Source organism: Chiloscyllium plagiosum, unplaced genomic scaffold, assembly GCF_037043375.1.
Source record: "Chiloscyllium plagiosum isolate Xiang-an unplaced genomic scaffold, Cpla_swu_hap1 HiC_scaffold_2, whole genome shotgun sequence".
Lineage (NCBI taxonomy): Eukaryota > Metazoa > Chordata > Chondrichthyes > Orectolobiformes > Hemiscylliidae > Chiloscyllium > Chiloscyllium plagiosum.
The window spans coordinates 116672627-116916419 of NW_028270140.1; the positions used below are offsets into that span (position 1 = coordinate 116672627).

The 243793-nt window shown below is 43.7% G+C and overlaps 1 protein-coding gene across 1 annotated transcript; it reads left to right on the top strand.

Moving 5' to 3' along the window:
- Window positions 1–104993: 104993 nt before the first annotated feature.
- Window positions 104994–239644, top strand: map1b (microtubule-associated protein 1B). Its single transcript, XM_087999989.1, has 7 exons — window positions 104994–105184; window positions 113253–113354; window positions 205467–205549; window positions 213117–213257; window positions 214046–219989; window positions 231032–231270; window positions 233340–239644. The coding sequence occupies exons 1-7, from the start codon at window positions 105013–105015 to the stop codon at window positions 233493–233495; spliced, it is 6837 nt and encodes a 2278-aa protein (XP_087856115.1). The 5' UTR covers window positions 104994–105012; the 3' UTR covers window positions 233496–239644.
- Window positions 239645–243793: the final 4149 nt, after the last annotated feature.

The following is a 243793-nucleotide window of genomic DNA, read 5'->3' on the forward strand; positions in this document are numbered from 1 at the left end:
GGTCAAACAACTTAGTTTTAACCAAAACAGAACTTATTTACAAGATTACTGAATGAAACACAAACAACAGAAAACAGAATACCGAATAACTTAACGTCCCCAAAAACCCAAGAGATCATCCCAACTTAATGATGCTGTTCCAAATACTTGCAACAATCCCCATAAACACCTCTTGGCACAAAAGGTAAAATCAGACACAAGTTCTTTCATGATAGAAGTCAGAGGCAGAGAGTACCAGCTTGGACCTGCTTCTGTGGGTCCAGCAGCCTTTCTTCACACTGCTGCTAAAAAAACCCACCCAGAGAAAACCGGAGCTGAGAGAACTGGCCACTTCCTTTTCATTCGAACATAGAATATAGACAGGAATATCACAGAACAGGCCCTTTGGCCCACGATGTTGTGCCAAGAATTAATCCTAATGTAAAATATAATAATTAACCTACATACCCCTCAACTCACTGCTGTCCATGTGCATGTCCAGCAGTCGCTTAAATGTCCTCAATGACTCTGCTTCCACCACCACAGCTGGCCATGCATTCCATGCATTCACAACTCTGTGTAAAGAACCTACCTCTGACGTCTCCTTTATACCTTCCTTCTAATATCTTCAAACTATGACTTCTCGTACCAGTCAATCCTGCTCTGGGGAAAAGTCTCTGGCTATTGACTCTATCTATTCCTCACATTATTTTGTACACTTCGATCAGGTCTCCTCTCTTCCTCCTTCTCTCCAGAGAGAAAAGTCCAAGATTATTCAACCTTTCTTCATAAGGCAAGCCCTCCAGTCCAGGCAGCATCCTGGTAAACCTTCTTTGCACCCTCTCCAAAGTGTCTGTATCTTTCCGACAGTAGGGTGACAAGAACTGTACACAATATTCCAAGTGTGGCCTCACCAGGGACTTGTAGAGCTGCAGCAAAACCTTGCAGTTCTTAAACTCGATACCCCTGTTAATGAAAGCCAAAACACCATATGCTTTCTGAACAACCCTATCCACTTGGTTGGCAACTTTGAGGGATCTATGTACTTGCACACCCAGATCCCTCTGTTCCTCCACACTGCCAAGAGTCCGGTCTTTAATCCTATATTCAGAAATGAGTTCCACCTCCCAAAATGCATCATTTTGCATTTATCCGGGTTGAACTCCATCTGCATTTCTCAGCCCAGCTCTGCATCCTGTCGATGTCGCGCTGCAGCCTGCAGTAGCCCTCTATACTATCAATGACAGCTCCAACCTTTGTATCATCTGCAAATTTACTAACCCACCCCTCAACCTCCTCATCCAAGTAATTTAAAAAAAAGTACAAGGAGCACAGGCCCAAGAACAGAGCCCTGCAGGACCCCACTCACTGACCTCCAGGTAGAATACTTTTCATCTACAACCACTCTCTGCCTTCTGTCAGCCAGCCAATTCTGAATCCAGATAGCCAAATCTCCCTGTATCCCATACTTCCTGACTTTATGAATGAGCCTACCATGGGTAACCCTATCAAATGCCTTGCTGAAGTCCATATACACATCTACTGCTTGACTGTCTTCGACCTGTCTTGACACCTCCTCAAAGAACTCAATAAGATTTGTGAGGCATGACCTGCCCCTCACAAAGCCATGCTGACTGCCTTTAGTCACATTATGCTTTGCCAAATAGTCATAAATCCTATCCCTCAGAAATCTTTCCAAAACTTTGCTGACCACAGACATAAGACTGACTGCTCTGTAATTGCCAGGGATTTCCCTATTACCCTTCTTGAAAAGAGGAACAACATTTGCTTCCTTCCAATCCTCCAGTACAACTCCTGTGGAGAGTGAGGAGGCAAATATCCACGCCAGCGGCTTAGCAACCTCCTTTCTCGCTTCCCGGAGCAGCCTAGGATAAATCTGGTCTAGCCCTGGGGACTTATCAATATTAACATTTTCCAAAGTTTCTAGCACATCAATCCTGATGTGGTCAAGACTGTATTCCCAATTCCTCTAAGTTTTCAAGTGCAAGTGTTTGCTTTAAACATGAAAGTCTTCTGCCTGAGGCAGTATTTGTTAGCTATAAACAAATTAGCCCTAAAACCCTTGAAACCCAGACTTTTCAGAATCTGTGACATTTACAACCTCTCTAAGAAAAAAGCTAAGGACAGCAAAACCTTGTTAAAGGAGTAGCTTCATTACACCTCCCCCTTAAGAAAAAATGAACCATCAATACCCAAAGATGGTTTTATTTTAAAATCCCTTAAACCTAAATTGTTAGTACTGTAAGACACACATATACATTAAACTGACCATAAATGTGCAAACATGCACAACTATATTCCGTTTTAGTCTGTTGTATTCCTGCCAGCGAACTCCTCCGTTTGTCATTCGAGTTATGACACTGTTTTGGCAATCATGTTTTCTTGTCCTGCCACATGGACAATTTTCAAATTGAATGGCTGTAACAAAAAGCTCCATCTAAACAGTCTGGCGTTTTTGTCCTTAAATCTTTTCACAAACTTCAATGGGTTCTGATCAGTGTATATGATTGTCTCAGATACGTTACTGGTAACATAAACACTGACATGTAATGCCAACACTAAGACCAAAGTCTCCTTATCAACCACTGATTATTTCTACCGATGAACATCTGACTTCCTGGAGAGATACCCAATAGGTCTTTCTATCTTTGTGTCATCTTCCTGCAAGAGCACTTCATCAACATCCACATCACTTGCATCAATAGCCACCTTGAATGGCTTTGTACAATGAGGCGTAGCTAATACTAGGGTAGTGGCTTACACAGCGTTCAGGCTGTCAAATGTCTTCTGACAGTCCACTGTCCACTGAAACTTCTTGCCTTCCTTTAGGAATTCAGTGAGTGGAGCAGCCACACAGCGAAAATTTGGTACAAAGTTTTGATAAAATCCACTCAATCCCAGGAACCATAATACTGCTCTTTTTGTCAATGGTACGGAAAACTCCCCAATTACTTTTGTTTTTGCATTCACATGGGCCATTTGTCCATGTCCAAGGTGATTGGCCGTTGGCAATTTCACTTTTAGCCAGGTTTATCACCAAGCCTGCCTTACAAAGTCGATCAAACACGTCTGATAAATTTTGTAAACGTTTCTTTCATGTGTGACTAAAAATCACCAGGTCATTAATATGTGCAACACAATTGGGGAATCTGGCAATGACCTTATTGGTTAGTCTCCGAAATGTGGCTGGCACATTTTTCAAATGGCATGACTTTAAACTGATGCAGTCAATTTGGCATTACAAAAGTCGAAATTGTCTTTGCTCTTTCTACAAAGATAGCAGCCAGCATCTTCTGAGCAAGTCTAATTTAGAAATATAAGTTGCTTGTTCCACCTTCTCAACACAGTCTTCTAAACATGGAATTGGATATGCATCAGTCTTTGTAACTGCCTTGACTTTGTGATAGTACACACATAACTGTTGAGTACCATCTGCTTTTGGCATCATGACTGTGGGTGAGCTCCACTCACTGTAACTCACTTTGATTATGTTGTCTTGAAGCATGCCTTCAAACTCCTCTGATCCTGTGCCAACTTTAGAAGGTTATGCTTATAACGATGTTGCTTAATTGGAACAGCATCTCCGATATCTACATTATGCATAATTAGGTTAGTACTTCCCAGCATATCTCCCCATGTGATATTAATAACTCTTTCGGGTCATTTCGGTCTTCCTCTGAAAGGTAACTCAATAATTTATTCCAATTTTTGACAACTTCCTCATTGTTCAATTTAATTTGAGGAAGGTCCAATTCAGAATCCTCTAACCTTTGTTCTTCACTCTGTGTTGTAATCAATAACACAGTCTCTTGTGACTTTCCTTCCCTGTCAAAATACCTTTTGAGCATATTCACATGACATACTCTGTGAGATTTCTTTCTGTCTGGAGTCTCTATCAAGTTGTTCACCTCACTCAATTTCCTTTTGACTTGATAAGGTCCACTAAACTTTACTTTTAAGGGTTCACCTATCATTGGAAGTAACACTAATACCTTCCTCCTGATAGCAAAATTATGAATTTTTGATTTCTTGTCTGTTTCCTGTTTCACTGTATGCTGTGATACTTTTAAATGCTGTCTAGCTTACTTCCCAGCTCTATTTAATTGTTCCCTAAAACTTGACACACAGTCCAAATCTGTGGCCTCTGAATTCTGACTTATCAATTTCTCCTTAATCAATTTTAATGGTCCTCTCACTTCATGTCCAAAAAATAATTCAAATGGACTGAATTTAATCGATTCATTTGGTGAATCTCTGATCGTAGAAAGCACAAACGTAATTTCCTTGTCCCAATCATCTGGGATAATCCTGACTATAAGCCCTCAACATGGTCTTTAATGTCTGAAGCCACCTTTCTAATGCTCCCTGCGACTCTGGATGACATGCAGTAGAGTTGAACTGTTTTATTCATGAGCTGTCCATAACTTCCTTGAATAATTTTGATGTGAAGTTTAACCCTTGATCTGATTGTATCTCTGTCGGTAATCTATATCTAGTGAAAAGTTTGAGTAACTCCTCTATAATTCTTTTAGCCATGATATTGTGTAGTGGAACTGCCTCTGGAAATCTGTCGAAACATCCATTATCGTTAACAAATACTGACTCCCACTTTTTATTTGAGGTAGGGGATCTACATAATCAATTAAGACTTTTGTAAAGGCTCCTCAAATGCTGGAATAGGTATTAAAGTTACAGGTTTTATTAATGCCTGTGGTTTTCCAATTACCTGACATGTATGACACGTCTGGCAAAATCCTTGTTCAGTCCAAGCCAGTAAAAATGTTTTTGTGTATTTTAGCCTGTGTTTTCCTCACTCCTAAATGACCCCCAAGTGGTAGCTCATGCACCACTTGCAACACCTCCATTCTATAACCCACTGACAATACGATTTGATGAACTTCTGCCCATTTCTCATCTGCTTAAATATGTGATGTTCTCCATTTTCTCATTAAGACATCATTTTTATGATAATAACATTCAGGAACACATTTGGATTTGTTTTCCATGTATGCCTTTTGATACAGTTGTTTTAAATTTTCATCTTTCTGCTGTAACTCAGTTAATTTATCTGAGATAAAGATGTCTATATTGTCATTTATCAGCTTCTGGTGCCAACCATCTAATCAAACAGGGTCTCTGCTAATTCCACTTCAACTTTCATACCTGCACTCTTTGATCTCTCCTGTTTCAGCTGGTGACTTTGTGACCTCATTAACACACAGTCAGGAAAAATCCCAGGATATATGTCCTGCAATAGTTCCGTTGCCTGGGTTTCTGCTGCCTTTTCAACCCCAGAAGGTAGCACTCCTGCCAGTGAACCAGCTATATCATTAGCAAGGACAAAGTGTATTGCTAGAGCTGAGAGTTTGTCCTGTACTCCTGCCATGACTTCTCCATTCTTCAATGGACACTCTAACCTGACTTTACATAATTGAGCACTTCTTCTCTCACCATGAATTCCCATTACTAGTACCTTTTCTGGCAATAGTCCTTCAGAAATACATTTCTCCTCATCTTTCAGGATCACAGATTGAGAGGATCCCGTGTCTCTTAATATTGTAACCTCTTTATCTGCTGTTCCTGACCTATGTGAATAAACTTTATCTTTGCAAGTATCTGGTTTAAGATCTGGTTCTTCCTCCTTAACCAACCTCTGACCAGCTTGTACATTCTGGTGCAGCTTTCTAGCCTCCACTAGTTACCACATCAACAAAATTCACTGGCTCATCCTGTTTTCCTACATCTGGCTTCCCAGTGCTTCTCCTAACCCACCAACACTGTGATTTCACGTGGCCTACTTTATTGCAGTGAAAATGCCAGAGCCTTTTAACTTCTCTGTCCATTTCAAAGGTTTTCTTTTTACCCTGTGGTAAGTTATCTTTATGATCTTCAGCGAGATCTATCTTTCCCTTTCCATGTGAGGATTTCGCTTTTCTCCAATTTCTATCCCTCGCGGATTGGAATTGATTCTGGAAGCTAAACTTTGCTTTATGGACCAACTCATAATCATTAGACATTTCAGCTGCTAATCTGGCTGTTTTAACTCTCTGTTCTTCCGCATAAGATCCCATTACTTCAGAAAGTAAATTTTTGAACTCCTGTCGAAGTGCCAATTTCTGAAATTTAAACTCTCTTTTTCTCTCTCTTCCACGAAAGCAATTTGTTCTTTTTCTCTTTCCTCTTCTTTTAATCATAATTCTTCGTCTTTTGCCTCTAACTCAAGCTGCTACATTTTCAATAGAATTTTAGCCATCCCTAAAGATTCTATTGTCGTTTCTAGCCAATTTAAATGCTGAGCTACTGCTGTAATTATCTCTACTTTCCTGACGGAAGGAGGCAGCTCCAACCCCAGCTTGTCTGTTAATTCCTGCAGCTTGGCCTTGAAGGTCACCTCTTCCACTCCCAGAAAACTCTTGGTGACTGTAAAAGCCATTGATATCCCAAGCACTATTTAAACCAACAAAACTCAACACCCAGAACAAAAGACACTAACATCTACAACTTGCTGCCTTCGAGTGCCACAACTTTAATCCCAATTTGGAACTACAGAACAAATCCCACAAGGAGCCTCCAGTCTCTTACGGATCAGGCCAGACCCCCTCAAAACATTTCAAGAAGGTAGCCCAGACCCTAACTTTGCTAGTTGTTTTAAGCAGGTGTACGGTGGATATTCCAGCAGAGAATCAGCTGGTTAAACCAGTTAGTTTTAAACAAAACAGAATTTATTTACAAGAATACTAGATTAGATTACCTGCAGTGTGGAAACAGGCCCTTTAGCCCAACAAGTCAACACCAACCTTCCGAAGAGCAACCCACCCAGGCCCATTCCCCTATATTCACCCTTAGGCTAAGACACCTAACACTACAGGCAATTTAGCATGACCAATTCACCTAACCTGCACAACTTTGGACTGTGGGAGGAAACCAATGCAAACATGGGGAGAATATGGAAACTTCACACAGACAGTTGCCCAAGTTGGGAATGGAACCCGTGTCCCAACCACTGAGCCACCATGCCGCCCTCCATTACAGAATGAAACACAAACAACAGAAAACAGAATAATGGATAGCTTAACACCTCCGAAAATCCAAGAGATCATCCCAACTTAATGATGCTGTTGCAAATACTTGCAACAATCCCCACAAACACCCCTTGGCACAAAAGATAAAATCAAACGCAAGTTCTTTCAGGATAGAAGTCAGAGAGAGAGAGAGTACCAGCTTGGACCTGCTTCTGTGGGTCCAGCAGCCTTTCTTCACACTGCTGCTAAAAAAACCCACCCAGAGAAAACCGGAGCTGAGAGAACTGGCCACTCCCTTTTCATTATGCAAGTGTTTTTTTTAAAACACGAAAGCTTTCTGCCTGAGGCAGTATCTGTTAGCTATAAACAAATTAGCCCTAAAACCCTTCAACCCCAGACTTTTCGGAGTCTGTGTCATTTACGACTTTTTTAAAACAAAAGCCAAGGACAGCATAACCTTGTTAAAGGAGCAGCTTCATCACAACATATGCCATAGAAGGGAAAGCAATGTGGGTTCCAGGAACCCCAAGTGACTTACTTGAGTTGACAAGACCGAGTTACACCGGTTGGAAGATAATGTGGGAGTGATCAAAGCTGCCCTGGCTCTCATCTCTGTACCGGTGTTTAGGTCTTTTCCTGGGTTGGCGAATTATTATAGAATGTTCATACATAACCTGGCCTACATACTAGCAACTTTGCATAAACTCCTACAAAAGATTCAGCCTTTGAAATGGTTGCATAGCCAAGCCATAGTGTTCAGGGAAGTGAAGAAACAACTATCATCCTGTAAGGCTTTGGCACATTATGATCCTGAGTGAGATTTGGTATTAGGAGAAAGTGAGGACTGCAGATGCTGGAGATCAGAACTTAAAAATGTGTTGCTGGAAAAGCGCAGCAGGTCAGGCAGCATCAAAGGAGCAAGAGAATCGATGTTTCGGGCATAAGCCCTTCTTCAGGAATGAGGAGGGTGTGCCAAGCCTGCTTGGCACACCCTCCTCATTCCTGAAGAAGGGCTTATGCCCGAAATGTCGATTCTCCTGCTCCTTTGATGCTGCCTGACCTGCTGCGCATTTCCAGCAACACATTTTTAAGCTGAGATCTGGAATTGACACACAAATTGGGGGCTGCGCGTTGTGAGGGTGAGAGGTTGGAGTGGGGTAGACAGGTTGAGGCGGTTAATGTCTCAGCGGCAGTTGGAAATGAAGAGGTCAAGGGCAGGTAATAGGCCAGCGCGGGGTGTCCAGGTGGATGCAGTGTGTTGGAGGTAGGCGAAGGAGTCCTCGGAAGGTGGGCGGAGGTCCTGATTGTGAAAGTAAGCACGGAGGCGGCGGCGGCGACGGAAGAAGTGTTCGCCGTCAAGGCGTGTATGAAATTCATTGATGCGTGGACGGAGGGGGATGAAGGTGAGTCCTTTGCTGAGGATTGATCGTTCATCCTCAGTGAGGGGGAGGTCTGGAGGGATGGTGAAAACTCGGCAGGGCTGGAATCTGGTGTGGTTGTGGCGCTGGGAGTGGTGGCAGAGCCAGGAACTGGAGTGGGTGTGATGGTGGGGGGAATGGGGTTGGAGTCATGAGCAGGGGTGGTGTTCCCCTCAGGGTTCTGGGGGCCAGGAATGGTGACAGTGGGATATGTGGGGGGGGGGGGCGTGTCAACAGAATGCAGGTGAATGGCGTTAGTGGGGGCAGAAGTGGTGGCAGAAGTCACTGAGCGTGTGACATCAGCGATGATGTGAGGGGCGGAAGTGATGTCACATGTGATGTATGAGGAATTGTGAGGGGCGGAAGTGGTTGTGCGAGTGGCCATGATGGAGGCGGAAGTGACATCAATCAACATGGGGGTGGCCGCTGCACCAGCCGCATGGCTAATGGCGTCCGAGCAGTTCCAGAGTCCGGGGGAATCTTCTGGAATGTTTGAGGAGCGCTGGTTATGGAGGTGGGTAGATAAAAGTTTGTTGTACTTACAGTTTTTGATGTTTGAGATGGAGTTGAAATACTGTTTGTTGAGAGTATGAATTCTCCTGAGGATGTAGTACAGAGTGGGTCCTTTGCAATTCTGAGAGTGTGTGGCCCTCAGCTGAGGCCAGGCTGACTGGAGAGGTGTTAGGTGCTGGCACATTGCTGCAAGTGTGGAGCGGAGGATCTTGAAGGAGAACTGTTGCTGGTGTTTTTGAATCTGTAGTCTGTACTGTTTGTCCTGTTCGGGTCCAAACTCTGCTGGTTTAAAGGTGGTCCGCAGTCCGTGTGAGATTAGTTGGTTATGGAGGCAGGCACTGAGGAAGCAAATGTGGCTGTGGGAGCGAGTTTGTTTCAGGACATGGTTGAAGAGCTTCAGGGCAGAGAAAATGACCTGGGAGTTGCCGTGGGAGAGGGACTCCCTCAGATTCTTGTAGAGAGAGGAGGAAAACTTCTTCAAGGCAGGCATCCTTGCAAGAGGATTCGCAGTAGGGTTAAAATCAACAAGGTAAAAACAATGACTGCAGATGCTGGAAACCAGATTCTGGATTAGTGGTGCTGGAAGAGCACAGCAGTTCAGCTCCTTGGATGCTGCCTGAACTGCTGTGCTCTTCCAGCACCACTAATCCAGAATCTGGTTTCCAGCATCTGCAGTCATTGTTTTTACCTTTAAATCAGGGATTCTACCCATCCCTTAATCTGATTGAACAGGAAGATTCCTGTTGACCAATGATTGGCCTGTTCACATGCCTGCGTGTGGGGTTTTAAAAGCCTGTTTGCATGAACTTTAGGTCATTTCTTTGATTTTGGTTGGACTGGCATTCAACTCAGCTAAACCATTGGGGGAAGGGAACATTACAAAGCTGGAATTTAAATCCTTTTTGTCAGACTGGCCAGTCAGTTACAGCAATGTTGTTCTTGGATTTTTGCTTCTTTCAGATGTAACGGTCGCAATTGCAAAGCTGGGGCATCCAGCATTGTGTCCCATCAAGAGAATTTTAAAAACTCTTACACTAGGGAGACAAAATGCATACTGAGCATTTGCGAGGCAGAACACCTCCACTCTATTTGTAACCATGACCCTGAGCTTCCAATCGCCTGCCACTTCAACACCACCCTGTTCCCATGCCAACATTTGTATCTCAGGTCTGCTGCAGTGCTCCAGCAAAGCTCAATGCAAGTTGGAGGCATAGCACCTCATTTTCTGCCCAGTTAACTTCAATGAGTCCTGAGGGCTACAAGCTAACAATTGCAGGCTGTGAATGCTTGCCTCTACACCCCCAGATCCTGTTCTGTATGGGTTGCTCCTGACACATGCAATTATTCATAATTCCCATAAGCATCTATTCAGCATTTATTACTCTCCGGGCTTACTATCAGTAATCCCTTTGTCTGCTTCCCTTTTCTGTCTCTCGGCACCATCGCCATCTACTTGACTCACTTCCACCCCTGCATTGTCATTAGTATAAATACCACCATTTCCCAACTGCTTTCAGTTTTGAAAAAGGGTTACTGAACTCTGACCATTAACTTTGTGTTTCTCTCTCGTGCTAATAGACCTGCAGAATTTCTCCAGTTTTTGATTAATAGTTCAAGCCCCAGTCGCACATTCCCAAAAGCAGGCTGTTTGGTTCATTCGGATTCATGGAGAATCAGAGTATTTTGACTTTATGGGTTAAATGTGAAATCCTGACAATCTATGCTGACCAGATATCCCAACCCAATCTAGTCCCACCTGCCAGAACCAGCCCATATTCCTCCAAACCCTTCCTCTTCATGTAACAATCCAAATGCCTTTTAAATGTTGCAATTGTACCAGCCTCCACCACTTCTGGCAGCTCATTCCATACACATACCAGCCTCTGCATGCCCTTTTGGGAAGGAAACTGTCATCCCTACCTGGTCTAGCTCTGGACTTTCAGCACTGGTTGAATAATTCCACAGATGCCAGTATCCTGTCATCAAGTCCCGCTTTAGTTACACAGTCCTTGACATTGGTCTGGTTTCCGCAAAGCCAGGCGCCAAACCCTACCATTCAACCAGTTTACAAGGAGTGGAGGACAAACTCCAAAGCCCAGTTTCAAGCATGACAAGACAGCAGCAATGACATTTGTACATGAAAAGATAATCCAATTACATAAAAACCATGCAGACAATACAGACCCAGCAAGCCCCCTTCCCTCCCACCTTCCGGCCACTAAGGCAGCCCGCCCCTACGTACCTTCTGGCTCTTGGTCCACCCCATGACCTTTCCAGTTCTCTGTCCGCCCTGACATCTTTCAACCACCTCTAGGATAGCCCGCTCCAGTACCCACCCAGGGTGACAGCGCTGAGGACAGCTACCCACCTTCCGGCTCTTGGTCGGCCCTACATACCATTGGGCTCTCACCCACCCTGATGCGCCATCTGGCCCATGGACTACCCTGACACCTTCCAGCCACCTCTAGGACAGCCCATCCCCTTCCCCAGGGACGACAGCATGCAGGGCAGCCCACAGGCCTTCTATATCTTAGCCTACCCCTATGCACCTTCTGGTGCTCAGCTGCTCTGCCACACCTTCCGACAACTTCTAGGACAGCCTGTCCTGATTACCTCTTCGCGGGACGACAATGCTCAGAACGGCCTACCCACCTTCTGGCTCCCGGGGCGACTGGCATCAGGGTGGCCTACCCACCCTCAGGCTTTCAGGACAGCCTACCAACTTTCAGGTTCAGAGGATGGCCTACACAACCTCTGGCTCTTGGGGTGTCAGCTTTCAGGACCCATGAGCCTCCCAGCTCACAGTAAGGCCTGCCAGACCCAGGGACACAAGACAGTGCAGGTGATAAGCCCAACAAGAAACATGATAGAATTAATTGCGAGCAAACAGTCCTTTCTGGTACACACAGAGTCCAAATACAGAGACTTCAAAAACAGAGTCCATCCTCAGGAACAGAGTCCACTCCAGTTTACGATGTGCATTGTCAGAAGTGGAGTCCACTCCAAACTGCAGAGTCTGTTGCTAAAAACAGGGTCCACAACTGTGGTGAAACAGTTAAAAATTATGTCCCAATCCATGTGTGAATCTAACCGGAATGGAGGTGTTGCTTAGTCCCGTGTGAATCTTATTACACACCTCCCCGTGTGAATCTTCTTATCTGTATGTAACCAGAATGGAATGTGTTTTTTTAGCCTTGCTCTGCTGTTCACATGAATGTTTATATCTGGAAAAGAGTATATCAGCTGGAAAAGTCTCCAGTTCGGTGAGTCTGCTCCGGGGTTACGTTTAACCGCCGAGCGTGGGTTGTTGGCAACCGCTCTACGAGAACTGACGGCTCCCAGTTCCGGTAACATGTAGAGTGAGTATAAGCCAGACCCGTTGTATGAGACCTGGTTGTGGCGACGCTGCGGGGAATAAAATGCCCATATTCTAGCAGACTCGCCTCTTGGTCGTTTGTTCTGTGTCAGACTACTCTCCTACGAACCTGACCTTGAGAATTTTTTAAAACAACAACCAAGGGCAAAGTCCACTCCCAAAGGCAGCAAAAGCACACCCTGCAGCACACAGGTGTTCAATCTCCATGGAGCCCTGACACATCCTTGGAGAGGAGAAAGTGAGGACTGCAGATGCTGGAGATCAGAGCTGAAAATGTGTTGCTGGAAAAGCACAGCAGGTCAGGCAGCATCCAAGGAACAGGAGAATCGACGTTTCGGGCATAAGCCCTTCTTCAGGAATGAGGAAAGTGTCCCCAGCAGGCTAAGATAAAAGGTAGGGAGGAGGGACTTGGGGGAGGGGCGTTGGAATTGCAATAGGTGGAGGGAGGTTACGGTGAAGGTGATAGGCCGGAGAGGTCAGGAAGAAGATTGCAGGTTAGGAAGGCGGTGCTGAGTTCGAGGGATTTGACTGAGACAAGGTGGGGGGGGAGGGGAAATGAGGAAACTGGAGAAATCGGAGTTTATCCCTTGTGGTTAGAGGGTTCCCAGCCAGAAGATGAGGCGCTCTTCCTCAAACCATCGTGTTGCCATGGTCTGGCGATGGAGGAGTCCAAGGACATGTAAGTCCTTGGTGGAGTGGGAGGGGGAGTTAAAGTGTTGGGCTACGGGGTGGTTGGTCCGGGTGTCCCAGAGGGGCTCTCTGAAACGTTCCGCAAGTAGGCAGCCACATCGGGTGCAGCGGATGCAATAGATGATGTGTGTGGAGATGAAGGTGAATTTGTGGCAGATATGAAAGTGTCCCTTGGGGCCTTGGAGGGAAGTAAGGGGGGAGGTGTGGGCGCAAGTTTTGCATTTCTTGAAAAGCAGAAACTAACAGTAACATACTGACTGGTGCAGCCAGCATAGAGTCAGTCCCCTAAATTGAGAAGACCTCTGAATCTCCTGTTTATTTTTTTATTTTATTAAACAATTACAAAAGAGTTTACAGAAAAATAGTTAACATTTACAGCTGTATACAAACAGTAATTTTACAAGGGAGAGGAGCAGCAAAGCTAGGCCCCAAACCCTACCATTCAACCAGTTTACAGGGAAATGAGGACAAACCCCAAATCCCAGTTTCAAATATGAAAAGATATCAGCAATGACATTTGTACATAAGACAATCCTGTTACATAGGAAAATGCAGACAATACAGACCCAGCAAGACCCTGTCCCTCCCACCTTCCGGCCACTCTAAGGCAGCCTGCCCCTAAGCTCCTTCTGGCTCTTGGTCTGCCCCTTCCAGTTCAGTCCGCCTGACACCTTTTGACCACCTCTAGGACAGTCCACCCCAGTACCCACCCGGGGGGACAGTGGTCTGCCCCTACGTACCATTGGGCTCTCACCCACCCCGATGCGCCATCTGGCCAGTGGGCTATCCTGACATACCTTCCAGCCACCTCTAGGACTGCCCGACCCTTCCCCAGGGACAACAGCATGCAGGGTAGCCCACAAGCCTTCCAGATCTCAGCCTGCCCCTATGTGCCTTCCGGCTCTCGGCTGCTCTAACACACCTCCCGACCATCTCTAGGACAGCCCGTCCTGATCACTCCTTTCCGGGATGACAACACTCAGAACGGCCTACCCACCATCTGGCTCTTGAGGCGACTGGCATCAGGGTGGCCTACCCAACCTCAGGCTTTTGGGACAGCCTACCAACCTTCAGGTTCACAGGATGGTCTACCCACCCTCCGGCCCTTGGGGTGACAGCTTTCAGGACGACCCATGAGCCTCTCAGCTCACAGTAAGGCCTGCCAGACCCAGGGACACAAGACAGTGCAGGTAATAGACCCAACAAACACCACAATACAATTAGTTACCAAAAAACAGAGTCCTTTCTGGTATACAGTCCAAATAGAGTCTTCAAAATATAGAATCCATTTCCAGGAATGGAGTCCACTCCAGTTTGAGGTGCATTGTTCAAAATGGAGATTACTCCTGAAGGCAGCAAATGCACAGCACACTGGTGTTCAGTCTCCATGGAGTCCTGGTCCAGCCTTGGAAAATTAGGCCCACTCACAGGAACATAGTACAGGTGCAGTTAACTCACAGGGGTTTGATCCACTCCTGAAGCCAAAGTCTTCACCCAAACTCCAGGATACAGCAAATGTTCACCTCCCAGCACACACACAGGTGTTCAACCTTCAGAGGCCCAGTCCCAGGGCTAGGCCTCCCCACAGGAACAGCTCCTCTGGTAAAAACGTATGTCTTTCACAAAGGCTCAGTCCAAACACCAAAATTAGTGAAGACATACAAAAAAAAGGAAACTAGAGTCTAAAGGCTAAGCCCTACCACAAAAATTACATTTTTCTCTTTTTTCACTTTTTGAGAAAAGGACAGAGTAATACAGGCTGTAACCAGCCAGTGAAACAACAATCCCCTAATGAGAACTGAGTTACACCTGAAACACATTATGTGCATCAGGAGTTTAACAATCAGTCCTCACTGAAAAGGAATACCAGTTAACAAACTGGCTAAATAATTCAGCCAGTTCAGGAATCAGGTTTCCCCCTCCAAAAAAAAGGGAAGCAGAAACTAACAGTAACATACTGACAAACACCAGCCAGCACAGAGTCAGTCCCCTAAATTGAGAAGACCTCTGAATCTCCTGTTTATTTTTTTATTTTATTAAAAAATTTACAAAAAAAAAAAATTAACATTTACAGCTGTTTACAACAGCAATTTTACAAGGGAGAGGAGCAGCAAAGCTAGGCCTCAAACCCTACCGTTCAACCAGTTTACATGGAATTGAGGACAAACCACAAATCCCAGTTTCAAATATAAAAAAAAGACAGCAACAGTGACCTTTATATGTAAGACAATCCAGTTACATAAAAAAAGTGCAGACAATATAGACCCAGCAAGCCCCCATCCCTCCCACCTTCCAGCCACTCTAAGGCAGCCTGCTCCTATGCGCCTTCCGGCTCTCAATCCACCCCATGGCCCTTCCAATTCTCAGTCCGCCCTGACACACCTTTCGACCACTTCTAGGACAGCCTGCCCCGGTACCCGCCCGGGGTGACAGCGGTCAGGACGTCCTACCCACCTTCCGGCTTCACTAACCACCCTCAGCACCTTTTGACCACCTCTGGGGCAGTCCACCCTGGTACCTGCCCAGGGTGACAGCACGGAGGACGGCTACCCGCCTTCTGGCTCCTGGTCTGCCCCTACATACCATTGTGCTCTCACCCACCCCGATGTGCCTCCAGCCAGTGGGCTATCCTGGCACACCTTCCAGCCACCTCTGGGACAGCCCATCCCCTTCCATGGGACGACAGCATGCAGGGTAGCCCACAAGCCTTCTGGATCTCAGCCCGCCCCATGCGCCATCTGACGCTCGGCTGCTCTGACACCTTTTGACCACCTCTAGGACAGCCCATCTCAATTACCCCTTCTTGGGACAACAGCACTCAGAATGGCCTACCCACCATCTGGCTCTCAGGGCAACTGGCATCAGGATAGCCTAACCACCCTCAGGCTTTCAGGACAGTCTACCAACCTTCATGTTCACAGGATGGTTTACCCCCCCCCTCCGGCTCTTGGGGTGACAGCTTTCAGGACGACCCATGAGCCTCCCAGCTCATGGTAAGGCCTGCCAGAACCAGGGATACTAGACAGTGCAGGTGATAGACCCAGGAAACACCACAATGCAGTTAATTACCAAAAAAAAAAGAGTCCTTTCTGGTACACAGTCCAATTCTATGCATTCTTGGTAATATAGAATCCATTTCCAGGAAGAGTCCACTCCAGTATGCAATGTGCATTGTCAGAAATAGAGTCCGCTCCAAACTGCAGAGTCCGTTCATAACCAAGGGCAGAGTCCACTCCTGAAGGCAGCAAATGCACAGGCAGTCTCCAAGGAGTCCTGGCCCAGTCTTGGAAAACCAGGCCCACTCACAGGAACGTAGTACAGGTGCAGTTAACTCACAGGGTTTGGTCCACTCCTGAAGGAAAGGTCTTCACCCAAACTCCAGGATACAGCAAATGCTCACTTCCCAGCACACACAGGTGTTCAATCTTCAGAGGCCCAGTCCCAGGTATAGGCCTCCCCACAGGAACAGCGCCTCTGGTAAAACGTACATCTTCCACAAGAGCTCAGTCCAAACACCAATAAAAAGTGAAGACACATACAAAAAAAAGGAAACTAGAGTCCAAGTGGCTAAGCCTTATCACAAAATTAACATTATCGTTTTCTCTAAAAAGAGTAACACACAGGCTGTAACCAGCCAGTGAAACAACAATCCCCTAATGAGAACTGAGCTACACCTGACACACATTATGTGCATCAGGAGTTTAACAATCATTCCTCACTAAAAAAGAATACCAGTTAACAAACTGGCTAAATAATTCAGCCAGTTCAGGAATCAGGTTTCCCTCACCCCAAAAAAAGAGAAGCAAAAACTCACTATAATACCAGCCATCACAGTATCAGTCCCCTAAATTGAGAAGGCCTCTGAATCTCCTGTTTATTTATTTATTTATTTTTATATTAACCCCCACACTACCACCTAAGTGCGGTAGTGCTTATTTTTTTCCCCAGCACCCATGGTGTGTGTGTGCAGGTGTGAGACACAGTGAAAGACACAAAGTGCACAAATCTTTATTCAAATTCCACCACCAGGAAGATAGGAAAACACCCGGGTGGCCAGTGACAAACACTGCCCTTCACATCAAATGGTATAGCACTTTATTTTTTTTTCCACCAGGAAAACACTCCTGTTTTTTTTTCAAATTCCACCACCAGGAAGATAGGAAAACACCCGAGTGGCCAGTGAAATCTCCTGTTTATTTTTTTTTGTTTTGTTTTTTTTTCTTTGGCAAACACCCGGGTGGCCAGTGACAAACACTGCCCTTCACATCAAAGGGCAGTGCTGTGTGATCAAAACAGTGAAGGGGAACCCCTGTTTATTTTTTTTTAGGGAGAATCTCCTGTTTATTTGACACTCCTGTTTCTCTGTTTTTTCTTCTTTTTTTTTCTCTTTTTTTTCTCTTTTTTTTCTTATTAACCCCCACACTACCACCTAAGTGCGGTAGTGCTTATTTTTTCCTCAGCACCCATGGTGTGTGTGTATAGGTGTGAGACAGTGTGAAAGACACAAAGTGTACCAATCTTTATTCAAATTCCACCACCAGAAATCTCCTGTTTATATCTGTCAGCCAGAGCTCCCTAATTGCACCAGATTAACAGCCCAAACTCACATTTTGGTTGACCTCGTTACAATCACTACAGTAGTTAACTCTTAACTCTCCTCTGGGCAATTAGGGATGGTCAATAAATGCTGGCCTGGCCAGTGATGCCCTTGTTCTGTGAATGAATTTTTAAAAACATTCTGTCCAAATAATCATCCTATATCCTTTTGACTAAATCATGTTGCGTGCAGATAAGATTCATCATTCAGTATAGCAGTGTGTGATAATCATGAAACCATTGATTATAATTATCCTGCATCCTGTCTGTAGAGACCCCTGATGTGATAAAAGCTACAATAGCAAAGCACAGGCTACCAAGGTGTCCCATCTGGGATTGTGATGTGGAGTCAGAGAGTACTGATAATGGCCTCAGCAAAGGCATGCAGGTGAAGAATATATTGGAAATCGCCAGAGTAGGTGCTCAAGGGACTTGTTTGGTTTTGGAAGGCATTACAAATTGAAGGTATAGCGTTGCAAAGTCTGTGCAAATGACACATGGTGCGTGGAACTATACAGCTCACCATGGTGCCAAAAATGTGACATTGATTTTTCTCTTTGTTGATAGAAGGACAAACGGAGCCACACAGAGAGCAATCGGAAGAAATAGTTGCAGAGTTTGATGGAAGGTTAAATGTTAAGGATGTCCAGCTGTGCTCCAGGCACTGGGCTATAGAAAAGGCTCACCCAGATTGAGGAAGTCCTCATGTAGAAGGTGAGGGGTCTGAAACGTGAATTGAAGGAAGCCACAAACATAATCTGTCACCTTCAGGACAGAATGGACCAGCTGCAGGTTTTCAATTTCCAGAAACACTAAGAGTTGCTATGATTTCTTGTTTCAGATCAGAGTGCAGCACCACAGAAAGAACTGAGTGAAGGATTTTATTTGTTGGTGCCTATTACCACTTGCCCTCCATGACTATGCATCCATCAGACAAACACTGCCCAGGTCAGTGCAGGTGACTGAGGAGTCTGCATTTCCGTTGATTGGCACAGACAGAGAATCCAGTGCCCAAGACTCATTTACTCATTAATTAACTAAACTCATTACTCTCATTAGACCCATTAATTATTCTTAATCACATTGCACCAAATAGCAACTCTAGTGTTACATAGATCTATTCACCTACGCGGTGTCGACCAACACCCTGGAGTTGTTCAGGGAGAGGTGGGCGCCGCAGGGAGTGGAGTGCATCATTTCTCCCTCCAATTCTATTTTGATTTAGTCCCTACCCTCCCTTTCACTGTTTTGATCACACAGCACTGTCCCTTGCTGTGAAGGGCAGTGTTTGTCACTGGCCAACCGGGTGTTTTCCTATCTTCCTGGTAAATAGATCTATTCACCTGCATGCCTTCAGCATCTTTATGTATCCTAATATCTCTGCTGTTAGTGTTGTGACTTTGTTGTTTTTGTAGCCAGTAATTTCTGTTTTTCAGCGGCAGCAGCAACTTGAAGGGCGGAAGCTTGCACCAGACATCTGCCAGGAGCTGTCAGTCACTAATTAGAGCTTTTAAATTTGAAGTCAGAGAGCAGAGGTTTCTGGGAAAGGAGGGACTTCTTATTTTTATTTCCGTCCTGCTATGTAAGTCAATGTCTTCTCAACCCGTGACCTTACCTTTGTAGGGCCTCCCACCCAACCACCTCCTCTAACCTTAAAGACCAGGGACATATCAGCTAAGCATCTCTTTCTTACTTTGTGACGAGGGGACTAGCAGGGATGGCAGTGCAGGGAGAGCAATGTTCCTCCTGCATGATGTTTGAGGTCAGGGACGCCATTAGTGTCCCATCCAAGTTCATCTGCAGGAAGTGCACCCAACTCTCGCTCCTCCAAGACCGTGTTAGGGAACTGGAGCGGGAGCTGGATGAACTTCGGATCATTCAGGAGGCAGAGGCTGTGATAGATAGGAGTTACGGGGAAGTAGATTAGATTAGATTACTTACAGTGTGGAAACAGGCCCTTCGGCCCGACAAGTCCACACCGACCTGCCGAAGCGCAACCCATCCATTTCCCTACATTTACCCCTTTACCTAACACTACGGGCAATTTAGCATGGCCAATTCACCTGACTTGCACATCTTTGGACTGTGGGAGGAAACCGGAGCACCCGGAGGAAACCCATGCAGGCACTGGGAGAATGTGCAAACTCCACACAGTCAGTCGCCTGAGTCGGGAATTGAACCCAGGTCTCTGGCGCTGTGAGGCAGCAGTGCTAACCACTGTGCCACCATGCCGCCCACAAAGTAGTGGACATTCCCCCGAAAACCATGTATACCATTTTGGATACTGTTGAGGGGGACGACTTACCAGGGGTATGCAGTGGGGCCCAGGGCTCTGCCGCAGAGCCTGTCCCTGTTGCACAGCAGGGAAGGAGGGAAAGGAGGAGAGTGTTAGTCATTGCGGACTCATTAGTTAGAGGCTCAGATAGAAGGTTTGTTGGGAACGAATGAGAATCGCAGTTGGTGTGTTGCCTCCCAAGTGCCAGGGTCAGTGATCTCTCGGATCGTATCTTTGGGGTCCTGATGGGAGTAGGTGACCAGCCTCAAGTCGTGGTCCATGTAGGTACCAACGACATAGGTAGAAAGAGGGATAGCGATGTAAGGCAGGATTTCAGGGAGCTAGGGTGGAAGCTGAGAGTGAGAACAAACAGAGTTGTTATCTCTGGATTGTTACCCGTGCCACGTGATCGCGAGGCAAGGAATAGGGAGAGATATCAGATAAACACGTGGCTGCAAGGATGGTGCAGGAGGAAGGGTTTCAGGTTTTTGGATAATTGGAGCTCATTCTGGGGAAGGTGGGACTTGTACAAACAGGACGGTCTTCACTTGAACCAGAGGGGTACTAATATCCTGGGTGGGAAATTTGCTGGTGTTATTCGGGTGGGTTTAAACTGGGGGATGGGAATCGGAGGTGTAGTTTCAGTGCACAGGAGGTTGAGAGTAGGAAGGACAGGGACAGGATTTCAGGGTCACAGAAATGTTCTGGCAGACAGCAAAGTGGTTTGAAGTATGTCTACTTCAATGCCAGAAGTATCCAAAATAAGGTAGGTGAGCTTGCAGTATGGATAGGTACCTGGGACTTCGATGTTGTGGCCATTTCGGAGACATGGATAGAGCAGGGTGAGGAATGGATGTTGCAGGTTCCAGGGTTTAGATATTTCATTAAGAACAGGCATGGCAGTAAAAGAGGGGGAGCTCTGGCCTTGTTAGTCAAAGATAGTGTAACGGTGGCTGAGAGAACTTTTGATGAGGAGTCGTCTACTGAGGTAGTGTGGGCTGAGGTTAGAAACAGGAGAGGAGAGATCACACTTCTTGGAGTTTTTTATAGACCTCCGCAGAGTTCCAGGGAGGTGGAAGAGAGGATTAACAAAACCATTCTGGGTAGGAGTGAAAGGAACAGGGTGGTCATTATGGGGGACTTTAACTTCCCCAATGTTGATTGGAAATTTTATAGCTCTAGTACGTCGGATGGATCAGTTTTTGTCCAATGTGTACAGGAGGGTATCCTGACACAGTATGTCAAAGGGCCGACAAGAGGGGAGGCCACACTGGATCTGGTGCTTGGTAATGAACCAGGACGGGTGTTTGATTTAGTTGTAGTGAGCACTTTGGAGAGAGTGACCATAATTCAGTTACGTTTAATATAACGTTGGAAAGGGATAGGTACAAGCCACAGGTCAAGAGTTATCGATGGGGCAAGGGCAATTATAATGCAATTAGGCAAGAATTAGGATGCATAGAATGGGGTAGCAAAATGCAGGGGATACAAACAATGGAAATGTGGAGCTGGTTTAAGGAACAGATGTTGCGTGTCCTTGATAGGTATGTCCCTGTCAGGCAGGGAGGAAGTGATAAGGTAAGGGAACCGTGGTTTACTACAGAAATTGCATTTCTTGTTAAGAAGAAGAAGGAGGCTTATGTGTTGATGAGGCAAGATGGTTCAGATGAGGTGATGGAGAGTTACAGATCAGCTAGGAAGGATTTAAAGAGAGAGTTAAGAAGAGCAAAGAGAGGACATGAGCAGTCTTTAGGGGAACCCTAAAGCTTTCTATAGGTATGTGAGCAATAAAAGGATGATTAGGGTAGGAATAGGGCCAGAAAAGATAGAAGTGGGAAGTTGAGTGTGGACCCTGTAGAGATCGGAGAGGTGCTAAATGGACATTTCTCATTGGTGTTCACTCAGGAAAAGGAGAATATTGTAGAGCAGAAGAATGAGATACGAGATATTAGACTAGAAAGGATCGATGTTAGTTACAAAGAGGTGTTATCAATTCTAGAAGGAGTGAAAGTAGACAAGTCCCCTGGGCCGGATGGGATTTATCCGAGGATTCTCTGGGAAGCTAGGGAGGAGATAGCAGTGCCTTTGGCTTTGATATTTGAGTTGTCATTGTCTACAGGTTTAGTACCTGAGGACTGGAGGATTGCAAATGTTCAAGAAGGTCAGCAAAGATTACCCAGGTAATTATAGACCAGTGAGCCTTACCTCTGTTGTAGGAAAGGTTTTGGAAAGGATTATGAGAGATAAGATCTATAATCGTCTAGCAAGCAACAATTTGATTTCAGATAGTCAACATGGTTTCGTTAAAGGCAGGTCGTGTCTCACAAACTTTATTGAGTTTTTTGAGAATGAGATGAGGGTAGGGCAGTTGACGTGGTATACTTGGACTTCAGTAAGGCCTTTGATAAGGTTCCACATGGTAGACTGATGGAGAAAATGCAGAGGCATGGAATTGAGGGTGATTTAGCAGTATGGATTAGAGACTGGCTTTCTGAAAGAAGACAGCGAGTGGTAGTTGATGGAAAATATTCAGTCTGGAGTCCAGTTATGAGTGGTGTGCCACAAGGATCTGTTTTGGGACCACTGCTGTTTTGTTATCTTTATAAATGACTCAGATGCAGGCATAAATGGATGGATTAGTAAATTTGCAGACGACACTAATGTCGGTGGAGTAGTGGACAGTTTGGAAGAATGTTACAGGTTGCAGGGGGACTTGGATAAACTGCAGAATTGGGCTGAGAGGTGGCAAATGGAGTTCAATGCAGCTAAATGTGAGGTGATGCACTTTGAAAAAAATAACAGGAAGGCAGAATACTGGGTCAATGGAAAGATTCTTGGTAGTGTGAATGTGCAGAGGGATCTTGGAGTCCATGTGCATAGATCCCTGAAAGTTGCCACCCAGTGGATAGTGCTGTTAAGAAGGCATACGGTGTGTTAGGTTTCATTGGTAGAGGGATTGAGTTCCGGAGCCGAAATATCATGTTGCAACTATACAAAACGCTGGTGCGGCCACACTTGGCATATTGTGTACAGTTCTGGTCGCCCATTACAGAAAGGATGTGGAAGCACTGGAAAAGGTGCAGAGGAGATTTACCAGGATGTTGCCTGGTCTGGAGGGAAGGTCTTATGAGGAAAGGCTGAGAGACTTGGGCCTGTTCTCACTGGAAAGAAGAAGGCTAAGGGGGGATTTGATAGAGACATACAAGATGATCAGAGGATTAGATAGGGTAGATAGTGAAAGAATTTTTCCTAGGATGATAGCATCAGCTTGTACAAGAGGGCATAACTACAAATTGAGGGGTGATAGATTTAAGACAGATGTCAGAGGCAAGTTCTTTACGCAGAGAGTGGTAAGGGTGTGGAATGCCCTACCTACTAATGTAGTCAACTCAGCCACATTAGGGAGATTTAAACAATCCATAGGTAAGCACATGGATGATGATAGGATAGTGTAGGGGGACGAGCTGAGTGTTCACAGGTCGGCGCAACATCGAGGGCCAAAGGGCCTGTTCTGCGCAGTATTGTTCTATGTTCTATGATCGCTCCCTCTTTCTCACTGTCTGCAGCTTGCTTTATCTGCCAGCTATGCTGCAAGGCGAAGACTGATGAAGGAGTCTGCAAGGAGCAAGCCCAGCTCTGCATTTATCCTGTTAAAGAGAATGGATTTGACAGATTCCATAAAGGCAACTGAGCAAGTCATGTTTAATAGGTGGTGGTTGGGGGGTAGCAGGGGGTAATTCCTTTTCAGTTAATTATCATTTTTATATTTGTTGTCCAGTTTCATTTACATTCTTAATAAAATATTTTTCAAATTCTTAGACGAGCGTTGTAATCAATGTCGCCATATGCAACCTCATTGAGCCACACAAATACCACCCTCCCAGATTTTTATAATTATGTTCTTTGTTACAACCCTGAAAAACATAGTGAATCCATCGGGGAGAAAATTAGCTACTATTGATTATTTTGGGTATATATCAGTCTGCAAATACCTACATATTATTATCAACTGTAAACTCCCTGACATGGGGAAGCATAGCAGCAATTGTGTGACTTGTGGTATCTACTTTCCATTGTTACTGGCAATGAATGTAAATATTTCCTCAACAGACCTCATGTCATCCTTCCATTACACATGTTTGTATTTCACACATAAGATATTAATGATCTAATATCAATATGATATAAACCAATGAACAATTAACTTTTAAACTTATGACAGCGTGCTTTAGCTCACGCCAAAATGTAATTGGTTTCTCAAATAAACAGCTATGCTCTGTCAGCTATTCCAGCGATTACAAATGTTTCCTTGTAAAGGGGAAATGTGAGAAGGTTTTGACTTCTACTCTCAATGCAAGGTAATCTGCTTCCTTTCTAAGTGTTCAGTGATCTTGCCAATCAGTTAAAACACAACTGTCCCACTAGCAATAAATATGTTAATCTGGAATGTTAAAAATGTGGTGGACTGAAGGACAATAGTCCACATGTATGCGTCCTTTGTTTTAAATTGCTCATTTTTGGAAGTTCAAAACAGACATTTCAGATTGTGACAGGAAGAAACATGAGCAATGGTGTTGATGCTCTTCAGTTTTCTGGAGTAGTCTAAAACAAAGAACTGAATACCCAGGGAATATCAAACCTGACTGGAATTGTCATTGGCTAGAAAGCTATCTTTTGAACAAATAGAGAGTTAACCATCACAGTTACCCAAGTACCTTGGCTTTAGGTTTGCTAACTGACGTGTCAGCACACATTCTCCAGATTGGTTGCTCTCAGTAGCCAAGGTCAGTTTGCGAGTCAGCTGTTGCCGTGTTGGTCTTTGGCTGCACTCCTGCTGTTACACCATCAAATTTATAAAGAGAAAAACACAAGGCTGACAAGAGGAAATCATTTTGAAGCAGTCCCTGTGTGGTTGATGTACAAGATTAATTGTATCCTTACTTTCAGGAATCGACAGCAAAGCTGTTATTATTCACCTATTAAATCTCAACTTTTTCAACTACAAAAAAGATGTCTGCAACTCATGCCCTTCACATTAGAAGAGCTTATCCTTGTTTTGACAATCTCATTTACTCTTGCTACCACAGTATTTTCCTTTCTGTGATTACAAAACTTTAAAGATCCGGTCTTCAAATTATTGAAACGATTTCCTGTCTGTTGAATACATTGAACAAGAATTAAATTGCATGTTAAACTACATGAAGCCAGAGTGGAAAACTCTGCAATGATGAGAGCACATTTGAGATTTTGATAAAACAAGTGATATAATTGCAGAGATTGAGAACAAAGAGAATGTTATCTTCTACACTGCTGCTCTTAGACTTGCAGGCTATGTGCCTGGGGGTGTGGATTTTATTAACAGTCCTATTATGTTTCCTTGAACATCAAATCACGATTTTTCTGTGGAAATTATGATGACAGTTACTGAAGCAGAAGTAATTCTGGAGACATGATGCTCATTACAATGCTTTCCATTCTCTAAATGAGTGTTAATTAAAAAAGCATCAGTATAAATCTTGTAGTTGTATTTATAATTAATAGTTATACAGAGCTGGTCCATTAACATATCCCAATCATTGCTAAACGGTGTATATGTGCAATGCACGATGAAATGAATTTGTAGCCCAGAGTGTGTCCGTTTGAGCCATTCAGGGCCAAGACATAAAGTCCTGAATTTGATCCAATTGGATCCATGGTTAAGCTTTGAAACAACCGCACAAAGCAAATGGAATCTTACCCTGTAAATGTACAATGCTATTTTTTTCTGTCTGGCCCTTGTAGCAAGTACAGCAGCTGACAGCTGTGTCTGAAGCCACTACACTGTGTTTTAAAAGAATAATATTGTTTGTACTCCTCTGATCTAGTTGAAGGAGGGTCAAATCTCTGGCAGTTTGCTAGAATCTTTATCGCATTGTGGTCTTTCAACGGAACGCAGTTATGACGCCTGCGGGCTGAGGGAGAGATAATTTATTTGAGCTTTTTAATGAGAGAGGGGTGAGGCTAGTCTCTGCCAGGCCTCGCAGTTTGTGTGTTCACACCTGACCAATCCTGAAGTCGCCAGTCCATGGTGACACCAGTTGCCTCAAGGAAAGAGGAATCAGAAGCTTGGGTTCAGCTCTCGCCCTCATTCTCTGCCTTTGTTTCTATTGGTCCTCTGCAGCAGAGTTTCTGTGTCTTGTGGTTTGTTAGATGTGGCTCAACCACATGGCATAATTAGTGGCAAGCTCCACCCACACAATTATGTCAATTTGTCTCCTTTTTAATGTGGCTTTACGTGCCCTTAAAACATTGTCTCTGTTTGAGATTGGATGCCAAGCTTTAGTTTTGAAGAGAGAATCTGCACTGGGAGGCAGGTGAATGCAGTATCTGGACCAGCCACACTAATTTCATACAATCGTGGTCATGCTGGTGGAACTGACTTTGAATAGAATTCTGGGCTTGTTTACCAGTCTTCCCACTTAACTTTGAGTGGAAGCAACAAGTGAAACTCATGATTTGGAGGTGCCGTTGTTGGACTGGGGTGTACAAAGTTAAAAATCACGCAACACCAGGTTGTAGTCCAACAAGTTTAATTGGAAGCATGAGCTTTCGGATTACTGCTCCTTCATCAGGTGGTTGTTATAAGAGCAGTAGAAATTTTTTTAAACTAAGTAAATAAAACAGACACAGGGCCAGGCAATGTGTTGTACCTTCATGAGGTTGGAGCCGTGGACCTTATTGTGGGTCACAGTGACCACATCTGCTGCAAGTGTTGGTTGCTTGAGGAAATCTGACCAGGGAAAGTCTTTGCACTGTATGCCTGTACTACAGCACATGTGATAATAAAAGGATATTCTATATTTTTTAGATTAGATTAGATTAGATTACTTAGAGTGTGGAAACAGGCCCTTCGGCCCAACAAGTCCACACCGACCCGCCGAAGCGTAACCCACCCATACCCCTACATTTACCCCTTTACCTAACACTACGGGCAATTTAGCATGGCCAATTCACCTGACTTGCACATCTTTGGACTGTGGGAGGAAACTGGAGCCCCCGGAGGAAACCCACGCAGACACGGGGAGAACGTGCAAACTCCACACAGTCAGTCGCCTGAGTCGGGAATTGAACCCGGGTCTCTGGCGCTGCGAGGCAGCAGTGCTAACCACTTATTTTATAAGCAGGAGCCTGAGCTTCGAATACTGCAATACTGTACGGGGTAGACTTACCTGGACTCTGTTCTGGGAGACAGTTAACTACCGTAAATTCAGTCAATGGTCAGGGAGAGGAGGTTGGGGTTGTGAACGAGGCAGCTAGAAGTTTTCCGAGGCAGCGTGGCTGCAGAGTTGGTCAGCCTGTGAAGCCTGCAGCGGGACTCTAGCTTTCATGTGGTGTGGACTGGTGTAGCCCAGTGTGGGACTGTAATAGTAGAGAAGAAAAAGTTGGACTCTCTTTAATTTAACTTTCTTTGTTTTTGATTGTACTTTAAGTTAATGAGAATGGTGCCAATGCATGATGACAGTACACAGTTTTCACAGTATTTTATACAGAATTCGTGTGACAATAAATCAATTCAATAGTGCTGAAGGAGCCTTAGCTTTTGAGCTTGTTTAACAGGTTTGAGATTCTAGCTCCATGTGTGGATGGAGAGCAGGGGCTGTAGGGAGGATGAGCAAATTGACCGTAGCACCATGGTACAGGGAGCCGTTCAAGAGGGAGGAAATAAGAGAAATTTAGTTGTAATCAAGGATAGCATAGTCATAGAGTTATAGAGTCATAGAGTTATAGAGACATACAACACGGAAACAGATCCTGTGGTCCAACCCATCCATGCCGACCAGATATCCTAACCTAATCTAGTCCCATTTGCCAGCACTTGGCTCATATCCCTCTGACTCCTTCCTATTCATCTACCCATCCAGATGCCTTTTAAAGGCTGCAATTGTACCAGCCTCTACCACTTCCTCTGGCAGCTCATTCCATACACGCATCATCCGCTGCGTGAAAAACTTACTCCTTAAGTCCATTTTATATCTTTCCCCTCTCACCCTAAACATATGCCCTCTAGTTCTGGATTCCCCCAGCCGAGAGAAAAGACTTTGTCTATTTATCCTATCCATGCCCCTCATGATTTTATAAACCTCTATAAGGTCGTCCCTCAGTCTCTGATACTTCAAGGAAAACAACCCCAGCCTTTTCAGCCTCTCTCTATAGTCAGGGGAATAGACACTGTTCTCTGTGCCCAGGATGGAGAATCCCAAAGGCTATGTTGCTTGTCTGGTGCCTGTGTTTCAGAATATCACACCTGGGCTGCAGAAGAACTTGGAGTGGGAGGGGAAAGATCCAGTTGTCGTGATCACGTAGATACCAACAAAACAGATAGAAAAACAAAAGAGATGAAGTTGAGGGAATATGAGCAACTTGGCGCTAAATTAAAAAGCAGAACCAGAAAGGTAATCACCTCCAGATTATTATCTAAGACACGAGTTAATTGGCATAGAGTCAATAAGATTAATGAGGTAAACACATGGCTCAAAGCTTGATTTGGGAAAAATGGGTTTGAATTCATGGGTCATTGGCACCAATACCTGGGAGGGAGGAAAGTGTTCTGATAGGACAGGCTGTACCTAAATCATGGCTGGGACCAGAGTTCTGGTGAATAGCATAACTAGGGCTGTGGATAGAGATTTAAATTAATTATGGGAATGGTTGGGGGGGGGGGGGGGGGGGGTTATTTGCATGGAAAATTGTAAGATTTTAGATAAAAGAGAAGGTAGAATTGCAGGGTAGTGATTTCAGAAAATAAAAGGAACAGAATGTGTAAATGTCATATTGTATCAAGGAACCATAAAAGCATAGTGAAATTCGATAATAGAATGAACTTGAAGGCTTTGTATCTTAATACGTGAAACATTCAGAATAAGATGGACGGACAAACTGTGCAAACTGAGGCAAGCGAGTATAATCTTATAGCCATTATGGAAAAATAGTTATGATGAAATGAAAACTAGGAACAAAATGTTTAAGGATATTTGACCTTTCAGAGACACAAGAAGGATGGAACAGATGGTGGGATAGCACTGTTAAAAAGAAATGAAATGAGGAGAGATAATCTAAGCTTGAGTGGTGTAGCATCTATATGGCAGAGGGAAAAAACAATAAGTGAAAGAAGACATTGGTAGGAGTAGTGTACAGAACCTCAAACTGTAGCCACTCTGTGAGAAAGGCTATAAATCGACAAATAATAGGAACATGTTAAAGAGTAGAGTAATAATTATGGATGACTTTAATCTTCATGTTGATTTGGTTAATCAAATTGGAAAGGTAGCTATGACAATGAATTCATAGAATGCATTAGGAATAGTTTACGAGAGCAACATGCCATGGAACTAATCAGGAAGCAGGCTCCCTTGGATCTGGTCATTTGTAATGAGCATAAATTTCTCCTTTCCAAAATGAACAACTTTGTACTTTCCCACATTACACTCTATTTACCAACTTTATGCCCATCAACGTGGCCAATCAACATCTCTCTATGAACTGTTTGTATCCATCTCACAACTTGCTTTTCTATCTATTTTAGTGACATCTGCAAATTTGGCTACAGTACATTTACTCCCTTCCTCCAAGTCATTAATATATATTGTAAACAGTTGCAGTCCCAGTACTGATCCCTGAGGAACGGGTCTAATGTGGGAAAATACAAAGTTGTTCATTTGAAAGGGACAACAAAAGAATACAATATTAAGTAAATGGAGAGAAACTGCAGAAAGCTACAACATCAAAGGACTTGTTGGTACTTGCACTTGAGACACAGGTACAGCAGGTAATCCGGAAGGCTAATGGGATGTTCGGCCTTACTTTAAGGGAGTTGGAGAATAAGAAAAGGTAAGTCTTACTGAAACTGCACAAGATACTGTAAGATCACATCTGGAGTACTGTGAGTAGTTTTTGTCCCCTTATTTAAGGAAAGATATCATCTCATTGGAGGATGTTCAGAGAAGGATCACTTGATGATTCCTGGAATGGAGGGATTGTCTTTGAGTAAAGACTAAACAGATTGGAACTATACTCACTGGAGTTTAGAAGAATGTGAGGTGATCTCATAGGATTATTAAGGGGCTTGCTGGGGTAAATGCTGAGAGGATGTTCCCCCCCCCTCCCTCAAACCCCTTGGGAGAGTCTAGGACCAGAGGGTATAGTCTCAGAATAAAAGGGCATCCATTTAAGACTAATACGAGGAGGAATTTCATCTCAGAAGGTTGTGAGTCTTTGGAACCCTTTGTCACAGAGAGCTATGGAGGTGGAGTCTTTGCGTATATTTAAGGCTGAAATACATAGAATCTTGTTCAGTAGGGAATAGAGGGTAATGAGGAAAAGGCAGTAAAGTGAACGTGAGGAATGTCAGATCAGCCATGGTCCTACTAAATGGTGGAGAAGGCTTGAGGGGCCGAATGGTATACGCCTGTCCTTTTTCTTATGGTCGGAGAGCTGCTACTTGGTAATGTCACAGTGGTTGAATTTACATTATTAAGCAAATATCGTGGTGTTCTCTGATGTACTACTCATGTAGCAGGCTTGACATGCCTCCTGTTGGAAGCAGTTCCTCCAAGAAAGGAACAACAGATTAGCCAATACAATTTGATGAGTCCCTAGTTCTAGGTCTCTCCTTTAAACCTCTCCTTGTCACTTACTGTTAGGATGCTTAAGATGCTAACCAGATTGACTTGCCTTTTCATTCTCCATCTTTAGCCTTCACTCAGCATCTGTCCTGCATCTCACTGGGATGAATAACTTAATAAAGCTGATTTTGACTTGGAGAACTAGTACCAAAATATGCAGTATTTGATTAGCTGGCCATTATATATCCGTTTTATTTCTCTTGATGTCAGTGGCACATAGTCAAACTGTGTGGAAATAGTGGACTCAAGCCTTTAGTTCCTTCCACAAAAAATGTCAGCATGTAAAACTCAAATTTGTACCAATCATAAAATTAGGTAGTATATCAAATAAAATATTTGAAGCAGCAGGGCTTTTATTACTTGAATATATAAGTGGATAATTTTTCAGGTAGGCAAACTGTAACTAGTGAGATGCAGTGACCGGTTCTGAGACTTTATATATTTACAATCTATAATAATGACTTGAATGAAGGAATCACGTGTATTGTATCCAGTTTTGCTGATGATACAAAGATACGTGGGAGAGCAAGTTGTGAGGAGCACAGAAAGAGTCCACAGAGGAATATAGTTTATTTATAGATTCAAAATCCATTAGTGCGGCTCAGTACAAGTTCCATTAGAAAGAAAAAGGTAAGTTCTGTTGAAACCATTCATCTTTAAAATATTTGTTTTTGTTGAATGTGCTCCAATTATTCAACATAATATTTGGTTCTTTAAACAATATGTTCTAAATGCCAAAATACAGAAAGCAAGAGGAAGAGATGAAGCAGGAGTAAGTGATTTGGAGACCTGCAGAAACAGGAATGCAAAGGACTAACGAAAGGATCATTCTTGTCCTTTGACCCCTCTGTTACTGGGCCACAGCCTGTGGATTATTGTTGTTGTGGTTTAGCTGTGGGACGGGCCTGATGCAGTTGGCAGTTGGGACTTTCTAGATTAGGGGTTAAGTGAATGTGCAAAAATTTGGCAAATGGAGTTTGATTTGGGAAAATATAAATTTATCAACTTTGCTTGAGAGAACAGAACATCAAAGTATCATTTAAATTGAGTGTGAATACAGAATGCTGTGGTACAGAGGCAATTGGATGTTCTTGTACATGAAACACAAGCAGTTTGCATGCAGATAAAAGCAGTTTTTAGAAAGGGAGATGTAGAGATGTAAGGGTTCTGACAAATAACTCTGAAGTTTGTACCATAAGTAGTTAGGGTGATAAAGAAGGCATTTTGCACACTTGCCTTCATTGTTCATATCTTTGAGTATAGACGTTGGGATGTTATGTTGAGGTTGGACAGGGTATTGATGAGGCCTCTTCAAGAATACTGTGTGCAGTTCTGGTCTCCCAGTCATAGGACGGATATTATTGAGCTGGAGACGATTCAAAAGAGATTTACCAGGATATTGCTAAAATTGGAGGGTTTGAGTTATAAGGATAGGCTGGGCATGTTTTTCACTGGAACATAGGAGGTTGAGAGGTGACCTTACAGAGGTTTATAAAACAATGAGAGGCATAGATAAGGTGAATGGCAGGTGACTTTTTCCCTAGGGTGGGGGATTTCAAGACAAAGAAGTATATTTTTATGGTGAGTAGAGACAGGCAATTTTTTAAAAAAAGGCAATTTTTTTGCATAGAGAATGGTTCATGTATGGAATGAAATGGTAGATGCGGATACAGTTACAATATTTAAAGACATTTAGATAAGTGCATGAATAAGAAACGTTTGGAGAGAAATGGGCCAAGTGCAGGCAAATGAGACTAGTTTAGTTGGGATTATGGTCGGCATGGACTGGTTGGTCGGAAGGGTCTGTTTCCGTGCTGTATGATGATTCTATGACTCTCTGAAGTAGTATGTTGTCCTTTATTATAAGCAGGTTGGCAATCCTGTAACTGTACAGGGAGATAGTGAGAACTGGAGGACTGCTTACAGTCTTGATCTTTTTATTTAATCTTTTTATCTTTTGCATTGGAGACAATTCAGAGAAGCTTCCATGGATTGATTCCTGGGATTTAAGTGTTCTCCTATGGGGAAAGGTTGAGCAGGTTAGGCACAGACTCTGGAATTTAGAAGAATGTTATATGTAAGATTCTGAGTCAGTTTAGAATGTGTTGCTGGAAAAGCGCAGCAGGTCAGGCAGCATCCAAGGAACAGGAGAATCGACGTTTCGGGCATAAGCCCTTTTCCAGCAACACATTTTCAGCTCTGATCTCCAGCATCTGCAGCCCTCACCTTCTCCTCTGAGTCAGTTTAACAGTGTAGTTCGCATGGCATCTGGTCACACATGGTCAAGGCAACATCTTATTGACTATTACAAGCTGTCTTATTTCACCTGATGACACAGTGCTCCTCCATGTTGAGCACCACTGGAAGAAACATGAGGGTGACAAGACAACAGAGTGTAATCTGTTTGGGAGAATCTTAATGTTTATCACTAATATTGGCACCACTATTGATCAAGCTGTCCAGTCCTACAGGTCATATTTGCTGGCGAGAGAACCAACAAGGAAAAGCCAGTTAAACTGGTCCACACCCTAACCTCCCTGTTATAGAACTATAGTGAAAGCAAAAACCTGTGACATTGGACATCTAAAGTATTAACAGAAAAGACTGGGAAATACTTAGCAGCTTAGACATCATCTGTGAAGAGAGAGAAAGAGTTAACTTTTCAGGTCTGTGACCTTCCCTCAGTTTCTCTTTCTACACAGACATTCCCTAATATTCTCAAGGTTTTTTTTGGTATTATTCTGTTTTAGTTTCTTGAATTAAAGGGCACCCTTTCACAATCAGGCACCACCCACTTTATTCTCTCGGAGCATCATGAAACCTCGGCATTTTGAATCAGGAGAACTACAGAGGCTGAGCTGTTGAAATGTGTTTGTTGTTCAATTGAGGCCAAGATCTCAGCAGCTGGGATCTTACTGAATAACTGAGCTTGCTCATGAGACCTTATGACTTGCTCCTCCTTCCATTTCTCAAGTTTCTTATGTTCCGGTATGTTAGTGGTAAAGATTTATATCTGCTATTTTATGTTATTGTCTAAAGAGCATGAGGATGAGATTTAAATGTACAGTATGGAGTACCCGCACAGTATATTTGTGAAGTTAATCCTAACTGTATGGGTATGAGTTTAAGATTTACACGATTACTGGATAGATTAGCTACCACTCAAGTTCTATACCTCTTGAGCCAATAAAAGTTCTCTTTTGTTATTTTTCAAATTATCATATCTATATTTTTTCTGAAAAATTTATACAGAATATTGATATTATATATTTTTAATAATCACTTCACTGTAGATGGAAAGACTCATTGGCTCGAATGTGATAATTTTACAGATAAATTGCAGCAACAGTACGAAATATATTATCTTGCAAGTAATAATTACTTGATTAACAAGGATTTAAGTATTTTTAGCTATTTATCCTCTATATATTGTTCTGTTAAATATTTCCTTGAAAGTATTTTCATTTCTCATTTATACAAAACCAACTTTTCAGAAAAGACTTCCCATTATGGATAGAGACAACTGTTGAGTATCTTATCCAAATTTTTTGAGAGTGGGTCCAGACAGTGAATGATAATTGTTGCAATTCTACCCTAATCTGGCGTCACACTCAGTTCTAACAACAGTTGCTAGGGCAGCACTGAGCCTAGCTGCTCACTATTTTCTTCAGTTCCCTGAGATGCTCCTGGCCAGTGTCCTCTGTGTTCCTTGCAAAGTCAGTTTACATTAAAAAAAACACCCATCGATGAGGTACAAGATGTTGGTTGAGGCATATTGTTGGTCAGTGCACCCTGGAAATCTCTAGCTCTTATGTATGAAGTGTTTAATGCAGTGTAGTCAATATGAATTTTGGAAATTGTTATTTTTCTTTACAAACTCATTTATTATACATGGTGAACTCCCACTTGTCCATTGTGGTTCCAAGAATTGATGGAAGAAAGCACTGTTCCTGTGCTTATTAAAACCATTAAAATATTTTTTGTAGGAGTTACTCCTTGTGTGTTTAATATTATTTGCCTCCCTGGTCCATTTATTTTTCCTTCTCTTCATCTAAAGGTGCTCATTTTTCATTCATAGAATTATAACACAATAGAACATAGACTCCCTACAGTGTGAAAGAAGCCCATTCAGCCCATCGATTCCACACTAACCCTCCAAAGAGCATTCCACCCAGACCCACCCCTTACCCCATCCCTGTAACCCTGTATTTCCCATGGCCAACCCACCTAGCCTGTATATCCTCATTACTATGGGCTGTTTAGGAGAAATTGAGGTCTGCAAACGCTGGTGATCAGAGTCAAGAATGTGGTGCTGGAAAAGGACAGCAGGTAAGGCAGCATTTGAGGAGCTGGAAAATCAATGTTTTAGGCATAAGCCATTCATCAGGAATGAGAAGGTTTCATTCCTGATTCCTGACTTCTCATTCCTGGTGAAGGACTTATGCCCGAAACGTCGATTCTCCTGCTCCTTGGATGCTGCCTGACTAGCTGTGCTTTTCCAGCACCCACTCTTGACTCTGATCTTCAGCAACTGTAGTCCTCACTTTCTGTTGTGCTTTTCCAGCACCACACACTTGACTATGGGCAATTTAGCATGGCTAAACCACCTTATCTGCACATCTTTGGACAGTGGGTGGAAACTTGAGCACCCAGTGGATACCCACGCAGACACGGGGAGAATGTGCAAACTCCACACAGACAGTCACCCGAGGCTGGAATCGAACCTTGCTCCTTGGTGCAGTGAGGTAGCCATGCTAACCATGACGATGTGGGCAGTGCTAATATTTATCACCCATTCCTAATTGTCCTTAAGATGTTTGCGGTGCACTGTCTGCTCGAATAAAAGTTATGAGCTTGTTAAACCATGTCAAAGAACAGTTAATGTCAACCGCACTGCTGTGGACCTTGGGTCAGAGACAGGCCAGACAAGGTAATGACAGCAAACTTCCTTCCCTCAAGGGCATTAGTGAACCAATATCTCTTTACTACTATCCAACAGCTTCATAGATCCAATTACTGATACCTGCTTTTAATTCCAAACATAATCAATTGAATTTGAATTCGCTGGCTGCCATGGCAGGGTTTGAATTCACATTTCCAGATCATTAGTGCTGGATTACACGGCTAACAAGATAACCACTATGCTTCCAATATCTTCAAGCCTTCTATGCTCTGGTTTCATAGGCAGCAGATGCTTTCTGTTATATTGATCACAATCCTGCTGGGCGTACATGTTTGTGGATGTCAGGTGGGGCCAAAATTGTGTGATGCCCCATGTAGCACAATAGTCTGCTTTCTCCTTGCCAATATTTATGATCAAATTTCACACTTGACTGATCATATATTTGACAGGGACTTGAGAGAACATTGTGACAATAGGACTGATACCCTCAGGAGGAAGAGGAGGAAATTGGCAAGAAAAATAAATTGGAAAATTGTTGTAAATTAATATCAATTTGAATCAATTAGATTTTTATATTGATGTCTTAGAGTTTCCTATTTCATCATCTAACTCTAATAACCACACTTCAATTTTTTTTCAGTTGATAAATGCAAGTATAAAACTCTTAAGCTAATATATTTTAGACAATTTTGTTGCAGGATTTGACACTTAACAATCCTTCACATAACAATTCCAGTGAAATTCAAATGTGACTAAATGGTATATGAAAGAAATTACAAGTGTTCTCTTTTATGAGGTAATGACATTTTCCATTTAAATGCCAGTTATGGAGGACATAAGCATACCATAATTTTAGATCAGACGCCATAATGTTAATCAGTTATCAGAGCCTGATAGTCATTTACCATGTGCAGATTTTCAGATGTGTATACACAAGCTTGGAATTTAAGTCTGGAATATAGCAAATTGTAGTTATAATTTTTATTTATTTCCTTGTTATTTACTGCCACTGTTCTGATTTATAACATATACTATAAAAATGCTAGCAGTTGGCAAGCATATACTTTCCAAAAACCATACTACACATTGTCTCAGTTTCCCACAGACTTCAATGTCAACAGTAATACTGAGGAAGAAATTTATAAGAATATATTGAAATTTTAACATTGCTAATTCCAATGCCTCACTGAAAAAATAGTCTTCTGGTCACTGTGTAATGCTTGTTATAAGACACCCTGGTGGCCCTATGTTACATGTTGCATACATCTGCCCTTTTTAAAATTATATCTTATCCTCTCATGTCAATTTCTCACTTGTTTTTAAATATTGTCAAGTTGTATCCTAGCCTTTTCCTTCCATATTTTCATCACCCTTCCCTTGCTGAGCAGCTACATCTTCAACCTATATCTCCTCCTCCAAACTGCTGCTCCAACCACAATTCCCTCTTTCCAGTTATCCATTGTATTAATTGCCCCCTCTTCCCCATTCGCTGCTTACTCTGTAGATTTTCACAGCATCGAGTCCAGTGAGCCCGACCTCAGGTTGAGATATTCACTTCATAGCAGCGAGTTGCCATTTAATAGTGATTCACATTTGTTAGGTTCCCATTGATGGCCCACCTCACCTCATTAATCTTCTGCATCTGATCTTACCAAGCACACCCAACAAACCCGCCATCATGGAACCCAGGATGGGAACCTCCTGGATCCAGCATGCCACTTTCTCCAAATCAGCTCGATGTTGCCCACGGCCAAAGTGCAGTCTGGGACACAATTCATAAGCCCCAGCGAATGTTCCTTTTCTCCAAAGACATTGGCATCTGACATTCAGCCAACCCTCACCACAATCCTGGCACCTCTTCAATGCACTGGCAGTATGCCATGGAAGCAAGACTTGTATCGCAGGGCACACCAGCAAACAGCAGCACCCAGCTACTTTGCATGCAGTTATCACACAAAGGCAGGCACCTCACCCCAAGCTTGGAGCAGGCTGCCTAGCAGTGCTCTCTTAGACCTCAGATATATCAGCATTCCAGCAGTATGCATGCCTTGCCTTTCCTTCCTATGTCTTAGAATGGCAATTGGTGTAGTCACACAGCAAGACAACTGGCCGTGCTGGTCTGCAGTCCTCAGACAAGAGTGCACACATATGTTGTGCAGTGGTGTGCCATCTCAGTGTCATATCTGGATCATATGGCAGATGTGACTGTGTCTGCAGCAGGCAATTGATTATGTCTCAAAATTCTTGGGGAGTACTCCCCAGTGAAGTTAAAAATAAAACAGGAAAGATGGCCTGACCATGGCTAATAAGAGAAACTTGGAATAATATTAGATCCAAACATTGGTATTTCACAATATGCATATTAGTGATTTAGATGAGGGAGCTCCAAGTAATAACAACAATTTGCAGACAACACAAAGCTGGCAGGGTTTGTGAGCTGTGAGAAGGATGCAGAGATGTTTCAATATGATTTGAACAAGTTGAGTAAGTGGGCAAATGCATGGCAGTTGATGGATAATGTGGATAAATGTGAGGTTATCTACTTTGGTAGCAAAAACATAAAAGCAGATTATTAACTGAATGGCAACAGATTGAGAAAGGGGAAAATACAATGCAATGGGTGTTAGAAGTAAGCATTCATGTCCAGCAGATGGTGAAGAAGGAAAATCATGTTGGTCTTCATAGTGAGGGATTCAAGTAGAGGAGCAAGGATGCTTTGCTGTAATTGCACTGGGTCTTGGTGAGACCAAGCCTGGTTAACTTTGGGCATTTTTTGTCTCATCTGAGGAAGGATGTTGTGGCTATGAAGGGCGTGCAACAAAGATTTACCAGACTGATCCCTGGGATGGCAAGACTGACATATGAAGAGAAACTGGATTGGTTAGGACTATAGGTAAATGAGGAGTGAGTTGATTGAAGTTTATATGATCCTGAATAATCTTGACAAGGTAGACTTAGAAAATATGCATGCCATCGTGGGCACCTCCAGACCTATGACTCACTGTTTAAAACGAGCAGGAACCAGTTTAGGTCAGAGATAAGGATACATTATTGCTCTGTCAGAAGGTTGTGGGACTTCAGAATATTCTAACCTGGAGGCTGTAGGATTGAGGTCATTGAATATATTACTGATGGAAGGGTTAGATTCCTGTTAGGAATCCTGTGACTCACTTTCCTCACACTGCTCCGGGACTCACTCCCCTTACATGGTTCCGGGACTCACTCCCCTCGCACTGCTCCGGGACTCACTCCCCTCGCACTGCTCCGGGACACACTGCCCTCACACTGCTCCGGGACTCACTGCCCTCACACTGCTCCGGGAATCACTGCCCTCACACTGCTCCGGGAATCACTGCCCTCACACTGCTCCGGGAATCACTGCCCTCACACTGCTCCGGGACACACTGCCCTCACACTGCTCTGGGATTCACTGCCCTCACACTGCTCCTGGACTCGTTGCCCTCACACTGCTCTGGGATTCACTGCCCTCACACTGCTCCTGGACTGGTTGCCCTCACACTGCTCCGGGACTCACTCCCCTCACACTGCTCCGGGACTCACTGCCAGTCACACTGCTCCGGGACACACTGCCCTCACACTGCTCTGGGATTCACTCCCCTCACACTGCTCCAGGACTCACTCTCCTCACACTGCTCCGGGACTCATTGCCCTCACACTGCTCCGGGACTCACTCCCATCGCACTGCTCTGGGACACACTGCCCTCACACTGCTCCGGGACTTACTCCCCTCACACTGCTCCGGGACTCGTTGCCCTCACACTGCTCCAAGACTCACTCCCCTCACACTGCTCCGGGACACACTGCCCTCACACTGCTCCGGGACTTACTCCCCTCACACTGCTCCGGGACACACTGCCCTCACACTGCTCCGGGACTCACTCCACTCACACTGCTCCGGGACACACTGCCCTCACACTGCTCCGGGACTCACTCCCCTCACACTGCTCCGGGACACACTGCCCTCACACTGCTCCGGGACTCACTCCACTCACACTGCTCCGGGACACACTGCCCTCACACTGCTCCGGGACTCACTCCACTCACACTGCTCCGGGACACACTGCCCTCACACTGCTCCGGGACTCACTCACTCCCCTCACATTGCTCCGGGACTCACTCCCCTCACACTGCTCCGGGACACACTGCCCTCACACTGCTCCGGGACACACTGCCCTCACACTGTTCCGGGAGTCACTCCCCTCACACTGCTCCGGGACTCACTCACTCCCCTCACATTGCTCCGGGACTCACTCCCCTCACACTGCTCCGGGACTCACTCCACTCACACTGCTCCGGGACTCACTCCCCTCACTTTGCTCCGGGACTCACTGCCCTAACACTGCTCCGGGACTCACTGCCCTCACACTGCTCTGGGACTCACACCCCTCACACTGATCCGGGACTCACTGCCCTCACACTGCTCCGGGACTCACACCCCTCACACTGTTCTGGGACACACTGCTCTGGGATTCACTGCCCTCACACTGCTCCTGGACTCGTTGCCGTCACACTGCTCCGGGACTCACTGCCAGTCACACTGCTCCAGGACTCACTATCCTCACCCTGCTCCGGGACACACATCCCCTCACACTGCTCCGGGACTCACTCCCTTCACACTGCTCCGGGACACACATCCCCTCACACTGCTCCGGGACTCACTCCCTTCACCCTGCTCCGGGGCTCACAGCCCTCACACTGCTCCGGGACACACTGCCCTCACACTGTTCCGGGACACACTGCCCTCACACTGCTCCCGTAATCACTCCCCTCACACTGCTCCGGGACTCACTCCCCTCACACTGTCCCTGGACTCATTGCCCTAACACTGCTCTGAGACACACTCCCTTCACACTGCTCCGGGACTCACACCCCTCACAATGCTCCGGGACTCATTCCCCTCACACTGCTCTGGGTCTCACTGCCCACACAATGCTCCGGGACTCATTCCCCTCACACTGCTCTGGGTCTCACTGCCCACACACTGCTCTGGGACTCACTCCCCTCACATTGCTCCGGGACTCACTACCCTCACAGTGTGAGGGGAGTGTGTCCCGGAGCAATGTGAGGGTAGTGAGTCCAGGAGCAGTGTGAGGGGAGTGAGTCTTGGAGCAGTGTGAGGGCAGTGAGTCCCGGAGCAGAGTGTGGGGAGTGCGACCCAGAGCAGTGTGAGGGGAATGAGTCCGGGAGCAGTGAGAGGGGAGTGTGTCCCGGAGCAATGTGAGGGTAGTGAGTCCCGGAGCAGTGTGACAGGAGTGAGTCCCGGAGCAGTGTGAGGGCAGTGAGTCCCGGAGCAGTGTGAGGGGAGTGAGTCCCAGAGCAGTGTGAGGGCAGTGAGTCCCGGAGCAGTGTGAGGGGAGTGAGGCCCGGAGCAGTGTGTGGGGAGTGAGTCCCAGAACAGTGTGAGGGGAGTGTGTCCAGGAGCAGTGTGAGGGTAGTGAGTCCCGGAGCAGTGTGACAGGAGTGAGGCCCGGAGCAGTGTGAGGGGAGTGAGTCCCGGAGCAGTGTGACAGGAGTGAGGCCCGGAGCAGTGTGACAGGAGTGAGGCCCAGAGCAGTGCGAGGGGAGTGAGTCTCAGAGCAGTGTGAGGGGAGTGAGTCTCAGAGCAGTGTGAGGGGAGTGAGTCTCAGAGCAGTGTGAGGGAAGTGATTCCCGGAGCAATGTGAGGGCAGTGAGTCCCGGAGCAGTGTGAGAGGAGTATGTCCCAGAGCAGTGTGATGGGAGTGAGTCCCGGAGTAGTGTGAGGGCAGTGAGTCCCAGAGCAGTGTGAGGGGAGTGAGTCCCAGAGCAGTGTGAGCGGAGTGAGTCCCAGAGCAGTGTGAGGGGAGTGAGTCCCGGAGCAGTGTGAGGAGATTGAATCCCGGAGCAGTGTGAGGAGAGTGAGTCCCGGAGCAGTGTGAGGAGAGTGAGTCCCAGAGCAGTGTGGGGGGAGGGTGTCCCCTTGCAGTGTGAGGGGAGTGAGACCTGGAGCAATGAGAGGGGAGTGAGTCCCAGAGCAGTGTGAGTGCAATGAGTCTCAGAGCAGAGTGTGGGCATTGTGGCCTGCAGTAGTGTGATGTCCCGGAGCACTGTGAGGTGATTGAATCCTGAACCAGTGTGAGTTGACTGAGTACCGGAGCAGTGTGAGGGCGATGAATCCCGGAGCACTTCCCCCACACTGCTCTGGGATTCACTCCCCTCACACTGCTCTGGGATTCACTGCCCTCACACTCCTCTCGGATTCACTCCCCTCACATTCCTCCGGTATCCACTCCCCTCATACTGCTCCGGGACACACTGCCCTCTCACTGCTCCGGGATTTACTGCCCTCACACCGCTCCGGCACACACTCCCCTCAAACTGCTCTGGGACACACTGCCCTCACACTGCTCCGGGACACACTCCCCTCACACTGCTCCGGGACACACTCCCCTCACACTGCTCTGGGACTCACTGCCCTCACACTGCTCCGGGACACACACCCCTCACACTGCTCCGGGACTCACTCCACTCACACTGCTACGGGACTCACTGCCCTCACACTGCTCCGGGACTCACTGCCCTCACACTGCTCCGGCACTCACTCCCCTCACATTGCTCCGGGACTCACTGACCTCACACTGCTCCGGGACACACTCCCCTCACACTGCTCTGGGACACACTCCCCTCACACTGCTCGGGAATTCACTGCCCTCACACTGCTCCGGGACTCACTCCCCTCACACTGCTCCGGGACTCACTGCCCTCACACTGGTCCAGGTCTCACTCGCATCACACTGTTACAGAACGGACTCCCTTCACACTGCTCTGGACAGTCCCGGAGCAGTGTGTGGGCAGTTTGTCCCGGAGCAGTTTGAGCGGATTGTGTCCCGGAGCAGTGTGAGGAGAGTGTGTCCCGGAGCAGTGTGAGGGGAGTGTGTCCCGGATCAGAGTGAGGGCAGTGAGTCCCGGAGCAGAGTGAGGGCAGTGAGTCCCGGAGCAGAGTGAGGAGATTGAGTCCCGGAGCAGTGTGAGGGGAGTGAGTCGCAGAGCAGTGTGAGGGGAGTGAGTCCCGGAGCAGTGTGAGGGCAGTGAGTCCCGGAGCAGTGTGAGGGGAGTGAGTTCCGGAGCAGTGTGAGGCCAGTGAAACCCGAAGCAGTGTGAGGGGAGTGAGTTCAGGAGCAGTCTGTGGGCAGTTTGTCCCGGAGTAGTGTGAAGGGAGTGAGACCCGGAGCAGTGTGAGGGCAGTAAGTCCCGGAGCCGCGTGAAGGGAGTGTGTCCCGGAGCACTGTGAGGGGATTGAATCCCGGAGCAGTGTGAGGTGAGAGAGGCCCGGAGCAGTGAGAGTGTAGTGAGTCCTGGAGCAGTGTGAGGGGAGTGTGCCCCAGAGCAGTGTGTGCGGAGTGTGTCCCGGAGCAGTGTGAGGGCAGTGAGTCCCAGAGCAGTGTGAGGGTAGTGAGTCCCGGAGCAGTGTGAGGGGAGTGAGTCCCAGAGCAGTGTGAGGGAAGTGTGTCCCGGAGCAGAGTGAGGGGAGTGAGTCCCGGAGCAGTGTGAGGGGAGTGAGTCCCGGAGCAGTGTGAGGCCAGTGAGTCCCGGAGCAGTGTGAGGGGAGTGAGTCCCGGAGCAGTGTGAGGAAAGTGAGACCCGGAGCAGTGTGAGGGGAGTGAGTCCAGGAGCAGTGTGAGGAGAGTGAGTCCAGGAGCAGTGTGAGGTAGAGTGAGTCCCGGAGCAGTGTGAGGGGAGTGAGTCCCAGAGCAGTGTGAGGGCAATGAGTCCCGGAGCAGTGTGAGGGAAGTGTGTCCCGGAGCAGTGTGAGGGGAGTGAGTCCCGGAGCAGTGTGAGGGGAGTGAGTCCCGGAGCAGTGTGAGGCCAGTGAGACCCGGAGCAGAATGAGGGCAGTGAGTCCCAGAGCAGTGTGAGGGCAATGAGTCCCGGAGCAGTGTGAGGGAAGTGTGTCCCGGAGCAGTGTGAGGGTAGTGAGTCCCGGAGCAGTGTGAGGGCAGTGAGTCCCAGAGCAGTGTGAGGGCAATGAGTCCTGGAGCAGTGTGAGGGGAGTGAGTCCCGGAGCAGTGTGAGGGGAGTGAGTCCCGGAGCAGTGTGAGGCCAGTGAGTGCCGGAGCAGTGTGAGGGGAGTGAGTCCCGGAGCAGTGTGAGGAAAGTGAGACCCGGAGCAGTGTGAGGGGAGTGAGTCCCGGAGCAGTGTGAGGGGAGTGAGTCACAGAGCAGTGTGAGGGAAGTGTGTCCCGGAGCAGTGTGAGGGGAGTGTGTCCCGGAGCAGTGTGAGGGGAGTGAGTTCCAGAGCAGTGTGAGGGTAGTGAGTCCCGGAGCAGTGTGAGGGCAGTGAGTCCCGGAGCAGTGTGAAGGCAGTGAGTCCCGGAGCAGTGTGAGGCCAGTGAGTCCCAGAGCAGTGTGAGGGGAGTGAGTCCCGGAGCAGAGTGAGGGCGGTGAGTCCCGGAGCAGTGTGAGGGGAGTGAGACCGGAGCAGAGTGAGGGCAGTGAGTGCCGGAGCAGTGTGAGGCCAGTGAGACCCGGAGCAGTGTGAGGGAAGTGTGTCCCGGAGCAGAGTGAGGGCAGTCAGTCCTGGAGCAGTGTGAGAGGAGTGAGTCCCGGAGCAGTGTGAGGACAGTGAGTCCGAGAGCAGAGCGTTGGCAGTGAGTCCCGGAGCAGTGTGAGGGGAGTGAGTCCCGGAGCAGTGTGAGGGGAATGTGTCCCGGAGCAGTGTGAGGGGAGTGAGTCCCGGAGCAGTGTGAGGGGAGTGTGTCCCGGAGCAGTGTGAGGGGAGTGTGTTCCGGAGCAGTGTGAGGGGAGTGCGTCCCAGTGCTGTGTGAGGGGAGTGAGTCCCGGAGCAGTGTGAGGGGAGTGTGTCCCGGAGCAGTGTGAGGGGAGTGTGTCCCGGAGCACTGTGAGGGGAGTGTGTCCCGGAGCAGTGTGAGGTGAGAGAGTCCCGGAGCAGTGAGAGTGTAGTGAGTCCTGGAGCAGTGTGAGGGGAGTGTGCCCCAGAGCAGTATGTGGGGAGTGTGTCCCGGAGCAGTGTGTGGGGAGTGAGTCCCGGAGCAGTGTGAGGGCAATGAGTCCCAGAGCAGTGTGAGGGTAGTGAGACCCGGAGCAGTGTGTGGGCAGTTTGTCCCGGAGTAGTGTGAAGGGAGTGAGACCCGGAGCAGTGTGAGGGGAGGGAGTCCCGGAGCAGAGTGAGGGCAGTGAGTCCCGGAGCAGAGTGAGGGCAGTGAGTCCCGGAGCAGAGTGAGGAGATTGAGTCCCGGAGCAGTGTGAGGGGTGTGAGTCGCAGAGCAGTGTGAGGGGAGTGAGTCCCGGAGCAGTGTGAGGCCAGTGAAACCCGGAGCAGTGTGAGGGCAGTGAGTTCCGGAGCAGTGAGAGTGTAGTGAGTCCCGGAGCCGCGTGAGGGGAGTGAGTCCCGGAGCAGTGTGAGGGAAGAGTGTCCCGGAGCAGTGTGAGGGGTGTGTGTCCCGGAGCAGTTTGAGGGGAGTGAGGTCCAGAGCAGTGTGAGGGTAGTGAGTCCCGGAGCAGTGTGAGGGCAGTGAGTCCCGGAGCAGTGTGAGGGCAGTGAGTCCCGGAGCAGTGTGAGGCCAGTGAGTCCCGGAGCAGTGTGAGGGGAGTGAGTCCCGGAGCAGAGTGAGGGCAGTGAGTCCCGGAGCAGTGTGAGGGGAGTGAGACCGGAGCAGAGTGAGGGCAGTGAGTCCCGGAGCAGTGTGAGGCCAGTGAAACCCGGAGCAGTGTGAGGGAAGTGTGTCCTGGAGCAGTGTGAGGGGAGTGAGTCCCGGAGCAGAGTGAGGGCAGTGAGTCCCGGAGCAGTGTGAGGGGAATGAGTCCCGGAGCAGAGTGAGGGCAGTGAGTCCCGGAGCAGTGTGAGGCCAGTGAGACCCGGAGCAGTGTGAGGGAAGTGTGTCCCGGACCAGAGTGAGGGCAGTGAGTCCCGGAGCAGTATGAGGGTAGTGAGTCCCGGAGCAGTGTGAGGGAAGTGTGTCCCGGAGCAGTGTGAGGGGAGTGAGCTCCGGAGCAGAGTGAGGGCACTGAGTCCCGGAGCAGTGTGAGGGGAGTGAGCTCCGGAGCAGTGTGTGGGCAGTTTGTCGTGGAGTAGTGTGAAGGGAGCGAGACCCGGAACAATGTGAGGGCAGTGAGTCCCGGATCCGCGTGAGATGAGTGTGTCCTGGAGCAGTGTGAGGGGATTGAATCCCGGAGCAGTGTGAGGTGAGAGAGTCCTGGAGCAGTGAGAGTCCCAGAGCAGCGTGAGGGGAGTGAGTCTGGGAGCATTGTGAGGGCAGTCAGTCCTGGAGCAGTGTGAGAGGAGTGAGTCCCGGAGCAGAGTGAGGGCAGTCAGTCCGAGAGCAGAGCGTTGGCAGTGTGTTCCGGAGCAGTGTGAGGTGAGAGAGTCCCGGAGCAGTGAGAGTGTAGTGAGTCCTGGAGCAGTGTGAGGAGAGTGAGTCCCGGAGCAGTGTGAGGGGAATGGGTCCGGGAGCAGTGTGAGGGGAGTGAGTCCCGGAGCAGAGTGAGGGCAGTCAGTCCGAGAGCAGAGCGTTGGCAGTGTGTTCCGGAGCAGTGTGAGGTGAGAGAGTCCCGGAGCAGTGAGAGTGTAGTGAGTCCTGGAGCAGTGTGAGGAGAGTGAGTCCCGGAGCAGTGTGAGGGCAGTGAGTCCCAGAGCAGTGTGAGGGGAGTGAGTTCCGGAGCAGTGTGAGGGGAGTGAGTCCCGGAGCAGAGTGAGGGCAGTGAGTCCCGGAGCAGAGTGAGGGCAGTGAGTCCCGGAGCAGAGTGAGGAGATTGAGTCCCGGAGCAGTGTGAGGGGTGTGAGTCGCAGAGCAGTGTGAGGGGAGTGAGTCCCGGAGCAGTGTGAGGCCAGTGAAACCCGGAGCAGTGTGAGGGCAGTGAGTTCCGGAGCAGTGAGAGTGTAGTGAGTCCCGGAGCCGCGTGAGGGGAGTGTGTCCCGGAGCAGTGAGAGTGTAGTGAGTCCTGGAGCAGTGTGAGGGGAGTGTGTCCCGGAGCAGTGTGAGGGCAGTGAGTCCCAGAGCAGTGTGAGGGTAGTGAGACCCGGAGCAGTGTGAGGGGAGTGAGACCCGGAGCAGTGTGAGGGGAGTGAGTCCCGGAGCAGTGTGAGGCGAGTGAGTCCCGGAGCAGAGTGAGGGCAGTGAGTCCCGGAGCAGTGTGAGGCCAGTGAGACCCGGAGCAGTGTGAGGGAAGTGTGTCCCGGAGCAGTGTGAGGGGAGTGAGTCCCGGAGCAGAATGAGGGCAGTGAGTCCCGGAGCAGTGTGAGGGGAGTGAGTCCCGGACCAGTGTGAGGGGAGTGAGTCCCGGAGCAGAGTGAGGCGAGTGAGTCCCGGAGCAGAGTGAGGGCAGTGAGTCCCGGAGCAGAGTGAGGGCAGTGAGTCCCGGAGCAGTGTGAGGCCAGTGAGACCCGGAGCAGTGTGAGGGAAGTGTGTCCCGGAGCAGAGTGAGGGCAGTGAGTCCCGGAGCAGTGTGAGGCCAGTGAGACCCGGAGCAGTGTGAGGGAAGTGTGTCCCGGAGCAGTGTGAGGGAAGTGTGTCCCGGAGCAGTGTGAGGGGAGTGAGTCCCGGAGCAGTGTGAGGGGAGTGAGTCCCCGAGCAGTGTGAGGGGAGTGTGTCCCGGAGTAGTGTGAGGGGAGTGAGCTCCGGAGCAGTGTGTGGGCAGTTTGTCGTGGAGTAGTGTGAAGGGAGCGAGACCCGGAACAATGTGAGGGCAGTGAGTCCCGGAGCCGCGTGAGGGGAGTGTGTCCCGGAGCAGTGTGAGGGGATTGAATCCCGGAGCAGTGTGAGGTGAGAGAGTCCCGGAGCAGTGAGAGTGCCAGAGCAACGTGAGGGGAATGAGTCTGGGAGCATTGTGAGGGCAGTCAGTCCTGGAGCAGTGTGAGAGGAGTGAGTCCCGGAGCAGAGTGAGGGCAGTGAGTCCCGGAACAGAGTGAGGAGATTGAGTCCCGGAGCAGTGTGAGGGGTGTGAGTCGCAGAGCAATGTGAGGGCAGTTTGTCCCGGAGTAGTGTGAAGGGAGTGAGACCCAGAGCAGTATGTGGGGAGTGTGCCCCAGAGCAGTGTGTGGGGAGTGTGTCCCGGAGCAGTGTGTGGGCAGTGAGTCCCAGAGCAGTATGTGGGGAGTGTGCCCCAGAGCAGTGTGTGGGGAGTGTGTCCCGGAGCAGTGTGTGGAGAGTGAGTCCCGGAGCAGTGTGAGGCCAGTGAGTCCCAGAGCAGTGTGAGGGTCGTGAGACCCGGAGCAGTGTGAGGGGAGTGAGACCCGGAGCAGTGTGAGGGGAGTGAGTCCCGGAGCAGAGTGAGGGCAGTGAGTCCCGGAGCAGTGTGAGGCCAGTGAGACCAGGAGCAGTGTGAGGGAAGTGTGTCCCGGAGCAGTGTGAGGGGAGTGAGTCCCGGAGCAGAGTGAGGGCAGTGAGTCCCGGAGCAGTGTGAGGGGAGTGAGTCCCGGAGCAGTGTGAGGGGAGTGAGTCCCGGAGCAGAGTGAGGGCAGTGAGTCCCGGAGCAGTGTAAGGCCAGTGAGACCCGGAGCAGTGTGAGGGAAATGTGTCCCGGAGCAGTGTGAGGGGAGTGAGTCCCGGAGCAGAGTGAGGGCAGTGAGTCCCGGAGCAGTGTGAGGGGAGTGATTCCCGGAGCAGTGTGAGGGGAGTGAGTCCCGGAGCAGAGTGAGGGCAGTGAGTCCCGGAGCAGTGTGAGGCCAGTGAGACCTGGAGCAGTGTGAGGGAAGTGTGTCCCGGAGCAGAGTGAGGGCAGTGAGACCCGGAGCAGTGTGAGGCGAGTGAGTCCCGGAGCAGTGTGAGGCCAGTGAGACCCGGAGCAGTGTGAGGGAAGTGTGTCCCGGAGCAGTGTGAGGGAAGTGTGTCCCGGAGCAGTGTGAGGGGAGTGAGTCCCGGAGCAGTGTGAGGGGAGTGAGTCCCGGAGCAGTGTGAGGGAAGTGTGTCCCGGAGCAGTGTGAGGGAAGTGTGTCCCGGAGCAGTGTGAGGGGAGTGAGTCCCGGAGCAGAGTGAGGGCAGTGAGTCCCGGAGCAGAGTGAGGAGATTGAGTCCCGGAGCAGTGTGAGGGGTGTGAGTCGCAGAGCAGTGTGAGGGGAGTGAGTCCCGGAGCAGTGTGAGGCCAGTGAAACCCGGAGCAGTGTGAGGGCAGTGAGTTCCGGAGCAGTGAGAGTGTAGTGAGTCCCGGAGCCGCGTGAGGGGAGTGTGTCCCGGAGCAGTGAGAGTGTAGTGAGTCCTGGAGCAGTGTGAGGGGAGTGTGTCCCGGAGCAGTGTGAGGGCAGTGAGTCCCAGAGCAGTGTGAGGGTAGTGAGACCCGGAGCAGTGTGAGGGGAGTGAGACCCGGAGCAGTGTGAGGGGAGTGAGTCCCGGAGCAGTGTGAGGCGAGTGAGTCCCGGAGCAGAGTGAGGGCAGTGAGTCCCGGAGCAGTGTGAGGCCAGTGAGACCCGGAGCAGTGTGAGGGAAGTGTGTCCCGGAGCAGTGTGAGGGGAGTGAGTCCCGGAGCAGAATGAGGGCAGTGAGTCCCGGAGCAGTGTGAGGGGAGTGAGTCCCGGACCAGTGTGAGGGGAGTGAGTCCCGGAGCAGAGTGAGGCGAGTGAGTCCCGGAGCAGAGTGAGGGCAGTGAGTCCCGGAGCAGAGTGAGGGCAGTGAGTCCCGGAGCAGTGTGAGGCCAGTGAGACCCGGAGCAGTGTGAGGGAAGTGTGTCCCGGAGCAGAGTGAGGGCAGTGAGTCCCGGAGCAGTGTGAGGCCAGTGAGACCCGGAGCAGTGTGAGGGAAGTGTGTCCCGGAGCAGTGTGAGGGAAGTGTGTCCCGGAGCAGTGTGAGGGGAGTGAGTCCCGGAGCAGTGTGAGGGGAGTGAGTCCCCGAGCAGTGTGAGGGGAGTGTGTCCCGGAGTAGTGTGAGGGGAGTGAGCTCCGGAGCAGTGTGTGGGCAGTTTGTCGTGGAGTAGTGTGAAGGGAGCGAGACCCGGAACAATGTGAGGGCAGTGAGTCCCGGAGCCGCGTGAGGGGAGTGTGTCCCGGAGCAGTGTGAGGGGATTGAATCCCGGAGCAGTGTGAGGTGAGAGAGTCCCGGAGCAGTGAGAGTGCCAGAGCAACGTGAGGGGAATGAGTCTGGGAGCATTGTGAGGGCAGTCAGTCCTGGAGCAGTGTGAGAGGAGTGAGTCCCGGAGCAGAGTGAGGGCAGTGAGTCCCGGAGCAGAGTGAGGAGATTGAGTCCCGGAGCAGTGTGAGGGGTGTGAGTCGCAGAGCAATGTGAGGGCAGTTTGTCCCGGAGTAGTGTGAAGGGAGTGAGACCCAGAGCAGTATGTGGGGAGTGTGCCCCAGAGCAGTGTGTGGGGAGTGTGTCCCGGAGCAGTGTGTGGGCAGTGAGTCCCAGAGCAGTATGTGGGGAGTGTGCCCCAGAGCAGTGTGTGGGGAGTGTGTCCCGGAGCAGTGTGTGGAGAGTGAGTCCCGGAGCAGTGTGAGGGCAGTGAGTCCCAGAGCAGTGTGAGGGTCGTGAGACCCGGAGCAGTGTGAGGGGAGTGAGACCCGGAGCAGTGTGAGGGGAGTGAGTCCCGGAGCAGAGTGAGGGCAGTGAGACCCGGAGCAGTGTGAGGGAAGTGTGTCCCGGAGCAGAGTGAGGGCAGTGAGACCCGGAGCAGTGTGAGGCGAGTGAGTCCCGGAGCAGTGTGAGGCCAGTGAGACCCGGAGCAGTGTGAGGGAAGTGTGTCCCGGAGCAGTGTGAGGGAAGTGTGTCCCGGAGCAGTGTGAGGGGAGTGAGTCCCGGAGCAGTGTGAGGGGAGTGAGTCCCGGAGCAGTGTGAGGGAAGTGTGTCCCGGAGCAGTGTGAGGGAAGTGTGTCCCGGAGCAGTGTGAGGGGAGTGAGTCCCGGAGCAGAGTGAGGGCAGTGAGTCCCGGAGCAGAGTGAGGAGATTGAGTCCCGGAGCAGTGTGAGGGGTGTGAGTCGCAGAGCAGTGTGAGGGGAGTGAGTCCCGGAGCAGTGTGAGGCCAGTGAAACCCGGAGCAGTGTGAGGGCAGTGAGTTCCGGAGCAGTGAGAGTGTAGTGAGTCCCGGAGCCGCGTGAGGGGAGTGTGTCCCGGAGCAGTGAGAGTGTAGTGAGTCCTGGAGCAGTGTGAGGGGAGTGTGTCCCGGAGCAGTGTGAGGGCAGTGAGTCCCAGAGCAGTGTGAGGGTAGTGAGACCCGGAGCAGTGTGAGGGGAGTGAGACCCGGAGCAGTGTGAGGGGAGTGAGTCCCGGAGCAGTGTGAGGGCAGTGAGTCCCGGAGCAGTGGGAGGCCAGTGAGACCCGGAGCAGTGTGAGGGAAGTGTGTCCCGGAGCAGTGTGAGGGGAGTGAGTCCCGGAGCAGAATGAGGGCAGTGAGTCCCGGAGCAGTGTGAGGGGAGTGAGTCCCGGACCAGTGTGAGGGGAGTGAGTCCCGGAGCAGAGTGAGGCGAGTGAGTCCCGGAGCAGAGTGAGGGCAGTGAGTCCCGGAGCAGAGTGAGGGCAGTGAGTCCCGGAGCAGTGTGAGGCCAGTGAGACCCGGAGCAGTGTGAGGGAAGTGTGTCCCGGAGCAGAGTGAGGGCAGTGAGTCCCGGAGCAGTGTGAGGCCAGTGAGACCCGGAGCAGTGTGAGGGAAGTGTGTCCCGGAGCAGTGTGAGGGAAGTGTGTCCCGGAGCAGTGTGAGGGGAGTGAGTCCCGGAGCAGTGTGAGGGGAGTGAGTCCCCGAGCAGTGTGAGGGGAGTGTGTCCCGGAGTAGTGTGAGGGGAGTGAGCTCCGGAGCAGTGTGTGGGCAGTTTGTCGTGGAGTAGTGTGAAGGGAGCGAGACCCGGAACAATGTGAGGGCAGTGAGTCCCGGAGCCGCGTGAGGGGAGTGTGTCCCGGAGCAGTGTGAGGGGATTGAATCCCGGAGCAGTGTGAGGTGAGAGAGTCCCGGAGCAGTGAGAGTGCCAGAGCAACGTGAGGGGAATGAGTCTGGGAGCATTGTGAGGGCAGTCAGTCCTGGAGCAGTGTGAGAGGAGTGAGTCCCGGAGCAGAGTGAGGGCAGTGAGTCCCGGAGCAGAGTGAGGAGATTGAGTCCCGGAGCAGTGTGAGGGGTGTGAGTCGCAGAGCAATGTGAGGGCAGTTTGTCCCGGAGTAGTGTGAAGGGAGTGAGACCCAGAGCAGTATGTGGGGAGTGTGCCCCAGAGCAGTGTGTGGGGAGTGTGTCCCGGAGCAGTGTGTGGGCAGTGAGTCCCAGAGCAGTATGTGGGGAGTGTGCCCCAGAGCAGTGTGTGGGGAGTGTGTCCCGGAGCAGTGTGTGGAGAGTGAGTCCCGGAGCAGTGTGAGGGCAGTGAGTCCCAGAGCAGTGTGAGGGTCGTGAGACCCGGAGCAGTGTGAGGGGAGTGAGACCCGGAGCAGTGTGAGGGGAGTGAGTCCCGGAGCAGAGTGAGGGCAGTGAGTCCCGGAGCAGTGTGAGGCCAGTGAGACCAGGAGCAGTGTGAGGGAAGTGTGTCCCGGAGCAGTGTGAGGGGAGTGAGTCCCGGAGCAGAGTGAGGGCAGTGAGTCCCGGAGCAGTGTGAGGGGAGTGAGTCCCGGAGCAGTGTGAGGGGAGTGAGTCCCGGAGCAGAGTGAGGGCAGTGAGTCCCGGAGCAGTGTAAGGCCAGTGAGACCCGGAGCAGTGTGAGGGAAATGTGTCCCGGAGCAGTGTGAGGGGAGTGAGTCCCGGAGCAGAGTGAGGGCAGTGAGTCCCGGAGCAGTGTGAGGGGAGTGATTCCCGGAGCAGTGTGAGGGGAGTGAGTCCCGGAGCAGAGTGAGGGCAGTGAGTCCCGGAGCAGTGTGAGGCCAGTGAGACCTGGAGCAGTGTGAGGGAAGTGTGTCCCGGAGCAGAGTGAGGGCAGTGAGACCCGGAGCAGTGTGAGGCGAGTGAGTCCCGGAGCAGTGTGAGGCCAGTGAGACCCGGAGCAGTGTGAGGGAAGTGTGTCCCGGAGCAGTGTGAGGGAAGTGTGTCCCGGAGCAGTGTGAGGGGAGTGAGTCCCGGAGCAGTGTGAGGGGAGTGAGTCCCGGAGCAGTGTGAGGGAAGTGTGTCCCGGAGCAGTGTGAGGGAAGTGTGTCCCGGAGCAGTGTGAGGGGAGTGAGTCCCGGAGCAGTGTGAGGGGAGTGTGTCCCGGAGCAGTGTGAGGGGAGTGTGTTCCGGAGCAGTGTGTGGGGAGTGCGTCCCAGTGCTGTGTGAGGGGAGTGAGTCCCAGTGCTGTGTGAGGGGAGTGTGTCCCGGAGCAGTGTGAGGGTAGTGTGTTCCGGAGCAGTGTGTGGGGAGTGCGTCCCAGTGCTGTGTGAGGGGAGTGAGTCCCGGAGCAGTGTGAGGGGAGTGTGTCCCGGAGCAGTGTGAGGGGAGTGTGTCCCGGAGCAGTGTGAGGGGAGTGTGTCCCGGAGCAGTGTGAGGGGAGTGAGCTCCGGAGCAGTGTGTGGGCAGTTTGTCGTGGAGTAGTGTGAAGGGAGCGAGACCCGGAACAATGTGAGGGCAGTGAGTCCCGGAGCCGCGTGAGGGGAGTGTGTCCCGGAGCAGTGTGAGGGGATTGAATCCCGGAGCAGTGTGAGCTGAGAGAGTCCCGGAGCAGTGAGAGTCCCAGAGCAGCGTGAGGGGAATGAGTCTGGGAGCATTGTGAGAGGAGTGAGTCCTGGAGAAGTGTGAGAGGAGTGAGTCCTGGAGCAGTGTGAGAGGAGTGAGTCCCGGAGGAGTGTGAGGGGAGTGAGTCCCAGAGCAGAGCGTTGGCAGTGTGTTCCGGAGCAGTGTGTGGGGAGTGAGTCCCGGAACAGTGTGAGGGGAGTGAGGCCCGGAGCAGTGTAAGGGGAGTGAGTCCCGGAACGGTGGCACAGTGGTTGTGGGCGGCACGGTGGCACAGTGGGTGGGCGGCACGGTGGCACAGTGGTTAGCACTGCTGCCTCACAGCGCCAGAGACCCGGGTTCAATTCCCGACTCAGGCGACTGACTGTGTGGAGTTTGCACATTCTCCCCGTGTCTGCGTGGGTTTCCTCCGGGTGCTCCGGTTTCCTCCCACAGTCCAAAGATGTTCGGGTCAGGTGAATTGGCCATGCTAAATTGCCCGTAGTGTTAGGTTAACGGGGTAAATGTAGGGGTATGGGTGGGTTGCGCTTCAGCGGGTCGGTGTGGACTTGTTGGGCCGAAGGGCCTGTTTCCACACTGTAAGTAATCTAATCTAAAACAGTGTGAGGGGAGTGAGGCCCGGAGCAGTGTGAGGACAGTGAGTCCCAGAGCAGAGCGTTGGCAGTGTGTTCTGGAGCAGTGTGTGGGGAGTGCGCCCCAGTGCTGTGTGAGGGGAATGGGTCCGGGAGCAGTGTGAGGGGAGTGAGTCCAGGAGCAGTGTGAGGGGAGTGAGTCCCGGAGCAGTGTGAGGGGAGTGAGTCCCGGAGCAGTGTGAGGTTAGTGAGTCCCGGAGCAGTGTGAGGGGAGTGAGTCCCGGAGCCGCGTGAGGGGAGTGTGTCCCGGAGCAGTGTGAGGGGATTGAGTCCCGTAGCCGTGTGACAGGAGTGAGTCCCGGAACAGTGTGAGGGGAGTGAGGCCCGGAGCAGTGTGAGGGGAGTGAGTCCCGGAACAGTGTGAGGGGAGTGAGTCCCGGAGCAGTGTGAGGGGAGTGAGTCCCGGAGCAGTGTGAGGGGAGTGTGTCCCGGAGCAGTGTGAGGGGAGTGAGTCCCGGAGCTGTGTGAGGGGAGTGAGTCCCGGACCAGTGTGAGGGGAGTGAGTCCCGGAGCAGTGTGAGGGAAGTGTGTCCCGGAGCAGTGTGAGGGGAGTGTGTCCCGGAGCAGTGTGAGGGGAGTGAGTTCCAGAGCAGTGTGAGGGTAGTTTGTCCCGGAGCAGTGTGAGGGCAGTGAGTCCCGGAGCAGTGTGAGGGCAGTGAGTCCCGGAGCAGTGTGAGGCCAGTGAGTCCCGGAGCAGTGTGAGGGGAGTGAGTCCCGGAGCAGTGTGAGGTTAGTGAGTCCTGGAACAGTGTGAGGGGAGTGAGTCCCGGAGCAGTGTGAGGGGAGTGAGACCCGGAGCCGCGTGAAGGGAGTGTGTCCCGGAGCAGTGTGAGGGGATTGAATCCCGGAGCAGTGTGAGGTGAGAGAGTCCCGGAGCAGTGAGAGTCCCAGAGCAGCGTGAGGGGAATGAGTCCGGGAGCATTGTGAGGGGAGTGAGTCCCGGAGCAGTGTGAGGGAAGTGTGTCCCGGAGCAGTGTGAGGGCAGTCAGTCCTGGAGCAGTGTGAGAGGAGTGAGTCCCGGAGCAGTGTGAGGGGAGTGAGTCCCAGAGCAGTGTGAGGGCAATGAGTCCCGGAGCAGTATGAGGGGAGTGCGTCCCGGAGCAGTGTGAGGGAAGTGTGTCCCGGAGCAGTGTGAGGGGAGTGAGTCCCGGAGCAGTCTGAGGGAAGTGTGTCCCGGAGCAGTGTGAGGGCAGCGAGTCCCGGAGCAGAGGGAGGGCAGTGAGACCCGGAGCAGTGTGAGGGCAGTGAGTCCCGGAGCCGCGTGAGGGGAGTGTGTCCCGGAGCAGTGTGAGGGGAGTGTGTCCCGGAGCAGTGAGAGTGTAGTGAGTCCTGGAGCAGTGTGAGGGGAGTGTGCCCCAGAGCAGTGTGTGGGGAGTGTGTCCCGGAGCAGTGTGAGGGCAGTGAGACCCGGAGCAGTGTGAGGGAAGTGTGTCCCGGAGCAGCGTGAGGCCAGTGAGACCCGGAGCAGTGTGAGGGGAGTGAGTCCCAGAGCAGTGTGAGGGCAATGAGTCCCGGAGCAGTGTGAGGGGAGTGAGTCCCGGAGCAGTGTGAGGCCAGTGAGATCCGGAGCAGTGTGAGGGGAGTGAGTCCCGGAGCAGTGTGAGGGAAGTGTGTCCCGGAGCAGTGTGTGGGGAGTGTGTCCCGGAGCAGAGTGAGGGCAGTGAGTCCCGGAGCAGTGTGAGGCCAGTGAGACCCGGAGCAGTGTGAGGGAAGTGTGTCCCGGAGCAGTGTGAGGGGAGTGAGTCCCGGAGCAGAGTGAGGGCAGTGAGTCCCGGAGCAGTGTAAGGCCAGTGAGACCCGGAGCAGTGTGAGGGGAGTGAGTCCCGGGGCAGAGTGAGGGGAGTGAGTCCCGGAGCAGTGTGAGGGCAATGAGTCCCGGAGCAGTGTGAGGGGAGTGAGTCCCGGAGCAGATTGAGGGCAGTGAGTCCCGGAGCAGTGTGAGGGGAGTGAGTCCCGGAGCAGTGTGAGGTGAGTGAGTCCCGGAGCAGAGTGAGGGCAGTGAGTCCCGGAGCAGTGTGAGGCCAGTGAGACCCGGAGCAGTGTGAGGGAAGTGTGTCCCGGAGCAGAGTGAGGGCAGTGAGACCCGGAGCAGTGTGAGGCGAGTGAGTCCCGGAACAGTGTGAGGGAAGTGTGTCCCGGAGCAGTGTGAGGGAAGTGAGACCCGGAACAGTATGAGGGAAGTGGGTCCCGGAGCAGTGTGAGGCCAGTGAGACCCGGAACAGTGTGAGGGAAGTGTGTCCCGGAGCAGTGTGAGGGAAGTGTGTCCCGGAGCAGTGTGAGGGAAGTGAGTCCCGGAGCAGTGTGAGGGGAGTGAGTCCCGGAGCAGTGTGAGGGAAGTGTGTCCCGGAGCAGTGTGAGGGGAGTGAGTCCCGGAGCAGTGTGAGGGGAGTGAGTCCCGGAGCAGTGTGAGGGGAGTGTGTCACGGAGCAGTGTGAGGGGAGTGTGTTCCGGAGCAGTGTGTGGGGAGTGCGTCCCAGTGCTGTGTGAGGGGAGTGAGTCCCGGAGCAGTGTGAGGGGAGTGTGTCCCGGAGCAGTGTGAGGGGAGTGTGTTCCGGAGCAGTGTGTGGGGAGTGCGTCCCAGTGCTGTGTGTGGGGAGTGTGTCCCGGAGCAGAGTGAGGGCAGTGAGTCCCGGAGCAGTGTGAGGCCAGTGAGACCCGGAGCAGTGTGAGGGAAGTGTGTCCCGGAACAGTGTGAGGGGAGTGAGTCCCGGAGCAGAGTGAGGGCAGTGAGTCCCGGAGCAGTGTAAGGCCAGTGAGACCCGGAGCAGTGTGAGGGGAGTGAGTCCCGGGGCAGAGTGAGGGGAGTGAGTCCCGGAGCAGTGTGAGGGCAATGAGTCCCGGAGCAGTGTGAGGGGAGTGAGTCCCGGAGCAGATTGAGGGCAGTGAGTCCCGGAGCAGTGTGAGGGGAGTGAGTCCCGGAGCAGTGTGAGGTGAGTGAGTCCCGGAGCAGAGTGAGGGCAGTGAGTCCCGGAGCAGTGTGAGGCCAGTGAGACCCGGAGCAGTGTGAGGGAAGTGTGTCCCGGAGCAGAGTGAGGGCAGTGAGACCCGGAGCAGTGTGAGGCGAGTGAGTCCCGGAACAGTGTGAGGGAAGTGTGTCCCGGAGCAGTGTGAGGGAAGTGAGACCCGGAACAGTGTGAGGGAAGTGGGTCCCGGAGCAGTGTGAGGCCAGTGAGACCCGGAACAGTGTGAGGGAAGTGTGTCCCGGAGCAGTGTGAGGGAAGTGTGTCCCGGAGCAGTGTGAGGGAAGTGAGTCCCGGAGCAGTGTGAGGGGAGTGAGTCCCGGAGCAGTGTGAGGGAAGTGTGTCCCGGAGCAGTGTGAGGGAAGTGTGTGCCGGAGCAGTGTGAGGGGAGTGAGTCCCGGAGCAGTGTGAGGGGAGTATGTCACGGAGCAGTGTGAGGGGAGTGTGTTCCGGAGCAGTGTGTGGGGAGTGCGTCCCAGTGCTGTGTGAGGGGAGTGAGTCCCGGAGCAGTGTGAGGGGAGTGTGTCCCGGAGCAGTGTGAGGGGAGTGTGTTCCGGAGCAGTGTGTGGGGAGTGCGTCCCAGTGCTGTGTGAGGGGAGTGAGTCCCGGAGCAGTGTGAGGGGAGTGTGTCCCGGAGCAGTGTCAGGGGAGTGTGTCCCGGAGCAGTGTGAGGGGAGTGAGCTCCGGAGCAGTGTGTGGGCAGTTTGTCGTGGAGTAGTGTGAAGGGAGCGAGACCCGGAACAATGTGAGGGCAGTGAGTCCCGGAGCCGCGTGAGATGAGTGTGTCCTGGAGCAGTGTGAGGGGATTGAATCCCGGAGCAGTGTGAGGTGAGAGAGTCCTGGAGCAGTGAGAGTCCCAGAGCAGCGTGAGGGGAATGAGTCTGGGAGCATTGTGAGAGGAGTGAGTCCTGGAGCAGTGTGAGGGCAGTCAGTCCTGGAGCAGTGTGAGAGGAGTGAGTCCCGGAGCAGAGTGAGGGCAGTGAGTCCCAGAGCAGAGCGTTGGCAGTGTGTTCCGGAGCAGTGTGTGGGGAGTGCGTCCCAGTGCTGTGTGAGGGGAGTGAGTCCCGGAGCAGTGTGAGGGGAGTGTGTCCCGGAGCAGTGTGAGGGGAATGGGTCCGGGAGCAGTGTGAGGGGAGTGAGTCCTGGAGCAGTGTGAGAGGAGTGTGTCCCAGAGCAGTGTGAGGGGAGTGTGTCCCGGAGCAGTGTGAGCCGAGTGAGTCCCAGAGCAGTGTGAGGGGAGTGAGTCCCGGAGCAGTGTGAGGGGAGTGAGTCCCGGAGCGGTGTGAGGGGAGTGAGTCCCGGAGCAGTGTGAGGGGAGTGTGTCCCGGAGCAGTGTGAGGGGAGTGAGTCCCAGAGCAGAGCGTTGGCAGTGTGTTCCGGAGCAGTGTGTGGGGAGTGCGTCCCAGTGCTGTGTGAGGGGAGTGAGTCCCGGAGCAGTGTGAGGGGAATGGGTCCGGGAGCAGTGTGAGGGGAGTGAGTCCAGGAGCAGTGTGAGGGGAGTGAGTCCCGGAGCAGTGTGAGGGGAGTGAGTCCAGGAACAGTGTGAGGGCAATGAGTCCCGGAGCAGTGTGAGGGGAGTGAGTCCCGGAGCAGTGTGAGGCCAGTGAGACCCGGAGCAGTGTGAGGGAAGTGTGTCCCGGAGCAGTGTGAGGGCAGTGAGTCCCGGAGCAGAGTGAGGGCAGTGAGTCCCGGAGCAGTGTGAGGGCAGTGAGACCCGGAGCTGAGCGTTGGCAGTGTGTTCCGGAGCAGTGTGTGGGGAGTGCGTCCCAGTGCTGTGTGAGGGGAGTGAGTCCCGGAGCAGTGTGAGGGCAGTGAGTCCCGGAACAGTGTGAGGGGAGTGAGTCCCGGAACAGTGTGAGGGGAGTGAGTCCCGGAACAGTGTGAGGGCAGTGTGTCCCAGAGCAGTGTGAGGGGAATGGGTCCGGGAGCAGTGTGAGGGGAGTGAGTCCAGGAGCAGTGTGAGGGGAGTGAGTCCCGGAGCAGTGTGAGGGGAGTGAGTCCCGGAGCCGTGTGACAGGAGTGAGTCCCGGAGCAGTGTGAGGGCAGTGAGTCCCGGAGCAGTGTGAGGGGAGTGAGTCCCGGAGCAGTGTGAGGTTAGTAAGTCCCGGAGCAGTGTGAGGGGAGTGAGTCCCGGAACAGTGTGAGGGGAGTGAGTCCCGGAGCAGTGTGAGGTCGGTGTGTCCAGGAGCAGTGTGACAGGAGTGAGGCCCAGAGCAGTGTGAGGGGAGTGAGTCCCGGAGCAGTGTGACAGGAGTGAGGCCCGGAGCAGTGTGACAGGAGTGAGGCCCGGAGCAGTGTGAAGGGAGTGAGTCCCGGAGCAGTGTGACAGGAGTGAGGCCCGGAGCAGTGTGAGGGGAGTGAGTCCCGGAGCAGTGTGAGGGGAGTGAGGCCCGGAGCAGTGTAAAGGGAGTGAGTCTCAGAGCAGTGTGAGGGAAGTGATTCCCGGAGCAATGTGAGGGCAGTGAGTCCCGGAGCAGTGTGAGGGCAGTGAGTCCCAGAGTAGTGTGAGGGGAGTGAGTCCCGGAGCAGTGTGAGGGCAGTGATTCCCGGAGCAGTGTGAGGGGTGTGAGTCCCAGAGCAGTGTGAGGGGAGTGAGTCCCGGAGCAGTGTGAGCGGAGTGAGTCCCAGAGCAGTGTGAGGGGAGTGAGTCCCGGAGCAGTGTGAGGGGATTGAATCCCGGAGCAGTGTGAGGGGAGTGAGTCCCGGAGCAGTGTGAGGGGAGGGTGTCCCCTTGCAGTGTGAGGGGAGTGAGACCTGGAGCAATGAGAGGGGAGTGAGTCCCAGAGCAGTGTGAGTGCAATGAGTCTCAGAGCAGAGTGTGGGCATTGTGGCCTGCAGTAGTGTGATGTCCCAGAGCACTGTGAGGTGATTGAATCCTGAACCAGTGTGAGTTGACTGAGTACCGGAGCAGTGTGAGGGCGGTGAGTCCCGGAGCACTTCCCTCACACTGCTCTGGGATTCACTCCCCTCACACTGCTCTGGGATTCACTCCCCTCACACTGCTCCGGGACTCTCTCCCCTCACACGGCTCCAGGATTCACTACCCTCACACTGCTCCGGGACTCACTCCCCTCACACGGCTCCAGGATTCACTGCCCTCACTCTGCTCCGCGATTCACTCCACTCACACTGCTCCAGGATTCACTGCCCTCACTCTACTCCGGGCCACATTCCCCTCACACTGCTCCAGGATTCATTCCCCTCACACTGCTCCGGGATTCACTGCCCTCACACTCCTCTCGGATTCACTCCCCTCACATTCCTCCGGTATTCACTCTCCTCACAGTGCTCCGGGACACACTGCCCTCACACTGCTCCGGGATTTACTGCCCTCACATTGCTCCGGGACACACTCCCCTCACACTGTTCTGGGACTCACTCCCCTCACACTGCTCCGGGACTCACTCCCCTCACACTGCTCCGGGACTCACTCCCCTCACACTGCTCCGGAACACACTCCCCTCAAACTGCTCTGGGACACATTCCCCTCACACTGCTCCGGAACACACTCCCCTCACACTGTTCTGGGACACACTCCCCTCACACTGCTCTGGGACTCACTGCCCTCACACTGCTCCGGGATTCACTCTCCTCACACTGCTCCGGGACTCACTGCTCTCACACTGCTCCGGGATTCACTCTCCTCACACTGCTCCGGGATTCACTCCCCTCACACTGCTCCGGGACTCACTACCTCACACTGCTCCGGGATTCACTCTCCTCACACTGCTCCGGGACACACTGCCCTCACACTGCTCCGGGACTCACTACCCTCACACTCCTCTGGGATTCACTCTCCTCACACTGCTCCGGGACACACTGCCCTCACACTGCTCCGGGACTCACTACCCTCACACTGCTCCGGGATTCACTCTCCTCACACTGCTTTGGGACTCACTCCCCTCACACTGCTCCGGGATTCACTCCCCTCACACTGCTCCGGGATTCACTCTCCTCACACTGTTTTGGGACACACTCCCCTCACACTGCTCCGGGACTCACTGCCCTCACACTGCTCCGGGATTCACTCTCCTCACACTGTTTTGGGACTCACTCCCCTCACACTGCTCCGGGACTCACTGCCCTCACACTGCTCTGGGACACACTCCCCTCACACTGCTCAGGGACTCACTCCCCTCACACTGCTCCGGGATTCACTGCCCTCACACTCCTCTCGGATTCACTCCCCTCACATTCCTCCGGTATTCACTCTCCTCACAGTGCTCCGGGACACACTGCCCTCTCACAGCTCCGGGATTTACTGCCCTCACACCGCTCCGGCACACACTCCCCTCAAACTGCTCTGGGACACACTGCCCTCACACTGCTCCAGAATTCACTGCCCTCACATTGCTCCGGGACACACTCCCCTCACACTGTTCTGGGACTCACTCCCCTCACACTGCTCCGGGACTCACTGCCCTCACACTGCTCCGGGACTCACTCCCCTCATACTGCTCCGGGACTCACTACCCTCACACTGCTCCGGGACACACTCCCCTCAAACTGCTCTGGGACACACTCCCCTCACACTGCTCCGGGACACACTCCCCTCACACTGTTCTGGGACACACTCCCCTCACACTGCTCTAGGACTCACTGCCCTCACACTGCTCCGGGACTCACTCCCCTCACACTGCTCCGGGACTCACTCCTCTCACACTGCTCCGGGATTCACTGCCCTCACACTGCTCCGGGACTCACTGCCCTCACACTGCTCCGGGACTCACTACCTCACACTGCTCCGGGACTCACTCCCCTCACACTGCTCCGGGACTCACTACCTCACACTGCTCCGGGACACACTGCCCTCACACTGCTCCGGGACTCACTACCCTCACACTGCTCCGGGATTCACTCTCCTCACACTGCTTTGGGACTCACTCCCCTCACACTGCTCCGGGACTCACTGCCCTCACACTGCTCCGGGATTCACTCTCCTCACACTGTTTTGGGACTCACTCCCCTCACACTGCTCCGGGACACACTCCCCTCACACTGCTCAGGGACTCACTCCCCTCACACTGCTCCGGGATTCACTCCCCTCACACTGTTTTGGGACTCACTCCTCTCACATTGCTCCGGGACTCAATGCCCTCACACTGCTCCGGGACTCACTCCCCTCACACTGCTCCGGGACTCACTGCCCTCACACTGCTCCGGGATTCACTCTCCTCACACTGTTTTGGGACTCACTCCCCTCACACTGCTCCGGGACTCACTGCCCTCACACTGCTCTGGGACACACTCCCCTCACACTGCTCAGGGACTCACTCCCCTCACACTGCTCAGGGACTCACTCCCCTCACACTGCTCCGGGATTCACTGCCCTCACACTCCTCTCGGATTCACTCCCCTCACATTCCTCCGGTATTCACTCTCCTCACAGTGCTCCGGGACACACTGCCCTCTCACAGCTCCGGGATTTACTGCCCTCACACCGCTCCGGCACACACTCCCCTCAAACTGCTCTGGGACACACTGCCCTCACACTGCTCCAGAATTCACTGCCCTCACATTGCTCCGGGACACACTCCCCTCACACTGTTCTGGGACTCACTCCCCTCACACTGCTCCGGGACTCACTGCCCTCACACTGTTCTGGGACTCACTCCCCTCACACTGCTCCGGGACTCACTGCCCTCACACTGCTTCGGGACTCACTGCCCTCACACTGCTCCGGAACACACTCCCCTCAAACTGCTCTGGGACACACTCCGCTCACACTGCTCCGGGACACACTCCCCTCACACTGTTCTGGGACACACTCCCCTCACACTGCTCTAGGACTCACTGCCCTCACACTGCTCCGGGACTCACTCCCCTCACACTGCTCCGGGACTCACTGCCCTCACACTGCTCCGGGACTCACTCCCCTCACACTGCTCCGGGACTCACTGCCCTCACACCGCTCCGGCACACACTCCCCTCACACTCCTCTGGGACTCACTCTCCTCACACTGCTCCGGGATTCACTCTCCTCACACTGCTCCGGGATTCACTCTCCTCACACTGCTTCGGGTCTCACTCCCCTCACACTGCTCCGGAACACACTCCCCTCAAACTGCTCTGGGACACACTCCGCTCACACTGCTCCGGGACACACTCCCCTCACACTGTTCTGGGACACACTCCCCTCACACTGCTCTAGGACTCACTGCCCTCACACTGCTCCGGGACTCACTCCCCTCACACTGCTCCGGGACTCACTGCCCTCACACTGCTCCGGGACTCACTCCCCTCACACTGCTCCGGGACTCACTGCCCTCACACCGCTCCGGCACACACTCCCCTCACACTCCTCTGGGACTCACTCTCCTCACACTGCTCCGGGACACACTGCCCTCACACTGCTCCGGGACTCACTCCCCTCACACTGCTCCGGGACTCACTACCCTCACACTCCTCTGGGACTCACTCTCCTCACACTGCTCCGGGACACACTGCCCTCACACTGCTCCGGGACTCACTACCCTCACACTGCTCCGGGATTCACTCTCCTCACACTGCTTTGGGACTCACTCCCCTCACACTGCTCCGGGATTCACTCCCCTCACACTGCTCCGGGATTCACTCTCCTCACACTGTTTTGGGACTCACTCCCCTCACACTGCTCCGGGACTCACTGCCCTCACACTGCTCTGGGACACACTCCCCTCACACTGCTCAGGGACTCACTCCCCTCACACTGCTCCGGGATTCACTGCCCTCACACTCCTCTCGGATTCACTCCCCTCACATTCCTCCGGTATTCACTCTCCTCACAGTGCTCCGGGACACACTGCCCTCTCACAGCTCCGGGATTTACTGCCCTCACACCGCTCCGCACACACTCCCCTCAAACTGCTCTGGGACACACTGCCCTCACACTGCTCCAGAATTCACTGCCCTCACATTGCTCCGGGACACACTCCCCTCACACTGTTCTGGGACTCACTCCCCTCACACTGCTCCGGGACTCACTGCCCTCACACTGCTCCGGGACTCACTCCCCTCATACTGCTCCGGGACTCACTGCCCTCACACTGCTTCGGGTCTCACTCCCCTCACACTGCTCCGGGACACACTCCCCTCAAACTGCTCTGGGACACACTCCCCTCACACTGCTCCGGGACACACTCCCCTCACACTGTTCTGGGACACACTCCCCTCACACTGCTCTAGGACTCACTGCCCTCACACTGCTCCGGGACTCACTCCCCTCACACTGCTCCGGGACTCACTGCCCTCACACTGCTCCGGGACTCACTGCCCTCACACTGCTCCGGGACTCACTGCCCTCACACGTCTCCGGCACAAACTCCCCTCACACTCCTCTGGGACTTACTCTCCTCACACTGCTCCGGGATTCACTCTCCTCACACTGCTCCGGGATTCACTCTCCTCACACTGCTCCGGGACACACTGCCCTCACACTGCTCCCGGACTCACTCCCCTCACACTGCTCCGGGACTCACTACCCTCACACTGCTCCGGGACTCACTACCCTCACACTGCTCCGGGATTCACTCTCCTCACACTGCTCCGGGATTCACTCTCCTCACACTGCTCCGGGACACACTGCCCTCACACTGCTCCGGGACTCACTCTCCTCACACTGCTCCGGGACACACTGCCCTCACACTGCTCCGGGACTCACTACCCTCACACTGCTCCGGGATTCACTCTCCTCACACTGCTTTGGGACTCACTCCCCTCACACTGCTCCGGGATTCACTCCCCTCACACTGCTCCGGGATTCACTCTCCTCACACTGTTTTGGGACACACTCCCCTCACACTGCTCCGGGACTCACTGCCCTCACACTGCTCCGGGATTCACTCTCCTCACACTGTTTTGGGACTCACTCCCCTCACACTGCTCCGGGACTCACTGCACTCACACTGCTCCGGGACACACTCCCCTCACACTGCTCAGGGACTCACTCCCCTCACACTGCTCCGGGATTCACTCCCCTCACACTGTTTTGGGACTCACTACTCTCACATTGCTCCGGGACTCAATGCCCTCACACTGCTCCGGGACTCACTCCCCTCACACTGCTCCGGGACTCACTCTCCTCACACTGTTTTGGGACTCACTCCCTTCACACTGCTCCGGGACTCACTGCCCTCACACTGCTCTGGAACTCACTCTCCTCAAACTGCTCTGGGATTCACTCCCCTCACCCTGCTCCGGGACTCACTGCCCTCACACTGCTCCGGGACTCACTCCCCTCAAAATGCTCCGGGACTCACTCCCCTCACACTGTTCTGGGACTCACTCCCCTCACACTGCTCCGGGACTCACTGCCCTCACACCGCTCCGGCACACACTCCCCTCAAACTGCTCTGGGACACACTGCCCTCACACTGCTCCAGAATTCACTGCCCTCACATTGCTCCGGGACACACTCCCCTCACACTGTTCTGGGACTCACTCCCCTCACACTGCTCCGGGACTCACTGCCCTCACACTGTTCCGGGACTCACTCCCCTCATACTGCTCCGGGACTCACTCTCCTCACACTGTTTTGGGACTCACTCCCTTCACACTGCTCCGGGACTCACTGCCCTCACACTGCTCTGGAACTCACTCTCCTCAAACTGCTCTGGGATTCACTCCCCTCACCCTGCTCCGGGACTCACTGCCCTCACACTGCTCCGGGACTCACTCCCCTCAAAATGCTCCGGGACTCACTCCCCTCACACTGTTCTGGGACTCACTCCCCTCACACTGCTCCGGGACTCACTGCCCTCACACCGCTCCGGCACACACTCCCCTCAAACTGCTCTGGGACACACTGCCCTCACACTGCTCCAGAATTCACTGCCCTCACATTGCTCCGGGACACACTCCCCTCACACTGTTCTGGGACTCACTCCCCTCACACTGCTCCGGGACTCACTGCCCTCACACTGCTTCGGGTCTCACTCCCCTCACACTGCTCCGGAACACACTCCCCTCAAACTGCTCTGGGACACATTCCCCTCACACTGCTCCGGGACACACTCCCCTCACACTGTTCTGGGACACACTCCCCTCACACTGCTCTGGGACTCACTGCCCTCACACTGCTCTGGGACTCACTCCCCTCACACTGCTCCGGGACTCACTCCTCTCACACTGCTCCGGGATTCACTCTCCTCACACTGCTCCGGGACTCACTGCCCTCACACTGCTCCGGGACTCACTACCTCACACTGCTCCGGGATTCACTCTCCTCACACTGCTCCGGGACACACTGCCCTCACACTGCTCCGGGACTCACTACCCTCACACTCCTCTGGGATTCACTCTCCTCACACTGCTCCGGGACACACTGCCCTCACACTGCTCCGGGACTCACTACCCTCACACTGCTCCGGGATTCACTCTCCTCACACTGCTTTGGGACTCACTGCCCTCACACTGCTCCGGGATTCACTCTCCTCACACTGTTTTGGGACTCACTCCCCTCACACTGCTCCGGGACTCACTGCCCTCACACTGCTCTGGGACACACTCCCCTCACACTGCTCAGGGACTCACTCCCCTCACACTGCTCCGGGATTCACTGCCCTCACACTCCTCTCGGATTCACTCCCCTCACATTCCTCCGGTATTCACTCTCCTCACAGTGCTCCGGGACACACTGCCCTCTCACAGCTCCGGGATTTACTGCCCTCACACCGCTCCGGCACACACTCCCCTCAAACTGCTCTGGGACACACTGCCCTCACACTGCTCCAGAATTCACTGCCCTCACACTGCTCCGGGACTCACTGCCCTCACACTGTTCTGGGACTCACTCCCCTCACACTGCTCCGGGACTCACTGCCCTCACACTGCTCCGGGACTCACTGCCCTCACACTGCTTCGGGTCTCACTCCCCTCACACTGTTCTGGGACACACTCCCCTCAAACTGCTCTGGGACACACTCCCCTCACACTGCTCCGGGACACACTCCCCTCACACTGTTCTGGGACACACTCCCCTCACACTGCTCTAGGACTCACTGCCCTCACACTGCTCCGGGACTCACTACCTCACACTGCTCCGGGACTCACTCCCCTCACACTGCTCCGGGACTCACTACCCTCACACTCCTCTGGGACTCACTCTCCTCACACTGCTCCGGGATTCACTCTCCTCACACTGCTCCGGGATTCACTCTCCTCACACTGCTCCGGGACTCACTCCCCTCACACTGCTCCGGGACTCACTACCCTCACACTCCTCTGGGACTCACTCTCCTCACACTGCTCCGGGACACACTGCCCTCACACTGCTCCGGGACTCACTACCCTCACACTGCTCCGGGATTCACTCTCCTCACACTGCTTTGGGACTCACTCCCCTCACACTGCTCCGGGATTCACTCCCCTCACACTGCTCCGGGATTCACTCTCCTCACACTGTTTTGGGACACACTCCCCTCACACTGCTCCGGGACTCACTGCCCTCACACTGCTCCGGGATTCACTCTCCTCACACTGTTTTGGGACTCACTCCCCTCACACTGCTCCGGGACTCACTGCACTCACACTGCTCCGGGACACACTCCCCTCACACTGCTCAGGGACTCACTCCCCTCACACTGCTCCGGGATTCACTCCCCTCACACTGTTTTGGGACTCACTCCCCTCACATTGCTCCGGGACTCAATGCCCTCACACTGCTCCGGGACTCACTGCCCTCACACTGCTCCGGGACTCACTCTCCTCACACTGTTTTGGGACTCACTCCCTTCACACTGCTCCGGGACTCACTGCCCTCACACTGCTCTGGAACTCACTCTCCTCAAACTGCTCTGGGATTCACTTCCCTCACCCTGCTCCGGGACTCACTGCCCTCACACTGCTCCGGGACTCACTGCCCTCACACTGCTCCGGGACGCACTCGCCTCACAATGCTCCGGGACTCACTCCCCTCACACTGCTCCGGGACTCACTCCCCTCACACTGCTCCGGGACTCACTCCCCTCACACTGCTCCGGGACCTACTGCTCTCACACTGCTCCAGGATGCTTTGCCTGCTCCTGTTGCTGCTGCTCTAGCATTTTCCTCTGCGCCAAAGCACAGAGATAATGAGAGGGAAAAAAAGGGAAAGAACATTTCGAGCGGACGTACTGTGGCGGGAGCGTCTTATTTTGCTGCCATCTTGCTCAAATACAACTTATGATCTTTCTTTAGGTTAATTTTTTACGTAGCCATGTCAGAGATGTGGTCATTTCCATTAAACTGAAGGGACAGTTCGGTACACTATGTATGCGCCCATCTCATGGCAAAATTGGGCCTACCTGCTTAGACTGGGCTGTTTCTCATATTCTAACTGAGCATTGTATTTCACACAAAATCACCACATTCTTCCCTTGCCTCGATAAAATATCTTTGTTGCTGAAGCACTGACTTTGCCAACTATGTCTTTTTGTGAAAAAGTTTATACTAAATGTCCCCGCCCACCAAGATATATTGATAGTTTATTAGAGCTCGCTCCCTGCATTAATTTCCTGTGTGTCTGGAGAGTCCTGCAGCAGGCCTAAACAGTTACTGCATTTCCTGCAGAAATTTGTGCCCATGATGGTTTTTATTCCCCCAGTAAACTTTTCCAAGTTCACAATGCTGAATGCAAGGATCCAACAGGCAGCCCTTATCTTCACCAGGGCAAAGACCAGGAAATATATTATACCTGACACACATTGCATTACTCGGCCTGATCATTATAAATCATCATATGTGGGAAGCAATTTTCCAGCTGACTTTTCCAGACCTATCAAAGCATAGAAGAAGATTGATATGTTTACAAAGGACTTACCCACATTCCCTGAGGAAACAAGACATTAGCTCAAAGGAGGTGGAATTTCTATCAGGTGGTAGGAATGGGGGAGGTGGCGGGGAGCAGTGGGTTGGGAGGAGAGACTAAGTATACAGAGCATCAGTTCTACAAGCATCACACTCAAAGAGCCTCCAGAAACAAAGAATGTTTCCATTCAGTTAATGTTCAGGTGGAGTCCAACCACAGAAACACCATAATTGAATAAATAGTCATTATTCAGGAACCACCCATACTGCCTGCATTAGGCTACACTTCATCATGCTGCTCACATTATTTAAATGCTCAGATAAACTAAATGGATGTTTTCAGCGAGAACAGGGCATTCCTACACAGTCATTGCTAATGAACTCACTGAAACTTCATAGACACAATCCAAACACATTGCATCAGAAATATGCTACAGTATTTGGGGTGTCAATAATGCAAAAGGTCCAATTATAGTCACTTTGTATGTGCCTGAAGCTTACTGGCTGCACACTTGTCTGTTCCTTTTCATATTTCAAAATACACTGTTACGTTATCAAGTGAGGGCAGTGTAATTGCATTGATGGTTGCAGATTTGGAAACAAAGGAATCAAATTCCTTGAAGTTCTTCTAATTTCCAGTCATGGTTTTGATGGAAAATCTGTGAAATGTCCAATGAAAAGATTATATATTGGTCATTCCTCTGCAATTACCACTAACCTTTTGGTGAATTATAATGGACATACAAGAGAATCTTAACAGAAACTTTGCCCTGAAGTGAACGTTGGCAGAGTGTTGTAACATTCTACTAATATTACTGTGAATTCATTAGCACTATGTCTGTTGGTCATTTTCTGAAATAGTTATCATGTTTTTAGCAACAAATACACTGTTATAAATGACCGAATATATGGTCTTTATTTAGTAGTTTAGTTTAGAGATTGGCATCCAAATTTTAATATGACACTTCAGTGTATTATTGTGAGATCATTATCTTTAAGATGCGATGTTAAATGAAGGTTATGGGTTGTTTACACTGCTGCCTCACAGCACAAGGTACCATGTTCAATTCCAGCCTCGGATGACTGTATGGAGTTGCACATTCTCCCCGTGTCTGCGTGGGTTTCCTCTGGGTGTTCCGGTTTCCTCCCACAGTCCAAAGATGTGCAGGTCAGGTGAATTGGCCATGCTAAATTGTCCATCGTGTTAGGTGCATTAGTCAGAGGGGAATGGGTCTGGGTGAGTTACTCATTGGAGGGTCGGTATGGACTTGTTGGGCTGAAGGGCTTGTTTCCACACTGTAGGGAATCTAATCTAATCTAACCTAATCCTACCCTGTGGGGAGTTTGGTGCCGGAGCATTTAACCAGGTGAGGAGACGGTGGGGTTCCCTGTCTGTTTAATGTCCCCAAATTAAGTTCATAGTGGGAAGGCTGTCAACTGCCTCCCTCTCTTTGTTAATTGAGGGCCTTAAATGAGCAATGAGCACTCACTTAAAGGGCAACATCAGCAATTCGTCACAACCCAACAGATGGCAGGGGGCATGCCATGCAGAGAACATGGTAACCAAACCAGTATGGTGTTTCTTCTGGGCTCCCAGGGTGAGGTTAGGGTTCTCATTTAAAGGCCTTAAATGCATGATCAAGAGACTCAGCCACAGAAAGGGGTGACCCCAATGAGTGCCAAGCCCCAATCCTTGCTGCCATACACCATCCCCTGTCAATCCTACCAATCCCTCGCCTCCGATCTGAGATTCATGATGGTTTTCTGTCATATCAGTGGGAGCTACCACTTCCCTGGTGGCATTTAATTAAATTTCCTGTTTCTGGTGAGCTAACAGCTTTCAATGGGCTGAACCTCTTCTCCTGGCATCCTAGATCCCAGGAAAAGCCCGCTGTTGTTCAATTCCAACATCCATGAGTGAATCAAGTGGGCCTACTCCGAAGGAGGTGACTCGGTGCTCTCACTGGCTCTCCAGAAGGCCGGAAAGGACACCCCCCTTCATTGTGTTTTCTAGTTTGACAGTAACCTGGTTGTTCCTATCTGTGGAAAATGAACAGACACCTCATTGACTTTTCTGATGTTTGCGCACAGATATTTTCTGTACTGTTCAGCATAGAATTTCTGTTAATCTCATTCCTTTACCAAAATGGTGCCTTCTCCAGTGCTTTTGTGGCATGTATGAGCAGCAGAGGCAACAGCAAATCCTTCCATGTATTAGATTGATGAACCTGCACTGAGGTATGCAGAATCTAAATCAAAAGGCATAAATCATAGAATCCCCACAGTGTGGAAACAGGCCATTTGGCCCAATGTGTCCACACCAACCCTCTAAAGAGTAACCCACCCAGACCCGTTCCCCTGACTAATGCACCTAATCATTCCCCTATATTTACCCCTGACTAATGCACCTAACCTACACATCCCCGAACACTATGGGCAATTTAGCATGGCCAATTCACCTAACCTGCACATCTTTGGATTGTGGGAGGAAACCAGAGCACCCAGAAGAAACCTATGCAGACACGGGGAGACTGTGCAATCTCCACACAGACAGTCACCTGAGGCTGGAATCAAACCCAGGTCCCCAGAGTCGAGAGTGCAGCAGTGCTAACCACCGAGCCACCGTGCCAGCCCCAGTGCATGAAAATAAATTAATAGTTATTACTAAATGTGCCAGGTCTACCTTAGATGACCAGGCAAGGGTAAGGTAACTCAAACGTTTGAGTGACAGGTGAAGCTAGCTGATTCATGCTGTTATGATGCGATAGCAATATGAGTGGTGTTTAAGTTGAACAGGATGATGGCATCAAGCCAGAAAATGTTCTGCCTATCACAGAAATAATTAATGCCAGGAAACTATGGAGCAGTTAACATCTGGAAATAGCAGGATATTTAGAAAAGCTTAATGTGATCAAGCAGAGTCAACACGGTTTTGTCAAAGGGAAATATGTTTGATAAATTTGCTTGAATTCTTTCAAGGTATAATAAGCAGAGTCAATAAAGGAGAATGGTATATATAACGCAATTGGACTTCCAGAAGGGCATTCGATAAGGTGCTGCATAAAGGACTTCTGCACAACTTATGAGTTCACGGTATTGGAGGTAATGTACTAACATGGATTGATGATTGGCTCACACACAGAAGACAGAGAGTTGGGATCAATGGGTCTTTTTCAGATTGAAAAAATGTAACTAGCAGTCTGCCACGAGGAACAGTTCCAAAGCCTAAATTATTTACTACCTGTATTAATAACTTGCAGGAGGGGATAGAGTGTAATGTATGATGATGGTACAAAAATAAGTGGGAAGGCATGCTGAGGACATAAAGAACCTGCAAGGGGATATAGACAGGTTGAGTGATCAGGAAAGTGTGAGGTCATGCACATTGGTCAGAAGAATCCAGAAGCAGACTATTATTTCGATGGAGAGAACAGTGAAGAACAGAGGGATCGGAGCGCTCGTGTGCATGGCACGCAAAAAGTAGCAAAAAAACCACAAAGAACTGCAGGTGCTGGAAATCAGACAGTAAAACAGAAATTTCTGGAAAATCTCAGCAGATCTGGCAGCATTTGCGAGAGAAAGCAGAGTTATCATTTCATTTGATTAATTTTAAAAATCTCCAACACTTTAATTTAGATTGAATAAAACACTGCCCATGTAAACATAATATTCAGTGATAAAGAAGTTGTTAAGCAGTAATTACAATTACACTTCAAAAGTAATTTCATTTACTCAGGAAGGCACCTTCACTGTTTATCTGGCTCCATGGTTTGCATGATTTAGGTATGAAGCCAGTAAATGCACATTTCTGCCATGTGGAACTGGATCCAAAGTTTTCCTTCAGGCCACAGGTCAAGTGAGAAGGGGAGTTTACAAAAGAAAATTTCCTTACGCTCTCCAAAACTTACATGCTTTCACACCAGTGTAGATGACCTATTCAGTCACAATGGTGTAACTTAAAGGCCAGAGTCGAGAGTGTGGTGCTGGAAAAGCACAGCAGGTCAGGCAGCATCCAAGGAGCAGGCGAACCGATGTTTCGGGCATAAGCCCTTCATCAGGGCTGTGCTTTTCCAGCACCAAAGTCTCGACTTCTGCAGTCCTCACTTTCTCCTAACTTAGAGGCCAGTCTGCCTGATCTCGGTTGGCATAACATCCTCGAATTCATTCTCATTATGGTCAATGAAACAGTAACTTACTGTGTGAAGAGTTCTCTCCCCAGCCCCACAACCATTTTGTTATTCTGTGGATTCTTCCCCAAGCCAGGACACTGAAAATCCAGCCTTTGGCCAGGGTTCAGCAAATTCGAGCAGAGCTTCTGAACATTCTGGCAAGTCCAAACAGCAGTTATAAGTCCTGCAGAGCAGTCCAGCAAATTTTAAAACAATATTAAATTATAAAACGATATTTAATCACATTCTAACAACATACCATAGGGAAAAAGAAACAGCTACTCCAAGATATTTGTGAACTCTGTCAAATCTCCTTAATACAGTTCATTTGCTTTATTTGTATTGATCAAAACAAAAATGCAATTTACGTGTTTAAACACTTACTGTTTACAACCCTGACATTCAAATGGAATCTCAAAAAACTTTTGGTTTTGAGACTAATTGCATTTGGATTTCTGAATGGTTAACCATAGTTTCTCAACTATTTAAATAAAGAACTGCAGATACTGGAAATCTGAATCAAAAAACAGAAATTGCTGGAGAAGCTCAGACTTGCATCTGTTGGGAGAGAAATGGAATTTACATTTTGAGTCCAATCCTTCTTCAGAAAGATTGTTACAGGACTCAACTTGAAAAAATAACTTCTATGTCCAGAGGTGCTTCCAGACTTGCTGAGTTTTTCCAGCAATTTCTGTTTTGAGGTGAATGTCCCTTTACAACTAGCTGTAACACAGCCAAGTTATTAATTTGTTGCTTTGAATATACTTGCGGAGGCCAGGTGCAATCTTGTTGATTATCTCAAAGGCCACGTTTCATTCCAAATTGGAAGAATACCAGTGGCTTGAGAAAATAGCTCCACTGGAAAAGGTTTTACACATTGATAAAGAAATGCTTTATTTGTCAGCTGTGAAGCAAACAAATTCTGATACACACACTTTAAATCAACCCTCACAATATAATTAAGCCACTTTCACAATATTTAATTAAAATCAATCAAATATATCACTTCAACAAACAAGACTAAGGCTCTTTCATCGAATTCCTACAGTTTGGAAAGAGGTCAATCAGCCCATCAACTCTGTACCAACCTTCCGAAGAGAAGTTGCATTAATTCAGATTTAGTAAGGCCATCTTGACCAACTGCAGTCCTTCTGCATTTCTGATACTCATCCAAAAGGACATACTCATCGAACATTGCTCTCACATTGCCACAGATCAGCCGATTTTTATTTCGCTTCATAACATCGATTGGTAATAATCAATGGTCTCTGAAAAGGGCAACAACCAGGCACTGGGAGATTGCAACTCTGCAGGCAATAAGAAACTATTTGCAGCCATTAATTCCACAGATTTCATATGCTACTGCCAAGGGTCATAAATAGTGTTCTCAGGCTCTTAAGGATCCTTGTCCAGAACATTGCTGTGTGTAACCACAGAGATAAATCATTGGGACGTTAAAAAAAATTATCATTTTCTTTAAATATTTTTAAACGATTTAAAAATATTAATAATAGAAAAATAAATGCCTGTTGGGCTGAAAGTCAAACTTCATCCAATTGGGTAATGAATGATTTTATTTTCCAATTTGCATTGGAAGGCACTGCAGCAAAGAGACGGATATGTTGGCTGACTAATGACATGAAACAAGTCATGTGATGAAACCTTCAGAGTTGGCAACCATAGTCAAGAAGCAATAGCTCCTCCATGGAGCATTTTTCTCTGTTGTACACATTGCAAGCTATAGTGCATGGAAATGAGTCCACCTAGAATATTACACGTTAGGATCACCAATGTTGCTCTCCACTACGTTGTCTCTAGGGCCTATTTACCTTTGTATGTCACAGTAACCAGAAATCTACCTGGGGTTTCAATCTGTGCAACATAGGGAACCAACACAGCCCCTGGAGAGATTTCAGAGAATAACAACAAAACTGATCCACAGTGTTGCAAACTAGAGTTATGAGAAATAACACAAGCTGGGTCTCCTTCTCTTCAAGAAGAGACATCTCGAGAGAATCAAATTGTGCAAGATATAATAACATAAGGAAAGCATATTCAACACCATACTCAGCTACGAAAAGGAATAAGACTTGTTGTTCTGAAGGGCAAATTCAGAAAAGATCTTGGAAAGTAATTTGTTATTAGACTAGATAGGACGGTTAAGGTCATGTTACAACATTTTTAACAGTGAAAGCAGTCATTTGCCTATCTAGCCTACTTTATTCCTAAGGGAGTGAAGGATTACTTTTTTTGTGGAAATTCATATCTCCTGTCGGAAGAACAACATCCTGGTCAAGCTGACTAAGAACACAGGTCTAGTTCAGTGTATTAATTTGAAATTCTCTGTTTTGTTCAGACACAGTTTTAAATCTGCACTCATCAATTCACCACCAATCCTATCACTTTAATATCCAGGTTTGTGAATACAGCATGTGATGATCCAAATGAGTGAATCACTGGGCTATCTTCAGGATGGTAGGAAATAAAGTGCATGCTATAAATTCAGTGAAGATTTCAAACCTATTTCAATGAGATTATCTTTCATGCTTCCAAACTTGAGAAAATATAGAAAAATTTTAGTCAACCTCATCTCAGAAGTTAAACCCTAATGCTAACTTTATATGACTGCAGATAAGATTCCATTGCAATGAATGCTAATAAAACATTTGCCTTCCTAAATTACTGGCTACACTTGTGTACTAATTTTCTGTGCAAAGACCCCAAATCCCTCAAAATGGCAACATTTTCAGGGAGGTAATGGCACACTGGTATTATCATTAAACTATTCATTCAGAAACTCAGAGAATGTTTGGCAACTGGATTCAAATCCTGCCACAGCAAATGGTGAAATAAAAAAGAAAACTCTGGAATTAAAAATTGACTGATGACCACAAAACTCATTGTCAGAAAACAAAACACATCAGGCTCATAAATGCTCTTCAGAAAGGAAATCTGCCAACCTCACCTGGTCTGGCCTACATGTGACTCCAGAGCCACAGCAATATACTTGATTCTCAACTGCCCTCTGAAATGGCCTTGCAAGTCACTTAGTATATCAATCATTATGAAGTCTCAACAAAGAAATAAATCAGACTGATCACCTGGCATTGGGCTAGACTCGAGAAAAGACATTGGCATAAACAGCCCAGTCAACCCTTCAAAGTCCTCCTCACTAACATCTAGGGGCTAGTGCCAAAATTGGGAGAGCTCTCTCACAAAGCTGCCATTTTGAGGGATTTGGGGCCCTTGTACAGAATGTTAGTCAAGAAACAGCCTGACATAATTGTAATCATAGATTGGTACCTTACAGACGATCTCCTAGGCAGCATCATCACCATCCCTGGATATGCCCTGTCTCACTGCCAGGACAGACTCAGCAAAGGTGGTGACATAGTGGTACACAGTGGGGAGGCAGTTGCCCTGGCAGCCCTCAACATTGACTCTGGACTCCATAAAGTCTCATGGCTTCATATTACACAAGGGCACAGAAACCTTTGCTGGCTATCACATTAAGTTCTCTCTTGGTGATGAATCAGTACTTCTCCATGTTAAAAATCACTTGGAAGAAGCACTGAGAGTGGCAAGGGTGCAAAATGTAAGCTGCGTGGGGGTTTCAATGTCTGCTACCAACAGCAGTACTATAGATCGAGCTAGTCATGTCCTAAAGGCCATAGCTGCTATACTGGGTCTGCAGCAGGTGGGGAGGGAACCAGGATGAAAAACATACTTGACCTCATCATTACCAATCTACCAGCTACATCTATCCATGACAGTATCAGTAAGAGTGACCACTGCACAGTCCTTGTGGATACAAAGTTCTGCCTTCACATTGAGAATACCCTCCATTGTGTTGGGTGGCACTATCACCGTGCTAAATGTGACAGTCTTTGAACAGATCATACAATGCAAAACTGAGCATCGGTGGGGTGCTGTGAGCCATCAACAACAGGCTACTTTCTCCCCACCCCCATCCTCCTCTCATTTATCTCTCCAAATGGCTCCATTTCGGAGTGGCAGGCAGTGACCAGTGGGGTACTGCAGGGATCAGTACTAGGACTGCAGCTTTTTACAAGATATGTTAATGATATAGGAGATGGTATTAGCAATAACATTAGCAAATTTGCTGATGATACTAAGCTGGATGGCAGGGTGAAATGTGATAAGAATGTTAAGAGATTACAGGATGACCTGGACAAATTAGGTAAGTGGTCAGATGCATGGCAGATGCAGTTTAATGTGGATAAATGTATGGTTATTCACTTTGGTGGCAAGAAAAGGAAGGCAGATTACTACCTAAATGGAATCAATTTAGGTAAAGGGGCAGTACAGAGAGATCTGGGTGTTCTTGTACACCAGTCAATGAAGATAAGCATGCAGGTACAGCAGGTAGTGAAGAAGGCTAATAGCATGCTGGCCTTCATAACAAGAGGGATTGAGTATAGAAGCAAAGAGGTTCTTCTGCAGCTGTACAGGGCCCTGGTGAGACCACACCTGGAGTATTGTGTGCAGTTCTGGTCTCCAAATTTGAGGAAAGACATTCTGGCTATTGAGGGAGTGCAGCGTAGGTTCACGAGGCCAATTCCTGGAATGGTGGGATTACCTTATACTGAAAGACTGGAGCGATTGGGCTTGTATACCCTTGAGTTTAGAAGACTGAGAGGGGATCTGATTGAGACATATAAGATTATTAAAGGATTGGACACTCTGGAGGCAGGAAACATGTTTCTGCTGATGGGTGTGTGCCAAACCAGAGGACACAGTTTAAAAATACGGGGTAAACCATTTAGGACAGAGATGAGGAGAAACGTCTTCACCCAGAGAGTGGTGGCTGTGTGGAATGCTCTGTCCCAGCGGGCAGTGGAGGCCCAGTCTCTGGATTCATTTAAGAAAGAGTTAGATAGAGCTCTCAAGGATAGTGGAATCAAGGATGATGGAGATAAGGCAGGAACAGGATACTGATTAAGGATGATCAGCCATGATCATATTGAATGGTGGTGCAGGCTCGAAGGGCAGAATGGCCTACTCCTGCACCTATTGTCTATTGTCACCCTTCAGGCACTCTGCCTGTATTCCTGATGAAGGGCTTTTGCCCGAAACATCAATTTTACTGCTCCTCGGATGCTGCCTGAACAGCTGTGTTTTTCCAGCACCTCTCATCTAGAATCTGGTTTCCAGCATCTGCAGTCATTGTTTTTACCTAACCATCAACAACAGCAGAACTGTACTCCAGCACAATCTGTCATCTCATGGCCAGTATATCCCCCACTCAACCATTACCAACAAGGCAGGGGATCAACTCTGGTTCCGTGAAGAGTGTAGAAGGGCATGCAAGCAACAACACCAACCATCCCGAGAAATAAGATAGCAACCTGATGAGGCTACCAAACAGGACTACTTGTATGGCAAACAGCATAAGCAGCAAATACTGGACTGATTTAAACAATTCCACAACCAACAAATCAGATCTAAGCTCTGCAGTCCTCCCATATCCAGTTGTGATTGGTGTTGGACACTGAAAGGAGAAGGCTTCACAAATATCCCTACCCACAATGATGGAAGAGCCCAGCATATCAATGCAAAGGATCAGGCTGAAGTATTCACAGCAATCTTCAGCCAGAAACGTTGAGTGGATGATCCATCTGAGACTCCTCCAGTGGGTCCCAGCATCACAGATACCAGTCTTCAGCCAATTTGATTCACTCCATGTGATATCAAGAAATAGTTGGAGGCACTGGATACTGCAAAGACCACAGACCCTGACAACATTCCGGCAATTGGACTGAAGACATGTACTCCAGAACTCGCTGCTCCCCTAGCCAAGCTGTTCCAGCATAATTACAACACTGGCATCTACCCAATATTATGGAAAATTACCCAGATATGTCCTGTATATAAAAAGTAGAACAAATCCAACCCAGCCAATTATTCTTCAGCAATAACCTGCTCAGTGACGCTCAGTTTTGTTTTCTGCAAGGACTACTCTCCTCCTGACCTCATTACAGCCTTGGTCCAAACATGGACAAAACAGCTGAATTCCAGAGGTGAGGAGAGAGTGGCAACTCTGAACCTCAAGGAGCTCTAGGAAAACTGGAATCAATGGGTATCAGGGGGCAAACTCTCTGTTGATTGGAGTCATATGTGGCACATAGGAAGATGGTTATGGTTTTTGGAAGTCAGTCATCTCAGCTCCAGGACATCTCTGCAGGAGTTCCTCAGGATAGTGCCCTTGGCCCATCCATCTTCAGCTGCTCCATTGCATGGTTGGAAGTGGGAGTGTTCATTGATGGTTGTACAATGTTCGACACCATTTGTGATTCCTGAGGTACTGAAGCAGTCCAGGCTCAAATGCAACAAGATCTGGACAACATCCAGGCTTGGACTGACAAGTAATAAGTAACATTCACACCACAGAAATGCCAAGCAATGACCAGCACCAATAAGGGACAACCACCACCCCTTGACATTCATGGTGTTACCATCACTGAATTTCCCCCATGATCAGCATCCTGGGGATTACCATTGATTAGAAACTCAACTGGACTCATCGCAAAAACAGTGACTGCAAGAGTTGGTCAGAGGCTAGGAATACTGCAGTGACTAAGTCATTTCCTGACTCCCCAAAGCCTGTCCACCAACTACCAGACACAAGTCAGGAGTGTGTTGGACTACTCCCCACTTGCCTGAATGGTTGTAATTCCAGTAGCACTCAAAAACCTTGTCGCAAAGCAACCCACATGATTGGCACCACTTCATTGTTAGCGGACTCCACTGCCAATGCTCAGTAGCAGCAGTGTGTACCATGTACAAGATGCATTGCAGAAATTCACTAAAGATCTTTAGACAGCATTTTCAAAATTCATGACCAATTCCATATTGAAGGACTCATGCAGCAGATGCATGGGAATACCATTACCAGCAAGTTCCCCTCTAAGCCAATCATCATCCTGACTTGGAACCATATCATCCTTTCTTTGTTGTCACTGGGTCAATATCTTGCAATTCCCTCCCTAATGACATTGTGGGTCTACCTACAGCTTGTGGACAATAGCAGTTCAAGAAGGCAGTTCACTACCACTTTCTCACTGGGGATGGGTAATAAATGTTGGCCAACTGGTGATGTTCATGCTCCATGAGTGCATTAAAAAAAAATCCTCTCATCTTTCTGGAAAAATATTTCCCCCATTACAATTTTGCTAGAGCTTAGTAAACCTCTACTGCAAAGGAAACATACCATAAATGTGCTCAATACTGCGCCCATTTCTAAGGTAGAAATAAAACTTACCTGAAAAAAACAAAAGGTTCCTTTTTGTTTTTGAGTTTTCTGTCCAAAGGCAGGTCTGATTCACAGTGCCATGACCTCCACTATGAATCTAACCCAGCTAGAGAGGGTAATGAGGAGCTGTTGGCAGAAATTCAATCTACACAGTCCAACCAAATGCTCCCCCAAGGAGGTTGCACTGTTGCAGAAACATACCCGCTTTACATGCATTTTGTCGCCTGAAGCTAAGGGTAGAGATGAGTGAAATTCCACTTTATTTCTTTCACATGACTGACTAGGGTAGCTCCCACTGCTGCTGTCTGAGATTGGCATATATTGGAAGGATATGAAGATTGATACTCAATCTATTTGGTCACCTTCCTTGTCAACAAGTCCAGAAATGGGTCTTGAATTTGGACCTTCAGATTAAGAGGCTGGGATGCTACTCACAACAGTATGTGACCTCCTATATGAAAGAGTACTGCTGTAATTTTTAAATATGCTACACAGATATCTTCTATGATCGATAATTTAGGTATCTTCTTTCTTTCTCTTTTTAAAATGGTCTGCTAACAATGGTGTCACAAATGCTTCATGAAACACTTTCCCAGAACTCAGATAAAATTGCTTTTAGTAGGTCTATAGAGACTATAAAAACACAATATCAGCATACAAGGGAACGTGCATCACAGCATGCACAAAGTAGTAATATAAAAACAGTAATGTGCAGCTATAACATTTATCATTCTTCAAGGGTAAGATAGGATGGTGCAAAAGAACTTTTCATCTAACTGTATGTTATGCAGAAAGATGGAGCACTGTACAAAACAGGAGACGGTTAATGCTATTTTGTTCAAGTAGGTAAAGAAACAGCTATCAAAACTAATCTTACCCGTCAACGTTCTGGCCAGATTTCTCTGGTTGTGATCTAAGTAGTATTGTGTATTTTTCTGGAATAACGTCTCCATTCTTATTTTCTAAGCTTCATTCAATTAAGAAAGATATTCTATATGCCTTCTTAATCTTTGCAGCATCTTCAGGGATATATGCATTTTCCCTCTGTTCATCTGCACTACTGAAGAACCTATCATTTACATTGTATTATTTTGTCTTATTTGCTTCCTAATGCAGTACCTCACACTTCTCAGGTTTGAATTCCATTTACCACTTTTCTGACCAGTCATTGTCATCAACCTGAAGTCTCTGGCTTCCTTTTTTGCTATCAATCACAGGGCTTATTTTTGTATTATCTTAACCATAGCCCTACATTTAAGCTTGAATCATTGATACATACCACAACAAGCAACAGACCTCATACTGAACCCCGCAGTACTGTCTGAATCTCTGGATTCATTTAAGAAGGAGTTGGATAGAGCTCTCAAAGATAGTGGAATCAAGGGTTATGGAGATAAGGCAGGAACAGGATCCTGATTAGGAATGATCAGCCATGATTATATTGAATGGCGGTGCAGGCTCGAAGGGCTGAATGGCCTACTCCTGCACCTATTGTCTATTGTTTATTGAATCACTCTTCCAGTCACAAAAACACTGACCAATGTTTGCCAATACCAGTCTCTTCCTGCCAATCAGCCAATTTCAGATCGAACTGTACTTTTCTTTTCAATACCCACCAAGATTAGATTGCCTGGTCTTCCCTTTATAAACAGTGGTAAATGGTGGTCAAGCCTCTGCTATTTCTTCCCTTGCTTCTCCTAGCTGCGAGAGATTCACTTCATCCAAGCTTGATAATGTACACACTTTGAAAGCTGCTGAACATCTTAATCTCCCACATTATATATGTCTCATCCAATATTTCACACTCATCCTCCTTAGCTACAATATTTGCTCCGTCTCCCTCTTTTGTGAAAACAGATGCACAATATTAATTAATAATTACATTCTGCCTCTGCAAGTTACTTTCTGGTCTATTTGTTAGTTTCTAATTTTTCATTGGCCAAAGCTGATATGTACATTCTAAATCACATTGTTAATGGTGGGATCAATGGGCAACCATTGACATCCACCTTCTTGTGTCATGTTATGGAACTTACTGGTAATGGTTCTCTGAACAAATCGGCTTTCAAATTGAACTGCTCACCCATCGGTGCACAAAGAGGAATCTATTTCACTTTTGCTTTGAAATGTTGCTTTACACAATTCCAATTAGGCTTCTGAAAATCTCTTTGAGGTTATGACTAATCTGCCACCCCTGTCCTGTTAGGTATCTCAAACTGTAGAGAATTATTTCAATCCAGGGAACTACCTGAACGTCAGCAAATCTGTGAAACAGATATTTGAATAACTTAAATCATGGCATGTGGATTGTTTCAAAAAGGCCAGTCAGACTATTATTAGTGATGAAGGATGTTGAGAGACAATAATCCTGGATAGAGTTGACTAGCATTTGGAAGTTTATGAATATAAATAGGGGCTAGAGGACACCATTTGGCCCATCACATTTGCTTGGTCAGCCAATAAGATCATGGCTTATCTCAGCTCCACCTTTCTCCACTACCTCTATGTCCTTTAACTCCATTAGCATCCAAAATCTATTAAGCTCTGACTCAAATATAATCATGATGACTGAGAAGTCACAGTGATCTGGGGTACAGAATTTCAAAGGTCCACAATGCTTTGAGCGAAGAAATTTCTCCCAATCAGAGTCTTAAATGGAATTATTACATTATCTTCCCTAGCCAGAGGAAATATTTGCTCACATATACTCTGTTAAGTCCAAAAAGAATTGGTTCTTGAAATAACTCCACAGGGGCTGGTATCCCGTCACCAAGTCACCTTTTAGTTACGTGTGGAGAGTCCTTGACACTGAGCCAGCTCCCTCAGTGCCAGTGCTGAATGAAAAGGATGTCTGACACTCTTATTCTTATCTGTTAGCCAGGGCTCCCTGATTGGAATGGATTAAGAGACCCAGTCAGGGAATTCATATTCTATGATGTCCACCTGGCTGGCCTTGTTACAATCACTACAGTTATATTAAAATTAGATCACCTCTCATTCTTCTTAACTCCAGGGAATACAGGTCCATTCTATTCAATCTCTTCTCTAAGTACAATGCCTTCATCCCACAAACTGCGTAGTGAGCTTTGATATACTCCCTCTAGGGCATACTCCCTTTAGGTAAACAGACTAAAACCATATAAATGTGTCCTCACCAATTCCCTGTAGTAATATTTTGTACTCTTAAATTCCAATCTCAAGGTAAGTGAAGCTAATATTGCTTTCCCTAATGCATACTATGAGCTTGCATATAAACATCAATTTGGATTTATTAAACAGAAGAAAACCAGAAATAGGAGCAAGAGTTTTTATTCCAATCAAGGTTGAAATCCTGCATTAATTCCAACTTCTCATGCTATCCCCAATCCTTGATTCCTTTAGTATCCCCTGTGATTCCTTTAGTATCCCCTGGTTTGGGACTCTGTAGCCAGGGAAACAGCCTCTCATTACCAACCCTGTCAAGCCCACTAAGAATTGTGATGCTTCAATGAGCTCACTCTTATTCTTCTAAGCTCCAGAGACTATAAGGCATTCTACTCCAAATCTTTCCTCATTGGACAATCCTTCATCACTGGAATTAATCGAGTGAATGTATGCTACAAGCCTACTCCAAGGAAAGTATATCTTTCCTTAAATACAGAAACTAAAAATGTACACTCTAGGTGTAGTCTCACAAAATCCCCACCTAATTACAGTGAGACAGCCTTACTTTCAACATCTAACCGCCACAGCTCCCCTCCTTGCAGTAAGGATAAATATATCATTTACTTTCCTAATTGCTTGCTATGCTTATTTTCTATGCTCCAGATTCAAGGATTCTCAAATATCTCTTAATACCAATGTTTACTAGTCTCCCATCTTTGGAAAAATGTTGTGCTTTCCATTTTTATTTATAAATAATAATCTTGCACTTCCCATGTTATATTTCAGCTGACTGTCTGGCCCAATCACTTATCTGTTTTATATTTCTTTGCAAACTCTTTGGCACTGATATTCTTTTTTGGATCGGATGCAGAGTCCAGAGAAATCCTGACTCCATGAACGTGACCTTTAGAAATGGCCACCCACATTTTCCATTTTCAGTCTGTTAAAGATTAACTCAATTGGCAATTGGCAAAGAAAATCAGAAAGTGTTTAAGAGGCTGGGTTGAAAACTTGCCTTGGAGCTCTGGCTCAATATTCAAGTTTAAATTAAAAATTGAAAAATAAACATGCCTTCTGTTTGATTCCCTTCACACTCACACACTCCCTGGGCCCCAAACACATCATCCTGTGTCCCCTACCTTTCCCTATGGTTCCTCATAAATCCTGTGCTGCCCTCTGCATATGTACCCATTGTCCATGGTCTTTCATGATTACAATACCACCCTACACCCATCTACCGATCCCTATGGTTCATTCCTTCATGCCACCCTATTCCATCTACTCCTTGGCCCAATGCACATGGTGCTGCCCTATGCACCCAACCATCCTCTTTAGAGCCAAAAGAGAAAGTGCTGGAAAATCTCAGCAGGTCTGGCAGCATCTGTAAGGAGAGAAAAGATCTGACATTTCACGTCTAACTGACCCTTTGTTAAAGCTTTGACAAAGAGGCAGTTAGACTCAAAACATCAGCTCTTTTCTCTCCTTACAGATGCTGCCAGACCTGCTGAGATTTTCCAGCATTTTCTCTTTTGGTTTCAGATTCCAGCATCCGCAGTAATTTGCTTTCATCCTCTTTATAGTTCCTATTTCACCACATGCTAACTCATATATTCCTAATCACTACCCTTTCCATGCCAATTCACCCTTTATCCATCCTGAACGAAAAGCTCAGGAGGCATGCTGACAATGCCTATTGATAATGTCAGTATAGAAAATAACATGCTGACTAATAAACAAATAAGTTCATACATTAAAATCCATTCAAGTAATTCCTTATGAAAACAAATGTGTCACTTATAGTGTTTACTTCCTTCTGTTAACAAACATCCATTCAATAAGGAGTTGGAGTTTTCCATCAAAATACTCATCCAATAGACACCTGGTTTAAATTAGTCATGAAACACAACCCCTACAATGGTCTTAAAGGTACATACACTCTGAAATTGTGCGTTTTTTTGGATAGTTCACTGAAAACTTTGTCAGTCCCAATGTCTTCTTATAGACAAGCATGTCTTTTCACCAACATATTTGTTGCTTTATCTGCACTAAATATATCTCAGGACCAGATCTTATGGCGTTACTTATTAACCCAACTTAATGCATTCTACACATTGTCGAAGGCTGCTCATAACTCTGAACTAACTGAGTACCTAATTCCAACCATTGCCCTTTCCTCCTTCACTTATGATACCAACCAATTGAGTACACAAGAACTGTTACACATAGAAGAAAATTTGAGGTCCCATTAATTAAAATGTTACATTGCAGACTACACTCTGTTGAGAAACGTCCATTTTCCTGCTCTTCGGATGCTGCCTGACCTGCTGTGCTTTTCCAGCGCCACTCCAATCAAGAAAATCATTCTCATTTTTGAAAAATGCTTTCTGATACTTATTGACACTTCTTATTAGGTTGACACTTGATGACATTCCTAGCACTTCCTGACAAGTTGCCTCTTTTGAACAATTCTTCACAGTACTTAAGAGGTGTTGACAATTTGGACAGTCCAAGGAGTTTATGCACTTTTCACATAAAGTTGCCTTCACAGTTAACAGCCCCAAAGGAAACTTTACACCAACTCCTTGAAGGATACATTGCGTGCCTGCCTCCCACCTTCCCACAGAGGATCCCTGAGCTTTATCCCTGCACAGCGGCACCTCAGCTCTCCAAAGGAGCACCCTGACTCCCCAAAGGAGATTCTGGATTAGTGGTGCTGGAAGAGCACAGCAGTTCAGGCAGCATCCAAGGAGCTTCGAAATCGACGTTTCAGGCAAAAGCCCTTCATCAGGAATAAAGGCAGTGAGCCTGGAGCATGAGGAGATAAGCTAGAGGAGGGTGGGGGTGGGGAGAAAGTAGCATAGAGTACAATGGGTGAGTGGGGGAGGGGATGAAGGTGATAGGTCAGGGAGGAGAGGGTGGAGTGGATAGGTGGAAAAGGAGCTAGGCAGGTAGGACAAGTCCAGACAAGTCATGGGGACAGTGCTGAGCTGCAAGTTTAGAACTAGGGTGAGGTGGGGGAAGGGGAAATGAGGAAACTGTTGAAGTCCACATTGATGCCCTGGGGTTGAAGTGTTCCGAGGCGGAAGATGAGGCGTTCTTCCTCCAGGCGTCTGGTGGTGAGGGAGCGGCGGTGAAGGAGGCCCAGGACCTCCATGTCCTCGGCAGAGTGGGAGGAGGAGTTAAAATGTTGGGCCAGGGGCGGTGTGGTTGATTGGTGCGGGTGTCTCGGAGATGTTCCCGAAAGCGCTCTGCGAGGAGAACGCAATGTAGAGAACGCATCGGGAGCAACGGATACAATAAATGATATTAGTGGATGTGCAAGTAAAACTTTGATGGATGTGGAAGGCTCCTTTAGGGCCTTGGATAGAGGTGAGGGAGGAGGTGTGGGCACAGGTTTTACAGTTCCTGCGGTGGCAGGGGAAAGTGCCATGATGGGAGGGTGGGTTGTAGGGGGGCGTGGACCTGACCAGGTAGTCACGGAGGGAACGGTCTTTGCGGAAGGCGGAAAGGGGTGGGGAGGGAAATATATCCCTGGTGGTGGGGTCTGTTTGGAGGTGGCGGAAATGTCGGCGGATGATTTGGTTTATGCGGAGGTTGGTAGGGTGGAAGGTGAGCACCAGAGGCGTTCTGTCCTTGTTACGGTTGGAGGGGTGGGGTCTGAGGGCGGAGGTGTGGGATGCAGACGAGATCGTTCGAGGGCACCTTTAACCACGTGGGAAGGGAAATTGTGGTCTCCAAAGAAGGAGGCCATCTGGTGTGTTCTGTGGTGGAACTGGTCCTCCTGGGAGCAGATCCGGCAGAGGCGGAGGAATTGAGAATATGGGATGGCATTTTTGCAAGAGGTAGGGTGGGAAGAGGTGTAATCCAGGTAGCTGTGGGAGTCGGTGGGTTTGTAAAAAATGTCAGTGTCAAGTCGGTCGTCATTAATGGAGATGGAGAGGTCCAGGAAGGGGAGGGAGGTGTCAGAGATGGTCCAGGTAAATTTAAGGTCAGGGTGGAATGTGTTGGTGAAGTTGGTGAATTGCTCAACCTCCTCGCGGGAGCACGAGGTGGCGCCAATGCAGTCATCAATGTAGCGGAGGAAGGGGTGGGGAGTGGTGCCGGTGTAATTACAGAAGATCAACTGCTCTACATAGCCAACAAAGAGACAGGCATAGCTGGGGCCCATACGTGTGCCCATGGCTACCCCTTTGGTCTGGAGGAAGTGGGAGGATTCAAAGGAGAAATTGTTAAGGGTGAGGACCAGTTCGGCCAAACGAATGAGAGTGTCGGTGGAAGGGTACTGTTGGGGACATCTGGAGAGGAAAAAACAGAGGGCTTGGAGGCCTGGTCATGACGGATGGAGGTGTAGAGGGATTGGATATTTATGGTGAAGATGAGGCGTTGGGGGCTGGGGAAACGGAAGTCTTGGAGGAGGTGGAGGGCGTGGGTGGTGTCTCGAACGTATGTGGGGAGTTCCTGGACTAGGGGGTATAGGACAGTGTTGAGGTAGGTAGAGATGAGTTCAGTGGTGCAGGAGCATGCTGAGACAATGGGTCGGCCAGGGTGGTCAGGCTTGTGGATCTTGGGAAGGAGGTAGAACCGGGCAGTGCGGGGTTCCCAGACTATGAGGTTGGAAGCTGTGGGTGGGAGATCTCCTGAGGTGATGAGGTTCTGTATGGTCTGGGAGATGATGGTTTGGTGATGGGGGGGTGGAGTCATGGTCGAGGGGGCAGTAGGAAGAGGTGTCCTCGAGTTGACGTTTTGCTTCAGCGATGTAGAGGTCAGTGCGCCAGACTACCACTGCGCCCCCTTTATCCGCTGGCTTGATGGTGAGGTTGGGATTGGAGCAGAGGGATTGGAGGGCTGCACGTTGTGAGGGTGAGAGGTTGGAGTGGGGGAGGGAGGTAGACAGGTTGAGGCGGTTAATGTCCCAGCGGCAGTTGGAAATGAAGAGGTCGAGGGCAGGTAATAGGCCAACGCGGGGTGTTCAGGTGGATGCAGTGTGTTGGAGGTGGGCAAAGGGGTCCTCGGAAGGCGGGCGGGAGTCCTGATCGTGAAAGTAAGCTCGGAGGCGGAGGCGACAGAAGAATTGTTCAACGTCACGGCGTGGACAGAGGGGGATGAAGGTGAATCCTTTGCTGAGGACTGATCATTCGTCCTCAGTGAGGGGAAGGTCTGGAGGGATGGTGAAAACTCGGCAGGGCTGGGAGCTCGGATCTGGTGTGGGTGTGGAGCTGGGAGTGGGGGCAGAACCTGTAACTGGAGTGGGTGTGATCGTTCAGGGAATGGGGGTGGAGTCATGAGCAGGGGTAGTGTTCCCCTCGGGGCTCTGGGGGGGTGGGGATAGTGACAGTGGGGTCTATTGGGGGCATGTCAGCAGAATGCAGGTGAGTGTCGCTGGTGGGGGTGGAAGTGGTGGTGACAACGGCAGTAGGGGTGGCGGAAGTCACTGAGCATGTGGCATCAGCGATGATGTGAGGGGCGGGAGTGATGTCACGTGTGATGCATGAGGAATTGTGAGGGGTGGAAGCGGTTATGGGAGTGGCCATGATGGGGGCAGAAGTGACATCATCAATCAACGTGGGGGTGGCAGCTGTATTAGCCGCACAGCGAATGGCGGAATAGGTTCCGAGGCCAGGGGAATCTTCTGGAATGTTTGAGCAGCACTGGTTATGGAGGTGGGGTGGATAAAAGTTTTTTGCCCGAAACTTCGATTTTGAAGCTCCTTGGATGCTGTCTGAACTGCTGTGCTCTTCCAGCACCACTAATCTAGAATCTGGTTTCCAGCATCTGCAGTCGTTGTTTTTACCTCCCCAAAGGAGATGCCCTGAGAACAGACAGCTCATAGCTAATCTAATTTCCTCAACGCAGATTCCAGACACAAGGAGAAATCCAATTTCAGTGGAGGTAACTGGTCATGTAAAATTCCTCTTTATCATGGAGAAAACTGTCTTCTTTGTGTTCTGCTCACAACTTATTTGCCTACCCAGCTTTATCTGATCATCAATTTTGGATACATTACCATTCCACCCCTCACCTAAATCCTTGATATAATTGTAAGTAACTGAAGTTCGAGAGTCTCTAGTAAGGATCCCTTTGAGGCATTCATTTAGATACACCCTAAATGGGGGGGTTAAAGGACATAGACCTCACTCCAGGTGCCCTTTCCATACAAGGAGATAGGTGAAAGAGGAACCATACACAAATTCCTCCTGAGGTAGCTTCTCAGAACACTTCAGATGTGTCTGAGCATTCAACCACTAACCTGGCCAGGACACTTTCAGCATGTTAGAATATTGTGCGACTCTGAGGATGATTAGCTTCTCTAGTTAAGTTCTTGTAACTGCACCTAAAATGACATCCATTCACACAGATGATGATGAAAAGTGAACATATATTTGCAAAATGTATCACCAGTGTCCCCTCTGTGCTCTTAGAAAATTTTATTTTGACTTTCCCTTCCCCCTGGGGTCACCCACAAAAAAACATTGAGGCCAACCAGCTCCATCATAGCCTGGGACCCTGGCTTAATGGAAGGGTCACCATTCTCTAGAACAGATGCACTGGATCTGCAGGACTGGCCATGACCCACTGTCTGAACTGCAAACTGTATATCAACGAGGCACGATTAGATAATAATGAGGTGTCAACGCATGCAAAGTGGTCCATCCACACTCACTAATGAGATTCTCATCCAGTTGTTAAAATTCCTATGCATAAAATTGGGCTTTTTTTCCCTCATCATTGACAACCTTAATTTTCTGTTCTTCCCATATTTTTCCAGTTGACTTACCTCTGCCAATCTTGCTCATGGGCTGGGAAATGTCTGCCTCACTACTCTTTTCATACCTTGTAGTGGCCTCTGTTATGCTACATTGTGACTTAGGGCACACCACCAATAGAAAAGGTAAAATTGAGTCCAGGCTCAGCAGACCATTACGTATTGCAAACGGGTAACAAGAATGAAGCTGAAAATCAAGGCTTTGAATCATGAGGAAATGCATTGAAACATTTACATTCAGACAAGGAAGAATAAGTCTATGGGGGCAATGCTGAGACTCATACATGACATAAATGACCTAGAATTTTTTTATGTTTATTGAGGGATAATTTGAATTCCGTAGAATCTATAATGTCATCTTAAAGGAGTAGACAGGTCTTCAGTTGAATGTCTTGCTTGAAAGATGACAGTTCCAATGGTGGAATTGTTTTCTGTCTCGTATTGATGAATTATGTCAAATTATGTGTTTGGCACTCTGGAGTAGGACTGGAATACCACCGAGCAAAGACTGACCTTTTTAAAGACTTGAAATGATGTTTCCCTAGTATCAGATATAGTAAGGAGCTGCTGTTTGCACAATGTTTTTGAAAACCCTTCCAAATTTACACTCTAAATGGGAAAACAAAGGGTTGTTTTTTGCAAAATAATATGCTAAGGGGAAAGTTAATGCGCAACAAAGCACATAATTATTACAATAAAGAAACAAAGGGAACTCTCTCCTGCCGAAATCATTGTGCCTGAAATCATAAAATTGTTTCAGAACAAAAGAAAAACTAGCCGCCTATTTGCTGCTTACCATTTATTCTGTATTCTGTAGCTATTTTGATACCATCAGAAAAAATGTGAGTGCTGGACAAAACAAAATTGTTGGCATTTCATACATCAAATTAAAACTGATAGATGACTATCAATAGTAAGATGTGTGGCAGTAAGGTTGGGGGGGTGGGGGGGGGGGGGGGGGCGGTGTGGGAATGTGTGTGGTGCTGTTATAGCTTTCCAACCATCCATCCATAATTAGCTACGGTCTATGAGGGGCTAGGGACATCTCGCTCTGTTCATCACAACTTTATGCACCACTGTCATGTGTCCAATTTCTGATTATGTCCACCTATCCAGATCTTTCTCCATCCTGGCCCATTCTTTCCTGATAGTTTATTTCCTATTGTCACCAGCTATTGCCCAAAACAACTTCATCAATTCAGCTAAAAACTTCATCAAATGCTGGAATTCAAAGTTTCATGTGGCCAATTTCATTGCTCGAAAGTCGCTTTGCCAAGACCAACTTTTCAAAAACTGTAATTCTCTTCTCATCAGCCTTATTTACAATTCACCTTTCATCCCTATGCATTTCAAAGTACAGGAACACAATCCTTTATCCAAAATCCTTGGGATCCAGTTGTTTTTTGGAATTCGGAATTTTTTTGGATTTCGGAAGAAATTACATTTTCACGGTGAAATCAAAAAAATTACCTAACAGCAACCACATGTATGATTAGTATGAGTTCTAAGATACAATTGACATTTGCAAGTGCTGAGAGTGTGGCGCTGGTAAAGCCAGTGCTGGGCCACACCGCTATGTCACATCTGGGTGATGTGGTTCGAGTGCGTGTGGAGTTGGGTCACCTGCTCGCACGCCAAAATGACGCTCCACACTCCAAAAAAATATTATAGAGCTTTCAGATTTTGGAATTTCAGATAGAAGATTGTGTACCTGTACTATTAAATAAGTTTTAATGTCAAAGGAGGAAAGTTTATGACAGGCATCAGTTCTGCTGTCTCAGAACATCTTGGAGATGGTAATGATGGTCAAAACTTCTGGAACATCAGATATGCCGAGGAAGACTGCCCTAATAACCAAAGACAATCAAGACCTATCCTTGATGGGTGAAGAGCTGAAATAGTGAATTATGGATTTTGTGTGGATCATCACTAACAAAAGATACATTCAAAGAAAATTCATGGTGAGCGTAGTGTGACATTTCAGCCCATTGTGAATCTAGGTCCACAAATACACAGCACTGAAATCAAGACAAGGCTAGCAATCTCTCACTCCACAATTCATCAGTTGAATGAAATATGGAGGGCATCCAAAGTGGTCTACTCTTGAGAAAGCAACTTACAAAATCCTTGTTGTACTGTATGAGTGTGACAGTTCTCTGACACAGCTATTAATCATTTGCAATCATTTCACTGTGGTGATAACGCACAAGGTACTCAGTGTGTTTTTCACAAATTTTAACTTTATGCATTTTAGTGAAAATGGAGATGTAAATTTATTTTACATACAAAACAATTTACAAAATCCAGGCATCTGAAATATAAACAGAAAATACTGGAAACCCTCAGTAGGTCAGATAAGGAACTTGAAGAGAACAGTAATGTTGGGTTATTGGAATGAGGTTGGTTGAGTTACGGGAAACAAAGAGTAGTGTTGAACAGAAGCTTTTTGAATTTGAGGAATATACAGAGTGGGATTTCCCAGCTTTTACTATTGGGATATGCTTTTTTGATCTGTACTTGTGATGTTTTTCAGTGGCACTGGTAGCAGCAACTCAAAGGGCGGGAGCTTGCATCAGGGGCCTGCCGGGAGCGGTGTGTCACTGATTTGTGCCTTTAAAAACTTACCACAAGCGCAGGAATCCTCCATTTCTGTTTTTCAGTGGCAGTAGCAACTCGAAGGGCGGGAGCTTGCACCAGGAGCCTACCGGGAGCTGTGAGTCATGGATTTGTGCTTTTAAATTTGAAGTCAGAGAGCAGAAGTTTCTGGGAAAGGAGGGACTTCTTATTTTTATTTCCATCCTGCTATGTAAGTCAGTGTCTTCTCAACCCGCGACCCTACCTTTGTAGAGCCTCCCACCCAACCACCTCCTCTAACTTTAAAGACCAGGGACATAACATACTTTGTGACTAGGGGACTAGCAGGGATGGCAGTGCAGGGAGAGCAATGCTCCTCCTGCATGATGTTTGAGGTCAGGGACTCCAATAGTGTTCCATCCAAGTATATCTGCAGGACGTGCACCCAACTCTTGCTCCTCCAAGACCGTGTTAGGGAACTGGAGCTTGAGCTGGATGAACTTCGGATCATTCGGGAGGCAGAGGCTGTGATAGATAGGAGTTACAGGGAAGTAGTTACTCCTAGGCATGAAGAAAGCTGGGTGACTGTTTGAAAAGGGAAAAAACAGTCAGTGGAGGGCTCCCCTGTGGACATTCCCCCGAAAACCATGTATACCATTTTGGATACTGTTGAGGGGGACAACTTACCAGGGGTATGCAGTGGGGCCCAGGGCTCTGGCACAGAGCCTGTCCCTGTTGCACAGAAGGGAAGGAGGGAAAGGAGGAGAGTGTTAGTCATTGGGGACTCAATAGTTAGAGGCTCAGATAGAAGGTTTGTTGGGAACGAATGAGAATCGCAGTTGGTGTGTTGCCTCCCAGGTGCCAGGGTCCGTGATCTCTCGGATCGTATCTTTGGGGTCCTGATGGGAGTAGGTGACCAGCCTCAAGTCGTGGTCCGTGTAGGTACATAGGTAGAAAGAGGGATAGGGATGTAAGGCAGGATTTCAGGGAACTAGGGTGGAAGCTGAGAGTGAGAACAAACAAAGTTGTTATCTCTGGATTGTTCCCTGTGCCACGTGATCGCGAGGCAAGGAATAGGGAGAGATGTCAGCTAAACACGTGGCTGCAAGGATGGTGCAGGAGGAAGGGTTTCAGGTTTTTGGATAATTGGAGCTCATTCTGGGGAAGGTGGGATTTGTACAAACAGGACGGTCTTCACTTAAACCAGAGGGGTACTAATATCCTGGGTGGGAAATTTGCTGGTGCTATTTGGGTAGGTTTAAACTAGCTCAGCAAGGGGATGGGAATCGGAGGTGTAGTTTCAGTGCACAGAAGGATGAGAGTAGGAAGGACAGGGACAGGATTTCAGGGTCACAGGACTGTGCTGGCAGACAGCAAAGTGGTTTGAAGTGTGTCTACTTCAACGCCAGAAGTATCCAAAATAAGGTAGGTGAGCTTGCAGTATGGATAGGTACCTGGGACTTCGATGTTGTGGCCATTTCGGAGACATGGATAGAGCAGGGTGAGGAATGGATGTTGCAGGTTCCAGGGTTTAGATCTTTTATTAAAAGCAGGCAAGGCGGTAAAAGAAGGGGAGGCATGGCCTTGTTAGTCAAAGATAGTGTAACGGTGGCTGAGAGAACTTTTGATGAGGAGTCGTTTACTGAGGTAGTGTGGTCTGAGGTTAGAAACAGGAGAGGAGAGGTCACACTTCTTGGAGTTTTTTATAGACCTCCGCAGAGTTCCAGGGAGGTGGAAGAGAGGATTAGCAACATTATTCTGGGTAGGAGTGAAAGGAACAGGATGGTCATTATGGGGGACTTTAACTTCCACAACATTGACTGGAAATTTTATAGCTCTAGTACGTCGGATGGATCAGTTTTTGTCCAATGTGTACAGGAGGGTATCCTGACACAGTATGTCAAAGGGCCGACAAGAGGGGAGGCCACACTGGATCTGGTGCTTGGTAATGAACCAGGCCAGGTGTTTGATTTAGTTGTAGTGAGCACTTTGGAGAGAGTGACCATAATTCAGTTACATTTAGTTTAGCGATGGAAAGGGATAGGTACAAGCCACAGCTCAAGAGTTATCGATGGGGCAAGGGCAATTATAATGCAATTAGGCAAGAATTAGGATGCATAGAATGGGGTAGCAAAATGCAGGGGATACAAACAATGGAAATGTGGAGCTGGTTTAAGGAACAGATATTGCGTGTCCTTGATAGGTATGTCCCTGTCAGGCAGGGAGGAAGTGACAAGGTAAGGGAACCGTGGTTCACTACGGAAATTGTATCTCTTGTTAAGAAGAAGAAGGAGGCTTATGTGTTGATGAGACAAGATGGTTCAGATGAGGTGATGGAGAGTTACAGATCAGCTAGGAAGGATTTAAAGAGAGAGTTAAGAAGAACAAAGAGAAGACACGAGCAGTCTTTAGCAAATAGAATAAAGGAGAACCCTAAAGCTTTCTATAGGTATGTGAGGAATAAAAGGATGATTAGGGTAGGAATAGGGCCAGTCAAAGATAGAAGTGGGAAGTTGAGTGTGGATCCTGTAGAGATTGGAGAGGTGCTAAATGGACATTTCTCATCGGTGTTCACTCAGGAAAAGGAGAATATTGTAGAGCAAAAGAATGAGGTACGAGATATAAGACTAAAAAGGATCGAGGTTAGTTATGCACAGGTGTTATCAATTCTAGAAGGAGTGAAAGTAGACAAGTCCCCTGGGCCAGATGGGATTTATCCAAGGATTCTCTGGGAAGCTAGGGAGGAGATAGCAGAGCCTTTGGCTTTGATATTTGAGTTGTCATTGTCTACAGGTTTAGTACCTGAGGACTGGAGGATTGCAAATGTTGCACCCTTGTTCAAGAAGGGCAGTAAAGATGACCCAGGTAATTAAAGACCAGTGAGCCTTACTTCTGTTTTGGAAAGGTTTTGGAAAGGATTATAACAGATAAGATTTATAATCATCTCGCAAGCAACAATTTGATTTCAGATAGTCAACATGGTTTCATCAAGGGCAGGTCGTGACTCACAAACCGTATTGAGTTTTTTGAGAAGGTGATCAAGCATGTAGATGAGGGTAGGGCAATTGACGTGGTATACATGGACTTCAGTAAAGCCTTTGATAAGGTTCCACATGGTAGGCTGATGGAGAAAATGCAGAGGCATGGAATTGAGGGTAATTTAGCAGTTTGGATTAGAAACTGGCTTTCTGGAAGAAGGCAGCGAGTGGTGGTTGATGGAAAATATTCAGTCTGGAGTCCAATTACTAGTGGTGTGCCACAAGGATCTGTTTTGGGACCACTGCTGTTTGTCATTTTTATAAATGACTTAGATGCAGGCATAGGTGGATGGATTAGTAAATTTGCAGACGACACTAAAGTTGGTGGAGTAGTGGACAGTTTGGAAGAATGTTACATGCTGCAGGGGGACTTGGATAAACTGCAGAATTGAGCTAAGAGGTGGCAAATGGAGTTCAATGCAGCTAAATGTGAGGTGTTGTACTTTGGGAAATATAACAGGAAGGCAGAGTACTGGGTCAATGGAAAGATTCTTGGTAGTGTGGATGTGCAGAGGGATCTTGGAGTCCATGTGCATAGATCCCTGAAAGTTGCCACCCAGATGGATAGTACTGTGAAGAAGGCATGTGGTGTTAGGTTTCATTGGTAGAGGGATTGAGTTCCGGAACCGCAATATCATGCTGCAACTATACAAAATGCTGGTGTGGTCACACTTGGAATATTGTGTACAGTTCTGGTCACCCCATTACAGAAAGGATGTGGAAGCATTGGAAAAGGTGCAGAGGAGATTTACCAGGATGTTGCCTGATTTGGAGGGAAGGTCTTATTAGGAAAGGCTGAGAGACTTGGGTCTGTTGTCATTGGAAAGAAGAAGGCTAAGGGGGGATTTGATAGAGACATACAAGATGATCAGAGAATTTGATAGGGTAGACAGAGAAAGACTTTTTCCTCGGATGATGATGCCAGCTTGTACGAGAGGGCATAACTACAAATTGAGGGGTGATAGATTTAAGACAGATGATAGAGGCAAGTTCTTTACGCAGAGAGTGGTAAGGGTGTGGAATGCCCTACCTGCTAATGTAGTCAACTCAGCCACATTAGGGAGATTTAAACAATCCTTAGATAGCACATGGATGATTTTGGGATAGTGTAGGGGGACGAGCTGAGAATAGTTCACAGGTCAGCGCAACATCAAGGGTCGAAGGGCCTGTTCTGCGCTGTATTGTTCTATGTTCTATGTTGACTTGGATGAGTAGGACATTATTTCAAGATTTGTGAAAACTTTCAACACTTGATGGCATTGTAAACTATACTATATTGCAGAAGGGCATAGTTGGTAGAATAGGTGAATACTTAAATTGAAATTTAATGCAGAGAAATGTGAAGTGATTCATTTTCCTAAGATGAGGAGGAGAGGCAATATAAAAGATACAATTCTGAAAGAGGTCCAGGAACAGAGCAGTCTAGGTGTAGATGTGCACAAATCAGTAAAGAATCAAATCATTGAATCAGTATAGTATAGAAGTAGGCCATTCAGCCCATCAAGTCCACACTGTCAGGCCCTCCCATCAAGACCCACTCCCTCTGTACTATTCCTGTAACCCCACATTTCCCACGACTAATTCACCTAGCCTACACATCCCTGGACATTATAGGCAATTAGGCATGGCCAATCCATCTAACACACACATTTTGGACTGTGGGAGGAAACCCAAATGAATGTGCAAACTCCACGCAGCCAGTCACCCAAGGATGGAATCAATCCTTGGTCCCTGGCTCTGACTAACCCTGAGCCATTCTGCCACATGACAACAACTTGCATTTATACATTGTCTTCAATATAGTAAAATCTCCCAAGGCACTTCATAGGAACATGATCAGGCAAAAATTAACATTGAAACATTAGGAAGGATAACTTATAGCTAGGTTACAGGATTACGTTTTGAACAGGAGGAGCAAGGTTCCCTGTAAGCAAGGTACATATGCAACTACGTAGCAGTCAGGAATGTATGCCCAGAGAACAATTAGGTTGCAAACAAACAGTAATTCCTGTAAGATGCCAGCTAGCCCAGTTGCATGGCATTTTAGAAATCGCCCTAAAGGCTGCAGGATCATTTGAGAAAGTGGTTAATAAGGCACATGGAATTCAAGGATTTATAAATAGGGGCATAGAAAATATAGTCAAGACTTAAAAAGAATGGTGCAGTATGTCTGACTTCACACAGGATAGATGTTGGCCTGGCCTGATAAGGTGTGGCTGTTCTCCTTGGAGAAGAGGAAGTTGAGCTGAGATTGGATAGAGGTTGCACTTTGATGAAAGCAGATTTGATGATATCATTACAAAGGTATTTGGGTAATTATCTGAAGAGAAAGTGTTTTCAGGATTACAATGAAAAAGCAAGGTTCAGGATGAACTGAGTTGCTTTTGCAGTGAGTTGGCATGGACACAACAGATAGAATATCCACCTGTGGTTGGTAGCAATTCTATGATTCTCTGAATCTATATGAAAATGGTGAACAAGGAAAAAGAATATCAGCTGGTCCATTAAGCTGCCCACAGCTCACGTGGCTTTCAGCGTCAAGATTAAATGATTCCTACTCACCCATAACCTACAAACCTACACCCACAAACCTCCTGGGCAGAAAATAGAGAAAAAAACTCCAGGCCAATAGAGAAATAATATTTCTTCTCCAAACTCTCAGGTGATCAAAAGTAATCTAGGAAATCACATCAGTCAATATGTTATCTGCAAAACCACTTAACTTCCATGTGATGCAATCTCTGCAACATTGACATGACATAGATCACAATTCATTATTATCTATAGACTTAAATTCCAACACTTTTTTTTAAAAGAAAACAGCTATAGTCAAAATAACAGTGGATGTAAATTCAGAGGCTGTCTGTAGAGAAAGATCTTGGAATGTCACACCTGATGTGGTGTTGAGGAAGCTTCTGAGGGATATACTTAAAAGAGTAGCCTATACTATAAGGTGAACTGTAATCTCCTGGGATCTGCCTCAGATTGTAATCATGATAGGGGAAAGACAGTAGTCTGAGTGACAGACATTCTTCCCCTTTGAAGAATGGATAGGGGTGTATTAATGGAAAAAGTGTGCGAGGGAGCTGGGAGCTCTTGTATGCCAGTGAGCTGGGGCACTCGTTACTTGCTTGAGTTCAAGTATTACTTGTGCTGTGAAGGTCTCAGTCAAAGAACCATCCACTAGTCAGCCCTGTGTTGCAGGTAAAGGAACTCACTTGCTCTAAGAGCTAGAAGCCAGAAAGCCAATACATCAATCAAAAGGAAAAGGGACAAAAATTACTTTCTCTTTCTGAGTGATGCCAGTCAACCACCATCAAAAAAAAGCCCAAAAGGATTGCAACTAATCTGCAAAGCCAAGAACCTTGAAATGTTTAATTATCAATGTTCCACAATCTACTCTTCACGAATGACCCAGAGAGACTTGTATATCTTCTAACATATATCTTTTCTTTTAACTCACTTCTCATTTCCATTCTGTCTATGTGCTTTGCATTATCATTCCTTTCCATATTTAGTAGCTAATAAATTCACTCTTTTGTAAATTCAAGAAAGCCCGGTTAAATTGAATCCTTTTAAACATAAATTCATTATATTTAACGGGAAGAAATATATTGCAAGGAGGAGATCCTTTGTGAATTAACTTTATTAATAAAAATGGGACTGGTGAATAAATAAGGGACACCAGTTCATCCCTCCTCACTGATGAGCTTGACAATTTGGGGTATCCCATCTAGACTCACAATAACATGAATTATTAGGTTCTGGTTTCTGGTTGTAATAACTGCCAATAAGGTAGGAAGAGAAAGTCAGCATCTATTACACCAGTGAACAATGCATTCTCGAGGTTTACCACTCTCTAAGAAAATAGCAACAAACTAATAACAAGCATACAGCCACTATTAGAAATTTAACTGCACTTCTCCCTGTTCAACTGAAATAATCTATCAATAGGCATTCCAGCTATTTGTTTCATTATTTTATAAAACCTATCAGGCCATCTGTACATTTATGCTACTCTAAAGTAAATAAATCCAGATTCTTAAGCTATTTGCCTAGCCATGCATTTTTTTAAAGTAGTGATCATTCATGCCATGAGCTTTTCCTGAGACCATTATGCCATGTGAGGGGACAAAAACTCGTAATAGCACAACAAATGCAGCCTAATCAGGAAGATGTAAAATGATAAAATTGACTTTTATTTAATTTGCTTATAAATGCATTCTAAGTCACATTAATTAGTAAACCTAACGCACTTACTTTTTTTTAACAATTGGGGAGGTGGCATAAATGCTGACCTTGGCAATCAAGGCTTCTGTGACGTACTTGAAGCATTAGTGGGCAGAAATGTGACTAATTTGAAAATGTCACTAGTAGTGTCTTGGAATGGTTCAATTGCATAAAAGCTTATGAATTTCACAGCAATACACAGGGCTTCCCTGTACTAAACCTTGACTTCAGACCAGACAGGGCCATGTTTCAAATGCCTGGATCTGAAGATGTTGTTCTTGGGCAGCCTCTGAATTAATGCCCAACATCTGTGATTCTTTTTCCTGCTTCATCTCTTCTTTCCCCTTCCAATCTGTGGCAATCTTTGAATGCTGTCATTGTCACAGCTGAGGTAGGTTGTAACAATAATGTGGCAGGGATTATGTGCCAAAGAAATATTGAATTTTAAAAGAAAATCAGAAATTGCTGGGAAAATTCAATAGATCTGGCAGCATCTACAGAGGGAAACATAAGAACATAAGAAATAGGAGTCATTTTGCCCATTGAGCCTGCTCCACCATCCATTAAAAACATGACTGATCTTTTTGTGGACTCAACTCCACTTACCTGCCTGCACACCGTAACCCTTATTTTTTTACAATTCAAAAATCTATCTTTGCCTTATAAACATTCAACGAGGCAGCCTCAACTGCTTTACTGGGCAGGGAATTTCACAGATTCACAACCCTTTGGGTGAACAAGTTCCTCCTCAACTCAGTCCTAAATTTGCTCCCCCTTATTTTGAGACTATGCCCTCTAGTTTTAGTTTCACCCACCAGTGGAAACAACCTTCCTGCTTCTATCTTATCTATTCCCTTAATAATTTTATATGTTTCTATAAGATTCACCCTCCTTCTTTGAAATTCCTATGAGTATAGTCCCAGTCTACTCAATCTCTCCTCATAAGATAATCCTCTCAATTCCAGAATCAACCTTCGGAACCTTGTCTGCATTCCCTCCAGTGCCAGTCCATCCTTTCTCAAGCATGATGTGGAAGTGCCAGTGTTGGTCTGGGGTGGACAAAGTTGAAAATCACATGACACCAGGTTACAGTCCAACAGGTTTATTTGAAGCACTAGTTTTCGGAGTGCTGCTCCTTCATCAGGTAGCTAGTGGGGCAGAATCATAGGACACAGAATTAATAGCAAAAGGTCATAGTGTCATACAACTGATGCAAAGTATTGAGTCATAGAGTCATAGATATTGAACAAACCTAGATTGCTGTTCAAAATCTACATCCCCATTCTAAGTGATTAAAACCTTAATAGCAATCTAGGTTTGTTCAATACTTCGCATCAATTGAATGACATTTTAATCTTTTACTATAAAGTCTGTGTCCTATGATCCTGCCCCACTAGGTACCTGAAGAAGGTGCAGCGCTCCGAAAGCTTATACTTCCAAATAAATATGTTGGACAACAACCAGGTGTTGTGTGATTTTCAACTTTCTCAAGTAAGGAGACCAAAACTGTACACAGTACTCCAGCTGCAGCATAATCTCCCTGTGTTTAAATTCCATTCCTCCAGCAATGGTTTGAGTCCAGTGACCCTTTAAGTGTTAACTCTGCTTTCTCTCCAAATGCTGCCAGACCAGCTGAATTTCCCCAGAAATTTATTTTTTTCTCTTCAGTGTTCAAAGTTCTTTGTTTTATTTTTGAATTTTAAAAGATTTGGAGAAGAGAGCCATTGTTGCTCAGTCACATGCCTGATTCCATATTGCATATATATTGTCTATATGGGAGACACATGACTAGACATATTTGGAGTTTGTATGGTTTGAGCAACAGTTTTGACTAGCGGGTATAGACATTTAAAATTGAGGCCACCTACAAGGGTTTTCTGGGTATCATCAGGAACATCCTTCCTGCATTTACTCTATCAAGTCCTGTTAGGATTGTATAGATTTCTTAGACATCCCCCTCATTCTTCCAAACCCCAGCGAATGTTGTCCTAACTGATCCAGTTCCTCTTCACACCTCAGTCTTGTCATCCCAGGAATCAGTCTAACAAACCTTTGATGCACTCCCTCCAAGACCGGCGCATCCTTCCACAGGTAAAGAGACCCAAAACTGCATACAATACTCCAGACCCTTTACAATTGCAGCAAGATATTCCTGCTCCTGTACTCAAATTCTCTTGCTATAAAGGCCAACATACCAGTTGCCTTCTTTATGTCTGCTGCATTTGCATGCTTACTTTCAATGACTAGTGCACAAGAACACCCAGGTCTTCTTGCATCTCCCCCTTTTCAAATTTATTGCCAAACTATAATAATCTGCCTTCCTGTTTTTGCTACTAAAGTGGATAATCTCACTTTTATCCAGATTATACTCCATTTGCCATGCATTTGCCCATTCACTCAACTTGTCCAAATCACACTGAAGCATTTCTGCTTTTACCTCACAGTTTAGCCTCCACTCAGCTTTGTGTCAACTGCAAACTTGGTGATACTACATTTCATTCTCTTATCTAAACCATTGATACGTATTGTGAATAGTTGGGGTCCAAGCACTGATCCCTGTACTACCTCACTAGTCACTGCCTGACATTTGGAAAAATACCTGCTTATTCTTAGTTTTCTGTCTGCAGTCAGTTCTCTATTCATGTCAGTACTCCAATCCCATGCACTTTAAATTTACATGCTAACCTATTACATGGGATTTTGTCAAAAGCTAACCAATAGTCCAAGTAAACCACATTGGCTCCATCTTATAAAGACAAATAGGTTTATCCATGAAAAATTCCAGTAGATTTGTCAAACATGATTTCCCTTTCATAAATCCGTGCTAACTTTGTCAGATCCTCTCACTGTTTTCCATATGCTCTAATAGATCCTTTATAATGGACAATAGTATTTCTCAACAACTGATGTCAGGCTAACCTATCTATAATTCTCTGTTTTCTCCTAACCTTTTTTAAAGAGTGGAATACATTAGCTACCCTCCAATCTACAGAATAATTGATAGAATCTTGAAAAATGACTAGTAACGCATTCACTATTTCTAGGGCTACTTTTCTTAAGTACACTGGGATGTAGATTATTGGGCTCTGGGGATTTATCAGGATTGAATCCTGCCAATTTCCCCAACAACATTTTCCTATTAATACACTGTTCCTCCCTCTCACTATATTTGGTGTTCCCTTACATTTTTGGGACATGTATTTGTGTCTTCCTTTGTAAAGATAGAACCAAAGTATTTAATTGATCTGCCATCTCTTTGGTCCACTTCATAACTACTTCTGTTTCAACTTGTAACAGACCTGTTCTGTAGCTCTTCATTGTATTGATCCAGAAACTATCCCATATACACTCCATAAACTCCTCCACTGTAGTATTGTTGCTGATTTGATTTGTCCAATCAATATGCAGATTAAAGAACCCATAACTAATATAATCCAGATTTACTATTATCCATAATCCCATAGATTTATCTTTTTCTTGCATCTCTAAGTTCATGTTTAATGCCTTCCCCAATATTACCACTACAGTTTGGAAGTCTACACACAGCTCCCATTACTGTTTTCTGCCTCTTGGTGTTCTAAACTCTACCCATACAGATTCCCCTTTACCACAGCTTCCTCACTGTTGCATTAATTTACTCTTTACCCCACCTCCTTTTCCCTTGTGTTTGTCCTTCCAAAAAATTGAACGCTCTTGGATATTCAGTTCCCATCCCTGGTCACCCTATAGCAGCGATTTTGTAATCCCAACTAAATTGTATTTATTTGTGTGATTAATTTATCCACTGTATTGCAAATGCTTTGTGCATTAAGCTATAAGGCCTTAAGGCTTGTCTATTTTTCTTAACATTCTTAATCCCATTCATGCTATTGTGAGCTATAGATCTGTTTGATTCTTGCCTTTGAGTTCTCTGCCTATCACATTTCTTCCTTCTCATTGTGTTTTTAATTTGCCCTAGTTTCCCTCTCCACTGTCCCCATATATCAGTTCTTATTCACTGATCATCTCTCCCTAGTTTTTCCTCAACATCTTGGAAGATAGTGAAAAATCAAATTCGGAAAACAGCGGTTCATTATAAACTCAAAAAGGGTTTTGCCACTGGTAAGGGAACTAGTTAATAATTAAACAACTAAGATTTCACCTTAAATTCCAACACCTCAGTGACTCTAAAAACTTTTCAACTTAATGACCTTTATTCTTTTGCTTTGAAACAAACCCTCACACTTTTAAACTCACTACATGTGTCTAGTTTCTTGTTTTTATAAATTATCTCAGGCTTAGTAGGAATCAAATTCCTTTCTTTCACTCAGGAAATCTTTGATAATGGATTCATTCATTTTGATCTAGTTAGCTGCATCTTTAATTAAAGTATGATATCTGTGTGCTAAAATGATTTACTTAAATAATTTTTGCAATGGACCAAGAAGGATTTAAAAAGAGGTTTAATCTCTTCTCTTCACTTGGTTGTAACATCATTGCATTGTGTTCAATCTGTTCACGACTTTACAGGAAGGATGTCCTTATTACTGAGGATACAGTAGACATTTATTAGGAAGTTGCCAGAAATCTAGAACTTTAGAAATCAGAAAACAAAAATCAGTTGGGTTTGTTTTTTTTTTGGAACAGAGAAAGCTTAGGGAAGATCTAATTGCAGTGGGCCAAGACAGAATGGATAGGAAGGAATAGTCAAAGAGGTCAATAATCATCGATCTGACACTTAGAAGTGGAAGCATTAAAGGGGAGTTGAGGAGTAATTTTTTTTTACTGACAATGAGATGATTCACTTTTGGGTGACAAAGGTGCAAACATTCATTGCATTTAAAACGACCACTTGGATATTTACTTGACTACTACAGGGTCAACAGGTGGATGGTTCGCTTCCAGTGGCCATGATAAACCAAATGGCCTTTTGCTGCTCCATCCATCTTTCTATGTTTCTCCCCTTCTATAACATCTCATTGTGTGCCATTGATGAGTTAAGATTCATGCTGAAGTTTATCAGTGTCCACTGAGCAATAGTCAATAGCTAATGGTTCAAGCACACAATCATTTAGATGTGGTCTTTATTCAAGTAAGTGAAACATCCTTAATGTCATTATTTATTACAACATTCGCTCAGCTCTGCCTGAAAAAATATTTGGCAACAAGAGGCGTTAATCCTGAATATATCCTGACCCTGAGTATGACAGGGAGGAGGCTAGGAGAGGACAGAGCTGTTCAGAAATCAAAACAATAAAACTTGGCGGAATCTTGACCGCACTGTAATCCAACCATTGCTGCAAACTGGAGGACGTTCAGCCTCTGCTTGCCGTGGGTCTGATTCGCTGCCGATGACATCAGTTGGCGATGTGAAGTAGGCAGTTTCGTTGTCTCTCCTCCCCTGGAGCCGGCTAACGTCTGCTCTATAAAAGCGGACAAGCCTCGCCTCTCAGGCTCACTCACTCCCTGTCTAGTGCCGAGTACGGCCAGAGAGGCTGAGGATGGCGACCATAGAGGAGGACCCAGAAGCTTCGTGTAGCAAACTAAGCCCATCACCATCAAACACAAGCCTGACTCACCGTTTCCTCGACAATAAGTTCTATTTGCTAGTAGTTATTGGGGAAATTGTTACCGAAGATCATCTGAGATGTGCCATTTCAGATATAGAGCGAGGTAAGGGGCTTGCCTGCAGCATTAAGTAATACAATAACGCGGAACATGAGGGATAAACGCAGAGGGCAATGCTCAGTTTATGAATACTGAACTTAAATGTAACGTTGTAACTTTTCTTTAAAAAAAATAAAATCACATTTTAATGATTTGGAGGCCAGTTGCTCCTGCTTTTGGAAATCCAGCTGTGATGTATCAGCGATTTAGTGATAACCTTGAAGAAATCAATAAGATTCAGATCGAGGGAATGGGAGCACCGATTCATTTAAGGAGTGCAGTTTCTTTGAATCTGTAGTTTATATTGTGGATTAAAACCATATAATTAATACGGCTGAAAGATAACCCATCCCTCCCGGTCTACCTAACATTAAATCATCTGTTGGCGCATGTTGCGGATCGAAGTTACCATGAAAGGCAATTCCGGAAATCTGACTGTTTTTTGAACGTTAAGCGCATTTATTTGAAGTGGACAAAATTCACTCTGCAAATTATTTGACAGATAATATTAAAGTGTTGTTTCAAACGCAGAGGTCTAATTAATGGGATCATGCACTCAAATCTACTTCCACTCGCTTTTTACCATTTCGTTCCATGCAGATCTTTGCCAAATCAACTAAACCAACAAAAAAAAGTACGTCTAAAAATGGTATTAAATCTGTGCAGTTCACCAGCATGTGTAACAATGCACGCAGGCGTCCTGTGCAACGAACTGTAGCCGCCCTTTTATTGTTTGTGCGTTGCTGCAGGGAAACTTATTGCAGGATCTTAATATAGGTTTCATTTAAAAATACATCCGATTTGATGTTTCGAATTGACAGGGCCATAGTTTTTCTTCTGGGCAGGATATTTGAAGCGTTGCATGGGTTTAGCGAGTCTAAAGGCGTTGTCCTTCCCCCCACCCCCTCTGTGTGAAAGCGATTTGAGTCTCACTTGTCACTGTCTGAAATTGACAGCAGCAGAATCCTGCTTTGATCGCAGGTTGCTGTACCTAACGGAGGGAAGCGCAAAAAAAAAGGCATGTTTATTTTTTGAGGATGGGTTAAGTTTTGAATATAAAAAGGGACAATAAAGAGAGAAAACCGAGTGACAGTGAGAAACGTGCTTGGCAATGCCCTGAACTGCTGCCGCTGCTGCTTCCCATTCATTGAGCCGGTACCGGCTCGTGGGCGTGGTGCAGTCTCCGCACTGCGGTCTGTCCGGAAGCTGCTGGGGAACACTCAGACAAAGGGAGGGACGCTGGCTCAGGAGCCTGCTGGGAATTGTAGTCCTGCAACTTCCAGGGGGTGTCCCTCCCCGGTACCCCATACCCCCCATCCCATCCATATGTTCTAGAAACTCCCAACATCTTTAAAAACACGAATGCAAAGCGCTTTTGCGTGCATGACATTAATTGTTAGCAGACATAAAGGTATAGGGTGTGTAAGTGGAGAGAGCGTATGATTTTATTCTGTTTTAAAGCTGTGTGGAGATAAATTTTCCTGATGTTTTAAAGACTTTATTCCGGGCGTATTATATTATTCTGGAAAACTGGACTGTTGCCAAGCGTTATTCGGTGTTCATAATAGATACAATCATGGATATTTCATACCGAGACCCCATCTCTGCATTGGGGATTAATTAGTGTGACGGGCATAATAATATGTAATATGCAAATATTGAGTAGAAAGATTTGGATATCAATTGAAAATACAACAGTAATTACAGCCAAAAACGTCTCTATTAGAACCAGAACTGAATCAATATGAATGAAAGCAAGGTTTACAGATTACTGAAGCTTTGTGCTTGTATGAATTAATAGAAGAATAGAAAGAATATTGTGAAAGAATACATCCATCATCACTTCCATCATTAATTAAATGTAGGTGGCTCATTTACATATTGAATAAATGTATTAATAATAATAATTATAGCCGTGTTTTCACCAGCCCCACCTGTCCCTTCTGTTAGCTTCCCTATTTATATTTCCTTAGGCTTGTGGACTCCATGTCTCATTGTTCATTCAGATGGGTGGGGCAACTAGAGCAAGAGATTTCTCCATAGTCACTGGTTGCTATTCTGTTCTCAATCAACAGGGACCTACATGCTTTTTGAATGTTGGGTTAATTTTGAATTTTTTATTTTCCCCTTTGTCACTAATTGAGAGTGGAAGGCTCCAGTTTTGCATCTGAATAAGGGAGGCATACACTTCACAGTATTATTTATAAGTATATGGTTGTGTTTATGAATAAAATGAGTGACAGTTAGACATGATGCCCAACAATCTTCAGACAGCTGGTGAAGCTGGTGAATGCGTTATTATACAAGGAGAAAGTCATAAAGGCTGCTGCTTTTTAAACTATATATTTTTAAACTATTATAAATGACCTTTTATTTGATTTAATTGCTTTCCTGTTACAGTGGGAAACAAATGATGTGCACATTTTAAATATTTGCCCAATTTCCTATTATTTTCATAATGTATTATAACAGATTTTTAATCAGCTCAGGAGATACCATTACAGTGTACAGAATGCATTGTATGCGTTCTTGCTTTTCCTCCATTTTCAGAATCTGAGCTCACTGACTTTCCAAACCTGCAGTCAGAATTGATATTGATGATGGGCAAAAGCACATACATTGCAATCTCCTAAATAAATATTATACTGCAACAAAATATCTGCTGAGAAAATTGTGTTCCATTATGAGTTAGATTTCTACTAATGTGCAATATTTTATAGAAGTAGATATTAAAGCTTTATTGTGCATCCTTTTGACATCTAGAAGCATCCTTGTTTTCAGATTGGTGTGGTAAGATAGGGGTTTCATTTCTTATGGCAGTTAGAGAAATTTAATTCATTAGAAAAACAAACAAAAAGATGGTGCCTATGACCACAATGATGCTAGTTGTTGTGAAAACTCAATTAGTTCACTGATATCATTTTTATGGAAGGAGAATTGCCATCCTTGTCCAATCTGGCCAATATGTGACTCCAGCTCCACACTAACATGGCTGACTCTTACCTACTTCTGAAGTGGCCTAGCAATCCACAGAATTCTGTAAAACTGAAGGGTGAACAATAAATGCTCATGGCTTTTAATTACGAGTAGTTTTGTTTGAAGGTGAGGTTTCCCATTAAATTCATGTCTAATATGAACAATACATTCTCCAGATATATAAATAACTTCTATTACATCTGGGTATTTATCTGTTACTGAAACAGATGAGTTTAAATATGTAATAGTGAAATGCAGCAGTGATGGTAAGTGGTGAGAGTCATTTGTACCTGTTAGGTAGGGAGAGATGCATGCTGAGAATAAAGCATGTGCTTTGGGGAAGTGTTGTGAAGAACCCACTATTATAGACAGTCAAACATGTCGCAGCAATAATCTAACAGATACTAGCTTTGGTCCCAAGGAATTGCCTTTGAAATGACCCACCCTTTTCACTGCAGTATTTAATCTAGGAATTGGATTCATGCCTGGACATTAAACTGATTAGTCACGCAGTCTTGCTGTCGCTTTTAAAGAAAGAAGTGCATCTATGTGTATAGCACAGGCAAGTTTAACTGTAAATAGATGCAACAGTAGACTATCTTATGGTTTGGATTTTATTGGCTTGATTAGAATTCAGTAACTAAATACTTGACTCAAGGAGCCAGTTAAAATTTTGATTAGCAGAAAACAAACCATGATTGTTGAATACATGGAGCATTATTGTATGCAATATTCTTTTTGTATTGCTGCCAAGTAGGACCATGGTCCATATAGCCTCAAATCACACTAGGAAAACTAAATGGACAGATTGAGAACTTACTTGAATATTTATCAGGAAATTTAACAAGATTTGAATGAAATTCAACTGTAGCTATGTCCAAAGCATCTCTTTCATTTAAAGATATGGGCTTTGCTGGTGGGTCCAACACTTACTTGTCTCTCCCTAATTATCCTTGAGAAGATGGTGATGAGTTGACATCAAGAACAGCTGCAGTCAGTTTGGTGTATGTACAATCACAGTGCCATTAGGGAAGAAGTTGCACAATTTTGAAGCATCAACACTGAAAGAATAACAAAAGGATGGTGAGTGGCATGGATGGGATCTTGAAGGTGGTGATGGAGCCTTGTCAGTTTAGATGTTAATAGTTTTGTGTTGGAAAGGTCAAAGGAGCCTTGTAGATGGTACACACTACAGCTGCTGTGCACCAGTGGTGGAGAGAAAAGTTTGAGAATTTTGTGCCAGTCCATCTAGTTACATTGTCCTGGATGGTATCAAGTTTCTTGAGTGTTGTTGGAGCTGCACTCATCCAGACAAATGAGAAGCATTCCATCACACTCCTGACTTGTGCTTTGCAGATTGTAGACAGGATTTGGGAAGTCAGGAGGTGAGTTAATTGGCCAGGTGAAGATTCCTAGATTCTGAAATGCTCTTGTGGCCATGGTACTTGTGGCTAGTCCAGTTCAGTTCCTTGTCAATAGTAGCTTCCAGGATATTGATAGCAGAGGTCCAGTGATGGCAATACAATTGAATGTCAAGGGTGATGGTTATATTTTTCTCTGCTTGGAGGTGGCCATTGCCTAGCACTGGTGTGGTTTGAATATTGCTTGCCACTTTATCAACTGAGCCTGGATATTGTTGAGGTCTTACTGCATTAGGGCATGCACTGTTTCAGTATCTGAGGAGTGACGAATGTGCAATCATCAGCAAATATACCCTCTTCTGACCTTATGATGGAGGGAAAGTCATTGATGAAGCAGCTGAAGAGGTTTGGGCCTAGGGCATTACCCTGAGGAACTCTTGCAGGGACGTTCTGGAACTGAGATGACTGACCTTGAACAACCACAATCATCTTCCTATGTACTAGGTATGATATTAATCAATGGATACTTCCCTCTGATTCTCACTGATTGTAAACTTTGTGAGGGCTCCTTGAAAATGCATTTAGTTAAATGTGTCAAGGGCAGTAACCCCACCTCCCTTCTTGAGTTCAGCTCTTTGTCTGTATTTGAACCAAATGTGGTAATGAGGTCAGGAGCTGAATGACACTGGTGCAATCCAAGCTGGGCATTGGTGAGCAAGTGCTGCTGGAAAGCACTGTTGATGACACCTTCCATTACTTTAATGATTGAAAGCAGATTAATAGGGCAGTAATTGCTAGCTTGGATCTGTGCTGTCTTTTGTGAACAGGACATATGTGGGCAAATCTCCATATTGTTAGGTAGATGCCAACATTGTTGCTGGAACAGCTTAGCTAAAGGTACAACTAGTTCGGGAGCATATGTTCTGTACTATTGCCAGAGCCTTTGCAGTATCCAATATCATATGGACTGAATCAAAGGTTGCAAATGCTTCAGCCTTATCCTTTCATCTTTGAGCTCCCGCATCATTGAGAATAAGGACATTTGTGGAGTCTTTTCCTTTAATTGCAGTGTTGATTTAGTTTGGCTTAGCAGTTATCAGTGCCTTATTTGATAGCAGGTGGCCTGGCCTGTTTAATTCCTTTTTTTAAAGACTTTTTAGCAGTTTGTTACGACATAGTGACTTGCTAGGCCATTTCAGAGCACAGTTAAGAGTCAACCACATTTCTGTGGGTCTGGAGTCACATGTACGCCAGACCCAGTGGCAGTTTTCTTCCCTCGAAGGATATTAATGAACCTAATCGTTTTGTGCTGATTAACCATGGATTATGGGTGACCATTTTAGTTTTAATTCCAGGTTTTGATTATTTATTATTCATCATCTATATGTTGGGATTGAAACCCAGGCTCCAGAGCATCGCCTGAGTGTGGGGTCTACTCCCCAGTGACAATACCACTACACCGTCATCTTCCCATGAAGGAACTTCAGCTATTTCAATGCATGTGAGAGATATAATAGGAATTGTACAGCATTATAGAATAAAGGCCACTTTGTTACTCATTATAGAATTGTTTTCTATGGTTGTGAGGGATGATGGCTGGTGCCAGAATTGATGAATGCTCCTTGAAGGCATCTTTGCGCTGCCAGTCAAGGACATTGATATCCATCTGTTCCAGTTCCTTTATGGTAAAAACTAAAGGAATCACCATTCTGCCCTCCCAATTCCTTAGGTACAGGGGCAGATTGTATATTAATATTGATCAAGGATATTCATTATAAATGAACAGGAAATGTAACACTTGGAATCAAAATAAATCAGTCTTGAAATGTACACTTGATCATGTTAGTGGTGCAACTGCTCGCTGAGCCTTCATGTGAATGTCCCAATAGCCTTGGAGGGTTATGTAAGTTTATGAATGAGTTTCCCAGTGACCAACACACAAGACCACACAATGAGATTTCACATTTTAGGACATTTGCTGTGAATAAACTATCTGAAATCAACATCAACTCAATGTTAGTATATGACTAATTGACTTTATAACAGAAAAGGTATTCTCTAACTTCTTAAAACAGCCAAAGTTTCATGACATTTTATATATTACATCACACTGAGTAGAAACACAGCTTTCTATTTCAGGCAAAATTAAAAGCAAAATATTATTTAAAGTTAAGCTCCTCCAGAATATCCTCTTTCTGCTATTACGGTGAATTGTTCTGTATCTTTTTAAACAAAATCACTTTCACTTATTTTTCTGAACATACTCAAATGGATTTCCAGCAGCAACATTTTATTCTTTAACTCTCCACAAGCTTCCTTTGAATAGGTGGCCCATTTCTCCCATGTACTCTGCTTGGAAGTTAAGCCAAAATCAATTCTTTTCCATGCTTAGCACAGCAGTACCTGTTGTACCTTTCTCAAATGTCTCAGGGTGACATTGAAAGTCTGTCTGCAGCAAGAACATTGCCTGTGAAACAACTCCACAGAGGCTGTATCCCGTCACCAAGTCACCCTTTATTTACACATGGAGAGTCCTTGACACTGATCCAGCTCCCTCACAACTAGGTCTTAGTGAACAAAACCTCTAACACTCCTGTTTATATCTTTCAGCCAGAGCTCCCTGATTGGATTAGATTAACCCCCCAACCCCAATCAGGGAACTAATAGTCTGAGGTCTATTTGGTTGACCTCATTACACTCACTACAGCCTGTTCTCCTCTTTCCAGGTGTTAATGCTTGCATTTTACTTTCATTAAATTTTGACATGGTTCCTTGTCTCCATGGAGAAAGTGAGGTCTGCAGATGCTGGAGATCAGAGCTGGAAATGTGTTGCTGGAAACAACCTGCTGCGCTTTTCCAGCAACACATTTCCAGCTTCCTTGTCTCCATGGCAACCAAGTCATATAAGCTTATCTCTGGGCAGATTTACTATGAGGACATGTGGCTTGTCTCTATGCTGCTTTATTTTACCTTGAATTAAAGAAGACTAATGAAGACATAACTGTCTGATAAAGTCTCATGGACATGATCATGAACCTATGTGAAGTTATATTTCATCAAAACTATATGAGACATATTGTTGAAATGGACATATTGTTAAGCGTGAAGTGCTTTTTTACCCTTTTTAATTGTGATGTCCTATGCAGGCACCATTTTATTTTAAAATATATATGAATGGGACTAGCTCACCAATGTCTTAGCCAAGTCCATATTTTCAATGTATAAGTTAGTGTCATCAGATTTGTTAGCCTTTAAGGACATTAGAACCAAGGCCAAATCTGTGTGGACCTCATGGCTACACATTAGCACTAGTCAGTGTGGGTAATTGGTCATTGGTTAGCTGTAGAAGCACTTCAGTGGCACTTTGAATCCCCTGCCTGCGATTTGCTACCTTTACCAGCTACTGAAAATTTAGTTTGGAATTTTCTGACATATAGTTCAGTCCTAGATAATGTTAATTAAATAAAAACAAAATACAAGTTACTTTTGAGCTGTTTCAATGCACTCTATAATGACATTGGAATCTTTTCGTGGTGTTTGAGCATTCAAGGTAAATTCTTAGTCTCTAAAGAAAAAGGTATTTCTATGTTCACATGCACCAAGCTTTAAGTCTGCATCCAGAGGGTTAACATTTAATTACCACCATTTCAACCTGAAATAGAGATTGTGCAAGGTTTCTTTACTATGGATCCTGGTACCTGCTAGAAATAATTCCATGTTGCTGCTTTTCTTTCCAGGTATCCGCTCTTGGGACACAGACTTGATAGCCTGCAACCTAGATCAGGAACTCAAACTCTTTGTATCACGCCATTCAGCTAGATTTTCAGCAGATGTTAGAGGTAAGGTTTTTTTCACAAATGCACTCCAAATTATAAGTAGCAGCTGATTGTGAAACACTTTACTACAAAAGTAATACAGTTTATCTTGGATTGCTCAGTGTAACTATGGGATGAGACTGACAATCCCTGAAACTATTTTATGCAGTAACACAATCAAAATTATTGTCTTTTCAAAAATACACTAGTTTACAAATATGAAAAATATTAACCATGTTTAAAAATACTAAAAGAAGTTTCAGAGATATTAGAATGCAAGATCTTGCAAGATACAATAGCCCATCAAGGCTATGAATTATATAAATCTTTTACAAGACTGTAATGCTGTTCATTTTTCACCACTCCATCAGTGAGTTCCATGTAACAAGCATATTATTTGATCAACGCATTGGTTAATAATTTAGAAATTAGAAGTTTTTAATTATTTCGGAAAATCAAGTAGCACAAAATGCAGACTGCACATGGATTCAATTTTGTTTTAGATAATGTAAATGGAATTTTGTTGGGATTCCAACACTCATTCATTGTAACTGTGCCAGAATTACCAATTCCTATCATTTCCATGAAAGCCTTGCTGGATTTGCAGTAAAAGACCAGGGAAACCTCAACGGAATTTCAGCATCAAAATGTCTGCAATCTCAAGGCACTGAGTAACATTAATTGATTAGCGTGGTAAGGAGGGCTACTGTAAGCATGTTCAATTCCATTTGTGGTTCTGGCAGGTGCTGCTGCAGTTTGTGAAGCCAAACATTACATGAAAAATCAAATGAATAAAAGTGATTTTTCAAAACTGTTAATGACTTACAATATCTGTTTGGGATATGGAGTTGAAATATGACAAACAAGCCCCAGACTCTGGCACTTGCATCACTCACATGCAATTCCATAGTTGCTCACTTATCATTTGTTACAGTAATGTAATTTATGAAACATGCCTGCAGGAGAGAAGATATTGCAGTTTGATAGCATCCCTCCCAGGGTATATTTGTTCTGTTGATGAATTAATGCATTTAAATATGTGCACTTGATTTAAATATTAATGACTTTTAAAGAGGGAAGATTATTATATTGCCAATTTCCCTTCGTATAGCCGAAGGCCTTTTAATAAAACAATTTCCTATATTTGAAAATAGTGACCATATAAACTCTGTGCTTCAGTTCCCTGAATGGTCTCTGAGCTGCAGAAGGTGCTGGATATTGAATTAAATCCAACAGACCAGAGGTTCCAGGACCTGTGCTTGAATAGAACAGAACAAGGAAACAGTAGGCTTCTTCTAACACATTTCAAAATCCTTGCAATAGAGAGGGAAAATCAGCTCGAGTTCCCCTCAAGTGACTCTAGCTGGAAATTTCATAGTGCTGGCCATCTGGTGAAAAACCTGCCACTATTCATTACTTACCACTTACATTTATAAGGTGACGTTAAGGTAGAAAGCTTCCCCAAGGCATTTCACACTGTAAGAAAAACAAATAGCTTGCATAAGAAGAATGATCATGTAAACAGGATACTGGAGGATTCCTATTTCCTGTGGTGTAAGGAAATTGTACAGGGAAAAGAAAAAAAGTGAAAAACATATACTAATAAAAGGGAAAACACATACTGACTGATAGAGATGCCAGTGTTGGGAAAGAATGTTGGAGTTGAGGTTATATATAGATCAAGATTTGCAGAAATTACCAAATGAATATTGAGCGTTCTCAATCAGGTCAATATAGAGAAAATTAAATAAATTTTTCCTATATTTGTTAATTTTCCAAGAGCATGTTGTGGAAACCAGCCATTTCGATTGAATCAAGAATAGAAGAGTATCCACGGGCAGGTTTCTAGACAGATTACCTCACTGAATAGAATCCAGATCACTACTTTTCAAGTATTTGAAAATATACTTCAAAGAGATTGGCCTTTGAATAGGAGATACATTAATCTTTGGACAAATGGCTGTCTAGAGTACTGAGACATTGGATGAGTTACAAAGGAACCAGTAACAAACTGCCAAGTTTTAAAAGGAAAAAAAAAGTGGAAAAATAATGAAGCTTTTTCTTAGTTGCTCTTTTCTAATCCTGACAGAAATAATTCCCAGGATGACAGTAAACAGTATTGCTTTAGCAGCAGAATAAAGATGATTGTCTTGCTTTAAGACATTGATAAATTCAATCCATTATCTATGGCAAAATTTAGATACTGCACAGCTAATGTGCAATTAAGCTTGATGTGGAATTGAAATTTCATTTAGACCTTTTGAACTGTATTTTGATATTTAACTATGGTAAGTGTAAAATACTTACAAATTGTAACACATTGTTTAAAAACAAAACCAATCATGGTCTGGGCTATGGACAAACTATAAAATTAATAAACGTTGAGATTCATTTATAGATCTGCTCCTGGTTTTGTCAGGCCACAAAACTCCTAAGACCAGCTTGGAATTTGTACTGTCTACTGCCAATTACTAAAGCCTATTATTTTCATGAAGAAGTGCCTGGTCTCACTCAACATTTTTCTGCAGACATCGGAAATTTAGCAACATTTAGAAAATGTCTTTGGTAACACAGTGAGTTTGTTAGTCTACAATATTGCTGAATGGACTCCTTCTGTACTGTAACAGAAGGTACAATTTGGTCAATTCATTCTGTTGGCACCAATGTAAATTACTGCTTTGTCATGATACAGCTAACATTCTGCAATATTGTTGTAAATCAATTTATTGCTCAAGTTAAAAAAATCTTTGGGAATCATTATAGATTCATTTAGCGTAATGATATTATGTTACACTAACAAGCCAAATGTGACTGTTTCTATATCAACTGAAGAAAGATATCAACAAAAGCTATGATGCAGAACATGCTTGCTGGAAATGACATTTAATTGAATTTGTTATAATGGTCATGGATAGGCTTTTGGGGTTTGCTGTGGAGAGGGATATACTCAGAATGATCTGAGTTATTTTAGGACAATACAGCTTTTTGTCCAAAAATATATACTTTATAAAAAAAAATTGGTACTCACATACCGTAACAGTTAAAACTGGACATAATCGAAAGTGCAGTGCAGTTTAAGTTCTTGCCATGCAGCATGTGGCACTTTGAGATGCCTCAGTACAAACACAGCACAAGCAATGTTTACAATATAATTTTCATGACAAAGATGCTAGCTGTGTGGTTTCACACAGTTTCCAGCTCCTCAGTATACCGTGGCAGATGGATAGTGACATTTCCCCATCAAGTCTTTGCAGTGGCAGTCCCTTTAATGTTTTGAATGCATTCTTCAGCGTGCAGCTGGAGACACCGGAAGATGCCAGAACTGGGCTATGGTAAACTGTTTGCACTGGAGGAACAACAATTTTTGGACAGGCCAAAGACTATCTCTCACTGAATTGATGGTCCTACCGCAGCAGTTGATGTTTGCCTTGGTGTTTGTCCTTGGGCACACCCTACATGCTCAGAGATCTATGTCATGGAGCTACCCGGAATGAATCTCGTCAACAGCCTCTGAATCTCTTTCTATACCTTCTTTGCAGTATAGTACAGTATAGTTTTTGAAGGAAGGGCTCAAAACTGTGCATTGCAGTGTAGACAGAAGGGTAACATTCTCTTTGTAGTTGGTATTGCCACTTACACTTGAGCATTATTTTAGTTACATTTGGATTAATTTACAATCTTCTTTTTAAAAACTAGTCTGAATTGGAATTTAATGTAAATTATATCTTAAGTGTGAAAAACATTTTATCTAAATTGAGTGAACAATGAATCAAGTTGATTGCATTAATAGTAAAATAGACTGATACTGAAGGCAGCAATGTTGAATGTGGCAGGAATATCAAGTTGAATTCTTTGTATTTAGACTCAAGGCTGTGCAAAGCATATGTATCACAGTCTATAATTTAACTCACTCCCAATAAAAATTTTTGAAAGTCAGTGATCAAAAGCAAATGTATCGGTACAGTACTGTCCACAAACGACATTGAACTGACAATCATTTCCTGGAGCTCGTCAATTTAAAATGTGCTTGTCAAGCAAAAGAAGGATTCTGAACATGTGGACAAACATTAAATATTCTTGTCAGATTCTGTCATTACATTCATCGTCCTTGAGTTTCCATATTGGGCAATTTCACAATCCATGCTTCATATTTACATATTACATAGTTGTAAATCTTTAGTCTTCTGGCTGGTTTTATTGGCTTTTCTGAGCATCTCCAGACACTGTTTACAATACTTTCTTCAGTCTGCTCTCTCTCTCTCTCTCTCTCTCTCTCTCTCTCTCTTTCTCTTTCTTTCTCTCTATCAGTTTTTATGTTTTAACTTGACAGGACATGCAAGACATTATTTCATGCTTCAAACTGGCAATTTTGTTTGAAGGAGTACTATCTGTCTAATATTCATAATAGTAGCATATAAAACACACATGTCCCAGGAAAAGATCTTTAATTCTGTCAAGATATTATTCAAAGTAACAGATTTTGGTATTAGTTGGTCTTATTACTTCTTCTATTAGTATATTCAGTCCAGTAATTATGGAGCCAGTTTGTTTGTTGTTACTAAAATAAATATAGGCTTAAACATTAGTAATTATTTCTCAGTAATGATGTTCCTATGTGCTAAATTTTCTTAATAATTAGAAGGGATAAAATCACAAATATAACTCAATTCAAGTGCCATTAGCATTGATTAGTGTTTAAAAAGCAAAATATTGATCAGGAAGTAAAAGAGGAAATGCTGTAGAAAATCTAGGTCTGGTCTGGCAGCATCTGTGGAGAGAGAAGCAGAGTTCAAGTCTGTTATGACATCTTCACAACAGAAGAAGTAAGTTTGAAGAAAAATATTATGTTTGTTGTTCAAATGCAATTGGAGTTTTCTTTTCAATAGTGAAAGAGGCAGTCATTTCCGAAGTGCTGTTTTCAGGATTCAGCACTGTTTCTAAACCCCTCATGCTGTTTGTTTACAGAGTACTGGTTCATCCATTAATTTTACCAGTCAGCAAATATGTGGCAAAAGGGATATAAAGTAGGAACAGTAAAATAATTTTGCTATAACAGTCTATTGGGGTTGGGCAGAAAAAATCAACTTTAATAAAATTTAATTGTTTTCTTGCTACAGAATCAAATTGTTTTAAAAAACATATGCAATATAAATAACATTTCTTCAGTTAACTGGTTTGTATTTTAAGATTTGTCACTTGCAGGGAATAAAAAACATCCACAGTGCAATTTAAAGAAAGTGAGATGTACAGAATGTGGTGGCATTAACAGCTCAGTAATCTCAACGTGGGATGTGTTGTCCCTAACTGGCAGCAGTGATGAATTATTCCACCAGTTCTGCTGAAATCCTTTAAATGTATGCAGCAAGAATGCAGTGAGTGACTTAACATTCAGACGTTGAAGAAATGCAAAGGCCTTTCATGAGATGGTACAAGTTTATTGAGTCGGACAAAGTTTTATATTAATGTAGTATTCGGACATTGGACCTATTAAATGATTACAATTAAAATGTAAATTATGTTCTTTGTGATTATCACTTGTGCAGTCTGTAATTTAAAGAATGATCCATATGATTTTATATGCAGCTTTTGAACTTCAACAAATTACATTCTAATTTTCTTAAATTTTTATTTGATCCTTTTTTCCACCAATTCATATGGGTGTGAATGCCCTCCATTATTTTGTTCAATTGATTATTCCCCATGCATGAGTCTCAACATTCTGTGGGGTTTGTGGGCTAGTTTTCCCAGACAATGAGAAGTATGTTCAAGTGCACACAAGGTGTTAAAAGGGATGATGAGTCAGGAGCCAGGCAACATTCCATTCTTTTCCGGGTTTCACCCAGGCAAATTTTGAACCAAATGGGAACCACTTTATTGTGGGCTATGTCATTTAAATATACAATATGTTGTATTTTAACCACGGGTTAAAATTTTGCTCCAGTCAGGTGTGCGGAATCAGCAAATTTCCTGACTCTTCAAGTATGACTTAGTGGAGTTGTGGTCGGGGAAAGTGTCCCAAATGGTTAGATTGAAGTCTGCCTTGCTGCCCAAAGACATCATGTGTACAGGGTTACTGTGTGCTGAGGTAGGCTGTTTAAGAGGCTTCCATCCTTGTTCAGTAAAACAGAAAAATGCTCTAGCATTCATTGCTCACCCACACCTCTGCCTTATCCATCCTTCTCTTTGTCCTTACACTCTACAACATAACCAGTTTTCATTATGGGCATACCTCAATAACCATGCTGAAACAAAACAAAATATAGTTCATGTATCCATTAAAGACTTCACTATACTTTAAAAAACACAGGCAATGTATTTAAATCCCTTCAAATATTTAATTCCTTATAAAAATAAAATATCTTAGCAAGTCACCATAGTCCCAGAGACCACTGGCTGCCCTCCCAATAGAGGTGACTAGGGGCAGTTTGACTGTGGGTTAACATGTCTCTGGTTATGGACAAAGTTGAGAAGATGGGACTTTCATGGTCTCCTCAGCTAGTTCAGGAATTTAATCTGTACTGTTGGCATCACACTGCTTCGCAAACCAGCCAACTAAGCTAACAATCCCCTTGGTGCAGTGAGCCGGTTATGAACGTGCACAGGACCCCCCCCCAGTGAATTGTGACTCCATTGGTATTGTGTTGAAGTTGTTTGCCTCTTCCTGATCAGCCACCTGCAGTCAGGAACAGCTTCTGTATTTGGGTGTATGTCCTTCAGGTTGTGATGGAATATCTGGTTATTCATTTCCAATGCATACAATCGAGGTGACAGCTGCTTCACACAGGTCCCAGCAAGTAACAATCCCCTTAAAAGCAAAAATGTATCTTGAAGGCTCCACATTAAACCACTTATACATCTATCAGTCAGATTGAATTTATAGGCCCTTAATGATAATAATAGGCTGTGGGATCAGTCAAGCAGCACTAATCCTGTAAAGAAATGTGAACAAAATCCTTGTGGAAGTGTAAGTACTTTTTTCCAACGGCAGACTGCTGTTTTTAAAAAAAAATTAAAGGGAAGGGAATTTAGATTACTAGCCAGCTTGACCGATACACAGAGCTTTACCACTTCTTGTATATACTCGTGATGATACATAATAATCCCATAGGAGAAGAGAACATTGACCTTTTCAATGGATTTTACCAATTTTGTCCTTTCATCAGTTGTCTAAAGCCCAAATGTTATGTTTCAAATACCTGGATGACCAAAATTGCCTCTGAGTAAAATGCACTTTTAAATGTAAATTACGGATATGTGAAATATTTTTTCTCCCAAGCCCTGGTAAAAATTGTGCATGTCTTCTTAAGGAATGGGCATCCAGAACCAGGGCTCTGCTAGGACTATTCTTCATCCTATCATTAGGAAGTGCACAAGAATGGGCAAGTGACTGAGGTGTCAGTGGGGGAGCACTTTGGGGCCAGGGATCACAATTCTATCAGTTTTAAAGTAATTATGAAAAAGGAGAGATCAGATCTACAAGTGAAAGTTCAAAATTAGAGTAATTTTGGCGTATTAGGCAAGAAATTTCAAAAGTTGATTAGGAGGCGTTATCACAGGTAAAAAGATGGTTGGAAATTGGGAGGCCTTCAAAAATGCGATTATGAGAGTACAGAGACAGTATGTCCCTGTTAGGATGAAAGGCAAGGCTGGTAGATGCAGGAAATGCTGGATAACTAGAGAAGCTCTGGTCAAGAGAAAGGTATAGACATCGGGGATTGAGTGAATCCCTAGAGGAGTATAAAAACAGTAGGAGTATACTTAAGAGGAAAATCAGGATGGCAAAATAGCTTTGGCAAACATTAAGGGTAAAAGAACATGGGTGAGATACTAAATGAGTACTTCACGTCAGTACAAATTGTGGAGAAGAATATGAAAGCAAGAGAACTTGGGGAAATAAGTAGTGTTATCTTGAAAAGGGTCCATATTACAGAAGAGAAGGTGCTGGACATCTTAAAATGCATTAGGATGGATAAATTACTGGGATCTGATCACTTGTATTCCAGAACTTTATAGGAAACTAGGGAAGTGATTGCTGGGCTCCTTCCTGAGGGGATATTTGTACCTTCGACAGACACCGTTGAGGTGCTGGTTGACTGGAGACTGGCACCACATTAGCCATTATTTAGTTGGAAGAAAAAACCAGGGAGGATTCACATTTTTGGATCATTGGAATCTCTTCTGGGGTAGAGGTGACCTGTACAAGAAGGATGGATTGCACCTAAATTGGAAGGAAACTAATATACTGGCAGGGAGATTTTCTAGAGCTGCTCTGGTGGATTTAAACTAGTAAGGTAGGAAAGGGGGGTGCCAAGGGAGATAGTGAGGAAAGAGATCAATCTGAGACTGGTATAGTTGAGAAAAGAAGTGAGTCAAACAGTTAGGGCAGGTAAGGGCAAAGCAGAGAAAAAGGAAGGACAAATAAAGTAAACTGCATTTATTTTCAACGCAAGAGGCCTAACAGGGAAGGCAGATGAACTCAGGGCATGGTTAGGGACATGGGACTGGGATATCATAGCAATTACAGAAACATGGCTCAGGGATGGGCAGGACTGGAGCTTAATGTTCCAGGATACAAATACTACAGGAAGGATAGAAAGGGAGGCAAGAGAAGAGGGTGAGTGGTGATTTTGATAAGGGATAGCATTACAGTTGTGCTGAGGGAGGATATTCCCAGAAATTCATCCAGGCAAGTTATTTGGGCGGAACTGAGAAATAAGAAATGGATGATCACTTTATTGGGATTGTATTTTAGACCCCCTAATAATCAGAGGGAAATTAAGAAACAAATTTAGAAGGAGATTTCAGTTATCTGTAAGAATAATAGGGTGGTTATCATAGGGATTTTAACTTTGCAAACATAGACTGGGACTGCCATAGTGTTAAGGGTTTAGATGGAGAGGAATTTTAAGTGTGTACAAGAAAATTTTCTGATTCAGTATGTGGATGTACCAACTAGAGAAAGTGCAAAACTTGACCTACTCTTGGGAAATAAGGCTGGGCAGGTGACTGAGGTGTCAGTGGGGGAGCACTTTGGGGCCAGCGACCATAATTCTATTAGTTTTAAAATAGTGATGGAAAAGGACAGACCATATCTAAAAGGTTGAAGTTCTAAATTGGAGGAATGATAATTTCGACGGTATGAGGCAAGAACTTTCAAAAGCTGATTGGGTGCAGATGTTCACAGGTAAAGGGACGGTTGGTAAATTGGAAGCCTTCAGAAATGAGATAACGAGAATCCAGAGACAGTATATTCCTGTCTGGATGAAAGAAAGACTGGTAGGTGTAGGGAATGCTGGATGACTAGAGAAATTGAGGGTTAGGTTAAGAGAAAGAAGGAAACATATGTCAGGTATAGATAGGAGAGATTGAATGAATCCTTAGAGTATAAAGGTGGTAGGAGTATACTCGAGGGAAATCAGGAGGGCAAAAAGGGGACACGAGATAGCTTTGGCAAATAGGATTATGGAGAATCCAAAGGGTTTTTACAAATATATTAAGGACAAAAGGGTAACTAGAGAGAGAACAGGGCCCCTCAAAGATCAGCAAGGCGGCCTTTGTGTGGAGCTGCAGGAGATGGGAGAGATAATGAATATTTTGCATCAGTGTTTACTGTGGAGAAGGACATGGAAGATATAGAATGTAGGGAAATAGATGGTGACACCTTGAAAAATATCCATATTACAGAGAAGGAAGTGCTGGATGTCTTGAAATCCATAAAGGTGTTAAAATCCTCAGGACCTGATCAGGTGTACCCGATAACTCTGTGGGAAGTGAGGGAAGTGATTGCTGGGCCCCTTGCTGAGATATTTGTATCATCGATAGTCACAGGTGAGGTGCCAGAAGACTAGAGGTTGGTTAATGTGGTGCCATTATTTAAGAAAGTTGGTAAGGATAAGCCAGAGAACTATAGACTGGTGAGCCTGACCTCAGTGGTGGGCAAGTTGTTGGAGGGAATCCTGAGGCTCAGGATGTACATGTATTTGGAAAGGCAAGGACTGATTACGGATAGTCAACATGACTTTGTACATGGGAAATCATGTCTCACTAACTTGATTGAGGTTTTTGAAGAAGTAACAAAGAGGATTGATGAGGGCAGAATGGTGAACATGATTTATATGGACTTCAGTAAGGCTTTCAACAAGATTCCCCATGGGAGACTGGTTAGCAAGGTTAGATCTTGTGGAACACATGGAGAACTAGCCATATGGATATGCATCTGGCTCGAAGATAGAAGACAGAGGGTGATGGAGGGTTGTTTGTCAGGCTGGAGACCTGTGACCAGTGGAGTGCTACAAGGAATCGGTGCTAGGTCCACTATTTGTCATTTATATAAATGATTTGGATGTAGGAGTTATAGTTATTAAGTTTTCAGGTGACACCAAAATTGGAGGTGTAGTCAACAGCGAAGAAGGTTACCTCAGATTACAATGGGATCTTGATCAGATGGGCCAATGGGCTAAGGAGTGGCAGATAGAGTTTAAATTTAGATAAATGCGCGATGCTGCATTTTGGGAAAGCAAATCTTAGCAGGACTTATATACTTAATGGTAAGGTCCTAGGGAGTGTTGCTGAACAAAGAGACCTTAGAGTGCAGGTTCATAGCTCCTTGAAAGTAGAGTCGCAGATAGCTAGGATAGTGAAGAAGGCATTGGGTATGCTTTCCTTTATTGGTCTGAGTATTGAGTACAGGAGTTGGGAGGTCATGTTGCGACTGTACAGGACATTGGTTAGGCCTCTGTTGGAATATTGCGTGCAGTTCTGGTCTCCTTCCTATCGGAATGATGTTGTGAAATTTGAAAAGGTTCAGAAAAGATTTCCAAGGATGTTCCCAGGGTTGGAGGATTTGAGCTATAGGGAGAGGCTGAACAGGCTGGGGCTGTTTTCCCTGAAGTGTTGGAGGCTGAGTGGTGACCTTATAGAGGTTTATAAAATCACGAGGGGCATGGATAGGGTAAATAGGCAAAGTCTTTTCACTGGTATTGGGGAGTCCTGAACTAGAGGGCATAGGTTTTGGATGAGAGGGAAAAGATTTAAGAGATATAAGTGGCTACGTTTTCACGCAGAGGGTGGTGCGTGTATGGAATGAGCTGCCAGGGGAAGTGGTGGAGACTGGTACAATTGCAACATTTAAAAGGCATCTAGATGGGTATATGAATAAGAAAGGTTTAGAGGGATATGGGGCGGGTGCTGGAAAATGGGACTAGGTTAGGTTGGGATATCTCGTCAGCATGGATGAGTTAGACTGAAGGGTCTGTTTCCGTGCTGTACATCTCTATGACTCTATAACTATAGACCAGTGAGCTTGATTTCAGTATTGAATAGGTCGTTGGAGGGTATTCTGAGGGACAGGATTTACATGCATTTGGAAAGCCAAGGACAGATTAGGGATAATGAGCATGGCTTTGTGTTTGGTATGCTTGCTGTCATTGATCAGTGCACTGAGTAAAGGGAGGTCACATTGAGGCTGTACAGGATTTTGGATAGGTCACTTTTAGAAAACTGCATTCAATTCTGGTCTGCCTGCTATAGGAAAGATGTTGTTAAACTTGAAAGGGTTCAGAAAAGATTCACATGGGTGTTGCTGGGATTGGACAGTGTGCGCTATAGAGAAAGACTGATTAGGCTGCGGCCTTTTTCATGGAGCATCAGAAGCTGAGGAGTGACCTTGTAAAGGTTTATAAAATGATGAAGGGCATAGATAGGGTGAATAGCCAAGGTCTTTTCACCAGGATAGGGGAGTCCAAAACTAGAGGGCATAGGTTAAAGGTGAGAGCGGAAAGATTTAAAAGAAACCTGAAGAGCAACTTTTTCATGGGGAAGATGGTGCATATATGGGATGAGCTGCCAGAGGAAGTGGTGGAGGCTGGCGTAATTACAACATTTAAGAGGCATCTGAATGGGAACATGAATAGGAAGGGTTTAGAGAAATAATGATTAAGTACTGGCAAATGGGACTAGATCAATTTAGGATATGTGGTCAGCATGGATGAGTTGGACTGAAGGGTCTGTTGCCATGCTATAAAACTCTCTGACCCTAATGTCTGTGAAGTTTTACTGCCTTTTTTTCGTTAAGGAAGCATCCCATATCTTTTTGTAATCATCCATTACATGGCTAAGTAAATTATGGGATGAACAAAGAACAAAGAAACTTTACAGCCCAGGAACAGGCCCTTCAGCCCTCATAGCCTGAGCCAATCCAAATCCACTCTCTAAACCTATTGCCCAATTCCTAAGCATCTGTATCCCTCTGATCCCCACCTACTCATGCTTCTGACCAGATGCACCTTAAATGAATCCACTATACCTGCCTCTACTACCTCTGCTGGCAATGCGTTCCAGACACCTACCACCCTCTGTGTAAAGTACTTGCCGCGTATATCCCCCCTTAAACTTTTCACCTCTCACCTTGAATGCATGACCTCTCGTTGTGGAATCCCTCACCCTGGGAAAAAGCTTATCTCTATCTACCCTGTCTATACCCTTCATGATTTTGTAAACCTCAATCAGGTCCCCCCTCAATCTCCTTTTTTACTAATGAAAACAATCCTAATCTACTCAACCTCTCTTCATAGCTAGCACCTTCCATACCAGACAACATCCTAAAACCTTCTCTGCACCCTCTCCAAAGTGTCCACATCCTTTTGGTAATGTGGCGACCAGAACTGTACACAGTATGCGGCTGAACCAAAGTCTTGTACAATTTTAACATGACCTACCAACTCTTATACTCAATACCCTGTCCAATGAAGGCAAGCATAGCATTGGCCATCTTGACCACTCTATCCACCTGTGCAGCCACCTTCAGGGTACAATGGACCTGAACTCCCAGATCTCTCTGCTCATCAACTTTTCCCAAGGCTTTTCCGTTTACAGTCTAGTTCGCTCTAGACTTAGACTTCCCAAAATGCATCACCTCACATTTGGCTGGATTGAACTCCATCTGCCACTTCACCGCCCAATTCTCCAGTCTATCTATATTCTCCTGTATTCTTTGACAGTCCCCTTTGCTTTCCACCAATCTTTGTGTCATCTGCAAACTTACTGATCAGACCAACAATGCCCTCTTCTAGATCATTTATGAGTATTATAAACAACAGTACTGATCCCTGTGGAACACCACTGGTCACCTTCCTCCATTTCGAGAAACTCCCTTCAATTACTACTCTCTTCTCCTGTTACTCAACCAGCTCTTTATCCACCTAGCTAGAACACCCTGCGCACCATGTGACTTCACTTTCTCCATTGGTTTACCATGGGGAACCTTATCAAACACCTTACTAAAGTCCAAGTATATAACATCTACAGCCTTTCCTTCATCTATCAACTTGGTCATTTCCTCAAAGATCTCTCTCAAGTTGGTAAGGCACGATCTCCCCCGCACAAAACCATGTTGTCTATCACTGATAAGCCCATTTTTTTCCAAATATAAATAGATTTTATCCCTCCGTGTCTTCTCTAGCAACTTTCCCACCACTGACGTCAGGCTCACTGGTCTGTAGTTAACTGGAATATCCCAACTACCCTTCTTGTACAGGGGGACAACATGAGCAACCCTCCAGTCCTGCGGCACCTCACCTGTGTTTAAGGATACTACAAAGATATCTGTCAGGGGCCCAGCTATTTCCTCTCTCGCCTCCCTCAGCAACCTGGGATAGATCTCATCCGGTCCTGGGGATTTGTCCACCTTAATATCCTTTAGCCTACTCAACACATCTTCCCTCCTTATGTCAACGTGATCCAGAGTAAACAAACTTCTATCTTTAATCTCAGCATTCATCACCTCCCATTCCTCAGTGAACACTGATGCAAAGTAATCATTAAGAATCTCACCCATTTTCTCAGTTTCAACACACAATCTTCCTTCCTTATCCTTTAGTGGACCAACCCTTTCTCTAGTTACCCTCTTGCTTCTTATATAAGAATAAAAGGCCTGGGGGTACTCCTTAATTCTGCTTGCTAGAGTTATTTCATGACCCCTTTTAGCCCACTTTATTACTCATTTAAGATTGATCCTACTCTCCCAATATTCCTCCATGGCCTGTTCTGTTCTTAGCTGTCTGGACCTTTCTCTCTTGGCTAGTTGCATGATTTCTCCTGTTGTTCTTTCAACAGAATGATCCATTGGTTCAATCTTGTGTGCATTATGTTGAGGGCAATATAGTTCTTAAAAGGGTATCATTTGGGATTTTGCCAGTATTTTCTAAATGCATCACTGTAGAAACACTTCCATTGTCATTTTATTGTTTATGATACTTTAATATGACCTCTATACTCCTCTTTCCCAAAATGTAGTGTTAGCCATTTTAATAGTAATCTTCCCTTAAAGGCACTACATTTTAATACAACAAGGGAAATCCTCTGTTGAGTGGAAGATCATAGCTTTGAGCGCCATATTATCACTTATTCAAATCTGCATGTCTCTTTTTAATTTTTGATTATCACCATACAAAGCAAGAAATTCCATTCCAGGGAGGGAACAGTTGACAACAGGGAGCTCACTATACAAAACTCCAGGTATGGAATTGTTATTTGGTTTTGAGTACAAGATGAGCAATGCTGAAAATGTGTTGCTGGAAAAGTGCAGCAGGTCAGGCAGCATCCAGGGAACAGGAGAATCGACGTTTCGGGCATAAGCCCTTCTTCAGGAAGGGCTTATGCCCGAAACGTCGATTCTACTGTTCCCTGGATGCTGCCTGACCTGCTGCGCTTTTCCAGCAACACATTTTCAGCTCTGATCTCCAGCATCTGCAGACCTCACTTTCTCCTACAAGATGAGCAATAGTGAACAATCGGCACGATAAAATTAAGTAGAGTGTAAGAAAAACTGACATTTCATTTTCATATGCTTTTCGACATCGCCAAGGATTAAATTCAACAGCTGTGTGACTGTGGACAATTTTTGACTACTCTAACATGTAAGGTGAAAAGTCACAACACCAGGTTATAGTCCAACAGGTTTATTTGGAAGCATTAGCTTTCAGAGTGCTGCTCCTTCATCAGGTGGTTGTGAAGCAGGACCATAAGACACAGAATTTATGGCAAAAGATTACAGTGTCATGTAACTGAAATGAAATTAAACAACCCTGATTGTTGTTAAACCTTTCATCTTTTAGAATGGATTGCAGGTTTTGGTTCATTAATATGTAAATCCAAGAACTTCTTTTAAGACACATTCTCAAGATAACTTAAGTTTTATAAAAAAAGGTGACATCTCAGCTTAGACAATGCATTAAAGGTGTGATGTCAGAGTCTGTCTATATCCCATACTTGAGTCAGACTGGTTCTGTTTCTGTGTGTCTGTCTTCCCAGTCAGGGAACCCTTCAGCCATCAGGGACATTTGGCCTCGGACCTTGGAGTCACCATCCTCCAAGGTGGACTTCGGGACAGGCAACAACACAAAGTGGCCAAGCAAAGGCTGATAACCAAGTTCAGTATCCATGGGGATGTCCTCAACCAGGACCTTGGGTTCATGTCACATTACAGGTGACCCCACTACACTATCCACTCGCTCGCTCGCACACACACACACACACTCACGCAGACCCTCTCACAGACACACGCTCTCTCATACACACAACCACAACCACACTCACACCCACACACATGTGATGGGCTTATACACCATCACAGTCACACACACATTTCACCAAACTTGCACACACGCAAACACACATTCTCACATGCACTCACACTTACACGTACACAGACACACACTTATACACGCACACAAAGACTCCCATTCTCTCTCTCTCTCAGAGAAGTCTATGGGGGAAATCTGTATTTGCAGAATTATATTTGCAGATACATTCTATTTTGCTCAGAAAATGCACAATCTGCAGGCAGTCAATGAAGGCAGTCAATCCATGTATATTTTGTAAATTTCACTTTGGAAATAGAACCAGTCTGACTCAAGATTGGGATACAGACAGACTTTAACCTCACATCTTTAATGCATTGTCTGAGCTGAGATGTAGCCTTTTTTTTATAAAACCTTAAAGTATTTTAAGAATGTGACTTAAAAGAAGTTCAGGGATTTACCATTAATGAACAAAAACCAGCAACCCATTCTAAAAGATGAAAGACTTAACAACAATCGAGGGTTGTTTAGTATATCATTCCAGTTGCACAACACTGTAACCTTTTGCTATAAATTCTGTGTCTTTTGGTCCTGTTTCATAACAAATGATGAAGGAGCTGCACACCAAAAGCTAGTGCTTCCAAATAAAACTGTTGGACGAGAACCTGGTGTGGTTTTTAACTTTGTCCACCCCAGTCCAACACCAGCTCTTCCACGTCATGACTGGTAAGGTGTCATGAAATCCCCTCGAGCACATGCTTGTCTGTCTTCAAACAGAAGTGGTGTAACACTGTGCTTAACTTTAATTTGATCTGAATTGTTCGTAGTGAGAAAATAAACAGGAGAGAAAACAATGGAAATGGGTACAATTACAAGTTTCACAAGGGAAAACTGATCTGTGTTACAATTCAGTCAAGTGGTTATCTGCATGCAATTAATATAATTTTCAAGCAACTTGCTTGTGTAAGGGGAAGGGTGTAATTATTCTAGGTTCCACCTGGAGTTTATTATAAAGACCCCGCTGAAACATCTGCAGTGCCAGCTACCATTGGGAACGTTTAAAAATATAATTATTGAGATGTTGCCAGGAGGTTGCGCCTTCAATTAGTACTGGAGTGTGCTGCATTTGTGGTTATATCATTTCAAATGCTTGTAGTAAGCAGCATTATATAGTAAGGAAAGTTAGTAATCTATTTTAACAGTTTTTCAAAATACTTTTTATAAGCAAAATTGATTGGATATATCTATGATGTACTTGTGGCATGATTTGTCCTGTTTCATATTGTTTCCTTTGTAGTCTACATTACTAGCTGCATCCCCTACACTTTCATGTTCAAATAACAGAACTTCACTGCACACACAGAACAAGAAGAATTCACAGACATGGATATTTCTATTCTGTTTCTGCAAGTAATACATGCTTTGTTCACTTTAGTATTGTATAAATTGGATGCCTTTAACTGATTGCTTTCCACATTTAACTTGTAATCAATGGGTTACTTAGCTAACATCTTTGTTTTCTTCCATTAAATGTGATAAAATAATATTCACTATCTTGCCATAAAATAAAATTGCTTGCAGCAGTTTCCTTTGTTTAGATGGTATAGCAGTTCTATCAATCAATTATAGAGGGAACCCCAGGGAACATGCACTTTTACTGCAGAAGCGTTAATCCATGGTGATAACCATAATATGCTTTGACTTTGCAATCAACATTTTGCATTAGCTGCAGGAAAAGAGTCATTAAAGTTTCAATGTACTCTCTTTAAATGTTTGCTTTTAACCCAAAATAAAGGTCTGTCAGTTTCATCAAATGACGGTTGAGGTTGCTGGTAGATCATCCTTTGTCCTTGAAGACTTCCCACAGAGAGCATTTGTTGTGGAGCTTGTGAAAGCTACAAGCACAACAAGTACAGCTTGAGCCACTGTTTCAGCACTGGTGGGACAGATAAATGTCCATGCAGATGCAGCAGAAATGAACACTTACTGGAAAGGCTATCATGCTGTTTGGTTTTAATGGAAATGGAAATATAGTTTGGTAATTTTAAGATATGTAATCCCTTGTAAAAAAAAAGCAACTTGGTGCATTTACTAGCTTGTACTGTACAGTGCCAATGTAAGTTAACAATTTAATATTTAACTTTTGATTTTGTCCTTTATTTGTATACCATCTTCTCAGTGTTCATTTTATCCTGGTTCTAATGTGCTTCTGGCCAGATTGTAGAATCTTCATGTGAGTGCCAAATCACAATGTTTATCCTACTAAGTAGAAGATCTCTAAGATAAAAAACAGAAGAAAAAGCCTTTATATCAATGTAGCTATTTTAACTTAAAGGTGCATTTTTAGTGAAGATGCAGCAAATACTCCTTCAGATTTTAGGTAGGTTTGTTTAAGTAGCACATGGTACTGTATTGAAAGCAGACTCATGACATGCCTGAAGTTAATATGGTCCTGCATATTAAAGCGCTCTTGATACATTACATTAGCCACAAAAGAGTAAACAGAATTTTTATCGCCCTCATGTACAAATCCTGCAGGTGGGGTAGGCGTAAAAAGTTGTGGCCATGAACAGATTTAGGGGGCGATTGGCCTTTTCTTGATTCTACTGAACTTCCTGAAAGGAAATGGCAAGAGGGAAATTGGGAGAGTCACAACAGAGTTATGATGGATATATTAGGGAAGTGGTGGGGTGGAGGGAGAAGGTGTGAAGTCTATTATGATTGAGGAAATGGGAATTATTTGTGACAGAGATGCCAGTAAAGAAATGACAGCTGAGGAAGTAAATTAGCTGCTCTCAACCATTAATGTGAAGATGCTCATGAACCTCGCACACTTGGTTTTGAGATGATGGAAGGTTTGGTTATGCTGAAGGAGGTAAAGAAATGCTTGATGCGATGGAGCGATATTTATCATACACATGATCCATCAGCAAGTGAACTTCAGGATACAGAGCTAGGAGTTGTCTCAAGAGATTGATATGGATGAAATTGAGAGTGTTATGATTGGAATATAATTGATACAGAGATTTAAAAGGATCTGCGAGTGAGAGTAGGCACACCAAATTCAATGCCCAGATAATGTAGTGGTACAATTTTTAAAATGTGCTAGAATCTAATTGACAAAACAACTGAGTACAACTTTGCAGGATATATACTAAAGGCTTTATATTTCCCAGTTCACACCAATAAGGAACTGGCATGTTGTGAGAAAAAAAATTAGGTTCATTGGATAATACTGAGGAATCTGTATCAGAACTTTGTAGGGTCAAGTACACATGAGAGGACTTAACATGTAATCGAGACGAAGAGTGCCATGTGTTTAGTTTGCAAACTACATTGTAGGATCACTGGGCTATAAGGTATAGGAGCAGAATAAAGCCATTTAACCCATTGAGTCTGACATGCCATTCGATCATTCTGAGCCTCATTCACCTTCCTTTTCCCTATAGCATTTGATCCCCTCACCAATCAAGAACCTATCTCTCTCTGTCTTAAAGACATTCAATGACCTGGCCTTCTCAGCCTACTGCAGCAATGAGCTCCATAGTCACCACCCTCTGGCTGAAGAAATTCCTTCACATCTCAGTTCTAAAGTGTTGTCCCTGCATCCTGTGGTTTTGTCCTCAGGTCCTAGTCTTTCCTACTGGTCGAAACATCTTCTCCAAGTCCACTCTATCCAGGCCTCTCAGTATCCTGTAAGTTTCAATCAGATTCCCCCACATCCTTTTAAACTCATTCAAGTGTAGACCCAGAGTCCTCAAGCACACCTCAAATGACAAGCCATTCATTCCCGGGATTATTCTTGTGGAACTGCTCCAATTCCAGCACATCCTTCCTTAGATGCGGGGGGGCGGGGGGGCGGGGGGGAGGGGGGGGGGGGGGGGTGGGAAATGTGTGTGCCAAAACTGCTCTCAATATTCCAAATACGGTCTGATGAGAGTCTTATACATCCTCAGCACTACATTCCCGCTCTTGTGTTCTAGTCCTCTTGAAATGAATGCTAATATTGCATTTGCATTCCTAACTGCCAGCTGAACCAGCATATTAACCTTGAGAGAATCTGGCTAATTCCCTTTCCCTAACAGCCTTTTCCTGTTTACAAAATACTCTACACCTCTTCTTCCTACCAAAGTGCATAATCTCAAACTTTTTCACATTTGTATTCAATCTGCCACTTCTTTGCCCACTCTCCTAACCTGTTCGTGTCCTTCTGCAGCCTTCTGTTTCCTCAAAAATACATGTCCCTTTCTTAGAATCAACTGCAAACTTAGAAATAATGCCCTTAGTTCTTTCATTCAGTTCATTAACATTTAATGTGAAGAATTGTAGCCCCGATACTCACCCCTGTGGAACTCCACTAGTCACCAGCTGCTACCCTGAAAAAGACCCCTTTTACAAGTCAGCCAGTGCTCTATCCATGCCAATACTTTGCCCCTAACACCATTGGCTCTTATTTAGCAGGCTCCTGTGTGACATCTTATCAGAGGCCTTCTGCAAATCCAAAAAGATCACATCTATTGGCTATCTTTTGTCTAACTCGCTCATTACCATCTCAAAGAATTCTAACAGATTTGTCAGGCATGATCTCTGAAGTCATGCTAGCTCAGCCCTCTTTTACCATGCACTTCCTAGTACTCTGCAATATCATCCTTGATAATGGACTCCAATACCTTACCAATGATTGAGTGAGGCTAATCAGCCTATAGTTTCCCATCTCATGCCTCCTTTCCTTCTTAAGATTTGCCATATTCCAGGATTCTCCCTGACTCCAGTGATTTCTGAAAGATTACCACCAATGCCTCCACAATCTCCTCAGCTGTTTCCTTCTGAACCCTGGGATGTAGTCCATTGGGTGATTAATTCCACCTTTAGACCTTTCAGCTTTCCCAGCACATTCTTCTTAGTGAGAGCCACTACACTCACCTCTGCCCTCTGACACTCGTGAAGTTCTGGTATGCTGCTGGTGTCTCTGTGAAAACTGAAGAAAAATGTCTGTTGAGTTTCTCTACCATTTCTTTGTTCCACATTGCTACTTCTCCAGCTTCATTTTCTAGCAGCCCAATGTCCACTCCTGCCTCTCTCGTACCTTTTTATGTATCTAAAAAAACCTGTAGCAATTTTTAAAATATTACTAAGTAGCTTCCCCTCATATTTCATCTTCTTCTTTCCCTCCATTGCTTTTTCAGTGATCCATTGCTGATTTTTAAAGGCTTTCCAATCCTTTGGCTTGCCACTAATCTTCACCACCTTGTATGTTTTTACTTTTGCTTTTCTGTTGTCCCTGACTTCCCTTGTTAGCCATAGTTGCCTCATTCTTCCCTCAGCATGCTGCTTCTTCCTTTGGATGAATTTCTGTTGCGCATCCCGAATTACCCTGAGAAATTCCTGTCATTGCTGCTCCACCATCTTCCCTGCTAGGCTCCCCTTCCAATCAAATCTGGCTATGTCCTCCTTCATGTCTTTGTAGTTACCTTAACTCAAATATAATACCACTACATCTCCCCCTCAAACACCGGGTGAATTCTATCAAATTGTGGGTATTATCCAATAGGGTTTCCTTCACTTTTAAGCTGCCTCATTAAGCCTATCTCATTTCACATCACCAAATGCAGAATTGCCGTTTCTCCAGTGGGGTCTATCACAAGCTGCTCCAAACAAACCATTTTGTAGACAGTCCACAAATTCCTTTTCTTGGGATGTGCTACCAACCTGATTTTTCCAATCCACCTTCATATTGAAGTCTAATATGGATAATGCGTATTGGAGCTGCCATCCAATGGTTAAAGCTTTAGACCAGTGTCCTAATCATGTCATTTAGGTAGATTATAGATTCCAAGGCACAATGAGAAGGAGTTATCCTGGCCAATCAGCATCACCAAAAAAAAACTGATCTTTCATGCCACTGCTGATGTGGGATCTTACTATGCATAACTTACATGCCCTATCAGCAGTGACTACAGTTTGAAAGCTATGTGCTGAGACGTTATTAGAGTGTGATTAGATGTCGTAGGTGCTTCCTGCTCTATTCTAATGTTTTGATGCTGTGATATTCAGAGCATTATTTTAGAAACAAATCTTTAATCAGAAGCTCTTTCATTCAGACTGTGGGAGAATATAGCAAGTTGGTTTGAAGTCTGTCATCTTGTGTTGTCACATGCTACTGGATTGCTGAGCAGCTACAGAGACAAATGTGATTGAAAGCTTCAGACTCATAATCCAAATATATTGACGATTTAAGTGTTGATATTATTTGGGAGCCTAAATCTTTAGTGAATTATGATTTGATTATACTTTAATCTTTCAAAAGCTTTAAAGATTTCAAAAAACAATTTTTCGCAGAGTGATTTTATAATTTGTAGATCTTTTTAGGTTAAGTGTTTATCATTCCTAAGTTTTAATTGTAGATAAAGTGATCGACTTTCTAACTTTAAATACTTGCAAATTTTAGATTAGATTCCCTACAATGTGGAAACAGGCCCTTTTGCCCAACCAGTTCACACTGACCCACCGAAGAGCAACCCACCCAGACCCATTACCCTCTGACTAATACATCTGACACTATGGGCAATTTAGCATGGCCAATTCACCTGCATATCTTTGGACTGTGGGAGGAAACCGGAGCAAACCCACGCAGATACAGGGAGAATGTGCAAACTCCACACAGACAGTCGCCCGAGGCTGGAATCGAACCTGGGTACCTGGTACTGTGAGGCAGCAGTGCTAACCACTGAGCCACCGTGCCACAGAAAAGGGTCAAGTTGAATTTCAGATTTCCAACTTCTGCAGTACTTCAATCCTGGAGACAAATGATTGGGCTGGATATTATGTACCTTTCTTGAGTGTGTCTTTGGTGGTTAGGGCACATAGTAGAGAGTAAGTGACTCAGCCATCACCAACCCCGCCCAACCCCATGCTCACTCCCTTAATGAAGAGGATGGGTGGGCACCAAAATTGGTAGCATGTCCACCTTATCTAAATGAGTGATGCAGGGTCAATCATGTTCTACCCATGTTAAAATATGGTTCGGAGAGAGTGGGCAGCTGGTTTACTTTTAAAGAGGTTTATAAACTGACAGGCAGGAAGTTTTATCTTCAGGGAATGTCCTTTGCACATTGAGGACATGATACTGATCCTCACCCCCTCCACAACCTTTCCCTTTTCAGAATTATACACCTCCTAACTCCCCTCACCTCTCCTCTCTCACTTCTCCCTAGACTGTCCAAAAGCTAGCTGACATAATATCCCAGAGGTACCTCGCTCCTGGATCCATGCTATCTCCTTTGTGTGCCTGCCTGCAGTACTGGCAGTGGCCACTACTGAGCTTGTGGGGCTGCCTGCCAATCAGAGGGACAGAGGACTTTCCATCCCAGTGTGACTCAGAAGTGCCACAATGAGACAATGCAGAATGGGCATAGTTCTCATCCAATGGCGTATTGTTGTCGCTTTTTCCAGGGTAAGAGTGATTGTTTAGTACCCTGCCCCATAATTTTCAGCCCTGTGTTTGATGCAATCCCCAAATCGCTAAAGCTCATTGTAAAAGTAAAAATCGTTTGTTGTACCCTTAAGCTCCTCCAAATAAGGTTGGAGATGAAAGGCTACATGTTGTTCCCTGTGGTCTGTTTCCGCAATACATTATCATGAGACAACTGGAGGCTGTTTACAAATCGACCCTGTCTTGTGCTAGTCAAATATAAAGATTTATGTAGTGTTTGATCCAATGGTACTGAAACCTGATGAAATATTTAAATACCCACATCTAATCCACATTAATGATTTAGCCATAAAAAGAATGTAATTCTTTACAGTTAGTTAGCACAAAAATGGTCAGTTTTGTGGAGCTAGTCATTACCTCAGAGACAGCAGTAATGCACACTTTTTAAAGCTTATGTTTATGGCAACTTATGAGATGTAACTTCAAAACAAGAACATAAAGAAAGAACTTGCTTTTCTGAACAGCTTAATCCTCAAATCATGGTCATTTTTTGGTACTAAAACATTAGACTAATTTGAATGTAGCAATTGAAATGAAAAGCACAAATGTTGTAATGCAACCCAGGCAAGAGATTGTGGTTTAGGCTTCAGTGAGATCTTTGCCTGGGCTGGGTGATTACTAGTGGTGGTGAGATTAGACCCTTAAGCGTGTATTAATTGCTCATATAAGGGTCTTTTTGTCTTTTTATTAAATTCACTCATGGAATGTGGACATCACTGTCTGGCCAACATTTATTTCCCATCCCTAGTTGCCCATGTGAAGGTGCCGGTAAGCTGCTTTCTTGAACTGCAGCAGTCCATGTGCTGTAGGTTGACCCACAAATGCCAATAAGGAGGGGATTCTGGGATTTTGACCCAGCAAGAGTAAAAGAATGGTGATATATTTCTAAGTCAGGGTGTTGGGAGGCTTGGAGAGGCACCTGCAGGTGGTGGTGTTCCTATATATCCTCTGCCTTTGTCCTTCTGGGATGGAAGTGTTCGTGGATGTGGCAAGTCTGTCTGAGGATATTTGGTGAATTTCTAATAGTACACACTGCTGCTACTGAGCATCAGTGGGCAGGGAGTGAGTATTTGTAAAGATGGCGCCAATCAAGTGGGCTGCTTTGTGCTGGATGGTGTCCAGCTTCTTGAGTGCTGTTGACTCCAGTGGTGAAGTTCATCCCGTGGCATCTATCTTTTACAATGAAAGATGCAAAACTTTAGGCATAGCTAAAACTGTACATCATACAATAACACAATTACTCTGTCAATCATTTAATCTCTTTGTAAATACTATGCATTTTTACAATACAGATTGTAAACACAACAGTATTTGCTTGTGCTGCTGGGTGTCAGGATTATTTGATGGTCCTAACTTTGGGAAGTAGGTGTGATGCAAAAGCTGGAACAATATTTGCCAATTTGTGCTAAAATGATTGAAGGTTGTTGAAGAGACATGTAACGTAGATGTTAGAAAATAATGTCAAGATTAGAGTGGTGCTGGAAAAGCACGGCAGGTCAGGCAACATCTGAGGAGCAGGAAAATCGACATATCGGGCAAAAGCCCTTCTTCAGGAAAGCCCTTCACCATTCCTGATGATGAGCTTTTGCCCGAAACATTGATTTTCCTGCTCCTCGGATACTGCCTGACCTGCTGTGCTTTTCCAGCACTTCTCTAATCTTGACTCTAATCTCCATCATCTGTAGTACCCACCTCTGCTCTGTTAGAAAATAATGTCTATTGAAACGCTGTAAACTTAGGGAGGAGTTGTGTGAAAGTGGGAGATTCCAGGACACTACTTAATTAGCTGCTTGGTATTATAATGGAAAGGTGGAGCACTTGTGTTTTGGAAGCATATGGGTTTGCGTTTTGATAATGTAAAGCCATTTATTGGGCATGTATCACAATGATCAGCACGAAATGCCAAGTGCTAAACAACTACTTTCTTAAGAAATGTAATTGTGCAGTTCTCCAATAGTTTGATGAATGAATGCACAGTACTATCCCCAGTGTCGGGGAATGTTTGAGTTCTCATCCTATTTAATGCAGTTAGCAGATATCAGTCATGAGTTTTAACATCCCTGGTAATTTTTAGGAAATCATCCAACTCCAGTTTTTGATTCAAGAATCCTTCCTTGAAATATGTACCTCATGGAGAGAGGGAAGACTCGGAACTCCATGATATTCACATTGTTTTCATTGTCTCAAAACTAGACGAGTACATGATTGGCCAATTGGTTTCCTATCTCAACTCGTTTTTTTTCTCACCTTGTCTAATCCCTGCGCACTCACATCCATGGTTCTCCTGACGCTTTATATCAGTTTCAGAATTTCCAGCTTGAAGGCTCCAGCAGCCGCCTCTTCACCATGAACATGCAATTCCTTTACGTCGCCCACGTCCCATCAGGATGGTCTCAGGTGTCTCCACTTCTTCCTGGAATAAAGGCCCGAACCGTCCCCATCCACCACCACCCTCTGGCCTCGCTCGTCCTCACTCTAAACAACTTCTTTCTTAATTCCAATTGGTTGAGCTAGCAGAGGGTTGCTGGTGACTGTGGATCTGCAGCACCTTACAAATTCGTATGTTCAGAGTTTGGGAAGGAGGGGGACAGAAAGTTGGAGGAAAATAAAATTTAATTCTTTGAATTTGACAAAGTGTGGAGAATATACCACATGCTATGGCACACCCAATGGATTGTGGTGTTTCAAGAAAGCAGATTACCACCACCTTCTCAGGGGCAAGTAAGGATGGGCAATAAATTCTGGCCCAGCCAGCATTGCCCACATTCTACGACTGAAATTTAAAAGACAGTTTTGATTTTTGTACTTCTGTTCCTCAAATTGCCATTTCTGATGCACAAACTGAAAAGGCTCAGCTGAAAAGTGTCCCATTGAGGTAATTGGTTCTAATTAAGTTAATTATTTCTGAAGAAGGGTCCTGAAGCATTAACTCGGCTTTTAAGTGTCAACCACATTGCTATGCTTCAGGAGTCATGTGTAGGCAATACCACATAAGGATAGCAGTTTCTTTCCCTACAGGACATAGGTGAATTCTCGATGATACTGAGAACTCTGGTTCCCTTCTTCTTGTAATGCTTGCTCATCCACTGCTCCAATCCCCTCAACCTGATTGCTCAGGTTCTTTTGGTATTCATCCTTGTACTCTTCTTCTTAACCTTCTTCATATAGCCAACAGGTTAAATTGGTCAGACATCTGGCATGGAAATACTGATCTGAGAGGTAATAACCGATTAATGTTTTCCATTTGAGATCTTTATAAAATCAGCCTACCCTTTGAACCCTTATCAGGCTGCTGATGTTTGGGTGAAATCCTATTGTACATCTACCTGCACAGGGTAAAGGGCATCCCCCATGACCCATGGCTGGTTTTCCCCTTTCTCATTCTGCATGTGATGATTAGCACAATCTGCCTCTTGGTTGCCCTCATTATCCGCTATGATACTGCCCTACAACCCTGGAATCTATAACCTGCATGAGTTTCATCCCTGTGATCTTAACTTTCAGATCCATGGGCCCACGAATGTTTCTGCATGACTGAATGCAGTATCAGCCCCTTGACCCCACCATCACTTGTCTTGGATGCCTTTATTGTCAAACTTTAATGAATAATGGGACATGACTGAGATGTTGGTGTTTGGGTGCTAAGAGCTCACTTGCCTTTATTCTGCAGTGAGTGCTCAGGCAATAGTCTATTTTCAGTATCCGTTTCAATTCTTTCAGTCAGCTATGCTTGTGCTGTGTAGGAACATGTACAAACAAATCTGTTCACTCCCATTTGTGTTCTCTCCATGCTGGATATCGTTGTTATTTCCCACTTTTCATGAACGGAGCTGTGTCCCTGAAGGCCCATCCAATGGGTTGCAGTGTTAATGAGTACTTATGGCACTGTAATGAATCTTAAAGAAATCAGCTGGCAATACTGATCCACCTCAAAGTGTGGCGCTGGTAAAGCACAGCAGGTCAGGCAGCATCCGAGGAGCAGGAGAGTCGACATTCCAAGCATAAGCTCCCAATTCTTGATTAAGAGCTCATGCTCGAAACATGGACTCTCCTGCTCCTCTGATGCTGCCTGACCTGCTGTGTTTTTCCAGCACCACACTTTTTGACTCTGATCTCCAGCATCTACAATCCTCACTTTCTCCCAGTGCTGATCCACCTGACAGGCCCTGCTAACATAACAGTAAAACTTCAACCCACTGTTGGGAATCTAAATTTTTGCCCCCCATCCAATTAATTTCTCTTGCCTGTCCTTCCAAAACCTCTGACTGAGCCTGGAAGATTTTGCCCAGCATGACTGCATTCGGGTGTAGATAATAAGTAGCAAGTAATATTTGCATGATACAAATGCCAGCAAGGACCATTCCCAAGAAAGGTGAATTTAAGCAAGTCTTAATTTTCAGCAGTCCATTTCTCCCACCATCAACAATCTGGGATCGATATTGATTAGAAGCTTAACTGGATCAACTGCAAACATTGGAGCTAGAAAAATAGGTCAAAGATTGGGAAGTCTGCAAAGAGTAACTCACGCTTGACTTCCCAAAGCTTTTCCACCATCTACAAGGCAAAATTAGGGATGTCCTAACTTAACCAGATGGGTGGAGCTCCAATTCTCGTCAAGAAGCTTGAAATAATCTAGGATGAAGCCACCTTCTAGAAACACCAGCTTAAATATTCATTGCCTCTAGCAGGACTGTATCGTAGCAGTATGCATCATCTATAAGTTGCATGAAAAAACTTCAGAAGATATGAAAACTGAAACAAAAACAGAAATTTCTGGAGAAACTCACCAAGTCTGGCAGCATCTGTGGATGGGATTTAAGTTCAATGACCCTTCTTCACAACTACACATTTTCACATTTTAATGGCTTAGCTGAGATGTGTTTCTCTGGAGATTTAGTCATTTTTTTTAGCTGAACATTTTAATGTGATGCCTGTCATGAAGTCAGAGATCGCGTGACATCAGGTTATAGTCCAACAGGTTTATTTGAAGCCACAAGCTTTCGGACCACTGTTCCTTGGTCAGGTGAAGTCACCTCACCGAAAGCTTGTGATTTCAAATAAACCTGTTGGACTATAACCTGGTTTTGTGTGACTTCAGACTTTGTCCATCCCAGTCCAACACTGTCACTTCCACATCATGGCATAAAGTTTGTTTGAGGAGCTGTTATAGTACCTGTCATTCTACTCATGTCCTCCATAATGAATGCTCCTAGAAATGATTTAATATGATAATGAGTTTCCTAATTTATTTTTTGATTGGCTTTATTTTGTTTTTTTCTTACCACTTTCATTGTAAATTGCTTCACTAAACCTTCCCTCGTTAGCTTTAAATAATGTTTTGCATCTTACCATTTGTTTGGTAAATTTATTTGAATTATGGTCATCATTGCCACTATATCCATTTCCAAATATAATTTGGGTCAGTTATTGTTTATTGTCTTATGGATTATAATAGCGAGCTAACTGTTGTTTTAAATACAATCATGTCATCCATTTCATTTGCTAGTTCAAATTCTTGATCAACTCAGTTTATCCCAGACTCATTCAAATTCAACATTCCTTTCATGTGCATCTACCTTGTATTTTGTTTTGACCTGGCAATGACTTGTAAATCCTATTGATTTAGAATCATTCCCTTCATGTCATATACTTACAGTCAGACTGAGTCATTGGTATGAATATCCTGTTCTGTGTCCTCCCTTGATGAGCACTGTGTTCTGTGCTGTATGCATCATTAGGGGTCAATCATGATTTTAAGATTCCTAATAGGTCACGGTTTGCAATTATTGTAAGTTTAATAACCTTAATATAAATTCTTCTATCTCCCATTTATAAATATTGAATCATTTAAATCTATTCAGTAAATCTTCATTCTTTTGATCTTTTACATAATTGATGCCATTAAATTTTCTCTACTTTTTAAAGTTCGTCTTTCTTATCTACCTACTGAATGCTGACTCTAATTGTCACAAAAAAACCTCCAGTATCTTATCGAAGTGGCTCTTGTTAATATATAAGTGGCAGCATCTTTCATCATTTAGGTTTGAGCAGCTCAAACATAGGAATTCCTTGAATTAACTGTGAGAGTCCCAGGGTGACTATTTGTTGTCTCGGTTCTACTCTTACTCCTAAATGGCCCCAACATCCAGATGCTAATATTCCAAAAGATGTTACTGGATAGCTATTGATTGTAAGAACTTGACTTCTCATCTCGCTTCCCGGTCCAAAGGAAATTAAGCACCTCGAACAGTGAAGAAGGGGAATTGGAGTGGTTTTTATTGGTAACTTCTTCAAAGAGTGGACAGAGGCACAATGCACTGTATAATTTTATGAAGTTACAGCCCTGTATTTTATTCTGCTTATTATCAACTAATGTGATACAAACCAAGGAACTTCCTGATCAAATGTGATTAACTTTGAAGTATATAATTAGATCACTTTCTTAGACATACAGTTGTGTCTAAGAGAAGCAGACTTAGCATATTACAAGAAAAAAATTGTAAATTTGAATCATTATCAAGGTCAGTGGAGAAATGTATGCTCAGGGAATTGGCATGTCTGTAGTCAGTTCCTTCACAGCGACTGTTGCCTGTTTTCAGCGGCCAAATTCAAAGTCTACAAACCACATTAATCAAGAACAATGCCATGAAAATCATTATTCATAGTATCAGCTTCAAAATGGCAAGATACTGCTGAACACAAGACAGCCTATATCTAGTTATGAAGTTGTAGAGGAGGTATTTAGAAAGAGCTGCTTTGTATTTCATGTGTTCTAGGCATGTGTAGTTGAACTATCTTGTGAAGAAAAAAGCCATTTCTGTACAATGTGAAGTCCCCATATATAGAATAAATAATTTTAAAAATCTTATACTTCAGTAAAATGCACTAATTATGAATTTTGAAAATGATGGGGAAACCCACTTGTGCATAGTTACTAATCAATTCCATAGCCTATTATTTTAAGGACAACAATGATTGTTCCAAGGCTTAAATATTGCAGTTATCTTACTATAATGTGAATACATGCAATGTGTTTAGAAATGTTATTGGCCCACAGCACATGCTCCGAGTAAATACATAGTTGTGAAGATTATGAAGATTATCTTATATGTCAGAGTGTCTGAATGAGGAGATGGCAGTATCACCTGACAGTTAAACCAATTGACAGAACATTATCTAGGATTCCACACAGAGAAGTAACAGTGCAGTAGGATTTTGAACAACGTGGAGAGCATTACAAAAATGTCTAATCGTTTCACTTTTGATTCAAAATCCAATGCAGTGAAACATGGTGAACTAGACTGGAATTCATGTGCAATGAACAACATTGGAAGAAATCTTTTGATGAACCATCTTTGAATAAAGTTCTATTAAGTGAGAACTGGAAAAGTAAGTTTAAGGAAAAGGTAAAATCAGTGTATTGTTAAACTAGGCCTGGGTAGGAAAACAGAATGGAGGAAACTCCTTCAACACTACAATTAAAAGTAAACAATGCATGTATAAAATTGTAAATTACTATCCTCGGTATCAATTGCACTCAGCACCACTCCTCCCAACCTTAATGGGCTGGGGGTGGAAAAAGCAGGTGGGGGTGTGGGGGGGGGGAAGGGGTCAAATTTTTAATAAATGGCTAGGAGTTCCAGCTGAATGGATATCTGCTGCAATTTTTATAGCGTGGGTTGCATATTTTCTGAGTGCTTTCCCTTTTCTGAAAGGAGGGACAGTTCATTAAAACATTCTAAATCAGTCTCTCACATTAAAACCAAAAGCCCAATTTAAGTATTACCTTTGCTGTGCAGGTATCCCAGGGGTCAGGATGCAGAATAATGAAAGGGAAAATAAGCTGTCAAATATCAGAAGGAAAATATCTTTTGCAAAGCTCCTTTGTAGTCCTTGCTATCCAGCCTTGCAAGAAAGCCTTTGACCTTCATTCAACCACACACATTCTCCCCCTCCTATCACAGTTGTCCATATCTTCTGACACCATGTCACCCCAACCCAAACCCCAATATCTGGGAGCATCGTTCCCAATCCCTGTCTTCTCCTACCTCTACCATTCAATCAACCTCATTCTCATGTGCCATCCCTCCAGATTGCCAGCGACTGTCACCAAGTATCCTGGGCTGCAGCCTCATTTGAAGGATACAGGTGTTGTTGGTTGGGCCAGAATTTATCATCTGGAGGATATTGCCTGGATTGAAGTGTATTAACTATAAGGAGGGGTTGGACAAACTTGGGTTGTTATCAAAAGTGTGTCAGAGGCTGAGGAGCAATCTGATAGGAGTTCATAAAATTATGAGAGGCGTGGATAGGGTGGATAGTTATAACCTTTACTCCAGGCTGGAAATGTCAATACTAGAGGCATACGTTTAAAATGAGAGGGGGAAAGTTTAAAGGAGATGTGCAAGGAAAGCTTTTTATGCAGAGGGTGGTAGGTGCCTGGAATGCGCTGCCAGGGAAGTGGTAGAAGCAGATACAACAGCAATGTTTAAGAGGTATTTAGACACGTGAACAGGCGGGGAATAGAGGATATGGACCATATGCAGGCAGATGGGATTAATTAGGAATGGCGTTATGGTCGGCGCAGACATTGTGGGCCGAAGGGCCTGTTCCTGTGCTGTATAATTACATATTCTATAATTAATTATCCTTTTGTACCAAACAAACAGCCAACCAAGCAATTGATTGGCATTCAAGTGGGAAATGGAAGAGAAAGCAAAATGAGGTAAAGCCATTAAGTGCGACATGACCTCCGTCTCTTCAATCCTATTGGGTTTTCTCTGTAATACCACATCCACACTATCACCAGATAAATGTCAAAGCATCTATTTTTAAATATTCTTTCACTAAAATTACAGAATTCAATGCCAACCACACTGGTAAAATCAGATTAGTTCCCTTTTCATTCTGTTTACCCTGCTGTGTGTCATCACTATTTTAATTCTTTGATGCATTTCTAATTCAGAGCAGGGATATAAATCATGTCGATTCTGATTTGAGATCTATTTGGATTCACCCATTAAACTCCTTCAGAATTGTGTAGGTAATTGTGGTTAGATAGTTTTTTTTAAGCACACAATGTCATGTAACTGAGGTTAAGGATTTCCTGTTTAATTGCTTTACTTGGGGGATTAACATCATCGCACAGTGAATTCAACCACTTGCTAATCTGTATGAAGATAATCTCCTGGAAAGGTGGACATCACCTTTTATCTTGTTAGATTAAAAAAAACTGTAATAGCGATAACAACCATTTGGAATGTCTTTCTTCCCACTGAGTGCAGCTGGTGTGGAACCTGAAGGGTGAAGTTTATTTGGATTAGATTTCACTGTTTTTGTTTCATAATATTAATTTATGTTGTATCATATCTGTACTATTTATCAACTAAGAGAAACAATCAAATGCTTTTCAAAAGCAATGCAAAACTCTGAATGATTACTGAAAAATCAGTATATGATAGGGTATGAAAATGTTGTGGCTATTTGAAGTCAAGCACAAGATTTGTTAAATATTAAATACAAAGAAATTTGTCTTTATTAGCACTAGTGCCAGATGGTGGAAAGCAAATCTGTGTAGATGTTCAGCAATTCTCTGTATGCAGCAATTCCAGCACTGAGCTATCTTCTTGATAAATTATTCAGGGATGATGAGTGACTTGTCAGATATGCTGGATAAAATGTATATGTAGTCGTGCTTTTTGCCCCACTGAATCCCTGCAGTGAGATGACTTCTCCTTGGTATTCATGCTGCATCGATGTGCTGCTGTGCTGTCGATGTTGATTGGCTGCAGATGAAGCATCGGATGCTCATGAGTCATTGCAGTCAGTAATCAGACTGTGAAGGAGCACTCAAATGGTCAGCAAAAAACAGAAAGCACCCAGAGGTTTTAAGATTTGAGTTACAAATTGCACACGTAGAATGAAATAAAAACTTTATTATTGATAGGTTCTTTTCCATGCAGAACAGACGATATCAAGTTTATACACATTGGTATTATACCCAGTTTATATTTGTCGTATTTCAAAACTCAGTTGCTAAATGCTGAGAAAATTGTCACACTAACTCAAAGTGGAGTTGAAAGGCAGAAATTTCAAGTTAAACATGACTGAAAGTCAAGGAAGTAAAAATTTAAATTTGGAAAAACAAGTTGAAAACTATGGAAGGCAGCACTTAGCGTCATAGAGACGTCCAGCACGGAAGCAGACCTTTTGGTCCAACTCGTCCATCCCGACCAGATACCCTAACCTAATCTAATCCTATTTGCCAGCATTTGGCCCATATGCCTCTAAACCCTTCCTATTCATATATCCATCCAGATGCCTTTTGGATGTTGCAATTGTACCAGCTTCCACCACTTCCTCTGGCAGCTTATTCCATACATGCACCACCCACTGTGTGAAAAAGTTGCCCTTTAGTCCCTTTTAAATTTTTCCCTCTCACCCTGAACCTATGCCCTCCAGTTCTGGGCTCCCCAATCCCAGCAAAAAGACCTTGTCGGTTTATCCTATCCATGCCCCTCATGATTTTATAAATCTCTATAAGGTCACCTCTCAGCCTCTGATGCTCCAGGAAAAACAGCCCTAGGCTGTTCAGCCTCTCCTTATGGCTCAAATCCTTTAATCCTGGCAACATCCTTGTAAATCTTCTCTGAACCCTTTCAAGTTTCACAACATCCTTCCAACAGAAAGGAGACCAGAACTGCATGCAATATTCCAACAGTGGCCTAACCAATGTCCTGTACATTGACCTCCCAACCCCTGTACTTAATACTCTGCCCAGTAAAGGAGTGATTATTTGCCAGAATAAGGAGTCTGTTTCTGTGCTGTACTCTCTATTACTCTTAGTGCTGCCTCCATAGTTTTCAACTTGTTTTCACAAATTTAAATTTTTACTTCCTTGTCTTCCAGTCATAATTTAACTTGAAATTTCTGCCTTTCAATTTCACTTTGATTTAGTGTGACAATTTTCTCAGCATTTAGCAATTGAGTTATGGAATATGACAAATATAAACTGGGTATCATACCATTGTGTATAAACTTGATATTATTTTTTCTGTATGAAAAAAACAGTTTCAAATAAGGAGTGATTATTGGCCAGAATAAGGTCTAGTTAGGATAGTGAAGAAGAAAATGCTGGAATCAGTTGGAGAATCAGATATTTCATTGGGTGGCAGTTATCCAGAATTCCTGTTGGGTTAGTTAAAGACCATGTATTTTTCCACAAGGAAGAAGTGAGAAGAAATGAAGAAGGTTTGTCCTTTCTCTCTCTTTCCAGCACTCAGTGGGGATTGGCGTTCTATAAGGGATCGAGGAACTGGGTAAACTTGGGATTTGATAGGTTTCATTTTCGTCACCTCTGGGGCTGGGAGCAGTGGCAGAAGGTCATTATAACACCACTGTTTCTGCATGCAGTTCCTGGTTTCATTTGTACTCGGACTGTTTTTCTGGATTTTCCAGTTGCCTTTCAATTCCTGGAGGCGATGGGGGAGGGTGAGTTTTAGTTGCTCCAAGGTGGTTTCCTGCTATCAGATCAGGAGCCAGTGCTCCAGGGGAAACCGTTAATGCCTCCTCCTCATGTCTGGATACAGCAGCAGCTGCAGGTCACCCTGTAGATTGGTTCTTCTCGATGGCCTAGCTTGAAAAACAATTTTTATATTTTTACTGTTCAAAAAAGGTTAGTAAGAGGGTAGCAGCAAATGACTGCGGTTGCTGGAATCTGTACTGAAATCAAAAAATGCTGGAAATCACAGCAGGTCAGGCAGCATTCCCAGAGAGAGAGCAAGCTAATAAGTCAAGATGACTCTTCTTCAGAGGGTACCTGTGTTTAAAAATATTCTCTTCCAAACTGCTTTCCATGACATCCTACTGTTGTTTTGAAGCTCAAACGCTTCTGGCTTTGCAGCTTCAAGAGTTATTTTATAATTCCTGATTGAACAGTGAGCTCATCTATTAATTGACTGTTCCACATTGACTGACTACACAGAACAGTACAGCAGAGTACTGGCCCTTCAGCCCTCGATGTTGTGCTGGTATTTTATCCTACTCTAAGATCAGACTAACCTATATATCCGGGTAAAAAACAATGACTGCAGATGCTGGAAACCAGATTCTGGATTAGTGGGTATAAAGGTTATGGATTAGTGGTGCTGGAAGAGCACAGCAGTTCAGGCAGCATCCGAGGAGCAATGAAATTGACGTTTCGGGCAAAAGCTTCATCAGGAATAAAGGCAGAGAGCCTGAAGCGTGGAGAGATAAGCGAGAGGAGGGTGGGGGTGGGGAGAAAGTAGCATAGAGTACAATAGGTGAGTGGGGGAGGGGATGAAGATGATAGGTCAGGGAGGAGGGTGGAGTGGATAGGTGGAAAATTACACCGGCACCACTCGCCACCTCTTCCTCCGCTACATTGATGACTGCATTGGCGCCATCTCGTGCTCCCGCGAGGAGGTTAAGCAATTCATCAACTTCACCAACACATTCCCCCCTGACCTTAAATTTACCTGGACCATCTCTGACACCTCCTTCTCCTTCCTGGACCTCTCCATCTCCATTAATGACCGACTTGACACTGACATTTTTTACAAACCCACCGACTCCCACAGCTACCTGGATTACACCTCTTCCCACTCTACCTCTTGCAAAAATGCCATCCCGTTTTCCCAATTCCTCTGCCTCCGCCCTATCTGCTCCCAGGAGGACCAGTTCCACCACAGAACACACCAGATGGCCTACTTCTTTAGAGACCGCAATTTCCCTTCCCACGTGGTTAACGATGCCCTCCAACGCATCTCGTCCACATCCCACACCTCTGCCCTCAGACCCTACCCCTCCAACCGTAACAAGGACAGAATGCCCCTGGTGCTCACCTTCCACCCTACCAACCTTCGCATAAACCAAATTATCCTCCGACATTTCCTCCACCTCCAAAAAGACCCCACCACCAGGGATATATTTCCCTCCCCACCCCTTTCCGCCTTCCGCAAAGACCATTCCCTCCGTGACTACCTGGTCAGGTCCACGTCCCCCTACAACCCATCCTCCCATCTTGGCACCTTCCCCTGCCAACACAGGATCTGTAAAACCTGCGCCCACACCTCCTCCCTCACCTCTGTCCAAGGCCCTAAAGGAGCCTTCCACATCCATCAAAGTTTTACCTGCACATCCACTAATATCATTTATTGTATCCATTGCTCCCGATGCAGTCTCCTCTACATTGGGGAGACTGGGCGCCTCCTAGTAGAGCGCTTTAGGGAACATCTCCGGGACACCCGCACCAATCAACCACACTGCCCCGTGGCCCAACATTTCAACTTCCCCTCCCACTCTGCCGAGGACATGGAGGTCCTGTGCCTCCTTCACCGCCACTCCCTCACCACCAGACGCCTGGAGGAAGAACGCCATCTTCCGCCTCGGAACACTTCAACCCCAGGGCATCAATGTGGACTTCAACAGTTTCCTCATTTCCCCTTCCCCCACCTCATCCTAGTTCCAAACTTCCAGCTCAGCACTGTCCCCTTGACTTGTCTGGACTTGTCCCACCTGTCTATCTCCTTTTTCCACCTATCGACTCCACCCTCTCCTCCCTGATGTATCACCTTCATCCCCTCCCCCACTCACCTATTGTACTCTATGCTACTTTCTCCCCACCCCCACCCTCCTCTAGCTTATCTCTCCACGCTTCAGGCGCTCTGCCTTTATTCCTGATGAAGGGCTTTTGCCCGAAACGTTGATTTCGCCGCTCCTTGGATGCTGCCTGAATTGCTGTGCTCTTCCAGCACCACTAGTCCATAACCTATATACCCTTCATTTCACTATCTTCCATGTGCCTATCCAAGAGTCGATTAAATGTCCATAATGTATTTGATTCCACTCCACTGGCACCATTCCACTACCATTCCACTACCATTCCATGCACCCTCCACTCCCTGTGTAAAGAACCTACCTCTGACATCTTATGCCCCTTTGTGATAGCCATTTCTACCCTGGGAAAAACTCTCTGGATATCCACTCTATGCCTCTCTTCATCTTCTACACTTCTACCAAGTCACCTCTCATCCTTCTTCACTCCAATGAGAAGTCCTAGCTTCCTCAACCTTTCTTCATACGACATACCCTCCAGTCCAGGCAGCATCCTGGTAAATCTCCTCTGCACACTTGCTAAAGCTTCCTTCCTATAATGGGGCGACCAGAACTGAACACAATATTCCAAGCATGGATTATAGAGCTGCTGCATAACCTCACGGCTCTTAAACTCAATTCCCTGCTAATGAAAGCCAACACACCATCCGGCTTCCTAACAACCCTATCAACGTGAGTGGCAACTTTGAGGGATCGATGGACGTGGACCCCAAGATCCCTCTGTTCCTCCACACTGCCAAGAATCCTCCCTTTAACCCTGTAATCTGCATTCAAATTCAATCTTCCAAAATTAATCACTTCAACTTTTCCAGGTTGAACTCCATCTGCCACTTCTCAGCACAGATCAATGTCCTGTTGCAACCTACAACACTATCCACAACTCCAGCAACTTTCAAGTCATTGGCAAACCTACTAACCCACCCTTCCAATTCCTCATCCAAGTCATTTATAAAAATCACAAAGAACAGAGGTCCCTACAGACCACCACCTGGTCACCGAGCTCCAGGCTGAATACTTTCCATCTACTACTGCCACTTTATGCAGAGTTAATGGATCTTATCTGGAATGCGGGCCAAGCACAATTTGTCCCAATATCTGAAGGTTGGGGGCAAAGGAGTGTTCTTTCCTCTGAGTAGGCCCAGTACCCAATCGAGTACAGTACTGGGTTAGAATAGGATCAACGCTGATCTGTAACGGTCCATTGTTAGTTGCAAGTATTGTGTTGGAGGCCTGACATCCATGGAGAGGAAGAGGAAAAAGTGATTAAAAAGTGACTGAGATTTATTAACTTAGATGGTTCTAAATTCATAAGATTGCTCCTCAGAAAACAGTCTTGACATGCCTGGTATCAGCCTAGTGACCCTCCACTCCTGCAAGTAAGACAAATATATCCTTTCTTCTGTAGGGAGACCAAAATTGTGCACAGTACGCACAGTACACACCAAGGCCCTGTCTAACTGTAATAAGACGTCCCTACTTCTGAACTCAAATCCTCTTGCAATCAGGGCCATTATTCCATTTCCCTTCCTAATTATTTGATGCACCTGCCTCTCTACTTGCAATGATTAGCATACAAGGACACACAAGCCCTTTGCACAGACACACTTGCCAATATATCATCTTTTAAAGTACATGCTGTCTTTCTGTTTTTCACATTGAAGTGTATAATGTCACGTTTAACCTCATTGTAGTGCATCTGCCATGTTTTTCTCCCCTCACTCAACTCATCCAATTCACCTTGAAGCCTCCTTGCTTCTTCCTCATACTCACAATCCCTCTCAGTTTTATGTCATTAGTGAACTTGAAAATGGTGCTTTGGATTCCCTCATCTAGGTCATTTGTATATAACTGTGAATAGCTGGACTCAAGCAACGTCCCATGCACTACTCCATTCATCACTGTCTGCCACTCAGAAGAAGACCCATTTAGTCCCAATCTCTGTCTCTTGAGTGTCAATTAATCTTTATAAAGCTACTGGTCAAAGTTGATTTTTAAATTTTTTATTTCACCACATTTTCATATTCAAATTTTTAGCAGGCCTTATTTCTTTAAACTTGAAGTACAGGATGGCCTAAGTTGTACTATCCTGTCATATTTTGCTATATAGTTACCATTGGAGCACCTTTCTTGATATTTCATCTGCATGGGGAGAGGACTGAGCAACTTCAAAGTATTCCCTCTCGCAACCGAGTGGTTCAGTTGGTGAAAACTATTCTGGAGCCCAAAACAAATGTCATTCATTGAACTCATGGAAATAGGATGATGGAGTTCAATATACTGGGGCAAATGAGTCAAATTTATAATAAAATGAATTCATGTGAGGTATCAGATGGTAGATTTTTAATTCACAGAACATTAATTATTCACAGCTATATGTAGTCAAAATGGTAGTTTTTCCAGACCAGTATTATGTTGTTTCACTTCAGGCACTTTCAAAGAACATAACTTGTAAGCTATCTCTCAATTCTCCGGGTGATTTAATGCTGAAATATAATGCCAGATGAGATACAAAGTCAAAAGAGCCAAATCTAATCACTGGTCTGACTGATCTCACTTGGCAGCAATTAAGTTGTTCTCTGGTTTGGGGAGGATGGGGGAGATTAATAGTTCTTGTTATCTCATGCTGTGTGCTGGAAAATGTACATTTCTGGGCATTGACAATAGCAGGATGACCTCCGAAGTAGTGACTTCAGTATTTAACAGATAAATTATCAGTCACTACTAAAGTTTCTTTTTGAACAATGGTCACTTGGAGCAAGATACAGGAGGTTGGTTGTAGAACTGTACCTCTTTTTTTTAGGAGGAAATCTGGGGACAAAGTAAGGGGAATTTGTCAATCTTGACAAAGCTGGTGGACTTCTGTAGACAGTAGATTTTCCCTTTCGCTCCTCCTCGCCTTTTTTTTTCTCAAACTTTAATCCTGTTGATTGAGGTCTTCAATATAATTGATTTACTTTGCTTTTCTAACCATCCAGCACATACAAATTCAACATAAGCAACATTATTCCACATGTTATAGGGTGAAAACTGCTGAGGATTAATGGTGGCTAAGCTTTGATTCCCTTGTGATGCACTTGGCTGATGAATTAGGAGCTAACAGGATGTAGCAGGCCCATTTGATGGGGCTTATCGGCATCACTATGTTCTCTGTGGCTTCCTCAACCTCTGTCAGAATGGGTGAATGAGTTGATAGACCTAAGATTAGTAGAGTCCCTTGTGTTTTTTGATGCAGGCTATCCAAAATTTCCTGGAAAATTGCCAATTTATCTTGATGTTCAAGTAAAATATAATTCCCAGCAAATGTACAGTAATAATACTCTCCCTAAATATTGTGGAAGTAACTTTATGCCCGGAAATATGGTAGAAGTGTTTCAATTCAAGCGTTCAGGAGAGCTTTAGATGATTGTATGGTCAGAAATGGTGCAGAGGGGTGCAGGGAAATAAAGGAAGAAATTGCATTGGGTAATAGAACTGGTGCAGACGGGATGGGCCAACTGGCCTCTTTCCATGCCGTATCAATTCTAACAAAATATGTACCTTTATTGAGGGGCAATAAAATAGAAATTGAAAAAATTTGAGTGTGACCAGAGATTTGGAAGCGTATGATTTCATCACACAAAACAGGCAGAGACAATGCCCCCTCAAGCAATCAATTTAAAGATATAAAAGGATAGCCAGTTATTCCCTGCTCCCACCAATTATCAAAGAAACTCGAGCAACTGCATTAACTTGAGGAATTGCTCTAATTAATTATTGAAACTGCAGTTTGACCTTGCAGTGTTTCAGAGAAAGGTCTTGCCATGTGTCACTACACCTTAGTAGCACCATTGCAGCAAAATAGTGCACAGCCCTTTCAATGTAATGTATTGTATCCTCTGGCTCACTGTCAGGAACCAAGGAAATTTATTAAAGATTCATGTTGCCTTTCAGCTGGTACATACTGGTCTAAAATCTGCAGTTCAAACTGTAAGTCTGTGCCGAATGTTCCTCCAGAAGCCAATCCAAGGTTCACTAAAATGTGTTCTTATTCTTAAGAGCATCACATTTTGTCAAAAGAATTATTAATTGCGTTTGATGCCTTAAAAGCCACAATGTCTGTGCCTGCCTCATGGTTTTAGATGTAGTCCACCTGCGAGATGGAAGTTGAACAAGAATTCTGCAACAGTTGTGCAAATGCAAGCTGCAGGATCAGTGGTGAGATGAAAATGAAGCTGTCAGAACAGGTGACCTGTGTTGATGTCAGGGCACAGATGGGAGCTCGCATGAGGCCTGCAGGCTTGTAAAAATAAAGAAACCAGCTGGGAACTGCCTTTCGGTGAGCTGGCAATTTATTCTGAACAAATGGGGCCACCTCATCAGCTTCAACCCAAGAAGGAGCTTAAATACCATCTTGCAAAACATTCGGAAGTAATTTTTAATTCAAGGCTTAAAATTGCTTTATGAAAAGCAGAGAAATTGCACTTTGTCACATTTATACCTTGTTTCTTGAGAGGTAGGAATGCTAATCTTTTAACACTTTTCCACCTGAACTCATCATTTTCTTTTAGATGGCAGGTTTTCCTTCATGCTCGAGTACATCTAATTGAAGATGTCGCAGACTAATCCATTTATTTGAAATTTGCATATTACAGAGCAGCAAAACTATTTTTGAGTTATGATTATGTCAACTATATATTTAATACTTTGATGTTATTTCATTTCTGAAGCTTTTTCCAAGCCTTTTAACTGTTGAAATCAGAAATAAAAGCTTCAGGAAATTTATTTTAGTTCCTTGGCAGAATTGTGGACAGCTACTGTCATGTTGGCTTATTAATATTCTACTCAATGGAAACATGTTTCATTATTGTGGTGTTGTTAGGATTCAAATAAATATAATGATGAATGCATTAAATTTTCCTAGTTTATTATTCTTGGAGGAAGACTCAGAAAATATCATCCTACATTGCAATCAAAGAAGATTTTATGACTACTGAAATGAGAATGAATTACCTATGATGGTAGCCATAAGAATGGTTTGAGACAGACAATCAATTGAGTCGAGGTAAAAAGTGTATAAACACTAATTTAGCTTTGAATAAGCACTTCCTGGCAATGATGAGATTCTGAATTATTACATATATGCAATCCATTCCGTGATTTCTTTAAAAAAAATTGAATATAATTTTCTCAGCAATACTTCTGTAGTTTTAAGGCTAAACTTCAAATTAGTTCATATACTAGCCTTACAGTTGACTTAACATAACTACTGTGATCTTCTCTGTTTCCAAAAACATTACATAACTCATTTAAAATCCATTTGTTGAATCAAATCTTGCTGAAGGAAGGCGTCTTAAAATGAACTGTAACGATTTGACTATTTTTCCTGCACTTTTCAGCTTGAAAGCAGCAGGACAATATTGAAGGCATGACCAACAGTGGTAATAATTGAGGAGATGCTGATGTCATGGTAATGTCGCTTACTCGACAAATTACTCTGAGTAATTCAACTGTCCAGAGTAATACCCTGAGAGCATAGGTTCAAGTCCCACTATGGCAGCTGGTGGATTTTAAATTCAATAATCAATTCAAATGATTAATTATACATAGATCAGCTTCATTGCACCAAATCACCACAGAAAAGTCAAAAAGGAGTGAAACTGGTTGAAGAATGCATGGGGGCATGTACCAGTTATAACTAGAAATGAGGTATCAACCTGGTAAAGCTACAATACAAGACTATTTGCGTACTAAAGAGTGGAAAAGCAGGCAATAGATTTAATCAGTCTCCCAACCAACAGATCAGATCGAGGTTCTGCAGTCCTGCCGTATTCAGTTGTGAATGATGATGGACTTTTTAGACAACTGAACTGGAGAAGGATGCACCATTAATGTTCCCATTTTCAATGATGGGGGAACCCAGCACAAGTTTGTAACATTGGTAACCATTTTCTGCTAAAAGTGCCAAGTGCATGATCCATCTCAGCCTCCACCTGAGTACACTAGTATCCTCAACCAACTTGATTCACTCAATTAAGGAATGGCTGAAGGCTCTGGATGCTGCAAAGGCTATAAGCTCTGATAACAGCCAGCAATAATATTGAATGGTTCTTCAGAACTAGTTGTGCCACTAATTAAGCTCTCTCAATACCTATACAACATCAGCATCTACCCAACAATGTTGATAATTGATAATGCAAAAGTAGGAAAAATCAATTTGTTCAATTACCACTCCATTAGTTTCCTCTCGATGATCAACAAAGTGATAGAAGGTATCATTGACAATGCTTTCAATTGCCATCATATCGCAATAACTGCTCATTGATGCTTAATTTAGGTTTTGCCAGACTCATTCCCACCTCCCAGTTTCCTCTTGGCTCTAAACATAGAATATGAGCTGAGCTCAAGGCAGAGCGAGAGTGACTGTCCTTGATATCAAGGCTGCACTTTAATGAGAATGGTATCAAGGAGTCCTAGCAAAATTAAAGTCAAAAGGAAACAGAGGGAAAGTGGTTGGTGTCATTGATTGAAACATACAGAACATTCAGAGGCCAGGATAGAATGGATGTGGAGAAGACATTTCCGCTAGTAGGAGAGACTAAGACCAAAGTGCACAGCCTCAGAATGAAAGGACGACCCTTGAGAAGTGAGATGAGGAGGAATTTCTTCAGCCAGGGAGTGGTGAATCTGTGAAACTCAATGCCATAGAGGGCTATGGAGGTTAAGTCGTTGAGTGTATTTAAGACAGAGATAGGTTCTTGATTAGTCAGAAGATCAAGGGTTGCAGGGAGAAGGCTGGAGAATGGGTTTGAGAAACACGATCGAATGGCAAAGCAAACTCAATTGATTGAATAGCCTAATTCTGCTTCTATGTCTTATGGTCTTATAGATATACCTAGCACAAAAGAGGATGGTTTGTAGGAGACAGTCAGTCTAGTCTCAAGACATTTCCTGTAGGAAGTCCTCAGGAATCGTAGGTGCAACAATAACATTTTCTCTATCATAGGGCCAGAATTGCAGATGTTTGATGATGATTTCACCACATTCAGCACTATTTGCAAACTCATTGGATGCTGAAGCAGTCAAGCCAATTTGCAGCAAGACCCAGACAACATTCATGCTTGGGTTTATAAAACATCAGGTAATATTTATGCCACACAAGTGCCTGTCAATGTCCTTCTTAAATAAATCAGAGAATTCCTATAGTATGGAAGCAAACCATTTGACCCATTGAGTCCACACTGACCCTTTAACGAGACCCATCCCATCACTATCCCTAAATGGCTAATCCATCTAGCCTGCACATGGCTGGACACTATGGGCAATTTAGCATGGCCAATCTACCTAACCTGCGCATATTTGGACTGTGGGAGCAAACCAGAGCACCCAGAAGAAACCCACACAGGCATTGAGAAAATGAGACTGGAATCAAGCCCAGGTCACTGTGCCTGTGAGGCCGCAGTTATAACCTGCAAGCCACCATGTCACCCCAAGGAGAATTGAACCATCTCCCATTGTCATTAAATACATAACTATCCACATTCAAGGGGTTAACATTGACCAGAAATTGAATTAGACCATCCATGTAAATACTATGCACACAAGAGAAAGTCAGAGGTTGGAATTCTGAGGTGAGTAACTCACACCCTGACTCTCTAAAAGCTTGTCCTCCATCTCCAATGCACAAGTTAGGAGTGTGAAAGAATATTCTCCATTTAACTGGATTGGTGCCGCTATTCAAGACGGGCGGTAAAAACAAGCCAGGGAACTATAGACCGGTGAGCCTGACCTCAGTGGTGGGCAAGTTGTTAGAGGGAATCCTGAGGGACAGGATGTACATGTATTTGGAAAGGCAAGGACTGAGTAGGGATAGTCAACATGGCTTTGTGCGTGGGAAATCATGTCTCACAAACTTGATTGAATTTTTTGAAGAAGAAACAAAGAAGATTGAGGGCAGAGCAGTAGATGTGATTTATATGGACTTCAGTAAGGTGTTCGACAAGGTTCCCCATGGGAGACTGGTTAGCAAGATTAGATCTCATGGAATACAGGGAGAACTAGCCATTTGGATACAGAACTGACTCTATGACTCTATGGTGTAGCTCCAACAACTATCTAGAGGCTCACACATTCAAGACAATGTAGCCCAATTGGTTAGTATGCAACCAATCAAATTAAGTGTTCACCCTTTCCAACACCACTGTATAGTGTCCATGGTGTGTACCATACCAACTCAACAAGGTTCCTTCAACAGTACCTTCCAAATCCTCCTCCAACTAAAGGGATGAGGGCAGCAGGCTCCTGAGAGCAACACCACCCACAAGTTCCCATCCAAGCCTATATAACCAGATTAAAAGCATTTAATTTCCCTTCCCAGTGGCAATGTGGGTGTACCTACAGCAGATTGACAACTCATCACCATGTTCTCAAGGGTAAGTAGGAATAAGCAACAAACACTGGTCTTTTCATGACAACCACATCAAATGAAAGACTAAGAATACTTACATTTCTTTTCAGTGTTTGGACTATGTATTTAATAAGGTCTGTTCGATAAATGGGATTATTAGGAGACAGTCTGGCATTTTTATCAGAAACCCACAGACAGCACTTTTAATTTCTTCTATTTATATGAAATATTGAACTCCAACCTAAAAGCTCCAGTTGATTTGGACTGCCTTTTTTCAGCCAGCAGATAAGATTTACAAATGATGGAATGTTTTACTACAGTTTTCATTTTTCAGCTTGTCTTTTCTAATTCAAAAATATTATTGCAAAGTTAGAAAATGTAGTTGTCAGGAGAATGTATAAATATGACCTTATACATTTCCAGAGAATGTAAGCGAGTAGTATAACTTGAGTAATTGCATTACAAGATTTGTATTTGTTGTGCTGCCAGTCTAGTTGGAAATGTGATTACATTGTATTTTCTGAAATGCTGTAATATTACCCGAAGGTCAGTGACCCAAGCTGCAATGTGACTGCATGGCTGTTGCAGCTGCTTAAAATAAGATGGTCATTTTATTGGGGGTGGATTTGCACCCCACCCCGCCTCACTCTCTCTCTCTCTCACACACACACACAATGCTTCAGCAGGACTCATTGGATAGGAAATTAGGTGGATTCCCACTCCCTCAATCCCTCCACACCCACCAACAGTGATCCTGAGTTCAGTTTTCATACCTTCTCAACTGTCTTGGCAGCAACCTGTCGAACCTGGATCTTCCTTCACCAGTGTGACCCAATAATAAATCAAGCCATTGCCTTTATCCATTGATCCATAAAGTGAGATGAATACAGATTAGTTCTATGGATTACTGTTTGTTTTTCTTAGGAGTCAGCAGAATTCTGAGAGCCTTCTGGACAATAAATGATTTCTGTATAATGAATGTTTTGGGAATGATGTAGATCATTTATAACAAAGCAGGAGCAGAGAGGCATAGCCATATATTAGGAATTCAGGGGAAATCAGGGGCAGTTTGGTAATTAGAATGTGCAGTTCATGCAGGAGAGGTATTGCTTAAATGAAAGAAATTAGGGAAGGCTTATGTGCCCTGTCCTTCGGCATCTCTGTCATAATGTGCACATACTACATGCCAATCAAGAAACAGACAAAATGGAAAATAAAATATATTTTTGATAATCATTTCTAGCTTATCAGTCATCATTTTATTAAGCATTTCATAACCCATTTTGCAGAAACCTTAATGTCACATCATTGCTTATTAAAACTATTGAGGAAAGTGTGATTGCTATTGACACTTGTGTCTGCTGTTTTGCCAAATAGACAGAGTTCTATGCAATACTGTGACAGGGTATAATGAATCAGGACATCCTTATGGAAATGGTAACACTTTTCAAGCACTTACAGCTTTAAAATCATACTGGGTTTGGATAGCCACCAAACAGCAAAAAGTGGTGCAGATCATTTCATCACCCATTGGAAGCTGTGGCTATATATTCCACTTCCTGTGTTAGGAAAATATTAACCCAAGCCTTCTACTTTTAATTGTTGTGCAGTGATGGCCCATTCTCACCCAGTTCCCTGTTGTTTGTGGTTACCATGTATAGAGAGCTATGATGTTTTTGTGAGCAAGTATATTCAGACACATTGGACTTCTGCCTGAATAATATCTAAATAGATTACTACCAATGAGGAGGTAGCACCCTCAAGGAGCACCCACCTTTAGGAAAGAAGATAAAAATTTGGAAGGATAGTGATAAACTTTTATTCCTTTTCTAGAATGTAGAGTTGGGTGCAGAGATGCAATTACAACATTATTTCATCATTCAGTTTCATCTAATTAGCACCACTATATTGAAATTATTGTGATCTAGGTTATTTTAAATATGAATTTTACCAGAAACCCATTCATCCACAGAAATCTCCTGTTCCAGCACAAAGAAATAACCAAAACATACTATAAGCATGCTTCCTGAGTGAAGATTTTGATTAGATACAGTGAAACCAGTTATAAAGAATAGTTTTATAATGTTGCTCTCCCAGATACTCAAGAAATCTCCCACCACCCAATATTATCATGCCTGGCCTGCTCTAAGTTGGTCTTTCCCAGTGTACAGTTGCTGTGTGCAACATAACTTGGTGATTCAACAGTTTATGGGAAGAAATTTTACAAAGCTTCAATCAAGGCCAAAGAGGTCTTTTTTTTCAATCTAATCCTATCCTCTCCTCAAACTTACAGGAATTGAATGGAATGTTTGTTCCTGCTCTGTTTGTCACCTCTGAGTTGTTAACTGTTGTTTAGAGAGGAAAGGCTTCAGAGCTGCAGCTTATGCGTCTTTGAATATCCTGGGTGCACTGCTGACATAAAAGGCTACTTGCAAAATGGTTTGTTCATGAATTATTCATAAATAGCAAACAGCATTCTTAATACATGGAAATAATTTCTAAAGTAAACCCAATTTTGAATGGGACTGCAGATGCAGTATTTCGCAGACTCCTGTTAAGATAAATATTAATATGTATATGATACATATTAAAGCAGCACTACTTTGCTTTCTTGCTTATTCTTTGTAAATAATAAATCATTGATATCTTGAAGTGGAAAATGTACAAAAATTAAGCTTTGCACAAATTGAAGTTATTAGAAATAAGCAGTTTTTGCCTCAAATCTGTTTTTAATGAAACCAGGAGACTAGTTGCTACTTTGAATTTATCCCAAGGATGATAATGGACTGCACAAATGAAATCAGCCTATACAAGATCTGTAGGTCAGAGGAGCCAAATTACTATAAGGCCCCTCCCCATTGTTGGCAGATTTAATTATAGCGAAAGCCGCAGATGTTGCCCAGAGCCTTTGGAAATAACAGCTTCACTAATGCTTCAGTCTGTTAAGGAGGATCTCTTGTGGTTTCCTGCAAAATAATATTTTATAAAGTTTTTGTACTTAACCAACTCTTTTAAGTAATCCTCGTTGAACTGTTTCAGCAGCCATCAGTTGTGCTTTTGATCAGCCTCCTTCAACTCTGCAGTTACATTAATAGCATCTGATCAATGACTAGAGTAAATCAATTTATGAAATAATCTGAATTACTCCTAAGATATTCTTCTAATGTAACATGGTACTTAAATATTATTTATAAGTCTTATTGCTACATTACTGAATTGTGCTCGATATTTTTAGACATATGCTGAGTGGAAAAATTCAAAACACATCTGCAGTTTGGAATATAGGTACACAATCATAAACCAAGATATTGGTTATAATCACAAAACAACAATATTGTAAAGCACATATTATCTTTGAACAATCCAATCACTGTTGACTTTCAACATTTTCTCTCAAAAGATAACTGAGTAATCTACTCCCCTTTTTAGAACCTAGAGACCAAGAAGAATCCAAGCTAGGTCTCTGATCTTTTCTCACTTAGTTGATTTCTGCCATGGGGGTGACCTGTAATTGGATTTTGTGCCTGTGGGGTAATAAGGAGAAAAACTCTCTGAACAATCCTACAGCATTCCAATCCAATTATATCTTTTCGAAAAATGAGCATGTATGAATATGTGTGAAGACAGAATCAGGCACAATATGGTATCTGCAAATATAGATTACCAATGCTTACTGTTAGAGTTTTGCAAAACAAAACTTTAAAATTGGCATTGTGTCTTTAGCCGACATATGTCTAATATGTGTTTGGCCTTGCAGTATCACTTTATGCCAGTGATATTGCCACTTTATGCCACTTTATGCATTTGACACCCTCTCCCATGGGGCATTAAATCTATCAAGATGGTAGCAGGGAGTGATCATGAGGTTTTCATCCTGATTATACCCATTTTGAGAAGACTGGTGGGTTCATGGCCTTCTCACCCTGCTGTCACTTGAGACACTTAAGAGGGCAATTGATGGTCTCACCCCACTGGTGTTAGTGTTAACCACTAACAGGCAGGAGTCCTTGCTATTTGGGAGGTGTGACAAGCAAACCCATAATTCAAAAGCATTCAGTCCCTGACTAAAGGAACCAGCATTTGGAAGCCCTGTGTGGGTGTAGTACTGACAGCAGCCATCACTTCCCAAATGCTTTCCCCTCCGGGCTTTGTCTCGCATAACATGGCCCTCGCTCCTGGGAAAACCCCGCTGCTGTCCAAGTAAGTGCCAGATTAGACATCCCCGAAAAGAGGCAGTGAGGGGCTTTTGCCAGTTGCTCAGCCAGCTGACAAAATCACATCCATTAAATACTGTCCAATAATTCAAAAACTAAAGGAATTCAAGGGTGAATAGAGAATTCAGGGAGTTAATTCACAAATTACTGCAAGTGTACGTGATCTTAGATATCAGGGGAATGTATTAAAACAAAATAAATTTATTGAAAAATATATAAACTAATTGAAAAAATATAGAATTGAAAACTAAAATAAGAGGGGATTGAGGAATGAAAATGAGAAGCTTGATTTGAGATCACGTGAATGAAATCAGATTTCTTGGGCAAAGAGAAACTCTATCTGTTCCTAAGATATTCCTATTTTTCTGTGATCTGTCATGATTTTATCATTAGTCAATCCTACTTCATTCCAAATGCTTTCAAAGTCAGGTTGAGAATTACACATGAAATAATAATTCAAACCATTTTTACTGCAAATGTCACTGAATAAGCTTCACTGAAAATCTTTTGAAAAAATTTTCCTTGCAAGTAACTAATCTTGGGACATTATCCAAAAAGAGATTGGAAGAACAGTAAATTTGCAGCAGTCTTCTATCCTTGTAATGCAATGATTTGCGCAATGGCAGTTAACTCTGTATTAGGCATCACTGAGTGTGGATCAAGAGGAGCATCTGACATTACAATCTCTGCTGCATTTCCTGAGAGGAAGACAGTGCAGTAAAGGTATAGAGGAAAGTAAAATTACTGCATTTCTCATATTAAATGTATACCATTAACATATATTCCTTCAAAGTACCTTTTAAATGTTTATTACCTTGAATTTGTGATATGTCTGATTAAAATTGGTGTCATGGCCCTATGTTAGCTGACATTGTTTGAGAAACATTTTACCTAATATTTGTGTTGCATATTATCTTTTTAAAGCATAATTTGTTGCTTGTCATTTTTTGAAAAAAACACACCAATGTACCATTTACATAATGGAGAACTTCTTAAAAAGTGGAATCTGTTTTGAATGATCTGAATGGATGGCCTCCAGTTTCAAAAGCCTTTGACAGCTGTATTTAGTTGTACCAAATTCCATTTGTGCAAGACGAGAAAGCAGACAAGTGAGTTAGTTTGCTTACCACTGGACATTGGACACCAAAATGAAAAAATATAACCCTTAATCTCATTATTGGTTAAAAAAGGAGCAGGGAGTTTTCTCTTGGGGTTTATCTGCTAATTCAAAAGATGGATCAGATGTTCTGATATCGCGTGACTGCCATAGCAACAAGACTTTTGTGCCAGACATCATGAACTTCGACAGTGTAATATGGAAAAATGGCTCATCATGATGGCGTTCATGAATATTTTAGCAGATTTTTACCATTTTCTCTTCATAATCTTCTGCAACAGTCCAGCACAGTCACCTCTTGGTCGCAGGTGAAATTTCTGATGGCAAATATCTGGCCAGGTATTGTTTTTAGTGTATTACTAACAGGCCCATAAGGCACTGTTCAATGGTAATTTAAAGGATGCATCCATTCAGAAATGTTTCAAAATATAAAATGTGAGTGCGTGGCCCTTTCCAACCTCTTCTGTTGCGCAGTAAGCACCAAGTGAGTCCATATTAGAGAGTTTATAATTGCTGCCTCTGGTATTTTCTGTTCCTGGAGAGATTATTTGTTTCTTCTAAATTGTAACCTAAAGTTCTGTATGACACTACTTATAATGGAAAAACATATCAGTTGTGCTAATTATAAAGGTCATAAAGGTCGAAAGCACAGAAATCCGCCCTTTGGCCCACTGAGCCTGAGTCGGTCAAAAATAGACACCTAACTATTCTAAACTCATTTTCCAACACTTTGACCATAGTCTTATATGCCTTCACATCATAAGTATGCATTTAATTATTTCTATCATTTATAAGAAATAGATTTATTTATGTATAGCATTAATTAGTTTATTATTTTCACTTTGTAAGCATATTACTGAAAGGTAATAGCCCTGAAATTCTCGGGATAGAGAGACTGTAAGTCATATTTACTACTTCTATGCAATAAACAGAATTTGGGTGGAAATGAGGCTCTGAAGAATTCTCTCGCATTTGGATGATCTGTTAAGCTCTATATCTGGGAGTGTGGCTGCTCCTTCTGTCGCTTTCCCTCCATGTCATGTGGTATGTTGAGAAAAATTGAGTTTTCTGAAAACTTTTCCCTTAATGCCTTGAAAGACTTCAACAAAATTCATCCTCATTAAGACCTGACTTGAGTCTCTGAGGCTTTCTTTACAAATTTAGGAATATTGACCTTTTTAACAGGAATAAGCTATTTGGTTCTGCGAGCCTGGTCCACCATCCTGTATGGTACTAACCCACCTTCCTGTTTGTGCATGCCAGCACCCACCTATCCCACCCTCTTCCTCTGCCCGCTCCAATGATCATTGACTCCCTTGCCTATGAAAAATCTATCCAACTCCGGCTGGATTAATACCACGGATGAACAGTCTCTGAGAGAAAAACATCTTTGTCACGTAATTAATCCTGAAGGGAATTGATTCCTTTTTCTGGTTAGAATGGGTCCAGTGGGATCTGTGAGTTTAGAAAACCTTTCTCCAGTTAAAGTTCATCATTTCCCAGTGACTCTGCTCTGCTTTAGAATGATAGATTGGCTTACTGGAGGGCCCATCATTAATGCGACTTTTATAGGTGCCTGCAGCCCACGTGACAATGTGATTGAATACAGTTATATGTGGATCTTGCCTTTGAAATAGTTCATCTTTTAAGGACCCCATGTACTGTATGTACACTATGTTGCAACTCTGCCTGCTAGTTTGCTGGGTACACACAAATCAGTTTGCATGTTAACTTCATAACTTATAATATACTTGACTTATCTAAATAAACTACCCATAGAGTTAATCAATTCTTAAGTAAAGATTATTAGACCATTAGCATTAATATGACATAGTCATATAGATGTACAGCATGAAAACAGACCCTTCAGTCCAACTCATGCATGCTGACCAGATACCCTAACCTAATCTAGTCCCATTTGCCAGCATTTGGCCCATATCCCTCTAAACCCTTCCTATTCATATACCAATCCAGATGCATTTTAAATGTTGTAATTGTACCAGCCTCCACCATTTCCTCAGGTAGCTCATTCAGTCAAGCACCACCCTCTGCGTGAAGAGGTCCATTTTATATCTTTCCCCTCTCACCCTAAACCTCTAGTTCTGGAGCCCACCACCCTAGCCAAAGAGTTATTGTACCAAAGAACTATTGAAGGTTGACCAGAAATTTAAAGTGATTCTTGCAGATTGACACAGCTTACAGATCCCAAGCACAAACTCAACAGTTGACGCTATCAATAGCACACCTAAACAGGACACATGGGCCTTGTGAACTTAAATATGCACCAAGGGAATGCCCAGCTTTCAAGCAATTTTGCAAGTTATGTGGCAGAAAAGGCCATTGGCATGAGGCATTGCATTAGTTAAAGGCTGATGTAGCTACATAGAACTATGCATTGAATCGAACAGACTAAGCACAAGGAGTATCTTCAAACCATAATAAAGTCCATCCTGTATCTTACCAGAGATATACTGTATATGCAGAGTGGTTGATAAACCAGATCTGAAGATGTACAAAGTGGGACAGAATGGTAAAAATGTTTATACTGTTGATATCATTACACCATCTGAAATATTTGCAAACATTTAGAGTATTGCTCCTTAGAAAATTGGTGATTGATGGGTATATTGGCTGAGATTGACACTGAGTAAGTGCTAATGTACTATCCTTATGAATTCCACCTACTCACAGACATGGGAACCTGTTACGAACCATGTGATTGTAAAACTTGCAGCATGCAATATTTCACCAATTACGTTTGCAGGATGAATAATGCTGGAGTAGAAGTACAGTCAATACTTAGGATTTGCAGATGTTCTATGTCATAGACAGATAATGCTGAGCCAACAATTGCATGTGTACAGCATACCATGACCTTGCAGTGGTCTCAGTCCATAGAATCAGACAAACATCAGAGATACAACAGAGAATGCGGCAGATAATTCAAGAGCTGTACATGTAAGAAGACTAGAGCACTTCTAAATTAGTGAAGCTAAAATTTCAGCTCTCTGATGTGGAGAGAAGAATGAAAATTCAAGAGGAAATGGATGAAGAACTAGCTCAGGGTAAATCCAAATTTGAGGATACCGTAACTGAAATGATGATGTCTTTAGGGATAATCCTGCTCAGTTCACAAAAATGAATGAAGAGCTTGGGGGGAAAAAAAGTAACAAATCATTTGAACTACTCTCACTGTATCATCAATCTAATGAAAAGATCTTATACTCCACAACTACCTGATGAAGGAGCAGCACTCTGAAAGCTATTGCTTCCAAATAAACCTGTTAGACTATAATCTGGTGATGTGATTTTTAACAATGAAAAGATTAGTTTACAGGAAGATCTGAAGCACATCAAACATCAAACAGACTAGGCTCAGCAGGAACTGATGCAGAAACATCAGCTTGAGTTCAAAGCAATGCTGTAGAAAATGACCGTTCTGCTCACAAACCAAGGAGCTACAAATCACTACTGAGATAAGCCTTTCATTGGGCATCATTGTTGCCATTTATTTCGGAAAGTACCAAAGAAGAACATTGACAAAACCATACCACCACTGAAATGGCAAGTGGAAAAGGGACATTTTGTATGACGTAGAGCATCTGTGATGTGCAAGTGAATGGATTCTACTTGTACTCCAGCACTATTCATCCTGTATTAGGAATTGTTTCACTGATGCCTGCTGAAGGTTTTACATTCATAGGTTTTGTCATGGCATCTTGTTTTCAAAGAAAATTTAAAGGATTGAAAGAAAAAGTGTAAGAGGCTAGATACTTATCAAAACAGGTCATGATGAAGAACATATAGTACACCAACAGAAGATAGAATCAGAAGAATCCAGCCTGTACAACCAGAAGCTTTAAAATGAGCTGGGAGGACTTAAGGAACAAAACAGTAAATGCAAAGAAGATTTTGATCACTCAAAATAGCTTGAAGAATTAGATCAGTCAGTGGCTAATCTGGAACAAAACCTGGCTGTAGTACATTACAATAAGCAAATTCTGTAACAGCAACTGCACTTCCTGAAAGAAACAACTGACAAGGACATTGTCTGGAGGTGCCGGGTGATTGCCGTAGTCAAAGTTATCATCACAAGAACTGAATATATCTGCAAACTGCCTATATATTATTGAGACACATTAGATCACTTGGTCTTGTAAATGGTTAAATCTTCTTGTGGAAAGGAGGAGGCTGTTGTGTGTGTACGTTGCCTTTAAGAACACTCTCTTTAAGAATTCAATATGCCGAACATGTACAAAATTGTGACTCTGCATGCTAACAAGTCAGCTGTGGTTTTGAAAGCTGCACACACAGGAATAGTTGATTTATTATAGTGTCTGTTTCAGAACTTTATAGTTGTTTTAAACAAACTAACTCACGGAGTTCATCAATACCTGACAAGCAACTGATTATCACTAACATGAGAAACATTTCCAATTGTTTAATTTACCTGGGTTAAGCAGTGTCTCCAGAATCTCCAGACTCATGACAATAAAAAGACTTTTGAGTTATTCACAAATAGCTTCCAGAAAATGCCATGTTTGGGAATTTTTTAAAGCATGGTACAAATGGTAGCTATTGACTAGAGCAGTTTGCCACTGAATGTGAGTCATGTGTATAAGTGCAAGAAAAAGGCATTCAAGATATCTTTTTATAGGATTAGGCATGGAACTGCAATAGTTTTATAACTAATATTTTTCTCTATCTCTTGCATTAAACTCTATGCTTCCCCATCATTTACCTGTTCCTTGACCATTTTCTTCCTATCACCTGTAAGACTGTGTGAAAATAGTTCCTGCTTATGAAAGATGAAAGTCACTAAAGGGAAATAGGTGGCATTTGACCTTTCAAGCGATGCTCATTTATTGTGTCAGATTGTAGAAAGTGTACACAAAGCACACAGACCAATGTACTGTAATTTATTAGAGGCTTTGATTTATGATAATCACTTGAATAAGTTTGAATTTGCATTTTTTTGTAATGCAACATTATGGCTCAGGATTTCGCAAAACACCTCTGTTCTCTGTCACTGTTGTAAAGGCAACAGGTAATTTTCATCCAGTTCTAAGATCAGCAAGTAAAATGAATGACCAGTATCTTTAGTGTTGTTTGAAAGAGACTTCTTCCACCAACTAGAAGAATTCCCCATTGAATTTCAGAGAAAGTACTTAGTGATCTCCACTTTAAAACATCTCAAGCTGAATTTGTCATTCAAAGGACATGACACCTAACAGTGCAGCACTGATTGATACTTTGGCTTAGGTCTTCCAATTTTACCTTAAAATCAGTGGGACGATACTTCAAAATTATATCAGTGTCTGTAAAATACTGTGGGGCCTGAGGTTATGATAGGCACTATCACAAATTAAACAGTGCAAGCAACTGCAATTTAACTCATGTGGTGGTACACTGGGTATAACTCGATTAGAAAAGTCTGCTGGAATTAACATCTATTTTTTCCCAGATTATATTCAGAAATGTTTATGATATAAGTAAGACTTTCTTTAAAAGAAAAGTAATTAACTAAAAATCAGTAACTAAAAATGATTGATTCAGGTTACTCCCTGGCTCAGGTAAATCCAGCACTTTATTAGCTAATCATCTATTGACTGGTTACTCTGAAATTCAGCACAATTTCCTTCAAGATCGTCTAATTCTTACAAGCTGCTCAGGAGTTTGAAGGGTCCCTGTGCTTTAACCAAATCAAAGTGAAACCAGAGAAAATGCCCAAATGAATGATGGATTAAGTGAATGGCCTTCAAAGCAGAGAAAGAGGTGCCTCGTAAAGACATCATTTAACGTAATCGGAAATCTGTAAGTGAATTATTTGAGCATTTGAATGAGATGTATATAGTTCATTATTTCAGTCTTTCATTATCAACCACCTTTATTTTTCTACTTCTATTGATGTTCTGTTTCAAACTGCATTTTAAACATTTGGCAGTGTTACTGTCATGAAGCTTCTCCACCTTGATTTTTCTCACTTTTCTTGTTCCTAGCTCCTGTTCATACTTACCAGCTAAGGAATGTTAGTCTGCCTCATTAAATCAATTTCTAGATTATTGATGCAGATTATTCAGTAGATAGAGTGCTAATTCCATTAGATAAAAATTATTACTGACACATAACCAACTGGGTGATGTGTTCCAGCATGAATTCATTTATTTCCTGATTGTTTTTTGTCGTCTTCAATTTGTACAGCCACAGTAGTCAGTGAGAAAGGTTAAACAAATAACCTTGTGGAAGGGCTACAGTCAAATTTATGGGCAGAGATCAAAATGAATGCTCTTTTAATAGGATTATAAGGTTATCTAGGGTTGACAGAACACCAGACAAAGCAAGGGGCAAAGCCAATTTGTTTTCTATAACCATTTAACTTTTAATTTAACTATTTAATATTATTGGTGATATTTGTGGAGTCCCCATTCCTATACATTCAAAAATCTGCACATTCCAACTTGCAATTTCTGATGTCAGTGTTCTGTGGACTGTGCAGTAAAAATGAAACCTGTGAATGATGCATGAAATGATGCAGGAACTGGAGATGCACTGTGAGTTGGTGCAACAATGCAAGACAGGAAAGGCTAAGAAAGGAAATCAAAATATTTATTCCTGATATATTTCTGCACAAAGATTGTGGCAGAGGTATTGCTAGCAGTTTTTATTCTTTAGAAGGGCTGGCTGCTAGAGGATGATGTCTGACTGTTTTGACAATTAGCTCATTCTGCAACATAAAATAGTAATTTAATTGTTGTGGACCGTCCGTGGTTTGCCTCTGTTCACCAGGAATAGGATGTGATCTGTTCATTGCAATGCACTGACAGCTTTGTCAGCTTACACCTTGCCTAGCATTCTGTCAATGAATAAAACTGGAAAATGGATAAACTCATTATTTATAATATTACTGTCTGTGAAATCTTGCTATGTGAAACCTCAGGCTGGATAAGAAGCTGTTACACTTCATTCTTTATTTCTGAAGCATGTCATATCATTATATGCAGGCAAGATGTTTTCTTTGTACCATCCAGAGCTTAAAACGTGAATATATTTTTACTCAAGTAGAAATGTTTGAGCATGTTATTAATGTTTCACCAGAAATTCTCCCTCAACAAGCATGACGAAAACGTGGCTGTTTCTAGTATGTTGCTGTTTACCAGTTGGTTCCTGCATTCCCCCCAGGATGAGGCTTCAAAATTACAACAGTGTCTGTAAAATACTGTGGGACCCTGACGTTGTGATAGACACCATATAAATGCAGGCTCTTTTATTTTTGATGGCACTCCTGGCATGTGCTGCTTGTTCTGAGAGTGCTGCAAAGATTAAGGGAGGGGGTGTTGGAATTTTAAGCCCAGGCTGTGAGTGAGGGGTTTTTGCCTGTCAGCGATGTTTCAGCTGCTGAGGAATTAAGCTCCCATTACTCATTGAGAACGGAAACAGTGGCAACACGGAAGCAGAATGCAATATTTATGAGGCAGTTGTTCAGCAGCCCTTTACCTGGGCCTCCTCCACTGCCAACATCTAGCCACCCAACGCCTGGAGGAAAGACACCTCATCTTCCACTTTGGGACCCTCCAACCACATGGGATCAATGTTGATTTCACTAATTTCTTCATTTCCCTTCCCACGGCCTTATCTCAGATCCAACTCGGCAGCGTCCTCTTGAACTGTCCTACCATCTTCCTTCCCACCTATCCGCTCCACCCTACTCTCCGACCTATTACCACCACCCCCACCTTCCTCTACCTATCCATTAACCTCTCAGCCACCTTGGGCCACCTCCCATTCTTGATGAAGGGATTATGCTCGAAATGTCGACTGTCCTCGGATGCTACCTGACCGGCTGTGCTTTTCCAGCACCACACTTTTCGATTCTGATCTCCAGCATCTGCAGTCCTCACTTTCTTTATAGTTTAAATATGTCTGGATATATGAATGGTATTCACTGGGCAAGATCTTGTGCCCGTCCCTGTGGCAGGTTTACTGGTAGGTTGGGGGGTGGGGGGGAGGGATTTCATTGCCACCAGTCTGAACAAGTCTGTTGTCAGGAAGGTAGGAGAATACTGAGGTCCTGCAGTACCCAATTAATGCCCAGTTAAGGGCTTCATCTTACTGCCACCTGTATTCACTTGTTGGCAGGTAGGGTGCACACCATGGAGCAGACGTGATAAATTGACCCTGGTGTAGCTGCTTGTAGACCCCCAGGAAAGGTCCCCCTTCAGCTACTGAAGACTCTTCAGCTCAGAGGAATAGCACCTTCCTATCCACTCTGTTTGTGGCCATCATCTGAGATCTTCTTTGCCTCACAATTTCATTAACTTGGCACCAACTCCATTCAAGGTGCCAAATCTGATTGATTGGAGTAGTCTGCACACGTTGTATGTTCAGTTGTTTGGAAGGCCTCTCTCTGTACCTAACTGTACAAAGCTCTGGTATTTCGAGTATTGCAACATTTTGGTCACTGGAACATGAGCCCCACAGATGTATAGACTGCTAATATTGTAGTACATAAATGTGCTTTTGTATGGTATCTTTAAAGCCTTATGAATTTGAACAGCAGCAACAATTCCTCATGTCTTAGTCTCTGATTATGAACTGGTATTCTGAAGGTTTTAGGAATGAGTTTGGTGAGTGGTGAGTTATTAAGTGTCAACATCTTTCTTACTGGCTAAAGTAAAATGAGTGTCTTTCAACTTTAGGCAAGGTAAACAACTCAAAGGTAAACAACTTGATTGGAGAGTAGCTGATCAAATTAATTTGGTAAACTGGTTCAGTCTAGTTCTTCTGTTGTAGCTTGAAAGAGTATAATTACAGCTCTCCCATGCATAATGCAGATTTCAAGCAGAGTCAGTTTGGATCATGGTGAGTTGGGTGCTGGGTGGAGTGCAGTTTTTCCTCCTCTTTGCTTAGTTTCTTTGCTATGTAGTTCTCTATTTTGTTGCATGGAGCTGTTGATGAGTAAATGGTAGGTAGCAATTCTGCTTGTGATAAATAGATGGTACAATTTAAAATATAGCAGATCAGCTTGACTGAGTAGAATGTACAACCCGTGGAATGTGGAAAGTCATGAACCATTGTCTGAGGTGAGTCTACATAAACTTCAATTCTGTTTGGGATCTTGAGCATTGATGAGAGTCACTGTTGTGTCTCCAATATAAATGAGACAGAAGGTAAAAACAATGACTGCAGATGCTGGAAACCAGATTCTGGATTAGTGGTGCTGGAAGAGCACAGCAGTTCAGGCAGCATCCGAGGACAGGCAAAATCGACGTTTCGGGAAGGGCTTTTGCCCGAAACGTCGATTTTGCCTGTCCTCGGATGCTGCCTGAACTGCTGTGCTCTTCCAGCACCACTAATCCAGTAAATGAGACAGAAGACTACATAGAAACAACATTTAGGGACATGGCCACAGTGTAGCTTATAGATGTTCAGGCAGGTAAGGAGAGGGTGACTGTCAAGCTGTCTGGCTGAACTAGGCAGGATAATGTCGGAGCCCTAACACAGTCTACATGCCAGTTAGTTTTCTGCTTTGGGATACGTGAGGGCAAAACTACAGAGCCCAGTCAGTGACACCACTGGCAGCTTAGCAATACAGAAAAGAAGGGACAAGAGTGGAAGAGCAGTACTGCTAAGGAATTTCATTGGGAGAATGGATAGGCAGCGTTCCTACAGCTGTCAGTTTGAATCCAGATTGTTACATTGCCTCCTTGGTGCCAGGGTCAAGGATGTCAAAGAATGGCTGCAGGACATCCTTCTAGGGGAATGTGAGTAGCCAGAAATCCTGTCCATGTCGGTATCAGTGACTTTAGTGGAAAGGGCAATGAAATTCTGAAAGCATATTTCAGGAAGTTAGGAATAACTTTGTAAAATCTGACCTTGAAAGCAGTAATATCAGGATTGCTGCAAGAACCATGTACTCATGAGCATAGCAGCAGCAGAAATGAGTGATTGAATATATGGGCGAACATTGGTGTAGGTGGGAGGGCGTTAGATTTCTGAGGAATAGGGACTGGTTCTGGCACAAGTGGAACTTGTTAAGATGGATGGGTAGCATCTTGGCAGGATTGGGATGAACATCCTTGCAGGAAGTTTTACCCATGCTGCTGGGGAGGGGGCAGACTGGCAGGAGGATGGGAATCTAAGAGAGAGCTCCAATTCAAGGGATGCATAACTAGCAAAAAGATTGAAGTGTTTAATATCCTGAATGAACTTGACAAGTTGAATGTAGCAAGGATGTCCAGGATTAGAAGACACTGTTTTAGAATTAGGGGTCACTCTTTCAGAACAAAGATGAGGAGAAAGTTGTTTTTCTCTCTGTGGATTTTGTGACTTCGGAATTCTCTGCCAGAGAAGGTAGTGGAGATGGGGGTCATTAAATATTACTAAGCCAGAAGCAGATAGATTATTGTTAGGCAAAGAATCAAAAATTATTGGAGACAGATGGGAGTGTGAAATTTGAAACACAAACAAATCAGCCATCTTATTGAATGGTGAAACAGGATGGATGGGCCAAGTGGTCTACTCTGCTTGTTAGGAGTTGTTTACTAAACTGTAAATGACAAACTAATGTTGGACATGTTATAAGTCAGGAAATTAGTGATGTATGTGATCTGGATAATAATACATGACTTTAACTTGCAAGTGGATACAAGTCAACGCCAATACTGTGCAAGATGAATTTATGGAGTGTTTGAGATGTGTTTCTGAAACAGATATGTTGAGGAGCCGACTAAGAGATTGGGTTGTTTTGGATTTGTGCTGTGTAATGAGAAATGATTAACAACCTTGCTGTAAATGGGCCTTTAGAAAATAGTGACCATAGTATAATAGCATTTCATATGAAGTTTGAATGTGACCGTTCATGCTGAAATGAATGTCTTGAATCCAAGCATAGGAATCTCAAGGTAAGAGGGGCAAGTTGGCCAGGGTGGATTGGGAAAATAAACTAAAAAATGACAGGCAGTCAACCAATATATATTCTGCTAAGTTACACACACCCCAAAGCAAAGGTGAATCAAACATCTTTAATAAAATAAGTTAAAGATTGCATTAGATTAAAGGAGTGTCACAGGTAGACAAGGCAGTGAGGAAAGCATTTGGTATGCTTGCCTTTATTGGTCAGCAGATTGTTACAGGAGTTGGGAGGTCATATTGTAGTTGTACAGAACATTGGTTAGGCAACTTTTGGAATCCTGTATTCAATTGTGGTCTCCCTACTATAGCAAGATGTTGTGAAACTTGAAAGGGTTCAGAAAAGGTTTACAAGGATGTTGCCAGGGTTGGAGAGCTTGAGCTATAGGAAGAGGTTCAACAGGCTGGAGCTGTTTTCCCTTTAGCATTGGAGGCTGAGGGGTGATTTTATGGAGGTTTACAAAATCATGAGGGGCGTGGATAGGATAAATACACAAAGTCTTTTCCCCAGAGTAGGGGAGTCTAAAACTAGAGGGCATAAGTTTAAGGTGAGAGGGGAAAGATTTAAAGGGACCTAAGGGACAACCTTTTCACACAGATGGTGGTGTGTGTATGGAATGAGCTGTCAGAGGAAGTGGTGGAGACTGGTACAATTACAAGATTTACAAAAGCATCTGGATAGGTATATGAATAGGAAGGGTTTTGAGGGATATGGGCCAAATGTTGGCAAATGGGACTAGATTAATTTGGGATATCTGGTTGGCATGGACATTTTGAAGGATCTGTTTCTGTGCTGTACATCTCTGACTCTAACTGGCTTAATGGTAAACCTAAGGATTTGGACTAATTTAGGACACAGCCAAAAAGGACCAATAAACTGACTAGGGAATGGAAAAGATAATCGGGATGCAAGTTAACAAAGAAAGTAAAGGGTGAACTGTAAACTCTTCTATTGATATATGGAACGAAAAAGATTAGCGAGGATAAATGTGGACCCACTACAAGTGAGACAGGAGAATTTATCATAATAATTTCTTGACTTCCTCCTTCTCACTACACCCTTGGTTCACTAACTTTTTGCATGAAGACAGAATTAAAGTAATTGTTTAATTGCAATGGCACTTCCTTGTTCTCAATTAACAATTCTCCTGTTTAAGGAGCTGCATTTGCCTTTACTAATCCTTTTCATTTGACATACTCATAGTTGCTTTTACAGTCTGCTTTTATATGCTTGTAAGTTTACTCTGTACTCTATTTTTGTTTCCCTCTTATGCAAACGTTTGGTCGTCATTCACTGATTGTAAAGAGTTTCCAATGCTCAATCTTGCCACTTTTTCTAGCAACTTTACATAACACTACTTGGATCCAATATTTTCTATAATTTCTTTTGTTAGGCCACTTTGACTTGTGTGTGTTTGCCCTAGAAAAGAGTATATAACTCTTAAAATGTAAGGATTTGTTCTTTGACTATTAGTCATTTTGTTTACACAAGGGACCCAGGTATTCGTGGCTAGCCAGCATTTGTTGCCCTTGAAAAAGTAATGCTGAGCTTGCTTCTTGAACTGCTGCAGTGCATGTGGTGTAGGTAGACCACAATACTGTTCAGGAGGGAATTACAAGGTTTTGACCCTATGTTAGTGAAGGAACGACAATATATTTCCAAGTCAGGATGGTGAGTAGCTTGAAGGAAAGTTTGCAGGTAGTCGTGTTCCTATGGATTTGCTGCACTTGAATTTCTAGATAGAAATGTTTAGAAATTGCTTTCTAAGGATTTTTAGCAAATTTCTGCAGTGCACCTTGGAGTTTCATACTCTGTAGTAGCAGTGCATACGACGGAGAAGTGGATGTTTGCGGATGTGGTGCCAATCAAATGGACTGCTTTGTCCTGGATGGTGTCAAATTTTTGAGTGTTGGAGCTGCATTCATCCAGGCAAATAGGAAGTATTCCATCTGGTTTGTAGATGCAAGGATATTGGTCATTTTCCTGGTGGAGTGCAACCTGCCCAGTTTATACAGCTGCCATCCACCAGAATCTGACCAAATTCCTCAGGAATCTAAGTCCCACCCTCTGACATAATTTCTCCAGTCACACATTCATCTAGCTTGTTCCCTCATTCCTGATCTTGCTAGCACAAGTAATCCTGAGATTACTATCTTGGTTTACTGATTACTCCCTGCTTTTTGATTTATTTTTGAACTTCTCATATTCTGCTTGCAGGACTCTTTCCCACTTCTTCTAATCTACAATGTTGGTGCCAACAGTAGGATCTATGGCTGTTCATCCTCCCCTTTCAGAATGCCCTGTAGCTTCTCAGTGACATCTTGATCCTGTCACTAAGGAGGCAACATTGTGGGCGGCACGGTGGCACAGTGGTTAGCACTGCTGCTTCACAGCACCTGAGACCTGGGTTCAATTCCTGCCTCAGGCGACTCTCTGTGTGGAGTTTGCACATTCTCCTCGTGTCTGCGTGGGTTTCCTCCGGGTGCTCCGGTTTCCTCCCACAATCCAAAAATGTGCAGGTTAGGTGAATTGGCCATGCTAAATTGCCCGTAGTGTTAGGTGAAGGGGTAAATGTAGGCGAATGGGTCTGGGTGGGTTACGCTTCGGCGGGTCGGTGTGGACTTGTTGGCCCGAAGGGCCTGTTTCCACACTCTAATTAATCTAATCTAATTCCATCCCTGGTGTCACATCCACAGCTGCTGAAAACATCTATCTGTTCCTTGCATGATTGAATTCCTGATGGCTATTGCTCTCGCATTGTTTCTTTTCTCCTAGCTCTGGAGCTGAAGCAATCGAGGTACCACAGACATGGCTTATACAGGATTCTCCTGAGAAAACCTCTTGGCTGGCAATACCCCAAACTGACAGTGTGTTCGGGAGGGAGCTGGACATGGGGGCATGCTGCACTGCCTCCCTGGTGTCAGGTGATAGCCTATTCCCTTGCTGCCTGTGCACTCTTTATCTGTGCTGTGACTATCTCACTGTACATGCTATCCATGAATGTCGCAGTCTTGCAGATAATCCTCAGTGATTCTGCCTCTTCAGATCCAAAATGAGGATTTTAAGTAACTTTCTGGACTCTGGAAATGTCTCTGTTGACCCATATCACACAAGAGGCATATTCCACATGTCAGAGCTGTTTTGCCATGACTTACCCTTCCTTACTCCCCATATGTTTAATTACCTGGTTTAAAGAGTATTAAATACAGAATAGGGATATTACCATCTTCCTTATACACAATACTATTTACTCCAAACTAAAGCAGCTGCTCACTACCAGCCAACACATGTCTTCCATGTGATGTTACTCTTGGATTTGTGTTTCAAAACTCAGGCCAGCTGCCAAGAGGATCGATTCTGCTCAGCTGTTCCTCTCCCCAGTTGCAAGTGAGTGAAAGTTTTGAGGCTTGGTGTGAAGCTACAGTCTTTCTCCAGTTGGGTTACATCCAGGCTGGATTCTGCCCAGCTGTCCCGCTCCTTGACCAGCCAGTAAATGAACGCCTTGATCAGGTTTGATGCTGCTCCTCTCCCCAGTTGCAGGTATGTCAAGATGAAGGGCGGGCTGTTTAAGACTGAGGTGAGGAGGAATTCCTTCACTCAGCAGGTGGTGAAACTTCCAATTCTCTACCCCAGGGCTGTGGATGCTTAAAAATTGAGCAGGTTCAAGACTGAAATCAATAGATTTCTGAAGACTATTGAGTTAAAGGGAAATAGAGATAGTTCCAGAAAATGGCATTAATGATACGATCAGTCATGTTCTAGAGTGGGGGGCAGGCTCAATGGCCTATTCCGATTTTGACCTTTCTAAATTTGACAATCTATTCCCTACCAGAAAGAGGGAGAGAGAAAGATAACAATCAGTGTTATTGTTGTGTACCTGCTGAGGCCAACATTTGTTGGAAACAGTTTACTCACTGTGAGTAAGTGAGTGGTGAAGATGAGGGAGAGAGTTAAAGCTAGCTCCTGTAAACAGTGTGGTAGCTTCTATTTTGTGGTGGCATTTCTGCAACAAATTCTATTTAATTGTGAAATGATCCATGAGGTGCCGCATGTTAGAAAAGAGAATAAAAAAAGGCTAGTTAATTATCAATCATGGCTTGTAATCCATTGGCATTATCAAATAGGTTCCAGCACCATGGAGAAATCCTGGAAATGTGATGAATGTAGCATAGGATTCAATTATCCATCACAATTGGAAATCCATCCATATGGACCGGTTTGCCCTAGCACTATGGAAAACTCATGGGAATGTGAGGATTCTGAGAAAGAATTCCATTATCCATTGTAGCTAGAGATTCTTTGGTGCAGTCACTCTGGGAACAGACCATTCACCTGCTCCATAAGCGGGAATGATTTTGTCTATCTCCTTTTTTAAACAGTGGTATCATGTTTACTGATTTCCAATCTGCTGGAACTGCCCCAGAGTCCAGCAAACTTTGGAAAATTACCCTGAGTAAAAGGAAGGAGGTTTGGCTCAGGTACAGGAAGCTGGGATCAAGGGAATTCCCGGAAAAAGAAAAGGGATACAGGAGTTTATTGAAGAAGGGACAGTGAAAAGGGGGCACGAGATATCCTTGGTTAAGAAGATTAGAATGAATTCAAAAAAGATTCTTTAAGTGTATTAAAGGAAAAAGAATAACTTGAGAAAGAATAGGACCCAGGCCGCTTGGTGGCTCAGTGGTTAGCACTGCTACCTCACAGGGCCAGGGACCTGGGTTCGATTCCAGCCTTGGGCAACTGTCTGTATCGAATTTGCATATTCTCCCTGTGTCTGCGTGGGTTTCCTCCCACAATCCAGAGCAGGTTCGGTAAATTGGCCATGCTAAATTGACCATAGTGTTCAAGAATGTGTAGGTTAGGTGCATTAATTGGGGTAAATTTAGGATTATAAGGGAATGGGCCTGGGTGGGTTACTCTTCGGAGGGTCAATGTGGACTTGTTGGGCTGAAGGGCATGTTTCCATACTGTAGGGATTTTATGATTCAGAAGCCAAGATAATAATTAGATGTTAAGAGTATTTAACATTGAAAGGGTCTGGTTTCTTTGCAGCATGTCCTTTAAATATTGGTTACCATACGTTCTCGAACAGGTGGTCTTAACCTTCAGTGACCAAAGTGCCAAATGTACCTTCTATGGCTTGCAGAGAGCAAATCATTGTCTGCTCTTCAGAAATTACAATTTCACAAGCTGAAAATTCAATAGTAGTAAAAATTTAATCTAATATGGGAAAATTAGGAAGAAAGACCTGTTTGCTGCATAATGTTAGGTATCACAGATGGTACTAGTGTAATGGAAAAGCAGTATGCTTTCTTGAGGGCATACCACTGAATATTTGCATTGTTATTTCACCAATCATAGAATCTTGTACAAAACAGTGAATTCCTACTCGATCCACATTGTCTGATACACAAAACATTCTTGCTGCTGCATCTGTTGGAAACTGGCCTTGGGAGACTGGGAAAATGCAACTAGACTGCAGGCAGAGAAAATGATACAGACACAGTCATTGCATCCTCCACACTAAAAAAGAGGGCTAACTGGGACATTTTTATTTAAGTCCATTCAAGAAATGTGAGCATTTCTCACGAGGCCAGTACTCATTGTCCATTCCAAATTGCCTTGGAGATACAGCATTTTGAAGCTGCTGCAGTCTTGGAGGTGGAGATAAAGCTGCTGTGCTGTTATGGATGGAATTCAGGATTTTGACCCAACAACAGTGGCGAAGCAATAATATTGTCCCATGTTAAGACGGCGTGTGACTGAGGAGATAAACCTGCATGTGGTCTTTAGATTAGATTACTTACAGTGTGGAAACAGGCCCTTCGGCCCAACAAGTCCACACCGACCCGCCGAAGCGAAACCCACCCATACCCCTACATTTACCCCTTACCTAACACTACGGGCAATTTAGTATGGCCAATTCACCTGACCCTGCACATCTTTGGATGGTGGGAGGAAACCGGAGCACCCGGAGGAAACCCACGCAGACACGGGGAGAACGTGCAAACTCCACACAGTCAGTCGCCTGAGGCGGGAATTGAACCCGGGTCTCTGGCGCTGTGAGGCAACAGTGCTAACCACTGTGCCACCGTGCCGCCCACAAGAACCCGTGGTCTTGTTCTATGCATCTGCTACTCTTTGCCTGGGTAATAGATATTGCAGGTTTGGAAGATGCTGTCAGACGAAGATTGGTATGTTATCTTTGTATATTGTGTAGACAATGCACACTTGTCACTATGTATTAATGATGAAGGGATTAAATGTTAAGAATTGTGGATGGGGTGCCAATCAAGTAGGAAGCATTATGCTGGATGGTGTGAAGCTTCTTGAATATTGTTGGAACTGCAATTGTCCAGGCAAGTGGAGAATCTTTCATCAACCTCTTGACTTGAGCCTTCTGACAATAGACAATAGACAATAGGTGCAAGAGTAGGCCATTCAGCCCTTCGAGCCTGCACCACCATTCATTATGATCATGGCTGATCATCCGCAATCAGTATCCTGTTCCTGCCTTATCCCCATAACCCTTGTAGTGAACAGGCACTGGGGAGACAAGGAGGTGAGTTATTCAATGCAGAATTTCTAGCCTCTGACAAGCTCTTGTAGCCACCAGCTATGTGGCTGGCTCAGTTGAGTTTCTGGTCACTGGTAACTCCAGGATGTTGTCAGTGGGTGATTTAGTGGTAGTAGTTGCATGGTGGCACAGTGGTTAGCACTGCTGCTTCACAGCGCCAGAGACCCGGGTTCAGTTCCCGCCTCAGGCGACTGACTGTGTGGAGTTTGCACGTTCTCCCCGTGTCTGCGTGGGTTTCCTCCGGGTGCTCCGGTTTCCTCCCACAGTCCAAAGATGTGCAGGGTCAGGTGAATTGGCCATACTAAATTGCCCGTAGTGTTAGGTAAGGGGTAAATGTAAGGGTATGGGGTGGGTTTCGCTTCGGCGGGTCGGTGTGGACTTGTTGGGCCGAAGGGCCTGTTTCCACACTGTAATCTAATCTAATCTAATCTAATCTGAATGTCAGGCGGTGCTGCTTGGATTCTCTCTTGTCGGAGGTGGTCATTGCATGGCACTTCTGTGGCATATATATTACTTGCCATTTATCGACCTAACCTGAATAATGTCCAGAACCATGAACAAGGGCCACTTTCAGTATCTGAGCAGCTCATCTGTTTTTCTTTTTGGTAAATTCTGTTAGAATTTGCCAGTAGAATCTCATAAACAATGTTGCTTGTGATTTTGCAGCAAACAATTTCCACCTAAAGCAACAGCAACTTTAAACAGTGAGGCACTACCCTGTCCTTTCTGGATGCACAGCAATTTAATGGAATTTTATTTTCTTATTAATCAGAATTTACTGAAAAACAGTCACTGGGGAGTCTGTAAATGTGGGTTTTTGTCACAATTGAATAACCAGGATTTCACATTCAAATATTGACAGAGTAAAAGCTGATAATTCAGTCACATTTCTAATGAACTATCTTAAATACTTTCTATGAATAGAGTTCTGTTATCTGCATAACCAATTAGAGCCTGAAAATCAATGTGTAACGACAATATTGTATCACTGCTGACATAGAGATGCTGACGTCAGAGTAGTATAATTAGAGGCCATTTGTCTCATCCATGGTGGAAAACAAATATATTTTACATCACATCACTTAACTGTATCTTGACTGAATCTAATTTAAGATTCACAGCACACAGATATTCACTCAGTCCACTGTATCATTGCTGACTCTTAGCTAGAACAATCCAGAACCAATTTCTCTGTTCAGTAATTTTCTATAAACTATGTGTTTCTCTGGTTCAAATTTTTCTGAGAAAATCAAATCAGTGATTTCTATCTCAGCCACAACATCATCTTCCCCATCCCTTCCACCATCCCTGCTTGCTAGGGTGTGATAACTGCAAACTGCCAATACAATGTCACTATGTCAGTCTCTGAAATTACAGAAGGTGAGCAGGTACAGAAGTTGGAAGCCTGCTTGCCATTATGAAGTAAGACCATAACATGTAGGAACAGAATTAGGCCATTCGGCCAATCAAATCTGCTCCACCATTCAATCATGGCTGATATGTTTCTCAACCCCATTATGCTGCTTTCTCCCTGTAACCTTTGATCCCCTTACCAATTGAGAACCTATCTATTACTAACTCAACACACGCAATGACTTGTTCTCTGTAGGCCTCTGCAGCAATGAGTTATGCAGATTAACCACTCTCTGGCTGAAGAAACTTTTCCTCACTTCAGTTCTAAAAAGTCATCCCTTCACACTAAGGCTGTGCCCTTGGATCCTACTCTTACCTACTAGTGGAAACAACATCTCCATGTTCATTCTACCAATCTGCTCAGTACTATGTACATTTCAATGAGATACTCCAACCCCCCATCCTTCTAACTCCATTGAGAATAGACCCAGAGTCTTTAACTGTTCCTCAGACAACAAATAAGCAGGCTAATTGAGCATTGTTAATGAATCAATCACAATTTTTCACTGCCCACTGAATCAGACATGGAAACTGTTTGGAAGTCTTTTACAGCAGCTGTGAAGAGTAGGTATGAGGATTGAAGAAGGAGCTGGTTGTTGAGAACAAGATTGAATGGAGCAACAGGTTCTGTCGGGAAAGGTGGCAACATCTTCACATTTAGAAAAGTTAATTTCTTAGCCTGATTGAACCTTCAGTAATACATGAAGAGCTATCCAAAAAGGCGTGAGTCGTACCCATGATTCAACATTCTGTTCACAGCATAATCTTTCTGCTGAATGGCCTCACAGCTTTCAGTTCCAATGAAGCATTGAGGTCCACTTTGCTCCTATAAACAGCTTCCAACCTCCAATTAACCACAAGTTGGCTATCCAGTACTCCTTTTGCTAAGTGGGAGCAAGTGAACAGATCAGTTTGTGCTCCATCTCTTAACTGCGCCCCCCCCCCATTTTAAAAGGTAAACTACAGTCCTTACATCCTGCTCTTAATTTCCATTTAACAGCCTCTTCAAGTAGATGTTACATACTCACTGTGTTAGACTCCAGCAAGTAGGTATATTTGTTAGCTCCTCAGAATTCTGAAACTAGTGCCCTTTCTTCGATCTTTTAACCACATGATCCTAGATCTATGGTACTGTCAGACCACTAAGCTTGGGGAGCTTTGACAGTGGGGAGTTAACCATATAGAAGCACTTGTCAATCCATGGCATGGATCTTTTTTAAAAAATGCATTTAGATACTTGACAAAGTTATATCTCATTTCGATGAGGTTGAACACATCTGCTCACAAGCCATCAAACCTGCTTTTTCATCCTTGCTAATAACAGTCACATCTGCTTCGAGACATCTGATACCACACTCCAAAAGCAATAAATGCAGTTGAAGTGAACACCAGCACTTCCAGGGGTATCAGTTGCTCATAACCAAGCAAAATTGGACTGCAGCGGCACAAGCTGAACATTGTCTAGTCTACCAACCAGTTTTCTTAGGTTCTTAATATTTCACACCTGTAACATTATAAGATGTTTAGCTTTATCTCGTAAAGAAAAGTATACTACATTTTGTAAGCTCCTAAAGAACAGAAAATCTGCTAATAAAATATCAAATGGGTTCACTGTTTGCTGGATACCTAGGTCATTCCTATTTTCCAACTCTCAGTAACAGTTTTTCATTTCACATTGTTTACAGCATAATTGGCAGAAATTAAATCAGATAATTTATGTTTGTAGTCATAATAGACTAGTAGGACATTAAACTTTGCGTTCCTTTAGATTATTATGATTAAATATGGATCAACCAACTAGGGTATATGTACCTGGGTTTATTTTTGATTTGTAGGGTCAGGAAAATGTGTAGGAATTTCTAAACATGAAATGCTAACATCAAGAAAACTAATACAGTAAAATATGTTAGTGAAATATATTTGTCTTCTTGGTTCAGACATTCTCACAAATAAGCATTCTTAAAATAATGCAAACTTAACACAGGATTGATGGCCTCATGGTTAGAATTGCAGATTACACAAATATAGGTGAAACTGACATAACAAGGATACAGTTTTGAAGAATAGTTGTATTAAACTTGAAATGTGAGCTCTGTTTCCCTCTACACAGATATGGCCTGACCAGTTGTATTTTTTCCAGGATTTTCTGTGTTTATGATAAGGATGCAGACTGATGTAGATAAGTCAAGTGAACAGGAAAAAAATCTGGCAATTGGAGTATATGTGGGAAATTGAAGTTGTTCATTTTAACAGGAATAATGAAAAAAGTGATAGCACTTAAGTGGAAAATGATTGAATGCAGAATTCTGAGGTGCCATTGAATGCATGATAGAACACAGTTGTTCTAATGCATGAGTCACAAAACATTAGTTTGCAGATACAGCACAGAATCAAGAAGGCTAGTGGAATGCTAGTCTTTGTTATGAGACAAATTAAACTTAAAAGTAACAATGTTATGCTTCAGTATTAGTGAGACCACATCTGAAATCCTATGTAGAGTATGGTGTACATCTTTAAAGAAAGTTGTAATTGCATTGAAAGTAGTTCATGGGAGGTTTACTAGATTAGTACCCAGAATGAGTGGATTGTCTAGTGAGGATGGATTAGACAGACTGGACTTGCCTTCACTGGAGCTAAGAGGAATGGGAAATAATTACATTTAAGTTTAAACAATAACCTGAATGATCTTGGCAAAGTAGATCTGGAAAGAGTGTTTGGTCCTGAGGGTGAGTCTAGAACATCGGGTATACTTTAAGCTTAGGGGTCACACAAGGACAAAGATGAGGCAAAATTTGGGAATCAAGTATTTAAGGATAAATGGGAATGTGCGGAATTCAGAACACTAACAGATCTGCCATGTTGCTACTGAATGACAGTGTGTTTGAAGGGCAGAATGGTCAACCTCTGTTCCACATTTGCATGTTTAAATGTTCTACCAAATATAATCTCCGGTATGACTGGGTTATTTGGCTCTTTCATGGACATGCCTATTGGGGAGTGGAAAAGAGAGGAAGACTGGCAAAAAAAACTTCTCGTGCTAATTTCTCTGGTGCTGAGTTTGTTTCAGTAAGAGAAACATTCTGTCAAGTTTTGTGCTACTTTCCCTCTCCATTCTCAGTATTGCCAGTACTGACTTGAATGTTGTAGGTTGGCCAGTCTAAATAACATTGAAAACCTGGTCCTTGAAGCAATGTTGTTGTTATCGTAAATGCTGTATAAAACAACTGCTGAGTCTGAAATGTGAAAAACAAGTGAACAAATATCTCTTCATGACAGAAAGTGCTGGATGCATGCAGGGAATATGGTGACCTTTTGTACTTTAGGAAACTTTAGATTTGATGCGAATTCAAAATTAAATTTCCAGCACTCATGCTGATTTAAAAAAATATATCACACTGTTGTGAAAAATTGAGGTGTTTCAAAGGGAATCATGTTTGAGAGAAGTTGCAGTAGATGGACGCCTATTCAGTTGTACAGTCTTGGGCAGAAGACAGAAACAGAGAATTACATGAGACCAGGAGTTAGGGTGGCTTGAGATGTTTCCTAAAGATAGTTTTCTTTGGACATTGGCCTGAATTCCTTATAAGGGGGACTGAGACTCTAGTCTGGCTCTTATTTTTAAACATATCTGGCTTTGGAGACCCAACCCAGAGTTATTTCTGCTCAGAGAAGCTCTTGGGCCTAAGAACTTGTAGGCCTTTAGACCACATTGAAGTGCAGAAGGAATAGAAGAGAAATGGGGAGAGGGAAGAGACAGAAAATACTAGGAGCAGAGGAACTGAGAGTTTGGGGAGGGGTGACAAAGTGGGGGTAATTAAAAACTGGAGGAGATTGAAGAATGATTGTAACTTAAGATGTTAAATTTTATATCATTGGAGGAAATGGTGAAAATAATATCCAGGCTAGGAGGATTCAACGAGTTATTGCCCATGAGTCATGATTTTGTTAGTGGCAAGATAACATCACCCACAATGTGGTTATAGATGACAAGGGCCTCATTCATGTGTGAACAAACATACTACAGAAAAAGAGAGGGGGTGGTGATTGTTGATCTGCCATTGAGGTTAGTGTGAGTGGGATGAGGAGGTGGTTGGTGAGAAACATTCCTGAGAAGTGTGCTGGCCAACATAGTCCAGAACCGTGGAGGATGGGACACATATGATGCTGTGGTTTGCCTTGAGAGGGCAGTGGATCCAGAGGGCAATCCCATGGGAAGCAACTGAAGACAGGAATTTGTTCATCAGGAATTGGGTCCTAGGACAATGGTGGGAGACAGAGTATCCTGAAGAATAATAAAGAGTGAGATCAGGGCTTGAGTGGCTTGTTGCTATAAAATGATAAAATTAAAGGTGGCATGGCTCATTGAGGGGGCAGCCTAGGGGTGGGAAGGGGACGGTTGCAAAGGAGGAGTGTAAACTCTAGAAGACTGCTTCTGAACATGCAATTGTCACACATCCACAATAACCTCCTGCAAGAGACAGGGGTGGGGTGGGAGTTGGGGGGGGTGTGGGGGAGGTGAGCGCGGAGGGGGAATGGAAAAGGATCCCTTGGTTCTTCTTACAGAACATACTACTTTAAGAATGCAGTCAAGTTAATTAGAATAGCGCTTTAATCCATAATTACAAACATTGTAGGGAACATTTGTTAATTTTAATGAGGTAGAAGTTAGAACAAGAAAGTTTGAAATCAATTTTATATAATAAAATAATAACGAACAACAGAGCATTTTACTCATCACAATTTTGAGTTCTGAAATCTATCAAAGTTCTGAAAGTGTTAAGTAATTGTGGAAAGCAATGTGATATCATCTAATGGCTGCCTGCCCTTTGGTAGCCAACAACAAGAAAAGAAGGGATTGATTGATCTGTGCTCATACCAAGCATATGATCTTGCACAAGCCTGATTGAATTAACAGAACAATGCTTGTTCCAAGGTGATGAATGTGCACTTGTGCACTGTGTCTGAGGTCAGACAAAACCCTAGCCACAATGTGCTTCTTCATTCAGCAGGACAATGGGTCCTGACCCATTGCTTTGAACCCACACATTGTGAGGATATTCTGGCAGTAGGAAAGCGTGAATGTATAAAGTCTAGATGCATTCTACCCCAGCACCACAGGGAATCATTAGTGATGTGAGTAACCATATGAGGAGGCTGCTGCTAACCTAATGGCATAGCCAAGCTTTTCAGCCCTTTTAAAGATCATTACATTCGATGCAAGTTTGAGAAATAAAAAGAAAAATAAAGCTTTTGTTTACTATAATTGATCGCATATAAATGGATTCCACATAATCTCAGTGTGTTTATTGGAAGATAATTTAACAATTAATTACAAAATGCTTGTTAGCACTTGCAAAATGTACTGGAATCTAATTGTGCCTAATTATACTCAAATATTTAAGGTCAACCCTAGGCAGGAAAAAATTGCATGCTGAATGAGCACTGCTTAACAACCTTACCTTTAAAGTCAATAATGAAAAAGTATAATTATAAAGTTAGTTGTTTGGTAAAATTAGTTGAACTTTAGGATGACTGAATAAGCTTTTCATCTTGCACTCATCAGGACACTTTGCAAGAAGTCCCAAAGTACATGGAAAGCCAGCATTCATCCTGTATGAGATGAAAGGGTTGATTAGTTGGCAAATAGATTCTGGTTGGTAGATACGTTGTCATTGAGAATGCACCAGCTAGTTATAATAAATGGAAGTTTTATTTATATTTCAAAACAGGCAGATTGACTCTGATCAAAGCATTGCCTGCAGAAGTGAACCAGAGAATGGATGTCATAGCCAAAGGGATATATTGTGGATAGGATCCATCAGCTTTTCGACTTAGACACCTTGGATCACATGGGCACAGGAATCCATATAATTACTCATTTGTGTAGAGAACAGAATATCTTTTGGGCATGGGCAGTCAAGTAAGTTTCCATTTCAGATAGGAAGAACATGCATACACAGTGTCTTATCTGTTTCAACTCAACAAAGTAGGTGAAAGCCAGTTCATTTCTCAGAACAGTGCCTTGATAAATCAGAGTCAACCTGATTGATTATTGATGTTGGTTATGTGTTTGACAATAGGCTGGTTTATATTCCAGATCCTATATTTGATTCCAACCTTACCATTTGCCATTGTGGGATTTGAATTCATATCCCCAGAACAACAGCCTGGGCTTCCTGGATTACTAGGACAGTGACAGTACCACTACATCAACATCTTCCTTAATTTCAGGGAGCAAGAAAATGGTGGAGATTTTGGACAATTATTTTGGACAAGTAGAAGGCTCAAAAGGGAGGGAGGAATTTAAACCAATCATGAACACTGGAGAGAAACTAATAGGAAATAATCAGATTAAACTCTAACATGTGCCAGAGAAGTGATTGCTGGGCCTCTTGCTGAGATATTTGTATCATCGATAGTCACAGGTGAGGTGCCGGAAGACTGGAGGTTGGCAAACGTGGTGCCACTGTTTAAGAAGGGCGGTAAAGACAAGCCAGGGAACTATAGACCATTGAGCCTGACCTCGGTGGTGGGCAAGTTGTTGGAGGGAATTCTGAGGGACAGGATGTACATGTATTTGGAAAGGCAAGGACTGATTAGGGATAGTAAACATGGTTTTGTGCGTGGGAAATCATGTCTCACAAATTTGATTGAGTTTTTTGAAGAAGTAACAAAGAGGATTGATGAGGGCAGAGCAGTAGATGTGATCTATATGGACTTCAGTAAGGCGTTCGACAGGGTTCCCCATGGGAGACTGGTTAGCAAGGTTAGATCTCATGGAATACAGGGAGAATTAGCCATTTGGATACAAAATTGGCTCGGGTTGTTTTTCAGACTGGAGGCCTGTGACCAGTGGAGTGCCACAAGGATTGGTGCTGGGTCCTCTACTTTTTGTCATTTACATAAATGATTTAGATGTGAGCATAAGAAGTACAGTTGGGGGATCCAAGATGGCGGCGACCCAGTAAGACTGAGTCTGTAGTGCTCCTCCCAAGACTTGGGCACAGTGGGTCACCTACCCCCTACCAAGCTTACCAAATCATTTATAAATCATTTATAATAGTTTAGTAACTGAATTAGTGGTGTAATATTATATTTAAGCAACTTTATCCTAAGTTAAAATGACTAAAGGGAAGGGAGCCCGCAGCTCTCAGCAAGCAGAAACCCCTCCCCCACACTCTCCAGCTGCAGCAGAGGCGTCCACAGCCGCCCCGGGGGACTTACCAACAGTAGCAAGTCTTGCAGAAATGCTTTCCAAGCTTGACTCGAAGATCGATGCCTTTATCGTCGAATCCAGGAACCGTTGGGAGTCGCTCTCGGCCGCGCTGAAGAAGCACGACCGTGAAATTGATGAAATTCAACGCCGAGTTGGAGGGGCGGATCTAAAGGCCGCGACCTCGGAGACAACCGCTCAATCGGCCGTGGATCAGGTCCGGACTCTCGAGCAGCGAGTCCGGACCTTGGAAAATCATATTGACGACCTCGATAATCGAGGTCGTCGAAAAAATATTTGTTTGCTGGGCCTTCCCGAGCAGGAAGAGGAAGGCCAGCTTACAGCATTCCTGGAGCAGTGGCTGCCACAACTTTTAAATCTGCAAGCTGGATCAGGCCAGGTAAGGGTGGAATGGGCCTACCGGGTAGCAATACGCGGGCCCGGCTCGAACCAGCGCCCGCGCCCCGGTCCTGTTCCGGCTGCAGAGCTACAGGGAGAGGCAGATACTCCTAGAAGCCTCTAGAAATCTCGGAAAAGACCCCCAAGCTATGATCTACAAAGGATCCAAGATCATGCTATTTCAGGACTTTTCCCCGGCTCTGGTTCGAAAGAGGAAGGCATTCGACGAGGCGAAGAAGCGTTTAAGGGACTTAAATATTCAGTACTCCTTACGCTACCCAGCGATGTTACGCTTTAACCATGAAGGATCTGTATATAACTTTGGATCACCAGAAAAGGCTAAGGAATTCTTGGACTCTCTTAGATAAACTGTAGGACATAATGGATGTTGGTCTGCCTTCCCCCCCCGTTTTGGTTTATATCCCCTCCCTTTTTTTTTCTTTTCTTACCTTATTGCTTAATATTATTATGGGGGGTGGGGAGAGGGATTTGATTTTCTCCCCCCCCCCCCCCCTTGGAGTTGTTTTCTGTTATTATTTTATGTATATATGAGGGGTGTATGTATATGTGTGTGTGTGTATGTATGTATATATATATGTATGTGTATGTATATATATGTATATATAAGCTGGGGGATTTGGTTAATGTGGGTGGGGGGAGGTGGTTACCTTATTCGATTTTACCTCTGTCTTTAGGAGCGGGGTTGTTTTTCCCTTCGTTATTTTGTATTATCATATTTAATTATTATTTGTTGAACTGGTAATTTTATAGTTATATGTTTATATGTGGTATTAACATTACCAAATATACCCAGGTGATGGTAGGGGTGGGGGTGGGGTGCTCACTGTTAACTCTAGCTTTGTATTATATTTGAATTTTCCTCACTTTATTGAGGAGTGCCTGGGTCAAGGGTGGGGCATTGGTTGGGAGAGGATATGAGGGATTTTTGGAGAGGAAGTGATGCCCCCTGGGAACAAGGGGGAAAGTCTCCACTTAGATACGTTTTATATTTTTTTTATTTAGAAATAGTTTTTTACTGTATTGTTGTGGGTGTATTAAAGAGGGTTTATTTTTGTAAATTTTACATGTTCCATGCCCGGGATGTTCTGGATGGGGTTCCCCCTCCCGAGGGGTCTCGGATTGGCCCAGAGGATTATGGTTGATCAATCGGTTAAGTGGTGCACCTGGAATGTCAAAGGGAGTAATTCGCCACTTAAAAGGAAGAAAATATTATCAAATCTTAAGAAGGAAAGAGTTGATATAGCTCTCCTACAGGAGACGCATCTGTCAGATAAAGAACACTTGAAATTACGACAGGGCGGATTTGATCAGGCCTTTTTTTCTTCTTTTAGCTCAAAAAGCAGGGGAGTTGTTATTCTTGTTCGGAAGAATTTCCCTTTCAAAATCCTAAAGCAGATAAAAGACGAATCTGGACGATATATCTTGATTAAAGCTCTCATAAATGGAGAGGAATATGGGATTTTAAATTTGTACTGCCCCCCGGCACACCCCTTTAAATTTATAACGGAAGCCTTCTCAAAATTGATGGCTTTTGATGCCCGTCATATAATTATAGGGAGAGACTTTAATTGTATTATGGATCCGGAAATAGACAGGATTCCCAAGAGTACTGCAGGAGTATCTCCCAGATCTAGACAATTGATGGATCTGAACAAAGAATTAGGATTAGTAGATGTATGGAGATGTCTTCATCCACAGGGTAGAGATTTTTCTTTCTACTCTAATCCACATAAATGTCATACCAGAATTGATATGTTTTTTGCCCCCTCAATTTTTTTAAATTCCATATCATCCTGTAAAATAGGTAATATAGCAATTTCTGACCACGCTGCTGTATATATGGAAACTAAGGCGAAGAACAGTGGGACATCCCCTCGGCATTGGCGTATGGACCCCTTCTTAATGAAAGATAGTAAATTTGTAAAGTACTTCTCTCAAGAATTTAAAACTTTTTTAGAAATTAATTCAGGTACAGCTAGCAACCCGTCAATGATGTGGGAGACCATCAAAGCTTACACGCGAGGCTTGATCATCTCCTACTCAGCGACCCAGAAGAAATTAAAAGGAGAACAACAGCGTTTGCTTGAAACCCGCTTAAAAGCGGCTGAAACAGCATACATTGATAGACCCTCTATTATTAAATTGCAAAGGATTACAGCTCTTAGGACAGCTCTAAATACTACACTTACTCAAACGGCTAAGAGGGAAATATTATTTGCAAAGCAAAGATTATATGAATATGGCGACAAACCGGGTAGATACTTAGCATTTCTTGCAAAGAAAAAAAAGGCCCCTCAGACTATTATGTCTATCAAGGAAAGTACGGGTATTTTGACTCATGATCATAAAAAGATTAATGCGACCTTTAGAAAATTCTATTCTGAGTTATATAAATCACAGGATTGTGAAGATAGGGCGAAGAGGATGCAGTCATTTTTTAAAAATTTGACTTTTCCAGACCTAACTCCGGAACAAGTATCGGTCCTAAATGCTCCTCTTACACCCCAAGAAATAGTTGATGCAATTAGGCACCTTCAAAATGGTAAGACGCCGGGCCCAGATGGCTTTCAAGCTGAATTCTATAAAGAATTTACAGAAATACTGGTTGGTCCACTTATGGACATGTATAACTATGCATATAGTCAGGGCTGTCTCCCGCCTTCGCTGAAAGAGGCAAATATCTCTCTTATCCTCAAAAAAGGAAAGGACCCAGAAGATTGTACATCATACAGACCAATATCCTTGCTAAATGTAGATTTTAAAATCCTCTCTAAAACATTAGCACTGAGATTAGAAAGGATACTGCCACATATTATAAAGGAGGATCAGACGGGGTTTATTAAGGGCCGTAGATCATCCAATAATGTTAGAAGGGCTCTGAATATGATTCAAGCTTGTCATCAGGGAAAGATACCAGGAGTAGTGGTTTCATTAGACGCGGAAAAGGCATTTGATAGGGTCGAATGGTCATATTTGTTTTACACATTGGAGAGGTTTGGTGTTGGACAGGTGTTTACCAAATGGATCTCAACATTGTATAGTGATCCCAAAGCAGTTGTGGTTACCAATGGATTAGGCTCGGATAGCTTCAGTGTGGGTAGGGGCTGCCGTCAGGGATGTCCCCTCTCACCATTGTTATTCACGCTAATAATTGAACCACTAGCAGAAGCTATACGAGCTGATCCTAATATAGTGGCCCCAAGGATTGGTACAGGTAAACATAAAATTACCCTTTATGCAGATGATGTTCTTCTATTCCTCAGTAACCCTTTGATGTCCATACCCCGCTTAATCCAAGTTATTAATACATTTAGTGCATTCTCAGGCTATAAAATTAATTTTTCAAAATCGGAGGCTATGCCGATGGGCGGCCTTGCTGTGATACCCCGCTTAGCGGACGGTTCCCTTTTTCCCTTTCGCTGGTCCCTGGAGGGTTTCTTATATTTAGGCATTTTTATTACTCCAGTATTTGGTCAGTTGTATAAGGCTAATTTTGTGTATTTATTGGAAAGGATAAGGCAGGACCTCCAGCGATGGGGAGACCTGCCAATTTCCTGGCTAGGTAGAATAGCATTAATCAAAATGAATATCCTGCCCCGTCTCCTATATCCTATGAGAATGCTTCCGGTGATGCTGCCGAGGACAGCTTTATGTAAATTATACGGCTGGCTGAGTTCCTTTATCTGGAACCATAGGCGGCCCCTCATTAAGCTGAAGAAGCTACAGCTTCCACAGGCAAGGGGTGGATTGGACTTCCCAGATTTTAGGAAATATCAATTAAGTTCCCTATTAAGTTATATAGCTGATTGGGTCTTGTCTGATCCACAATCAATCTGGTTGGACATCGAGGCTTCTCAAGTAAAATACCCACTTATTAACCTTTTATTCTCAGACAAGAGGAAAATCATTACAGATCACTGTAAAAACCCTATAATACTGAATACAATCAAGGCTTGGAATATAATGCGGCAAAATGAGGGTAATTCACATAAAACATCCCCCTATGCACCGATAGTGGGAGCATGGGGATTCCAACCGGGGTTAACAGATGCCACTTTTAAACTCTGGAGAGCCAGGGGTATCTCATGTCTCGGGGATTTATTTAAAGATGGGGTCCTGATGTCTTTCGGACAGCTGCGTCAGAAATTTGGATTACCCAATGGAGACCTCTTTCGATACTTCCAAATTCGAGATTTTATACAGAAGAAGACTACGTTATTAGATAGTCTTTATAAATCCGATAGAGAATGTAGTGTCCTACGACCAGTGGGGGTATCTTCCGTCAGTAATATTTATCATTTGCTACATGATGAAGTATCGGGAGATATGGATAATCTGCTTAAAACATGGGATCAGGATCTGGGACTAGAAATCTCCACAGAAACGTGGAATGATATCTGGGAAAATGCTAGAAGAATTACTATTTGTAACAGAACCCAGGCTATCCAGCTGAAGATACTTCATAGGGCCCATATAGCACCGGTTCGATTGGCAAAATTTAAGGCAGGAGCATCTCCAATGTGTCCTAAATGCAAAATAGAGGTGGGCACTCTTGTACATTGCTTATGGACCTGTCATAAGATCCGTGGATATTGGACTAAAGTAGCAAGTACCCTGACAGAAATTTTAGGAACGGAAATAAAAGTGGACCCCGTATCTCTCCTATTGGGCTTTTCGAACTTTCCCTCCCTGGACACGTACGGGAAGAGACTATTTTCTATTCTTTCTTTCTGTGCAAGGAAAAATATTTTGATGAACTGGGTGGCGGAGGGCCCCCCTGGACTTTCAAATTGGCACAGACTAATTATGGAATGTATTCCCCTTGACTTCCTTACAAACATGGTGCACCGAAAGACCGAATTATTTTATAAAATATGGCAGCCCTTTTTGAATTACATAAATACAGATATTTCGGCTATACTAACAAGGGCTTTTATTTAATTGAGACTACAGACCTGGCTGGTCCGCGGCCCCTCGGGGGAGGAATCCCGCACGAATACGGGTTTTATCATATCTGATGTTAACACATCCCGAGCATGTAAGAGACTTAAATATACACCCTGGTTAGTTGTAGGTTAGATTAGTAGATAGTTGAGTTTTGTCTGTTTGTTCTTTTTTGTTGTTTTCTTTCTTTTTTCGGTTTTTTTTTGTTGTTTTGTTTTTTTTTGTCAAATTTTGGCTATTGTATATTTGAGCTAATTGTATATCAATGTTTATATCTGAGAGTTTTGTTTATTTTTGTAAACTTGTAAAAATGTTAAATTTCTAATAAAAATATCTATAAAAAAAAAAGAAGTACAGTTAGTAAGTTTGCAGATGACACCAAAAGTGGAGGTGTAGTGGACAGCGAAGAAGGTTACCTCAGATTACAAAAGGATCTGGACCAGATGGGCCATTGGGCTGAGATGTGGCAGATGGAGTTTAATTCAGATAAATGCAAGGTGCTGCATTTTGGGAAAGCAAATCTTAGCAGGACTTATACACTTAATGGTAAGGTCCTAGGGAGTGTTGCTGAACAAAGAGACCTTAGAGTGCAGGTTCATAGCTCCTTGAAAGTGGAGTCACAGGTAGATAGGATAGTGAAGAAGGCGTTTGGTATGCTTTTGTTTATTGGTCAGAGTATTGAGTACAGGAGTTGGGAGGTCATGTTGCGGCTGTACAGGACATTGGTTCGGCCACTGTTGGAATATTGCGTGCAATTCTGGTCTCCTTCCTAGTGACACTTGAAAGGGTTCAGAAAAGATTTACAAGGATGTTGCCAGGGTTGGTGGATCTGAGCTATAGGGAGAGGCTGAACATGCTGGGGCTGTGTTCCCTGGAGTGTTGGAGGCTGAGGGGTGACCTTATAGAGGTTTACAAAATTATGAGGGGCATGGATAGGGTAAATAGGCAAAGTTTTTTCCTTGGGGTTGAGGAGTGGAGAACTAGAGGGCATAGGTTTAGGGTGAGAGGGGAAAGATATAAAAGAGATGTAAGGGGCAAAGTTTTCACACAGAGGGTGGTACATGTATGGAATAAGCTGACAGAGGAAGTGGTGGAGGCTGGTACAATTGCAACATTTAAGAGGCATTTGGATGGGTATATGAATAGGAAGGGTTTGGAGGGATATGGGCCGGGTGCTGGCAGGTGGGACTAGATTGGGTTGGGATATCTGGTCGGCATGGACGGGTTGGACCGACGGGTCTGTTTCCATGCTGTACATCTCTATGACTCTGTGACTCTATGTCCTCTGGATCTGATTGCTTGCATCAAAGGATCTTAAGGAAATTTTTATTTTTAAATTCACTTGTGGGATATAGGCATCAGAAGTTGGCCAGCATTTATTGCCCAACCCTAGCTGCACTTGACAAGGTGCTGGTGAGCTACCTTCTTCAACCGCTGCAGTCCACCTCCTGTGGCTTGACCCAAAATATCATTAGGGAGGGAATTCCAGGATTTTGATCCAGCGCCAGTGAAGGAATGGCGATTTGTTTCAAAGTCAGGATGGTGAGTGTTTTGGTGGGGAACTTGAAGGTGTTGATGTTTCATTGTCCGTCTGGATTGGAATGGTTGTGGGTTTGGAAGGTGCTGTCTGAGGATCTTTGGTGAACTTCTGTAGTGCATTCTGTAGATAGTACACACTGCTGCTACTGAGCATCAGTGGTGGAGGGAGTGGCTGCTTGTGGATGCAATGCAAATCAAGCAGGCTGCTTTGTCCAGGATAGTGTCAATCTTCTTGAGTGTTGTTGGGGCTACACCCATTCAGACAAGTGGGGAGTATTCCATCACACTCCTGACTTGTGCGTTGTAGATGATGTACAGGCTTTGAGGAGTCAGGAGGTGAGTTACTCATCATAATATTCCGAGCTTCTGACCTGGTCTTGTAACCCATGTTATGTGGTGAGTCCAGTTGAGTTTGTGGTCAATGGTAACCCCCAGGATATTGTTAGTGGGCATTTCAGTGATGGTAACACCATTGAATGCCAAGGGACGGTGGTTGGATTGTTGACAAATGTTACTTGCCATTTGTCAGTCCATTGTCCAGGTTGTATTGTATTTGAACATGGATTGCTTCAGTATCTGAGGAGTTGTGAATGGTGTTGAACATTATGCAATCATCCACACTTCTGACCTTATGATGGAGGGAAGGACATTGATAAAGCAGCCAAAGATGGTTGGGCCAAGGACACTATCCTGAGGAACTCCTGCAGCGATGTCCTGGAGCTGGGATGACTGACTTCCAACAACTATGACTATCTTCCTATGTGTCAGGTATGACTCCAACCACTGGAGTTTGCCCCCTGAGACCCATTGATTCCAGTTTTGCTAGGACTCCTTGGTCAAATGTAGCGTTGATGTCAAGAGTTGTCATTCTCACCTCACCTCTGGAATTCAGCTCCTTTACCCATGTTTGAACCAAGGCTGTAATGAGGTCAGGAGCTGAGTGGCCCTGGCGGAACCCAAACTGGATGTGGTTGAGCAGGTGCTGCTTGATAGCACTGTTGATAACACCTTCCATCACTTTACTGATGATTGAGAGTAGACTGATAGGCTGATATAATTGCCAAATTGGATTTGTCCTGCTTTTAATGTATAGGATATATTTGGGCACTTTTTCACATTGTCTGGTAGATATCAGTGTTGTAACAGTACTGGAACAGCTTGGCTGGGGAGTGAAAGGTTTTGGAGCACAAGTCCTCAATATTATTGCCAGAATGTGGTCAGGGCCCATAGCCTTTGCAGTATTTCGAGTCTCCAACCGTTTCTTGATATCATGTGGAGTGAATCAAATTGGCTATCTGCAATGCCAGGGACCACTGGAGTAGGCCGAGATGGATCTTCGATTTGGCAGTTCTGGCTGAAGTGCTGCCGAAGCTTCAGCCTTATCTTTTGCACTGATGTACTGGGCTCTACCATCATTGAGGATGGGGATCTTTGTGGAGCCTCCTCCTCCAATAAATTGTTTAATTGTCCACCACCATTCATGACTGGATGTGGCAGGACTGCGGAGCTTAGATCTGATCTGTTAGTTGTGGGATTGCTTAGCTCTGTCTATCACTTGCTGCTTATGCTGGATACATTGGTTGTAATCTTCCAAAATTCCTTCGATTTGGAAATTTGCAAATCGCAAACGTAACCTCACTATTCAAGAAAAAGGGGAGACAAGAAGCAGGAAAGTTTAGGCCAGTTAGTCTAACAGCTCACATTGGGAAAGTGTTAGAATCAATAATTAAGAAGGTAGGAGCAGAATATTTAGAAAATTACAATACGATCAATTGGAATCTACATGGTTTTGTGAATGGAAAACCATGTTTGATGAATTTATTAAGGGCTCTTTCAGAATATTTCAAGGGGGTTAGATAAAAGGGATTCAGTATATGTAGTATATTCAGAGTTCCATTAGGCATTTCATAAGATGCCTCATCAAAGATTAATGCAGATCAGCTCCTGATTTACTAACATGGACAGGTGATAAGTTAATAGAAACCTGAGTTGGGAGAATGGGTAAATTTCAGGTTTGCAAAGTGTAACTAATGAACTGTCAGTGTTGAGTTCTCAACTATTTAGAATCTATATTAATGACTTGGATCAAGGGGTTGAATATATTGAAACCAGATTTCCTGATGATACCAAGATGGATGGGCCAGCAAATTGTGAGGACGATACAGAGAATCTGAAAAGGGATATAGATAGATACAGAGAAGAAAGATTTGGAAGATTAGGTATAACGTGAAATTATCCACGTTGGCAGGAAGAATAGAATAGTGAAATACAATAATGTTTAGATGGAGAGATTACAGAATGCTTTGGTAAAAAAAGGGTATCTAATGTCCTCTAAGAACAGGAGTAGGCTATTTAGACATTAAACCTGTCCTGTCATTCAATACATTCATGGCTAATCAAACACTTCAAAGCCTTTTGCTCATCCCATCCTCATAACCCTGTATCCCACTGTTAATCAGAAATCTATCAATCTCTATTTGGAATATACTAAAAGATTGAATCTCAACAGGCCTCTGTGGTAGACAACTCCAAAGCTTCAGAAGCCTCTGAGTAAAAACATATCTCCTCATCTCAAACCTAAGTGGCATCCTCTTCCTTTTTAAGCTGTGCCCCTGGTTCCAGACTCCCTATCCAGGGGAAACATCTTAGCTGTAACTACCTTATCTATCCCTTTTACGTACTTTGTAGGCTTCAATGAGACCACCTCTCACTCTTTGAAATCTAGAGAACACAGACCCAGTTTCCCAATCTCTGTTTATTGGACAGTCCCGTCACCCCGGAAACAGATCTGATGAACCTTCATTATGCTGCCATAAGCTGCAGAGTTAGATTCAGGTACAGCAAGTAATTACAGAAAAATGTTTTCTGTCATTCACAATTTCTGAAACACCAAGGTTTATGGTGTTACTTAAGTAAGTAGTGGTGTAAAAACAGATGTACACTTTGAGGTAGAAAATCTTAAGGAAAAACAGTCACATCAACAATGCATAGAATTGATGGATAAATAATAGTAGTAATTTTATTCCATTAATTTTATTTCCATTACTTGCACAGAATCTTGATTTGAATGCTCCTGAGAAGGGTGACTTAAAGCACTTTTTCACCAAGCTTACAGTCCCAGCACAGAGCTCACATAATGGGAGCACATGCCCAAGATTGAAATAGTGTAGCACAGGATAGATTATAAAATCTATGTTCCTGACATGGAGCCTTAGTAAACATATATATTTATATGGAGGCATGGAGATTAGCAGCTTGTAATTGAGTGCTAAGAGCATCTATTGATGTACAGATGGGTCTTTGGGAGTCAAGTCCATAGCTTGCTGAAAGTGCCTACACAAGTAGATAGGCTGGTAAAGAAGGCGTATGGCATGCTTACCTTTATTGGTTGAGGCATTGAGTACAAGAGTCAGGATGTCATGTTGCAGCTTTAAGACTTAAAGTATTGTTTTCAATTCTGGTCGCCACATTACAGGAAGGATGTGGAGGCTTTGGAGAGGGTGCAGAAGAGGTTTACCAGGATACTGCTTGGATTAGAGGAAACAAGCTAAAGGAAAACAAAGGTTTTGAGTTCCGGAGTCCTGAGATCATGTTGCAGTTGTATAAGACACTGGTGCGGCCACATCTGGAGTATTGTGTGCAGTTTTGGTCGCCATACTATAGGAAGGATGTGGAGGCACTGGAACGGGTGCAGAGGAGGTTTACCAGGATGTTGCCTGGTATGGTAGGAAGATTGTATGAGGAAAGGCTGAGGCACTTGGGGTTGTTTTCATTGGAGAAAAGAAGGTTTAGGGGTGACTTGATAGAGGTGTACAAGATGATTAGGGGTTTAGATAGGGTTGACAGTGAGAATCTTTTTCCACGTATGGAGTCAGCTATTACAAGGGGGCATAGCTTTAAATTAAGGGGGGGTAGGTATAGGACAGATGTTAGGGGTAGGTTCTTTACTCAGCGAGTCGTGAGTTCATGGAATGCCCTGCCAGTAGCAGTGGTGGATTCTCCCTCATTATGGGCATTTAAGCGGGCATTGGATAGGCATATGGAGGATAGTGGGCTAGTGTAGGTTAGGTGGGCTTGGATCGGCGCAACATCGAGGGCCGAAGGGCCTGTACTGCACTGTATTCTTCTATGTTCTATGTTCTATAAGGTTGTTTTCTCTGGAGTGGCAGAGGCTGAGGGAAGATTTGATAGAAGAGATTATGAGATGCATAGATAGAGTCAGAATCTTCTCCCCAGAATTGAAATATCTAAAGTGATAGGGCATGCATTTAAGGTGAGAGGGGGAAAGTTCAAAGGAGATGTGAGGGGCAGACGTTTTACAGAAAGTAGTGTGTATCTTGATGAAGCTGACAGGGGTGGTGGTGGATAGGGGCTTTTAAGGGGTTTTTAGATAAGCACAAGAATAAGCAAGGAATGTAGTGATATGGGCCAAGGGCAGGCAGAAGGAATTAGTTTAGTTTGGCATCATGTTTGGCACAATATCGTGGCAGTAGGGCCCGTTCCTGTGCTGTTCTACCTGATTTCTGAAGTCAAATGCTTGTTAGGTGCTTGTGTTTTATTAAAACTCTATTCTTTAGATGAACTTGTCCAGCCTGCAACCTCTCAGAGAGCCTTTGTATTAAGTGGGCAGCATCATAAAATTCTCTATAATGTTTTATCATTTACTGTGTCTAAAGTCTCAACAAGCTGCAGCAATAGTTGCAAATCTTTGAGATCTTTGGTCACTTTTATATTGATACTAAGTCACACTTTTTTTTCCCCTTAATTATGTTTGGAAAGCTAATTCTTTTTTAAGTTCACCTGTTTTATTTTGTGTGGAGCAGCTATTATATAAACCCACAGTTGCATTTCACCTAATTTGAGGAACTTTGGACCACATCAAAAATAAATTATCTAACAAGACATGTGATATCACAACCATCTGCTTGTTTGGAAATTTTCGAGTGGAATGATCAGTATGCAGATAAATGCTATGTGATGTGCAGCCTTCTTGCCTCTAAAATGTGCGAGTGGGTGGTGATGGCAGTCTGGCTGGTAGTGTTTTCATTGCACAGCCTGGTAATTTACTGAGCAGAATGTAACCTGGAGGCGGGTCTCTGGAGAGCTGAGTGCACTGACTGCTCAGCTTATATTGATGAGGAATACAGAGCACCAGTCATGCTGTGCAGACTGACAGCAGTGTTCTGCCTCCAGTGATTTCTGAGGGACCAGATTACCATCATGGCTTGAAGATTGCCTCCACATGGATTGTAGAGTTCACAGAAATTGTCTGTTGTAGCTATTCTGCATTGAAGCAACAGTACTTTGACTCAGTCCTTTTCAAGGGTTTTTATGTTCCAATGTTGTCTGTGTCACACAGTTTTTACAATCTATTTCTTTATCCTGCCATAGTGTGAATATAGATGCGATCAAGAGCATGTAACCTGCTGTTCTATGTATTATTTTCCTGGTGTATGGGATATTTAAAATTTAATGCTAGGCATTTTCTACTGCAGTTATTTTGGCTCTTCATTCGGTGGCATTAGAAAATCAGTTGGGGATTTATTCCACTCACTCCCCAGAAATTCCACCAATTCTGGCACCTCCCCTGTGAAAATGATCTTAGTCAAAGGACATTGCTATAGGAGATCTTCAGGACGTGACATCAGGCCTAACTATCTTCAGCTGCTTCATCAATCATCTTCCATCATAAGATTAGAAATGGGGATGGTTGCTGAAGATGGCACAATGGTCAGCACCATTTGCAGCTCCTCAGATACAGTAGCACTCCATGTCCAAATGCAGCAACACTTGGACAATATCTGGAGTTTATAATGCAATGATGTTACTATCCTCCACAATCAACTGGGTATGAATTGAATACAACTAAACCAGGAAGAAAGGGAGGAACAAGACTAGAAACACTAGACTCAATGTTTTTCCACAGCTGCTGCCTGACCTGCTGAGTTTCTCCAACACTTTCTGTTTTTGTTTCTGAAAGGGAGTGGGGTAGGATTAGCTGTAGCTCCAATAGCTGATGTCTAACTAGTGATCCTGTGGAGAAATATATATGAGTGGCGTTATGGTGAAGACGGTGGTTGATTTCAGTTCTGTTTATACTTTCTCCTCCCAGTTCCCTGCAACCCAGCCACCCTTCACCCTTTGCCACTCACTCCAATAGAATTATCTGTAAACATCCTCTGCCTGTTTAAGAATAGCCAATCTGAGTGAAACAGCTGAGCTCAGTTGACGCTCTGGAATTATAGTCCTGCACCATCTTTACGCTTAGGAGATAAGGATGGGAAATTAAAAATAAAATAGAGATATGCAATAAGAAATAAAAGGTAATACACTTTATTTCAAGATAACTTTACATAATCCAGTAATGGTGAATGTGGTTTTACTGAGTTGATTTTGATTGCCAGAGATAGACTGTGTGTTTTATTTTAGCCTCATCATTCCAGATTCAAATCCAGCTCAGGCAGAAAAATAATCACGTTCTCTGCCTTGTAGTGGTCCTAAGCAGTTTTTGGCACAGGGACAGTCATTAGTCATTCAGACTCGTAAGCCTGTTCTGCCATGCAGTCTCAGTCAAATGCTTAATGATCTCACAACTGCACAAATTAACACCATATTGAAGTCATAGGTGATACCAAATGGCTGGTACAGGAAACAAAGGTGCCACAGTTTGAAATTGGTGAGAATTTGGCTTGGATCAATGTATTGCATTAACCAATGTTAATATCACCCTCACCTTGCAAATAAATATTTTTTGTTAATAATTTTTGTTCAGCCAAGTGTGTGATTGACATAATGTTTAAACGTCTTTAAACCCAGCAACTGAAAAGTCTGCACAGACAGGATTTTGTAACCTGATAGGGCATGTGCACCACCTCGTCCCACCTGCCTCATTTGTAGCTTGGCAAGAGGGAGTGAATCTGGTTCATTTGGTAAAAATGTTAGAATTTCGGTTCTCAGGGTCAACAGAAGGCAAGTGGAAATATTCCTTCTGCACTAGGCTCTTTGTTTAGGCCCTACTACTGACTAGTCAATGACTGTGCTTGAGGGCTTTTGTGGGGATGTGGTAGTGTCCCTACCTATCAGTCAGCAGGCATGGGTTCAAATCCCACCTGTTCCAGAGATTTGTAATAACATCTCGGAACAGGTTATTTTTAAAAGGAAAGAACAGTGCCTGGGCAAATATGAAGAACCAGCTCCCACTTTCTCCAAATATGAAGAACACTTATCATTTAAAAATCAAAGGAAGTGGCAACCTGTAGGAGACAGCTAAAATTACATGTTAACCTTCAATCATTTCCTAAATGAATGTTTCCTTAATTGTACAATCTTTTAGCCTCTTTTTGAGCTTTAACTTTGTTGTTCTATCAATCATTGTACAGAACCTCACATTGTCAGGACCACATTGAGAGTTTGGTTGTATAATGCCATGATTGTTTATTCACAGATTTAATGGGTAAAGGTGTTAGGAGTGATGGTTAAAAGTGCTGAGCACAAATAAATCAGAAACAGCGAGTACAGTTCTGATTTTATAGATAGCAGTATTGAGCCCAAAGGTAATGGTAAATTTATTTGATTAGGTTAGTTGGAATATTGCGCGCAGTTTGAACACCTCCATTATAGAGAGGATTTTAAAGTCATAGTAAGCATTCAGTATAGATGCAGTAGATAATGCAGAGTTAGGAAACCATAGTTGAGGTAAGGCTTGTAATACTTGGATTATTGCAACTCATTTTATGAAGGATTTTAAGAGTGAAAAGTGAAATTTCTTACTTAAATTTAAAGACTTTGAAATAAGTCCATACAGGCCAGTATTCCTGTCACTGTCACCCTTTATATACACATGGAGAGTCCTTGATATTGATCCAGCTCTCAACGAGTGAACAAGATATCTCACACTGTTGCTCTTATCTGTCAGCCATGGCTCCCTGACTGGACCAGATTAACAGCCCCAATCAGGGAACTCATATTCTTTGAGGCCCACTGGGCTGACCTTATTACAATCACTATAACTTTCACTTAAAAGAAGGCAAATGTTGCTCTGCTTCATTCATGCTTTTGAAGTAATATTTGTCTGAACACATTTTAAATGTTCTGAGCTTTGCTTAAATTCAGTTGAAATGTTTTGAGTGAAGTTATTCATTTAAGAAGAAATATTAATGTAGAAATTGACATTTTTCTTTTTCAAATTGTCATTTATTACTGTGGATGAAACCATCCAAAAGAATAGAATACTATTAATTTTAATAAGTCCTACAATTTATGCTAACTAGAAGGTTATCAAATAATGAATCCTAATGACTTGAATTTCAAATGAATGTAAGAGATTCCACTATTAATGAGTAACTAGTTCTAACCGAAGACGTTTGGCCTTTGGTGTTATTTTTCCTGAAATTGGATTTTGAATCTGTACTCATGTTCAGATATAAATGGTGGCTCAAAGTGAAAGCAGAAAATACGAGAAACATCCAGCAAATTAGTGCAGCATCAATGGGGAGCAAAGAAAAACAGACCTTTTATTAACCTGCTGAGTATTTCCAAAGTTTTCTATCTTTATGACTGATTTCTAGCATCCATTGCAGTTTACTTTTGTGTGAGAGGTGGCCGGTGGGATTGTCTCTGGAGGAAATCCTGTTTGGGAGATTCATTATTCAGTCGATGCTGAATTATTCCGATTTAACTTATACAACTTTTTTTTTCTGTGATAGGTCAGAAAATCCTTCACCACAGAAGTGACGTTTTGGAAACTGTTGTCCTGATCAACCCTTCAGATGAGGCAGTGAGCACGGAGGTAAGAGAACAGCAGGAAGTATACAGATGGCAAAGAGCACAATGGAATGGAATAGTGAAGAAAGAATATGAAAGCTCAACATTGATCATTCTGTGCTTTCATGTGCTCCCTATTGGTTTTGTAGTTTGAAAACTGAATTTACATTGTGCAGATCTGGTCCATGGTGGTAAAGGGATAACTTCAATTTGGTCGGGGTCAAATCTCTTTGTGGAATGTGCAGCATAAGCCTGGACTAACAATGAGTTCACAGCTTACCTCACAATTCAAGAATTTCAGTTCGGCTTTTTCATAAATCTAGAAATGAAAAACTGGTATTAGTAAAAGTGACAATGGATAGAGAAGGCAACATGGTATTAATATCACTGAACACCAAATCCAGAGGCACACGCTGATGATGTTGCAGATGTGGGTTCCACCAAACTAGCATCGATTTATTATAAAAATCATCTTGTTAACAATTTGTCCTTTTGGGAAGAAATGTGCTGTCCTTACCTAGTCTGATGTACCTGTGACCCCAGATCCATAGTAAAATATTTGACTCTTAACTGCCCTCTGAAATGGCCTACCAGTCACTCAGTTCAAGAGCAATTAGGTATCAGTAATAACTGCTGGCCTTGCCAGTGATGCCTATATCCATGAAAAAATAAATTGAAAATAAGAACATTTATTTTACTGAATTCCTTTCTTTTTGGGGGTGGGGCTTCTATATAATAGAGTGAACTTACTGAACTCTTTAATTTCTTCCTTGAGAAAGCAGAGAACTAAGGTCCTCAATATGAAGAGTTTTTCTGTCCTTTGCTGTATTAAGGAACATTAGGTGGAAACTTATAGAGGCCACAGTGACATGGGATTTGTGGCTGAATGAACAAAGGTCACTGTTGACATCAGGAACATTGAAGTTGGTCAGAGGACTGGGATAAATATAGTCTTATGTATTAGTCATTGCGGTGGTATTGGATCTGTAAAGCAGAGTAAAGCAGGGACCACTGTTAAAAGGAGTTCAAAGTCAAGGTTGTATTGTATCAGGGAGACAAAGAGGCATTTGAAGGGGATGACGGGGAGAGAGGGAAGATACTCAAGGTGGAAAGAGGTATAAAGAACAGTACTGGAGGGCATGCTAGACCATAGTGATCACTTCCATGGCCTCAACAGGGAAAGTGTGGAATATCAGGGTGGACATCATTACGGTGTAATGCCAGGGTTCAGGGTCAATGAGAACAGTTGAATATGAAGGTCAAAATGGTGGTCTCCATATGGGGGCATGTTGGTGAAAATGGGCTCTCGGGTAGTGAGGGTAAAGAGGATGTGAAGGTTCTAGAGGAGTTGGGGGTGGGGGGAATGCAGAGATACCTGGAAACCAGATGGTGCCTGGTATTGATGGTGTTCACCGTGAGTTACATTCCCTGCCACCACTTGCCATTCTCTAGATGTGAAATGCATCTGGAAAATTACTGGGAGGGGTGGAGTGCAGAGTCAGTGTCAGTTTCCATGTCTGCTCAATGTCAGAAGATTGAAGGTGCAAATACATGAAGCAAATGCTTTCAAGTTAGAGACTCATTTCATTTGCAAACATTTCAGCGCCTATTTGCAATACATGCAGAGTTACCATACTCAAGGTTTACATCCTGGTCAAAGGCAATTTGCTCCACACCATTGGTCCTTCAAAATTAAACATCGATGCTGACGTTGGTAGCAATGAGTTAAAAAGAGGCCAGTGGTGGCCCAAGGTAACCAATTATTCATGCAGCATAAAAGGCACTGATGGAGATGGAGACCATTGCTTCACCATCTGCAAGTTTAACAATGTTCACACAGAAAGAACTGTAAAGGTGAATGATTGTGGGTCTGGGATGGGAAGGAGCTTGGACTGCAGCAGGTACTTCCTTTAGATTGTAATAACCTGGTCAGACAGCTTGGCAATACCTTCACTGAGCAGGGGGCAGGATGGGGACTGAGAGCTCTAGGTGGGGATTGGTGGCTAGAGGTGGGGGCTGGGACTGGGACAGGGGTGGGGACTGGGAGGTGGAGGCTGGGACTGGGTGGGGACTGGGTGGAAGTGGGGGCTGGCACTGCAGTGGGAGTTTGGGGCTGGGGCCCGGGTGGGAGCTCGGGCCGAAGAAAAGAGACATGCCACTGATTATCAGCATCCGGTAAGCCCAGGAGCAGCCCCAAAGGGTGAGGAACCCTGGGATCAGGGAAGGGCTGCAATCTCAGGACCCCTCAGGATGTGTGGAATCTGCAGGAGGCTCAAAGGTTTTCACCCCCAATATATTACCCGAGGATGTGAGGCACAGTCTTGATGTTGTGATACAACAGTGCCAGATGCTGGAGCAGGACCTGAGGGCTGTAGGAATGGGTGGCTATCCTTCCTAGTGGCTGTGAAAGTGCTGGCTACCCTGAGCTTCTCTGTGACTGGCTCCTTCCAGGCAGTGGGGGTGATCTGTGTGGGATCTCAAAGTCGGACTCCCACAATGCATCAGGATGTTCCATCTGATTGATTTTGATCCCATAAGATGAGTTCCATGCTGCAATAGATTGGGAAACATGTCTGGTTTCCTAAGGTTCAGAGTATTAGTGCACACATAACACTGAGATTACTGTGGACTTCATCAACATGAAGGGGGTTCCATTCCGTTAATGTTCAGGTGATCCGTGATCAATGTTACCAGTTACGGAGGTGTGAGCCCACTACCGTGCAGCCAACGTGACTACTAAACCTGCAGCACTCTCATATAGCTGGTGTGTTTCAGCATGAGAGGCACCCGACTTACAAGGCTGATTCCTTCCTGGGGATAAGGGCTACCCACTGTGTCCTTGGCACAGGACACATTGTACAATCCCCTGATCGCTGTGGAGATACATTGCTGCCCTTGCCTGGACTCGGGTTATAATGGAACATATGATGGGAGCATTAAAGGTGCAGTTTTACTGCTTGGACTGACCCAGGGAGGGGCACGGGGTGTGGGGGCTGGGAGACAAATTGAAAATGCTGCGGGAAAGGAAGCAACATTCCAAGGAGGGGGATGACCACTTTGAGGAGGATATCATGGACTAAGATAGTCACTGGGCAAGATGCTAGGGCTTGGTCTGCATTGTGGTGACAAAGTGCAGCCTTTGTTCACTTTGTTTGTGGAGGCTGTAAATAGAAGCCCTTGTTTGGAATTATCTGATTGTTTGCAAGTGTGTGGTATTTGCTGATTGGCTTATGACAGGTTGCAAGTGTCCTGTGGGCTCTGAAGACAGAGTAGCTGGGTCTTAGAGTGGGTGTTTTAAATGGTGTGTAGCTAGGGACGGGGAGGCTGTGTGTGACCTGCTGGTCAGATGGTGATTAGTGTGAGAGAAAGGGTTGCATGTGTCAGCCTTGCCAGCTCGGTACCATGAGCGGTATGACCTTGTGGCTGCTGTGCCGTTATGTTGCCGGTGAGGAGCAGCACTGGATTGCCTACTCTTGCTTGGGTGTCATAGAGCCATGGAAACAGACCCTTCAGTAATGCACAATGGTATTTCAAAGGCACAAGGCATGCGGTTTATTAGGGAACATCCAGTGAGTGGCGAATCATTCTTGGACAAGGGAAAATGGGGCTCAAATTGGATGAAAGGGACTCTAAAGGGGTGATAGGCAATGAGGTGCATTTCGTAAGATATAGTAAGACATCTTGCTAGACTTAAGCAAGAAATACTGCAAAAGACTCAACGCAATTTGCACTTTCAATATTCAACCTATGGAAACTCTGAAACAACCATTAGGGTGTTGACTCCATGGCATTACAAGCTTCTTAGGTGTCTTGAAAAGAAAGGAAACCAAGGGCAGGATTTTAAGCAGGCTGTAGGATCGAGATGTTGGGACCAAATGGTGTACTGACCCCACACTTCGCAGAAATCAGACTGGGGAAACCTGTTTTCCCTGAGGTCACCTCCTAATTGACCACTTAAGCCCACCACTGAATTAACTCGCAGTGGTAATTCATGATGTCTGCCATGATGTCTACTTTTTAGAGGGATATGGGCTGGATGCTGGCAGGTGGGATTGGATTGGGTTGGAATATTTGGTCTGAATAGACGAGTTGGACCGAAGGGTCTGTTTCTGTGCTGTACATATCTATGACTCTATAATAGCCTCATTGTCACTTTTACTAACACCAACTTTTAATTTCCAGATCCAAAAGATAAAGCTGGATTCAAATTGTCAAACTGCTATTTGAGTTCAAGGTTATTATTTCCAGGCCTGGGCTTATTGTACAAATTCTGTAGAGATATATATCCAACCAAGTTAATGTTGTTTCCCACTTTGAAAAGTTCTGCACAGCATAAATACAAATTTATACTGGACCCCTGATTCCCAAACAAATGAGGAGTAGCTATAGAGCATCAATAGCTCGACCAAGATAGCTCTGTGCTCCTGAGGCTTCAAGAGCTACAAGAAGAAAATATTGTTACAAAATGGAGGTGTAGTCAGAAAATTAAAAATTAAAAATATTTTAAGGGATTCATTCAGAATGTAGGTCTCTTATAGTCAGAAGCCGGGAAATTATAATGGGGAACAAAGAAATGGCAGAAGAATTGAACAAGTATTCATGTTTTCTTCTTAAAAGAGGGCACGAGTGATCTCCCAGAAATGTTCAAGAACCAAGGGTCGAATAAGAGGGAGGAATTGAAGGAAATCAGTATCAGTAAGAAAATGGTTCTGAGGAATTAATGGTGTTAGAATCTAATAAATCCCCAGGGCCTGATAATCTACATCACCGAATACTACAAAAGGTGACTCTGGAAATATTGGTGCATTGGTACACATCTTCATAAAATTCTGTAGACTCTGGAACAGTTTCTACAGATTGGGAAGTTGCAAATGTAACCCTACTAATTAAAAAAGGAAAAAGGAGAAAAAACCGAATTGCAGACCAGTAAGTCTAACATCAGTAGTGGGGAAAATGCGACAGTCTATGATAAAAGGCATGATAACGAACATGAAAACATTCATGGAAATGGACAAAGCCAGTATAGATTCATGAAAACTTTTTGAGGATGTAACTAGTAGAATAGATAAGGGAATTGATCTGAATCAGTGGATGTGGTGTATTTGGATTTTCAGAAGATCTTTGATAGGGTTCTTCGTAAGAGGTTCATGGAACAGTTAAAGCACATGGGATAGCAGGTAACGTATTGGTATGGAGTGAGCATTAGTTGACAGATAGGAAAAAGAATGTGGGAATAATTAGGCCTTTTTCCAAGCAGCAGGCAGTGACTAGTGAGGTATTGCAAAGATCCATGCTTGGGCTCCAACTATTCACATTATACATAAACAACTTAGATCAGGGAACTAAATGCAACATTTCCAAGTTTACTGACAACACAAAACGGAGCAGGTTTATGGGAAGGATGCAAGGAGATTTCTAGGTGATTCAGACGTGTTGTGAGTAGATAATCACACAGCAGAAGCTGGACAATGTGGCTAAATGTGAAATGACACACATCAATGTGAAAAACAGCAAGAAGGAGTAGTACTGAAATGGTGATATATTGGGAACTGTAGATCTGCAAAGGGATCTAGATGCCCTTGTCCACCAGTCGATGAATATAGATGGGTAGGTGCAGCAAAAAACAAGGAAGGCAAATGGTATATTGGCCTTGTTTGCAGGGGGATTTGAGTTCACAAGTAGGGGTGTCTTACTGAAGTTATTTGGGGCCTTGTGAGACCTCAGCTGGAGTATTGTGTGCAATTTTAGTCTCCCTGCCTAGACTGATACCAAGAATGGCAGGACCGTCCAATGAGGAGAGATGGATTTGGACAGACTAGATGAAGGAAAGATATTTTCTCTGGTTAAGGAGCTTAGAAGCAGGAACACAGTTTCAGTCTTAGGATATGAGTAGGCAATTTAAGACAGAGATTTGGAAACATTTCTTCAATCAAAGAGTAGTGAACCTGTTGAATTGTCTGCCACAGAAGACTGTGGTGGTCAGGTAACTGAATATATTCAGGAAGGAGATTAATATGTTTTTAAAAGGCATCAAGGGGTATGGGGAGGAAATGAGTTTATGGCATTGAGGTGTAGGATTGGTCATAATCATACTGAATGGTGAAGCAGGCTCAAAGGGGTGAATGGCCTTCTCCTGCTTCTGATTTCTATGTGTAACCACTCTGGATGAGAAACCTACCAATGCCAGATATTGAACTAAGGTCTAGCTTTTGCTGCTGCCAACCCTTGTTTGACCGGTGGATACTACTACAACCCTGCCTGGCACTCCTGAAAGTGGGGAGGTCATTGTCATTATACAGATTGGCTGCACACATTTATCATATCACCTTGCAACAGGAAACTGATCCACCTGAAGGCCCACTCTGATTACTTGCTGGCGGGTTTTCTGATACCATTTGCTCAACTTTACTGTCTGCACATGTACATGAAAAGTTAACCCTGTGCTTCGGCACATATCTTTTTCCATACATGTGACAGAAATTTCCCAACTCCTTGAAATAACCTCATTGAAACACACATGAGTTTGAGAAAGGTTGACAGGGTCGGCGCTGAGTTAATAATTGAAAACTAATGCACAAGGTCTCAGAAGATGCAGTTTGGATGTAGGACTGAGACCAGAAGAGATTTGTTCAATCAGGCTGTAACTCCTGAGTACCTGACAAAGACGGGTGCAACAGTTTGTGATGAGGGGAGGGGTGGAAAGCTGAGGTGCCCAATGATGTCATCTGCAGCTTGTAAATTAGAAGCAATAGTGATTTGAAGGGCAATGTGATCTGAGAAGGAAGACTTAAGTATAGGAATCCTGTCATCTTCGATATTGCAACCCTGGGGCTGACCACAGCCTCAGCAATGGTCACTCCAATAATTGCAAATGCAGTCTTCTCCATTGGGGGAAGGAGGTGTGTGTTCACTTTGTCTTACAAGAGTGAAGGAGATATTTCACTGAGTGTAATGCAGTGTGGTTGTGTGATGAGCCTGACCTTATGAACTGGCTGGCAGTGAGTGTGAGACTTATAGCAGTAACATGTGAGGTAAAGCTATGAATTTTAGGTATGATTGGTAGAGATTGTTGGTAGGTCAGTGATGGGGATGTTATGTATTATCCCATGACTGAGGTTATTTGGTAGCATTTGGTAGGACATGACATTCGATTGCACATTCACTGAGCTTGACCACTCATGTGAATCATTGAAGCTTTGAATGGCACAACATCCAGGACCCTGGGCTTAACTCCTGGAACTGAGCATCATCATTATCTGGTCTCTGACCTTCTGAAAGATTGTCTAGGGAACGTCTCTGCTCCTGCTCAACCTGCTCAGTTCCCCATCAGGAAATCTTGGAGCCCACTCTTGCTCACATTGTGCCATTGTCTGTTCCATGTCAGAATGAGCTCCATGATGAGCTGCAGCAATGCCTTCACCCAATGTGGGAGCTATAAATTTATAAACTTTACCCAAGCCTCCACTACAGACGTTTATTTACTGGATAAACCTTAAAGGCATGCAAAGCTTCATACAATGAGTGTTAATTTCTAAAATGTATCACTGTAGTTATTTTGCTTTTCATTTCTAAGTCACATGTCCTTTTCCTAGGTACGTCTCTTGATCACTGATGCTGCTCGACATAAGCTGCTGGTGCTAACTGGACAGTGCTGTGAAAACACTGGGGAACTAATTCTGCAATCCGGTTCATTCTCCTTTCAGAACTTCATTGAAATTTTCACAGATCAGGAGGTAAGTGTAAAGAAATTAGAATAGTCCATCGCTCGTGGAGTTGGGTTATATCATGGTGGTAGTAAGTAACTGCTTTGAACTGGTGTTTAAGCAAACCATGCTGTCAGTGAAGCTTACTATGTGTGCTCACCTTGAAATGTGGTAAACATGCAGTTTTATCTTAATTTGAGTACCTTTTGCACGTAAGGCAGAAATTCCAAACTGTAAAAAAGTAATCCCACTGTAGTTCTTTTCCAAAGATGTTACGAGCACCAACTATCGGATTGGAACTAAAATGGCATTTTATATTTCATTGAATCATCTGTATACATTTGTATAACTGCTTTATTAATGAAACCTGAGGTTTCAAGTTAAAATAAAATCAGCCATTCTTTACAAAGTTTCTTACATCCCTGGATGACCAGTTTGGAAGAGGTGGCAAGAAAATTACCTAAAATACATCAACATATGAAAACATAAATGGAAACACAGAGTCCTTGTATACTTTGTAAAAGATGGGAATTTGCTGAATAGAATTGGAACTAAGAAAAGTGAGACTACACAAAAACAGATTATCTTTATAATTTAACCAGACAAAGTTAAAATTACCAATTCAAAATATTTACATTTATTTTGATTTTGGAAAGTTCAAATGGAAGGATAATGCATTGTTTATTTCTGAAGCAAGTATTCCGTAATTATAATTTATTTTTGGGGAACTGAACACAGCACAATCTAATTATAAAATGTTAATTGAGGTTTAGCAGAAATAACTACTAATTACTTATTGTCTTTTATTCTGCTGGCAGATTGGAGAACTACTGAGCACCACACATCCAGCCAATAAAGCCAGCCTCACATTATTCTGTCTTGAGGAAGGTGATTGGAAAAATACAAACCTGGAAAAACATAACCTACAGGACTTCATCAATATAAAACTAAACTCAGTCTCTATTCTACCAGAGATGGAAGGACTTTCAGAATTCACTGAATATCTCTCCGAATCGGTTGAGGTACCATCATCCTTTGATGTGTTGGAGCCCCCAGCATCAGGAGGCTTCTTGAAACTGTCAAAACCTTGCTGCTACATTTTCCCCGGTGGGAGAGGGGACTCTGCTTTGTTTGCCGTGAATGGGTTTAATATGCTTATCAATGGAGGCTCCGATCGCAAGTCATGCTTCTGGAAATTGATTCGACATTTAGACAGAGTCGACTCAATCCTGCTCACGCATAATGGAGCCGATAATCTCCCTGGAGTCAACAGTTTGTTGCAACGTAAAATAGCAGAACTAGAAGAGGAACAGTCGCAAGGGTCCACTGCTAACAGTGACTGGCTGAAAAATCTGATCTCACCTGAGCTGGGGGTCGTTTTTCTTAACGTCCCGGAAAATATGACAAACTTGCAGCCTAATTTTCGGGTCAGAAGGAATACAGAGGAAACCTTTCTTACTCTCCAGTACTTAAACAAATTGTCTATAAAGCCAGAACCCCTGTACAGGACTGTAGGAAATGTTATTGATCCAGTAATACTTTTTCAGAAAATGGGTGTGGGAAGATTAGAAATGTACATTTTAAATCCAGTGAAAGGAAGCAAGGAGCTACAATTTTTCATGCAACATTGGTCCAGCAACAACAAGGCTAAAACTGGACTAGTGTTACCAAATGGTAAAGAGGCAGAAATTTCATTTCCATATTTGACTTCAATATCCTCACTGATTGTATGGCATCCGGCTAATCCAACTGAGAAAATAGTCCGTGCTCTGTTCCCAGGAAATGCTCCACAGTACAATATTCTGGATGGATTAGAAAAGCTCAAAGATTTAGATTTCCTTAAACACCCAGTGGTAACTCAAAAAGAGCTGTCCATTGGCTTGGCTGTCCCAAATGTTAAACAAACCAAGATGAAACAACGAAGTGATAGCAAGGAGAGTCTCAAATCTAATTCTAAGCCACCCGCTGCAAAAGGAGTTAAGAAGGAAGAAACACCAGAGGTGACAAAACCTACTGCAGTTAGTCAACAAGAGGCTGTTAAAGAAAAACTGCAAAAGGTAGAGAAAAAGGAAAAACCTGCAGTTAAGAAGGAAAAGACCAGAACAGAGTCACAATCAAAGCCCGAAGAAAAGGAAACAAAAGCAAAAGAGGACACAGCTAAACAGGAACTTGAAGAAAAAACAGTGAGAGATGACAAACTAAAAGCTGAGAACAAACCCAAACCTGTCAGGGAAAAAATTGTGAAGAAAGAGGTTAAAGCAAAGAAACCAGAAGACAAGAAGAAAGAGGAAAAGGAAGTGAAGAAAGAGAGCGTGAAGTCAGAGGCAAAGGAAGATAAAGCAGTTACTAAAAAAGAAAAGGTTACTAAAAAAGAAGAGAAACCTAAGAAGGAAGAAATAAAGAAAGAAGCAAAGAAAGATATTAAAAAAGAAGTGAAGAAAAAAGAAACCCCAGTGAAAGAGGTAAAAAAAGAAGAAAAGAAAGAGATTAAAAAAAATGACAAAGATGTCAAGAAAGACCTGAAAAAACCTGCTAAGGAAACTAGAAAACCCATCCCTGCAACCGAGACCAAAAAAGTACCAACAAAACCCAAAGTGGAAAGGAAAACTGAACCAATAAAGAAGGAAGACTCTACGCCAAGTAAGCCAAAAGAGAAAGGAAAGCCAAAACCAAGCAAGAAAGAGACCAAAATGGAAACTGTTGCTGTGGCAGGGGCAGCAGCAGCAGCAGCAGCAGTGACTGCAGGTGAACTTGAGATTGAACGATCACAAATGTCTTCACCAGAAGACTTAACAAAAGACTTTGAAGAACTTAATGAAGAAGAGAAAAGAGAAATGCAAGGACCCATAGCCCCATCAGAAAATTCAATAAATAATGAAGTGCAAGAAGCCACACTTGTGAAAAAGACAGGGTTTATAATTCATGGAGACTCTTTGGAGACAGATGAATCTCCTGATGAGGGAATAACAACCACTGAAGTCGAAGGTGAATTTGAGCAGTCTCCTCAAGAGTACATTGAAACTCGAAATAAGGTTACATTAGAAAAATTTGAGGATGAAGGTGCTGCTTTTGAAGAATCTTCTGAACCAGGAGACTATGAGGAAAAGGCTGAGACAGAAGATGTTGAAGAGCTAGCAGAAGATATAGTAGAAAAGATGCTTCCAGGCAAAACAGAACATGCCTTGACTGGCACAAAGGTTGAGACCGACGACATTGAAGCAGAAGAATTAATTGAAACTGAAGAACCAGTTGAAGATGACGAGATAGAAAAAGAAGAGACAGAAGAGTCTGAAGCTGGGGATGATCACAGGGAACGAGAAGGCTTTCCAGAAAAGGCTGAAGAAGAGGCAGAAGAAGAAGAAAAGAGAGTTGATCTTAGCAAAGAAGCTAAAATTTATGCACAGAAAGATTTAAGTATGGTTGAAACCACTGAGATACATAAAATAAAAGCTCTATCCCCTGATGGAGCTTTGGATAAAATCTCTGCACTCCATTCTTCAATTATTGATCAAACGATGCTGATTCGTAATGAAACAATGCCAACTGATTTTGAAAGTGAAATAACAGTTTCTGATGAAGAAACCCATGAAGAGCCACCAGAAGAATTTACAGCTACATCAGGTTTTACTCAATCTACAATTGAAATTTCAAGTGAACCTACCCCAATGGATGATATGTCCACACCGAGAGACATTATGAGTGATGAGACCAATAATGAGGAAACTGAGTCACCCACTCAGGAGTTTGAAAGCATGACAAAGATTGAAACTACTGTCTTTTGTCAGGGTCATGAGGGAGCTAAGTTTTCTCCAGTTCCTGACACTTACAATGGACTCTCAATAGAAACTTCAAAAACAGAAGTGACACAAGGTGATGATTATCCAGCATCAGCCTCAACAATATCTCCTTCATCTTCTCTGGAAGAAGACAAGTGCTTTAAATGTCCATCACCTGGCATCTATATTCCTAAGTCTGATGAATTTGAAAAACAGGAAGTTTTAGAGAATGAAAAGCAAGCGAATCAGATAAAAGATCTTGAAGCCAAATTAAGCCCCGCACGGAGTCCAGTTGGTTCTTCACCACAGTCTAGATCACCTTTGAGTGATCAGAATGTCAACTTTGATTTGACTCCATCAGATATCAAGGCATCCACAGATCTTACAACCTCTGACCACGAAACTCCAGATGATCATTGTGCTAGTCCTGAAGAAAAAACACTAGAGATGGCATCTCCCACACAATCTGGTTCCCCTAGTGCTGGCCACACTCCATTTTATCAGTCTCCTGTAGATGAGAAAGATAGTAAAGTCGCAACTGAATTAACAGGAAAATTGCCAGCCCCAATTATTATTGAGACTGATGACATGAAAGCTGATGAGACCAGTCCAAGATATAGCCCCATGGATGAGCCAGTACCTGATTCAGAATCACCTGTAGAAAAGGTCCTATCTCCATTACGAAGCCCACCAATGTTGGGTTCCAGTTCACCTGTTGATAGTTCTCCTAATGATGGAGAAGAATTCCCAGTACAGTTTCTTGAAGGTGCAATGGAACTCTCAAGTGATAAGCTTAAACTTCTTTCTTCACCCCATCTTTATCCATTTAATGACTTTTCATCCAGCTCAGTTGCGCCTGAAAAGCAACGTGCAGCAGATTTCGAATTGTTGACTCCCAAAGATAGTTTCAGCCAGGAATGCAAAGTGGAAGAAAATGCTACTGCCACCTTCCCATCACTCGGTCCCTTTGAAACTCAGAAAACTGCAGCTGAACTGTCCCCAACTCTGGTGGATCTCAGCCAAATCGGTTCTGTTAAAGAAGACAGCAAAATGTCGATTTCTGAAGGAACCACATCAGACAAATCAGCTACTCCTGTCGATGAGGTGGTAGCAGAAGACACTTATTCCCATATTGAAGGTGTGGCTTCAGCTTCAACAGCATCTCTTGCCACAAGTTCCTTTCCAGAACCTACAGCAGATGATGTGTCTCCCTCGTTGCATGCAGAGGTCGGATCCCCTCATTCAACTGAAGTTGATGAATCCCTCTCAGTGTCTGTTGTCCAAACGCCTACAACTTTCCAAGAAGCTGAAGTTTCACCTTCTAAAGAAGATTGCCCAAGGCCCATGTCGATTTCCCCTCCAGAGGTGTCTCCAAAGACTGCAAAATCCAGAACTCCTGTACAGGAAGTGAGATCACCCGAGCATTCAACAATGTCGGTAGAGTTTAGTCAGGAGTCACCGGAACAGTCTTTGGCTTTGGACTTCAGTAGACAATCTCCTGAGCAGCCTGCGTTTAATGCCAGCTTCCAGCACATATCTGAAAATGGACCCACTGAAGTAGATTACAGTCCATCAGATGTGCATGAGCCTGGATTTATCCAGCATGCTCATCCAACACTTGACAGATCATTCTATGGCCAAGAGCTGGATCATTTGCAATTCGGTTCCACCCCACCAACAGAGGCTTCACCATCATCCTCATCTGCTCGTACACCACAAACCAGTTCTCCATTGCAAGAGGAATATGGTGTTTGTACTTCAGCCCTATCTGGAAAACCAGTTAATATTGAAGTGCCAATGGTTTCAGAAAGGGTATCATCTGCCCATTCACCACAGGGAACTTCTCCACTGCAAGATCAGGAGGAGCTGCAAATGTTTGACCTTTCACAGCCTCTTGCACTTGCAAAAGAAGTATCTCATCTGCACATGTCTGATTCATCAGGCCCAGGCCCACTGCAGGAGAAGAGTCCAGTAGGATCATCAATGATATCTCCTTCTGAGCAGGTATCTGCTGTTTATGCATCACATTCCTTACCAGAGCCTGCCCTCTGTCAAAGCAAAATTCCAATAATGCAGTCAGACATGGGAGAAATTGAGACATTCAGCAGCAAGCAAGATAAAGCCAAAGATGGATATGAGCTTGAAGATGACCATTTTGCATCCAGATCAGTGCACCCAGCAGAGGTTCAACCTGCTGTTGAAACATGCTTTAAGACTCCGACTTCATTCCGGCTCAACATGGCTGATCTTTCCCCTTCTTTCATCAATCCAAGCCCATTAGAATTCTTTGAGCAAGATGACATCGCTGAAGATCTTGAGAGACCACTTACGCAAAGCGGAGGAGGCCAGCCTCCATCTGGTGGAAAGCAGCAGGTACGGCAATGTGATGATACCCCAGGAACATCGGTCAGCGAATCTGCTCCGTCCCAGACTGATTCCGACTTTCCACCTGGCACAGAGGAATGCCCTTCGATCACTGCGGATGCTGCCTTAGACTCTGAAGATGAGTCTGAAACTCTCCCGACAGACAGAACACTTGTACACAGACAAATAGATCCCCCACCTGTTCCACTGATGGATCCTAGCCCACCTCCACCACATCCAGATGTTTGCATGGTTGATCCCGAAGCATTGCCTACTGATCAGAGCTTGGCAAAGGCAGATAAGCCATTGAAGAAAGAGGTTAAAGAGAGAACAAAGACCAAAAAACAGGCCACAAAGACAAAGTCTTCCTCTCCTTCCAGAAAAGCTGACAGCAAACCAAAGCATTCCAGTGCTCCTTCCAGAACAACCCCATTAGTATCTGCTAAGGAATCAGCTGATAAAGCAGCAAAAACAGCTTCCCCTAAGAAGAAGGATTCAGTGGAGAAAGGAGCCAAGCCTAACACTAATCCAGAAACAAAGAACACCCGAGGTGATGACAAAGAAGCAAAAAATGCCACGAACACCACAAATTTAAAATCTGCACATACAACTAAAAATCCAGGTAAAATACCTCGATGTGGTACAGTGATCTGGTGTATTGAATAATTAAATTTAAAACCAGAATATTATATTTTTTTAAAGTTATTTAAAATATTTACGTTCTTTCAAAATGAATGTTTCTTTGCCAGGAAATTCCACAGGTGTTTCCTTTTTTCTTCCCTCCATAATCTTGATGAAAACCCAGGAGGAATTCATAACACTGATCCCACAGACTTTAGATTTGCGATTGCCTCCTATTCTCTGCTGTGAAGGACAGCACGCATGTGTGTTACTAGGCATGGTCACACCATATAACTCACATCTTCAAAAAGCCAGTTATCCATTACTCCCCTCTTCATGGGACTGAATTTTGTGGCCCCTGAGATATAATCTATCTGCAATTTAACTAGGCTGTGCAAGGCCTAGGATTGTCCAGGGATCTTCACCACCACGAGGGGTGGTCCTACACAGCCTTCATTTTGAGTTTGAAGGTCCCCTAGGTAAAGGTCTGACCCCAACCCCAGCCTTCTCTCCGCCTCCCTCCCAGGCCTCAGTCTCTTTCTGCTGTGAGCCCTCCTCCCTATCCCTCACATGTACCTGGTCCTGGAGTGGTGGGGGAATTGAGGAAATGTTTGTGGAGAAATCAATTTAGTAACAATTTCCTTTCGTGTTTTGGGATGCCACAGAAATGTCAATAGACATGAATTAATGAGAAAAGAGAATGATACCTATCTGATAAAGCCATGAATTACAAAGTTCTTTGCTGTTAATTGCTATGGAACTGTGTGTATGGTACTGCAGCTCTTTCGTAGATTCCTAGAGAAGGATCAGTCAGTAAGATAGCTGAATCCTATGATGATTTTAGCGTTTCTCTTTCTTATTCATTCATCGGTGTTCATGGGATGTGGCTGTAGTTGGACAGATCTGCATTTATCACACATCTTTAATTGCCCAGAAGACAATTAAGATTCAACCACATTACTGTGGGTCTGGAGTCACATGTAGACCAGACAAAGTAAGAACAGCAGATTTCCATCCCTAAGTGTCATTAGTGAACCAGATATTCTTGTGTTAGGTCTGATATCTGGTGTGTTTGTTATAGAGTCACAGAGTCATAGAGATGTACAGCATGGAAACAGACCCTTCGGTCCAACCCGTCCATGCTGACCAGATATCCCAACCCAATCTAGTCCCACCTGCCAGGACCAGCCCATATCTCTCAAACCCTACCTATTCATATACCCATCCAAATGCCTTTTAAATGTCACAATTGTACCAGCGTCCACCACTTCCTCTTGCAGCTCATTCCATACATGGACCACCCTCTGTTTGAAAACATTGCCCTTTAGGTCTCTTTTATATCTTTCCCCTCACACCCTAAACTTATGCCCTCTAGTTCTGGACTCCCCAACCCTATTTATCCTATCCATGCCCCTCATGATTTTGTAAACCTCTATAAAGTCACCCCTCAACCTCCAACACTCCACGGAAAACAGCCCCAGCCAATGTTCAGCCTCACCCTATAGTTCACATTCTCCAACCCTGGCAACATACTTGTAAATCTTTTCTGAACCATTTCAAGTTTCACAACATCTTTCTGATAGGAAGGAGACCAGAATTGCGTGCAATATTCCAACAGTGGCCTAACCAATGTCCTGCCAACCTCCCAACTTCTGTACTCAATACTCTGACCAATAAAAGAAAGCATGCCAAATGCCTTCTTCACTATCCTATCTACCTGCGACACCACTTTCAAGGAGCTATGAACCTACACTCCAAGGTCTCTTTGTTCAGCAACACTCCCTAGGACCCGACCATTAAGTGTATAAGTTTTGCTAAGATTTGCTTTCCCAAAATGCAGCAACTCGCATTTACCTGAATTAAACTCCATCTGCCACTTCTCACCCCAATGGCTCATCTGGTCAAGATCCTGTTGTAATCTGAGGTAACCTTCTTTGCAAACTTACTAACTGTACCTCTTATGCTCACATCTAAATCACTTATGTAAATGACAAAAAGTAGAGGGCCCAGCACCGATCCTTGTGGCACTCCAGTCTGAAAAACAACCCTCCACCACCACCCTCTGTCTTCTACCTTTGAGCCAGTTCTATATCCAAATGGCTAGTTCTCCCTGTATTCCATGAGATTTAACCTTGCTAACCAGTCTCCCATGGGGAACCTTGTTGAACGCCTTACTGAAGTCCATATCGATCGCATCTACTGCTCTGCCTTCATCAATCCTCTTTGTTACTTCTTCAAAAAACTCAATCAAGTTAGTGAAACATGATTTCCCACACACAGAGCCATGTTTACTATCCCTAATCAGTCCTTGCCTTTCCAAATACATGTACATCCTGTCCCTCAGGATTCCCTCCAACAACTTGCCCACCACCGAGGTCAGGCTTACTGGTCTATAGTTCCCTGGCTTGTCCTTACCATCATTCTTAAACAGTGGCACCATATTAGCCAACCTCCAGTCTTCCGGCACCTCACCTGTGACTATCGATGATACAAATATCTCAGCAAGAGGCCCAGCAATCACTTCTCTACCTTCCCACAGAGTTATCGGGTACACCTGATCAGGTCCTGAGGATTTATTCACCTTGATGCTTTTCAAGACATCCAACACTTCCTCCACTGTAATATGGGCATTTTGCAAGATGTCACCATCTATTTCTCTACATTCTATATCTTCCATATCCTTTTCCACAGTAAATACTGATGCAAAATACTCATTTAGTATTTCCCCCATTTTTTGCAGCTCCACATCTGCCCCCAATCAGCTTTTTAAGGTTCTTGCCTAATACCATCAAAATTATGGTCTATCCTCCATCACTATTTTAAATCTTACGGAATTATGGTCGCTGGCCCCAAAGTGCTCCCCCACTGACACCTCAGTCAGCTGCCCTGCCTTATTTCCCAAGACTAGGTCAAGTTTTGCACCTTCTCTAGTCGGTACATCCACATAGTGAATCAGAAAATTTTCTTGTACACACTTAACAAATTCCTCTCCATCTAAACCCTTAACACTTATAGCAGTCCCAGTCAATGTTTGGAAAGTTAAAATCCCCTACCATAACCACCCTATTATTCTTACAGATAGCTGAGATCTCCTTACAAGTTTGTTTTTCAATTTCCCTCTGACTATTAGGGGGTCTATAATACAATCCCAATAAGGCAATCAACCCTTTCTTATTTCTCAGTTCCACCCAAATAACTTCCCTGGATATATTTCCGGGAATATCCTCCCTCAGCACAGCTGTAATGCTATCCCTTATCAAAAACACCACTCCCCTCCACTCTTGCCTCCCTTTCTATCCTTCCTGTAGCATTTGTATCCTGGAACATTAAGCTGCCAGTCCTGCCCATCCCTGAGCCATGTTTCCGTAATTGCTATGATATCCCAGTCCCATGTCCCTAACCATGCCCGAGTTCATCTGCCTTCCAAGTTAGGCCCCTTGCATTGAAATAAATGCAGTTTAATTTATTAGTCCTACCTTGTCCCTGCCTGCCCTGACTGCTTGACTCTTTTCTGTTCTCAACTGTACCAGTCTCAGATTGATCTCTTTCCTCACTATCTCTCTGGGTCCCACACCCCCACCTTACTAGTTTAAATCCTCCCAAGCAGCTCTAGCAAATCTTTCTGCCAATGTATTAATCCCCTTCCAATTTAGGTGCAATCCGACCTACTTGTACAGGTCACTTCTACCCCAAAAGAGATTCCAATGATCCAAAAATGTGAATCCTTCTCCCATACACCAGCTCCTCAGCCATGCATTCATCTGCTCTATCCTCCTATTCCTGCCCTTACTAGCTCATAGCACCAGGAATAATCCAGATATTACTACTCTTGGAGACCTCCTTTTTAAATTCTTGCCTAACTCTCTGTGATCTCCCTTCAGAATCTCAACCATTTCCCTTCCTATGTCATTGGAACCAATGTGGACAATAACCTCTTGCTGGCCCCTCTCCTCCTTGAGAACATTCTGCACCCTCTCTGAGACATCCTTGATCCTGGCACCAGGGAAGCAACACACCATTCTGATTTTTCGTTGCTGTCTCCAGAAACGTCTGTACCTCGGACTAGAGAATCCCCTAACACAATTGATCTCTTGGAAGCCGACGTACCCCTCATTGCATTAGAGCCAGTCTCAATACCAGAAACTTGGCTGTTCGTGCTACATTTCCCTGAGAATCCATCACTCCCTACATTTCCAAAACAGCATACCTGTTTGAAATGGGTATAGCCACAGCACGCACCTGCCCTAGATGCCTACCTCTCTTACCTTTTTTGGAGTTAACCCATCTCTGTGACTGTATCTGAGACTTTTCCCCTTCCTGTAACTGCCATCTATCACAGACTGTTGCTGTTGCCAATTCCTCATTACTTCTAACTGTCTCTCCAACCGATCCATTCAATCTGATAAGATTTGCAACCAACAGCATTTGTTGCAGATATAATCTGCAGTAACCCTTAACTCTCATTAAACTCCCACATCTGACAAGAAGCACATATCACTGTACTAAAGGCCACTTTTGCTCCTTCACAATCTACAGACCCAGAAAATAACACTGTCTTATTCCTCTACAAAACACTGCCCCAGGTTAGATTAATAGTTACGGCTTATATTTTAAGTGTAATCTCTCCAAGACTTTAATTCATTTGTCATCTGAATTCTTGTTTTTTTTCCAAAATAGGGATAACAATAATTACACAGTAACGGCTGTAAACTGAAACCACCTTTGTAATATTCAGTCTTGAATGATGCATTTATAGTGACATCCCGTCTTGCCCAACTCCATTTTGTACTGGATCATAACACATTTTTCTTTCATCATCTTCTGCTCCGCTCCTGATCAAGTTACCCATGATTGGCTTTCAGTAATTCATCTTAATTTTCGCTAACACAATTTCAAAAAGAGGATGGAATAGTCAGATCACCTTTTACCACTTTCTGTCTCATAATTTTGATTTTTTTATGGATAATTATGAATCAAAATTAATGCACTGAGAAATAAATGGCCTTAAGCATGGTACCTGCTTGGCTGTGTATGAAGCTGTAATTAACTAGGCAGAAAGCTGATGCTTTGTCTTTGCCTTTATCTCCGCCAAGTGCCTTTGTGATTTCCTTTGGGTTCTAGAATAGAGCAACACAAAAAATGCCATTCCACCCAGTAAATCTATGCCAGCTGTTCTAAAGAGAAATCCACTTCATCCTATCACTCCCCCTCCCTTCCATCACTGCCATCTACACCCATCCTTCCCTATTTTCTATCTCAAGATATTTATCCATTTTCTGTCTGAATCTATATCCACCTGAATGTCAGGGAAGAAAGCGTTCCAAATCTCAACTAATCTTAGATAAAGATTTTTCTTTCTACTGCCTCTGGTTCTAGAGCCAATTAACTTAAATAATGTTACATTTGGGCCATTTTGTAATCCATTGTATAGCCATTAGAATATAAACTGTTGCTATCTAAATCTTTGTATTTTTATTTACCTGCATCACATCCCTTCAGTGTTTTTGGTTCTAACAAGAACAATGACAGCTTCTCTGTAATCCCTTATCCCTGGAACCAGTCATGTAAATCTGCTCTGAACTCTACACAAAGCCATTGCATTCTTCTGATGCCCAGATTTGGAAACCATGGTTACAATGGGATACCATAGTGTTTAAATTGGCACATAACAACAGGAGTAAGTTAGCAACAAAAAACGAATGAACATTTCAAAATGCTATTACCCAAAAGATTCCTTATGTAGACTGGTGAAGTCACAGTTAACAGGTTTCCATCATGTATGCATAAAGCTGGAACACTCTAACCAAAGTAAAAACTAATCTGTTTGCTGCACCTTAGATCTCAGTCTCAGATTTAAATTTAACAATTGACACAGAGTTCATAATAATGGCATCCACTGTATTTTTCCCATTATGTCTCCTCCTCAATATAAACAGCCTTAAGCAAGAGATTTCACATTCATTTTCAAGGGGAATTTGTTGCATCAGTTATTTCAAATTTTCCAGCCTGCTAGTTAGTTTAATATACTTTTGTTAACAAATTTTAAACTGTTCTTCCTCCCCTTGCAGTCTCCTCTTCCCCTCCATACCCTCATAGCCTCCTCCTCCTCTTCCCCCCACTTACCCTTGCACCCTCCAAATTTTTGTTCTCCACTCATCTTTGCAGCCTCCTCTTTTCTGCCCTCCCCTCCTTGCAATCACCGCTTCACTGTCCCCTTCCCCATGCAAACTTCATTCCTTGAATCGAAAGCTGAGGCTGAGAAACCGCCAACAGTTATCTCAAAGACTCCATCACTGCAACCAATCCTGTGATTGCCGCTGGTAGGTGAGGAACAGAGAGAGGAAGAGGAACAGCCTGTGATTGGAGAAATGTGAAACAGGCAGAGCTTTGATTGGAAGAGCAGTTCCTCACATATTCAGTCTCTCTTGTGTAAGCCAGGGCTGACCTCGTCCTGATTGACTGGGATGGTAGCAGCCCTGGTGAACAGCACTGGAAGCACCACTCTCTTCTGGATGCTCAACTGCGAAATTTAAATTGAAATATTTGGGCAGCACGGTGGCTGTGTAGTTAGCAATGCTGCCTCACACGGACCTGGGTTCGATCCCACCCTCAGGTGACTGTGTGGTGTTTTCACATTCTCCCTGTGTCTGCGTGGGTTTCCCTTGGATGCCTCAGTTTCCTCCCACAGTCCAAAGAAATGTAGGTTAGATGGATTAGCCATGGAAAATACAGGGTTAGATTAGATTTGATTTGATTCCCTACAGTGTGGAAACAGGCCCTTCGGCCCAACAGATCCACACCGACCCTCCAAAGAGCAACCCACCCAGACCCATTCCCCGACACCTAACATTCTGGCCAATGTTGGCAGGATGCTCTTTGGAGGATAGTGTGACTTGATGGGCCAAATAGCCTGCTTGCACACTGTAGGGATTCTGTGATATGTCTCTGCACAGAGTTTTCACAGTGCAGAATACCTGTGACCCCAAGGTCAGTTTTTTTTTGCCCATTAACGATGTAACAGAAAGTTAAATCTAGCGGTTAAAAATGTAAGTGCATGAAACAAGATAATGTTGAAAACAAAGAATGATTAGTAATGTCTACAACAAAAGCTAAAAATGAAGGGAAAAGCAACTCAGTCAATATTGAGAGAAAAGAGACCAGTTACTGCTTCATGTATTGATCTTTTGTTGAGATCAGAAAAATTGGACTAGATTTTCTGGCAAAGGTTCTTCTATCTGAATTGCATTTTATATTAACACCCAAATCAGCCAACATTTTGGAACAAGGAAGGCACAGACACCTCAAGAATTGCAAATCACTGCAAGTTTCTGGCCAGTTTGCAAAGCTGTGCCACTAGCTTCATGAAGACAGCATCTTCTATTTAACCTCCCCTGAGTTTCATGAAGTTGCTGCATTTACACATCAATTTCCCATTAACGAAGTTATATCTTGCAGTTAAAAGTGTGCGCACTTTCAACAATTTGATCATTGATAATGAATATCATTCAACCTGCCCTGCCCAGAAAGTGAACAGTTAAGGGTAGAATCTAACAGGGACCTCAGCAATATGAGCGCCGGTGAGATTTGTGGCAGAATCACATGAGAAGTACAGCCTATCCTGTCCTCGGGAGCAACTTGCCCCATCTTTTATGCATTTACTCAACAGTGAGCCATATTTCTGTCTAGCAGTGGTGAGTTACCAACTCAGTGGGGCTATAGCTTGTTCAATGCCTTATTAATGACATGATTCACTTCACTAATGTTCAGCTTCCCATATTCCCAGCTGCCCTGAGCAAGCCAGATATCAAGAATTCTCAACATGGAAGTCAGAGTGGGTATCCAGCACCATCAGCTCATTGATGGCTGCAAGGAAGGTTTGTGCTCCTCAGCACCAGAGTCTCAGATCACAATCCATAGGCAACAGATACGTGTACCCTGACCCGCTGATGTTGGCGTCCAACATTAGCAAAACCCTCATGATCCTCATTGCCAACTCTCTGATCCATCAGCAGGAAGCACCAGCAACCATCAAAAGGCTACTGCAAGGATAGTTTCTGTGGAGGGACAGGCACCAGCCCATAGTTTGGAAGAGGAAGCATGTCAGGGTTGATCGCTTTCTCTCTTTGCAGTCGCTCACTTAACACCTCCCTACAAGGTCGCAACATCCACGCCTTGCCTTACCTTGACAGTTAGCTCAGTTGCATACCGGGCCTTGCTGGTCAGCACTCCTCTGACAAGGGACACTGTGCTACATCAAACTCATTGAGAGAAAGTGAGGGCTGCAGTTGCTGGAGATCAGAGCTGAAAATGTGTTGCTGGAAAAGCGCAGCAGGTCAGGCAGCATCCAAGGAACAGTAGAATCGACGTTTCGGGCATAAGCCCTTCTTCAGGAAGAAGGGCTTATGCCCGAAACGTTGATTCTCCTGTTCCTTGGATGCTGCCTGACCTGCTGCGCTTTTCCAGCAACACATTTTCAGCTACATCAAACTCACACCTGCACCATGTGCCAGCAGCTTAAGCAGCAAACACACCACACGTGCTACAACAGGCAGCCATGTCTCAAAGGCTCAGGAGAGTAGTCTATGAGGCACCAATCAGTCAGGGGTCCCAGCACAGTGATTCAAGAGCAGCCGATACCAGTCCAGGAGATTGGTTATAGTTAGATATCTTATCAGCGTGATCTCAGTCTGTGCCTCTGCATTCAAGAGAGGGTCATGGTCTGTCAATGACTCTATAGCAGCTGGTCTGGGGCTTGGAGGAACTAGGGCAATGCAGTTCTGGAGATGTATAGGCGTCAGTCAGGGGTCTGGTCACCTCTCATCCAGGGCTCTGCACTTGGCATGGTCAGCTCAGGGACTGAGGGGGAAATGGTGGGTAAGTGAAGACTCATGTGGCCATGTTAGGTGGAGACCTGGGCAGGTGAGAAGCCTATGGAATTCATGGGAAGGGCTATCAGGAGAGGTTCTGAACATTCAGAGGCCTCACTGACTTGTAGAGACAGAGTCTGGAAGCCAATAGCTAATATGTGCTCACTGTCATCTTCCATTGTGGTGAAATTTGAAACTATATATTGGGGAGAAAAATGGCTGCAGACATACATGGAGTGGAAGAGAGTAAGTGTCCCATACTCTGAGGGGGGGGGTCTACAAAGCCCACAAATCAACGTTACACACAGAGCCATGTCCTGATCACAGACGTGCCCCAGTTATCACTGACCTCTTCATTCAGATGAACACTTCTGGAAACAGAGGGCAGGGGCAGAATATCAATATTTTAGCACGAGAGGCAATAACCCATGTCCCTGTGTGCACCTTGTTCATTTTGTTTTCATATGTGGCAACAGACTCTATTCATGATGCATCCAGCATGGACATGAAGTTAGGCGTTGTGTTAGCACAGTAATATTCAGGGCTACGCAGAGACTCAATAAATGGGTGCAATACAAAACAGTACAAATGTGGTACTTCATATACAGTGCATTGTTCACCCATGCCATCAAAACGGCTGTAATAGGTTTCTTTCTTACTTTCCCTCCCGCTGCATCTCAGTGATGTACCAGCTTCTGCAGCTGAGCTGGAGGAGCTGTTGGCCCTGGAGATCTGATCAGGTAAACCCAGGAGGTGTTTGTGTCTGGACAAGGATCTTGTGCCAGAGTCAAGTGAATTCTCAACTTGAATGTCCAAGGCTGAGAGGTGGTGGAGAGAGTATAGTGGATGGTGCTGCCACTTCAGGAATGTCCTGAGAAGAGACTTCTGAGGGGCATGTATTTCCTCCGGCTGGGTTCCCTTCAGACACTTGCCCTTCTTTTTGAGAGGAAAGGAGATCTGGAGTAAGTGGCCAGTACCCATCTCTCCCATCACAGCCCTTTGTCCTGAGGCCCACTGGCTGTGGTGATGGACTGTACCTGGACCTGTCTGTCAATGCCAGCACCAGCCTGTTTATGGAGGCAGCCAGACCATCACATGCTTAAGGCAACTAGATCCCCATGGAGTAGCTGCCATTGCCTCTCACATCCCTGTCTGCTCATCCTGGTCTTCCCTGGACTGTTGGTGCTGGTGAAGGTGGTTGAAAGCAGGAGGCCTGGGTATCTGAGGAGACAGTGCACAGGCCATGCAGGGTTAGTGATGTTGAAGTCGAGGGATCATTACCATTGTATCATTATCTCCTCAGAAAGATTTCACAGCAAACACTTTCAACAATCCTCAGATGTGGTGTTTGATGATTCAGTGCTTCAACGTTTAATGATTTTGATCTCTCCATATTTTATGATTGTGCACAAAGGATGGCTACAATTTAATCTGGAATAATCCTATTTATCAGCCCCATATTTATTGAAACATTTGTCGAGATGGGATTCATTTAGTTCAAGGGAATATTAAGCTGTTCAAAAATGTCCCTATGTCTTTCAAAATCTACAACAAGTGATGAACTTTGCCCATCATTGGGTAAAGGGATCATTTGATTGGGAACTCATTTATAAAAGCCTCCAATTCAGTTCTCTGTTAGAGTTGACCTTACTGAGCTCACCCAGAAAGAACTGAAGCTCACAGAACTGTAGCTTAAGGAGGACAAAAAAAAAATTGTCATTTCTGTTCTAAATCACAATTTGGTGCTTCCTTTGGAATGTGCAATGGATTGGAAGCTTTAGTTGGTTTCAAAATAGAATTGAATATGAGGCTGAACAGATCATTGGTAGTAAGGTGATACCATCCATTTGGAATAATAATACAAGGCAAAAGATGCCTCCTGTATTTAGATAAGAAGTGTTAGGCCTTCAGTGGTTGAATTGTCTACCAATGTGCACTGTCTAGGCTTGATGAATCACATGATCAATGTTATACTGTATAAGCAGCACCACCTCTAGAATATACTTAATACAAACCTCAAGGAGATGCATGGAAAAACTGGGCAAAAAAGTAATTGATTTAAGTATTGTTGGTGGATTATTGTGTTTAGAACAAAAACATGACATTTTCTTTCTGTTCAGTAGAATTAATTTTTGTAATGCCATTCGAGTGAAATACTGTCCTCTGTCTATTAAAGCTTCCAGCAGCAGTAAGGCAGCAGGCATGCCATCAGTGCCTCCAGGACCTCCTGTGTACCTTGACCTGGTATACATTCCAAATCACTGCAGTGCCAAGACTGTGGATGCAGAGTTTTTCAAACGAGTGAGATCTTCCTACTATGTAGTGAGTGGAAATGACCATGCAGCGGATGAACCAAGCAGGGCTGTACTGGATGCTCTCCTGGAGGGCAAGTCTCAGTGGAGTAGTAATATGCAGGTATGCTTACAAAATTCTTTCTTTCAAAATATTTCATTTTTATCTAATTTTCCAAATGAATCCCATTGAATAGCATATTTACAATATTGTAAACTTTTATTTGTACCGTATGCAGTTGTTTTCCCATTAATGTTACTACAGATAAGTTGGAGTGAACACTGAAGTTACAATAACTACAAATGGGCACGTCCACCAGGAATATGCTAATGAACCTCATTGCTGGCTGTATTACTGTGATGAGCTCTTAAGCCTTCTCCTGTTTGTTCTTACAGTATAATGACTGAGTTTCTGTGGCTTAATTTCTTACGTGATCTTCAATGAAGCAATAACATCTTGTTCCTTGGAAGTCTTGTAACATTTGCCCTTTCTCATTTCTTGTAATATTCAACATTACTGCGTCCTCAAATGAAATTCCTAAATCCTAATTGCTAAAATTATCTTTAAGCATTTTGGTTTCCTCTTTGACTTATTAATATAGGGCTGGAGTTTAGGCAACCATACAGGCAGCTTTGAAAGCTGGGTATTCCTACTGAGGATCATATGTGGCCAATTAATGGTCTCATTGCCACCGGTGTTTTTTCCTTTCAAGAGAAGGCAAATTACAGGCCAGAAATAGAGGTTAACCCAAGGGCCAACATGAGTGAGGAACTTAAAGTAATTAATACCCGCGCAGAAAGAATATTAAAGAAACTTAAAGGATTAATGGCAGTAAATCTCTGAGATACTTTGTGTGCATCCTGGGGATCTAAAAGAAAGAGCTGCAGAGATGCTGGATGCAGTGGTTTGATTTATCAATTTTAACAGCTGTACAAGACATTGGTAAGGCCACATTTGGAGTACAGCATACAATTCTGGTTAGCCTGCTATCGGAAGGATGCTATTAAACTGGAAAGGCTGCAAACAAAATTACTACTGGAACATTTGAGTTATAAGGTGAGGCTGCATAGTCTGGGACTTCTTTCCTTGTAGCATAGAAGGCTAGGGAGTGACCTTATAGAGGTTTATAAAATCCATGAGGGGTGTAGATGAGGTGAATAGCCAAGGGAGTCCAAAACTAGAGATTTAAGGTAAGAGGAGAAAGATTTAAAAGGGAGCTGGGGGGTATCTTTTTCACATGCAGGGTCGTGCCTATATGGAACAAATGACCAGAGGAAATGATAGAGGTGAAAACAGTTACAACATTTAAAAGGCATTTGGTTCGTTGCATGGAGAGGAAAGGTTTAGAGGCAAATGGGCCAAATGCAGGCAAATGGGACTAGTTCAGTTTAGGAAACCTGGTTGGCATGGATAAGTCAGGCTGAAGGGCCTGTTTCTGTACTATATATCTCAATGATTCTGAAATACCATGGTTTAAAGCGATCCCAAGGGATTGAAAGTTAGAAAATCTAACACTGCTATTGAAAAGTGCGAGATAAAAAGAGTGAACTACAGATCACCATTTAATTATTGATCTATGATGATTCTTGGTCCATCAGTACCTCAAATTTAAAATTTGATTTTTTTTTCAAATCCCTCTACAAGATTGCACCTCTCTGTCTCCTGTTCAAATATATAATACTCCTGTTCAAATCTCTGCACTCATACTAGCTTGTTAAGTATCCTGAATTTTCATTGTTCCCCCAATTAGTAACCGTTTGTTCCTTCTTTGCGTTGGCCCTGAGCAATACAACTCCCTCCCTCCTCCCTCCATATTTCTCTCTTCTGTTTAAACAGTTCATGAAACTTATTTATCAAAGCTTTTTGTGATCTGCCTAATATGTCTTTAAATAATTCAGTTGGAATTTTATTTGAAAGTCATTGCTGAGAAATACCATAGAGGACTTTTTGACATTAATGAAATTGTGTTTCTGCTGCATTTTGTAAGATGCGAATTCTGCTCCAGCCAGGAACTTATTCACCTCTCTTTTGAGTGTTAATAAAGGGTCAGTACTCAGAGCTGGCAACTTATTTCATCGACTTCACTTTCCTCATATCTTCATAACTGATTGAATCATGATTAACAGAGACTTGATTGTTTCGTGGATTGTACCTGCAGTAGAGTTTCATCGTGGTTTTCTGTTGGATTTTAGGTTACTTTAATCCCAACCCATGACTCAGAGGTCATGAGGGAATGGTACCAGCAAACGCATGAGAAGCAACAGGACCTGAACATCATGGTACTAGCAAGTAGCAGCACTGTCGTCATGCAAGATGAATCGTTCCCTGCGTGCAAGATCGAATTGTAACTGGGAGTCCCATATAACCAGAACATTCAACCAGTTGTCTAAGGGGAAGCACTCAAATGGAAATTTTTAAAAAAATGAGGGAAAGCAGATATAAATAAGTGTCTGCTGAATATTGTACGATAGATTTGTTATACAGGTCACTAGCGTGTAACACTTTCCAGACTATTTAGTTCCTATGCTAAGGCAACACTTTCGTATTCCTAAACAAGTAACAACAGGGTTTAAAATACTTGAATCAGCCAAGCTCCGTATCCATTACGTTTGGGCTGTGGTTGATCCTCGTTCAAGATTTTTATGTTTTGAAGAAACTGATTTAGTGAAAGAAAAGCTACATGATTCTTACCTGTGGGGACAGAACTTTTACACAAAATAAACCACCACAACAATAATTGAAATGTGTGAAATTTAGCTTTTTAATGACTACAATGCTGTGCAAAGGCAGTACACAACTCCATGTGGTAATGCAACATGTGCTAAACTCACAAGTATTTTGAACCCTATTCACGTAACCAACCCATCCACCCACCGCCCATTAATATGCAGAGATATTTAACTAAGGCATGTTCCCTGTGTACCAGCTTCTTGACAGATGTAATTCTGCATATGAACATGGCATATTGCCATTAAGCCTTGATAAAACTGCATGCTTAAAAAAAAAGACAGCTAATATACTTAAGCAGAAACCAAAGGAGTTGGGAGTACACATACTAGTCATTTTGCCTTAGACAGTGACTTGAATGTATTGTGATCTAGGTTGCACTTTTAAAAAAAAATGAGGCAGACAACAGATCAGCAGTAAAGATCAGTATAGGACAGTAGTTTGGGTAATGCTGTGAAGTATGTGGGTGTGAGTGTGTTTGTATGTGTATATGACCCTACAATATCCTTAAGACCAGTCATAGCATATGTTAAAATGTGATGTATGCTTTATTTTCTAATTTTTTTTAAGCAAGCACAGGTTCAGGTAGAATTGGAATATTGAAGAAGAATCATTCCAAATATGCAGAAAGTTTTCTTCTTTTTAAGTTACGTTAACATATTATTAATGAGGACCTATTAATGAGGACCCTCCGTTCTTGTTGCAAGAATTATTTATTTTTATAACCAAAAACATCAATTAAGGTTTAATGGGTGGATCAATGATGTTGATTTGGGCAGAGTGTGCTCTTGTAACTAGCTAAACCATTGGCCATTTATAATGCTAAAAAAAATCACCTTATAGAAATCCTTATAATTGAATATTACATCCATGTTTTACATGATCTTATAATGTGCAGTCACTGATGTAATATTGTTAATGTTGTACAGTTCAAAATTGAATTGTCTATTTCAAATTCTATTTGAAAAAGATCCAACAGTGGAAAAGCACTTTGCCATAACTACTTCAACATGTTGTACCTGCACAACATTTGTAACCATAAAATTTAGTTTCACCTGAAAACAAACTCAAGACACAATTGTACAGGTGTAAGTCTAAGTATACCAGATTGTATGATGAACAGAATTGTAGCTTTTTGTTATATAAAGGGTTTAGAAAGGTTGAATGCATTTCTTCTCCCTAACTTGAAAAGTGTGGGAATACAGTGTCAAAAACAGGGATGCACTCAAACAAAATCTTCTTATATTGTACTGGTTAAAAAGAAGTGCTGCTTGTTTTGGGGGGAATAAACTAGGCAATTTCATGTTGTACCATACTGAATTTCCATTAGGGATATTGCTATTGGAAATACCAGAAATTTCAGAAATTAACTTCCACTGTTTAAATATGTCTGTAGAAGATGATATTCATTGGTTAGTTGAAGATTGAAGTAAGGCTGGAAAAAATAAAGCTATTTTTAGTCAGATGGTGTATTCATTAGCAGTTCAGCATCCACTGAGCAGTGTAATCAGAGTCTACATATGCCATTTAGATATCAAGACAATTGCAAATCTCTTTGTAAAGATTGGTCATACTTTAGTTCCTACTTTCCTAGTAAAACTAGTAAGGAAGCTTGCACATTTTGTGAATGTGATATTTTTGAGTTAAGAATGTGTTTTTTTGGTAAACACATTTGGTTTGTTGAATCAGGGAATATTCAATTTAGGAGAAGCACAGGCTTTGAAATGGTTAATAAATGCTTACAGGTTCAAACAAGTCATAATGGGATCTTGATTAAGCCAATAAACAGTAGTGCACTATAAAGCTCAATGCGACATAAGATGTGAAAATGAAATGTTAATGATAATCTGAAGCCCATTACCTTCTGGTAGTTTGGAATCAACCTTGTATGTTTGCCATTTCATGGTTTGCAGTTTCTCAGTTAAAGATTGAATGGCTGAGAGCAAGATGCTGTCTACATCTTTGTAACAAGGATATACTTCTCTTTTATACCAGTTTGACAGCAGTTTCTTTACTGAAATATTTGCAGGTATTCACCTGCAGCCAAAAGTTTCATTGGATTATGGTATCATCTATCATTTAAATGTTGAATTCTATATTGAAATTTTAAATTGGGATTTAAATATTATGGCCTCGTAACTACTTTGGTGAAAAGCAGGGATACCGTATAGCTAGTGTATACACCTTCCAGAACACCTATACAGATTATTACTTACAAACACGGATCATTACTTTTAATTGCATTTTCCACCTGACACTGATTCCCAGAAAAATAACTGCATGAGGACAGTGTAGGCTTACTGACCTTTTCATAACCCTTCATATCTGATTTAACTTCCTTCTCCATTGTGGTCAAAAATACCCACTGTTGGATCTAACTAATGAGCCTTCGTCTGGAATTAGGTGACCCTTGACCCCACTGGTTGTAACCTTGTCCGATATACAATTTAAATAGCTGCTTACCCACAGATATGACCTCATTTTTGTATAGTACTTTTTTTTAAAAAAGGAAAAAAAGCTGATTGTTTTATTTTTAAATACTTTATGTGAACAAAAGTGTGATGCAAAGTTGTTTTAACAGAAAATGAAAGCACCATTATGTTTGCACTGTTTTTGTACACAGCTTTCCTAATGTGGGCAGGCTTCATCAGAGTCAAATTTTTCATGTGGCTTCAGATACTCAACTTATGCAATATTACATTGTATTATAAAGTTTTGTTATTGTGGTATTTTATTTGAAGATATTTTTCCAAGCAGGTTATTTAAGAAGGTTTACTGAAGCACATGGTTTTAAATTATTTGTTTCTGCTATTTGAAAACAAAACACCTTTTCTTAATTTTAGCTTCTGCAATTAATGCCAAAACTCCAAGTAATTTTAGGTAATCTAAAAGTGTTTGTTTTGTATCTGTATTGTTAAATGCCAGCTAAGTTAAATTCCTTCCTTTTAAAGGACAACTTTTCACCCTTGGTATTCTAATTATAATTATGTAGAAGTTTAAAAAGTCAGTGACCATGTATTTTATATTTGACTTGTTTGAGCTGCTCAAAGCTGCTGCTGTCTAAGACTGTTATTGCTGTGCCATGGTCCTCTGACATAATTTACTAGAGGTGAGGGAATTCAACTCCACATTCTAGCCCTCTTGTTAGCCACACTGTCAGGGCAAGGTGCAAATGAAGCCCTTGATGTTTCCTTCAAAGACAGGATTTTTAAACAAGTCAAGCCCTGATACTATTTCTACATATCTTCTACTAGTTGGCTGAAGAACAGTGTAGCAGAGGCTGGAAGCAGATTGAAGGTGGGAGGCATTTTATCAAAGTCCAAATGTGACACCAAACCACCCACTTCCTTCCCTTTGTGCTCATTGCACATCTGACTAGCATGATTTCTCGAATCATGGAGAAATACAAATATTATTCAAAAGATTCAAGCAAATTATTGAAATGTTTCTTCATACAGGGGACCATCCTTGGCACAGCTTTGAAAACAGACATGAGAAATGTGATAGCCTTGGTTTTGTGACTCCAATTTCTTAATACTAGTAACTTTTGTTTTTTACTAATTTATTTGAACACAGCAGTTTTAAAGATTTAGTTCCATTACAATCCATAGCTACAAAATTATAAACTGTGAGATCAGAGCTACCGCATTTCGTTTTTATATTAAACCTTTTTCAATTGGATAGCTCTTTGAAAGAGTAGCAAAAGCATGAAGAGCTGAAAAGCCTGCTTCAGCACTGTATGGCTTTCATCTAAAACCAAGGGTTACATTTAAAGATTTTGTAATATAAACTTCTAATTTATTATTTTTGAAATGAGTTTGTTATGACTGTTTCAGATACAACTCTTCCCTACAACTCTTTGGAATCATAATGAATCCTCTAGGTAGATAGTTGTGTTATCATGTGTTAGGAACATTGAAAGCGTTGAGAGAATGTGCATGTGGAATGCTGTTTAATTGATGTCCCTGTATAAAATGTTTTTGGAGATTTGCTTCAATTTCCTTTGAATGCATCTTTACACTTTTTCAAATGGTACTGGTTCAAGGTTGCATACTTATTTGCCTAGAGCAAGGTACACAAATGTACAGCAGTACATGACATTTTGCTCGTGGTACACTTTTTCATAGGGCTGCATTTCTTCAAATGCATTGTGCTTTTAAAGCTGAACTTCCCACAGGACCCTTTCCCCAGGTCTTCCTTTTCATTCATTTTTTTCTGAAAACCAGTAGGATATTCCATAGGAGTCACTTTTTTCAGCATATAAATGAAACTTCAAAACCTGGCTTTCAGAAAAGAGATTCAAATGCAGTAGGAAAGCATGGAATTAAAATGATGACAACAAATACAGAAATATGGGAAAGGGGGGTAAATCTCTGATAGTCAAAGTGTGCATTTTGTAAGAGAAAAAAGCGAGTTACGTTTTATGATTGCACCCATGTTTGTTTTGCTGTTTCATGTTTGTATTTCCTGCAGACATGAAGATCATTTTACTAAGTCAGACAATTCATCGCTGTGTAATTGTGAGATTTCACTATGGTAATAAATGTCAATATTAAAAGGATCTTGGTAAGAAGCCAAACTTTTGTGCTGTGAAAGCATGGAAACTTCATGGTAGATTTTATGAAATTAGTTTGCCTGAATTTAACAATTCGTACAATTTTTTTCAGTGTGATAATTGGTTAAAAGCCTTCAAACTCACAATGTCAGTAAGGTGAAAATGATTGCGTACTTCTTTCTGATGGTTCCTACGGATTTTGAGGATCAAAGAGCTAGCTGTGATGAATTGCCATAATTAAGTGGGTTTGAACATGTTACATTCCAACAACCAATCATTTTTTTTGAAATAGACAATCTGCTGATATCCTGCCATGGTTAATTTTCTTCCAGATTTATATACTGTATCCAAACTAATACACTAGGCTTTGATGAAACATTTGTTCATAATCCACTTGCATGTTTAAAGTTTACAATGCCACTCATTTCCACCTTACTACAAACAGGTGCCCGTTGATGGTAGTTTGTGGATCAAACGGGTATACGTTGAGAAATCTGTTTTAATTATAAGAACAATTATGTATGATAAAATTGTGATAGTAAAAATGGCGAGGGAATTGCTCACTTTTAGACATCAGAATAAATGTGTGTTTGGAGTTCTGAGTGTGTTTTTAAAATGAATCTCATTATAAAAGTTGAATTTTGTGTGTGAGGCACCACATTTGTAGCAGTGACCATGATGGTATGTCAGTTGATTTACTAAGTGATACTGTTTATGGGATGTTTGTGACATTACAAAGTAATAGTGACCAAAAACTGTTCATGTCTAATGCCCGGGTAAGTGACTGCAACCAATTCTGTGACTGCAACCAATCTTGTGACTGTCCAAATTTACTCTCATCCTTAATTCACAGATGTTCCGCTGATGACTTGTAAAAATGAATAGACTGCGAACATAAAATATCTGCTTAAACACTTGCATGCAGTTTTATCTTCCAAATATGGAAAGCACCAGCCTCACAGCTGGCTGAGCAGCAACTCACAATCCTCCCATTATCTGAATAATGTTTTATGTGTCAAACTGCAGCTGTGTATGGTATTTATGTCTTATAATCCTGCAAAATTCTAACCAGTCATATCTAATGTAGAACTTAGTTTTCAGTGAAAGTATTATGTAGTGCTTTTCAGATATTGTGTGCAATATCCCCTGCCACTGGAGTATTTGATGTAAAGGGAACAATTAAATTAAAACCCACAATAAAATTAAATTCGACAATTGGGTTATGTTTTTTTTTACAGCAATTTTTATGTAGCATGCATGAAATGTGAGCCAATTCCTTTAGCAGACTAAATAGGGAAAGAAGTTTTCCTTTGCTTAGGAAATCAGTAACGCAATAACTTCTCTCATTCCTGGCAGCAATTTAAATCTTGCATCAACTAAATGGGATCTCTAGGCATGCAACAATCCTATCAACGGGCAGATAAGCAGCCAACAATACTGCAGTATTCATACAGTAAACCAAAAAGATAACATTTAATATCCTTCATGATCATAGAGTCACTGAGAGCACCATCTCGATTTCTGTTTTATTTTGCACAAGTGCAGACTCCAAAAGTGGCTGTCAGTTTTACCGGAGAAGTGGAACATAATGACAGCTGTCCTGACTATGCCACAATGTTGAATTGTGTTATAGGTCGCTTGACAACTCCTTGCTTCTAAGTCACAATATTGTAGCATCAAACTACAAACTTCCTGATGAAGGGCTTATGCCTGAAATGTCAATTCTCCTGCTCATCAGATGTTGCCTGACCTGCAGTGCCTTTCCAGCACTGCACTCTCGCATCAAATTATAGCCCCAAGATTTGAAGTCTAGAATTACACTTCAATCCAGGATTGAGAGTGACAGTTAGCTGCATGTTAACCCAAAGCCTAGCTTGCGAGTTCCAGTAAATACAAACAGTTCAATGAAAGGTGAATATGAAGTTGTCCTGGCTAACAGCAATCAAAAATAATTAATAGTAAAGTTTTATCGGCGTGATTTTTGCAACATTTGTTTACAAAGTAGTGACTAGTTTCAAAGTTAGTATTGGCTTTAAGCATTCCTAAAGACATGGTTTTAACATTAACTTATTTTTGATGATAAAGTCAGTATTCAGAATTAAAGATGACTTGAAAGTCTTGCCTTCATAATCCCAGGACATCCCAAAGCCAATAAATACTTTTCAAGTGGAGTCACTTTTGTAATGTCGGAAGTGCAGGAACCTATTTGTACAATAGCATCCTGCAAACAGTAATGTGTTAAAGTGCAGGATAACTGTTTCTTTGATGTTCACTTAGGGATGAATAGTGACCAGGGCCAACTGCTCTGCCCTTCTCCAAAATAATGCCATGGGATCTTGTACATCTACCTTAGATGGGGATCCCCATTCAACAGCTCATCTGTAAGGTAGTACCTCTCACAGTGGAAAATTCCGTGGTGGAACATCAACCTTGATTTTCATTCTTGAGTGAGAATCTGAACCCACAGCATTCTGAGTCAGAAACAATAATGCTGCAAACAAAGACACAGTTGAATGAGGTTTACTGACTTTGAGCTCTATGAGGAGAACCTCTTATATGGAAAGAGCATTGTACAAAAATGCCAGTTTCTGCATCGTTGGAGACTAGATATAAGATGGTTGTCAAGACTCTGGAGAAGTCCCTGCAGGTATAGGTACAACATTTGAAAGACATTTAGATAAGTGCATGACTAGGAAAGATTTGGAGGGATATGGGCCAAACGGAGGCAGGTGGGGCGAGTTTAATTTGAGAACATGGTCTGCATGGACTGTTTGGACTGAAGAGTGTTTCCATGCTGTATCCCTCTGACTCTAAGTCCAATAGGCAGATTGATATAGGAATTGTGCAGGAAGTTTGATTTTCTGGTAGGCAATTCACTTGCTGCTCAGGACCTTGTAACAAAGTCTCCAACTCTGAGCTGTCAGATGTTAAGACTGTTTAAAAATTGGTCTAACACTTGGCTAACAATACAACTGACCACACGACTAGACCCCCAACTGGTCCCCACTCACCCACTGGTTGCAAATACAATGAAAAGCTTTAGGACTTTTAATTACTTTGCCAAATACAGCAGCCAGTACTGGAAAAAGGGATCCACCACGATTCTTTTTGCAGGTCTCTTTGTGGATTATTACACTGAGTGGATCCTGCATTTGGTATTTTACCAAAAAAAAAACGATTCCAGATAAGTGGACAGTTTTCTGTCTGATCGGTATCACAGGAGCTTTGACTCTGATCAGAAGAATTCGGCCATGATCTGAATTGTTGAATTGCCAATACAGCTTAAAATGTGGAGGCAATTGAGATATTTAATTTGACTGCAAAATTAGAACTAGGAGACACTGGTTTAAAGTTACAAATCTGAGCAGGATTGGAAATGATTTTCCTACACAGTTGCCAATATTAACTACAACAAGTGAAGTTAAGGCCAGGTGGATTAATGTTTTAAAAGGTGGACAAATAACATTGGTGTAGAATGAAATAAAGGGATTGTACATCACCAGTTCTCTTCCAATCCTCTGTAGAGATGATGGTTAAATTAGAGGCACAGAATCAAGTGTTAAGATGGGGAGGGGAGTCGGGGAAATGATAACCGGTTAAATTTGCAAATCACAAACCACAGAAGGATTTGAACAAATAGTTGATGAACTAGTCAGCAGAAACTTTGGAATGAAAATTAACATCAACATTAAAGCTGAATAAAGAACACAAGGAGTGATATGTAAAAGCTTTGATTTGGAGTGTTTTGCAAGGAACGTGAGGCTTGGGTGGGGGAGATTGATTTACTACAAAGATTTGAATTGGGGGTTTTGAGGCAAATGGAATGGATCAGCTTAGACAGATAAAGTAACAAATGATGAAGATCTGAGAATGAATATAAATTTCTTGTTTATAATTACAAAAAGCAAACACAGGCCAGGGCACATTGTAACAGGAAATGGTCCATTAAGAGATGTGAAGAGAAGATTTCAGGGAAAATGAGGAAGGAAGAGAATATCAATGTTGGATGACTTGAAAAATGAATTATTGGAGAATAAAAAGACTACACAGAGCAGGTAGACATGGAGATTATTATCAGCCAAATGGGAATGAGAGAATGAAATACAAACTAAGAACTTTTGGAGGACACATTAAACAATGGAGATATGAATGCTAATGTACAATCTAGATTTTATATGGATGGGTAGATTATAAGGTATATATGACCGGTAAATTTGCAATTTTTTGGTCCATGGTTTGGGGATGGCTGATACAGCAGGGATGTGCCATTGAGACTTAACACCACCCTCAATTAAAAAAGGAAGCAGCCCTTAAAGAAGCATTTAATATTTGATATTAAACGATCCACTCAATTCTTCCCTGGTTGTTCACTTCATGATTTTACAGAAGATGAATCGTTCAAGGCCCTTCACAATAACAAGTTATTTCAAGTGAGCCCAGGGCTTATGGGTTATGCTTAACTAAATGAGGCTGCACCCTTGGTGGAATTGAATCATTTACAGATAGATCAAGTAATTGAGTATGTGTTTTCTTTGGCCCATATTCTACCATAGTCATAGTCTAAATCATTAGAATAAATTGAAGGTAAATATTTAAGTCAAATTGAGCTGTAACACCTCTGCTGCTTTAAGTATAATGCTATTTTGTAGGTTTTGCAAAATGTCCCTTACACCTCTGTGCCTTGGCAACCCTGTCAATTCTAACCAGTTTGTAGTACAACATTATTTTAACATATTTCTCTTAAACACAATCACATATTGAAAGGATCAATACTTGTTTTGAACATAGATCATCTTTCATAATGAAACCAGTCATTAGCAGGTCAATATGAGACTAATTGCAAGGAGAGGAATAGAACCTTGTTATTTGTTCTGTTTCTGACATACTGCACCATCCAAATTATTGTTACTACAGACCACTTTCAGCTTGTATTAACAGAATTAGATGTTATCCATTATTTTATTAGGAATGAGTGCTGAACTAAATTATTAAAGAGGAAATGCAATTCACCAGATTCTCTCATAATTTTAAATATCACGAGAGATAAAAGATTTGTGTGGTTATCAATTTTTCTTCGTTTCTTCAATTTTTGTTCTATCCTTTAACACCGTTAGGTAAAATCAGGCTGGGAAGTTGACATTTTGGAGTGGCTTTTAATTTCCGTAAATTGGAAGGCTGTTTCTCTGTATCCAATTATAGGATGTGGGAATCACTGGCCAGGCCAGTATTCATTGCCCAACCCTCTCTGCTTTTGAGAAGGTGGTGAGTTCAAATAGAACATGGAACTTATTCCATTCCTGATCTTCCTTGTTGCAATTTAAAAGAAAATGAACTGATATCATCAAGGACCTATTGGGTATTTTA

Bases quoted from the DNA above. Each gene is read 5' to 3' on its own strand.
- map1b (XM_087999989.1), top strand. From the start codon at position 105,013: ATGGCGACCATAGAGGAGGACCCAGAAGCTTCGTGTAGCAAACTAAGC. The intron at 105,185-113,252 runs GTAAGGGGCTTG...TTTTCTTTCCAG, and splicing joins CATTTCAGATATAGAGCGAG to GTATCCGCTCTTGGGACACA. The intron at 113,355-205,466 runs GTAAGGTTTTTT...TTTCTGTGATAG, and splicing joins ATTTTCAGCAGATGTTAGAG to GTCAGAAAATCCTTCACCAC.